This window comes from Argopecten irradians, chromosome 4, assembly GCF_041381155.1.
Source record: "Argopecten irradians isolate NY chromosome 4, Ai_NY, whole genome shotgun sequence".
Classification (NCBI taxonomy): domain Eukaryota; kingdom Metazoa; phylum Mollusca; class Bivalvia; order Pectinida; family Pectinidae; genus Argopecten; species Argopecten irradians.
Window position 1 is genome coordinate 18,340,457 of NC_091137.1, and position 288,358 is coordinate 18,628,814.

The following is a 288,358-nucleotide window of genomic DNA, read 5'->3' on the forward strand; positions in this document are numbered from 1 at the left end:
TTTATAAGTACTAATTGTTTATACATAGTAGGTTTTGTACATAAGTCTTGTTGTATGTTTGTTTGTTTGTTTGTCAGATGGTGGGCTAATCAAATCGACACTCGTCCGTCCGTCCTTCCATCCGTTTACAATTCTTGCCGACAAGCAGCCAGCTTGGATTTTGATAGTTGAAGTGAAGTTTGTTACTGGTATTTCTTAGAGAGAAGCAAAGGTTCTGTCTCAAATATCATTTTGTAGGTTTCTCTATAGGGCCGTAGTTGTGCATATTGCATTTGGGATCCGACCTGTCTACAAGGTAGCAAACAGGAATCTTGGAATTTAATAGTTGAAGTTTCGCACCCCAACTTTTCAGAACTATTGATTGTTTTTATGCAAAGTAGTTTTTGTTTATGTATTGTATAAGTCACCAGACTTTTTTATTGTTTTATACAAAACAGTTTTTGTATGAGTCATCAGAAATATTGATTGTTTTTTATACAATGTAGTTTTGTATTAGTCCTCGGAACTATTTTTATTTGTATGTCTTCAGAACATTAAATTGATGTTTTTTAACACAAAAATTAACTCTATAAAAACATCCATCCTGTGTACAAACAAAAAGATTTACTTTACGAAAAAAAAACATCCATCCGATGTACATATACAACAAATCTACAAAAATTAACTCTACCAAAAAACATCCATAAGGTGTACAGACAAATCTACAAAAATAATTACCAAAGCATATATATATATATAATCATCTGTTTTCCCGCTATGGTCAAGGTGCTCGTCTGTATAGTAGGGATTATAGGGTCAGTATGTAGGACACGTATATACTGTTCCTATTTCTGTTCCGTACAAAAGCCCATTTGTTCTACTTTCATTCGCCTTCAAAGCCGACGTATTGAATACACTAGTATTAAGACTGTTGTATCCGTCCCATTTCCGATATTCACTTCACTTCCGTAACTTGTACCATTTACATTAAATATCCAAAAATCCACGTGATTCATATATTACACGTTCAAACTTTTCATTGATGTTTCCTTAGTAATGTTTGTATTTTTGTCTCAATTAAAAATAATAAGTTCGATCTTAAATTAGATATTTTTTTGTTTTTAAGTAGTCGAATTAATTTTATACCTATTCAAATTAACCAAACATTATATTCGTTTATTCCATCGCTTATAGCTTCTTGTGTGTGATCGCAGCAGCTTGGATCATATAAGGACAATACTCAGTGATACAAATCATGATAGCATGGGAAAAGATAGCAACATATGGGCCCGATGACAAATAATGTAAATAGTAGTAGCCACTGTGGGTGGAAGTCAATTACAAGAAGAGTCAATTAAGTCAATCAGGGAAGTTTTAAAACATGTATTAAGGAAGCACTGACAACCAGGATGTAATGACAACAGGTGTCAAAATACCAACAGCCAGAATCGTCTTAGGATGGTGTCAAGAGACGCATACAGTCATGATCAGGATACTTTATAAACATGCACCAATAGCCAGGATATTTTATAAGAAAGGTGTTAAAAGACAAATTCATTAAGGTTCATCATGTTATCAAGAAAACATCGACGGTCAGTATTTAACCTGACTCTAGCTTTTCGTGTTCCCTGGGGTATCGAGAAATCCAACAATCGGTCTCTGACGGAATATATTCTGATGTCCCCATATAGTCGTAATGTCTTATCCTACAAATAGCACAGTGTTGCTTATATGAAATAGACACAGGCGGTCACGTGGGGATATGATTGAAATGTACAAAATACTTTCTGGAAAATACGATAAAGATGTTCAAATGTTGTTCAGTCTAGGACAGTTAAGCAATTTGAATATGAACTCGATTCACATTGGAAAAATCAGCCACTAAAGTATTTATACACTGAAAAAATAAATCCGTGAATTTCTAAGAGCTGACTATTATAGGATTATAAAAAATCCTGTACATGTTAACATGTATGTTGTCAGAATAAATCTATGTATGTATCTATGATAATCCCACGTTGAATTGGTTATGTATTCAGTAGAATTCCCTAGCTATGTGTTGTCCTCATAAGGAAGATACTTGACTAAGTGGGTACATTCCTTGATATAAGTAGTAAATGTCGTATGTATTCTTAATGAGAAGACTATTTGTAAACCGAATTCAGGTCCAGTATTTAATGACGTCACACAACATCCACTGTCTTGAGTGTTCTGGCGACATCATCTTCACATGTGAAAATTCAGGTCAGAGGTTATTATGTATGGAAACAAAACACGACAATAAGGCAAGAAAAATAATATGTCTGTTTAGGGTTACTCGACCAACCCTAACTTTTTACCTCCGACCCTAATTTCTTTTCTACTTTTCCAGGAATAAAAATTAGTCGGGATTCCGATCTCGGATTCCGGTTCCGGCCATTATTTTAGCGTGAAAGACACTAAAAACAAAAAAAATCCTCCCGACCTGCCGACCCTATTTTTCTGCCAATCTAACCCTAAACAGACATAATTTTTGTTGGTCTAAATGCTCTTTAACAATTGGTGAATTTTACAGTACGATCACCCGCTAAAATGGTGTACAGTGTGCCATGTGTTTTACTTAAACATTGCAAGAAACAAATAGATGCTATTTAAAAGCAGAAAGAGACCTTTTAACATCGTCTTGATTTACTTGTTTGATTTCCCCCCTTAATATTTGCCCAATTAATCTCGTACTATTTCATTGCATATCGCCTACTTGCCACCAATTGATGTTATCAGGAGATATCACTCGGAAAATGAAGATGATGATATTCTTACTTACAGTCAGTGTCAATCCGTATTTGGTCAAATACAAAAAAAAATGTTTTTATACCTATAGGTAGATATTGGGTGGTTTGTAATGGCTAAAACAATTAAGGTGTCTGAAATAAGTGATATTTACAAAAAGAGAGTTTGGACAGTGTAACCGAGTTTGATGATTGCTGGTATACCTAATTGTTATATCTCTCGGTTGTCTTGTAACCTTATTATACAGCAGCTTTTCATTGGCGATATTCTTATGCACGAGTAAAACGTATATAAGAAGAGACGCGTCACTTTAAGATGTATTGTCCAGTCGTGTATCCATACCAACTGCTATGTTAAAGTGGGACACTAGTCCGTGCTTGTACACTTCAGCCTCAGAAAGCCACGGAGTATCATCTATACACGTACAGTATCTACAATATTACACGGATCACTACGCGAGGATGTTTACCGAACAGTAGCGGCAGAGAAGATATGTGATTATCAACTAATATATGAATTATATTAATTTCTCCCGTGTCCTATTTTCAAATTGTCTACATGAACCGATTGTTATTAGTAGTATTGTTATAAGCGAAATTATCTTACTCCGAAATGGAAGAAGAACTCGATCCTATATTTCAACTGATTATTAGCCGGGAGGTGGAGAAAGGCTATGTGAATTTCAGCACGGACGATCTGCTGAGCAGCCCATTGGAAAACTACCCTGTCCAGTCCATAATGTTCCTGGTGGCTCTTGTCATGTCCTGTATTGTGGGGATAGTAGGAAACACACTGGTAAGTTTTCATTTATAATACTCTATCAACACGCAGTTGAACTATAGTTTTGTAAAACGTTCCTAAATCAACCTTAACTTCTCCATAAAAGGAAAACATTACAGAATCCCACCATTCCCACCATTTCTTGTTATTGTAAACTGTCTTTCGCGGCTACTAAATTTCACGATTTTAGTTTCAAAGCTAACTCTTGGAGATTAATTTTCGCGGATTGAAAAGCTATTTGAATTTCCCTTCAATATTATGATACTAGTACATCTAGTGAAAACATTCTTTCCCCGACCAGGTTACTCAAATATATTTTTATGAAGTTCATAACGATCAATGTTTTTAACGAAGTGATTTCCTTGGCCCCCATATGTTGGTGGTATCGATGTTATACTATATATTTATTGGTGGAGATAAACGTTCGCCTATTCACTCCGGTGGCGAAATTCGCAAAAATAGATAATACGCGAAAGAAAGTTTGTTTATAGAAATAAAATCCATAAAAGCAAAATGTATTGGTGATGTCAGATTGTATGCCAGATAAGTGTTTATTATATGAATTGGGGTTATGTCTCGATTACTGAATTAACCTGGTAAGTGATACATGGACGTCTTGCTAGACCTTGTTACATTCTTTATCAAGCTGTTGAGCAACCCACAAATGCACATGTACATGCAGTTTTTTATATTTTGCTTAAATTGTGTGTAAGTTAATGTTCTTTCTGTGAGTGTTATTTTCCGTTCTTTTAATATCAAGTCGTCCAAATTGTAAACAATTGAATACATTCAAGTATTATTCACATGTCTATTTTAGATATATATACTCAATAAAGCGGATGTACTCGTCTTTATCTACTAATGATTACCAACAACATATGAGAATATATATTACATATCATGATATGTTCCAAAATATTAAACGGTGTGTAGAGATGGAAACACGGGTGAGAGGGGAGTATGGTATTGAACACCCTTGGATATAGTTATCTATTGCTCTCAGCAAGCCAAGATGTTTTGCAAGGATAAACAAAAAAAGTAGCAACAAATTGCATTGCCAAGCAAATATGGCAAAGTAAGGATGAAAATTGATATAAATAAACCAATAAAAAGTTATTGGCAAGCGATGATGAAATTTTTAGTATGGAATGGGAATTTAGTTTGAAATTCCATTTAGTTTGAAATTCCCTTGCGGTGCGAAGATGACAAAGTACAGACAGGATGAAATGAAAATGAAGCATGAAATATCAATGGTCAAACAAAGTTGATTTGAGATTTTAGCATTAAGTACCGTTAGCAGGCGGAGGTGAAGAATATATAATGACAGTTTAATGTAGCAATAAAATTTCCATGGGAAAAATATGATAAAATGAGAATTTAGTATTAAACACTACTGACAGCCTGAGGTGGGGAAAAGGTGAAGATTGGATGTAGCAATAAAAACCCATTGGAAATAGTATACATGTTGAGATGGCGATAAAATGAGAATATAATATTAAATATCTTGCTTCCTGAGATAGGAAAAAGGCGAAGGTTAGATGTAGCAAAACCTCGGGAAGAGGAGATGGTGAGATGATAAGAGAATACCCCGTAATGAACAGATTGTTTTCATAGAACACCTTTGGCAAAGAAAGTAAAGAAATAAAATGGGAAGTTCAGTAAACGAATATGTGATATACATACTCTATAATGATGAAGAAATAAAGCCTTATAGAATACCATTGGCTAGCAAAAATGGAGTAATAAACCACGGCAATATAGTACATGTATTAAATAGCCTTGGCAAACGAAGAACGGAACCAAAAGAAAAAGAAACATTGTGGTTATCAGTTCTTGCCATAAAATTTTAAAGATGCTCCACCGCTGACAAAAAATATTTTTCTCAATCAAAAACAGGAACAGACATAGTATATATCTCCAGGTACAAAAGTTATTTACTTTACACCATTACCACCATTGAAAAGTTTGAGCTTACCATTGTCCTTCAAGATAAAAATATTGAAAAATAATTAATTGCATCCCGAAAAAATTTCGTGCTTCTATATCCTATATGGAATGAAATACTGATTGCACATGCACCCAAAGCAAAATGAATTATCTTATATTAATTTTTGTGTTATTTAGACATATAAATACACAATTAAACACCATTTATTGTTCAAATGATAGGTATCGTTTTTGCTCTGTCGGCGGTAGAGCATCTTTTAAGTCTTAACATATTGCATCAAAAGTGTTGGATGGGATGTCATCTATCTGACGGAAATAATAGTGAGAAAATATATTATTTCAGCAGTACTTGACTGAATGACGCATATAATTCAAGTACTACGAGACAATGTTTACAGTATCATATATGTTATTGACACGACACAGCGGAGGTGTGAATCTATTTATCCTATTATGTATCACGTCTGAATCTGTTAGGTCATGCTAAAGTAAGTTAGAGTAAAGTGTCCCTATTTACATCCTCATATAACAATCGTGTAGTTCCCCTCTCCCCATCCTCATGCACTTTCGTCAAGTCTCCCCCACTTCATTGTTGATAATCTTATAATAAAACACAAGCCATCCACTAACAAAACTTCCTTTTTGTAATTTCATCAGAAGTGATATTTTTGATGTACTTCCTGGAGTAAAAATAAACTATGCGTCATATTTCGAAGAATATAAACTGTCCTGTTTTCATTCATAAGAAACTGTTCCATGAAGTGATTCAAGTACCTATGATATAATTGCCGATTTTCAGACATGCTCTTAAAATTTAAGCGATGTTCGCGTTTCAGATATTCTTTCTGTCTTTACCCACTATGTTATCTTTGTGGGATTTCAGATTCGAAAGTCTAATGATGATGCATTATTTTTGTTGAAATCTATCCAAATCTTTATACGTTGACGTACCATTGTCAAGTTTCATACATTCTATCGAAGTCTTCACAAACTGTTGCCGTGTTGATTAGGGTTTAGATATACGATCAAAATGTTTTGATATTTTATATTTATGTTACATTTATTTTGACAATTCTTGATATGATATCCACTGAAGATATTGTATGGTGAACAAAGCATCACTCCATGGTTTTAGCAGATTTTGTTTTATTCTAACTCAATTCTGATGAACCAATTGTATATAAAGAACAATTCTTTATCTATAGATATTGAATTATTTCAAAAATTTATCTAACCTTGTAATTTTATGGAGATCGAATGGAAATATTTGTTGATGTATATGAAAGACAAAGACATATTATATTCGTTATTTACAGAAAAAAAGACAATTCATTACTTTACTATCGATTGATAGCAAGAACGCGCCCATTTAAAATGTCTGTTCTAAAACTGACTTGACAAATGACAGAAATTCCCATAAGCAACTCTGCTTTTCATAAATGGTATAAAATGTTTCCAGTCTATAAATTACGATGACAAATCTTTATAAACAAAGAATTATATGTATATTGAAATAACAAATCATTTCAACAAGTCTGCTATATATACAAATGACTCCATGCAATTAAAGATTGCGGTCTATACGTACAATTGTAACAAGTATATTTAAGGAATAGATTTTTTACTTTGTTGAGGTTATGATGGTATAATGATAATGGAGCCCGTGTAAATTATCTAGTCCCTATATTTACAGTTTTTCACGTAAATGAATATTATTTATTCTCGCGGCAGTTGCATATTTTTTTTCATTAAATTACCCATATTTTTTCTCTCCCGTCATCGCCAACGAATTCGATTGAAGAGCTGATTGGAATCGAGTCATTCATATATTCCCACCAAAAGTGGGGTTGTGACCCCACGTTGCTACGCCAGCGACTATTCCCGTAACAATAGAATCGCTGCACGTGTTGTGCTATCATTATACACTGATAATGATAATACATGTACTAGAAAGCATGGTTGTTGAGTCCATGTCAGTGCAAACTGTAAATATTTCTTTTTCATGCTATAACTAATTATATTGATTTCTAGGTAATTGGTGCTGTGATTGTGAGTAAGCGACTAAGAACAACGGGGAATATGTTTATTGTGAATCTGGCCGTGGCTGACCTCATAATCGTCACCATAGTGGAGCCCTTCAACATATTGGGTAAGTAGTCATACTGCGTAAGCTAGCATACTGGGTAAGTCAGCTTACTTAGTAAGTATACTGAGTAAGTCAGCATATTAGGTAAGTCAACGTACTGGGTAAGTCGTCATACTAGGTAAGTCAACGTACTGGGTAAGTCGGCATGCTAGGTAAGTCAACGTACTAGTTAGACCAGCATACTGAGTAAGTCTCAGCATATTGAGACAGCATACTGAGTAAGTCAGCAAACTGAGTAAGTATACTGAGTAAGTGATTATAGTACATAATGTGATATTATATGGTGTTATCGACGGTCCGTATTTCTTTGTCCAGAATGACAAATTTATGTGATATTTTATGGTGTTATCGACGTTCCGTATTTCTTTGTCAAGGAATAACAAATTGATGTGATATCGGTGGTCCGTTTTGTCCGGAATAACAAATCAGTGTGATTTTTACAGGTGTTATCGATGGTCCGTATTTCTTTGTCCGGAACGTCTGGTGGTGCCACACCCTGTCTGTCGTCTGCGTTATGTCATGTTCCTCGTCCATGATGAATCTTGCCGCCATTGCTGTGAACAGGTAAGTTTCGTTCAAATTTTCGGTTTCTGTCTGTGATAATTGCTTGTATAAGATACTCTAATTTGAATTTCTTCTCGCTCTGACAGCTGACTTTGAAACTGTCAAGATGTTACTAAAAATCATGGTCCTTCATTATTTCCGGCTCTGTTGACAGTGTAAGACAATGTTGAGTTTCAACTGTTTAGTGTTACGTGTTTGAACCGTAAATTTTACGTTTGAGAAATAACATAGGTATTGGTGAAAAAAGTCTTTCTGTTTGCCATTCCTGTATTCGCTTGTATTTAATCGAATTAAAGAAGTACGCCAGGTATGAAATCCATTTCACCCTATCTTATACGTCCATTTCACCCTATCTTGTATGTCCATTTCACCCTATCTTGTATGTCCATTTCACCCTATCTTGTATGCCCGTTTCACCCTATCTTGTATGTCCATTTCACCCTATCTTGTATGTCCATTTCACCCTATCTTGTATGTCCATTTCACCCTATCTTGTATGTCCATTTCACCCTATCTTGTATGTCCATTTCACCCTATCTTGTATGTCCATTTCACCCTATCTTGTATGTCCATTTCACCCTATCTTGTATGTCCATTTCACCCTATCTTGTATCCTTCCCTACTTGTATGTCCATTTCACCCTATCTTGTATGTCCATTTCACCCTATCTTGTATTCATTCACCTATCTTGTATGTCCATTTCACCAATCTTGTATGTCCTTTCACACCTAATCTTGTATGTCCATTTCACCCTATTCTTGTATGTCCATTTCACCATAATCTTGTATGTCCATTTCACCCTATCTTGTATGTCCATTTCACCCTATCTTGTATGTCCATTTCACCCTATCTTGTATGTCCATTTCACCCTTTCTTGTATGTCCATTTCACCATAATCTTGTATGTCCGTTTCACCCTATCTTGTATGTCCATTTCACCCTATCTTGTATGTCCATTTCACCCTATCTTGTATGCCCATTTCGCCCTATCTTGTATGTCCATTTCACCCTATCTTGTATGCCATTTCACCCTATCTTGTATGTCCATTCACCCTATCTTGTATGTCCATTTCACCTATCTTGTATGTATATCGTATTTCACCATAATCTTGTATGTCCTTTCGCCCTATCTGGTATGTCCATTTCACCCTATCTTGTATGCCCATTTCGCCCTATCTTGTATGTCCATTTCACCCTATCTTGTATGTCCATTTCACCCATCTTGCATGCCATTTCACCCTATCTTGTATGTGATCGTATGAGTAGAGTATGCATTCTCTTGTATGTTATAGAACCCTTACTTTCTTACATGTTTTAGGACAAACACTATCGTGTGTAGTAGCGCATGCATTGACTTGAATGTAAAACACGCACTCTCTTGTATGTTATAGAACCCTTACTTTCTTACATGTTTTAGGACAAACACTATCGTGTGTAGTAGCGCATGCATTGACTTGAATGTAAAACACGCACTCTCGTGTATGTTATAGAACATTCTTTTCCTGTATGTAATATAACCAGAACTCTCGTTTGTAGAAGAACCCATACTTTCTTGTAGTTACAGAACCCTCTTTTCTTTATATCATCTTACCAACACTCTCGTACTAAGTATAACCCATACTTTCTTGTATGTTAAGTACCCATATTTTCTTGTATGTTGTAGAACCCGTGTATATTATATGACCCTCCTGTAGGTTATATAAACTGCACTCTTTTGTGTAATACGACCAACACTCTCGTATGGAATAGAAACCATAATTTCTTGTACATAATCGTAACCATGCTCTTGTATTGTTATACTGTATGAAGTATCCGCCTCTGTAAAGTATAAATGTCCCGACCGATTTGCCGTTGTACTTACCATCTCATACTCTGTATGCTAAAACTGCACTCATTCTATATTACCTGTCCCGTCTCTGAATCCCGTGATAATTAACTTTGTGATGGAAAGGAATTATTTGCTACAGTATCTCAGGGACTAAGGACAAATTATAAGCCTAAGGTTTATGTAATATATAATGTGTTAATACATTGACCGTGAGTTTGGAGTGTCTGCCAAATCCCTGTGTTCGGAAGTAGTCTTCTAGTTAATTGGTTTGTGTCTTATCTCTGGCGAGCGAGAGCTACCACAGGTGGTTGACGTAATGTTGTTATTTAGAGATATTTTATCGCTGTACATGTCATGAAAGATCCATTACGATGAATGTCAGTTTATCAGTCAACTAAATTAATGAAATTTAATAATAGCATCAGAAGGATGAAATCCTGTAAACAATTCTACAGATACAGACGAATAAAAAAAACCTCTAGATTGGTCCTTTTTAAGCTATTTAAGGATATTTAATGATAGATTTCTAGTAGATTGTAATATACCATCGATTGGAGAGACAAGTGACAAGCTACATATATGTTTGATTATTTGAACGTACATTCGCTTTCTGGCTCCAGGATCACGAAACAATCTTAGATTAAGTTAAACCTTAGCCAATCATTAATGAGGTAACTTTTTGTGATGCCATCTTTGATTGGCTAAGTCTATGCTTAAGACAGTTTTAGTTTGATGATCCTTAGGCATGGATGACAATAGTTATTGTCATTTTGGCGGGTAATTCTTTATTCCGCTCATCTGTGCCTAATTACGTTACTTTGTGGAAAGTTTGTTTTTATGTCAGAAGAATGTTTACTATTAAATTATAATTTTTATGTAGATTTATGTTTTTAAAGAAAATTGAATAAACGCGGTCATTTCAATCAGAGTTAAAGTATTGAGTATATGGTCTAGTGATGTCGACATATCTATCATCTCTTGTATTTCACATTCTAGACATTTTGTAAGAGGGGTGTACATGATGATCAAATCTAGAAATTTCTATAATTTTGCAGGTGGCGGACATAAGGTTATTTGAAATGAATCATAGAGGAGATATTGTATATATCTAGATATTGGATAACTTGTTGTGAGAATGTGATAGGAGTGCTTTAAAATGTATCTCATCAGACAGTATTTCCGTTAATAAGATACGAAGTTCACGGGACCAGCAGGCTTAGGTCGGTGTTGAGCGTCATTCTCCGAGTGTTCTCTTCCGATGGGAATCCAGAATCTAGAGCGTGTTTGTTTACTGACAATGACACACACATGGACGTGTCCTATATATTGTTTCACTCGCCATCAAGGAAGGTCAGGTCACATCTGTATTGGGGGTATAGCCGTAATATGTGTTTTGATAAGGAAGTACAGGTCAAATCGAGTTTTCCTTATTGTATCGCCTCACAATAGGATAGTTTTCCGACGGGCGTCGTCGTCAACGTGTAGGTTTTGCGTTTAGCTCTGTTTCTGAAACAGTAAAAGCAAACCAAATACCAAAATTTGAACATGAATTTATTAGGTCGAGTATCTGAGCTTTATTCACTAAACAGCATATAATTTAACCATATTAGTCTAAATAAATCCTCAAAACACAATAATATAGTAATTGAGGTCAGTTAAGGTGTTCGAACTTGAAACCAATATAGACCCATCTCGAGTCCAATACCTGATACTGACGGTAAATCGATGTTTTTTTTCCCTCTGGTACTCAGGTTTTCATCCTCTCAAACTGGCACTGTTACTGTAACATAAAACAAAATTGACTTTAACTCAGAACAAAACAATGCAATGTTTTTTGGTTCTTTTTTTAATTTCCGTCAGTTTAGACAAAGGTTTGGTTTGGTTTGATTTTTTATGTCCTATTAACAGCCAGGGTCTTACAAGAACTCATTTTTGTGTAATTTTAGGTAAAAAGTCACATTTTTCGATATTTCAATATAGGTTTTCTTTTGTTTTTACAGATACATCATGATCAACAAAAACCACTATTACAACCAGATTTTCACCAAAGGGAAAACACTCCTTCTCTGTGTTCTCGTCTGGTTCGTTGCGTTTCTCATCGAGCTGCCAAATCTGGCCGGATGGGGAGGACACACGTTTGATCTGAAAACCTTAGGATGCTCTTTCGACAGGCTTATCTCCCTTTCCTATACGATATTCCTTAGTGTGATGGCGCTGTGGCTGCCACTGATGGTCATCATGTTTTGCTATCTTAAGATTTATTTTTACGTGAAGAAATCAAGATTACAGATGGAGAAACAGATGAAAACACAAACGAAAAAGGAAAAGAAGAAAAGTAAAAGACAACGCGATAATGTCAACTTAGCTAGGACATTTTTCATCGTTTTTCTTACTTTCCTAATCTGTTGGACGCCATATGACTTGACATTGTTTTTTGATCGTGGTGATCGCTGGCCGTCATGGCTGTACACATTATTTCTCCAAATTGGCCATTTTAACAGCTCTCTGAACAGCATACTCTACGGGGCCACTAACAGGAACTTTCGCGAAGGTTACAAACAATTTCTGAGAAAGATCTGTTGTACATGCAAGGTGACCATTGTAGTCAAGATAAGCGGAGACAAAAAGAACTCTTTGACGGACTCGAGTTCTGGATATTCAAGTACTACTGACAACGCACATCACAAAATTTATCCTGCCTCTCATTATGTCTGAATTCTGTGAGGGGCATAATTTGAGTCTTAAGGCTCTGTTTAGAGAACAGGTTGTTTACTTTATAACAACCATTTTGTTTGGGTGGCGGAGTGAAGGTTTAAGCGCAGCAGAATGATTCAGAGGACGGATTTTAAGTGCTGAAGACGGCATGTGGTCATTGATTCCAGCTCTGATCCGTTAGGAAGGTGGACTGTAGGTCCAAACACAGTAGGGTAATTCATCGTATGGATTTATGTTTCGTTACCATTTGAATCTAGCCAGTTTTTGAAACTTTGGCCAGTAACACGATTAATTGTTCATGGATAAGTTATTTATATGTGATTGTTCGCTGAAAAATTATATGAAATAAAATGTATATTGTATGTGAAAATAAAATATGGTTTTCCAGTTTAAAAACGTCATTTGAAGCATTTGTTAATTTATTGAAAATGTGATAATATTTTAGCACATGTCGTATTTTACAGAGAAAGAGCAATGAAATGTTCGAAAGGTGTTAAAATGATGCTCACATGGATAAGGAACCTAAGGATAAAATCGTATAGAACTAAGATCAATAAAGATGGCTGACATCCCAAATTTTAAAAGACGTTTGTGTAATAAGCAGAATTTTACAAACCATGCTGAAGAATAACTTTGTGAAATATAACATTAATTGGAAAGGTCTAACTTCTTAATTAACAATTACTTGAACGGTTGGTAGTTAGTGTTTAAGCAAACCTCGAAACAGTATAACAATAAAACACTCTTTCATATTTACATGTGGATATGAAGGATAGGGATTTTCTGCCCAAGGGTCACAAAATGTTGTAAACCCCGAGGCTTGTCGAGGATTTTGCAACATTTTGTGTTCCCGAGTGTAGAATATCACTATCCTTCATATCTACGTATGAAAGAGTATTTTTCTCTCATATCTCGACGTTTTATCGCAATTTAACTTCTTTCGGTTGTTCACCATTTTAAAGTAAAATCGAAAAATTGCGACTGCAAGTTAATTCTCCATGCATGACAATTGTATGATATTTTCAATGCAAATCCCGTTACGTTGTTTGTATCTTTTAAAGTAAATTCAGTCTAGTTTCTGAAATAAAATGTTAAAATTGTACCAACAACATAGTAATTTTGTTGACGCTGTGAAGTCACAAGGCTTTATTGAATGTGTACTGTAGCTATGCAATACAGCCTCCGGTGACATGAGTGTATTTCCTTAGACCAGCCAGTATTACACGTGTAAGTATGAGAGAAAACAAATTATTGTCCTAGTTGGAGGGAGACATGCCTTTGGAAAGCAAAATGTTATGTCTGCCTACAGCCAGGGTAATACATGCAAAATGTCTTCATACTGGTTAGGAGGGTAGAATATTGCCCCAATGTATCCTCAATGATTTGAACATTACGATAGATTGATGCCAAACACAGTTACCCTGAACTAAGCATCAAACATTCCTTAACGATAAGAAAATTTCCATTACTATCTGTAATGCTTTCCTGTTGAGAATTTGGAGTAACGGAATTCCTTAAAGTTCAGGAATGTTGGTGAAACGGAGCCCATATGTTTGTATTTGGCTGGTTACCATCTGGCTATCGGCAGTCACAACAAACATAGACGTTTTCAACAATTACATTTGGAAATGTGTCAGAATTGTGTTCATAATTTAAGATTCCTAACTTTCTTGGTATTTTAAAGTAGAAGTTATGATTACAGAAAATCTATATTATATTGTTGACTTTTGTTTTCGTCCATTTTTGTATGTTCATCGTATTAATCGTTATGATACGATACAGGATGAGGTTTGACATGTCGATATCCTTCTGTAAGTGAGACATATTATTGATGTTAAGGAATTCTCAAACAGAACATTTTTACTTTGGTGACCTTATAGAATTTCAGTATTTCTGAAATCAATTCTTACATATATATTATAACATGGGACAAAGAAGTAATTCCAGCCGTGTGGACAAAATAGGCTGTCGAATTTTCAAGGCAGTCTATCTCTTTATCAAGACACACATAAAACAAACACGGTAACATGAAATATAATTAACAATAAAAGACAACACAAGACAAAGGAAACGAATGTAAAATAAATTACAGTTTAGCGCAATAAACCTTTCGGAGAGTGGAGGCCGAATAAGGGATATCAAAATTGTTATCATTTTAAAACCTTCAGTGTCATATTTGATAAAAAAAAATAAACATTGTACCAGTTTTATCTTCGACGAAAATTTACACGGCAGCCATCTTTGTGACTGGAATTACATGTTCCTTTGTCTTCTTTCTTGTCGTGAGAGCATTTTCAAAGATCAATGCTACACCTCCGACGAAATGTATATTCTATTAACAAGAAAAGTACTAATTTGTAATTTTTGAAACGAGGGGTATCAATTTGGTCCGTTTTTCGAACACTCATTGATAAGCAAAATACATTGTTGCATATTGTATGCTATTCAGATTTTTTCTGGGCCTAAAACTATAGCTAGTTTGCACTTTTGGAAACTCGCTGTGAAGTGCCCATAGTATGATAGCCATTTACATCGTATGTTGAATGTTTGTGCACAAACTCACGAATATCAAATTTACTTGTATGGAATTATGTTAATATTGTGGAATGCTTTCATGTTCCCCTTTTATTTTGCATTGTGATACAAATAGAAAAATTCGTGACAAATACTGGTGTTATTTGGTGAACAATTTTGGATTAGAGTTCATGTCATCGCTTCATAATTTATCATATTTTGATTTATGTAATACCTTGTTGGGTAAAGAATTATATGCATAGACTTCTGAAATCATGTGATTTGTATAGTTACGATTAGATCTCAACTGATTACTAATCATAAGAGTTTAACTTGTACATATTTTGTAAATATCTATTTGAGGTTGTATATTGTTTTTCATGTTAAATGTTATTTTTATGTAATCTTCAATTTTGGAGGAAATGAAGAAAACACATGTAATGGTAAGTTTTGAGGTTTCAATTTCTAGCAATTTTTGATGCTGTGAAACAGCAATCATAGGTACGCTAAGCAAGCCTGAGCACATCAAAACAACAATAATAATCCGCGATGAAAATTAAATGCTGTTTTGTTACTTTCACACCCTAATTGAAGGTATAAAATAATAAAACACACACATATAATAATTGTCACAACGATAATCGATGTGTACAATTACGCAATCAGTGATGTTTTCCAATGTTTACTTAGAACTATTTCGTTTTGATCTTGGTTCAGATCTTGTGTATTCCCGAAAATCACACACAACGCCTTCTTAATTTATTCATCCGCAGTAGATTTTCTTTGTTTATCTATCTAGGTAAATGGTACAAAATTGATGCTATAAATGATGATAAATTATGTTTGCTTTAATGATTTATACAAAAAATAAGATTTAAATGTGTTTGCAAAAGTCTTTTGTTTAGTTGACGTTGCGAACTATATCTTTAAATTACTACGTTCTCTTCCATCTAGAGATGTGAAATCTCGAGTTGCCTCACTTTAAACGTCATTGCTATTAGGCCTTTCATTGCAGGAATTAATTATTTGTAGCTACCTTTTAATTATTTTACTAAGATCAATTCAAACAAATACATATAGAAATTATACATGTGGTGTCAATTTCTAGTCAACATTAATTCCATTTGATGAAGATGTGAAAGCTCGAGTTGCCTCCCTTTAAACCTCAATACTATATTATCGTAGTGAAAGTGCACTGCATAACACTTGCTGTTCTATTTGTTCAAGCCGTGTTTAAACAAAGATACACAACATATTTGCAACAATGTTCCATAACATCAAAGGCTTGTTGTAAAAGGTAACCAAATTATGACTTTTTATTTGACAAAAGTATCTGGCCATGATTTATAAGTCAAAAGTCGGCAAAGCAAAGTGGTAAACAAGGAAATCGCAATATATTTCTGTTGTTATTAAAGCGAATAGTCGGGCAAGTGACTGTAAAATCGGTAAAAATGGTATTAATATATCCGGTATAATTTCTTATGAATAAGAAAAATAAAACTTTCCGTCAAAATCGCTGTACATGCGAAGAAAATAATAATATCTATGGGAATCCTAAAAGTCCTCCCGACCGGCTATAAGTGCAGTTCAACCTTAACGCATGCGCAACATCCACCACTGTCCGTAGTAAACAAAGCATGGCTACCGTAGTTTTGAACCAAAAGGTTTCCGCCAAAACAACCAACTGACTCACCTAAAATGCGAAAGGAAAGGCAATGGAGCAGCGACAATCCCAACAACTGACTTGGTAAACATTACGACGCATGGAGAGTGTTAATACAACTTGTTATAGTGAAGAGAACAGTTCAAACGAGCACGCGGCTCCGGACCGCTACTGTACGTACCTAGGCCTACTACCCGGTACTCCCTGCTCAGCTGATAGTGAGTGAGTCTTCGTATTTTGATCATTATGTAAATAGTCCCTAGCAGTATTTTTTCATAAATGAGTGGTCACATATGGTCACATGTTTCATACCTGTTCCCCAATCGCGTAAAACGTAACCCTGGGGTAAATAGCGGTTCTTTCGTGGGGCCTCTTTAGGGGTAATGAGTGCCCTGTATATGTACAGTTAGAATGTAACCGCTAGTGCATTATCAAGCTAAGATTTGTTTCAATTAATCTATAATATTATGCTACCGGTAAATACATACAGTTCTGATGTATATATTAATAGATTTTTAATTTGTAAATTTTTGTTTTGTACATGTTCTGGTAGTGTTATACACATACATTGTATATAAGATTTACATTGTAGGTTAATTGGTAAAATTGTATTGTATATGTTCTGATATACACATATACATATGTACATGTAGGTTTTAGCTTGTTCTTTAGATATATTTGGAGGACACATACAGTATTATTTCTGGTCATAATAATAAATAGTGTTTGTATATTTATTACAACTGTACCTGGTTCATGTGTATATGACAAACTTTACAGAGTTGAAATGTACTGCAGCCATGTATCATTTATAATTATTCTGAATTTTTGTTGGAACTATAGATAATGAATTTTGTATCTTTTTTGAAACAATATTTGATTCTATCAAATGCATCAGTGACACATTCACAACTTATAAAATGTTTTCTCTAAAATAAAAAAAAAACCTGTAGAATGAACCTACATTTATTCATTTATATATATTTGAAATTGATCATTTCAATTTTTGTCATATTCAACAGATATAAAAAATTGTTGGTTCTTTTTTCAGGCACCATGCATGCATAGTGACATGAATACAGAAAGTTCATCCCTTGGACCTGTATACAAGTGTATGTATACATATACATACAATTAGCATCATATGAAGACTGAAGAATGTTGATATGAGTGCTCTTGAAAGTAAACTTTTCCAATATGGACCTAGAAGATCATGAACAGAACATTTAAACAGTATTAATTTATTAAATGTTCCTTTCAACTGTAATCATTAAATAAAATTATGATGCAATACTTTTTCATTGTTTAACTTTGTAGAAATATTTGTTTATATTAGTCCTCTAGATCCAGTGATTATAATTCTTGCATCCATATGCCTGCCCATTTGTTTGTCAGGGCTTGTGAGATAGCTTTTCAATTACTTTTAAAATATAAGGATTTTTTTTACATATAGCAATATAGATACCATTGTCTTAGGATTTCTAAATTCTACTTTACAAGAGAGTAGACTCAACATATAAATAAAACCATAAAACTAGCAAGTTATCTGAAATGTTACAAATCTTTTTTGTCTGAACCAAATTTCACATTTATTGTCTATGTGTAACTTGTACATAGACCATTTATGTATTAATACTGTAGTAACAGTGATTACAAACACATAGACTAAAATGTAGTATGTAGTACTATGTACATCTGTCTTTGATTTGAGTTCTAAACAAAAAAGTGGTACCTATTGGGAAGTTGTGACTTGGGCGGGGGGTGAAATACAGAAGAAATAGCTACACATGGGAAAAAAATAAAGATATACAGTACCATATGGATTCAAAGTTGCTCCAAAATCAATGAGACTAAATAACAAAAAAAAAGCCATGTAAACCCCAAATATCCAATGACCAGATCAATGATAAAGCACCATTCCACTTCCAGTTATCTGTAGCTATTTCTTCTATATTTCAACCCCCCACTCAAGTTACAACTTCCCAACCTCATGATTCTTGTCTTTTAGCCCCCCACCCCCCCCAACACACACATACCTGATTGATTTTCATGTTATTTCAGGTTCCTATTCAGGTATTATTCCTAAAAACCAAAAAGGGTATACACACTGTGTACTCTCAAAGGAGGGGAACCACTTCATTCAAAAATGTAATTTACAATTTCATCTTAATTTTGAAATTTTCAATTTAATTATTAATTACTGGACTATTAAAACAGTATAGAACCCCTCGGCTACAGACAAAGTACTGTGGTACACATTTCTCTTAATTAATTACTTTTCTTCAACTCAATCATCTTTTTCTCCAGAGCACAAAAAAGAACAGGAAACAACAGAAAAGGAAAGTAACATACATGTAGGCCTATATGTTTTCTGGAAATATATATGATGTGTTAATTCTCACAGCATAGGCCTACATGAATGTGAAGAATTAAATATTATCAATGTTTGAGAGAATTTCCTAGTTGTAATTCTATAGCAGCTACATGGAATGTACGTTTACATATATACATTGTACGATACATATACATCATAAAAGTTTCTTTCCTTCCAGCTGGACATTCATGTCATCTCTCTCCAGAACTCAAATATTGTTTACAAAAAAAAAAAAAAAAACAACCAGAGACATAGATAATTAATTAAATCTTTGCAAAAAACTACACGAATAACTGAACACATATATTGTACTTGTAAAATATCTATGTATGAGCTAATTTATTTTCACATCTTTGACAGCTACACGCATGGACGTTCTATGGAACGTTTTCGTGTGGTTTTAAATGGGAAATTATGTTACGATTATTTGTATTTAACCTTCATGATTCGGTTGATGTAAAATACGACGAATGCGATGCTGCAATAATTGCCCCTTGCCGGGGCCCCATCTCTGCATCGGCCGAATATTTGTGTCGATTTCCATGTACAAGATGCTTTTATCGAAAAATTATTACAAAGCATTGTCATTAATGTAAGAATACTTCATTTGCATCAAATGTATCATCTCAAAACAACAATTTGCATACCGCATTAGTGGTTTATCACACGAAACGAAACCGACACGACTGAGAAACACATGTCCATGTTGACATTTCCACGCAGCCTCGTTTTCAAAGAGTTTGGCGAATTTATATTTAGAACTGTGCTAAATTTACACGGGGCTTCCCCAAAATTTCAATGGTGAAAACTGGACACCGCAAGCAGAACTTGACCATCATTATGGTATACAATGACTTTTGGAAGGCCAAAGAACGCATTTAGACTGGTTTCCTTTGCCCGACTATTCACTTTAACTTTTAGTATATTAATTAACTCATTTTCTTTTCTTTTAAAGAGACATTGATGAAATTGACAATTTCAGTAATTAGTATGTGTACTAGTATATAGATTACTTACACGCATTAAACGAAAATGGCACTCGGATTTTTACCAGATTTATTGGGTTAATAAATCTACTTATTTCAGAAATAAGAAATTTTAATATATAAAATAGATTTCAGTCATTTCAGGAAAAAAAAAACCTATTTAACTTGTGGTGGTTGAATCAACTTTGTTTAACTCAAAAATTCAACATTGTACATTATATAAGTACAATGTTCTACAACATGTTAACTAAATTTAATATAAATGATAAACCAATTCTTTTATTCCTTTTTTGAGTCCTTCAGTCACAGCATCTATGAGTGGCCTTGGCACTTTGATTTTTGTTCTTTTATCAATTAAATGAATTTAAAAATAACAAATGACTATCGAATGGTTTTGGTCACTGTTTTAGTTAGAATACTAAATATATCAAAACATATATAAGGAAAACACTTCAGGAAATAGATGCATGACACCTACCCACGATGAGATACAAAACGATTTGTAACTAATCAAATTTTAACTAAGTTATTGTTAAATCATAGTTAGAAGCACAAGAAAAATCAATAAGTAAAAACAGATGATGTTTATATGTTTTGAAATATGTTAGTAGCTCTGACAAATTCTATCGTAAACTTAAAGATATTCAAGTTGGGTTCTCTGTTACAAACATGACAACCAGATAAAGTATTTCAAAGTTAAAGTGGTTATAAGTAAAATTGGGATAATTTGTTTTGAAGAGCTATTCGTTATTCATCATACTTCGTACATGAGATGAATACCAAATATACACATTGGTGATTTTGTTAAATGATCTTATAAGAGGTCAAAGTTTAAGTTGCTACAGCAATATCCTTAATTGACATATCAGAATGTTGTCTTTCCTGTTGCCTGAATTATGGTACTTTGTACTAATGCGCTGATTTAGAGGGTATTTTAAATTGGGTAATAGAGGTGATATTGGTTAGGTCAAATCTTCGTGAAAGTTCATTATATTCTTACAAGGTTTTTTAAAGTGAAACTACTAGTATAAATATTACATCCATACGGAGGCACAGAGGTGACACAAAAACAATTTTTAATGTAGGACAAAAAATATTTATTTTATGAAGTGTTGATTTTTTTTCTTTAACATGCTCACGTTAAAAATTTTGTGCAAGGCAATTTTTCATGCATGGTGAAAAAATGTATTATTTTATGTTAGACGAGAATTAGTTTTTTTATTTAATAAGTGTGAAAAATATATATTTTTTTAAGTGCTCACTTAGAACTTATTGTGTGCTCACGATGAGTCTATGTTTTTAGGCCTTGTACCAAGTGTATCCTTTCCAAGTTCAAAGTTTATAATGTAATGTTCCTTTACAGTGATAAATGGTCAAACAAAGTGTGAAAATTGATGTTTTTATTGTTAAATTCCCAAGTAATTAAATATTATTGTTTTGTGAATTTCAGTTCTGAAAAGGATGACAAATTAAAGAATTGAAGAATTAGGATATAGTGATCTGTTAATGTTAAGCATTTGTTCTATTCCGCATGAAAACTTTGCTGGCAACTAAACTTGGAATCTTAATCTTGTGACTACCTGGATTACAATACTTTCATTGTCAATCATTTCCTAGCATGGGGTTGATGTTTAGCACTCCATGTGGATCATGGTATGATCTGCTTAAGATGGATGCATCCTAGGGTGACATGAGCTGGGTACCAAGATAACTTAGATATTTTAGACATAGTCAATGGGTCAATGATTGGTTAATGGTTGTTAAGCAAGTTTCTTCTCGGGCTTCACTGATTATAACAGGGTTTTCAGTTATTTAAAATGTTTCTTTATGAGAAAATCACCAGCAACACCTACACTGCAATTAGGATGAAAGAATTGCGAATGCTGATGATCGTTAGACGAACCATTCATTGAATATGACCTAATCTATACCAGTCACCCAGTCCATGTGACGTTATGACGTAATCATCTTAACCAAGATCCACATGCAGTACTTAACATCGATCTCAAGCTATCAAATCGTCGTAAAATGAAAGTTTCCAGCAAACTCATTCAAGATTTAATGTCAAAATAATAGAATTGCTTAAATTGGTCACTGTGACGTACTTCAATTTGTCATCATTTTTTTTCTGAACTGAAATTCACCAACCCATGAATTACTGGCAAAAACTGCAAACATTATTATTTCTACTATTCATTAGATCTTAAACAATGAAAAATTAATTTTCACCTTTTGACCTTTGAAATTACCATGAAAATAATAGATGTTATGAATAGCATACAATATGCAGTTGACTGTAAGGCATCATCCATCCTCAATACTCCAGGGCTTCCGATCACTTACGATCTCTACACCCCTTGGATACAGGATCACGAAAGAATTTTAGACTAAAGTTTTGGTTTAGCCAATCATTCATGACGTAACTTTTTGTAACGTTATCTTTGATTGGCTAATCGTCTAAACTTAGGACGGTTTTGGATTTAAGATTATTTTATGGTCCTATCTCATTGTAAAACTGAAAGCAGCTCAGGGAAGAAAATTTGAACCAATCACAGGCCTGCAAAGATTTCCTTTGAAGACTACAGAGAGGGTGACGCCCAACTTCAAAGCCACACAGTCAACCACAGTGTACCATTATACAGCACTTTTAATGTACATCAAAGGACTTAAATTACCTATTGTGTTCTGTTGCCTCCAGTTTTACTATGAGATAGTCCAGGGTGTAAAGATCGCAAATGATTGGAACCCTTGAAGTATCAAGGATGGGCATAATAATGCAAACTATTTTGCTTATCACTGTGTGGCCATAAAATGACCCAAAATGATATCCCTTCTTTAAGTTAACTTGGTTACATTTAAGGAACATGCTACAGATCCAATATAATCTATATCCCTTAGTTTATTGACAAGAAGTTTTTTAGCCTATTTATACCATTGTAACGTTGGATGAAGCCTGAACGTTATCACTGACAGATTGACATGTAAATGTATGTATTTTAGAATATCAAAAGAAATAATTTTGAATTGAAATGACAAGAAGTCATTTAAAGATTTTAGTCTATTTGATCCCCATGAACTTAAATGAAGGTCAATGCCATTTATTTGAAGTCCTTCATCCCAGCATGCTATAGGTCCAATATCAGGTCTTCAGGCCTCTTGTTTATTGACAAGAGGTTATCTAAATTTGTATAGCTTATTTGAATACTTTTACCTTGAATAAAGATAATTCATTTGAACAAATTTGGTAGCCCTTCAGTCAAGCATGCCACATGCCCAATATCAGGTATCTAGGCATCTTGGTTATTGACAAGACTCGTTTTTAAGATTTCAGCCTATTTGACCCCTGTAGCCTTGAAAGAAGGTCAAAATCATTCATTTGAACAAATTTGGTAGCTCTTCATCCTAGCATGCTATAGACTCAATATTAGGTCACTGTACCTCTTGATTATTGACGAGAAGTTGTTTTAAAGACTTTAGCCTATTTTATCCCTGCAACCTTGAATATCAATATGATTCTTTTGAAGAAACCTTGTAGTCTTTTATCATAGCGTGCTGCAGGACCAATATGAGTACTCCAGGCCTTTTGATCAAGTTTACAGACAGCAGATGACAAAGGACGATCTTTGATGACAATAAATCCTCCTGTTCCTGAAAACTTATTATTCAATAACAAAACAACAATTGTATCTTAATAGTATTTAATAATAGTTCAGAATTTGTTTCATTGTAACAATTTATTTTTTCTGTTTAGTTTTGTTACTGTGAAATGGATTATATCTTATCCCTGAATAAATACTCGTTTTTGAAAAGCCGATGAAATTTCAATATGACATTGATGTGTTATCTCAAAAACTTAACTCATGATATTTGTTTCATGAAACTGTGAAAACGTTTAAGCAAATTGAGAATATTGTCCAAGGAAACTTTACATACAGCTCCATGCTGTCAGAGTTAAAATGTCTTTTTTCTGTGTGAACCTTCTAACTTTTCGCTGCTGCTTTCACTTGAGCTTGTTGAAGTTGCTGTTGATATTTTGCTAAACTTTCACGACAGGTTTCTTGTTTTTTCTCAAAATCTTTTATTGAAGCTTCATGTCTTTTTCTGAAAAAAAGACAAACATATATTATCTACAAATTATCTCTGATTACTTGTTTATAACAGAAATGTTTTGAGGACATAAATACCTCTCATGTGACTGTCTGCTGACCATTCTGTTTTCTGACTGGTCTTTAAATAAAACTCTACAGAGGGGATAAGGACAAACGTGCATTATCTGCAAATCATCTCTGATTATTATACTTGTTTATAACAGAATTGGGGGAGGGAGTCCATCGCATAAATTAGAAGAATGTAAAATCATACTATTTGAGAAATAATGGTACATAATTGCATCGTTCTGTAAACTATATATATATATCAAAAGTGATATTTAGTCTAAGTCAAACAGTGCATGTTGGACTCAAGTGTCTGATAAAGTTAATGTCTTTTAGCTAAAACTAAAACTTACAGTTCACCAGTAATGTAGTCTATTCTTTTCTGTACATTTTGCTTGGCTTCTGGTATAGACTGTTTGACAAGGACGGGCCCAATCATCTTATATACATTGGCTCCCTCTTCTAAACGTGCAAATTCCTAAAAGGAAAATTAATTTGTGTTTGATATCATCATATAAATCCATTTATGAAAGACACAGATATTACAGGCATATAAGAGATCCCAAACGGCCTTGGCACCCACCACTGAATGATCTACCGGCACATCCGTGAAAAGAAAGAGGGATCTTTTCTCTCCTTTTCACTTCCTTCCCTTTTCCTTTGAAGCATTAAGCATAACTATGGAAGGTTAGAATTGAAAATTATCCTTTCCAGATATTCTGAGAAATAGCAATAACAAGAGGCCCAGAGGGCCTGTATCGCTCATCTGGTTTGTTATGCCAAGTAATGATCTGAATACAGGTTCATTGTTTCTTTTCTGAAGGAATTTTAATATTAACCTCTAAATCCCCTATTGGGCCCCAACCCTACTGCCCCCAGGGGGTCAGAGCCAAAATTTATACAAGTTCTGTTCCCCTTCCCCCAAGGATGTTTATGGCCAAATTTGGTCACAATCCAAGCAAAACTTCAGGACAAGTAGCGATTTATAGGATTGACCTCTATTTCCCCTATTGGGCCCCAGCCCGTCCTGCCCCCGGGGGACCAGAGCCAAAATTTATACAAGTTCTGTTCCCCTTCCCCAAAGGATGTTTGTGGCCCAATTTGGTTACAATTCATGTAGAACTCTATGACTAGTAGGGATTCAAAGTAATTATCTATTTCCCCTATTGGGCCCCGCCCCTCCAGCCCCCGGGGGGGCCAGAGCCAATATTTATACAAGTTCTGTTCCCCTTCCCCCAAGGATGTTTGTGGCCAAATTTGGTTACAATCCATTCAGAACTCTATGACAAGTAGTGATATAAAGGATTTACCTCTATTTCCCCTATTGGGCCCCGCCCCTCCTGCCCCTGGGGGACCAGAGCCAAAATTTATACAAGTTCTGTTCCCCTTCCCCCAAGGATGTTTGTGGCCAAATTTGGTTACATTCCATTCAGAACTCTATGACAAGTAGCGATATAAAGGATTTACCTCTATTTCCCCTATTGGTCCCCGCCCCTCCTGCCTCCAGGGGACCGGAGCCGAAATTTATACAAGTTCTGTTCCCCTTCCCCCAAGGATGTTTGTGACCAAATTTGGTTACATTCCATTCAGAACTCTATGACTAGTAGAGATTTAAAGGATTTACCTCTATTTCCCCTATTGGGCCCCGCCCCTCCTCCCCCTGGGGGATCAGAGCCAAAATTTATACAAGTTCTGTTCCCTTTCCTCCAAGGATGTTTATGGTTTAAATTTGGTTACATTCCATTCAGAACTCTATGACTAGTAGCAATTGAAAGGATTTACCTCTATTTCCCTTATTGGGCCCCGCTCCTCCTGCCCCCAGGGGACCAAAGCCAAAATTTATACAAGTTCTGTTCCCCTTCCCCCAAGGATGTTTGTAGCCAAATTTGGTTACATTCCATTCAGAACTCTATGACTAGTAGTGATTTAAAGGATTTACCTCTATTTCCCCTATTTGGCCCCGCCCCTCCTGCCCCTGGGAGGTCAGAGCCAAAATTTATACAAGTTCTGTTCCCCTTCCCCAAGGATGTTTGTGGCTAACTTTGGTTACAATCCATGCAGAACTCTAGGACAAGTAGCGATTTAAAGGATTTACCTTTATTTCCCCTATAGGGCCCCGCCCCTCCTGGCCCCGGGGGGGTCAGAGCCCAAATTTATACAAGTGCTGTTTCCCTTCCCTAAAGGATGTTTGTGGCCAAATTTGGTTACAATTCATGTAGAACTCTATGACTAGTAGCGATTTAAAGGATTAACCTCTTTTTAACCTATTGGGCCCCGCCCCTCCTGCCCCTGGGGGATCAGAGCCAAAATTAATACAAGTTCTGTTCCCCCTCCCCCAAGGATGTTTGTGGCCAAATTTGGTTACAATCCACATGCAGAACTCTATGACTAGTAGCGATTTAAAGGAAATGTTGACGGACAGACGGACGGACGAACGGACGGACGGACGACATACGCCGCACCATGACATAAGCTCCCCGGAGCCATCATGGAGGTTCAGATGGAAAGGGAGATAGATGAACAGTTATTGATGGACAATTGACCACGGATTACTACTGTGGATGAAAGGCGATTTGAGTTGCCAACCATCGTCATATGGTGGGCTAAAGATATTTATTTATAAAATGAATAAGCAATATTAACGAAATGTTGGTTTGCAGAAGCTAAGTAATGATTTTTATGAAACCTTTTATTCATGTACATTGTACACAAGGAATTGACACAAGAGGCCCATGGGCCTTAACGGTCACCTGATTTAGAATATATAATGAAACAAATAATGAAACAAATTAAAGACATATAAACACTATATACTGGGCCGTGAAGTTGGTCAGTGATTAATAAATTTGACTTTTTAGACTATGAAGAGTATTTGCTTCCATCAAACCTGTGAACCTAGAAGTATTTTTTGAAATTTTAATCATTTTGACCCTGTTTGGTCCTGCCCCTCTGGTCCCCCAGGGGGTCATCAAGGACTGATATGGATGTTAAAATGCTATCTCAGGCTAATAATTCTTACCAAGTTTGACTAATTTCCTATGAAAATTGAGCAAAAAAATGCTCATTTATGTGTTTTTCATATATAAACTAAAGTAAACTTGACCCCCTCCCCAAGGGGAAACATGAGACCCCAGGGTCATATAATTCACAATTTTTGTAAAGGCCCTTAAGACCTTTCTATCTATGAAAAGTATTTGATTCTACCATTTCCAGAATTTCAGAAGAAGATTTTTGAAGTTTTAGCCTATTAAACCCCTTTTGACCCCGCCCCTAAAGCCCCTGGGGGTCAGTCATAGAAAAATTGTTAATAGAAATTAATGGCCATCTTATACTGATAATTCTGACAACATTTGACTCATTTCCAATAACAAATGACCAAATAGTGTTCAAAAATGTGTTTTCCCTATATAAACTATAGCAAACTTAACCCCCTCCCCAGGGGGAAACTAGAGACCCCAGGGTCATATAATTCACAAATTTGTAAAGGACCTTAAGACCTTTCTATCTATGAAAAGTATTTGATTCTACCATTTCCAAAATTTCAGAAGAAGACTTTTGAAGTTTTAGCCTATTAAACCCCTTTTGACCCCGCCCCTAAAGCCCCTGGGGGTCAGTCATAGAAAAATTGTTAATAGGATTTAATGGCCATCTCATACTGACAATTCTGACAACGTTAACATTTGACTCATTTCTTATTACAAATGACCAAATAATGTTCAAAAATGTGTTTTCCCTATATAGTTTTACTATAGTAAACTTAACCCCCTCCCCAGGGGGAAACTAGAGATCCCAGGGTCATATAATTCACAATTTTTGTAAAGGACCTTAAGACCTTTCTATCAATGAAGAGTATTTGATTCTACCATATCTGTGAGTAGAGAAGAAGATTTTTGAAATTTTACTCAATTTTACCCCTTTTGGCCCCTCCCACAGCCCCCTGGAGGGTGGGGACCATATAATTCACAATTTTGATTGGCCTTATGCCTTAGAAGGTTTGTGCACAATTTCATTGAAATTGCTTCAGCAGTTTTGGAGAAGAAGTCGAAAATGTAAATTGTTTACGGACATACGACGCACGACGACAGACAAAAGGCGATTAGAATAGGTCACTTGAGACTTCGTCTCAGGTGACCTAAAAACTGAGCCTTTCGAAAAAAAAGGATTTTCTTATTAGCACCAAATAGCACCAATGATGTTCTGCTATAGAAATAAACATATTATACTGATGTAGATTTCAATTGCTATAACAGAACAGAACACATGTAGCTTTCAAGAGAATCTGGTATTACATTAATCTTACACTAGCAATCATCCACAAATAATCTTTATTTCAATTTTTTTTTGTATTTAAGCTAAACGAGATTTAAATAATTTGTCTCTTTAGTATTAAATCTCCACTGAACACAAGTTGTGATGGCCCAGTGGTTAAGGTGTTCAGACATATTACCACTAGCTCTCCACCTCAATATTTAAATTTCAAATTGGTCAGTTACAAGATTTAATGTAATGACTGCAGATTTGTGGTTTTTTTCTGCAAGTACCATGTACTCCAGCTACTATGAATTGGGTTAATCATCATCAACGACCAGGTAGCTCAGTCGATAGAGCATCCAGCTAGACTTTGTCATCATTGTTCAAAGGTCTCGGGTTTGAGTCCGGTCTGGCTACTACATTTTCTCCTCTCCTTTCAGTGATTTTTAGGTACATTTGGGACTGAAAAAAGCCCCCTTGGCCCTTCCCCTAGAGAAATTATGCTGGTTTTTTTCCAATTTTATGTAAATATTTTCCCAAATAAAGAAAAATCTTTCTAAAATAAACATTTTCGAGAAAAATACAACATTTGTTTTTCCTTAATGAAGAGGTACAGACCCCTGAAATTATTGAGTAAGAAAATCACTGCCTTTTGCAGTACTTGGCTCTACTGATCATAAACTCACCTCTTTTACTAGTGTATTCTCATTGAGCTGGCCATCAAGTTGCTGTCTCTGACTTACAACTTTCTGATAATCTGTAAAATATAAACACATAATACATATATAATGCAATACATTAATATCTCTTAATGTTCAACAATGCTTTATGCATTGGTGTATCCACATCTGGAAAAAATTCTTCTTCTTAATTTTTCAATTGCTGTCAATCAAAACATCCGGGTACTGCATGTGACTTTGCATTTTGTATCTTTGTGTATACTACACCATTTATGTGTACTAAGACTTTAAACACATGCTTTTGCAATCTTTTTTAGTGACCAGGCTGATAGCCAGGCCATGTTATTATATAAGTATGGTAAAGATACTATCATAAATGATGTCTGTTGCAGCCATTGCTAGCAGTAGGTAGAATTTATAGGATGGTAAACTAACGAGCCACATAATTAGTGCTGTCTTGAAGTGTCATATTTTAAATTTTAGCAGGAATATCAGAGTAAATTGATCATTTCAAATCAATGTATTTGTGTAGATATTGTAGTGCTTTCAGTTCCTCTTTTTTATAACCATATATATTCAATCAGCAATATACGCTTCAAAGGTCAGTGCTCTCCTTAGCCTAGTGCTGCAATGATAAAATGTGGGACAATATATCACGGTATAAACTACGTACATAGTTCGGTTCACAGTATGTTTTTTTCCCTATATCATGGTACGCCCCACCATGCAATTTCCAGATTGGGCAAAATCAGGGTTTTTTGAGCGTTTATCAGTACTTGCTACCAAAGATATTCGCCATTGATGCACATCATTTCTGTGTTATTCTAAATCAATACAATCACTAACTAAAGCATCTATGTAAGGCATTTAAAGTTTCAAATATGTTTATTTATGAACTTAACATATCTATACTTCACAATCAGTTGGAGAAACCATTCTTTATATTTTGGCCACCATGATGCGATTTTGTTTACGGTATAGCCGCAAGTTTTGTATTTTACTGTGGATACAAAAAATACTTTCTACAGTGTTTTAATGCAGTTAATACTTGTATTAATCTTTGAAATATTATCAGGCTTTTGTCATATCAATAACAATACGGATCAAATTCACAAACACGACCCAGTGTGAAAGTGTGAAAGCAAATGTACTAAATTTACAAGAGCAGTGGTCAAGTGCATTTTCAACTTACAATAATTCTACTGCGACAGAAATATAATTCCACAGACCTTGCCGGGAATGGAATGGAGGCAGGTTATGATTACATGAAAAGTTTAAGTATTCACAAAACATGTACAAGTGAAAAGCTGTCAATGTCTTCAGTACAGGTAAAACTCCAACCAGTAGTCGTGATGGAACAGTTGTCATGGTTGTGTGCATATTCTACTGAATATTCTACTGTTTTGTGAGATTCAAACAATTAAATTTTACCTAAATCATGACTACTGTTCCTTCACAATTACTGGTTAGGTCCCAGTACGCTTCTCATGATCGGACGATAGATTTGAATCAAAGGTGGGAATGGATATAGCTTGTTTTGGCAGTTCTGTGTTGTGAAAACATCGTTGCTGGTTTACCCAAGTTAATTTTGCATAGTAAAGTATGCTCCCATAACTTTTTTCATCAGATGTTACTTTGTTGACTTTTGACACAAAGTCGTACTTATACCTCTAACATTGTTTTTGGACCTCTCTACCAGCATTCAGTATAATCAGTTGACTAAACAGGCTGAGGACTCTCCCGTTTATGCAGGATAGTCCTGCATTTGAAAAATAGTCCTGTATTTTAGAGATAATTTTGTTACACAAATGCAGGATTCTGTGAAATGAAAATACATAAAATTGTTTTAAAAATTTGTATAAAAAAGGGCGTCATAATTTTCAGATAGCCATATAACTAATTGAAGACTTTATGTTTTTGTGTATGAACAATTGAATTCTATTATCTAACTTTGTAATAAAGTGACAATTTATATGCTCTCCATAGACTACAGTGTACAGCCATAAGAGAAATTTAGTGTAAATGTCATGGTTGATTGACTTTTGCCTGTGTTCTATTTTTAGCCCCATAGTAAGCAATAAAGGTGTTTGTGACTTTTTACAAACATTTAGATAATGAATTTTGTTTCCATTTGAGTAATGATGTGGAAAGTTGCATTAGCTAGTGATGATGCCATATAAAAATTATGACGCCCTTTTTTGCTAACAATGTTTAAAACAACTTTATCAGTTTTCATAATACAGAATCCTGCATTTGCGTATTAAAATTATCCCTAAAATACAGGACTGTTACTCAAATGCAGGATTATCCTGCATATACGGGAGTGTCCCCAACCTGCTAAAAACGGAAGTTATGGAGGTACCGTTTCTTTGAGTTTTTTCTCAAATTGGGATGGGGGCGAAAGATAGAGAGTGGGGTATCGTAGATACTACATGAACAAAAAATAAACCAACTAAAAATAAGCCGGCTCCGGTTGTTATTTCAAATTCAATATTTTTCACATTGCATAAATTCTGCCAATTTGTATTTGGCCTCTAAAATATTTGGTTGTGCCATTGAAGGCATTGTCTACACATATATTTGGGATGAGAATATGAAGACAAAAATGTCTGCTAGCTGCCTATATCACTAATATGCGTCTACTCGTTTCCATGATAAAGCATGTCGCCATGTAATCTCTATTGAGATTCCTCTTCTAGACTCTTTTATATTCGGACGTTTGAAGATGTCTGTCAGACGAGAGACATCTTCAAACGTCCGAATATAAAAGAGTCTAGAGGAGGAATCTTCTGACAGACATCTTCAAACGTCCGAATGTAAAAGAGTCTAGAGGAGGAATCTCAATAGGGATTAGTCGCTTTGCAGCCATGTGCCACACGTTACAACAAGTTTCGTCCAATGATGATTAAGGAAGTTTATGAAAGTAAATACAAATAAAACAATGTACATGCTTTAAAGTTTTGTTTGTCTTTATCGGTAACGTATAAAAATAATTGAAATTGGTGTTACCTTTTTGTAATTGTTGATATTTCTCTATGTCAGTCTGCAGTTTCTTCTGTATGTCGGCCATCTTGAATCAGTCTTTTTTACTATGTATGGTAACGTCTGATTGGTTGATACTAATAAAACGGCCAATGAACAGTCGTGTAACACTTTGGTACAGTTGGTGTACTAAACATGACTTTATTTTGAAGAGCTATAATACTAGCAGAAGAAAGTTTATCCTCAACAACACAAGTTATCAAGATGAATAAGATTCGTAATATTCTTATTTTGGTAAGTTGCGTATACAAAGAGAACACATTCCTTTGGTCTTATAGATTTTGCAACTTTTAAGGAAACGGCATTGTACAGTGGAACCTCCCAAAACCGAACCTTCTCAAAACCGATCACCTCTAGAAACCGAACATGGATGTCATGTACGGAATGAATTCCTCTTTATTAATAGTATATAAAACTTCCCAAAACCGATCCCTCCCAATTCCGAATACCGGACCGATTTTGAGATAGGAATAGTCAAATGTAACTAAAATACACTTCCGAAAACCGGCCTTACCTGAGCGACACCGATAGATTGCATTGAGGTCTGATCAACCGACCGTGAAATACACACATACCTGTACCATAGTTGTTGCATGCCATGTCCTTGGGCATGTATACCGATGGGAAGGCTATAGGTACACAGTAATTATACCCGAGATGGTGGTGTAATTATTTAATCATGCCTATTGTTGAATTTTCGGTCACACTTAATAACGACAACAAACGACAACAAACGACAAGAAACGACAACACGTTAAATACAAGGAAAAGTTAGTGACAACACAAGATATGTTATTCAGTACATTAAAATGAATATTTCTACCAAGTTTTATGAAGATTGGTGCAAAAATGAAGGAATTAGAGCGATTTTAATATTCTGAAATCGGCCGCTGGTCAACGATAGATCGAGTGACAAGAGGTTTGCCGTGACGGTATACCGACAACACGTTGTAACATCGAAAATGTTTTAAAAACCTAACGACAACAGAAGATGTGTTATTTGTCATACTATAATGCATCTATGTATACAAAATTTCATTAAGATTGGAATAAAAATGAAGACTTTATACCTGTTTTAATGTTACGAGATCGGCGACTGGTCAGATTTATATCGCGAGTGTGTATGTTCAGTATTACCGACAACACATCATAGCATTAAAAAAATTAGAAAAACCTAACGACAACATAAGATATGTTGTTTGTCATACCATAATGCATCTCTGTACAAAAATTCATTAAGATTGGAGTAAAAATACCGGAGTAATGACGATTTCAAATATGAAGAGACGCAGAGTGTATACATGTGTGTAAGCCAAGCTTACATGTAGAGATCTAGATCCGACCGACAACACAAATTATTTTACGAAATTACGCAGTAATGTTACCGCAAATAATAATATATGTAACCTATATCTAAAGAAAGTAATTCATGTCAATTGCAATGACTATTGATGAAGATTTGAATGAGTAATGGTCATTGAAACGTCTACGACGGCTTGCATACAGTATACATAGAAGAAGCACACACGTGTGTATATTATCAGAGTGATTACAGTTCGCGATTGTATTTATTGTTATGTAAACATATGGTGTGTATATATACTTCCCATATGTTATCTTAAGGAATACATTATTATATGTTTTTGTTTTATTGTACATTTTTGTATAAAATATTTGCGTATATTTTCGGGAGCATGAATGAACGACAAAGAAAAAGCGCCGATAATGTCGTCTATCTTTGGCGAGGATGGACTGATCAATTTGGATACTATCAAAGAATTTGATTCAGTATCAAGCAAAATCGACGATATGTATGGTGAACGTATGGGTACATATTGGTCTGAAAAAACTTTACCAACTATCCGGCGCAGGGTGGTTGAGGCCCGAGTACGATGCCCCCATATACCCAAAGGCTGGAAAAACAACAATTGCGAATCAATGAATGACATCATAAAGCTTGTTGGTGACTGGAAAATTTTTCGAAAAACGATTAGAGCACATACAAAACACGCAGTACAACCACGTGCGCAGATCGCGTCACGGAATAGGAGAGTACGAATTAGCTCCGCATGCGCAACATTTAAAAATAAGTTCAGTATTTTGGAGAGAACTGCCCGTTGTAGAAAGTGCACAAGTTTTTGAAACTTGTGAAGCAGAAAAAGGAACTTATATCTTCCACTAATGGAATGCTAACTATTACAAAAACATCAGCCATCGCGAAAAAACCGGATACACGAAAACGTGTACGTGGAAATGAACAGAATCGCACGGTCCATCTAAACAGAAAAAATGTCTTAGCGAAATCTTGTGTGCCCGCAGGACGGGGTTCAAGATATTTAAGGATTGTGTTTCTCTTAAACATTTAGACTTTAAACGATAAGTTTGCGAAATTATCAGTTGGACATTTTACGATATGTTTGCGAAATATCTTGTGTGCCCGCAAGACGGGATTCAAGATGTTGTAACAGTTAAAATTCGTTGACCTTCTAATACTTTTCAAATGAATTACACGTATGTATGTGTCAGTAAAAATCATTCAATAAATAAAATGTGTAAGTTCAGTAATAAAAAGTGTTAAATAAACGTAATATTCGTAAGCTTCCCGAAATTAAAACTTACGATACGCAAGCGAAATCTTGTGTGCCCGCAAGACGGGATTCAAGATATTTAAACTTAATCTTTCAAATAAAACGTATTAAAAAGTTACCGCGTTAATAAAAAAAGTGAATTAATATAAAAATATTTACGCAGCTAAAAATACACACACACACAAAAAAACTAACGTGACGCTACCCAATTTGGAACGCTACCCAAAATGAAACACTTTTAAAATATGTGATACAGAATTTTCAGTTTGCAATCTAAACTAACAATAACAGTCCTGAACAAAAACTAAGGTGCTGACTATTTTGTGACAATTTTCTTTCCAGTTGCTTATTATCTGTGTTTAAAAATAATGAAATTTTGAAAAACTCCGGGAAACGACGTCGTGCGACACCCCTAAAAACACCATATATTTTAAAATGAGAAAATAAATGCTGAATGGAATATTTTTGAAAGACATGTGCCCTGAATAAACTAAAATATGTTTGAACTTTCTTTAAATGAATTCAAACTTTTTTTTTCATGCCTGGACATTTATTAATCAAACTTTAATTATTTAGGAGGTGTTCCATTTTGGGTACTCAAATCTGCTGAAACACAGGGCTGACAAGTAAACAAATCATGAAATTATTAATAAAAGCATCTATTTGTGGAATGTTAAGAAAAAAATCTGGATTCAACCACATGTAAGATTTTTTTTACAATTATCTTCAGAAGTGTTCGTGTATTGAGTATGGCCTAGAGTTCTACACCGACTATAATGATGTTTACACAATAATGGCTTAGACAAACAGTATCGAGACCCTATGCACTCGTACACACGCGTGTACAGGCGTGTGTGAGTCGTCGATCTGTTGTCGGTAGTAAATCTGACCAGTCGCCGATCTCGTAACATTAAAACAGGTATAAAGTCTTCATTTTTTTTCCAATCTTAATGAAATTTTGTACATATATGCAATATAGTATGACAAATAAAATATCTTCTGTTGTCGTTAGGTTTTTAAAACATTTTCGATGTTTCAACGTGTTGTCGGTATACCGTCACGGCAAACCTCTTGTCACTCGATTTATCGTTGACCAGCGGCCGATTTCAGAATATTAAAATCGCTCTAATTCCTTCATTTTTGCTCCAATCTTCATAAAACTTGGTAGAAATATTCATTTTAATGTACTGAATGACATATCTTGTGTTGTCACTAACTTTTCCTTATATTTAACGTGTTGTCGTTTGTTGTCGTTTCTTGTCGTTTGTTGTCGTTATTAAGTGTGACCCCTCAGATGAGCTGTTTACATATCTAACGAAGGTCTACCATGTGCACGCGGTTTGTTTACTGTAGGAAAACAAACAGAGCTAGTAATAAAGAGAAAGTTTCGTATTCAAATCACACGTTTTTTTTTTTATTTACATATGTAGTTGTCGGATAACGTAAATTATCTGTATGAAGAAGCCGAAGCCATGTATTGTTTTAGAAAATGACTATGTCATATAATGACCGGCATCGACTGATCATCGTGTAATTAGACCATATAATTTGATTCTTGACGTAACTGGAAGCGATCGGTCGTATGTAGGTTGCAGACGAGAACATCCCAAAGAACATTCACGCAACTAAATAACTAAACTTTTAAACGTATGATTCTCTCTTTTGTGATAACATTCACATTAACAATCAATATCGGTCGGTTTTAACAAACACTAGGCATACATGCGGTGCACTAATGTAAAAAACGACTTCCGATCGATTAAATCCGGATCGTGATGATCGGTATTCGGTTCACTTCTCCAAACCGAACCCTCTCTAAACCGGCCGAAATTATATGCACCGACCATGATGGGTTTCGGGAGGTTCCACTGTAATAAAATCTATTTTATGGAACAGGAACAATTTGACTTTCCAACTCCTTCTTGTTACTAAGTCATGTAATGTAAGCGTCAGTCATATGGTACAAAGCTCAGAAAAACAATTAATACCACAGTGGAAATCTTTACCACCAGATATAGCAACAAAACCTTCTTTCAAATCCTCTATCTGCACACTCAGTCTATCAATTATCAACTATGTCATGTACCAGCCTATAGGCACACACTAAACTTAAAGGCCCAATATCCGTATCTTTCTTATTTTTTCATGATTTAGAAGAATGTTGAAAACAAATCCTGTTGTAAATCATGTGTCCAAGAACGTCATGTGACTACCGTAACTACGTAACGTCTGTTCGAACTCTTCCGAAAACGGGTCATGAACTTTCCGACTTCCGTTAGGCAATAATCGTAACTTCTATGGTGACCCGTGTAAAATGAAGGCATGTTTACATGTATCGACTTTCAACAACTGCTGTACCAAAGCTATTAAAAAAAACCCATTTGAAATATTCTTTAATATATCTTAATTTCAACTACATCTACAAATACTAACAATATCAGAGTCGAATTTAACTTGAATTTTTGTTGATAGTTACGTATAGTGTGGCTTTAAAATTGTATCTTCATCTTTAATGGAGTAGGCAAGTACATGGTAGAAGTAGAAGTAGAAATACTCCTGTATTATTTGCAGGGACATAATGGGTATTTTCTAGCACTGCACTGTATGAACTTGAAATTGAAAGAATTTTTTTTTTTTTACATTTCAGTGGAGAAAAATGGAAAACCACCCTAAAGTTGAAAGTATTAGAAGTTTACAAAGCACTCCAAGAAAAACCCAATCAAACATGGGATGGTGGTCCATTGTATCTGATGCATCTATGGTGGTAAGTAAAACAGCTCTAACACTTTGGTATTGACCATACCTATAATATACAGGTAGATTATATTCATAGAAATTATTTAAAGATCAAGTTGTATTTAATTTGAAAAAGCAATATGATAGACAAAAAGCCATCTTTGAGTTATAATTATCACTAATATTCATGGAAGAGAACTGGCCGAATTTATTCCCCAAATTACACATTAATGGTTTACTTTGTCTTTTAACTCTCATATCCATTTGATTTTGAATTTGATCTCGAAATCAGTTATAGTATACGATTGGAAAGCAGCAATGTATTTTATTAGTCCACATCATCAGATGGAGTTGATGATGGGCTATTCAAATCGCCTTTTGTCCATCGTTCGTAGTCTCTCGTCTGATAGTAAACAATATGCTTTTTTGAGAAGTACTTCACGGATATTTCTAGAATTTTACATGCAGAGTATGACTATCATGTTGATTTTGAGGCTGCATGATTGGATAAATAATATGGCCCCAAGGCAGCCATCTTTAATTTGGGCAGTTGATGTTTCAGGGATTTCCCGGATGCAGGTTTTCTGTGTCTCTGAATTGAAAATGAAAATTTCAGGTCAATAAGATGAAGTAAAAGCAATAATTGTCTATTTTTTCAAAAGCATATACAGTTATAACAGTACAAGATATATTTTCTGGTTCATCATAGAAAGTGTTATAAGATCTTCAGTAAATTTTAGCAAAAAGACTCAAATGTTTTTATAAGGTACTCGCAAACTTCAAACCTTGCTAGGAGTCCCTGAGACTCCCAAAGTTAAAATGGGAGGGAAATCCCTGTGTTTGTTATTGTATTTCTCGAGAAGTGCTACACAGATATTTCTCAAATTTTACATGTATGAGTACTTTGGTCCCAAGGCGTGTCATGCTGATTTTGAGACTGATCAGAAAAACAAATGGCCGCCAGGCAGCCATCTCAGATTTTGATTGTTAAAGCTTATTACTGCTGTTTCTCAGAACGTTTTGAAGGGATCTTTCTCAAATTTCATATTATATGTATAGGTTCCCCTAAGGACCTTTGGCATATTGTATTTTGGGCAGATCGGTCAACAAGATGGCCGCCAGGCAGCCATCTTGGAATTTGATAGTTTAAGTTTGTTACCGCTGCTTCTCATAAAGTACTAGAGGGATCTTTCTCAAATATCGTATTATATGTAGGTTCCCCTAGGGCCCTTGTTGTACATATTGCAGTTTGGGCAGATCGGTCAACAAGATGGCTATCAGGCAGCCATCTTGGATTTTGATAGTTTAAGTTTGTTACCGCGTTTTATCAGAAAGTGCTAAAGCGAAGTGTACTGAAGGAAACCTTCTGAAATTTGATACCAGTATTTGAATCAATAAAGTTGTATGTACATGTAATTTTGATATTGATTAGAAACCAAGATGAGCTTGCAGACTGCTAAAATGGAAGGCATTTTTAAAGAACAAAACAAGATGGTAAAAATATAATGCAACCATCTTTGATTTTGACAATTTAAGTTTGTTGCTGTTATTTTTGTTAGCATAGTAAATATATAATATTGGGACACTCAGATTGCAGGTAAAAGAAAAAACACAAAACAGAGCTAATTGGCTGGCTTCATTGCTTTTGTTAGAATTTTGGTTATCAAAGTTACTTAAGTCATAGATTTCTGCATGTATTTTAACCAAATTTGGCCACAAATATCATTGAGAGAAGTCCTGGGGGAACAGGAATATAGTTTATGTATAAATCTTGGCTATGACACCTCTGGGGCAGAAGGGCAGAAGAGATGGGCCCAATAGGGGGAAATTGCGGTAAATCCTTTAGATTGCAACTGGTGATCATGGAGCTCTGCTTGGAATGTATCCAAATTTGGCCATAAACATCCTATGGGGAAGGTAAAATTAGTTTGTATCAATTTTGACTCTCACCCCCTCCCTAGGGCAGGAGGGTTGGGGCCCAATAGTGGAATATAGGCAAAACCTTTCAATGTTTTGTATCCACATTTTGCTTGGCTTTACATACCAGGTGATCAGCAATACAGGCCCTCTGGGCCTATTGTTTAATCTCTTTGTAGACTATAATATATATTAAGACTTAGGTTTAGTATGTTATTGATTGATTATGTTGAGACAAAATGGAAAAACAAAGAATAAAGTAGAGGAACAACTCAAATGGTCTTTTATTTGACTGATATATCTTAATTACTTAATTAGAAGACATTTTGAAAGTAAAGATACTTTTTTAGATATACACTTATATATGCCCAGGAGGGCTGAAAACGTTAGCGACGAAATACTTATGTCATGAAGGTTATAATATATGTGTATATATAGAAAAAACAAAACTAAAACAAATCTGCGATTGATCTCTAACGTTTTCCCAGCTGCCGTTGTTCTTCAGGAGATGTTTATTGATGTTGATAAGGCAACAACACAAATAATAAGGATTGATGACGTCATAGCAAACAATACACTATGACGTCATAAGATACACATATTAGAAGTCACACTTACAAATTAAACTGAACTATTTAGACCTGGTTTTAATAAAGCTATTAAATTCTTTTCCTTCTCTCTCAACAACATTCTCAGTAGATTGATAAATAGGAATAACATTAAAAACATCACTTGCACATGTATGAATGTGTTAACTGACATGAAGAAATCTTAAAGTGTCTGTCTTAATTTGTTGTCTGTGTACAGTAATCCGTTGCCGCAACTCATTACCAGTTTCCCCAATGTAGAACTCAGAACATTTACCACATACAAGTGCATATATAACATTTTTTGATCGACAATTCATGTTTGATTTAATTTTTTGTGTGTGTATATATATATATACAAAGTATTTCAATTATATTTCTTCTTAAAAATTTGGTTGTTGTAGGCTGCTCCTGCTGTGCTGTGTCTAGGAACAATGTATTTTTATAATGACATGCAAAATGAGGAAAAGTTTTTAGAGGAACAAGTAAAAAAAGATCCAATTCCACTTCCTGCAAAGTAAGATATGTTTTCATTGTTAATTTTATAAAACATAATTTGCTTTTATATGTTGAATCTTGTACAAAATTCAGATCAAGTATATGTCTTAGTTAAGACCTCCATTCTCATCAGCAATGATCTTGAAATGTTATCAAAATTATTTTCTTTCCAATATATAGGTGTTTGGTGATTCACCATCATCTTATTCTAGCTTTTAGTGGTGGTGGTGGTGAACTGGTGATACATTACCTGGTGATGAACTGGTGACACAATTGTCTGACCATCTAGATGGTGGTGAACTGGTGACACAACTGTCTGACCATCTAGGTGGTGGTGGTGAACTGGTGACACAACTGTCTGACCATCTAGGTGGTGGTGGTGAACTGATGACACAATTGTCTGGTGATGAACTGATGACTCAATTGTCTGACCACCTAGATGGTGAACTGGTGACTCAATTGTTTGACCATCTAAGTGGTGACTGATAGTGAACTGGTGACACATCTGTCTGACCATCTAGATGGTGGTGGTGAACTGATGATACAATTGTCTGACCATCTAGATGGTGGTGAACTGGTGACACAATTGTCTGACCATCTAGATGGTGGTGGTGAACTGGTGACACAATTTTCTGACCATCTAGATGGTGGTGGTGAACTGATGACACAATTGTCTGACCATCTAGATGGTGGTGGTGAACTGGTGACACAATTGTCTGACCATCTAGATGGTGGTGGTGAACTGATGACACAATTGTCTGACCATCTAGATGGTGGTGGTGAACTGCTGACTCAATTGTCTGACCATCTAGATGGTGGTGGTGAACTGGTGACACAATTGTCTGACCATCTAGATGGTGGTGAACTGGTGACACAATTGTCTGACCATCTAGATGGTGGTGGTGAACTGGTGACACAATTGTCTGACCATCTAGATGGTGGTGGTGAACTGATGACACAATTGTCTGACCATCTAGATGGTGGTGGTGAACTGGTGACACAACTGTCTGACCATCTAGATGGTGGTGGTGAACTGATGATAGAATTGTCTGACCATCTAAGTGGTGCTGGTGATACAATTATGTGACCATCTAGATGGTGGTGAACTGGTGACACAATTATCTGACCATCTAGGTGGTGGTGGTGAACTGATGACACAATTGTCTGACCATCTAGATGGTGGTGGTGAACTGGTGACACAATTGTCTGACCATCTAGATGGTGGTGGTGAACTGATGACACAATTGTCTGACCATCTAGATGGTGGTGAACTGGTGACACAATTGTCTGACCATCTAGATGGTGGTGGTGAACTGGTGAAACAATTATCTGACCATCTAGATGGTGGTGGTGAACTGGTGACACAATTGTCTGACCATCTAGATGGTGGTGGTGAACTGGTGACACAATTGTCTGACCATCTAGGTGGTGGTGTGGTTGGTGACACAATTGTCTGACCATCTAGATGGTGGTGGTGAACTGGTGACACAATTGTCTGACCATCTAGATGGTGGTGGTGAACTGGTGACACAATTGTCTGACCATCTAGATGGTGGTGGTGAACTGATGACACAATTGTCTGACCATCTAGATGGTGGTGGTGAACTGATGACACAATTGTCTGACCATCTAGATGGTGGTGGTGAACTGGTGACACAATTGTCTGACCATCTAGATGGTGGTGGTGAACTGATGACACAATTGTCTGACCATCTAGATGGTGGTGAACTGGTGACTCAATTGTCTGACCATCTAGATGGTGGTGGTGAACTGATGACACAATTGTCTGACCATCTAGGTGGTGGTGAACTGGTGACACAATTGTCTGACCATCTAGATGGTGGTGGTGAACTGATGACACAATTGTCTGACCATCTAGATGGTGGTGAACTGATGACACAATTGTCTGACCATCTAGGTGGTGGTGAACTAGTGACACAATTGTCTGACCATCTAGATGGTGGTGAACTGATGACACAATTGTCTGACCATCTAGGTGGTGGTGAACTGGTGACACAATTGTCTGACCATCTAGATGGTGGTGAACTGGTGACACACTTTTCTGACCATCTAATTTGTGTATGATTGGTGATACAATTGCCTGACTATCTAGATGGTGTTTAATTTGTGATACAATTTTCTGACCATCTAGATGGTGTTTGATTGGTGATACAATTGTCTGACCATCTAAGCAAAGGGAGGACAGTCCACAGATGACCTTACACTTTTATGCATTTTTCCAAATAAATGTAACAAAGAGGCACTGAGATGTAGGATATATCATTAGGGGTTGTCTCCTAGGAAAAGGTAATATTGTCCTTTGTGTTGGTAATCTGCTTTAGAATGCTGCATGAAGCTCTTAGTCTCATATTTATGTTAATATACAAACCAGTGTAGGATTTCTATAGACTAGTAAGGTGACAGTATTTGTACTGTATAACTGCTGAGATAGACCAGAGAGAAAAAAACGACCTTAAATCTGTTTTCATATTTCAGTACACAGCACCTTAATAATGAAGAAATGAGGTTCAGACGTATAAAAGTGATTGGCAAGTTTGATCATACCATGGAAAGATACATTGGTCCAAGAAGATATCTAAAATCAATAAAAAAAGATTATAGAATCATAAAAAAGACTGAAGGACTAGGGATGTTGGTTGTTACCCCTTTTACTATTAAAGACACTGGGTAAGTTGTAATGACCATCACTTGGTAGAATACCAATGGATTTTGAAGAAATTAATTAAAAATTTTAACTGATTAAAGAGAAGACGCTATTAAGCAGATTCCATTCAAAACATTTTAAAAATTTGACTAAAATTTTAAATGTTCTCAACATAAAGAAATGTTGAAAAGATGATACCTGACAGTTGATAATAGTTTTCCATTTTGAAAAGACAATACCTTACAGTTGGTATAATAAGAGGTCATATCTTTTACCCGAGACCTCTTCAATTAGATAGAATTTTTACTATAGGTTTGAGTACCATTGAATCCCTTGTGGAGTGACAGTGTTATCCCTATTAATCAGGTATACAATCTGATACCTCTATTATGATTATAGAACTAAATTAATTGACTCTCTTTCCAGACAAAGGATTTTGATTAACAGAGGTTGGGTATCATCTGACCGACAGAATTCCAACTCACGATTGGAAGGACAGGTAACAGTTTTTAGCTCACCTGGCCCGAAGATCTGGTGAGCTTATTGTCATGGTGCAGTGTTCGTTGTCCTTCCGTCAGGCAACATTTCCTTTAAATTTGGCAAAAAATTTCTTGTGGAAAGTGGAACAGAGTTTGTGTAAATTTTGGCTCCGACTCCATGGGGGCAGGATTGGCAGGGCCCAATAGGGAAATAGAGGTAAATCTGAAAATCGCTTCTAGTCATAGAGTTCTGTATGGATTTTAACCAAATTTTGACAGAAACATCCTCTGGGGAAGGGGAACAGAGTTTGTATAATTTTTGGCTCTGACCCACGGAGGCAGGAGGGGTGGGTCCAATAGGGGTATTAAAGGTAAATCTTTAAATCGCTACTAGTCATAGAGTTCTGCGTCATTGTAACCAAATTTGGCCAGAAACATCCTCTGAGGAAGGGGAACAGAATTTGAATAAATTTTGTCTGTGATCCCCTGGAGCAGAATGCGGTGCCCAATAGGGAAATCAGAGGTAACCATTTAATTTAAATTCCTTCAGAAAAGAAACAATAAACCTGTATACCTTGGCATTACAAACCAGGGGAGCGATACTTATTACAATACAAAGGTAATATTTCTTCATGTGAAATTCACATGAAGGCCATTTCATGTGAATTGTATGTCACATTCACGTGAAGAAATATTGCCTGTATAGGGGTACAGGCTTAAAGGGATGGTTATCTTTTGGCATGGGCTTAAAAAGATTGTAAGCTTTTAAGATACTGGTATGCTTAAAAGGAATTTTAGCTTTAAGGACATGCCTAAAGTCATTTTTAGCATAAAGTGATATAAAGCTTTTTGGTTTGAAGACATATTTAGATTTTAGGATTGCCTTAAAGGGATATATTTAGGTTTTAGCAGGGAACAATAAAAGCTTTAAATGGTTTTTAGTCTTTGTCCAATGAAACTAGAGGGGATTATTGTGTTAGTCTCCATCTGTCTATCTGTATGTATTTTTATCTGTCTGGATGTCTGGATGTCTGGATGTTACCGTAGTTTCCTGATGATAACTTCAGAACGGCTGAATAGATTTTGTTGAAACTTCATACAACGGTAGCTTATGAGGCAACACAGCTTGGGATGGAATTCTGAAAAGCTGTCTTTGATTTCCATGATATTCTCTGCACAGCTTGTAGCTACAAAGGATTTGGGGCTAGTTGGAGTCAAGATTAAAATTACTGTTCATATTCGTAATAGCTGGCGGGTCAACAGGGAACATGTATTGCTTCAGCAATACTCGGGTATTACTGAGAAAGCTTGTTTTGTGATAGTTAATGCTGTACCACATATTCAATAAAATTATGAAAATGTTTTCTTCCCAATGAAGCACACTATTGCTGTCTAGATTGTGCTGTTTTTTATTGTCAGATTACAGATGAGGTGGAAATTACAGGTGTTTTTATTCAAAACTCTGAGCCGGTAAGTTCTCAAATTGTATCTTTGTTTTAATCTATCAGCCGAGTCCTTATATATCTGTAAATATGCCAATTTTAAAGGCATTTGCCAAATTAAAAACGAATAATTTCTAGGAAAATTTAAACTATATGGCATAGATTTTGAAGATTTTAATTTTTAAAACATATTACAGATTCTTGAATGTTGTGGTGAAAAGTGCTATATCCACTTGGAGTAAATTATGTAGAAATATGACAATACTATAACTATAATATTATGTATATACTTAACATTATGCTTTTATTGATATTTATTGAGATAAAGTGTATGATTCATATTCTAAGATTGAAATGTTTTGAAGATTTGTGTTGTAAATTTTCCTTCAAACACTAGGTATATAAAAGACAATGTTTTTGGTTTGGTAGGATATGAGTTTGATCTCTCGGGCACAAGACAGTAATCCCAATGTATTTTCTAAACGAGACTTAGATGGCCTAGCACAGTCTACTAATAGCTCACCCATCTATCTGGATGCAGATTCTGGTAAGCATGGTAGTAGGAATGTTTCTCTCAGCAAAGGTATAGTTAATATCAATGTGGGATTACATCAAAAGGCACGGGTGTACTACTACTCGGACATGGGAAGTTACTGTGAACATGACAGTACTTATTCTGAATTAGATAATAGTCTGATCAGCTTTAAAAGATGATCAGGTTATCATTTAACTTAAGGGAAACCAAGAAACTAAGTTTTAATCTGAGTAAGGTAGATTGACAGTCCTTTATTACCTTATAGAGAAGGGAAATCGAGGAACTAAGTTTTAATCTGAGTAAGGTAGATTGACAGTCCTTTATTACTTTATAGAGAAGGGAAGTCGAGGAACTAAGTCTTAGTCTGAATAAGGTAGATTGACAGTCCTTTATTACCTAATAGAGAAGGGAAATCGAGGAACTAAGTTTTAATCTGAGTAAGGTAGATTGACAGTCCTTTAGAGAAGGAAAATCGAGGAACTAAGTTTTAGTCTGAGTAAGGTAGATTGACAGTCCTTTATTACCTTATAGAGAAGGGAAATCGAGGAACTAAGTTTTAATCTGAGTAAGGTAGATTGACAGTCCTTTATTACTTTATAGAGAAGGGAAATCGAGGAACTAAGTCTTAGTCTGAGTAAGGTAGATTGACAGTCCTTTATTACTTTATAGAGAAGGGAAGTCGAGGAACTAAGTCTTAGTCTGAATAAGGTAGATTGACAGTCCTTTATTACCTAATAGAGAAGGGAAATCGAGGAACTAAGTTTTAATCTGAGTAAGGTAGATTGACAGTCCTTTAGAGAAGGGAAATCGAGGAACTAAGTTTTAGTCTGAGTAAGGTAGATTGACAGTCCTTTATTACTTTATAGAGAAGGGAAGTCAAGGAACTAAGTTTTAGTCTGAGTAAGGTAGATTGACAGTCCTTTATTACCTTATAGAGAAGGGAAATCGAGGAACTAAGTTTTAATCTGAGTAAGGTAGATTGACAGTCCTTTATTACTTTATAGAGAAGGGAAGTCGAGGAACTAAGTTTTAATCTGAGTAAGGTAGATTGACAGTCCTTTATTACTTTATAGAGAAGGGAAGTCAAGGAACTAAGTCTTAGTCTGAGTAAGGTAGATTGACAGTCCTTTATTACTTTATAGAGAAGGGAAGTCAAGGAACTAAGTCTTAGTCTGAGTAAGGTAGATTGACAGTCCTTTATTACTTTATAGAGAAGGGAAGTCGAGGAACTAAGTTTTAATCTGAGTAAGGTAGATTGACAGTCCTTTATTACTTTATAGAGAAGGGAAGTCAAGGAACTAAGTTTTAGTCTGAGTAAGGTAGATTGACAGTCCTTGATCACTTTATAGAGAAGGGAAGTCAAGGAACTAAGTTTTAGTCTGAGTAAGGTAGATTGACAATCCTTTTTACATCATAGAGAAGAGAAATCAAGATCTTATATTAAGTATACTACACCAACATTGACATCGAGAAGATAGTTAGAATGAGTAAAAATTATGTACCTGCCCCACTTTTTTTTGGTTGACAACAACAAAATCTGTCAAAAAGTCTTTGGAGCTACAAAATTGCAACTATGGAGAAATTATACTATACCAACATTTCCATATATAAAAAGGCTATTTGAGGTAAATAAGGTTATACTTAGGCAGGATCCTTTGGTGATGAAAAATACATTATTAAGGATTACTTTTTTAATGTTGGAACAATCAAACATGTTAGATTATCACATTTGTTTATGCTATTTTTACAGCCAGCACAGTTGAAGGTGGACCAATTGGCGGCCAAACGACTACTGATGTTAAACCATGGTCTTCATTTGGTCTCACAATGTTGTAAGTATGTTATGTTATATCAATTAGATATTTCATTATACTATAAACAAAGACATTTCCGTGGTAATGATATCGTAGTGTTCTTAATGGTAGTATATTTTAGCCTGATCTGCTGAACTAAGTGTAACTACGCTAGTTATAGTTTACTCCCATACAAAGTAAGTCTATGGAAAATCTGTTCTCCTATCCCTAAGATAGTTCTTGACTACATTTAATTAAAATCCATCTTGTACTTTATGACTAGTAGGGATTTAAAAGCATTGACTTTATCACATTTGCCTCAACCTTTGGGTGCCTTTAATGCAAAATTGATGTTTGTCAAAATGTTCATGTATGTGTATAAAGAATATACAGTGTACTTACTTTAAGTAGTAGGACATTTTTTTAATTTTTACTAAAAAAAGTTATTATTCAATATCACATGTTGAATATATTACAGTGTTCCTTCAAGTAGTAGTAGGACTTAGACTTTCTATGCTTGGTTAAATGATAAAGCCAATTCTGTTTTGTCTGGAATAAAAGTATTTCATTATGATCAATATCTTACATGGTGTAACATATATTCACTATTTCCAAGTTTGATTAAAGTACATTTTTGAATTTTATTTCCTTTCAGGTTTGCAGTTTTTATGCCGTTTTATTTGGTTCAAATGAGGAAAAGAAAAGCTGCTGCAGCAGACAATAAGATCACTGGCTTATTTTCTTAGATTTAAATGGTGCTTTTTTTTATATAAAATGCTGAATGATTATGGTGTTGATATCACATTCAAGTTGATCATATTTTACACCGTCTCATTTAAACTTTCAAATATAAGAACATATCAGTGATGTTGCAAAAAACTGTCGCAAAAATCTAGTGTCATGAGTTTCGGCTAATGGAAATCGGTCCAGGATATATATTTTACACTAGTGACATATGCAATATTACAGGTTCACTGGATATCAGGTAGTTATGTGATAAATCAGAATGTCAGATAGATATACATGTGTGAAGTGTGATTGAAAGAAAAAATGTGAGAATGTTGTGTATATAAATAAGTAACAAAGTATGTCTGCTACTTGAGGATGTCACAGCATCCACCTTTGAATGATCTTTATCAGTCAAATAAAAGATAGATCCTATCATTTGCTTCCTCTTCTTTACTTTTCCATTAAACATAAGCCAAAACCAGTCTTTGTCAAATTTCAAGATGGCAGGTAAACCATCTTATTTTCAGTGACATAATTTGGCATATTCATGCCCAACAACTTTTTCTTGAATATCTGATTTTGGGATTTATAAATTCAAACACTATAATTGTACTCAAGTTACGTTTCTGCGATGGTTTATTTTTGTGTTTCTGTGAAATACCCGAAAATCAGTTGGTTTAAAGTATCTGCCAATCTGTTGAGCAAGGAGTATCTGCCAATCTGTTGAGCAAGGAACCAAAACACATTATTCTAGAAAGATCCAAACATTTCTTTCTGGGGTGAAAAAAACCCCCAAAAACAAAACGATAAGATATCAATTGAAAAAATCCAAGATGGGTGCTTGCAACAAAAGTATGCGGTATGTTTTGAGCTCACCTGTCCGTCCGGCTTCAACTTCCATTTAAACAACTCCTCCAAAACTTGGAGACCTAGAGTCCTGAAATTTGACTTATAGCATGTTGGAATAAAGGACAACAAAGTTTGTTCGAATAAATGACCTGGACCTTCATTCAAGGTCACAGGGGTCAAATAGGCTTAAAACTTTAAACGGCTTCTTCTTAATAACCAAGAGACCTGATATTGGGCCGGTAACATGATGGGATGAAGGGCTACAAAGTTTGTTCAAATGAATGACCTTGACTTTCATTCAAGGTCATGGGGGTCAAATAGGCTAATATCTTTAAACAACTTCTTCTTAATAACAAAGAGGCCTAGGGACCTGATACTAGGCCTGTGACATGCTGAGATCATAAAAGGGGGGGGGCTACAAAGTTTGTTCAAAATGAATGACCTTGACCATTCGTTCAAGGTCAAATGAATGACCTTGACCTTCGTTCAAGGTCACAGGAGTCATATAGGCAAAAATCTTTAAACAACTTCTTAATAATCAAGAGGCCTAAGGAACTGATATTGGACCCGTGACATGCTGGGATCAAAGGCTACAAAGTTTGTTCAAATGAATGACCTTGACCTTCATTCAAGGTCACAGGGTCATACAGGCAAAAATCTTTAAACAAATTCTTAATAACCAAGAGCAAAGGGGCCTCTAATGTGCTTAGGCATGATATAAATTCTTATTTAGTCTCCTATTTGTTATGTATGAACCATGCATGATTACCAGATAGCAGGTGAGCGATTCAGGCCCATTGAGCCCTTGTTATACCCTTGTTTTCTGGTTTTTTTTTATCTGACCCGGATTTTAATATATATAACTAGGAATCATGGGGAATTTGCTGAATAATTACTCCAAAATGACTTACAGTATCGAAATACAATACAGATAAAAGTAAAACAAAATAGATTTATTCATTAAATTTATTTCCTTGACACATGGAAAATATTGAAAAAGTCATCTCCAATGAAATGTTACAAATACTTGTGATAATTGATTAAATACATTATGTCCTAATATTGATGATTAATCAATGTGATGTGGTTAAAACAGCTAATATGATAACAATGAATGGAATTATGTAATATCTCCAGTGCAATTTCAACTATTATTAATTCATGTGAGTGTATGATTTTCTTTCATCAATCTTTCATACATTCGTACCTCCATTGTCACATACAAGAAAAATAAATATGTACAACATTCAAGTGATTCTCATTAGATCGACATTTCAGATGAGATCCATTGACTTCATGAAATGCAGTGTGTCACTGAAAATCACTTCATTGTGTGCTTTAAATGAAAAAATAACAAAGCGTTCATTAGGAAAGATACCTTTGAGGATGTACATTTGAGAAGTCAAAATTTTCCAGAGTTTTTTCAAAATAAATTTGGGAAACACTAGTTCATACCACAGAAGAAAGTGAAATCCTTTTTGACGATCATAATTTTACGATATTTAATTGGCATAATGGTATAAGTTTATATGGTGTTTACCTAAGGGAAAGTCTGATATGTACTGGTACTTGCATGAATGTTAAAAGCTTTGGCCATACAATAATGTTTTCTTTAAATAATTAGCTGTTGAATTTGATAAATGCTTTGACCTAAGTCCATTGGCAAATTTAATGAGTTTCAAACCTCAGAAAAATACATCCTTTAAGCACTTCCTGTTTCAGCTTCCTTGCTTACTTGTATCATCATAATGAAGTACATGTTTTAATAGATATATAATCTGCAAATATTTATAACTGAATTTATCTGTAGATATAATACAATCATGTCTAAGCCTGATGTATTCAAGCTCCGTTATTGCCTATAAAACAGAAAATTTTACAAAAACACATATTTAAATTTTTCAATTCGATTTCATCAAGCAAAGACAGAACAAAAATTTATAAACTTTAATGTGAATATAATATTAATATTTAAATGGTTTCTGTGACATATGCTAGAGGCTCCTAGGGGCTTATTTAACTGCTGTGGCATATACCATACTAGGGCTTATTTCAGTGGTTTCTGTGACATATCCTGAAGGCTTATTTCAGCAATTTCTGTGACATCTGCTAGGGGCTTATTTTAGTGTTTTTGTGACATATCCAAAAGGCTTATTTTTGTAGTTTTTGTGACAGATCATGGGGGCTTGTGTTAGAGGTTTCTTAGACATGTCCTTGAGGCTAATTTTAGTCCCTTCCACATCTCAAGGGCATCTATTCTATGGCAGATTTTAAGGACTTATTTCAATGATAACTATGCTATACTGATAACTACTATCATGGTGGAAGTCGGTCAAAAATTTGAATGCATCAAAATAATCATGTATATAGTAATACTGGTAAATGTTGAAATCCATGATACACCAATGTATATATTAACCATAGAAACATTTACAAAAATCATTAGAAAAATCATTAGAACTAGTGATGGTATTAATAAGGGAAAGCTGATACTGATATATGTATGATGAATGTTGTCTGATATTGAATGTTCTCACGCTCATTGTCATAAGACTTAGCTCGCACAGTTATTTTGTAAAGTTCCGTCTCCTCTAGCTGAGACAAGGGATAAACAATACCAGTTCCATCCTCGAGTCTTATTTCAAAGTTCACATTAACATCATTCATCAGAATTGTAAAGTCTGTCTTTGGAAGTTTAACATCATTTTGATCAAATGCGATGAGGCGAATGAGATCCTGGTACGCTAGAATACCACTGGGAAGAGCAACCGTCCTGAACTCGATTACATCAGCATATCTGGCTCCAGACGGACACGGCACATCCGACAGAGAGCATTCCAAAACACAGTACCTGTAAAACAGAAAATTACAACCACATATATCATTCATCACAACATTCCAACATATATATATTAGTCTAAAGTTGATCTTTGACTTATAGCATGCTAAATACTTATGTTTTAAACCTAAGTTTGATATATTGTTATGACAAAATCACTGTTTGACTTTAGTTATAATGGTCTTCTGAGTTCGGTTACAGAATAAAACAAAGCGATATTAACATAATATATATTGGCCCATCAGGCTCTTTTAGTCATTTTGACCCATTTTGGCCCCTGGGGGTCAGCAAGGACCAATATGGATATGATGCTAAATGCTATCCCCAAGGGAAAATCTGTGATCCTAGGGTCATAAAATTCACAATTTGTGTAGAGGGCCTTAAGACCTTTCAATCTATGAAGGGTATTTGATTCTACCATATCTACATGGAGAAAAGATTTTGGAATTTCATTCAAATTTATCCCTTTTGGCCATGTTACATAAAATTCCAAGGAAAAGATATAGATTTCTAACTTACCCTGACCTAGGATTACGCTGGTAGTTAGGAGGACATGGTGTCGGTATACACTGATGACTGCCCCGAGTGTTAAAACACATCTGGTCTGGTCCACAGTCAATTCTTAGTGCTGAGCACTCATTGATATCTACAACAAAAACGCCCACATACATATCTGAAACAACTTGGAATCTAATCACAAGATGTTGGCCCTAATGTCCTGAATTACACAATCATTTAAAGCACCTATCAAATTCTACCAATATTGGTTAAGAAGAAAATCTACATTTACTATTCTAAGATCAAAGACTAGGAATTTATACATAGTGATCAAACTACTGACAATAAAAATGAAATGATGAAATACAAAATCCTTACAGATATTATGACCATGATGTGCAAAGTGGTTATGAAGTGGACAGAAACATTAAAGTATACAAAATAATGTACAATCAAAGCAACAATGTGCAATGTGTTGTAAAGGGCCCATAAATCAAAATATTCAAATTCAAAATCTGACTTTTATATTTGATATCTGAATTGATAACTTTAATGAAATCTTCACAATACCTATACATTTTCGTCCGTTACGTGAGACCTTGTAGCCTTCAGGACATGTGCACTTAAAACTGCCTTGTGTATTAATACATTTGTGTTGGCATATGCCTGGATCATCTGTACATTCATCAACATCTGTAAGGGAGATAAACCATAATTATCAAACATACGCAATCTGTACATTCATCAATATATGCAAAGGGAGATAATCCAGTTACCAAAAACATTTACATGGATCATCTATATTCATCAACATCTCTTGACATGAAAAAATGTTTTAGACCAGAAAAGACAATATCATCAATTTTGTCGAAAAAACTCTTTTTATTTCTAAAGTCCAAACGTGAATACTAATTTGTGTACATGTAATGGCTGAGATTGAATGGCAATACACATGTAGTTGAATGAGTTTAAGAATCAAACCATAAAAATTTTAACTCCAGGACCTTCTGATGACCTTGACTCATGTGCTGGTGCTTACCTATACACGTGTGTTGAGAAGGGACATAATTCATGCCTAAAGGACACACTCCACGTTTATGACGTCGTCGCAGGGAATGTCTATATAAGGAAGAACAATGGTGGCTAAGACCACAGGGTGGAACCCCCCTCCTTGGTACCCCCATATCACTCTGAGGCTGCTGACGGGAACCAACTGAGAGCACCTGACTTGGTTCTATGAATTCTAGGCCTAAAAGACAAAAATAAAACTGCCATTCAGAATGGAATGCTTTCTTTTTCTCTTAATTTTAGTTATTTTTAATCATTTCTTTCCAAAGAGTAAGTCCTATTCGTAGAGTTGTTAGTATAGTAATAGAATAAATTTGATGCATAAGCATGTTAATTTTGAGACAAAATTTTTGTAAGCTATAGACATTGAATTAAAATGAATTAAAAAAGTTATGTTTGAAAAGCGGTGCTCTGCAGTTAGTATACATTTATCTGATGTAGTTGGATATAGGGAAGCTTTAAGCAAAGTAAAGGTATGTACCAGCACATGATTTTCTGTCAGCCAGTCGAATTTGTCCTGGAGGACAGATGCATTCAAATCCACCGAAGGTGTTCTGACACCTGAATGTACACACCCTGGGCTGATTAACACATTCGTCCACATCTGAAACAAATGCTTTTATCTTCAGCTCATCTGACTAAAATGTCTGTTACATTTTTTAAGTGGAGAAAAAACCCAATGTAAATGAGTTAAGAATATAAGTTTCTTGATTAAGGTAGTGAAAATAAAGATTTTAACAACTGGAAATAAGTATTGAAGTACATGTATTGTTAAAACTGTTTATCATGAAAATATGCAGTCAGAATGTAGAATTGTTAACCCTGCATTCAGCAATATAAGACCATGGCAATCATGTACCCTAAATAACATCATCCATTGATCAGTTCATCACTAATACACTAACCTCAGCCATTTACACTAATAAGGTACTGTACATGTTGGCACACAGATGCATGGTAACCAAGTGTTGCTTTGAACATTGATCTTGACTTTCAGGAAGATTTGACCTTAAATGTGAAGTCTAGATTTGGTACATGGGTTTATTTATATAATGAGGGCCTTGACCCTGAATGTTAAGTCTGAATTAAACTATATTACATGGCCCCTTTATACATGGATGACCTTAACATACCTCTACATAAATCATGAAAACTGGATTACATACAAACATACGACTTACGTTTACACATAACTATGGCCCTAGACATGAAGCAGGGTTTCCTTGATATCTGGGATGTCAACCCTAGGTCATATAAACATATACATAACCTACCTGTGCATAGATAACCTTGACCTTTGGGATGTCAAACCTAGGTCACATATACATGTGGAACCTGGACCAGCCTCATGGGGATGTCAACCTTGGTACATCAAATTACAACCATGGATGACCTTTGGGACCCTTGCATGGTCAAATATAACATACTGTTGACCTTGGTCATGACTACCTGTCATTATGATGGATGACCTTGACCTCTGGGAATGTCGACCCTTGGTCATGCAAACAAATACATGACTTCCATATACATGGATGACCTTGACCTCTGGGATGTCAACCCTTGGTCATGCAAACAAATACATGACTTACATATACATGGATGACTTTGACAAATGGGATGTCAATCCTTGGTCATACACACAAATACATGTCTTACATAAAACTTTACATGAATGACCTTGACCTGTGGGGTGTAAACCTTTGGTCATACAAACAAATACATATCCTACCTGTGCATGGATGACCTTGACCCCTGGATGTGAAGCCTGCATCACACACACACTGATAGCTGCCCTCTGTGTTTACACATCTCTGGTTGGCATAACACTGATTCAGATTTTCCCGGCATTCATCTATATCTGTCAAATTTAAATTGTATGTAACTAATGTTGTTGAAATTCCTTATGCTGCTAAGCAGGAGTAGTGCGGATAGAAAATAGTCAAACGTGCCTTGTCGACCACCTTAAATAAAGTAACCTGCCTTATGCAGTCCGTGTATCATGTCCTCCCAATGAAAACAAGTTGATTGAACTCTTATTTAGTGGTCAACTAAATGCACTGAAATTATGTCCTAAAATTATCGTTTTCTAAAAACTGCGGTTAGTCACCAATTTTTATCACTTACTGATCACCTGGCTATGTCTTTGTAGGTGCAGTCATATCAAATTTTACAATTAGAGATTGAAAACTATGTTTACATATTATGCATATTTCGTAAATCTCACATTTTGTGTACTTATATTTGGCACAACATTAGAAATAGAGTACATTTGAGCTAGTGAAAAATACATTTGTATCTCTTTATTCATATTAGTCATAGAATTTGACCCATCCTTGATTAAACACATGTCACCTGTCATAAGCACCTAATATATTGTTTGTCAATTGAGTGGCTGCTTAATGCTGTATGATACCTGGGTGTGCTAAACTATAATACGGGTTCGACTGTACATGATACCTGGGTGTGCTAAAACTTAATACAGGTTTGACTGTACATGATACCTGGGTGTGCTAAAACTTAATACAGGTTTGACTGTACATGGTACCTGGGTGTGCTAAAACTAATAATACAGGTTGTGACTATATACATGGATGGTGTGTGCTAAAACTTAATACAGGTTTGACTGTACATGGTACCTGGGTGTGCTAAAACTTAATACAGGTTTGACTGTACATGATACCTGGGTGTGCTAAAACTTAATACAGGTTTGACTGTACATGGTACCTGGGTGTGCTAAAACTTAATACAGGTTTGACTGTACATGATACCTGGGTGTGCTAAAACTTAATACAGGTTTGACTGTACATGATACCTGGGTGTGCTAAAACTTAATACAGGTTTGACTGTACATGGTACCTGGGTGTGCTAAAACTTAATACAGGTTTGACTGTACATGATACCTGGGTGTGCTAAAACTTAATACAGGTTTGACTGTACATGGTACCTGGGTGTGCTAAAACTTAATACAGGTTTGACTGTACATGATACCTGGGTGTGCTAAACTTACTACAGGTTTGACTGTACATAATACTTGAGTATACTAAAACTCTTTATAACTGCAATATTACCAAAAGCACAAACTGTGGTGAGATTTTCTTACCACGACATTGTCCTGGACCAGTGGATCTATAACCATCAGGACATAACTGTATACACTTATAGCTGCCTTCTGAGTTAACACACTTCTCATCACCACGGCATCTATTGCTCCCCTCACTGCATTCATTTATATCTAGAATGTAACAAAATAGAACATTACACTACAGCCTAGACAATCGATCAAAATGTAGCAACAGAGTACTTTAACCCTTTCTGTGCCACGGCAAATTTCGAGAGTGCCAACGTCGCGGTGATTGTGACGTCAGAGAAAGATTGATGTAGCGCTGGTGACTTTTGACGTCGAAAACTGTACTGTATTTTAGCGCGTGTTGACGATACCGTTCTATGCATTATTGGGTTGGTTCCTTGGTCGATCACAGCCAGAATGCTCTATTATCATTTTGCTGACATGATAAGTAAAACTTGTATGATAAGTTAAGCTAGTTACATGTCATTTTAGATGCTTTTACTACACAGCATAACAACAACTTTCAACGAACTAATGTTCTTACACTCCCTTATGAATCACATGTCAACTCTGTATGTCAAAATCCCCTTATTCAGGCTGATGCGTATCGCTTGATAATTACATTATAGATTATACCATTTGACTTCGAATTCATTTGGTGATTTCTGACGATTGTTTGCAGTATGTTATCTCACATTGTTATACATAAGTTATGTCTAATACATACTTATGGAGAGCAGAGTTGTTATTTCGCATTTTCCCCTCTTAATCTCTACATAATGAACAACAGCGACGCACGATATACATACACAAACAGAAATACTTTTGCCATTTTTATTTCAACTGACAGTATTAGTGTACTTTTTGGTAATAAAGAATGTACATGTGTATGTAACCGATATACACAGGAACAGTATTACAGTGTCGGATATTCTTATATAAGTCCTGTGGTGTTAAGACAAATACATGTTGTACGTAATCATGTTTGTAGATGGTAAAAGTAATAACTAATCTATACGTGTTTAGATATTAGATATGAAACAAAAGCAAATTATATTCACAATGCAGTTTAGATTAGGGAGATAAAGCATTTTAAGCATTTCTAAACACCCACACTATTGCATTAAAGATGCTCCACCGCCGACAGACCATAAATGATACTCATCATTTGAACAACAATTGGTGTTTAATCGTGTATGCATATGTCTAATTAACACAAAAAATAACATAAAATAATTTATTTTGCTTTTGGTGCATGCGCAGTCAGAACTTCATTCTATATAGAACATAGTGCCACAGTATTTTTTCGGGATGCAATAAATTATTTCTAATATTTTTATCTTGAAGTAAAATTAAAAGCTCAAACTTTTCAATGTTGGTAATGGTGTAAAGTAAGTATCATTTGTAACTGAAAATAATACCAAATCGTCTTATCCTGTTTTTGATAGTGAAAAAAATATCATTTGTCAGCGGTGGAGCATCTTTAAAATCTGCTGTTAGAAGACCAATTCCGACTTCTGTAATACCAATAACGATTCGTTATGCATGTATTTATGTCGTACAGTCTCTATGTTTAGAACAAAAATTTTCTGTATTCTTTATTTTTGTTATTAGAAGTAAAGGCAGATTCCTTGGTTTATTTTTTGATCCCTATATTTCTTCTGAAAAAGCTTCGCCTTTTACAACCGATTTGTATGTAGTAATAGTTTCTACATGTGTAATGGTCACAATTTCTAAACAAATCTAATTAAGAAAAGTCCAAGAAATGCTATGTATTCGATCCTTTGTCAGTATTTTACATTATTTTGTGAGTCAAATTTTTATAAAAGACGGAAAATCTTTCAACTTAACCTATTTGTCAAAATTCAACATTGTTTGGAATACAATGCTAGATCGCTGTTTTTTTTATATATATTAATTTTTTATCCTCAATTTTAGAAAGCATGCATAAACTTTGCATGTGTCTATATCTACTGCAATGAACACTATATACATATATCCATGTATTGCTGTAAGATGGAGTGGCAATGGAAAGTGCGATATCGCTGCACTGTAGCCTCAGAGGCTGATACCCTCTCACGAAAATGACGTTGCATTCGACGTCATATTTTCACGACAGCTTCCAAAAGTGCGATGTCGATATTTGAAGCACCTGCATCGGCTCAAAATCGGCTTTTGAGCACTGAACGTAGATGTTCAGTCGGCTCAAAATCGGCTCTTTGGCACAGAAGTGGTAAAATGTAGCAAAGGAACACTTTCCAGAAATTAATATTGGCTGCTTGTGCAGAAGAATCACCAAACCAATTTTTACCAATCAGTAACCTCCATTTTATTACCATGGAAACAGTTATCTAGACATGTAATATGTCACAAAGTAGGCAACAAGTTACAGCAAGTGACCAAGTTTGAACAAATTTGATTCATGGATTCAGTTGTTGGCCATTTCACAAATCTTGTATCAATATAGTGACCTGTTATATGTACTATGGTAACCACAATTTTTAGGAAAAATTCTTCTTGAACATCTACACATCTATACATACATACAGACGAACACGTTGTGTTGTGTTATTTCGGACTGAAGAAGGCCCTATAGTGGCTGAATATATATTCCATAGACATGATTTTGATTTTACTTTGAATTTATTTTGGCCTTTTATTTCGGATTATTAATATACTAGCTTTATACCGTTTTTACCTAATTATGATCTACACATGGCTCCTTGTGTTTCATCAAAATCAGTTAACAGGAGTTGTCCTGATAAAATTTGCATATTTGCAGTACACAGGCTTTCCTAAACTTGATGAGTGGCGTGGGGTTAGAGGGTAGGGGGTATGATAGAAAGTAAAAAGTGGCAATCTCCCCTTCCTTATTAGTTGTAATACTTGTATACACATCAATAGTTTATAATTAACATATTGTAACGTTTAACTGTATGAATTGTTTGTGTTAGACAGAGAGTACCTACCTATACAAGTATGTAGGCCTTGTAGTCTATATCCGGGTGGACAGGCACACTTGTAGCTACCAATGGAGTTTTTACAGTTATGAGAACAGCCTGATGTTCCACGTGTACACTCATTTACATCTGAAACACACAAAATAATTAACATGAAATTTTTACACAGATGGAAATAGAAAAACTAAAAAAGGCTTATAGTTTAAATTACAGTACTTAAATACAAACACAGTTGAACCTCTGATTAGTTCATAATAACAATATTTGTTAGATCTGTCAAAATGTTATAAATGTATATGGTGAAAAGTGTACCAATAAATGGTGCCACCCATTGGACTGTATGCATCAGGTATTGCTTTAGATATAAACACAAGTACAATTCTTGTAGATTCGTAGGGTTTTTGTTTTTAAAGATGAAAACTTTTCACATTGCATTTAACTCAAAGACCCTTAATTAAATCAAAGTCTTTTGATTACTATAGATATTGAAGCTAGTTTTAACTTGCATTACCTGTACATCTTCCATTTTCTACCAGCATGAATCCACGAGAACATGAACATTGGTACCCTCCTGGAATGTTGTCACATTTCTGTCCACAAACCTCAGGGGTCTCATGACACTCATCAATATCTAAATCACAAACACCAACCATAATCAAGCACATGATACCAAACGTAAAATATATTAAATAAGGGAAGAATCATGCAGAAAATTATGATTTGCTCGAATTAAGACTCAAGAAAATCAAATGCTTTCTGACAGTAATAGCTTCAAAAAGTTACTTTGCAAATCAATGCCCTATAGATAACTTATCTACATTAACACAAGTACAAGTATATTATAATATACTTAAAAAAATCAGAAGCAAAGCCAGCATAGATTGCTCAGATGAAACATGTACTGTACAACAGCATACCTCAATCTATTACCATTTATGATTTCAAAACAATCAGCAATATCTTTTAAAGAAAATCTTGAAAAATCAAAAGAGGAAGGAAAGCCAGATGGATGGATTGATGAACATGATCAATTCACCCACCTGCTGAAATATTGTTTGATCTAGGGCACTTATGAAATATATCTAAATTAAATATCTTCTTATGTTTCCTTGTTTATATTCAGTCTTTACAAGTTAGTGTGCCTACCATCACATGATTGGTCGTTATGTGAGCGCCTGAATCCATTCCCACAGTAAACAGCACAGTGAAATGATCCTAGTGTGTTCATACATTCCTGTTCTACAGAACATCCGCCATTGCTATTGGCACATTCGTCTATATCTGTAAAACATAATAATGACAGGTAGTAACAAAAACACCAGTGGCATTAGAGGCAATAACAGTGATCTGCTTATCTCACAATAACAAGTCAATAAAAATGTGCAATTAACAAATGGTCTACAGATATTCAGTTTTCTTAAAATCAAAGGTTTAACAAATGTGTGCAATATCATTTAAGTGGTTCATGCCTGCATCAGTCTTGAACAACTAAAGATTAGTGTTCTGACATTAACTTCTATACAATGTAAACAAGTATGTAATTTATTATATGTCCCTCTATGTCTGCATACCTTGACAATTTGAACCATCTCTATCCAGCACAAAACCAAAAGGACAGGAGCAGGCGTAGGTCCCTGGGGAGTTGTGGCAGTAGCCAGAGCATGGAGAGGTGGTGGTACATTCATCTACATCTATAACATAGTAAACCAATCACAGGTATAAACAACATGTCAAGGCGGACATCAAATTATACCTTTAGTAATATCATAAGGGGAGATAGCTCTGTTGGATTATATATAAAGGGAGGTAACCCTGGTCAATAGTATATAATATATACAGCACACATACAAGTGGGAGATATCTCAATGAGATTGAAATAAAATATAAAGACAAAGTGGACACCCAAGGGGAGATAATGCTAGGTTTACACTATGTTCCCGGCGACCACGGTAGCCACGTTTGCCCGAAACGTGGTGCGCCGTGGAATTTTGGCTATTTTTGCAACTGTATTCAAGTTGTGCTAGGTCTTGTGAAGTTTTGCCACGCTCTTTTACGGATTACGTGGTGGAATGTGGATATAGGGGAAAGTGCTATTCCCGGAGGTTAAAGGAACACTACGGCTTTAGCACGGTCTATCAAGGATACCACTACGTTCTCTCCTGGCCTGTTACGATCTGATGAGGTCTGCTACGTTTTACACGTTTTGATCGAACTCCAATACGTTTTTCACGGTTCGCCAAGGCTTACTAGGATGAAAGTTTGATGCTGGGCTCTTTGGGGAAACTGTAACAATATCTATTGCCAAAAATGTCATTTCAAACACGTTTTAATTACAAAATTTGTTAAAAGCATATTTGGTATAAATATATAATTATTATAGCCAAGTGTTTCTACGCAAATATTTTTTTTCTGTACTCATTTAATCTGCCTTTTGCAATAACAGCTTTGGTATAATTTGAGGGTTAAAATGTGTTTGATAATGACTATTTCTATTTATCAATACAAATGATTCAATGAAGTAGCAAATATGTACCAGGCCAGGCAATGATACCCATATCATATTTTGCTTGCAACGTAAGACCGTAATAAGACGTAACAAGCCGTATCACGTCGGACTTTCAACCGCTACAAGCCGTAAGATGCCTTGACAGAGCGCATCAAAACGGTTTTCATCCACCTTGGCTTGCCGTAAAAACCTTGACAAACCTGGACAAAACGGCACAAAACGTGCAGCCAATCTGCATCAACCGTGATCAAACGTGGAAAAAACGCAACAGAACGTCACAAAACTTGAAATCACCGTGAGATACTGGGGAACGTGCTTGCTGCCCGTTCCACCACGGACCGTGTTGAAGTTCTGTTAAGGCCTCGTACGCATTGGTCACCGTTTTGTTACATCCTGTGGCGTTCACCATCTGTACCGTGACTGCCGTGGCAAATTTTTTGACAGTTAAAAATCTGGCACGGCATCCACGGTAATCATAGGCCGCTCACGTTTGTCTAATCACGACATTCTGCGTTGTCTCACGTTGTCATAGCGGCCACCACGTTTTGTCCACACTGAAACGGGTCTGCCGTGGCCGCCGGGAACATTAATCTAAATGGTAAATAGACAACAAACATCATAGCTAAATGGTAAATAGACATGACATCCTAACATCAATCTAAATGGTAAATAGACAAGACATCCTAACATCATATCTAAATGGTAAATAGACAAGACATCCTAACATCATATCTAAATGGTAAATAGACAAGACATCCTAACATCATATCTAAATGGTAAATAGACAAGACATCCTAACATCATATCTAAATGGTAAATAGACAAGACATCCTAACATCATATCTAAATGGTAAATAGACAAGACATCCTAACATCATATCTAAATGGTAAATAGACAAGACATCCTAACATCATATCTAAATGGTAAATAGACAAGACATCCTAACATCATATCTAAATGGTAAATAGACAAGACATCCTAACATCATATCTAAATGGTAAATAGACAAGACATCCTAACATCATATCTAAATGGTAAATAGACAAGACATCCTAACATCATATCTAAATGGTAAATAGACAAGACATCCTAACATCATATCTCCTAACATCATATCTAAATGGTAAATAGACAAGACACATCCTAACATCATATCTAAATGGTAAATAGACAAGACATCCTAACATCATATCTAAATGGTAAATAGACAAGACATCCTAACATCATATCTAAATGGTAAATAGACAAGACATCCTAACATCATATCTAAATGGTAAATAGACAAGACATCCTAACATCATATCTAAATGGTAAATAGACAAGACATCCTAACATCATATCTAAATGGTAAATAGACATGACATCCTAACATCATATCTAAATGGTAAATAGACAAGACATCCTAACATCATATCTAAATGGTAAATAGACAAGACATCCTAACATCATATCTAAATGGTAAATAGACAAGACATATCCTAACATCATATCTAAATGGTAAATAGACAAGACATCCTAACATCATATCTAAATGGTAAATAGACAAGACATCCTAACATCATATCTAAATGGTAAATAGACAAGACATCCTAACATCATATCTAAATGGTAAATAGACAAGACATCCTAACATCATATCTAAATGGTAAATAGACAAGACATCCTAACATCATATCTAAATGGTAAATAGACAAGACATCCTAACATCATATCTAAATGGTAAATAGACATGACATCCTAACATCATATCTAAATGGTAAATAGACATGACATCCTAACATCATATCTAAATGGTAAATAGACAAAACATCCTAACATCATATCTAAATGGTAAATAGACAAGACATCCTAACATCATATCTAAATGGTAAATAGACAAGACATCCTAACATCATATCTAAATGGTAAATAGACATGACATCCTAACATCATATCTAAATGGTAAATAGACAAGACATATCCTAACATCATATCTAAATGGTAAATAGACAAGACATCCTAACATCATATCTAAATGGTAAATAGACAAGACATCCTAACATCATATCTAAATGGTAAATAGACAAGACATCCTAACATCATATCTAAATGGTAAATAGACAAGACATCCTAACATCATATCTAAATGGTAAATAGACAAGACATCCTAACATCATATCTAAATGGTAAATAGACAAGACATCCTAACATCATATCTAAATGGTAAATAGACAAGACATCCTAACATCATATCTAAATGGTAAATAGACAAGACATCCTAACATCATATCTAAATGGTAAATAGACAAGACATCCTAACATCATATCTAAATGGTAAATAGACAAGACATCCTAACATCATATCTAAATGGTAAATAGACATCCTAACATCAGACAATAACAACATCCTAACATCATATCTAAATGGTAAAATAGACAAGAACATCCTAACATCATATCTAAATGGTAAATAGACAAGACATCCTAACATCATATCTAAATGGTAAATAGACAAGACATCCTAACATCATATCTAAATGGTAAATAGACAAGACATCCTAACATCATATCTAAATGGTAAAATAGACAAGACATCCTAACATCATATCTAAATGGTAAATAGACAACAACATCCTAACATAATATCTAAATGTTAAATAGACAAGACATCCTAACATCATATCTAAATGGTAAATAGACAAGACATCCTAACATTCATATCTAAATGGTAAATAGACATGACATCCTAACATCATATCTAAATGGTAAATAGACAAGACATCCTAACATCATATCTAAATCTAAATAGACAAACATCCTAACAACATACTAAATAGACAAGACATCATCCTAACATCATATCTAAATGGTAAATAGACAAGACATCCTAACATCATATCTAAATGGTAAATAGACAAGACATCCTAACATCATATCTAAATGGTAAATAGACAAAACATCCTAACATCATATCTAAAATGGTAAATAGACAAGACATCCTAACATTCATATCTAAATGGTAAATAGACAAGACATCCTAACATCATATCTAAATGGTAAATAGACAAGACATCCTAACATCATATCTAAATGGTAAATAGACAGACATCAAACATCATATCTAAATGGTAAATAGACAAGACATCCTAACATCATATCTAAAATGGTAAATAGACAAGACATCCTAACATCATATCTAAATGGTAAATAGACAAGACATCCTAACATCATATCTAAATGGTAAATAGACAAGACATCCTAACATCATATCTAAATGGTAAATAGACAAGACAACCTAAATAGACAAGACATCCTAACATCAAGACATCCTAACATCATATCTAAATGGTAAATAGACAAGACATCCTAACATCATATCTAAATGGTAAATAGACAAGACATCCTAACATCATATCTAAATGGTAAATAGACAAAGACATCCTAACATCATATCTAAATGTAAATAGACAAAACATCCTAAAATTAGACAAGACATCCTAACATCATATCTAAATGGTAAATAGACAAATGACATCCTAACATCATATCTAAATGGTAAATAGACAACATCTAACATCAGACAAGACATCCTAAACATCATGAACATCCTAACATCATAAATGGTAAATAGACAAGACATCCTAACATCATATCTAAATGGTAAATAGACAAGACATCCTAACATCATATCTAAATGTAAATAGACATGACATCCTAACATCATATCTAAATGGTAAATAGACAATACATCCTAACATCATATCTAAATGGTAAATAGAACAAGTACATCCTAACATCAAAATCTAAATGGTAAATAGACAAGACATCCTAACATCATATCTAAATGGTAAATAGACAAGACATCCTAACATCATATCTAAATGGTAATAGACAAGACATCCTAAATATCTAAATGTAAACAGAATGACATCCTAACATCAATATCTAAATGGTAAAATAGACAAGACATCCTAACATCATATCTAAATGGTAAATAGACAAGACATCCTAACATCATAATAAATGGTAAATAGACAAGACATCCTAACATCATATCTAAATGGTAAATAGACAAGACATATCCTAACATCATATCTAAATGGTAAATAGACAAGACATCCTAACATCATATCTAAATGGTAAATAGACAAGACATATCCTAACATCATATCTAAATGGTAAAAAGACAAAGACATCCTAACATCATATCTAAATGGTAAATAGACAAGACATCCTAACATCATATCTAAATGGTAAATAGACAAGACATCTAACATTATATCTAAATGGTAAATAGACAAGACATCCTAACATTATATCTAAATGGTAAATAGACATGACATCCTAACATCATATCTAAATGGTAAATAGACATGACATCCTAACATCATATCAAAATGGTAAATAGACATACATCCTAACATCCAAATCAAAATGGTAAATAGACAATGACATATCCTAAACATCATATCTAAATGGTAAATAGACAAGACATCATCAAAATGAGTAAATAGACATGAACACATCCTAACATCATCTAAATGGTAAATAGACAAGACATTATCCTAACATCATATCTAAATGTAAATAGACAAGACACATCCTAACATCATATCTAAATGGTAAATAGACATAGACATCCTAACATCATATCTAAATGGTAAATAGACAAGACATCCTAACATCATATCTAAATGGTAAATAGACAAGACATCCTAACATCATATCTAAATGGTAAATAGACAAGACATCCTAACATCATATCTAAATGGTAAATAAAGACAAGACAATCCTAACATCACATATCTAAATGGTAAATAGACAAGACATCCTAACATCATATCTAAATGGTAAATAGACAAGACATTCCTAACATCATATCTAAATGGTAAATAGACAAGACATCCTAACATCATATCTAAATGGTAAATAAGACAAGACATCCTAACATCATATCTAAATGGTAAATAGACAAGACATATCCTAACATCATATCTAAATGGTAAATAGACAAGACATCCTAACATCATATCTAAATGGTAAATAGACAGACATCCTAACATCATATCTAAATGGTAAATAGACAAGACATCCTAACATCATATCTAAATGGTAAATAGACAAGACATCCTAACTATCATATCTAATGGTAAATAGAACAAGACATCCTAACATCATATCTAAATGGTAAATAGACAAGACATCCTAACATCATAATCTAAATGGTAAAAATAGACATAACATATCCTAAACATCATATCTAAATGGTAATAGACAAGACATCCTACACATCATATCTAAAATGGGTAAATAAGACATGACATCCTAACATCATATCTAAATGGTAAATAGACAAGAAAACTTACCACACCTAACATCATATCAAAATGGTAAAATAGATCCCCCCCAAGACATCCCTAACATCATATCTAAATGGTAAAATAGACAAGACATCCTAACATCATACTAAATGGTAAATAGACAAGACATCCTAACATCATATCTAATTGGTTAAAATAGACATGAACATCCTAACCATCATATCTAAATGGTAAATAGACATGAACATACTAACATATATTATATGGTAAATCAGACAAGACATCCTAACATCATATCTAAAATGGTAAATAGACAAGACATCCTAACATACATATCTAAATGGTAAATAGACAAGACATAACCTAACATCATATCTAAAATGGTAAAATAGACAAGACACATCCTAGACAAACATCTAATATCTAAATGGTAAATAGACAAGACATATCCTAAACATCATATCTAAATATGGTAAATAGACAAGACATCCTAACATACAAATCTAAATGGTAAATAGACAAGACATCCTAACATCAAATCTAAATGGTAAATAGACCAAGACATCCTATACAACATATCTAAATGGTAAATAGACAAGACATCCTAACATCATATCTAAATGGTAAATAGACATGACATCCTAACATCATATCTAAATGGTAAATAGACAAGATGTCTGAATATATACTGTTGGTGGTGACTTACCATGTCCTGTCTGAATATATACTGTTGGTGGTGACTTACCATGTCCTGTCTGAATATACTGTTTGGTGGTGACTTTACCATGTCCTGTCTGATATATATGTTATGGACTTACCATGTCCTGTCTGAATTACTGTTGGTGGTGACTTACCATGTCCTGTCTATACTGTTGGTGGTGACTTACCATGTCCTGTCTGAATTATACTGTTGGTGGTGACTTACCATTGTCCTGTCTGAATATACTGTTGGTGGTGACTTACCATGTCCTGTCTGAATATACTGTTGGTGGTGACTTACCATGTCCTGTCTGAATATACTGTTGGTGGTGACTTACCATGTCCTGTCTGAATATACTGTTGGTGGTGACTTACCATGTCCTGTCTGAATATACTGTTGGTGGTGACTTACCATGTCCTGTCTGAATATACTGTTGGTGGTGACTTACCATGTCCTGTCTGAATATACTGTTGGTGGTGACTTACCATGTCCTGTCTGATATATAATGTCTGTGACTAACCACATCCATCTGAATATACCGTTGGAGGTGACTTACCATGTCCTGTCTGAATATACTGTTGGTGGTGACTTACCATGTCCTGTCTGAATATACTGTTGGTGGTGACTTACCATGTCCTGTCTGAATATACAGTTGGTGGTGACTTACCATGTCCTGTCTGAATATACTGTTGGTGGTGACTTACCATGTCCTGTCTGAATATACTGTTGGTGGTGACTTACCATGTCCTGTCTGAATATACTGTTGGTGGTGACTTACCATGTCCTGTCTGAATGTACTGTTGGTGGTGACTTACCATGTCCTGTCTGAATATACTGTTGGTGGTGACTTACCATGTCCTGTCTGAATATACTGTTGGTGGTGACTTACCATGTCCTGTCTGAATGTACTGTTGGTGGTGACTTACCATGTCCTGTCTGAATATACTGTTGGTGGTGACTTACCATGTCCTGTCTGAATATACTGTTGGTGGTGACTTACCATGTCCTGTCTGAATATACTGTTGGTGGTGACTTACCATGTCCTGTCTGAATATACTGTTGGTGGTGACTTACCATGTCCTGTCTGAATATACTGTAGGTGGTGACTTACCATGTCCTGTCTGAATATACTGTTGGTGGTGACTTACCATGTCCTGTCTGAATATACTGTTGGTGGTGACTTACCATGTCCTTGACTTACCATGTCCAATCTGAATATACTGTGGTGGTGACTTACCATGTCCTGTCTGAATATACTGTTGGTGGTGACTTACCATGTCCTGTCTGAATATACTGTTGGTGGTGACTTACCATGTCCTGTCTGAATATACTGTTGGTGGTGACTTACCATGTCCTGTCTGAATATACTGTAGGTGGTGACTTACCATGTCCTGTCTGAATGTACTGTTGGTGGTGACTTACCATGTCCTGTCTGAATGTACTGTTGGTGGTGACTTACCATGTCCTGTCTGAATATACTGTAGGTGGTGACTTACCATGTCCTGTCTGAATATACTGTTGGTGGTGACTTACCATGTCCTGTCTGAATATACTGTTGGTGGTGACTTACCATGTCCTGTCTGAATATACTGTTGGTGGTGACTTACCATGTCCTGTCTGAATATACTGTTGGTGGTGACTTACCATGTCCTGTCTGAATATACTGTTGGTGGTGACTTACCATGTCCTGTCTGAATGTACTGTTGGTGGTGACTTACCATGTCCTGTCTGAATATACTGTTGGTGGTGACTTACCATGTCCTGTCTGAATATACTGTTGGTGGTGACTTACCATGTCCTGTCTGAATGTACTGTTGGTGGTGGTGACTTACCATGTCCTGTCTGAAATATACTGTTGGTGGTGACTTACCATGTCCTGTCTGAATGTACTGTTGGTGGTGACTTACCATGTCCTGTCTGAATATACTGTTGGTGGTGACTTACCATGTCCTGTCTGAATTTACTGTTGGTGGTGACTTACCATGTCCTGTCTGAATATACTGTTGGTGGTGACTTACCATGTCCTGTCTGAATATACTGTTGGTGGTGACTTACCATGTCCTGTCTGAATATACTGTTGGTGGTGACTTACCATGTCCTGTCTGAATATACTGTTGGTGGTGACTTACCATGTCCTGTCTGAATGTACTGTAGGTGGTGACTTACCATGTCCTGTCTGAATATACTGTTGGTGGTGACTTACCATGTCCTGTCTGAATATACTGTTGGTGGTGACTTACCATGTCCTGTCTGAATATACTGTTGGTGGTGACTTACCATGTCCTGTCTGAATATACTGTTGGTGGTGACTTACCATGTCCTGTCTGAATATACTGTTGGTGGTGACTTACCATGTCCTGTCTGAATATACTGTTGGTGGTGACTTACCATGTCCTGTCTGAATATACTGTTGGTGGTGACTTACCATGTCCTGTCTGAATATACTGTTGGTGGTGACTTACCATGTCCTGTCTGAATATACTGTTGGTGGTGACTTACCATGTCCTGTCTGAATATACTGTTGGTGGTGACTTACCATGTCCTGTCTGAATGTACTGTTGGTGGTGACTTACCATGTCCTGTCTGAATATACTGTTGGTGGTGACTTACCATGTCCTGTCTGAATATACTGTTGGTGGTGACTTACCATGTCCTGTCTGAATATACTGTTGGTGGTGACTTACCATGTCCTGTCTGAATATACTGTTGGTGGTGACTTACCATGTCCTGTCTGAATATACTGTTGGTGGTGACTTACCATGTCCTGTCTGAATGTACTGTTGGTGGTGACTTACCATGTCCTGTCTGAATATACTGTTGGTGGTGACTTACCATGTCCTGTCTGAATGTACTGTTGGTGGTGACTTACCATGTCCTGTCTGAATGTACTGTTGGTGGTGACTTACCATGTCCTGTCTGAATGAATATACTGTTGGTGGTGACTTACCATGTCCTGTCTGAATATACTGTTGGTGGTGACTTACCATGTCCTGTCTGAATGTACTGTTGGTGGTGACTTACCATGTCCTGTCTGAATATACTGTTGGTGGTGACTTACCATGTCCTGTCTGAATATACTGTTGGTGGTGACTTACCATGTCCTGTCTGAATATACTGTTGGTGGTGACTTACCATGTCCTGTCTGAATATACTGTTGGTGGTGACTTACCATGTCCTGTCTGAATATACTGTTGGTGGTGACTTACCATGTCCTGTCTGAATATACTGTTGGTGGTGACTTACCATGTCCTGTCTGAATATACTGTTGGTGGTGACTTACCATGTCCTGTCTGAATTACTGTATACTGTTGGTGGTGACTTACCATGTCCTGTCTGAATATACTGTTGGTGGTGACTTACCATGTCCTGTCTGAATATACTGTTGGTGGTGACTTACCATGTCCTGTCTGAATGTACTGTTGGTGGTGACTTACCATGTCCTGTCTGAATATACTGTAGGTGGTGACTTACCATGTCCTGTCTGAATATACTGTTGGTGGTGACTTACCATGTCCTGTCTGAATGTACTGTTGGTGGTGACTTACCATGTCCTGTCTGAATATACTGTTGGTGGTGACTTACCATGTCCTGTCTGAATGTACTGTTGGTGGTGACTTACCATGTCCTGTCTGAATGTACTGTTGGTGGTGACTTACCATGTCCGTCTGAATATACTGTTGGTGGTGACTTACCATGTCCTGTCTGAATATACTGTAGGTGGTGACTTACCATGTCCTGTCTGAATATACTGTTGGTGGTGACTTACCATGTCCTGTCTGAATATACTGTTGGTGGTGACTTACCATGTCCTGTCTGAATATACTGTTGGTGGTGACTTACCATGTCCTGTCTGAATATACTGTTGGTGGTGACTTACCATGTCCTGTCTGAATGTACTGTTGGTGGTGACTTACCATGTCCTGTCTGAATATACTGTAGGTGGTGACTTACCATGTCCTGTCTGAATGTATTGTTGGTGGTGACTTACCATGTCCTGTCTGAATATACTGTTGGTGGTGACTTACCATGTCCTGTCTGAATAGGTGACTTACTGTTGGTTGGTGACTTACCATGTCCTGTCTGAATGTACTGTTGGTGGTGACTTACCATGTCCTGTCTGAATATACTGTGGTGGTGACTTTACCATGTCCTGTCTGAATATACTGTTGGTGGTGACTTACCATGTCCTGTCTGAATGTACTGTTGGTGGTGACTTACCATGTCCTGTCTGAATATACTGTTGGTGGTGACTTACCATGTCCTGTCTGAATATTACTGTTGGTGGTGACTTACCATGTCCTGTCTGAATACTGTAGACATTACCCATGTCCGTTTTTGGTGGACAAATGAGCTTACCATGTCCTGTCTAACAGGACCAAAAATGTACTGTTGGTGGTGACTTACCAGGAAATGTATCAAAAAAAAATCGTACTGTAAAGCTCAAAATGGTGATGTCCTGTCTGCAATGTACTGTTGGTGGTGACTTACCATGACGTCACAAAATACTGTGGTTCTGGTGTGCAACTATTACCATAATAAGTTCTGAATGATACTGTTGGTGGTGACTTAACCACCAAAACGTCTGAATATACTGTTGGTGTGACTCTTACATGTCTGTCTGATAAACTGTTGGTGGTGACTTCTACCAGATGGCCTGTCTGAATTTACTGTTGGTGGTGACTTACCATTGACCTTTCTGAACTATACTGACTTAAATGAGGTGAATCTTAATGGTGACATACCAATAGAATCACAAATACATGTTGGTGGTGACTATACCATGTCCTGTCCCTGAATATACTGTGGTGGTTACAACAACAAAAATATATAGAAATGCAAAAGAGAATTGTTATACCATCATTTGGTTTACAAAACATCACCGGATGCGGCATTCCAGTTTCCTGGTGTCTTGGAATTTCCTGAATATAACATTGGCTATTGACGATTTATATCTTAACAAATTTGAATTTAAAGTTGGATGAATATCTAAGTGGGACTTCAAAATATATCCATTTTCATGTTCGAAATTTTGTAGACTAGTAGCCTCTCAAACTGAATTATTACAGCAAAACGCTAACTAATAGCTATAGGGTATCAAATTAAAGTTCCGTTAATACCATGACACTTTTCGAAACATATTGTGTCTTTTAGAATGAGCACATCCATTGTTTATTTCCTGTGCATAACGCAAGGAAATATAAGATGATTACTACAGTGTCACACATTTCTTCCACTAGTTCTTAATGCTAATCATTTTCGTTGTGCGTGCTTTCTCGCCAGAGTGTCGACTTCGACCTCGGTGACCTGATGTGACATTACATTACCGGGTTACCATCGTGGTTCTAACTTGTCAACTGTCCATGGTCAGAGTTAAGATCAGAAACAGCAGCTTCAGGGATGTGGGAGCTCTTCCTGTTTCCAACCTCGTCTCACCTAGATTCACATATCGTATATGATGTTCCAGACTTCCCAGGCATGATGGAAAAGACACCAGATCAGCATTCTACGGAGGGTTGAGTTGGTTCTCCTTAATTCGTATGAAGCACAATTATTCATTCTTGTGAACCTCAGTGACCATAGGCGGCACAGGTGGATTCTTTGAGGTCATAAATGAGGTCTGCAGTGAAGTTTCACTCTTTGCCAAGTCTGGAAAGCATTTTCGAGAACTTTTTACTGGAGAGTCTTCAATGGTCTCTTTGCGCAAATACCAGATGTGACACAACGAGCACCTTCAAGGGAGTGGGAAAAGTCAGACCAATGAAAAACATTTATGCCCTCATTAATGACCTCGATGATATCACCTCTGTCATTTATGGTTGCACGAGGGTCCACACGATTGATGAATAGTACTTCATACGATTTATGGAGTTATGTGCTAAGGAGAACCAATTCCACCATTGGAAGAATGTGCATCTGGTGTGATTTCCATTATGCCGGAGAAGTCTGAAACAGCATATACGTACGATATGTTAGAATATGAAAGAGATCCCACATCCCTCAACCTGTTGTTCCTGATATGAACTTTGGCCATGGATGGGTCATAAAAGGCTAGAACAACACTGGTAATGCAGTGTCACATGCAGACATCGAAGACGTCGATCTGGCTTTCGACGAATTGGATACTGATATCTCGAGTACTCTGATTCGGCTGCATGTACCAGCTACCAGATATGCCGAGACTCTTCAGTGGATAGGTCAGTGAGGTGAGAAAGCACGCACAATGATAATGGTATCATTGAGAACCAGTGAAAGACATATTAGTGACATTGTAGTAACTATATGACATTTTGCTTATGCTATGCATAGGAAAAAACAATGAATGTGCTCATTTTCAAAGACACAAACGCTTTGGGAACTGTTAATGATATTAACGGAAACACAGGCTTAGCTTAGGTTACATTTGTTACGCTATCAGTAGGTGTTGCGTTATTTTTGAGATGCTGCTAATCTACAAAATTGAGGGTATAACAATAATTCTTTTTTTTTTTTGGCATTTCTATATATTTTTGTTGTTGTTTTTGTTTTTACTGATTGATAGGAGTTTAAATAACTGATTACGAGTAATAATTTGTTGTTTGGAAACATTTCTGCTGCGTCAAGCCAAGTATGAAAAATTTGATGAAAAATCACGATTTTTGAGCTTAAAAGCTTATTTTTTATTTCTTCCGTGCAAATCACTACACATATTGGATTATTTGGTCCTGATATGTATTTGTCGTTCTATTGTGGTCATTTTGATACCACATTTGTCTACTTTAATTGAAAAATATCAGTGTTATGACTATTCTTCATTTTTTAGTGAAATTCGAGATGGTGACCATCTTGATGACGTCATAACCGGAACCTATACAATGTTAACATTGGTTTTTGTTGTTGTTGTTGTTTAAACTTATTGATAAGTGGTCAAAAAACTTATTAGAAATAATAGATTGTTGTTGGGTAACATTTTTGCTGCGTCAAACAAAATATAAAAAATTTGCTGAAAAATCACCATTTTTGAGCTTTAAATCCGATTTTTTTCATTTCCTGTGTAGAAAATCACTACATATATTGGATTCTGCAGTGAAGTTTCACTCTTTGCCAAGTCTGGAAAGCATTTTCGAGAACTTTTTACTGGAGAGTCTTCAATGGTCTCTTTGCGCAAATACCAGATGTGACACAACGAGCACCTTCAAGGGAGTGGGAAAAGTCAGACCAATGAAAAACATTTATGCCCTCATTAATGACCTCGATGATATCACCTCTGTCATTTATGGTTGCACGAGGGTCCACACGATTGATGAATAGTACTTCATACGATTTATGGAGTTATGTGCTAAGGAGAACCAATTCCACCATTGGAAGAATGTGCATCTGGTGTGATTTCCATTATGCCGGAGAAGTCTGAAACAGCATATACGTACGATATGTTAGAATATGAAAGAGATCCCACATCCCTCAACCTGTTGTTCCTGATATGAACTTTGGCCATGGATGGGTCATAAAAGGCTAGAACAACACTGGTAATGCAGTGTCACATGCAGACATCGAAGACGTCGATCTGGCTTTCGACGAATTGGATACTGATATCTCGAGTACTCTGATTCGGACTGCATGTACCAGCTACCAGATATGCCGAGACTCTTCAGTGGATAGGTCAGTGAGGTGAGAAAGCACGCACAATGATAATGGTATCATTGAGAACCAGTGAAAGACATATTAGTGACATTGTAGTAACTATATGACATTTTGCTTATGCTATGCATAGGAAAAAAACAATGAATGTGCTCATTTTCAAAGACACAAACGCTTTGGGAACTGTTAATGATATTAACGGAAACACAGGCTTAGCTTAGGTTACATTTGTTACGCTATCAGTAGGTGTTGCGTTATTTTTGAGATGCTGCTAATCTACAAAATTGAGGGTATAACAATAATTCTTTTTTTTTTTTGGCATTTCTATATATTTTTGTTGTTGTTTTTGTTTTTACTGATTGATAGGAGTTTAAATAACTGATTACGAGTAATAATTTGTTGTTTGGAAACATTTCTGCTGCGTCAAGCCAAGTATGAAAAATTTGATGAAAAATCACGATTTTTGAGCTTAAAAGCTTATTTTTTATTTCTTCCGTGCAAATCACTACACATATTGGATTATTTGGTCCTGATATGTATTTGTCGTTCTATTGTGGTCATTTTGATACCACATTTGTCTACTTTAATTGAAAAATATCAGTGTTATGACTATTCTTCATTTTTTAGTGAAATTCGAGATGGTGGCCATCTTGATGACGTCATAACCGGAACCTATACAATGTTAACATTGGTTTTTGTTGTTGTTGTTGTTTAAACTTATTGATAAGTGGTCAAAAAACTTATTAGAAATAATAGATTGTTGTTGGGAAACATTTTTGCTGCGTCAAACAAAATATAAAAAATTTGCTGAAAAATCACCATTTTTGAGCTTTAAATCCGATTTTTTTCATTTCCTGTGTAGAAATCACTACATATATTGGATTCTGCAGTGAAGTTTCACTCTTTGCCAAGTCTGGAAAGCATTTTCGAGAACTTTTTACTGGAGAGTCTTCAATGGTCTCTTTGCGCAAATACCAGATGTGACACAACGAGCACCTTCAAGGGAGTGGGAAAAGTCAGACCAATGAAAAACATTTATGCCCTCATTAATGACCTCGATGATATCACCTCTGTCATTTATGGTTGCACGAGGGTCCACACGATTGATGAATAGTACTTCATACGATTTATGGAGTTATGTGCTAAGGAGAACCAATTCCACCATTGGAAGAATGTGCATCTGGTGTGATTTCCATTATGCCGGAGAAGTCTGAAACAGCATATACGTACGATATGTTAGAATATGAAAGAGATCCCACATCCCTCAACCTGTTGTTCCTGATATGAACTTTGGCCATGGATGGGTCATAAAAGGCTAGAACAACACTGGTAATGCAGTGTCACATGCAGACATCGAAGACGTCGATCTGGCTTTCGACGAATTGGATACTGATATCTCGAGTACTCTGATTCGGCTGCATGTACCAGCTACCAGATATGCCGAGACTCTTCAGTGGATAGGTCAGTGAGGTGAGAAAGCACGCACAATGATAATGGTATCATTGAGAACCAGTGAAAGACATATTAGTGACATTGTAGTAACTATATGACATTTTGCTTATGCTATGCATAGGAAAAAACAATGAATGTGCTCATTTTCAAAGACACAAACGCTTTGGGAACTGTTAATGATATTAACGGAAACACAGGCTTAGCTTAGGTTACATTTGTTACGCTATCAGTAGGTGTTGCGTTATTTTTGAGACGCTGCTAATCTACAAAATTGAGGGTATAACAATAATTCTTTTTTTTTTTTGGCATTTCTATATATTTTTGTTGTTGTTTTTGTTTTTACTGATTGATAGGAGTTTAAATAACTGATTACGAGTAATAATTTGTTGTTTGGAAACATTTCTGCTGCGTCAAGCCAAGTATGAAAAATTTGATGAAAAATCACGATTTTTGAGCTTAAAAGCTTATTTTTTTATTTCTTCCGTGCAAATCACTACACATATTGGATTATTTGGTCCTGATATGTATTTGTCGTTCTATTGTGGTCATTTTGATACCACATTTGTCTACTTTAATTGAAAAATATCAGTGTTATGACTATTCTTCATTTTTTAGTGAAATTCGAGATGGTGACCATCTTGATGACGTCATAACCGGAACCTATACAATGTTAACATTGGTTTTTGTTGTTGTTGTTGTTTAAACTTATTGATAAGTGGTCAAAAAACTTATTAGAAATAATAGATTGTTGTTGGGAAACATTTTTGCTGCGTCAAACAAAATATAAAAAATTTGCTGAAAAATCACCATTTTTGAGCTTTAAATCCGATTTTTTCATTTCCTGTGTAGAAATCACTACATATATTGGATTTTTTGGTCCTGATATGTATTTGTTGTTCTATTGTGGTCATTTTGATACCTCATTTGTCTACTTCGGTTGAAAAATGTTAATGTTATGACTATTTTTCAATTTTTAGTGAAATTCGAGATGGCGGCCATCTTGATGACGTCATAACCGGAAGTTCATCCCAACTTATGCAATGTTAACATTTGGATTTGTGATCAGTGGGTCATAAGGGTTCAGAAAAATATTGGTTCGGAGGTTTGGGGGGGGGGTGCATGTGGGACCCTCCTAGCCCATGGCCTACTTACCATGTCCTGTCTGAATGTACTGTTGGTGGTGACTTACCACGCCTGTCTGAATGTACTGTTGGTGGTGACTTACCATGTCCTGTCTGAATATACTGTTGGTGGTGACTTACCATGTCCTGTCTGAATGTACTGTTGGTGGTGACTTACCATGTCCTGTCTGAATATATTGTTGGTGGTGACTTACCATGTCCTGTCTGAATATACTGTTGGTGGTGACTTACCACATCCTGTCTGAATATACTGTAGGTGGTGACTTACCATGTCTTGTCTGAATATACCGTTGGTGGTGACTTACCATGTCCTGTCTGAATGTACTGTTGGTGGTGACTTACCACGCCTGTCTGAATGTACTGTTGGTGGTGACTTACCATGTCCTGTCTGAATATACTGTTGGTGGTGACTTACCATGTCCTGTCTGAATATACTGTAGGTGGTGACTTACCATGTCCTGTCTGAATGTACTGTTGGTGGTACTTACCATGTCCTGTCTGAATATACTGTTGGTGGTGACTTACCACATCCTGTCTGAATATACTGTAGGTGGTGACTTACCATGTCCTGTCTGAATATACTGTTGGTGGTGACTTACCATGTCCTGTCTGAATATACTGTTGGTGGTGACTTACCATGTCCTGTCTGAATATACTGTAGGTGGTGACTTACCATGGCCTGTCTGAATATACTGTTGGTGGTGACTTACCATGTCCTGTCTGAATATACTGTTGGTTGTGACTTACCATGTCCTTGACTTACCATGTCCAATCTGAATATAGTGTTGGTGGTGACTTACCATGTCCTGTCTGAATATACTGTTGGTGGTGACTTACCATGTCCTGTCTGAATATACTGTTGGTGGTGACTTACCATGTCCTGTCTGAATGTACTGTTGGTGGTGACTTACCATGTCCTGTCTGAATATACTGTTGGTGGTGACTTACCATGTCCTGTCTGAATGTACTGTTGGTGGTGACTTACCATGTCCTGTCTGAATATACTGTAGGTGGTGACTTACCATGTCCTGTCTGAATGTACTGTTGGTGGTGACTTACCATGTCCTGTCTGAATGTACTGTTGGTGGTGACTTACCATGTCCGTCTGAATATACTGTTGGTGGTGACTTACCATGTCCTGTCTGAATATACTGTTGGTGGTGACTTACCATGTCCTGTCTGAATATACTGTTGGTGGTGACTTACCATGTCCTGTCTGAATATACTGTTGGTGGTGACTTACCATGTCCTGTCTGAATGTACTGTTGGTGGTGACTTACCATGTCCTGTCTGAATGTATGTTGGTGGTGACTTACCATGTCCTGTCTGAATGTACTGTTGGTGGTGACTTACCATGTCCTGTCTGAATATACTGTTGGTGGTGACTTACCATGTCCTGTCTGAATATACTGTTGGTGGTGACTTACCATGTCCTGTCTGAATATACTGTTGGTGGTGACTTACCATGTCCTGTCTGAATATACTGTTGGTGGTGACTTACCATGTCCTGTCTGAATATACTGTAGGTGGTGACTTACCATGTCCTGTCTGAATATACTGTTGGTGGTGACTTACCATGTCCTGTCTGAATATACTGTTGGTGGTGACTTACCATGTCCTGTCTGAATATACTGTTGGTGGTGACTTACCATGTCCTGACTTACCATGTACTGTTGGTGGTGACTTACCACTGTCGTGTCTGAATATACTGTGGTGGTGACTTACCATGTCCTGTCTGAATATACTGTTGGTGGTGACTTACCATGTCCTGTCTGAATATACTGTTGGTGGTGACTTACCATTGTCCATGTCTGAATATACTGTGGTGTGACTTACCATGTCCTGTCTGAATATACTGTTGGTGGTGACTTACCATGTCCTGTCTGAATATACTGTTGGTGGTGACTTACCATGTCCATGTCTGAATATACTGTTGGTCGTGATTTACCATGTCCTGTCTGAATGTACTGTTGGTGGTGACTTACCATGTCCTGTCTGAATGTACTGTTGGTGGTGACTTACCATGTCCTGTCTGAATATACTGTTGGTGGTGACTTACCATGTCCTGTCTGAATGTACTGTTCATGGTATGGCAGCATGAACACCTCTCCTACAGATGTAAGGTTTGGAGCGTTACCCCTCAACATCACATCAACCTGGAGAACTCCATTATTTATCGACACCTCGTCCAAACTGTGACATCGTCAACGTTTCACCTAATAAGATAAAAGTCAAGACTGTGACATTTTCATTGACTCTCGGCAAAAGTAACATTGAATATTCACAATATTGATCATTTGCATGCATTTCTATAATTCTGATAAATTAGTAAATAATCGTTTCTGTATAAAGTAAATAATAGTTTCTGTATAAGGATAAAAAACAAGAGGCCCAGAGGGCCTGTATCGCTCACCTGGTTTGTAATGCCAAGTAATGTTCTGAATACAGGTTCATTGTTTCTTTTCTGAAGGAATTTTAATATTAACCTCTAAATCCCCTATTGGGCCCCACCCCTCCCGCCCCCCAGGGGGCAGAGCCAAAATTTATACAAGTTCTGTTCCCCTTCCCCCAAGGATGTTTATGGCCAAATTTGGTCACAATCCAAGCAAAACTCTAGGACAAGAAGTGATTTATAGGATTTACCTCTATTTCCCCTATTGGGCCCCGCCCCTCCTGCCCCCGGGGGGTCAGAGCCAAAATTTATACAAGTTCTGTTCCCCTTCACCAAAGGATGTTTGTGGCCAAATTTGGTTACATTCCATTCAGAACTCTATGACTAGTAGCGATTTAAAGGATTTACCTCTATTACCCCTATTGGGCCCCGCCCCTCCTGCCCCCGGGGGACCAGAGCCAAAATTTATAAACGTGCTGTTCCCCTTCCCCCAAGGATGTTTGTGGCCAAATTTGGTTACAATTCATGTAGAGCTCTAGGACAAGTAGAGATTTAAAGGATTTACCTCTATTTCCCCTATTTGGCCCTGCCCCTCCTGCCCCCGGGGGGGGTCAGAGCCAAAATTTATACAAGGTCTGTTCCCCTTCCCCCAAGGATGTTTGTGGCCAAATTTGGTTACATTCCATTCAAAACTCTATGACTAGTAGCGATTTAAAGGATTTACCTCTATTACCCCTATTGGGCCCCGCCCCTCCTGCCCCTGGGGGACCAGAGCCAAAATTTACACAAGTTCTGTTCCCCTTCCCCCAAGGATGTTTGTGGCCAAATTTGGTTACATTCCATTCAGAACTCTATGACTAGTAGCGATTTAAAGGATTTACCTCTATTTCCCCTATTGGGCCCCGCCCCTCTTGCCCCCGGGGAACCAGAGTCAAAATTTACACAAGTTCTGTTCCCCTTCCCCCAAGGATGTTTGTGGCTAATTTTGGTTACAATCCATGCAGAACTCTAGGACAAGTAGCGATTTAAAGGATTTACCTCTATTACCCCTATTGGGCCCCGCCCCTCCTGCCCCTGGGGGACCAGAGCCAAAATTTATACAAGTTCTGTTTCCCCTCCCCCAAGGATATTTGTGGTCAAATTTGGTTACAATCCATGCAGAACTCTAGGACAAGTAGCGATTTATAGGATTTACCTCTATTTCCCCTATTGGGCCCCGCCCCTCCTGCCCCGGGGGGGACAGAGCCAAAATTTATACAAGTTCTGTTCCCCCTCCACCAAGGATGTTTGTGGCCAAATTTGGTTACAATCCATGCAGAACTCTATGACTAGTAGCGATTTAAAGGAAATGTTGACGGACGGACGGACGGACGGACGGACGGACGGACGGACGGACGACGGACGCCGCGCCATGACATAAGCTCACCGGCCCTTCGGGCCAGGTGAGCTAAAAAACCTAAAACAATTAAAAAAGAAATAACACCTTCGTAATATTCTGAATCCTCAAAACCATTAGATTTCTATTTTCAATATTGCAGACAGACATGTGGATTCCAGAGTATGGAAGTTTGATTCTGAGAGTGATCATGGCATCTTCTTTTTTTTTACTGCTTATTTGGCACCTGACTTTTTATATTAATTAGAACTGGTACAAGTTCTCATTAATTCCAATAAAGAATGCAAAGAAGGAAGAAATATATGAGAAATGAACTGATCGATGCTCTTGGTGGCCACTCGAGTTATCCAATGGCCACTGGAATTATCCAATGGCCAGTCGAGTTATCCAATGGCCACTGGAGTTATCCAATTGGCCACCAAGAGCATTCGATCATCCTGCTTTTACAGCCTTAAGTTAGAAGTTAAGTCTAGTTGTTTCAGTGTGCCTCTCAAATTACATAACTTTCTGAGTCTTTATACATAGGGGCCACATACATAATTTACCTGTCACATACTGCACCTGGACCTCCCGGACAAAGTGACCACTGGCTAGTGTCAGTCCATTCTTTGCCCCATCTACTTCCAAAGCAGTGGTCCAGAACACAGGATTCAAAATGTCAACTAAATGGCGTAAATGACCCGCTGAAACCAAATAACAAAATATAAAGAACTCAATGGGACGTTAATAGATATATGTAGTCACAGTGATAGACTCTTTTCCCATCTATCTAAATAATTTAAATCACTTGACATAAACAATCAAATTGAGCTGCTTTCTTGAAACTAACTTCAATTTCTTTCCAGTCTTGCAAAATCAGCTGATTTATTTTTAAATATAACTTAAAATTAAAGTAAGTTCTTAAAGGTAGGTTTCGCCCAACCAAATAAATATTTTTTTGTGAAATGCGATAAGCGGAAGAAAAGATGAAAAATACATATTAAAATATCTCAATTTAATTTCTTTATGTGTTTGAGATTGAACAAATGTGTCTTGAATACAAAATTGAAGGAAATCCTTGATTTATTACGGTGTCCGTCAGACAAAATAATATGCAAATGAAGCTGCGATGGATTGTGTTGTCGAAGTTTGGCGCATGCGCATTGTCACGCACTAAAAGTAAACAAAATGGCTGAACGAATGTGTGTGCGATGAAAAAAATATATCTGAATCGACAACAAAGTGGAGGAAATTATAATGGATTAGGTAGCACCCTAGGATATCTATAGGGAATTAAATTCAGAGATGGCATGTAGCAATAGAAGAAACAGAAGCCACATCTCAAGCGGAACTTGCCGGGATCTGTTGGGACTCGTGTAACGGCATTGCACGTGGTGAGTTAAATTTCAACACATATGCCAGCGCACAAACAGCCGCAGACTAACTACGTGTATATTTGGTGTACAAAGTTAGCGAGCGTATGATATGATATGTATAAACAGTCCCTCGCACTTCGATTTGTTGTTGTTTTTTAACTAAACATGCCGTGGCAAGACTGTCACTTCTATCTGACATTTTGTTGCACGCTTCCGTTTGTTGCTGCGGCCTCGTTTTGGAAAAAAATATGTCATGTTCTATGTAAAGCTTGACTTCGCTCTATTTTTAGAGGAGTATTTTCCTGGTCAAGCTAGGCAACTGACCACCCATATTGTTCGCTGTATGCATTGAAAATGATCTGAAGATTATATCTATGTATAGGATAAATTTCAATTTCATAGTCTTTATATTTCATTGGGCGAAACCTACCTTTAAGGAAAAAATATTGAAATAGTGCAATTTGTACCTCAACACCCAACTTCACTAGCTAAGGGTATTCAGTACGATACTTTTCCTGAAACCCTTGACAAAGTAGCACTACACTTTACATATCTTGTAAAGGAAACTTACTATGCAACAATGCAGTATAACAATGGTATTCAACAACATATTAATCAACTTGTTCAAGTCATGAAATTGTTTCAAAAACTGGGAATGTAATTAAGATGCCCTACATGCGCAATGCATTATTAATAGATTTGTAATATTTCCGTAATAATCGCAATACTTCCAATCTGTTTCCTCAATATATGCGCTATATATTCCTAATTGTTTGTTACGTATCCGCATTGTTGGATAATCTTACCGATTGTACCCCTCAAGGGAGAGCATCCATTATCTTATTCCCTTTTATTTCTGAAATTTCCGCATTAGTTCGTAATAAATTCGCAGAATGTTATTAATATATCCGTAATTCATACTTGAAAATTTGTTATTTTTAGCTAATTTTGTTGCGGATGACAGAGCACGGCCAAAATTTGTAAACTAAATTCATCCGTAATTAATCCACTCTTCAGTGGGACCGTGCGAAGATTGGTGAAAAATTACCAATAGATTGTGGCACATTATGAAGTGTGGCCTCCACCAAAGTGGTACCACTGTCAGTAGGGGTAATTGTGGCACTCAAAGTGGCATCTGGCAAGTCAATGTTGTTAATGTATCCAACCAAGTTACCCTCAGCACGCCTTGGGAAATCTGAAAGATAGAAACTATTAACTTCTTTCGCAATTGTAACATTTCCTACTTCATGATCCTTAGCAGGTATTTTCATGAAAAGTATAGGCACAAGGTAGTAAAGGAAAGAATAGGGGCAAAAACTGAAATAACTAGAACTGTTAGGAAATAGCTAAATAATACCCTTGCTACTACTTATCTGAGATCATAGCAACCAATCCATACTTCCATGGTAACCATTATTTAAACAAGTGATGTGTCAAATTATAGACATACATATTTTACAACAATGGACCATGTTTGACCTAGTTATACAATGGCAACCCAAATTTCATAAAAAAACCAACAATCCGAAAATCTGCAGACACATGGGAGGGTGGGAAGGACCTTACATATCAATATTAAAGACCACTGTACACTCACTAGAACAGGCTAGTAGGACACAATCGTCCCTCTGTATTGTGTTGCCCTGACAAGTAGCGCCACCATGACGAGGATTGTCACACTGTCGTTGTCGCTCCCTATATCCCTCTCCACATGTCACAGAACATGGCGTCCACTCAGACCAATCTCTCCATTCGCCGTGTACTGTCAAAACATACAGTAAGCTGTGCCTCAAAATAAGTCCTGCATGAGTCTGACAATTTAAAATTTCATTTTTAAACAACAACATAATATGTATATTATGTATTCCCTTTAATATTTTAAAAGTGAAAGACAGTCAGCCTCACTTTACATTTGTGTGTACAAGGTGTTGGAAACAATCAGGCTGAAGTGACTTCATAGTGCAATGAACACCGACTAAATATATAAATATAAATTATAGGTATACTATGTACTACAAGTTCCATCACTAGATCTCTCCTAGAAGATTTTACCTGCATGTTATATATTACAGAAAGGCAAAAACACTCCTAACTCCGTACAAAGCTAATTCTTTTAGACAATTAATTTTTTTTTTTTTAAATTTCACTAAATTAAAATCTGTTGCCATGAGGAAAAGACAGAAACATAACAATACAATCATTTGATCTTTTGAGCTCAGACTAACAATGACAACAGCAAATAACCACACAACAGCTTCATGTGATCAAAGTATACTATTTTTGTTTAGATCATTTTTACAAGCCAAAAGAATGCTCTGAAATAAAATTATTTAAATGAGACATAAAAGAACCAGTATTAATACAATATGTCTATAGCCATTCAAAGGCCACAGAAATGTCTTTTCTATACTGAAGAGTTATCTGCCCTTGTGAGGAGTTTTTCTGCAAGACAAAAACACATGAAATCAAACAATTTCCATATTTTAAAACAATAAATAACAACTATCAGTAACTATCATAAAATAATTTTCTGCTTATTACCAGGACAAGGAATGTTGTTACAGTTTTGGGTTATCTCCCCTGATCCAAGACATGGACGACCGTCACGGCTAGGCGGGGGGTTAGTACAAGTTCGGAACCTCTTCATCAAGCCTGTCCCACAACTAGCAGAGCAGGCACCCCAGCTCTCCCACTCTTCCCAATTTCCATGCCCTGCAGTAAAAAATCTATTTGTAGAAACTATACTGATATTTTTCACTTTCCAAAACATTGACGCTGAATCTATACTCACTTCATTTTCTGTGTGTTGAATACATACTTACTTGTACATTTTTCTGTGCTAATTGTGCATAAAGAGGACTCCAGCTCTTGTATGATCATGGTTATTTGAATAACTGCATATTTCGAAAAATGTTTGTTGTTAATTCTAGCATAAATCACGATTCATCAAGTAAATTTCATGATTTCTATTTGTCTATTCACATGTGTGTAGGGTCAACAAGAAAGTGCAAATTGCAATCTCTACCTTTATAAATAATTTGATTACTTGGAAAACTGCCTATGACTGTACTCACTTGGACATTTTTCTGGATTACAATAATCCACCTGTCGTGCTCTTCCCCAGCAATACATCCCTCCAAACTGTGGAGCAGGCTTATCACAGGCACGCTGTCTAGTCCTCTTCCCTCCTCCACACGACTGAGAACATCTAGACCACGGACTCCACAATCCCCAACCTCCATCCACTGTAACATATACATAGAAAAAATTCAGATAATATATAGAATATAGATATATAGAATGAAATACAGTAAACTTTCTTTATTTTGTGAAGCTTTTATTTGTAAAAACGATCAGTTAAATGTGATATATATAGTGTATTATTTTCAGCAAAACTTAGTACGTCATGGGGCTGTACAGGCTTGTGTATCTAGTGTTCAGTATTTACCTTCATAAGTTGGGGCTGTACAGGCTTGTGTATCTAGTGTTCAGTATTTACCTTCATAAGTTGGGGCTGTACAGGGTCATGTATCTAGTGTTCAGTATTTACCTTCATAAGTTGGGGCTGTACAGGCTTGTGTATCTAGTGTTCAGTATTTACCTTCATAAGTTGGGGCTGTACAGGGCCATGTATCTAGTGTTCAGTATTTACCTTCACAAGTTGGGGCTGTACAGGGTCATGTATCTAGTGTTCAGTATTTACCTTCATAAGTTGAGGCTGTACATGGTCGTGTATCTAGTGTCTCACTACTTACCTTCACAAGTTGGGGCTGTACTGGATCGTGTATCTAGTGTCTCACTATTTACCTTCACAAGTTGGGGCTGTACAGGGTCATGTATCTAGTGTCTAACATGTACTTACCTTCACAAGTTGGGGCTGTACAGGGTCGTGTATCTAGTGTCTCAGTATTTACCTTCACAAGTTGGGGCTGTACTGGTCGTGTATCTAGTGTTAACTATTTACCTTCACAAGTTGGGGCTGTACAGGGTCATGTATCTAGTGTCTCACTACTTACCTTCACAAGTTTGGGCTGTACAGGGTCGTGTATCTAGTGTCTCACTACTTACCTTCACATGTTGGGGCTGTACAGGGTCGTGTATCTAGTGTCTCACTACTTACCTTCACATGTTGGGGCTGTACAGGGTCGTGTATCTAGTGTCTCACTACTTACCTTCACATGTTGGGGCTGTACAGGGTCGTACATCTAGTGTCTCACTACTTACCTTCACATGTTGGGGCTGTACAGGGTCATGTATCTAGTGTCTCACTACTTACCTTCACAAGTTGGGGCTGTACAGGGTCATGTATCTAGTGTCTCACTACTTACCTTCACAAGTTGGGGCTGTACAGGGTCGTGTATCTAGTGTCTCACTACTTACCTTCACAAGTTGGGGCTGTACAGGGTCGTGTATCTAGTGTCTCACTACTTACCTTCACAAGTTGGGGCTGTACAGGGTCATGTATCTAGTGTCTCACTACTTACCTTTACAAGATGGGGCTGTACAGGGTCATGTATCTAGTGTTCAGTATTTACCTTCATAAGTTGGGGCTGTACAGGGTCATGTATCTAGTGTTCAGTATTTACCTTCATAAGTTGGGGCTGTACAGGGTCATGTATCTAGTGTTCAGTATTTACCTTCATAAGTTGGGGCTGTACAGGGTCATGTATCTAGTGTTCAGTATTTACCTTCATAAGTTGGGGCTGTACAGGGTCATGTATCTAGTGTTCAGTATTTACCTTCATAAGTTGAGGCTGTACATGGTCGTGTATCTAGTGTCTCACTACTTACCTTCACAAGTTGGGGCTGTACTGGATCGTGTATCTAGTGTCTAACTATTTACCTTCACAAGTTGGGGCTGTACAGGGTCGTGTATCTAGTGTCTCACTACTTACCTTCACAAGTTGGGGCTGTACAGGGTCGTGTATCTAGTGTCTCACTACTTACCTTCACATGTTGGGGCTGTACAGGGTCGTGTATCTAGTGTCTCACTACTTACCTTCACATGTTGGGCTGTACAGGGTCGTGTATCTAGTGTCTCACTACTTACCTTCACATGTGGGGCTGTACAGGGTCGTGTATCTAGTGTCTCACTACTTACCTTCACATGTTGGGGCTGTACAGGGTCGTGTATCTAGTGTCTCACTACTTACCTTCACATGTTGGGGCTGTACAGGGTCGTGCATCTAGTGTCTCACTACTTACCTTCACATGTTGGGGCTGTACAGGGTCATGTATCTAGTGTCTCACTACTTACCTTCACAAGTTGGGGCTGTACAGGGTCGTGTATCTAGTGTCTCACTACTTACCTTCACAAGTTGGGGCTGTACAGGGTCGTGTATCAAGTGTCTCACTACTTACCTTCACAAGTTGGGGCTGTACAGGGTCATGTATCTAGTGTCTCACTACTTACCTTCACAAGTTGGGGCTGTACAGGGTCATGTATCTAGTGTCTCACTACTTACCTTCACAAGTTGGGGCTGTACAGGGTCGTGTATCTAGTGTCTCCCCAGAGCAGGGCCTGCCTCTGTAAGCTGGACTTGGACTGTCACACCTTCTAGTTCTCTCCTGAGTCCCTACCCCACAAGTTACAGAACATGGCCGCCAGCCTGACCATTCTCCCCATTGACCATCCACTGAAATCAAAACAATATAGTGTTTGGGACAGAAATCATCAAATTCATCGCCATTACATTAGAGAAGTCTTAAACTGAATAGCTTTTTTGAATTGCCAACTATTGTGTATAATATTCGTATAGTATTATCTACTGAAGATTTACACATAATTTGATATGGTACCTTCCAAAATGATCCAAAACAATTTATTAAAGATTAAAAAAACATCTACTGAAATAACTAAATAATGAGTGCATGTAGATATAAAGTTGGTTTCCATATCTATACATACCTAACATAAACATTTCATTTTGAGATGAGTTTTACCCTCAGTTTTAAAGAGCTATATAGACTCCATTTATAGAAATTTTTTTTTTCATAGTTTACAAGTGATACACATTTAACTTACTTGGACATTGGCGAGCCCTACACATGTCATACTGAATGTCATCATCCGGACAGTTCAGGCCACCATCCCTGGGACTTGGATTGTCACAGAACCTCGTACGGAATCTCTCCCCTTCTCCACACGTTGCACTGCACTCTGTCCAGCCCTGCCAATTACCCCACTCTCCATTTACTACAAGTGTAAAATATATAATATGAAAACTGAAAGTTGAAACTACAGTTTTTATAGTAAGTATGCATGAGTAAATCATATGGAAACTATAAGTGAAAACTGAACTTTTCAGTACATATGTACAAATATTTGTATTGAAAATCTTGTACATATAACTTAATATTTCAATTTCAAAAGATAAATGTAAACAAGAATGATGCGTAATTTTAAGTATCGCCCATACCCCATAATTGATTTATTCCATGATTATAATGGAATATTTAAGAACATTTGAAAGTAAAACAAAATGAAGGAAAAGTGAAATGCAGCATAATTATGTCCTACAGCATCTGAATCCCACACCCTGAAATGAATCCTGCAACAACTAGGTGTGTTCAGGTGATAATGATGGCCTTTAGCTATATTCCAAGATTGTTTAGGATTAGACTTATACTTTTTGAGAAAAACAGCTATGTATAGTTTAGCATCACTAAGTTTCACAGTTTCTGAATCCCACATCCTGAAATGAATCCTGCAACAATTAGGTGTGTTGAGGTGATAATGATGTCATTTAGCTATGTTTAAAGTTTGGTTAGGATTGGACTTGAGCTTTTTGAGAAACAGAGCTAAACGCAAAACTTTCAAGTGAAATGTTGACAACAACGCCGCTGTCACTGCCGGAAAAGTAACACCACTGTATTGCCTTCGCAAACTATCGTCGTGGGGCAATACAAAAACTGAAACTTTAAGTCAATGGAAAACTAATACTTAATGCTCATTCTTTAAATCCAAACAATTTTATCCAATGATCCACACACAATTTTCATTGATGTTTATAAGGACATTTCATTCATATAACATTTTTTTTTAAATTTAGATTTAAAGTTTACCTGGACAGTTGGCCATGATACAAGTCCTGGATTCAAGAGAAGAGCCAATACATTTCCTACCACCATTGACTGGCTCCGGGTCGGTACAGGTACGAGCACGGAACTGGATACCTCTCCCACAGGTCGAACTACACATGCCCCATTCTGACCACACCGAATATCGTCCATGTACTGAAATAACACCACACAAACATATTGTATTCTTGCACTAAGATTCAATATACGAATAGGAGAAACACCTCAAACTGTAGATTAGTCAAGATAATGGACAATGCAAGGCCCGAAGTCAAACTATCTAAAATGATTATCAAATTTCGAATAACAGAGTTTATTTTGTGATATGTTAATTCAACTGCTCTTTATGTCAGAGGCAGACCATTCACTTGGATATAACTTGTTGGAAATTTACAAGACATGGAGGATTACCATGGAGATGTATTAATTTTGAATATACCACTCTACGTTATGAAATGAAGAATATGATTGATCCTAAAACATAATATCAAGATTTAGTGGATTCTTAAGGAAACTACATTGAAATTCAGTGAAAACGGCAAAGTGATGAAAAGAAAGCTTAAAATTTCAAATTTGTTCAGTAGGCTTTGTGTGATTCTTGGAGAATGAATTATACCAAAATTAAACGTGGATTTATGTGTTACGTGTATGTATTAAAGAAATGAAGCAATTAACAGTGAAATTATTGGGAAATATACCGAAAGCATTCATTACATTTTCGAAGAAAGAAAGTACACATATCTATCTAAAATTAAAACATCATTGTAGGAATGCCTGTGCTGTCGAAATACTAAAGAGTCTTGATTTTCAACAAAAGGAGTAATTTTATGCGTTGTTGTTGATGTGATTGGATTTATGCCGATGTCCACAAATCAATATATAAAACAGAAAATATTTAATAATATATATTATTGGAGTTTTCTATTATGAATTTTATATGTTAAATTTTTTTTTTAATATGTTTTCTATGATGAATTTTATTACATTTATTTGTTATTTATCTGTTCAATTTTACAATGCTGCAAGTAGTGCCACTCTCTACCTTTCATTGTACATTAGTTTACCTGGAACTGTAGATTAGTTGAAACTAATCTACAGCTACAGGTAAACTAATGTACAGTGAAAGGTGTACTAATCTACAGACAGAACAAGTACTTGAACAATAGTCTAAATAAAGTACTGGGGACAACAAAAGATGACATCATAGCCATGTTTTAATGTAAAAGGAATTCCTGCATAAAAGCATGAGTTAAAACAATTAATAAATTTGTTTTAGAACCCTAGAAACATTGGAAAGAAGGAGTGTGATACAAAACTCCTGGAAACCTAACATTCTGTGGTAAAGGTATTGTAATACTGTAAACCAACTTTCTTTCGCGGCAACTAAATTTTGCGGTTTCCATTTCAAAAAAAGTTCTCGAAGATTTGTATTAATGGATTTAGCAACTGAATGTTAATTCCTATCAATATAAATCATATGTAAGGTGATATCAATTTGGTGAGATAAACTTTCGCAAATTTACTTCCATCACGAAATTCGCGAAAGTAAATCACATGTGAATGAAAGTTGGTTAACAGTATTAAAATAAAATATGTTACATTTTTTATGATCTGTACAAAATAATGACTTACCAACAACAGTGATGTAAGCCTCGACCACTGTAATTCCTTCCCGGTTGCTGGCCTTACATTGAACCTTCCCTGTATCTGACACTTGGGCTGCAATAATTCTGAAATCGATGATAAGGATTGTCTATATTTTTCTTCTTCAGAATTTCAATATTAAAGGGTTTGATATTCATGGTTTAGATAAAGTTTTGAAAACATTTCATCAAGACAAATTACAGAATGTGACTTACTTGAGAAGATGTGACCTGGAGTCATCTGAGAGAGCAAACTTAATAGAATGTGACCTTGACTTTAACTGAGAGAGGATGTGACCTTGACTTACCAGTTTACAGAATGTGACCTTGACTTTTAGTGAGAGAGGATGTGACCTTGACTTACCTGAGAGAGGATATGACCTTGACTTACCTGAGAAGGGATGTGGCCTTTACTTACCTGAGGGAGTTGTTGGGTAAGATAGAAAGTCGTTGATCTGGTTCTATATCTTGCCATGACCGTTGCCACACAATATTAGGTTCGGGTTCTCCCTCAGCAACACAGTTCATTAATATGGTGTCTCCCATACTGACTGTCGTATTCTTAGGCTCAATCTTAAACTGTGGAGGTTCTGAAATATTAAATGTCATTTTATATTACTATTTATTTTGAAATCATGTTGAAATATGAAAGCCTATATGTTTGTTTGTTTCATTAATTAACGTTCTATTACCAACCAGGGTCATACAAGGACGGATCACAAATATGAGCTTAATCTTAAACAACAGGAACATTCTATGAAATTGATAAGAAAATTAATCTTTTGGTCATTTACTCTTGTACAACAAATATTGATTGTAGCATTATTTTAAATGATATTCTGTATAAATGTTCTCTCCAGTACATATAACAGTATTAAAAGAAAGGGTTAGAACTATACCATTCACGATCAACATAGCTACTCCAGTAGATGTTCCAGCATCATTTGTAGCGACACACTTATATTCTCCAGCGTCTGAACTCTGTTGTAGGAGAAAAAGTAGTCTCATCAGAGTGTTTACTACAGTAATTAACATTCATACTACAAGTGCCCTTTTCAGTGTTTAGAAAATGGCTAAAAATGATAGAATGACAGGAAATCCCAGAGGGATCTTGGAGCCCACTAAAGAATGGTCTATGTCTGACAATGGAAAGAGGGATCTTTTCTCTGCTTTTCAAACTTCAAAGACATATGAAATTGGAGAAAGATCCCTTCAGTACTTTTTGAGAAAAAGTGGTAACAAAAAATTTCAATTATCAAAATCCAAGAGGGTCATCTTGTTGACGAATCAGACTCAAAATGCATAAAATGACCGACAACAAAGTGGTTAGAATAAGATCATTAAGACTGTATATAAGGTGGAAACCATAATTTTTTTTATATCTTACCGTCGCCTGGTAAATAACAAGTGAGCCATTGGAAAGCACTATAATACGCTCATTGTATATGACGGGACGGCCATTCTTTGTCCAGTAGATGTTTGGTTGTGGATCTCCTCCTACTGAACATGTTAACATCACCTTCTCAGCTATACTGACCACAGCGTTACCATCCGGAACGGTCACTCTGGGTGGCACTGTGTAAAATCACAAATTACACAAATCATCTAAATAATAAACGCCATAGCTATATGTACTAAAGACACATAGGCTTACAATAAACAGATTTTCAATGACTAAATGGAAAAGCAAGACTACTTTTGAACAACCATGCTTGAATGCAAAAAGAGACTACCTGTTATTTCTTTTTAGACACCATTTTTAAGCTGACTGCGTACCTGACATGATGACTGTTGCTGAGGCTGTATCCATCCCAGCAGGATTTTCAGCGATACATTTGTATAGACCTCCGTCCTCTCTTCTAGCACTGTTCACAATCAGTAAACTCCGTCCACCAATGTTTTGTTTGTCTAGAAATATAATGCTGGTGTATTGTTTTTCATTTCTACATTCATATAAGATTCATTTTGCATTTTCATGTATTCCCTTAATAACAAATGATTAATAAATTCATTCATTAATTAATAATTATCCATTCATTTGTTAATTCTATCAATTATCCAGTTGATCAATTATTAATTCATTCACTTCTCTCCTGAATTTCTTCTATGAACTTCTGTTATATTTTTCATTAAAAATCAGTTAAAATAGATTTTCAATTGTTTCATTTTTCTATTGCTAAAGAGATTTCAGTTGACTATATATGTAGGTGAGTACCTTCCACAGGAAATCCATTTTTCTCCCAGCGTATGATTGGTGATGGAACTCCACTGGCTCCACATAACAGTTGTATGATCCCACCGACTGCCACTTCCTGGCCTTGTGGTTGTAGGGTTATCACAGGAGCCTCTGTTATAACGATTACAATATAGAGTGATAGAGGGCTGGGTCTTCAGTGTTCACAAAACTTTTAAAACCATTAATTATACTACAGTCAATGAATATTCCAATTTAAAACGGAAAATAATTAAGCCATAATGTTCATAAAAACTCAATTAGAATCATTTCTTAAAATTTTTCAACTTTTCAAACTGACCTTGAACCCTGACAGTTGTCTCCCTTGAAGAGTTTCCAGCTGAATTAACAGCATAACATCTATAGATACCAGCATCAATTCTCTGTTAAACAGAAAACAAGTGAGGATTCTATAACTTAACACACAAGTCTTATTTCTTGTATAGCTTAATTACTAGTTATTTTATGACAGAGTAACCATTACTACAATATTCTTTTACAAAAAAAGAAAAAAAAAAAGTGAGTGCTATCACATGCTTATATAATTAGTTTCAGAGAAGTCATTTATATGGAAATAGCCAAATTGACCCCCTTTTGACCCCGCCCCTCAGGCCCCCGGGGGGTCAGCCCCATCATTTGTACAATTTTGAATCCCCACCCTTTAAGGATGCTACCATTGCATTATGAGTGCTCTCCTATGCTTAGTTTCCGAGAAGAAGTTGTTTATATGGAAATAGCCAAATTGACCCTTTTCGACACCACCCCTCAGGCTCCCAGGGAGTCAGCCCGATCATTTGTACAATTTTGAATCCCCACCCTATAAGGATGCTGACACTGCATTATGAATGCTATCCGATGCTTAGTTACAGAGAAGAAGTCGTTTATATGGAAATAGCCAAATTTTGTTGAGTTCTGACCAGTGGTTATGGAGAAGTCGATTGTTGACGGACGGATGGACACCGGACACCACAGTATGGCATAAGCTCACCTTGGTCCTTCGGACCAGGTGAGCTAAAAAAAAAGTTACGATAAATAAAAGTGACGTATACCTCTTACCTCAATTAAAATCAATCTAAGCTCAGAGTTGCCAACAGTATTGCAAATATGTCTGTCTTTCAAACAAACAGCCAGATGTCTGACAGTGGCGGAGTACTTAGTGACTTACCTGTACACCTCTAATCATGAGGGAGCCTGAAGGTTGAAATATGATCCTATTGCGATCGTCCTCCAGCCTCCGTCCATCTTTGTACCAATTAATTTCTGGTTGAGGGTACCCAGTTACTTCACAAGGCACAACAAATGAAACATTTCCCAGGAAGGCTGTCACTAAACGATTGCTCTCTTCAATGAATGGTGGCACTGAAGAAGACAAACAGCATTAGGGCCCATTTTTATCAAAATTCTCCAACTTGGACAAATCACTTCAAACTTCCTTTGGAGAATAGCAATACAAAAGTAAAGGAATGTTTCTTGGTTTAATAATTGCTTCTCTAAGTTCCTGCATATGATAATATTACTGTACAGTAAAGGAATTTTCAGTATTATTTGAGATATATATATATGTTATAACATCTATAATGCTCTCCAATAATAGAGAAAGTTAGGAAATTATCCTACAGTCAAAACCTCAATGTATTGGAATTCAAGGGACCGACAGAAAAACTTCAAAAACATCAAGACTTTAAATTATTCATGGTTGGAATTCCACCAATGTTTTTGACCATGACCAACTGTTGCAGTTGTGTACATTCCGTCTCTGTTCTGTAATTTTCATACTCATTGTAATTACCACAAATAAAACAAAATAAAAGCCAAGTATGAAATCACAAAGCCATGCTGTCGATAGAGTGTTTCGATACACGGTAGAGAATTTCTCGCTGCGTTACAAGTCAAAAGATTGACGGTAAGCAAGTTCATAACTCTTCGCAGTTGACTGGTTCACGGAGTAATTATCCTGATGATCTCGAGCAAGCAAAACAAGCTGTCATAATCCCTATTGTCCAGCAAAGGGCCGTTGTGAGACAAGTGTGACAGCATGCCGTGGGGTATCGCTGAACACCTGTGTAGTGATCTCTACAGGTAATTTTTTTTAATTCGAATCATTGAGTGTCAGTTACCAATGATTTGATAACAAATAAGGAGATACTATAGGTAAACATTGTATTAGATTTGACATACAAATGTAAAACAAATGTTGGACTTAAAGAACGAGCAACATTGTTTACTGATAGGTCAGAGCTAGCGCTCAAGGAGATTCTATACATGAAATTTGGGACATAATTAGTACTTTTAGAAAATGAAAGTTTCAAAAATTGTTTTAAGATGGAGAGACAAAGCACCGACGAAATGTAATTAGAAAGGATAAAAACAATAATGATGATAACTGTAAGAAATGAATCACAAATAAACGTTTACCAATAACTGTAAGGTCCCTGTAGACAGAAGCAACACCGGCCTGGTTGGTAGCTGTACATGTGTAATTGCCAGAATCAATGGACCTAAAAAGGAATAAATTTTACACAATGAACATAAATGTAAATATTTGCTATAAGACTTTTGGCTCCAGGATCATGAAAGAATCTTAGACTTAAGTTTTCACTTAGCCAATTATAAATGATACATCATCTTTGATTGTCTAAGTCTGATATTAAGGCAGTTTTGAACTTAAGTCTGTTTAATGATCCTGAGGCCTGAAATAGCTTCATAAATTACTATCTTAAGTTTGTAATATAAGTACATCATATACTTTATTTCAATTACCTCAATCTACAAATTGTTGCAGATTTTTATCAAAAGGTTTCAGCTGCTGATTTTACTTCAAAAAGGTACAAGGTAACAGGCTAATAAATCAAACAAGATTTATTGAAACTGACGCTATTACAAGCCAATTGTTCTGTGACATACCTAACTGACGCTATTACAAGCCTATTGTTCTGTGACATACCTAACTGAGGCTATTACAAGCCTATTGTGTTGTGACATACCTAACTAAGGCTATTACAAGCCTATTGTACTGTGACATACCCAACTAAGGCTATTACATGCCTATTGTACTGTGACATACCTAACTAAGGCTAATGCTATCCTATTGTACTGTGACATGCCTAACTAAGGCTAATGCAATCCTATTGTTCTGTGACATGCCTAACTAAGGCTATTACAAGCCTATTGTACTGTGACATACCTAACTGAGGCTATTACAAGCCTATTGTACTGTGCCATGTCTAACTGAGGCTATTACATGCCTATTGTAATGTAACATACATAACTGAAGCTATTACAAGCCTATTGTTCTGTGACATGCCTAGCTAAGGCTTATGCAATCCTATTGTTCTGTGACATACCTAACTAAGGCTATTACAAGCCTATTGTGTTGTGACATACCTAACTAAGGCTATTACAAGCCTATTGTACTGTGACATACCCAACTAAGGCTATTACATGCCTATTGTACTGTGACATACCTAACTAAGGCTAATGCTATCCTATTGTACTGTTTACATGCCTAACTAAGGCTTATGCAATCCTATTGTTCTGTGACATGCCTAACTAAGGCTATTACAAGCCTATTGTACTGTGACATACCTAACTGAGGCTATTACAAGCCTATTGTACTGTGCCATGTCTAACTGAGGCTATTACATGCCTACTGTAATGTAACATACATAACTGAAGCTATTACAAGCCTATTGTTCTGTGACATGCCTAACTAAGGCTTATGCAACCTATTGTTCTGTGACATACCTAACTGAGGCTTTTACAAGCCTATTGTACTGTGACATACCTAACTGAGGCTATTACAAGCCTATTGTACTGTGACATACCTAACTGAGGCTATTACATGCCTATTGTAATGTAACATACATAACTGAAGCTATTACAAGCCTATTGTTCTGTGACATGCCTAACTAAGGCTTATGCAATCCTATTGTTCTGTGACATACCTAACTGAGGCTTTTACAAGCCTATTATACTATGACATCCATATCTGAGGCTATTACAAGCCTATTGTACTATGGCATACCTAACTTAATCTATTTCAAGCCAACTGTTCAGTGACATACCTAACTGAGTCTATTACATGTCTATTGTTCTGCAGCATACCTACCTGAGGCTATTACATGCCTATTGTTTAATGACATACCTAACTGAGGCTATTACAAGCCTATTGTACAATGACATACCTACCTGAGGCTATTACATGCCTATTGTTCTGCAGCATACCTACCTGAGGCTATTACATGCCTATTGTTTAATGACATACCTAACTGAGGCTATTACAAGCCTATTGCCGTGTTTGAAGAACCGGGACTGTGTGATATCTATGAGGAAGCCATCCTTTCGCCAAACTGTCTGTGCCCTGGGACTGGCTGTTACACGACATGGCAGAACAACTTTGTCTCCAAGATGGGCATTGAATTGTGTTCTCCCAACCAGAATGGAAGGTCTAACTGAAATATGGATTTCAATAAATATAGCATAATTTAATTATTCAAGGTTTTCAAATAAAAGTTAATTTGAAAAGAAAGAACAGGGATAGACCCAGGTAACATTATATTCCTCCTTCACATCTATTTAATGTTATGGACATATAGAAAGCAGTCAACAAGAATATATCTAGCATAAATATCTGAGTTTATGCCTTGAATCTTAAAAGACAGAAATAAAATTGGCAATGTTAAAAAACTTCTTATTTTAATAAATAGATGTGTTATATCTTACTGAGAGTCCTGAGTCGTACGATGCGATAAGCAAGATCAACAGAGTTTGCAGCTATGCATCTGTAAGTGCCACTGTCTTTTCTGGTTACTCTTCTCAGATGTAATGTCCCATTGCTCAGAATAACTGTTAAACGTAAAAGGATTGTTTTAATGAACATGAGATCCCAGAGGGATCTTGGCGCCCACCAAATAATGATTATATCTGACAAAGGAAAGATGGATCTTTTCTCTACTTTTTAAACTTTTTCAAACATACTACATATAAAATTTGAGACAGATCGTTTCAGTACCTTTTGAGAAATAGCGGTAAGAAACTTCAACTGATAAAATCCAAGATGACTACTTGGCGGCCATCTTGTTGATCAATCGGTCCCAAATCACAATATGCACAACTAGGGCCCTAGGGGAACCTACATGTGAAATTTGAGAAAGATCGATTCAATACTTTCTGAGAAATAGCGATAACAAACTTTGAATATCAAAATCCAAGATGGCTACCTGGCAGCAATCTTGTTGACCGATCGGTCCCAAATCACAATATGCACAACTAGGGCCCTCGGGGAACCTACATACAAGAGATCCCAGAGGGATCTTGGCGCCCACCAAAGAATGATCTATGTCTGACAAACAAAAGAGGGATCTTTTCTCTGCTTTTCAAACATTTTTTTTACAGCTGTACATATTACTAGATATGAAATTTGAGAAAGATCCTTCTAGTACTTTCTGAGAAACAAACTTTATTATCAAATTCCAAGATGGCTACCTGTCGGCCATCTTTTTGACTGATCAGCTGAAAATGCAATAGGCACAAATAAGGTCCTAGGGGAACTTACATATAAAATGTGAGACAGATCACTTCAGTACTTTCTGAGCAAAAGTGGTAACAAGTTTCAACTATCAAAATCCAAGATGGCGGCCTATCGGCCATCTTGTTCATCAATCGGTCCCAACATACAATATGCACAACTAGACCCCTACGGGAACCTGCAAATGCAATTTAAGACAGATCCTTTCAGTACTTTATGAGAAATAGCGATAACAAACTTCAATTGTCAAAATCCAACATGGAGTCCTGTCAGCCATCTTGTTCACTGATCGGTCCCAAAATGCAATATGCACAACAAGACTCCTAGGGGAACCTACATGTAAAATTTGAGAGCGATCCCTTCAGTACTTTCTGAGAAATAGTGGTAATAAGCTTCAACTATCAAAATCCAAGATGGCGGCCTGTCAGCCATCTTGTTCATCGATCAGTCCGAAAATGTGATATGCACAACTGTACGCCAAGGGGAACCTGTACATGCAATTTGAGACAGATCCCTTCAGTACTTTCTGAGAAATAGCGGTAACAAACTTCATTGTCAAAATCCAAGGTGGCTTCCTGTTGGCCAACTTGTTAACCGATCGGTACCAAAATACAACATGCATAACCAGGGACCTAGGGGACCATGCACTTGAAATTTGAGACAGATCCCTTCAGTACTTTCTGAGAAATAGTGGTAACAAACTTCAATTGTCAAAATCCAAGATGGCGTCCTGTCGGCCATCTTGTTGACTGATTGGTCCCAAAATGCAATATGCACAACAAGACTCCTAGGGGAACCTACATGTACAATTTAAGAGAGATCCCTTCAGTACTTTCTGAGAAATAGCGGTAACAAACTTCATTGTCAAAATCCAAGATGGCTTCCTGTCGGCCATCTTGTTAACCGATCGGTACCAAAATGCAATATGCATAAACAGGGACCTAAGGGACCAATGACATGAAATTTGAGACAGATCCCTTCAATACTTTCTGAGAAATAGTGGTAACAAACTTCAATTGTCAAAATCCAAGATGGCGTCCTGTCGGCCATCTTGTTGACCGATTGGTCCCAAAATGCAATATGCACAACTAGACCCCTAGGGGAACCTACATGTAAAATTTGAGAGAGATCCCTTCTGTACTTTCTGAGAAATAGCGGTAACAAACTTTAACTATCAAAATCCAAGATGGCTGCCTGGCGGCCATTTTGTTCATCGATTGGTCCCAAAATGCAATATGCAAAACTAGACCCCTAGGGGAACCTACATGTAAAATTTGAGAAAGATTCCTTCAGTACTTTCTGAGAAATAGCGGTAACAAGAATTGTTAACGGACGGAAGGACGGAAGGACGGCCGGACGGAAGGACGGAAGGACGGACCGACGGACCACGGACGAAAGGCGATTTGAATAGCCCACCATCTGATGATGGTGGGCTTATAAAATTTGAGACAGATCCCTTCAGTACTATCTGAGAAATAGCGATAACAAACTTTAATTATCAAAATCCAAGAATGCGGCCTAGCGGCCATTTGGTTCACCGATTGGTCCAAAAATACAATATGCACAACTAGGGCTCTAGTGGAACCTACTTATTAAATTTGAGAAAGATCCCTTCAGCACTTTTTGAGAAATAGGGATATAAAACCTTAACTATCAAAATCCAAGATGGCCGCCTGGCAGCTATCTTGTTTTTCCTATCAGCCTCAAAATCTGTATGGCACAACTAGGGACCAAGGGTAACCTCCATGTGAAGTTTGAACAAAATCCCTTCGTTAGTTCTCAAGAAATATTGATAACAAATTTCAACTGCCAAAATCAAAGATGGCTGCCTGGCGGCCATCTTTTTTTTTCGATCAGCCTCAAAATCTGTATGGCACATCTAGGGACCAAGGGTAACCTCCATGTGAAGTTTGAACAAAGTCCCTTCAGTAGTTCTCAAGAAATATTGATAACAAACTTCAACTGCCAAAATCAAAGATGGCTGTCTGGCGGCCATCTTGTTTTTCCGATCAGCCTCAAAATCTGTATGGCACAAATAGGGACCAAGGGTAACCTCCATGTGAAGTTTGAACAAAATCCCTTCAGTAGTTCTCAAGAAATATTGATAACAAACTTCAACTGCCAAAATCCAAGATGGCTGCCTGGTGGCCATCTTGTTTTTCCGATCAGCCTCAAAATCTGTATGGCACAACTAGGGACCAAGGGTAACCTCCATGTGAAGTTTGAACAAAATCCCTTCAGTAGTTTTCAAGAAATATCGATAACAAACTTCAACTGCCAAAATCAAAGATGGCTGCCTGGCGGCCATCTTGTTTTTACGATCAGCCACAAAATCTGTATGGCACAAATATGGACCAAGGGGACCCTCCATGTGAAGTTTGAACAAAATCCCTGCAGTAGTTTTTAAGAAATAGTGATAACAAGCATTGTTTACGGACGGACGACGGACCACGGACGCAGGGCGATTTGAATAGCCCACCATCTGATGATAGTGGGCTAAAAAGTTATATGCATTTAACACAAAGGAAACATTTATCATTTCAAAAGAGGTCACGACCTTCAGAGTTTGACCCTGAACCTTGACACATGACCAGAAAACCATGTCCTCCTGTGTGTTACATGAATAGATTGGTACCGGTACAAATCTGACACTGGCACTTGTACTAGAAATGGAACATGGGTCATCATAAAAATATAACTTTATTTATTTTACGATTACAAAACAAGTTATAAAACTTATGCAAACCACTCTTGATGGCCCGGATGCAAGCGTACAAGTGATCTTTGTGTTGGTTGAAACCGGAGAGCCCGGAGAAAATCCACGTGATCGGGCAGGTAACCCCTAACCTTTAACCCCTAACATCATTCATGAACCATAATCTATTTTAATGATCAGACTTAAATAACCTTATTGAAAAATCTTATATCTGCTGTTTTCCCCCCTTGTAACTACACTCACAACACAGTACTTGAGCTAGGATCAAACATAAACTTTTTACCACTTTCCTAATGTCCTATAACTAGACCATTGTGGATATGAAGAGGCTACTAATAGTACCTTAGGCCCGAGATACCAGCATCACATCCATCAGTCAAACTGAGGTACCATATACATTGAGTTGAGGTATCTTTTCTTGCCCAGAGAATGTAGGAGGTACTTGACTTGGAAGTATCACTTATATATATTTACATTCTGAGTGTTCTGTCACTATATGAATCAACCAACTGACGAAAACAAACATTTGCCTATGAAAACACTATGAATACACTATAAATACAACGATTCTCGTGCATCGATCAGCTGATTTCAAACATTGCGCCAGTTTCATATCAATAAAAAATAGTCCCCCGCAATATTTTAATGTATAATATATAATGTGTTATTTCTTGATATATAATTAACTAAGGTTTACTGTAATAAGTCAATCAAATCTTATTTGAACTATAATTTTTTATATCGTTTGTCATTTGCAAAAAATGTCCTTTACAAGGGGCCATCATAGATCTAGACATAGTAGCTTACAACTCACCTTGGTTCCGTCTGAGTTGTGTATGGAAGCCCTTGGACCAGGATATTTCTGGTACTGGTTGACCTACTGCCTCACAAGGAAGGAAAGCATCTTCACCGACCAAAACTTCCATACGCAATTCCCTCGGACCAACTATACCAGGAGGCACTGCAGATCAAAATATATACATCATTATATAAACATTATAAGCATTATCAAAAATATTTATTTCATTCAACATTAAGATGATGATGCATAGCAAAAGATTTTTGAAACCTATTAGAAGAATATTTATATCAGTATATATACAAGTAGTAAAAAGGATACTTATAACCCAACAGGTGTTCCTACCTTGTAAGGTGAGGCTGATACGCTTTGTGTCGTTACCAACAAGGTTAGTTACCACACACTCGTACATGCCCTGGTCCTCCAAACGAACACGGCTGAACTGGACAGCTCCAAATGACACCTGATGACGGAGACTTGACAATGGAAAGGGGTAGCCATCCTTATTCCAGGTTACTTGAGGATCAGGGTAGCCACCAAACTCACAGGGCAGGACGACTGATGTATCAACAACACCTGTCACCTCAGTTACAGAGTCTGTGATCATGGGAGGCACTGCCAAGGGAATTAAAACATACATATTTATACATCTGTGATCATGAAAGGCACTGTTAAGGGAATTTAACCATAAAGAGATATATACAGTCTAAGATCATGCCAGGCACTGTCAAGGGAATTAAACCATACAGAGATTTATACATCTGTGATCATGGGAGGCACTGTTAAGGGAATTAAACCATACAGAGATTTATACATCTGTGATCATGCAAGGCACTGCCAAGGGAATTAAAACATACATATTTATACATCTGTGATCATGAAAGGCATTGTCAAGGGAATTATACCATACAGAGATTTATACAGTCAAAGATCATGCCAGGCACTGCCAAGGGAATTAAACCATACAGAGATTTATACATCTGTGATCATGGGTGGCACTGCCAAGGGAATTAAACCATACAGAGATTTATACATCTGTGATCATGGGAGGCACTGTCAAGGGAATTAAACCTTACAGATATTTATACATCTATGATCATGGGAGGCACTGTCAAGGGAATTAAACCTTACAGATATTTATACATCTATGATCATGGGAGGCACTGTCAAGGGAATTAAACCATACAGAGATTTATACATCTGTGATCATGGGAGGCACTGTCAAGGGAATTAAACCTTACAGATATTTATACATCTATGATCATGGGAGGCACTGTCAAGGGAATTAAAACATACATGAGACACAGAGATTTATACATCTGTGATCATGGGAGGCACTGTCAAGGGAATTAAACCTTACAGATATTTATACATCTATGATCATGGGAGGCACTGCCAAGGGAATTAAAACATACAGAGATTTATACATCTATGATCATGGGAGGCACTGTCAAGGGAATTAAACCATACAGAGATTTATACAACTGTGATCATGGGAGGCACTGTCAAGGGAATTAAACCATACAGAGATTTATACATCTATGATCATGGGAGGCACTGTCAAGGGAATTAAACCATACAGATATTTATACATCTATGATCATGGGAGGCACTGTCAAGGGAATTAAACCATACAGAGATTTATACATCTATGATCATGGGAGGCACTGTCAAGGGAATTAAAACATACAGAGATTTAAACTTTTAGTCTGTGATCATTGCAGCACTGTCAATGTATCATATAGTGATTCAAACAATGTCTGTAACCTTTGGGAATCAGTCAATAAATAGAAGTATATTTCATATACATCAGAAATAGGCACTAATAGCCCTTACCTAGTACAGTGACTGTGAAGTTGAGACTAGTTGACCCAGCAGGATTAGTGGCAACACATGTATAGAATCCCTCCTGTGGACGATCAGCATCATTCAACAACAGTGTCTCACCCCTATCCAAGATCTGGAAAAATCGACTCTCATGTGCCACAAGGCCACCCTGCCAGTACCAGGTAATTTCTGGTGGTGGAATTCCAAGCACAGGACAGTGAAGGGCAAGGTCATTTCCCAAAACAACAGATTTCTTTTGACGGGCCTGGGAACCATTGATGCGTGGACTCACTGAAAAGTAATATTAGAATTGATAAGAAATATTGTCTGCCTCAATTCTCAGTATAAAAGTCAATTTACTGTTAATTTATCATCTACCTTTAATTAGTCAGTAGATATATACAGTTATAAAGTTTGTACTTTTCTTAATATATACGTCTTCCATGATTCAGAGGTTATGTTCCAGAAATCATTTTATCTTCCTTTAATATTTAGAAAGAGCTTCTTGGATCTTTTAGTAAAGATATAAGTATAGGTTTTGTAACATTAGTTACCATTGATATTCACTTGGAAGAATTTTTCGGCAAACCCAGCTTCATTTTCAGCATGGCACATGTACTGGGCTGTGTCTCCAATCCTGGCATTACGAATCCTCAGCACCTGTTTTACATATATGATTATATAGTCAAACCTGTCTATAAGAACCACACAAAGAACAAAGAAAAATGGTCTTAATAGCCAAGTGATCTTTGTACAGAGGGCCTAAATGAATAAAAGAACGATCAACTGATTAAAAAAATGACATATTGTGACAAGAATGAAACGGATCCCCTTCAGTTATAGATCCTTTTACAGAATCAGAGGTGAGCAATCCTTCTACTGTTTACCTGTCCTCCAGCTATCATACTGATGTGAGAGTTTTGTGCCAGCTCTATCACACGCCCATCTTTCTGCCACTGTATCCCTGGGTCAGGTATTCCTGTCACAGGACACTCCAAAGTAATCAGTTCTCCTTCCAATACGGTAATGATCGGCCTTTCTGATTCATTTCCAATGGATGGCCTCACTGTGTCAAGTGTAAAATGTTTTTTAAAACATCCATATTCTATCAATATGACAAGTGACCTATATTTTAAATAGTTATAACATGTTGAAACAAATACTTTTTAACAAAAAATTTGCCAACTATATGAAGAAAAAGAGAAACCCACCAAACACTCTAAGGTAGAAGTTGATGAAGTCTTCACCAGCCGAGTTGCGAGCTTGACACTTATATTGAACAGCATCGACAACCTGGGCATTACGGATCTCCAGTCGGCGGTTACGGTTTGTCACGTTCAGATTCTGATAAGGAAAGGTATTCAAAGGAACATGGTCCTTCAGCCAAAATACGGAGGGATCAGGTATACCGCCCAACACTGGACACTCAATCACAATGTTTCCATTCTCCTTCACTGTAAAGTTGGTGTTCACCGACTTGTCAAGTATTGGTGGTACTGTAACACAAAGGAACATTGATCAGGGTGAAGTTTGTGTTCACTGACTTTTCAAAGTAGTGGGGGTACTGTAACACAAAGGAACATTTATCAGGGTGAAGTTTGTGTTCACTGACTTGTCAAAGTAGTGGGGGTACTGTAACACAAAGGAACATTTATCAGGGTGAAGTTTGTGTTCACTGACTTGTCAAAGTAGTGGGGGTACTGTAACACAAAGGAACATTTATCAGGGTGAAGTTTGTGTTCACTGACTTTGTCAAAGTAGTGGGGTACTATAACACAAAGGAACATTTATCAGGGTGAAGTTTGTGTTCACGACTTGTCAAAGTAGTGGGGGTACTGTAACACAAAGGAACATTTATCAGGGTGAAGTTTGTGTTCACCGACTTGTCAAAGTAGTGGGGGTACTGTAACACAAAGGAACATTTATCAGGGTGAAGTTTGCTTTCACCGAAGTTTGTGTTCACTGACTTGTCAAAGTAGTGGGGGTACTGTAACACAAAGGAACATTTATCAGGGTGAAGTTTGTGTTCACTGACTTGTCAAAGTAGTGGGGGTACTGTAACACAAAGGAACATTGATCAGGGTGAAGTTTGTGTTCACTGACTTGTCAAAGTAGTGGGGGTACTGTAACACAAAGGAACATTTATCAGGGTGAAGTTTGTGTTAACTGACTTGTCAAAGTAGTGGAGTTACTGTAACACAAAGGAACATTTATCAGGGTGAAGTTTGTGTTCACCGATTTGTCAAAGTAGTGGGGGTACTGTAACACAAAGGAACATTTATCAGGGTGAAGTTTGTGTTCACCGACTTGTCAAAGTAGTGGGGGTACTGTAACACAAAGGAACATTTATCAGGGTGAAGTTTGTGTTCACTGACTTGTCAAAGTAGTGGGGGTACTGTAACACAAAGGGACATTTATCAGGGTGAAGTTTGTGTTCACTGACTTGTCAAAGTAGTGAGGGCACTGTAACATGAAGGAACATTGATCAGGGTGAAGTTTGTGTTCACTGACTTTTCAAAGTAGTGGGGTTACTGTAACACAAAGGAACATTTATCAGGGTGAAGTTTGTGTTCACTGACTTGTCAAAGTAGTGGGGGTACTGTAACACAAAGGAACATTTATCAGGGTGAAGTTTGCTTTCACCGAAGTTTGTGTTCACCGACTTGTCAAAGTAGTGGGGGTACTGTAACACAAAGGAACATTTATCAGGGTGAAGTTTGAGTTCACCGACTTGTCAAAGTAGTAGGGGTACTGTAACACAAAGGAACTTTGATCAGGGTGAAGTTTGTGTTCAAGGACTTGTCAAAGTAGTGGAGTTACTGTAACACAAAGGAACATTAATCAGGGTGAAGATTGTGTTCACCGATTTGTCAAAGTAGTGGGGGTACTGTAACACAAAGGAACATTGATCAGGGTGAAGTTTGTGTTCACAGATTTGTCAAAGTAGTGGGGGTACTGTAACACAAAGGAACATTTATCAAGGTATAGTTTGTATTCACCGACTTGTCAAAGTAGTGATGGTACTGTAACACAAAGGAACATTGATCAGGGTGTACTTTGTGTTCACCAACTCGTCAAAGTAGTGGTGGTATTGTACCCAAAGGAGGAAAAATGTTATCATCTGCTAACAAATATCCTTAGTTGAAATTAATTTTTTACAAATGATACAGAAGCTTAATTTCTCATAAGTGGAGTTTTGTGCGGACATATGTAAATGTGTAAAATATAACACCAAACTTATCAAACCTTACCTAGAATCATGAGCTGGAAGTTCTTACGAAGTTGTCCAGCCTCATTCGTAGCTTGACATGTGTAAGTGTTGCTATCACTAGTCTGAGCACGCTCAATTTGTAACTGCTTATTGTTGGCTAGGAGACTGATCCTGTCTGTCTGTTGGACAGGGCGATCGTTAAGGAACCATTGAACAGTAGGTGTTGGTACTCCAGAAACAGCACATTCTAACAACACTGTCCTGTTTATAACAACACGCGGTGTGTATACAGTGTTAGACTCATCAATGTCTGGAGGAACTGTAAAGATACACAATCTCTGTTAACATGTCCTGCTGTTCAATCAAACACATGACTTCCTCCTAAAAGATGTTGTTATATCACAAATCAAAGAGTACATTTTCACCAAGAGAGATAACTATATAATAAAACAAAATGTCCTAACTTCCTTCATTTTAAAATCTCAGTGAATTCATAAGTTATGAAAAATTATATCAAAGACCAGGAGTATAAGAAACTGAATTTTCCTCACTAGGCAAACAAAAGAGGCTAATGTGTAAATGGAAATAAAAATATTATCATTATTGTTTCTTTATATGACTTGATAGGCGACATTACATGAAATCTAAATCATATCTAAAATAAAATATAAATCATATCTTTATATACCAGCATTAAGCATCTAAAACAAGTCAGGACAACATGATTTTTAGGGTAATATTTACAGTAACACTGATTGGTAAGGTATATAAACATTACTCACCTAATACTACCAGTTCCATGTCAGCTGAGTCTCGTCCAGCACGATTTGTTGCTATACATCTGTACAGACCACGATCGCTATCTGTAGCATTAGTAATTTTCAGTTGTCGGCCATTATCCAGTAGCACCACCCGTTCATTAAAAATCATCACAAGCCCATTCTTCTGCCATTCAATATTTGGCTGGGGTATACCATTAGCTGGACAGTTCAGTACAGTCGTTCGACCTCGAATGACCTTTGTAATTGTATCAAAAGTGTGATCGATGTGTGGTGGGACTGCAAAATAACAAAGAGTATCCATAAATCTGTACTTATTTACACAAGTCCAATCCACAACTGTTGTAAACTACTGCACCAGAAGTAAAGCAGCAGATAAAACCCCACACATATACCATACTTTATAACATTGCCAGTCTACATACCATACTTTATAACATCGCTTACATACATACCATATTTTATAACATCACTCACATACATACCATACACTTCAAGATTAAAGGTTTCTTCAGACTCTCCAGCCTCATTAGTGGCTACACATGTATAGGCTCCTGCATCCTCTACCTCTGCTGAGAGTATATGTAATTCCCGTCCTCCGGCTGCCACTCGTACATCCTGTCGATCCTCAGACAAAAAGATCGGGGATCCATTCTTGAACCACCTGATGTTTGGTGTTGGAGTACCACTGGCTGGACAGTAGATTGTAAATGGTTCTCCAATAATCACTCTAGGGTCACGATCCACATCCTCGCTGATTTTGGCTGGCACTGTAAAACACAATTCTTGTTTTCAGCAAAGCATAAAATTTTCAAAGTGAGTGATACAGATCAAATTTTGCATATTTTTACTGTATATTAAATAGATTCAATATTTAAAGGATAAAGCATCCACAAGGCCTAAAATCAAAAGACATGAATTGTCCAGGACTGATATTGTGTATTGTTTCCTCATTTTAAGCAGAAGTTTACATCCAGGTTAAATATAATTTATTTCATTTCTAAACCAATGACATAACAATTTCACTAAAAACTATCTGAAAATAAACAGAGAGTAACAAACCTTGAATGTTAACATTGATGGATAGAGAACTTTGGCCTGCTGGATTTGTTGCTCTACATACGTAGGTTCCTGTGTTTGAAACCTGAGAATTTACAATCTCTAATTGACGTCCATTGTTTTTAATACGTATGTTTGGGAAGCGTTCTTGAGTGATCTGTAGTCCATCCATAAACCACTCGATTTCTGGCTCTGGTGTTCCTTTTGCTGGGCAGTCCAAGGTCAGAGAGCTGTTCACAATAGCTTTGGGATTGACGTTGATATTTGTTGTAGGAATCTTTGATGGAACTAAAACAAAAGTTGTTTTAAACTTAATCAGTGTTGCTTCAGGAACTATAACCATGTCTGATTTAATTCCAGACGCACAAAGACATATTCACTAAACATTAGATGTTGAAGTTATCAAGATTCCACCTTACAACTGATACATGTTTTCTAAGTGATTTTCAGGTCACCATACAGCTGTTGGAATACTAACAACAACTTAAGTCTTTCTAGGTTTTGAAAGTTATGCAAGGAATACAATACAGTGGATTATGTCCATCTAAGATATATAAAAATACAGAAAGACCTTGTTTTCACTTTCCATACTATCTTGAACTACAAACAACAGTAACAAAATATTTATGGAATTCAAAAGAAGATTCTCAAACTTATCACTCACCAAATATTCTGTGTTGAATTCAAAGGAGATCTCTTGAGCTTGGATAACATTACTCACCAAATATATCTGCTTTTAATTACTCACTAGATATATCTGTGTTGAATTCAAAAGAGGACTCTTCTGCTTATTACTCACCAAATATATCTGTGTTGAATTCAAAGGAGGACTCTTCTGCTTATTACTCACCAAATATATCTGTGTTGAATTCAAAAGAGGACTCTTCTGCTTATTACTCACCAAATATATCTGTGTTGAATTCAAAAGAATACTCTCCAGCTTTATTGGTGGCTTCACACCTATATATAGCAGTGTCTGAGAGACGAACTGCCTGGATACGTAGCTGGCGTCCTTCAGACAGAATGTCATATCTAGGATTGAGTGAAGTGTCCAGAATATATCCATCTTTGTACCATGTTATCTCAGGGATGGGGTTTCCTTCCGCTGGACAGTTCAACACGAGAGTTCTATTTAGGACAACATCAGGTGTTGAGTCCAAGTCTTCATCTGTAATCCTAGGTGGCACTGAAAACATGATTATTCTCAACTGTACTCAAACCATTAATGATTATCATTGTCAACTACACTGAAAACATTCATATTATTCTCATCAAATACACTGAAAACATTCATATTATTGTCAAATAGCTATGCAGAAAATCATCATATGGTCTCCTTCACAGGCTACAGGCTACATACCTAACACATCCACATCAAAGGCCTTTTCATTAGCACCAGCCACATTTTCTGCTCGACATATAAATCTTGTTGCATCATCCTGATTTGCATCAAGAATCTGCAAAGTGAACCCCTCATTAAGCAGCAAATAGCGAGAGGAATTGAATTTGATTGGCTGATTCTCCTTGAACCAGGTGATTTTTGGTGTTGGCTTTCCTGACGCAGGACAGTTCAGTTGAAGGTCCTGATTCTCAACAACCTCGGGAATTTGAACAACATCAGAATCCTCTATCTGCGGAGGAACTGTGTTAAATAACAAACAACACATTCATATGTAAATTAAAATTACATTATAACATGCATACATACTACACGTAAATCAAAGTTAATCCATCGTCATACAACATAGTCACACATATATTATACATGTTAGAACTATGTTATAGACATGGCAGGAAATGATGTTTTTGCTTAATCATGGGGCCACTTAATATTGTCTGGCAAAGAGATGATCAAAGTTGACCTTGGACTTAAGTTTGCAGACAAACACATTTATATTTGTTGAGTAAAGAAATTAAATATGACATACAAAGGAATGAACAGAATGACAGACAACTTATAATAGCATGCCTTCTTTTGTTGAAACCAGGGGATGAAAATGAGATAGTGATCATAAGTCATACTTACCATTGACTTTGACATCAAACTCGTGCTCTGTACTTCCTGCTATATTCTCCCCAACACACTTGTACCTTCCCTTATCTGATACCTTAGCATTAAGGACTTCTAACCTCCGTCCTCCAGCATATAACTTAATGTTGGGGTTAAGTAGGGGCGAGATGTACTCTCCATCTTTAAACCAGTTGATCTGGGGAAGAGGGATGCCAATCACTGGGCAGTTGATGGTCAGTGTTTGCTGTACCTTCACCGACAGTGTACCATTGGATACAGTGTTGGGGTCAATTGTTGGGGGCACTGCCAAAATTACAAAGCAAAATTCCAGGTTATCCATCGTACATTTTTTTTTCAATTTGATGTAATCACCTTGAGTTTACCTTTAAAAAGTATTACTGATAAGATTGTGTTGCTAGGTGGAAAATGACAAGGAATGAAGTTTCCATCATAGCAACCCTTTCACACAAATGTTCTAATTTATATATAAACACCTTCAGTAGTTGTGTCAATTTCTATTTCAAATTAATTACTCATTTAAATAAATGAAACTCAAGCTTTATGACATATTCTCAAATCATCTTATATAACATATAAGGAATATAAACAAAGACCACAACATCAGGTATGACGGTTAATATTACCATGGACATCAACATCAAATTCTTTCTGCGATGATCCAGCTATGTTTGTGGCGACACAGGTATAGCGTGCCGTATCCTCTACAGAGGCTCGAGGGATCACCAGCTCTTTTCCATTCGGAGAGATTCGGAGGAAAGACATTTCATCGCTGGTGAACCGTTCACCATTCTTCAGCCACTCAATGGTTGGAGGTGGATCTGCTTCCACCGTACAATATAAGGTCAGAGTCTGGTTAGCTTTGACTGTATGGCTCTCCGGAATGGGAATATCACCACGGTCACCGCCGATTACCTTGGGAGCAACTGGAAATAAAACATATCAGCCTCATTTGATTAGCTTTTCTTGGAAGTAGTATTGGTTAATCCTTAATCCATGGGATTTGTGCTGTTTAATGATGATTTAAAAAGATTCTATCAAAAAACTGTCATGTAAGGTTACAATTTGTACAGTAATTATAAGCAACTGCTTAGGGCTGTTCCAGTAAAACATATATGGTAGGGGGGGAAGGCACTTTGAAATTGGGAGACCCACCGATGGAAGTGATTTTCAATTTTGTTGACCCACACACATATCTATTTTTTTGTGAACAAAACCATGGCATAGAAGCGATTTAATTTTTTATTTCACTCCGATTTGTATTTGGATTTACACATTTTGATTTCTAGCATCACCAAAGAGTCCTAGGACAAAATTGCACTGTATATGGTGCAGTGAACTTTTGTTTGATATGCTGCATCTACTACTAAATTTGTATAAGGGTACAATCCTTGTAGAACCAGCGTAAAATCTTCTAAACATACTGAAGTGTTTCGCAAGCATAATGCAAAAGTAGACATCTGAACATTCACACTTAAGCTTGTGAACTGCAACTTTTTCCTCGATTTAATACCAGTGAGAGATTCGGAGGAAAGACATTTCATCGCTGGTGAACCGTTTCACCATTCTTCAGCCACTCAATGGTTGGAGGTGGATCTGCTTCCACCGTACAATATAAGGTCAGAGTCTGGTTAGCTTTGACTGTATGGCTCTCCGGAATGGGAATATCACCACGGTCACCGCCGATTACCTTGGGAGCAACTGGAAATAAAACATATCAGCCTCATTTGATTAGCTTTTCTTGGAAGTAGTATTGGTTAATCCTTAATCCATGGGATTTGTGCTGTTTAATGCATGATTTAAAAAGATTCTATCAAAAAACTGTCATGTAAGGTTACAATTTGTACAGTAATTATAAGCAACTGCTTAATACATATGTATAGCTATAGTGTCGATAAATTCCACCTGTTAGGTACCCAATATGTAATTTCTAAATACCAACTGTGAAATCAATTTGTTCCATATTATGTATGTAACCTAATGAAACCTCCCTCTTGCAATACAGAATGCTGCAGAATGTCCTAGAGTTCTTATTCTAGTGATGGAAATTGGCAACCAATATCTCGCATTCTAACCCACTTCTGACAACGTTGATAGCTAGACACCGATACTCTCCTGTATTCTGGGCTGATACATTACTCACCCAAGACTTTTAACTTTGTTGTATGGTCAACCTCTCCAGCAACGTTGGTAGCCAGACAGCGATACTCCCCGGTATCCTGGGCTGATACACTATTTAACTGCAGGGCACCATCGGGTAGGATAGTCACACCGAAGTCATCAGAGGACAGCTTCACATCATCCTTATACCACGTTATCTCAGGAAATGGGGTCCCAGTGGCTGGACACTCAAGAATGACATCGCTGTTCTCTATAGCCGAGGTGTTGGTCGGAAGGTTGTTAGGTAGAGTAGGTAGTGCTAGGGAAAAATAGAAGGCATGCTAAATTGGTTTCCAACATTTCAACACTTGTAAGTCTGTAGCATGTGTTTGATCCAGTGTTATGAAAAGTACATCAATACAATTACCATGAATAAAGTCAAGCCTGCAAATTTCTATTCCATGTTTTTACAAGTTTCAAGTCATTTTATTTTCTTACTGAACTTCACATTACAAGACTTTAGGAAGCTAAGAATAAAAAAAAATACTGATTATGTCAGATGGACATAAATAATCAGCCTAACAGAGTTGAAACACACCATTGATAGTAACAGAGAACTCCTTGGTTTGTGTCCCTGCTGTATTGGTTACCACACACATATATAATCCACTATCTCTCAGGTCTGCCGAAAGAATACGTAATGTTCCGTTTCCAATGAGCTGATACATGCTGCTGTCCGAGGTATCAATGGTGACACCATCTTTAGTCCAGCGTATGACAGGGGGAGGGTTTCCAGTCGCCTCGCAATTCAGAGTGACCTCCCCTCTTCGAAGGACGGTTATCTCTGTTTCTCCTTCTATACTTATCTCAGGGGCAACTGGATGAAGAAAAAACAATGAAATTAACTTATATCAGTAGTAAATGGACAGAAAACAATAAACTTTATTTATCTTAGGAACTGGACAAAGACAAACAATAAACTATACTTATCTCAAGGACTGGACAACGACAAAACAATAAACTTTACTTATCTCAGGAACTGGACAAAGACAAAACAATAAACTATACTTATCTCAAAAACTTGATAAGACAAACAATAAACTTTACTTATCTCAAGAACTGTACAATGACAAAACAATAAACTTTACTTATCTCAAGAATTGTACTAAGACAAAACAATAAATTTTACTTATCTCAGGAATTGTACTAAGAAAAAACAATAAACTAAACTTATCTCAAGAACTTGATAAGACAAACAATAAACTTTACTTATCTCAAGAACTGTACAATGACAAAACAATAAACTTTGCTTATCTCAAGAATTGTACTAAGACAAAACAATAAATTTTACTTATCTCAGGAATTGTACTAAGAAAAAACAATAAACTAAACTTATCTCAAGAACTTGATAAGACAAACAATAAACTTTACTTATCTCAAGAACTGTACAATGACAAAACAATAAACTTTGCTTATCTCAAGAATTGTACTAAGACAAAACAACAAATTTTACTTATCTCAGGAATTGTACTAAGAAAAAACAATAAACTAAACTTATCTCAAGAACTGGACAAAGACAAAACAATAAACTTTACTTATCTCAGGAATTGGACACAGACAAAACAATTAACTTTATTTATCTCAGGAACTCACCAAAGACAAAACAGTTAACTTTTTATATCTCAGGAACTTGATAAAGACAAAGCAATAAACTATACTTATCTCAAGAACTGGACATGAACAAAGACAAACAATGAATTATCAAGATTTACTGATCAGATGATGTAACATACTTTGCACAATAAGTGTGATGACTTTGGTGGCACTGCCAGCATCATTGGTAGCCACACATTCATAGATAGCTTTATCCACAATAAGAGCTGGGGCAATAGTCAAGCCCTGGTCGCTGATTAGAAACCTCTCTGTGTCTGCGTAGAAAGGCACAAAGTTACGCCTCCAGTTGACTTCTGGTTCCGGTACGCCACTCACCACACAGGGTAAGAGGACTGTCTCTCCTGCTTCCACTACATACTTCTCATTGTGCAGGTCCTCTATACTAGGTGGAACTGTAATAGATGATAGAGTTTATAACACATATAAAATCTATAACACCAGTATCACGATATGGTACCATTTAGTTATAGTACTTACAACATTCTGTCTTTGCATATTACAGAATATTATTTGATTGATTGTAATGTCATTCATTTGTTTGCAAAACATTTGTTGCTTTCCACTCACAAATCACATAACAATATATATATATCAATATATACCAACCTGCAACAAGAGATAACTTTGTATTATGTAAGTACAAAATAAAGCAAGAGTGGCTACATCTGTTACGTATTATGACCTCCATTTTATGATACCTAAATATTTGACATATACTCACCCTCCACAAATAGTGTTACAGTTTTCTCCACTTCTCCAGCTACATTGGAAGCTACACATGTGTATGTCCCTCTGCTTGTGGCCTCTGCCCCAAAGATCTCCAAAGATCCATCTTCCCCAATATAGTAGGAGGGGTCGGAGAGAAGGATTTCATTACCATCCTTTAGCCAAGTGTATGAGGGTGGGGGATCTCCGTCAACATTACAGGGCAGGAAAATAGAGTCTCCTTCAATAACACTAAATCTGTCCTGGACATCATATTCATCATCTATTCTCAGAGTAGGAGGAACTGAAAATATATCAAATCATTGTAAAGCTATTTAAGGTAAATACATCACCAACTGGAGAGGCCACGCAAGGATAAACATCTGATTAAAAACTGAAGGGAGAACTGAATCATACCTACAGAAATATCACCATTTCATAGTTGAATCTCTTAAACACTGTAACACTCTATGCTATGAAAGTAAAAAGTAAATTTGAAGCTGAAGGAGACATAAGTAAGAAGTAAATTTGAAGCTGAAGGAGACATAAGTAAGACTACCAACGACATCCTCAGTGACGGTATAGGACAATAGTAAGCCTACCAAGGACGTCTACAGTGACGGTATAGGACAATAGTAAGCCTACCAAGGACGTCTACAGTGACGGTATAGGACAATAGTAAGCCTACCAAGGACGTCTACAGTGACGGTATAGGACACTAGTAAGCCTACCAAGGACGTCTACAGTGACGGTATAGGACAATAGTAAGCCTACCAAGGACGTCTACAGTGACGGTATAGGACAATAGTAAGCCTACCAAGGACGTCTACAGTGACGGTATAGGACAATAGTAAGCCTACCAAGGACGTCTACAGTGACGGTATAGGACAATAGTAAGCCTACCAAGGACGTCTACAGTGACGGTATAGGACAATAGTAAGCCTACCAAGGGCGTCTACAGTGACGGTATAGGACAATAGTAAGCCTACCAAGGACGTCTACAGTGACGGTATAGGACAATAGTAAGCCTACCAAGGACGTCTACAGTGACGGTATAGGACAATAGTAAGCCTACCAAGGACGTCTACAGTGACGGTATAGGACAATAGTAAGCCTACCAAGGACGTCTACAGTGACGGTATAGGACAATAGTAAGCCTACCAAGGGCGTCTACAGTGACGGTATAGGACACTAGTAAGCCTACCAAGGACGTCTACAGTGACGGTATAGGACAATAGTAAGCCTACCAAGGAAGTCTACAGTGACGGTATAGGACAATAGTAAGCCTACCAAGGGCGTCTACAGTGCGGTATAGGACATAGTAAGCCTAGGGTCTACAGTGACGTATAGTAAGCCTACCAAGGGTCTACAGTGACGGTATAGGACAATAGTAAGCCTACAAGTACAGTGACGGTATAGGACAATAGTAAGCCTACCAAGGGCGTCTACAGTGACGGTATAGGACAATAGTAAGCCTACCAAGGGCGTCTACAGTGACGGTATAGGACACTAGTAAGCCTACCAAGGCGACAGTGACGGTATAGGACAATAGTAAGCCTACCAAGGACGGTCTACAGTGACGGTATAGGACAATAGTAAGCCTACCAAGGAAGTCTACAGTGACGGTATAGGACAATAGTAAGCCTACCAAGGGCGTCTACAGTGCCGGTATAGGACAATAGTAAGCCTACCAAGGACGTCTACAGTGACGGTATAGGACAATAGTAAGCCTACCAAGGACGTCTACAGTGACGGTATAGGACACTAGTAAGCCTACCAAGGACGTCTACAGTGACGGTATAGGACAATAGTAAGCCTACCAAGGACGTCTACAGTGACAGTATAGGTAGAGTTCCCAGCCACATTGCTCGCCACACACTGATAGTCCCCTTCCATGTCACGCTGTATATCACCAATAAGGACAGTGCTGTTAAATGGCCGGGTGACGCGAGCTGAAGGCTGTACAATCATCCCATCCTTGATCCAGTTGAGGATGGGTTTGGGGTTTCCTCTCAGCAGAACACAGTTCAACTCCACCTCATCTCCCTCTATCACTTCTATAAATGGGTTGGTGAAGGCGATCACTGGACGTACTGAAATAAACCATATTAAAAGCTGCATGTAGTTCGAACATCATCTGGAGCCTTTCTGGGGTACATCATAATTATACATGAAATAGAAGAACAAACAAACAACCATAAGAAATGATTCACGCTACTAGAAGACATAAACGTTAAACAAATGGAATAATCAAATCTGTTTTAATAAGTAGATGGTATTTATGCTTAAAGGAATTGATTGAAAATTAAAATTAATTTGCTATACCTATACATACCTATTCCAGTAACAGTAAGATAGGCCGATATGTCCCTCATACCAAACTGATTCTGAACCACACAAGTGTACCGACCCTCATCACCAATCTGTAAATCTGTTGAAAGCAAAGCTATAGTTTAATACCACGATTATAACAATGTATACATATATGCATTAATCTGACAATAGTCTCAATGTAAGGAGTCGATCAATTCTTGTAACTTTTAATAGCAAGAAGCTACTGGATAAATGAGAGTTGATTCTATCTTTCATTTACACTAAACAAACTTATTTCCATGGTGTATAAATTCTGCATTTTTATACCTCAATTTTTCAGTGATTTTAATTCATCATTAATTTATAGTCATATGGTTCTACCGTCCCTGTCTTTATCCCCGAAGACACAACTTAAAAGTTGGTAAATCCTCTGCTAAACATAGTCCCAATGCTTGTGACAAGGGTTGGCAAGCTTATGAATTTTTCCACAGGAAAGAAGAAAATGTAGTAGCCACACCAAGGTTTGAACCCAAGACCTTTGAACTCTAGTCAGGTACTCTAACAATTAAGATACCAGATTACTGATGACCGACCCAGTCTAATTCCACTTAAGAAACATACTTACTTGTTATCGTTAGCGAGCCTGTCGACTGCTGATTAAATCGGCCCCCATAAGTAATAATAGTGCCGTCCTCATTCCTCCAGTAGATCTTTGGAGGCGGGTGTCCTTCAGCCTCACAGATTAAAGTAGCATTGGTTCCAATGTCTGCTCCCAGATTTGAAGGTTGGGTGGTGATGTACGGTTCAGCTACAAAGAAAATGGTTGTTTTACTCTCTAGATATCAATGGATAGCATAAAGTTTTGTAACTGTAAACAACAAATAACCATCATCAGTAATGTTCACCTAGGACAGCTGCCTTAACTGTAAAAACAAAAAGCCATCATCAGTAATGTTCTAGGACAAGCTGCCTTAACTGTAAACAAACAAATAGCCATCATCATCAGTAATGTTCACCTAGGACAGCTGCCTTAACTTGTAAACAACATATAGCCATCATCAGTAATGTTCACCTAGGACAGCTGCCTTAACTGTAAACAACAAATAACCATCATCATCACAACAGTAATGTTCACCTAGGACAGCCTGCCTTAACTGTAAACAACAAATAACCATCATCAGTAATGTTCACCTAGGACAGCTGCCTTAACAGTAAACAACAAATAGCCATCATCAGTAATGTTCACCTAGGACAGCTGCCTTAACTGTAAACAACAAATACCATCATCAGTAATGTTCACCTAGGACAGCTGCCTTAACTGTAAACAACAAATAACCATCATCAGTAATGTTCACCTAGGACAGCTGCCTTAACTGTAAACAACAAATAACCATCATCAGTAATGTTCACCTAGGACAGCTGCCTTAACTGTAAACAACAAATAGCCATCATCAGTAATGTTCACCTAGGACAGCTGCCTTAACTGTAAACAACATATAACCATCATCAGTAATGTTCACCTAGGACAGCTGCCTTAACTGTAAACAACAAATAGCCATCATCAGTAATGTTCACCTAGGACAGCTGCCTTAACTGTAAACAACAAATAGCCATCATCAGTAATGTTCACCTAGGACAGCTGCCTTAACTGTAAACAACAAATAACCATCATCAGTAATGTTCACCTAGGACAGCTGCCTTAACTGTAAACAACAAATAACCATCATCAGTAATGTTCACCTAGGACAGCTGCCTTAACTGTAAACAACAAATAACCATCATCAGTAATGTTCACCTAGGACAGCTGCCTTAACTGTAAACAACAAATAACCATCATCAGTAATGTTCACCTAGGACAGCTGCCTTAACTGTAAACAACAAATAACCATCATCAGTAATGTTCACCTAGGACAGCTGCCTTAACTGTAAACAACAAATAGCCATCATCAGTAATGTTCACCTAGGACAGCTGCCTTAACTGTAAACAACAAATAGCCATCATCAGTAATGTTCACCTAGGACAGCTGCCTTAACTGTAAACAACAAATAGCCATCATCAGTAATGTTCACCTAGGACAGCTGCCTTAACTGTAAACAACAAATAGCCATCATCAGTAATGTTCACATAGGACAGCTGCCTTAACTGTAAACAACAAATAGCCATCATCAGTAATGTTCACCTAGGACAGCTGCCTTAACTGTAAACAACAAATAGCCATCATCAGTAATGTTCACCTAGGACAGCTGCCTTAACTGTAAACAACAAATAGCCATCATCAGTAATGTTCACCTAGGACAGCTGCCTTAACTGTAAACAACAATAACCATCATCAGTAATGTTCACCTAGGACAGCTGCCTTAACTGTAAACAACAAATAGCCATCATCAGTAAATCACCTTCACCTAGGACAGCTGCCTTAACTGTAAACAACAAATAGCCATCATCAGTAATGTTCACCTAGGACAGCTGCCTTAACTGTAAACAACAAATAGCCATCATCAGTAATGTTCACCTAGGACAGCTGCCTTAACTGTAAACAACAAATAGCCATCATCAGTAATGTTCACCTAGGACAGCTGCCTTAACTGTAAACAACAAATAGCCATCATCAGTAATGTTCACCTAGGACAGCTGCCTTAACAGTAAACAACAAATAGCCATCATCAGTAATGTTCACCTAGGACAGCTGCCTTAACTGTAAACAACAAATAGCCATCATCAGTAATGTTCACCTAGGACAGCTGCCTTAACTGTAAACAACAAATAACCATCATCAGTAATGTTCACCTAGGACAGCTGCCTTAACTGTAAACAACAAATAGCCATCATCAGTAATGTTCACCTAGGACAGCTGCCCTTAACTGTAAACAACAAATAGCCATCATCAGTAATGTTCACCTAGGACAGCTGCCTTAACTGTAAACAACAAATAGCCATCATCAGTAATGTTCACCTAGGACAGCTGCCTTAACTGTAAACAACAAATAGCCATCATCAGTAATGTTCACCTAGGACAGCTGCCTTAACTGTAAAAACAACAAATAAGCCATCATCAGTAATGTTCACCTAGGACAGCTGCCTTAACTGTAAACAACAAATAGCCATCATCAGTAATGTTCACCTAGGACAGCTGCCTTAACAGTAAACAACAAATAGCCATCATCAGTAATGTTCACCTAGGACAGCTGCCTTAACAGTAAACAACAAATAGCCATCATCAGTAATGTTCACCTAAGACAGCTGCATTAACAGTAAACAACAAATAGCCATCATCAGTAATGTTCACAAAAGACAGCTGCATTAACAGTAAACAACAAATAGCCATCATCAGTAATGTTCACCAAAGACAGCTGCAACAGACCGCATAATGTTCACAGACAGCGCTTAAACAACAAATAGACCATCATCAGTAATGTTCACCTAGGACAGCTGCCTTAACTGTAAACAACAAATAAGCCATCATCAGTAATGTTCACCTAGGACAGCTGCCTTAACAGTAAACAACTTCTAAATCAAGTAATTTTAGGACATGATATACCAATCTTACCTTGACCTCCCCTCTAAACCAAGTGATTTTAGACTGGTAAAACCAATCTTACCTGACCTCCCCCCTAAACCAGGTGATTTTAGGACGTGGTTACCAATCTTACCTGGACCTCCCCCTCTAAACCAGGTGATTTTCAGGACGTGGTATATACCAATCTTACCTGGACCTCCCCTCTAAACCAGGTGATTTTAGGACGTGGTATACCAATCTTACCTGGACCTCCCCTCTAAACCAGGTGATTTTAGGACGTGGTATACCAATCTTACCTGGACCTCCCCTCTAAACCAGGTGATTTTAGGACGTGGTATACCAATCTTACCTGGACCTCCCCTCTAAACCAGGTGATTTTAGGAGGTGGTATACCAATCTACCTGGACCTCCCCTCTAAACCAGGTGATTTTAGGACATGGTATACCAATCTTACCTGGACCTCCCCTCTAAACCAGGTGATTTTAGGATGGTATACCAACTTACCTGGACATCCCCTCTAAACCAGGTGATTTCAGGACGTGGTATACCAATCTTACCTGGACCTCCCCCCCTAAACCAGGTGATTTTAGGAGGTGGTATACCAATCTTACCTGGACCTCTCCTCTTAACCAGGTGATTTTAGGATGTGGTATACCAATCTTACCTGGACCTCCCCTCTAAACCAGGTGATTTTAGGACGTGGTATACCAATCTTACCTGGACCTCTCCTCTAAACCAGGTGATTTTAGGACGTGGTATGCCATCAGCTTCACACACCAGCACAGCCATGTCACCACTAGCAACCAGAACCAGCTCATCAGATCGGATTATTTGGGGTGTCTCTGTAATCAACATAAAACAGTCCTCAGTATTGTAAGATCGGTGTAATATTGGCATTTTTGTTCCCATTTATTAAATATCATTACTCCCCCTATTTGGGGAACAATAAGATACCCAAAATGTTTTAAAAGAGATCGACAGCAAATAAACGACAATCACTTATCATACTAATGATAGCAATAATACCCATAAGTAATAGATCTTGCATCAGTGGCTATGTGAAATAAAATCTATCAAACTATTTTGTGAGTTTGATAAATTTTCATATTCCATATAGTCACAAGTGTGAGATTCTATCACATAACATTTTCTGATAGAGATACAAGTAAAACTTAATTTGGTCTCTCTATAAAACAGAATAATGACATCAAAACTACCTGTGACGTCATGTTAAAGTGTTATTACATGTGTGCATTATCATATTGAAGATATGGCTGAATTGGCCATTATAATATAATGATTCTCTGTTTGACATTATAATGATGTCACAACATTATGATGGCTGACTATCATAATTTTGACCTTGACCTATATTCCATTGTCTCCACTTACCTATGTAGGTCAGTTCAGCTGATGCTATATGTTCTCCAGCCAAATTCTCTGCCAAACACTCATAACGGCCCTGATCCCCAAGGAACATGTTGGCAAAGCTAATATATGGACCATCAATTTGAATTCTCTCATTTGGAATCATTAGTTTATTGTCCCTTAGCCAATAAAAGTTGGGAACAGGAAAACCTTCTGCTGTACAAGTCAAGTTCACAGTCTGTCCCGTCTTAAAGTTTTTAGCAGCAGGAGTAACTACAGCTTTAGGTGGAACTACAAACAAGAAAATACCCATGGTAAGCACAAAATAGGCTATTGCTTCATAATCTAGAATTAATCAATAATGTAATTTCAAACAAGATATCAAATGAATAAAAGTTAATAAGGGCTAAATGTACAAATGAAATTCTTGAGATCAAGTGAACATAAAAACAACTAACATGTATTTAAGTACATAGATTCTGGTTTAAAAAGCACTGAAATATTACAACTGCTGGACCATGCACATTTACAATGTTGTGTGTTTTACCTTGAACACGAACATGTACAAGTGCCTCTGTGAATCCGCCCTCATTTCCAGCTAGACACAAGTAACGCCCCTCATCCTCCACACCAATATTCCTGTAAAACCATGTCATGTATATCTCAGTTTTCATTTTTATAGACATCATATCAAAAGGCTCTCTCTGCTAATATCATGACAACAAATTGTATGCCTTGCTTTAATTAAAATATATTTCTTGGTTTTTGGTTAACCTTTGGTATAAATAAAATGTCCTGAAATACTGTCAAATTATCATTATTTGATGTATCAATGATAGCAAGCTAACATTAACACCAATGTTAACTAAATTAATGTTAACAGGAAAACATCTAACAGGAAAATTGACGAGAATGAAACTAATTATGCTATAACCATGAATTTGTTGTAAGCATGTTTGCTATAAACATGTTTAACTGTATTTGTAAAAATATATTTTTCACACAAATTTCCCCATTCAAGAGATTCATAATCAAGACAGCTGCAATGAAATTTACCTGATCAAGAGAGATCCATTACTGAAGATTTGGTATTTGTTGCTGTTGGCAAGAAACTCCACCGAGTTGGGTTGATACCAGCTGATATTGTACTCCACAGTACTCTGTACCAGGCAATGGAGGATAGCATCATCTCCAGGTAACACAGAACTATTCCTCATGGCTTCTATCACTGGTGGGGGCTCTGGTAAAATAACATTCTATATAATGGTGTGTTTTTTGCATAATTCAATATGCTAAATATAAAGATACCTTACAATTGGCATATTTCTACATACATGTAACCCTTACCTTTCTGCAGAAATACTTAATTTACAGTGGCATAATTTTCATTCAGATACCTAACAATAGCTTCTGTAGAAATATTACTATAGTTTCATTTGTTGTGACCTAAATCTAAAACTATATATCCCAGTAACCTATTTTCTATAGCTATACATCCCAGTGACCTATTTTCTATAGCTATACATCCCGCTGACAGACCAAGCTTCGGTTATGATTAAACACTGTAACCTTTCTCAATCTAAATATTTTTTTTCAGATAAATAAATATTGGAAACTACTCGTGTTTTTGGAAAGTTTAAACTGAATAGGAAAACAATGTCGACCTTCTTAGTTTTCCGTTTTGGTATCTATACGTACCACTAACATGTGTTTTCAAGGTAAGTTGAACTTGTATTCCAGCCGGCCAGGTTAGTAGCATACAAGTATAGCTCCCCTCCGAATTACCATCTACATACGGTAACTCCAACACCACATTACTAGGACTCCCTGTAAAATCACAATGGACAATAATCTTTTCAGTTTTGTATAGAAAAGGAGAAAAAAAAATTAAGTGACAAAATTCACAATTGCAGAATTCAAAAGTCTAGATTAGGGGAAATAATTAGTCAAAATCTCAGTCTTAGAATCATCTTTTGTCATTGTTATGTTAAACTATAACATTTTACCTATAAAAGAGAGGATCTCCAATCAGCTGACTTCCTCTGCTCCACTGAACATAATATTGTATAGGACTTTGTACTGAACAGGTGATATAGGCTGTGGCATCATAGAAGCCACGAGTGACAGACGGCATGTACACGTTAGGACGAGGTGGTGGCACAGCACTGATAGCAGTCGGTGTCAGCCGCTGAATTGGCATATTTTTATCATCGAATCCATGGACCTGGTTAAGAATAAATGAGATATTATACATTATGGAATTCCATGGATCTGATTACAGAAACACAAAATACAGCTTTAACATCATTAAATAGAGCTTATTTTCATACATTATTTTTCCATATACAAAATCTCAGATTATGAAATAACCGAAAATGGACATTAATTTATGGGGTTCAGAATGCAGTAAAAGCCACAAAGCCACAGGGAAGCCCATTATCAGGAGCCAAAATGCTTAATATATCTTTTAGATAACAACAAGAAGAGTACATTGTGGACTTCTTATCTTTCAGTTCCTAAATTACTGCTATTGTCTTCTTAATATGACAAAGATTTGTTAGAAAGGATAAATGAGTTTGGCCAGCGTATAAATGTATGGACTTGTCCTTACTTACCCGAACATAGAAGGATAGATGGGCTCTGCCAGTCTATAAATGTATGGCTTTGTCCTTACTTACCCTGACATAGAAGGATAGATGGGCTCCACCAGTCTATAAATGTATGGCTTTGTCCTTACTAACCCAGACATAGAAGGATAAATGGGCTCGGCCAGCGTATAAATGTATGGCCTTGTCCTTTATACTTACCCTGACATAGAAGGATAGATGGACTCCGCCAGTCTATAAATGTATGGCTTTGTCTTTACTTACCCAGGCATAGAAGGATAAATGGGCTCGGCCAATCTATAGATAGGCTCATCAGCCAGTGTATAAAAATGGCCTTGTCATTACTTACCCTGACATAGAAGGATAGATGAGCTCGGTCAGTGTATTAATGTATGGCCTTGTCCTTACTTACCCTGACCAAGGATAGATGGACTCGGCCATTATATAAATGTGCGGCCTTGTCCTTACTTACCCTGACATAGAAAAACTGTTTGGGAGGATAGATGGGCTCGGCCAGTGTATAAATGTACGGTCTGTCCTGATCCTGTACAAGGTCACGTAATTCTAGAGTATTTCCCTGAAGATCGATCAGTTCTAACTTGTTGAAGAATCCGGGAGCTTCAAGGTTGCTAGCATTGATCACCATAAATGCTTGTACACCTACATCAAACAACATGGAATGTTCACTTTAATTATTGGTATTTCAATTTAAAATCATCTTGATCTGTTTGTCATGTTTACACGTTTTCATAGTTAACACCTGAAGCAGAATTGGATTGATTACAGGTGACCAGGTTGTTCAATAAGCAGAATATTTGTTTATTATTTGAAGAGTCTACATGCCAAAACCTTATCTGTTGGTGCAATAGTCATAGTCATTTAAAACGCCACCTGCTTTGTGCTTTGGATTGAAAACGTATGCTTTTAGAAAATGAAACAGAACAGAATAAATATTAAAGAAAAAGCAACAATTTATAACTTTTTAAACACCATCATTACATTAAAAACAAACCTCCCAGTGGCCTTAACTCTGTTTCAGCGAGTTCTGTCGTAGGGAAGCGAGAAAATCCAGTTATAAAGTCAGTGGTACTGAGACCAGTAACTCGGATGGTGTGTGGACTGTTACTTCTGATAAACAGCTTCCACAGTCCAGGTGTTGGGGCCTTCACATTCACAACCTTGGCATTTGGCAGGTCCAACAGATCATTCAGGCCGGAAAAAACTGTCAACTTTCGATCTGGAAACAAACAAAATGTTACAGCAATGGAAAGAACATAATTAAACTAATTGAAACCATAATGCCAAAGAAAATTCTTTTCCTAGTTGTGTAACAAGGAGAGATATTGACCTGACATAAAATCAACATTTAATGTTATTTGACTGAAATATGCCAAAATCATTATATTTGCTGAAATTCGGCCTTTTCTACAACCAATGTCTTCACTTCGAAGTACTAAAGTTTTGTAAAATATGGATTTATTTCCTGAAAACTGTGTTTGCCAATACTTTTGAGAATCAGCTAGTAATTTCTTTTATACAAAAGAAAGGCTTTAACAAAATTGTAGCTGACAAAAAAGAATAAGAAAACAAATTCCTATTTTCCATCACAGTTATAAAGATATTTCAAGACAATCTAAGACTATTTAGGAAGATATAAACAATATATAATTGATGTTGATGCCCTTTACCAAACATAATACTGATCACCAAAAAAAGTTGGCTAAACAATAGATTGAAGTAAGTTCTATCAAAAGAGTAAAGTCCACCCTTCACCAAATATAAAATTAAAGTTGAAAAAAATTATTAAGGTAAGATGAAGACAAAAGAATATAATACCCTTCACCAAATATAAAGTTGGAAAAATGATAAATAACATATTTTCCTGTTACCCACGCATCTTTGCTAAAGACTGACGAAGGGCGCCCATACACAGGGGCAATGCATTGAGATCCACCACTGCAGGTAAAAAGCCAATTAGAATTCCTAATGTTTCATAAGCATTAAATCCTTATTATGTAATCCAAAGTAATTATATACAGTAGTACTACAAAATGTTTGTTCCTGATGTTTCAGAGAATGTTGCGACAAAAGACAGTAATTTCAATAGAAAAATCTGAGATTTTTTTAAACATTGACTAAGTTTGAACAAAACTGTTGCTAAAACTAATGAGTTATTATAATAGCTATTTTAGAAAGCCTGTTTATAGTGACTTGGGTTACCATGGCAATAAATATTTTAACTTAAAACAAGAGGCCCATGGGCCTTAACGGTCATCTGACTCATGGCACAAAACAACAAAGTCACAGTATAAAGTAGTGGTTAATAATTAATACCGGTATAAGCAATACAAGGAACTCCTTGGTTGAATATGTAAGTTTCTGAAATAGGTAAAGGTCATTTGTTGAACAAACTTGGTAGCCCTTCATCCATATATAGTTGTAACCCATTCAAGTATTAAGGAGGAGTAAGATTGTAAAGCCAAATTCCAGCAATGCTCCAATTTTGGACCCCTGCGGTTCCATCCCCATGTTTGCATGTTGTTTGCCATCCCTTGAAACCCTTATAGATCAATTTTGTTGAGATCAGAGACCGAAACCTGAAAACAGGAAGTGGGCCAGCGGCCATTTTGGAATACCAAAATCTTTACGAATATGTTTGCATGTTGTTCGCCATCCTTTAAAACCCCTATAGACCCATTTTCAGTGAGATCGGAGACCGAAACCCCTTTTGGGGCCCTGCCCCTCTGCCCCTAGGGGTCGGACCTATCTCAATTAAATAAAAATTGATTGTCTTTCCCCAATGATGTATCATACCAAATATAGATGAAATCCATCCAAGGATGAAGGAGGAGTATGATTTTAAAGCTTAAGATAAGAAAATTTGCCCTTTTTTGGGCCCCACCCCTCAGCCCCTAGGGGTCTGACCAGGCTCATATATATATAATATGCTTGTCCTTCCCCAATGATGTTTCATACTAAATATGGATGAAATCCATCCAAGGATGAAGGAGGAGTAAGATTTTAAAGCATAAATTAAGAAAATTTGCCCTTTTGGGGCCCCGCCCCTCACCCTAGGGGACGGACCAGACTCATTTATATAAAAATGATTGTCTTTCCCAAATGATGTTTCACACCAAATATGGATGAAATCCATCCAAGGATGAAGGAGGAGTAGGATTTTAAAGCTTAAATTAAGAAAATTTGCCCTTTTGGGGCCCCACCCCTAAGCCCCTAGGGGTAGGACCAGGCTCATTTATGTAAATAGACTGCCCCCAAATGTTACACAAATAGGTGAAACAAAGATGGTGGTCGCAAAATGCAATAGGCAGAACTAGGGTCCTAGAGGAAACCTACATATGATATTTAGAACAATCCCTTCAATACTTTTCTGAAAATAGCGGTAACAAACTTTAACTAACAAAATCCAAGATGGCCACCGGTCGGCCATCTTGTTGACCGATCAGTCCCAAAATGCAATATGCACAACTGGGTCCTAGGGGAACCTACATATGAAATTTGAGAAAGATCCCTTCAGTGCTTTCTGAGAGAATAGCCGGTAACAAACTTTAACTATCAAAATCCAAGATTTGGCTACCTGGCGGGCATCTTGTTGACCGATCAGTCCCAAAATGCAATATGCACACAACTGGGGTCCTAGGGGAACTACATATGAAATTTGAGAAAGATCCCTTCAGTACTTTTCTGAGAATAGCGGTAACAAACTTTAACTATCATAACTGTCCTTCCCTAATGATGTTTCACACCAAATATGGATGAAATCAACCCAAGGATGAAGGAGGAGTAGGATTTTAAAGCTTTTATTAAGAAAATTTCCCCTTTTGGGGCCCCACCTCTCTGCCCCTAGGGGACGGACCAGGCTCATTTATATAAAATATGATTGCCCTTTTCCAACAACGTTTCACACCAAATATGGATAAAATCCATGCAAGGATGAAGGAGGAGTAGGATTTTAAAGCTTAAATTAAGAAAATTTGCCCTTTTGGGGCCCCGCCCCTCAGCCACTAGGGGTCGGACCAGGCTCATTTATATAAAATATGACTGTCCTTCCCTAATGATGTTTCACACCAAATATGGATGAAATCAACCCAAGGATGAAGGAGGAGTAGGATTTTAAAGCTTTTATTAAGAAAATTTCCCCTTTTGGGGCCCGCCCCTCATCCTGACCTTCGGTCAGATGACCTAAAAAACCTACATCTACACATGGTCTTCAACATAACATTCATTGAAATGATCCAGTGGTTTTGTCAGGACAAAATTTTGCAACTGATGGACTGACAGACAGTTGGTTACCGTAGTTGGGCTTACCGTAGTTGGGCTTAACTTCCTAACAGTTTTCACACTAAGCACATATGTACACAAGTCCAAATCTGCAGGATACTACCACAAGGATCTGGCACAATTTTCAGGCACCCTAATTTCTGTATCCAGTGTTTTTTAGAACGTACCATCAGGCCCCCTGATTTCTGTATCTAGTGTGTTTTAGTACGTACCATCAGGCCCCCTGATTTCTGTATCCAGTGTGTTTTAGTATGTACCATCAGGTGCCCTAATTTCTGTATCTAGTGTGTTTTGGTACGTACCATCAGGCCCCCTGATTTCTATATCTGGTGTCTCTCCGCTCACAGATACTGTGATCTCTTGTAATTTGGAGTCGACAAATAAGTCATACATCTGTCCCAGTCCTTCCACGACATCTACAGACATAAGGTTAACTTTACGAGCCTGTACTGCCACCTTTACAAAGTTCAGCACCTGTGAAACAGACAAAATAACTTTGTGATTACTTTTAATAGTAACAGATGTAAAGGAATTATTTCTGGACTTTAGAGGGCAAATAAAATGAAGAATCATTCTACACTCATAATACCTGTACATCACAAAGCAATTACACCTGAATTATGGATTTCATAATGATATAGTTCAGTCATGATAATTATAACTTCATCCAATTATTTAAAGTATTATCAGAAAATGTAAATGAAGGGGGTGGCGGAGGTATCCAACGTCCTAAGGGTGCTGGTTGGCGAAGATTTGGTGCAGGAACCTTTTTTTTTTAGTAATTATCACAAGACTCTGACAATTAGAAAAATAAGCAAACTTGACTCCCTTTTAATTTTAATTTTGAATCACAACCATACAATGATGCTATTGATACCATACAAATATGCTATCCAATACATTGGTTCAGAGACAAAGTAATTTATATGAAAATATTAGCCTAATTGACCTTTTTGACCCCGCATCTATTGCCGTCTAAGGCCCGGGGGGTTAGCCCTATCATTTGTACAATTTCAAATCCCAACCTTATAAGGATGCTACCATTGCATTATGAGTGCTCTTCCATGCTTAGTTGCAGAGAAGAATTTGTTTATATAGAAATAGCTAAATTGACCCCTTTTGACCCCACCCTTCAGGCCCCCTGGGGGTCAGCCCCATCATTTGCACAATTTTGAATCCAAACCCTATAAGGATGTAACCATTGCATTATGAGCGTAATCCCATGTAAAGTTGCAGAGAAAATGTCATTTATATGGAAATTGACCATTTTTGACCCCGCCCCTCAGGCCCCGGGGGGTCAGCCCTATCATTTGCACAATTTTGAATCCCCACCCTATAAGGATGCTACCACTGCACTATGGGTGCTATCCCATGCTTGGTTTCAGAGAAGAAGTCGTTTATATGGAAAGAGCCAAATTGACCCCTTTTGACCCCACCCCTCAGGCCCCCCGGGGGTCAGCCCCATCATTTGTACAATTTTGAATCCCCACCCTATAATGATAATACCATTGCATTATGAGTGCTATCTCATGCATAGTTTCAGAGAAGAAGTCATTTATATGGAAATAGCCAAATTAACCCAATTTGACCCTGCCCCTCAGGCCCCCGGGGGTCAGCCCCATCAGTTGTACAATTTTGAATCCCCACCCTATAAGGATGCTACCATAGCATTATGGGTGCTATCCCTTGCTTGGTTTCGGAGAAGAAGTTGTTTATATGGAAATAGCCAAATTGATCCCTTTTGGCCCCGCCCCTCAGGCCCCTGGGAGGTCAGCCCCATCATTTGTACAATTTATAGTAAGTAGCCCATAAGGATGCTACCAGTCAAATTTTGTTGAAATCCGACCAGCGGTTACGGACGCCGGACGACGGACACCGGACGCTGCGGTATCCCATAAGCTCACCTCGGTCCTTCGGACCAGGTGAGCTAATAATTATCCAGGTAACTTTTAACACATCTGGGCCAATTCACTCAGTATAATTGGAGCCCTGCATTTATCTTGCTGTCCATTCTTTAACTTATTGGAAGCCAAATGAAATACCTAAAGTGTTACATTTTTTAAGATCATTTCTATATGTCTGTGGAAACCAAAAGGAAATGTACAATGTTAATTATCAGTGAAATACCTAAAACGTTACATTTATTAAGATCATTTTTATATGGCTGTGGAAACCAAAGGGAAATGTACAATGTTAATTATCAGTGAAATACCTAAAACGTTACATTTATTAAGATCATTTTTATATGGCTGTGGAAACCAAAGGGAAATGTACAATGTTAATTATCAGTGAAATACCTAAAACGTTACATTTATTATGATAAAGACATTTCAAATATCACAAGGCTCTAGGGCAATTCGTTACTTAACAAAAACAATGATATCATTTCCTTTATTTTTTTAGTCTGCATCCTTTCACTGATGTTATTAATTGAAGTAATTAACTAGTTCAGCATCTTTAAAGGTCGAACATTTTATTATCTCCTTAACAAAGGTGATTAGTAAACACTTATAGATGTTCCAAGGTTACAAAGCAGGTTTTCATATCTGAAAGAATCAAAAACTTTTTTCCTTAGTGGTAATATGCCGGGTCAGGTAAACCAATTCGCCACAGCGGCGGAAGAATATGCCTATGGCTACCAAGCATAGAAACTGCCTCATATATGATAGGATTTAAACTTGTGACCCACAGTTAGCATTTACCAGACAAGTGAGTGATTAAAGACACCTTAATCACTGAGGCCAAACCAAAATCTAGAGATGGAGGGCAAAGAGAAAATACTAAACACTTTAACCACTATACCACCAGAACACTTCCAGCAGGTGCTTGTATGGCACAACTATATTACATAAAGAAAGAAATTATAATCTACTTTCCTTTTGATTGACAACATTTCAAGTAACCACTTATGTAATTTTATATTACTGGAAAAGCTCCAGAAGATGACTTCTCACTCAAGTGATTTTAAATATTGTACACAGACCATCAATTATATCTACATACTACATAATTTGGTGTATATGCATGCTCCAATTTAACAGGTGGTCTCATCAACACTTCACTGACAGATAGCTGCTCAAAACTTTTCTGTGTGGTAGATAGAACAAGTTTTGATAAATGAGATTATCACAAGAAGTCCTGAAGTTTTATCTCCGGTAATAATGATAACATTCTTTTGAGAGCTATGAGGAACAAGATTAGCTGTTACTTCCTGTAACTACAGATAAACTATGAAGTCGGAGGAAAATGAATTACATAGTGTACAGTAGCTGGCAAATGTCAATGACCTGCATAAGCTTGTCAGCATTCTTTATGTCAGTTTATAGGGCATTTTTTAAAATCTTCTCACAGAGCTTGAAGATAAATGGCTATATCTCAAAATTATTCAACAAATTAAAGAAAAAAATCTTTTACTTATCTAGATTCTCAATCTTATCCTCCTAAAATAATTATGATAACAAAGACTTAAAAGAAATAAAAGCATGTTTTGCTGCAACTTCAGCTATCGCATAGAGTTATATACCAGACAAAAGGTAGGTAGTACATACCCACACCAGAATGAAGTAATCATTTACCTCAACTCATTGACCTAAATAAAGGAACGACTTACCTAATTAATTGACCTAAATAAATAAATTATTTATCTGATTGACCTAATTAAAAGAATTATTTACCAGATTGACCTAAATAAAGTAATTATTTACCTGATTGACCTGGTTTTTGCGAAGTAAGAAGACTTGTCCTGAGCTGGTAGAAGCGATATTCTCATAAGATTTGTATCCTTCGTGAGTAGGATCACCGCAGTCCCCCGTCAACACAAACACAACCTGTTAATGTTACAAAATACACAATTTTAACATGAACAAACAGTAATGATAATTTATACATATAGTAAAAGTAATCAATGAATTGCTTTCCAAACACACACAGTGAATGTTATTATACCCAGATCAAAGGTTTAAAATATAGATCACAGTGACCATCATTTTGTTCACATCACACAGTCTTTAATTGCCCAGGTGAACCGATTAACTAACACAATAACTAATTTAAGTTCCAGTGATATACATCCTCAATATTCCATGAGTTACAATCAGTGTCATTATTTCCACTCCTGGATTATCTCATTGCAAAACTGAAGGCTCTCTATGTGATAACAGATGAGACAGGTAGCTATATGTAACAGGTGAGGAGAAAATGTAGTGGCCAACCCGAGACCTCTGAACAATAGCTGAATGCTCTACCACTGAGCTACCTGGTCACCGATGATCGACCCAGTCCAATCCCACTACACTCCTCCCTCCTTTTTCAAAGTCTTCGCCCACGAAGACATACAAGACCCTTATACACCACCGTGAGTATTTTTGTGGGCACCAAGTTTGTAACAGGAGAGGAGAAAATGTAGTGGCCAGACCAAGATTCGAACCCGGGACCTCGGAACAATAGACAAATTCTCTACCATTGGGCTACCTGGTCACCATTGATCGACCAAGTCCAATCCCGCTATTATATATAGTTTGGTCCTTTAATGTATATCAAAACAATAGAACAACGGTACATGGTGTGAAATTGATGTTTAGTGACACTCTCGAAAACTTCAAAGGAAGTTTCTGCAGGCCTGTGATTGGTCAGTTTTTTCCCCTGAACTGCCTTCATGAGTTTTACTATGACAATGTCCAGTGGTGGATATATCAACAGTGAAAGTAATCTCTGGAGTATCGAGGATGAGATATATGTAACATTAGAGTACATAGATGATACCAGAAAATGCGAAGTATTTTAATCAAAATTCATATATGCCATTGAAATAATTATTTATTTCTTTGGTATTAACTCATTTAATAATTATAAACTGCAACTTCCACCTAAGTTGATGTTCCCCGATGAATTGCCCATAAGAGTAGCTACCATTCTTATCTAATCTCAGCATCTGTTATCAAGAAACTTCATTTAACTGACAAGGTTATGGCTGTTGAATGGTTACTTTTGGCTTACAATACTGAAAATGGCCTGCAAATATATATGTACAGTGAATCTGGAACACATTTGACTAAACCATGGGTGGTCATCAGACTACAAACAAAATGATAACGCACGTCAGCATTTATTTCTCTACATATCTAATTTGACTTTGCCAGCTTGATATGAAAATTGTCAATGTTTGCATTTTCTGCGTATTAATATAAGTATACAATAACAGCTGATAAAACAGTTCCTACCTTAAAGTGCTTTGTGTTCATAAAAACTACAACTTCACTTTACATGGAATCATATACATTTATTACATAATTAAATACGATGAAATCTCTGGAGACTGTTGAATAAAATAAACACATCTAGCGTCAATTTGTCCGTAATAAATGTGCAGTTCTAACCATATGGCCTGGCCTTGTTTGGGAAACTCTCTGACCTATGATAGCCATCCCACCTCTTTAGATTACTAGTGTCTATATAGAGATCTCGGATCACCTGATGGGTATTAGGTAGTAGTACAACCGACTGACTTCTAACTGCCAAGTTTTACCATACCTCATTGGACAAGGAGTCACGGCAGTTGAATATATTTCATTCTGTATCATGCTACTTATTAATACTAGAAATTACTTGATTTGTCTGATCAAGCCATGCACATTGCACTATGTCAAGCCATGCACATTGCACTATGTAATTAAATAAAATGACTCAAAACAAGCCAAGCCTTATTCTCAGTTCTGGGTGACAGTCAAACTCCCCTTGAGGATAATCCATTTTGGATAAAATCTTTTGGACTCCATTATATTTGAACACCAAGGAAAATCACAATTGCTCCAATCTGGCACTAACATTTTTGTCCTGCTAAAGACTTAAGCTCTTTACAGATCTATATCCAATCCAGCAAGGCTTCTTGGTCCATACCTCGAGTTTTGTTTGCTCAAAATTTTCATGAAATAAACACTTAACAAAGGAATGGCTCTTATTCTTGGCATACCCCTGATATAGAGTGGAAGCCATTTGTTTAAAATGATTTATCATTCTAAAGAAATATTATTTGAAATTTCTTGAAACATTTTAGCAAATGTGAGTGAAACCCTATTTATACTTTGCAGCATGTGCTTCTCCTTTGATAAGCTGAGCCCCATCTTAGTTTGGTCCTTCAGGTCATAACTTTGAGATCATGTGACCCTGAACTGATGTGTCTTTGTGATCACGACTTTGATGTGATTCTGATGATTGAATGACCATATAACTCCATATATATGACCTTTTCAGTTTGACTTAGTTTGATTTTTCTATTCTTTAAAACAGACAATAAAATTGCAGCTTTTTAATTAATTTTCTTGTGTGTATTCATCCTAGTGTTATCAGGAGATATAGGTTATTTATGTGTTTGTTTTTAAGAGACAATCTAGTGTAACATAGTGACACAATTGATCCATCAATGTAATTCTGCCATATGTCACTGTGTCTTTTAACACCAATCAATCCATGTCAAAGAAAAACCTACACATTCACTTACATCTTATTTTTTTAATTAAACAATGCTTAAAGTTGACCTACATTAGATTTCTGCAATATCTAAGTAAAAAGAATTTGATTGGTCGATTACTCAACAAATGACAGTTGCATCAATCCCATTCCCAATATCTTAAGATATTTATGCTTGTATGTTGAAACAATTTGAAGCCTTTGACCCATAGTAACAAAACAGTGAAACAATGGAATATCAAACTTAATTGCTCATAGAATGAGAATATTAAAACCAAGAAAAGAAACATCTTCAAAACTGAAAGTCAGAAATCTTAGATCTAAATCTAGAGATCATGTAGCTGTAATATAACACTTCTAACATCAATTCAGGTTTCACAACAGTTTTATTATTGCAAAGTAGAACAGTTTTTTTTTGTCTTGATTAGTTTGTACTAGCTATACATTGACCCCTATACATGTGTGTAAGGCAACGTTCCGAACTCATCAGCACCAAGGCAAACAATTTCAAGCTTCATTTAACCTAAATTCAGCTTAAACAGCCATCCAAAGTTAACAAGAGGGATACAACCTCATAGAAAAAAGCACTTCACAGGATTCCAGAGCTTCTATCTGGACTTAAAGCAATACAAGATATATGTACAACACTATTAGGTTTTGATAGATCTTGTGTACAGATGATGTTAGAGATATCAAATTCAAACTTCTGATAACATTGCACAAATCAACACATGTTTATGATGGCAACATGCAAAACAACTTCTTTTTTACATCTTAACAAAAAAATAGGTTAGTAACTAACCTAGCTAGAATTATCATTCAAAAGTATTTGCTCTTTAAAGAAAGATCAATACATGCTATGTTAACTTTAATGATGATTGCACATTGACTATACAATTATAATGCTATAGTAAGGTGCTGCATAATTAAGCAGTGCCAAAATTAACATTAAGCATTGACCTTTGACTTTTTTTAAAAGACAACTCATACACTTAGGACACTTTTGTTTATACTTATATATGCGGTTTGGTCATGTGTCTGATGACAATGACAGTCTACTAGTCATCAAAACGTCATAAATGAAATAAGATGAAGTTACAAATAGCTTTACAAAGAAAAATCCCTGTCAACTTGAAGAAAATGATTAGAAAAAAAAAACATTTGTGAGGATAGCCTAGTCCTGAGATATGTTTTAAGAGGATGGTGACAGCCTACCTGAAATTGTTTTTCCTGTATTTGTAAGAATGGTGACAGCCAACCTGAGATTGTTTTTCCTGTATTTGTGAGCATGGTGACAGCCTACCTGAGATTGTTTTTCCTGTATTTGTGAGAATGGTGATGACCTACCTGAGATTGTTTTTCCTGTATTTGTGAGAATGGTGACAGCCTACCTGAGATTGTTTTTCCTGTATTTGTGAGAATGGTGATGACCTAACTAAGATTGTTTTTCCTGTAGTTGTGAGAATGGTGACAGCCTACCTGAGATTGTTTTTCCTGTATTTGTGTGATGACCTACCTGAGATTGTTTTTCCTGCGACTGTGAGAATGGTGATGACCTACCTAAGATTGTTTTTCCTGTAGTTGTGAGAATGGTGATGACCTACCTGAGATTGTTTTTCCTGTATTTGTGTGATGACCTACCTGAGATTGTTTTTCCTGTATTTGTGAGAATGGTGATGACCTACCAGAGATTGTTTTTCCTGTATTTGTGAGAATGGTAATGAACTACCTGAGATCGTTTTCCTGTATTTGTGAGAATGGTGATGACATACCTGAGATTGTTTTTCCTGTATTTGTGATGACCTACCTGAGATTGTTTTTCCTGTGACTGTGAGAATGGTGATGACCTACCTAAGATTGTTTTTCCTGTATTTGTGAGAATGGTGATGACCTACCTGAGATTGTTTTTCCTGTATTTGTGAGAATAGTGATGACTTACCCGAGATTGTTTTTCTTGTATTTGTGAGAATGGTGATGACCTACCTGAGATTGTTTTTCCTGTATTTGTGCCAGGACAATATTGGTGAGATTAAAGTCTCGTGCCCGAGCATCTGTAAAGACGTAGATGAAGGAGTTTGGTAATGATACATCCAGGGCCTCACTGATAGCGGTAATGGACATCTCCGGACAATCCCCTCCACCCTGGACATACAAGTCCTTTAGCGTCTCTTTGAAATACTCCGGATTTGTAGTGACCAGAACTGGTCCGACCTCTGTAAAACATAATTCACAAATTAAAGCTAAATCCATGTAACATGTTACCTGTTGAAAATTTTACCTATTCACCACCGGCAAACACTGTAATATCCAGTGAGGGAATTTATTGTAAAGGTAATATTATTTTTAAATACTTTCATTAGATTTCACACTTGTATAGTTTGGGTTTTTATCTCATAATTGCACAAAAGTATAGCTAAAATGAGCATAGAAAGCTTAAACCGACGGATCTTTATGACATTGGTTTTTGTTAGTTTAACGTTCTATTAACAGCCAAGGTCATTAAGGATGTGCCAGGTTTGTTCGTGAAGGAAAGCCAGAGTACCCAGAGAAAAACCACCTACCAGTAATCAGTACCTGGCAACTGCCCCACATGGGAATCAAACTCATAACCCAGAGGTGGAAAGCTTGCGCTAATATGTCTTGACATCTTATCCGATAGGCTACCACGGCCTCTTCATCATAAATCTGAGACGTTATCTAAAGAGTTTCAAAAAATCCAGGATCTTTATTAAAAGTTACATAGGGAGATTTAAACTCCAGATCTTCAAAAAAGCTTCAAACCCCAGACCATCATAAGAGGTTTACATAAGGAGCTTCAAACCACAGATCTTCATCAGAGGTCACTTTGAGCTTCAAACCCCAGTCCATCATTAGAGGTTTACATAAGGAGCTTCAAACCACAGACCTTCATCAGAGGTCACATTGGGAGCTTCAAACCCCAAATCTTCATCAGAGGTTACATAAAGAGTTTCAAACCCCAGATCTTCATCATAGGTCACATTGGGAGCTTCAAACCCCAGACTTTTATCAGAGGTTAAATAAGGAGCTTCAACCCTAGATCTTCATCAAAGTTTAAATAAGGATCTTCAAAACCCAGACCTCTATCAGACGTTTACATAAGGAGCTTCAAACCCCAGATCTTCATCAGAGGTCACATTGGGAGCTTCAAACCCAAGACCTTCATCAGAGTTACATAAGGAGCTTCTAACCCTAGATCTTCATCATAGGTCACATTGAGAGCTTCAAAGCCCAGACTTTCATCAGAGGTTACATAAGGAGCTTCAAATCCCAGATCTTCATCAGAGTTCACATAAGGAGCTTCAAACCCCAGATCTTCATCAGAGGTTACATAAGGAGCTTCAAACCCTAGATCTTCATCATAGGTCACATTGAGAGCTTCAAACCCCAGATCTTCATCAGAGGTTACATAAGGAGCTTCAAACCCCAAATCTTCATCAGAGTTTACATAGAGAGCTTCAAACCCAGGTCTTCATCAGAGTTTACATAAGGAGCTTCAAACCCCAGACCTTCATCAGAGCTTACATAGAGAAATTCAAACCCAGATCCTCATCAGAGGTTTACATAAGGAGCTTCAAACCCCAGATCCTCATCAGTGTTTACACAGTGAGCTTCAAACCCAGATCTTCATCAGAGCTTCATCAGAGGTTACATAGAGAGCTTCAAACCCTGGTCTTCATCAGAGGTTATATAAGAAGCTCCAAAACTAGATCTTCATCAGAGTTTGCATAGGGAGGGGTTCAAACTGCAAATCTTCATCAGAGTTCACAAAGAGCTTCAAACCCCAGATCTTCATCAGAGGTTACATAAGGAGCTTCAAACCCCAGATCTTCATTAAAGGTCACATAGTTTGCTTCAAACCCCAGACCTTCATCAAAGGTTACATAAGGAGCTTCAAACCCCAGATTTTCAGAGTTAAGAGGGAGCTTCGAACCCCAGACCTTCATTAGAGTTTTAATAGTGAGCTTCAAACCCCAGACCTTCATCAGAGTTTACATAAAGAACTTTAAATCCCAAATTTTCATCAGAGTTTACAACTTCAAACCCAGGATCTTCATTAAAGGTCACATTGGGAGCTTCAAACCCCAAATCTACAGCAGAGGTGACATAGAGAACTTCAAACCCCAGATTTTTGTCAATAATTTACATAGAGAACTTCAATCCCAGATCTTCATCAGAGTTTACATAGGTAACTTAAAACCCTGGATCTTCATCAGAGTTTAAATAAGGAGCTTCAAACATCAGACCTTCATCAGACGTTTACATAAGGAGCTTCAAACCCCAGACCTTCATCAGATGATTACATTAGGAGCTTCAAACCCCAGATCTTCATCAGATGTTTACATAATGAGCTTCAAACCCCAGATCTTCATCAGAGGTTCACCCAAATCTACAGCAGAGGTGACATAGAGAACTTCAAACCCCAGATTTTTTGTCAATAATTTACATAGAGAACTTCAAACCCCAGACCTTCATTAGAGTGTTTATAGAGAGCTTCAAACCTCAGACCTTCATCAGAGTTTACATAGGAAACTTCAAACCCCAGACCTTCATCAGAGTTTCAAACAGACTTCATAAGGTCACATTGGGAGCTTCAAACCCCAGATCTTCATCAGAGGTTTACATAAGGAGCTTCAAACCCCAGATCTTCATCAGAGTTTACATAAGGAGCTTCAAACCCCAGACCTTCATCAGATGTTTACATAAGGAGCTTCAAACCCCAGATCTTCATCAGAGGTTTACATAAGGAGCTTCAAACCCCAGACCTTCATCAGAGGTTACATAAGGAGCTTCAAACCCCAGATCTTCATCAGAGTTTACATAAGGAGCTTCAAACCCCAGATCTTCATCAGATGTTACATAAGGAGCTTCAAACCCAGATCTTCATCAGAGGTTACATAGGGAGCTTCAAACCCCAGATCTTCATCAGAGGTTACATAAGGAGCTTCAAACCCCAGATCTTCATCAGAGTTTACATAAGGAGCTTCAAACCCCAGATCTTCATCAGAGTTTACATAAGGAGCTTCAAACCCCAGATCTTCATCAGACGTTTACATAAGGAGCTTCAAACCCCAGATCTTCATCAGAGTTTACATAAGGAGCTTCAAACCCCAGACCTTCATCAGAAGTTTACATAAGAGCTTCAAACCCCAGATCTTCATCAGAGTTTACATAGAGGAGCTTCAAACCCAGACCTTCATCAGATTTACATTAGGGAGCTTTCAAACCCCAGATCTTCATCAGAAGTTTACATAGGGAGCTTCAAACCCCAGATCTTCATCACAGATTACATTCATCATCAGAGTTTACATAAGGAGCTTCAAACCCCAGATCTTCATCAAGAGTTTACATAAGGAGCTTCAAACCCCAGATCTTCATCATACAGTGTTTACATAGGAGCTTCAAACCCCAGACCTTCATCAGAGTTTACATAAGGAGCTTCAAACCCCAGATCTTCATCAGCAGAGTTTACATAAGAGAGCTTCAAACCCCAGATCTCATCAGAGTTTACATACAGATCTTCATCAGTGTTTAGATAGAACTTCAAACCACAGAAGGAGCTTCAAACCCAGATCTGAATCAGAGTTTACCTTCAAACCCCAGATCTCCATCACATCAGAGTTTACATAAGGAGCTTCAAACCCCAGACCTTCAGTTACATAAGATGTTTACAGAGGTACATAAGGAGCTTCAAACCCCAGATCTTCATCAGATCATAAGGAGCTTCAAACCCCATCTTCAGAGGTTTACATAGGAGGAGCTTCATCCAGAGGTGACATAGTGAACTTCAAACCCCAGATCTTCATCAGAGTTTACATAAGGAGCTTCAAACCCCCGATCTTCATCAGAAGTTTACATAAGGAGCTTCAAACCCCAGATCTTCATCAGAGTTTACATAAGGAGCTTCAAACCCCAGATCTTCATCAGACGTTTACATAAGGAGCTTCAAACCCCAGATCTTCATCAGAGGTTTACATAAGGAGGCTTTCAAACATCTCTTCATCAGAGGTGACATAGAGAGCTTCAAACCCCAGATTTTTCATAAGTTACATAGAGAGCTTCAACCCCAGATCTTACATACATAGAGAGCTTCAAACCCCAGATCTTCATCAGAGTTTATATAGAGAGCTTCAAACCCCAGATCTTCATCAGAGTTTACATAAGGAAAGCTTCAAACCCCAGACCTTCATCAGAGGTTTCAAGGAGCTTCAAACCAGATCTTCATTAAAGAGTTACATAGGGAGCTTCAAACCCCAAATCTTCAGCAGAGGTGACATAGAGAACTTCAAACCCCAGACCTTCATCAGAGGTTTACATAAGGAACTTCAAACCCCAGATCTTCATCAGACGTTTACTTAAGGAGCTTCAAACCCCAGATCTTCATCAGAGGTTTACATAAGGAGCTTCAAACCCCAGATCTTCATCAGTGTTCACATCAGGAGCTTCAAACCCCAAATCCTCATCAGAGGTTTACATAAGGAGCTTCAAACCCCAAATCTTACTCAGCAGAGGTTACATACAGAACTTCAAAACCCAGATTTTCGTCAATAATTTACATAAGGAGCTTCAAACCCAGATCTTCATCAGAGTTTATATAAGGAGCTTCAAACTCTTCATCAGAGTTTATATAAGGAGCTTCAAACCCCAGATCTTAATCAGACGTTTACATAAGGAGCTTCAAACCCCAGATCTTCATCAGAGTTTACACAGATGTGCTTCAAACCCCAGGATCTTCATCAGAGCTTCAATCAGAGGTAACATAGAGAGCTTAAAAACCCAGATCTTCATCAGAGGTTTACATCAGAGCTTTAAAACTTCATTCTTCATCAGAGTTTGCATAGGGAGGTTGTAAACTTCAAACCCAAGATCCTCATCAGAGTTTACATAAGGAGCTTCAAACCCCAGACCTTCATCAGAAGTTACATAAGGAGCTTCAAACCCCAGATCTTCATCACAGATTACATAAGGAGCTTCAAACCCCAGACCTTCATCAGATGATTACATTAGGAGCTTCAAACCCCAGATCTTCATCAGAGTTTACATAGGGAGGTTCAAACCCCAAATCTTCAGCATAGGTGACATAGAGAACTTCAAACCCCAGATTTTCGTCAATAATTTGCAAAGAAAACTTCAAATTCCAGATCTTTATAAGAGTTTACATAGGGAACTTTAAACCCTATTGGATCTTCATCAGAGTTTAAAATAAGGAGCTTCCATCAGACCTTCATCAGAGTTTACATAAGGAGCTTCAAACCCCAGACCTCTTCATCAAGATGATTACAAGGAGCTTCAAACCCCAGATCTTCATCAGATGTTTACATAATTGAGCTTCAAACCCAGATCTTCATCAGAGGTTACAAAACCAAATCTACAGCAGAGGTGACATAGAGAACTTCAAACCCCAGATTTTTGTCAATAATTTACATAGAGAACTTCAAACGTCCCAGACCTTCATTAGATTGTGTGTTATAAGAGTAGCCTTCAAACCTCTAGGACCTTCATCAGCGTTTACATAGGAACTTCAAACCAGACCTTCATCAGACGTTTACATACAGGTGCTTCAATAACCCCAGATCTTCTATTCGCATGAATTTACATAAGGAGCTTCAAACCCATAGATCTTCATCAGAGTTTACATAGAAAGCTTCAAACCCCAGATCTTCATCAGTGTTTACATAGAGAGCTTCAAACCCAGATCTTCATCAGAGTTTACATAAGGAGCTTCAAACCCAGATCTGAATCAGAGTTTACATAGGGAGGTTCAAACCCCAAATCTTCACACAGAGTTTACAATAGGAGCTTCAAACCCCAAAATCTTAAAAGCAACAGGTGACATACAGAACTTAAAACCCCAGATTTTCGTCAGAGGTTTACATAAGGAACTTCAAACCCCAAATCTTCATCACGAGTTTATATAAGGAGCTTCAAACCCCAGATCTTCAATCAGACGTTTACATAAGGAGCTATTCAAACCCCAGATCTTCATCAGGTTAACATAAGGAGCTTCAAAACCCAGATCCTTAATCAGTGTTTACATCAGGAGCTTTTTAAACCCAGATCTTCATCAGAGCTTACATGGAGAGATGCTTCAAACCCTCCAGATCCTCATCAGAGTTTACATTAGGGGAGGTTCAAACCCCAGAACCTTAATCAGACAGTTTACATAAGAGCTTCAAAACCCCAGATTTCATCAGAGTTTACATAAGGAGCTTCAAACCCCCATGACCTCTTCATCAGATGAGTTTACTATAAGGAGCTTCAAACCCCAGATCTTCATCACAGTTTACCATAAGGAGCTTCAAACCCCAGATCTTCATCAGGTTAACATAAGGAGCTTCTAACCCCAGATCTTTATCAGTGTTTACATCAGGAGCCTTTAAACCCAGATCTTCATCAGAGGTGACATTAGAGAACTTCAAAACCCAGGATTTTCGTCAATAATTTGCAATAGAAAACTTCAAATTCCAGACCTTTATCAGAGTTACATAAGGGGAACTTTAAACCCCAGATCTCCATCACAGTTTACCATAAGGAGCTTCAAACCCCAGACCTTCATCAGATGTTTACATAAGGAGCTTCAAACCCCAGATCTTCATCAGAGGTTTACATAAGGAGCTTCAAACCCCAGACCTTCATCATAGGTTACATAAGGAGCATTCAAACCTAGATTCTTCATCTGAGTTTACATAGAGAGCTTCAAATTCCAAGATCTTTCATGATAGTCTTTACATAGGGAAAGACTTTACAAACCACCAGATCTTCATCAGTGTTTATATAGAGAGCTACAAACCCAGATCTTCATCAGATGTTTACATAAGGAGCTTCAAAACCCAGATCTTCATCAGGTTTTATAAGGAGCTTCAAACCCAGATCTGAATCAGAGTTTACATAGGGAGCATTCAAACCCCAAATCTTCACCAGAGTTTAACAAAGAGCTTCAAACCCAAGATCCTCATCAGAGGTTACAGTGTTTAAGGAGAGCTTTAAAACCAAGATCTTCATCAGAGGTCACATAAGGAGTTTCAAACCCCAGACCTTCATCATACATAGGGAGGTTCAAACCCCATCTTCATCAGAGAGGAGCTTTAAAACCCCAGACCTTCATCAGAGGTTACATAAGGAGCTTTTAAACCCAGATCATTCATCAGAGTTTCACATAGGGAGTTTCAAACCCCAGATCTTCATCAGAAGTTTACATAAGGAGCTTCAAACCCCAGATCTTCATCAGAGTTTACATAAGGGCTTAAACCCAGATCTTCATCAGAGGTTACATAAGGAGCGAGCTTCAAAGCTTCCCAGATCTTTCATCAGAGGGTTACATAGGGAGCTTCAAACCCCAGATCTTCATCAGATGTTACATAAGGAGCTTCAAACCCAGATCTTCATCAGAGGTTACATAAGGAGCTTCAAACCCAGATCTTCATCAGAGTTTAGAGGCAGCCTCAAACCCAGATCTTCATCAGAAATTATATAGAATATAGAACTTCAAACCCAGATCTTCATCAAAGTTTAAAGGGAGCTTAAAACCCAGATATTCATCAGAAATTATATGAATATAGAACTTCAAACCGCAGATCTTTGTCATAGGGAGCTTCAAAATACTGGCTTTTCACCTACATTATTGTACCAAAACTTGACAGTGCACTATGTTATCTATACAGAATGGCCCAAAAAATCCTATCATGACTTACAAATTTAAAGTTGTATGGTCTGTGACTAGTTGTATTTATATTTTTGTCATCGGAAAAAATATTTAAAGTGTTCTACATATTATTCTCTGCCTCTCTAAGTTTCAACATTTACCAACTTTTGTAAATTCTACAAGTAATATTTAACATTTGTCAACCGGATGACAAATTACAAAAAATGGTGAAAAAGCGTCTAGGTTTGTGTGATGCAGTTCCTCAGCAGGAGTTCACACTACCCACATCTGATACAACTTAGGACCTCTATCAAATATACCATTCTCAAGTGAATGTCAGCCATTCTGACACCTTCACATCACACCATATACTGAAATCTGATAATCTGGTTTCCCTCATAGTATATACCAAAAGGTTTGTAAAATATAATCCCAATAGTATTTCATAGTTTATCTCTTATACATTACAGCCAGGTTAAAAATGACACTTGAAATGTGTCATAATGATCAAGTAACACAGCATAGTTATCCAGCAATATGTTTCAGATAAAACTGTTTAATCTAAACCTTTGAATTTTCAATAATTACTTACACTATGTTAAAAAATAAAACAGGTAAATTTCAATAACACCTGCTTCAGTCTTTATTTACCCTAAATTCCTTTTTAACCTGAGACTGACATTATACCAGTATATACTTTCTGATTTTATACAGGAAACAGTTCCTATAATTGTGTTTGAATATTACAAGATTTAAAAGCATTTTCTTTTTCTTGTATCATTATAGCACTTTTCATCCATCAGATAATTAGAAAAAATACATGATTTTTTTTTTTTTTGCTTTTTCTTTACATAATTACATAATGTATGTGTATACATAAACTTTGGGATAACACTTACGTGGATCATGAAATGGCACAAGAACATAGTCATACAGAGGTTTTTCTCTCCGTTTCTGGGTCTCTTTCAGGATATTTTCTGCACCAACAATAACCTGTTGTAGGTCATCATACATAGAACCTGTGATATCAAAAACAAAGGCCAATGAGGCAGCACCATTGGGTACCTGTCCTCTTGTCACCGGCTGTGTTGTCACATCATGTACAATAAACAGAATGGCAATGTAAGAAATCCAACAACATTCAAACACACTCATGTTGACACAAAAGAATCACAGAAATGCTCACTGGAATATTTTCTGTTAGTATTTCACTTTTCTAAAAAAAAAAAAAATTTTTTCACTTTGCAATTTTAAAAGATTCTGGCAAGTCAATGAATGAAGATAGATACAATCTGTTGATAATATCAGTTGCATGACATTTCAGTAGAAAAGTTAACTTTTTCGCCCTAAGTCACATTGCACACCAAAGAAACAAGTAATATTCCCACGTTAGTTTAAGTTTGATTTTTTTTCCCATATAAACACACAATCCGACAAGGAAAGCAGTATTATCACAAAAACTTAACAGGCAGGCCAGGATATGACCTCTCCTGTTGCTGTGATGATCCACAAACTCCTCTAAAGGAAGATATATCCCAAACAAAGAGTTATGGTAGTCACACAAACTGTAGGCCTATGTGTGCCCGTCAGACACAAAGCTGCAGTACTACTTCCCCCGACAACTGTGGGAGTATATGGGACTCCACATCTAATTCACTGTAATGCCTACAATTGATACACCCTGATGTTAACATATGTTTACATACTTAAAGCCTTAAAAACCTCTCTGCTGATTGCAGCCGGGGATTCATCTTAAATTTACAGCATCACATGTCCCTGAAGTGATAAGGATGCTGAATGAAGGAGCTCCTATCTCCAAACCAGCAGGAAATGATGGCAGTAATGATTTATAGAGTACAGAAATATACAGTTTTCTGTCTAATGACACATACAAATTTATTTTATTTAAGTTAAAGCAAATTAAAAGTTATACACAACCATGTGATAGTGGTACTGAAGCTGAAAACCTATTAAACTATACTACACAACTTCATGTATACATATGTTAAAATCTGATTTAGTTAAATTGAAAAAAAAAATATCAAAATATACTGAAAGTTTGTTTTAGTACACTTAGGTTCAAGAAAACTATATACATACCAAACTACCTAATAAAAGTTCAATTCATAGAATAGTTCAAAGAAACAAAAATTAAGATAAAAATAGTCATACATATTTAGAATTTTTTTGTTTTTTGTTTTTTGTTTTGTTTTATCAATATGTAGTGGAATTGGACTAGGTCGATCATATGTGAACAGGTAGCACAATGGGTAGAGCATTTGACTAGCATTCAGATCTCAAGGTCATGCTTTTGAGTTATTAAAGGGCGAAGACTTGGAGAAAAGAGTGAGGAGTGAAGCAGAACTGGACTGGGCCAGCCGTGACCAGGTAGCTCAATCGGCAGAGCATCCGGTTAGTGTTTGGAAGTCCTAGGTTTCAGCCCTACATTTACTTCTCTCCTTTATATAAATGACATATCTATATACCACAAATATCACATTTTAAATTTCAAGGAATGGTATAGCTATTGGTGTGTATATCCTGATAATATCTCAAATTTCTTTTCGAAACTTTTCAACCATGGTAACTGAAACAGCAAACACCATGCATAATTTGAAATATTTTGTTGGTCATGACAATTTTCTAATCAAGAACATGTAACTTGAATTTTCAGTCAAGTTAAAATTTTATTGCAGTCCCACAAAGCTCAACCGTGTGATGGTTCACAAGGTTTCACTGTAATCTTTACAAAACATTAACTTTGACATATAAAAACACAAAAGCAGAAACTATCTTACAACATATTACTAGTAACTTTTCTAAAAAACATCAGACTTAAATTCACATTTTTTCCCCTCATACCATAAGAAATCCAATATCATTGGAAAACATAATACATAAGGAATGGCAAGGTCACATTACTCTTGAACCTGTGGACTTCTTCAGAAATAACAATATGAAGCTTTAGAAGGAAATTGAAAAACGTGATATCGGCTTTTTAAAAGTTAAAAAAAACCTCCAATTTAAGAGTTTTAGGTTGCGCAGGTTGTGGTAAGTTGGCTATGGTGTTGGTGTGTTGGGGTAGACACATGGCTTGTGAGATATCTGGTGAACTTCTACACCAGTATTTAATGACTAAAAACTGCCTCCAACCTAACCAGAGCTATTCCTTCTTCCTCTGAAGCCCATAAATCCTCAAAATGTGCAACTCTGGTTAACAAGCTAACACACAAGAATGGTGTTTTTATACATTTCATGTTCAGTTAATGATTAAGTTACAAAAAAATATGTCTTGTTGCCAGTAAGTCTGTGAAACTTATTACATATTTCCACCCAATTCTACTAAAAGCATTTGTATAAAGAAAGAACTTGACTTTAAAGTTGGCAAGACCGAAGAAATGAATGTGATTCAATATTACTTTATTTTTCTTTTAATTATTACCAACATCACCAATAAACAACATCCCCTGATGAGCAACAGCAGCCACAAAAGCACATAGGAGCAGAATTGTTTTACTTGTTGTTTTTTTTTTTATTATTTGTCATTTGTCTAATTACAAGGACATAAGCAACATTTGTATATAGTGCTCAGATTCCCATACTACACATTATACATTTTATGTATGTATATATTTCTACTGTTAAACAGCCAAACCTGTCTATATAAAGACAACCCAGGAATAAAGGATATTGTGGTCTTTAAAGACAGGTCATAATGTGTTGAAAATCACCATTAGTTCTGATATTGCCATATTCAATCCAATAATTTATAAGAGCCAATGTCCCTAAAAGCCCCCCTCCTGCTTTTTGAGGCCTTAATTTCAATTATCTGGGCATAAATAAAGACCAAAACTACACAAACTGTATAGATTTGCAATAATTTCATGTTATAAAGCACCTTTTCATTTTTTCAATTTTTAAACGTCCTGGGTGCTTATTGGATCAAATACGATCACCATTTTGGACCCCTAAAAACTAAGTAAAAGTAAGTAAAAGTAAGTGGATCAAATACGATCACCATTTTGGACCCCTAAAAACTAAGTAAAAGTAAGTGGATCAAATACGATCACCATTTTGGACCCCTAAAAACTAAGTAAAAGTAAGTGGATCAAATACGATCACCATTTTGGACCCCTAAAAACTAAGTAAAAGTAAGTGGATCAAATACGATCACCATTTTGGACCCCTAAAAACTAAGTAAAAGTAAGTGGATCAAATACGATCACCATTTTGGACCCCTAAAAACTAAGTAAAAGTAAGTGGATCAAATACGATCACCATTTTGGACCCCTAAAAACTAAGTAAAAGTAAGTGGGTCAAATACGATCACCATTTTGGACCCCTAAAAACTAAGTAATAGTAAGTGGGTCAAATACGATCACCATTTTGGACCCCTAAAAACTAAGTAAAAGTAAGTGGGTCAAATACGATCACCATTTTGGACCCCTAAAAACTAAGTAAAAGTAAGTGGGTCAAATACGATCACCATTTTGGGCCCCTAAAAACTAAGTAAAGTAAGTCTTTGTACAGAGATGGTTATTGAGCCTTGTTTTAGTGATTAATTTGACAAACATCTGGACTCTGTTTTGAGTGGCTTTATGTCTAAATAGAATCAGCAGAATTCATAAACTGCACATGTAGACAACACTGTTTGAGTAATTATTTTTGTGTATAAGTAACCTTTGCCTGATTGACATGTTCTGAGAGAGGCTGTGAAACCCACTTCATTAGCCATGCTAACTGAAGCGGGGAACAGACTTTGTTAGCAGGACGGGTGAGAAAAAACATGTATAAATTCATAACAGGTGGGCTACTTGATAAAGTGTACTAAATAGCATTCAGCTGAATCATTAGAAAATATTCTCGGATAACTCATTCATTTATTTTATAATTTCACATTTCAATTAAAAGACTCCTTGCCAATGGCCTAAATAAATGTACATATAAAATTTAAATGCATCAATATTTTTTTACTTGGTAGATGCAATGGTGAATGTAAAAATCTTTAAAGATAGCACAACGCAATATGTTTACCAAATAGAAAAACATATTTTGTATAATCAAATGTATAAGTTGTTTATTCTTATATATCTGTCTATCCATATGGCTTTAGCAATCAAGGCTTAAACCATTACTCCATAATAGAAAAGCAAGAAAATATGTAAGCTAAAAGTCAGTTTAGGGATATTGGTGAGGCAGGAAGGACATTAGAGGTCAGATCAATCAAGTGTAAAGTAATTTTCAATGATTGTACTTTAAGTAAGCTAACAAACTTTTCAATGGTGGTAATAGTGTAAAGTAAGTAACTTTTGTAACTGAAGAAAAATACTAAATCATCTGCTCCTGTTTTTGATAGTGAAAAAATACCATTTGTCAGCGGTGGAGGCATCTTTAAAGATAGCACAACGCAATATGTTTACCAAATAGAAAAACATATTTTGTATAATCAAATGTATAAGTTGTTTATTCTTATATATCTGTCTATCCATATGGCTTTAGCAATCAAGGCTTAAACCATTACTCCATAATAGAAAACGCAAGCAAAATAATGTAAGCTAAAAGTCAGTTTAGAGGGATATTGGTGAGGCAGGAAGGACATTAGAGGTCAGATTCAATCAAGTGTAAAGTAATTTTCAATGATTGTGTACGTTAAGTAAAAAACAAACTTTTTCATATATTGGTGGAGAATCACTGGAGATTCAATATAGTGACAAATAAAATTTGAGTTAATTCCACTGTAATCAATGCAGAATTTACTTATTGGAGTCCAAAAAGTAACTGTCAATCAAAGTCTTTTCCTGCAGTTTTATTTTAGTAACAGCTGACTTAGTGTCTGACTGTGTGACTCATAAGACATGTTTGTTTATTTCCATTAAGGTTTATTTACAGCTCCTTGTATATAGATAGACATGGTCTTGTTCACCTCAAGTACTCTGGGGTTATTGGGGGTAAATTACATCATCTATCTCCTACTGAATCAAATACCAGGTCGTCATCTAATCTATCAAGTTTCTAACAGTGCCCTTAATTTAAGCATCCACATTGAGGTTTATATATCGCCCATAAAAACATGGAGAATGTACTTACCTTACCATATAAGCTGTAATTGGCCCAGAGGGCCTGTATCACTCTTTGTTTGTTTGTTTGATTATATTAGTTAACGTCCTATTACAGTGCCATTACAATAAGCGTACATGTGACGGCCAGTTGGTAGCTAGTCAGGTTGCATGGTAGCTTTGCCAACGACATTCAATAAGCTGTGTAAGCGCGGCTCTCATTGGCTGCCACTTCAATGTAGGGGCGGAGCTAAACAGTCGGAAATGTCTGTCGTCGATTACCAAGATACATAAAATGATCGGCATTGCAAGCTTCATAATGTAAAAAGATTACACAAATACATTTTAATTACCTCATGTATAGACTCTGAATCAGCGCTAATCAGTTAAGTACTTATAAAAAGAACTACTGTTGTAGCGGAAAAGTCAGTCAGAAATTGTACAGAAAAGAAATCACTCGTTTCTGGCTAATTATAACTTTACCGGAAGGTGTGGGAAAGCAAGTCAGGTACAATGTACGACCGACCATCATGTCTTGTCAAAATATATTCCGATAAAACACGGCTTTGACACATACCTGGATGCTAGCAGGGGATGCTATTCCAGCTGTAGGTGTATACATATAATTTTTTTTTAACTTTGTTACAAGTATTAAATCAGATAGATGAATTTGTATCTAGTGTTGACAATTTCTCGGCTGAAATTAACCAACATTTTATAAACTACCGCAGCGCATGCGCCAACCTCCCAGAATATTATCTGTGAGGGTCGCGCAAATATGAATCAAATTAAATTTTAAGTATTTAGGCAAAGCATTCAAACTCGAGTCTACTAGAATAACATCCCCTACTAACATCCGGGTATGTATCAAAACCGTGTTTGATCAGAATATATTCTGATAAAACATAATCTATTGTCAGCCGTTCCCGATTTGTTTTCCACAACAAACAGACCTTGCAGCAGAAAAGTCAGCCAGAAGGTACAACAGTAGCTATATTCGGTTGTGACATTACATGTAATATTACAAAGGATACAATAGATCTAAACCAAACACATTAACAAACACAATAAACAAGAGATCCCAGAGGGATCTTGGCGCCCACCAAAGAATGATCTATATCTGACAAAGGAAAGATGGATCTTTTCTCTACTTTTTAAACATTTTCAAACATACTACATATAAAATTTGAGACAGATTGCTTCAGTACCTTTTGAGAAATAGCGGTAACAAACTTCAACTATCAAAATCCAAGATGACTCCTTCGCAGCCATCTTGTTGATCAATCGGTCCCAAATCACAATATGCACAACTAGTGCCCTAGGGGAACCTACATGTGAAATTTGAGAAAGATCCATTCAATACTTTCTGAGAAATAGCGATAACAAACTTTGAATATAAAAATCCAAGATGGCTGCCTGGCAGCAATTTTGTTGACCGATCGGTCCCAAATCACAATATGCGCAACTAGGGCCCTAAGGGAACCTACATGTGAAATTTTAGACAGATCCCTTCAGTATTATCTGAGAAATAGCCATAACAAACTTTAACTATCAAAATCCAAGATGGCGGCCTGGCGGCCATCTTGTTCACCGATTGGTCCAAAAATGCAATATGCACAACAAGGGCCCTAGGAGAACCTACATATTAAATTTGAGAAAGATCCCTTGAGCACTTTTTGAGAAATAGGGATATCAAACCTTAACTATCAAAATCCAAGCTGGCCGTCTGGCGGCCAGCTTGTTTTTCCGATGAGCTTCAAAATCTGTATGGCACAACTAGGGACCAAGGGTAACCTCCATGTGCAGTTTGAACAAAATTCCTTCAATAGATCTCAAGAAATATCGATAACAAACTTCAACTGCCAAAATCAAAGATGGCTGCTTGGCGGCCATCTTGTTTTTCTGATCAGCCTCAAAATCTGTATGGCACAACTAGGGACCAAGGGTAACCTCCATGTGCAGTTTGAACAAAATCCCTTCAGTAGTTCTCAAGAAATATCGATAACAAACTTCAACTGCCAAAATCAAAGATGGCTGCCTGGCGGCCATCTTGTTTTTCCGATCAGCCTCAAAATCTGTATGGCACAACTAGGGACCAAGGGTAACCTCCATGTGAAGTTTGAACAAAATCCCTTCAGTAGTTCTCAAGAAATATCGATAACAAACTTCAACTGCCAAAATCAAAGATGGCTGCCTGGCGGCCATCTTGTTTTTCCGATCAGCCTCAATTTGAATAGCCAACCATCTGATGATGGTGGGCTAAAAATTTGGTCCATTGCAACGTTGGTAGATAAGCTAGGCCTACAGTATGAATATCAGAGATGAAAACGGAAAAATCTGAAAAAGGCTGAAATTTATGTTTTTTGGGAAAATCATATGGAATCACATGTACAAGGAACCTATTTTCTGAAAGTCAAAAAGACTGAAATCAGCCAATCGGCTGAACATTTTCATCCCCTGAATATACTCCCCGAAGTTGAGAGAAATGGCCAATAGTTTATGAACAAAACATCCTCAAAACATTCGCTTAATAAGTGAAACAAAACAACAACAAATTTTTAATACAGTGAATGAATGCATACATTGTAAAATAAATTAAATAGTACACAACGTGATCAAACACATTGTACAACAGAGTCGGGTATAACATCAAAGATCTACTAGCTCCGCCTCAATGTTGTTGGCAATCGTGTCAGTCGGGAGCGGGGGGCAATCAGTGGGCTGCCGATGCTTGAGCCAATCAGTGCCTTCGTTACATGCCAACTAAAATCTAATCTACTGCTACTAGACTGGCCATCACACGTACGCTTATTGTAACGGCCCTTAATTTTGAATCCCAACCATATAATGATGCTAAAGACTTCAAGCCCCTGAGGGGTCAACCCCACCATTTGTACAATTTTGATTCCCAACACTGTAAAGCTGCTACAATTGCATTACGAGTGCTTTCCCATGATAAGTTATAGAGAAGAAGTCGTTTGTATGAAAATAGCTTAATTGACCCTTTTGGCCCCGCCCCTCAGGCCCCCAGGAGGTCAGCCCCACCATTTGTACAATTTTCAATCCCCAACCCATAAGGATGTAACCAATGCAATATGAGTGCTATCCAATGCTTAGTTTCAGAGAAGAAGTCATTGATATGAAAACAGCCAAATTGGCCCCTTTTGACCCCGTCCCTCAGGAGAGGGATCAGTCCAATTATTTGTACAATTTTCATTTAGTGTCCCAGAAAGATGCACACAGTCAAATTCCGTTAAATTCCGACAAGCAGTTATGAAGAAGTCGATTGTTGACGGACGGACAGACGATGGACGCTGGACATTGCGGTATCGGATAAGCTCACCATGGTCCTTCCAACCAAGTGAGCTAATAACACCAAAATTCACTGGGTTTTTTTTAATATAATTTGCTGGTGTAACAGGAAACCATAAATGAAGGAACGTTTCCACAGAGAATCAGAAGATGCTATTTAGAGTATAGCCAGCTGTTTTCAGAGTACATATTATTTGCTATACTTCTCACAACACTGACATGGTCTTAAGAATTGATCCCTGAAAAGATCAGAAATGGGGTAATTATGCTAAATATAATGGTTATTTTTTTTTATATTTTTCTCACTTTAGTGATTATTCCCTCAACTTCTGACACATTGACCACACAGTAACTTAATCAGTGACCCAATCATTTATCAACATTCAGATGGCCATGTGATTATTAACAGATCCATAAGATATATTCATATTAACACCTGTAAATCTATAAATACCCGTACCAGTCTGTTTAGTGATCCTAAGGTTTTTTCTCTCCAGATTACTCAAATCATAAACCATACACTTGGAGTTTGGGGGATTAGTTAATTGGTGATTATTTGTTCTTCTTTTTATTTTTTTTTTTTTTTTTTTTTTTTATTTTTTTTTTTTTATAATTTTATATTGGAAAGAGCCTTGAAGACAGTACCATTTTCAATATCGTTTTTTATATTAGATAAAAAGCATACATTTCTTGAAGACAAAATTGTCATGCCTACATAAGAAATCCTGGACTTAAGAATAGGTCATATCACTGACTGCCTATAGATATACACACCTACCCTATACACCCCAATACCCATTGTTCTTTTTTATCTACCTTTTGTGTCTGTGAGTACTTATCAGTACCTGGGTTGTAGGCCCAGTAAAAGACTTACCTGTATACATAGCTCTATACATACTTGTGAGTACTTTTCTGTGTTAGTCTGTCATTACCCATCGAAAGAAGTACAAGGAATTTTTATGGGAAAAGATAATATGAGTGGATGACCCAATAATTTCATTATGAAGCTCTGTTCAACGATTGGAAGTGTAAAAGTCAGCCAAGGGGTAAGCAAATATGCAAAGAAATTGTCTGGAACTTAATTACCACCTCATTGCCTCCGGCATACCCACTGCCCAACCACCTCCCGCATACCCACTGCCCCACCCTCCTTCCCCTGCATCATCATCCCCCACAGTCATTCAATAGCTATATAAGTACATGTTAATTACACTCCATACAACTTCCTGGCAGTAATGGGGTAGGGTAGAGGTGGTGGCGTTGAGTTTTGTTTCACTTATGTTGACAGTGTACAAAACATCATAAATTTCCAACTTTCATATACATTTGTTGAAGAATTAAAACTTTTCATTACAATACTTTTAAGTTGCTTTTCAGCTATCATATATGATATTTTAACCGAATTAGCATGTTCATTTATAAATACAAATTCAGTTGGTTTTTTTTGCATTGCCTTTTTTAAACAAGAGATCCAAGGGGCCTTTACAATAGTATAACCCTTGGGTATTAACAAGAAGTTGATTAAAGATTTTAACTTATTTGACCCCTGTAACGTTGAATGAAGGTCAAGATCATCCATTTGAACAAATTTGGTAGCCCTTCATTCCAGTCTACCAGTCTACAAGTGCAGACACCAACGAACCCGTAAATAATGTGATGTCATTGAAATGTGTCACATTGAACATTGTATAATATATATGTGTAACGTACATGAAATAAGCACTGCAACAATAAACCTTGGGACGATAATATCATTATATAAACTACATGGTTACAGCAATTATGAGTATCTCCCCACAAACAAACATGGCAGCGCTTAAAATACCTAGAGACATTAGAGAATTAAAAGAACCTCCTGCAACTTTAAAATCACACATATGGAAGCATTTTGCATTCCGTATTATTGGAAAAGAAGGGTTAAATCGACAGTGAAAGAGTAGAAAATGTTAAAATCTGGAACTCCATTTTGGGAACAGAATATAAATTTGTTGATAAATTCCCGCAATAATCCGAACAATTTGTTGTAGCCACGTGCCAAGAAAATCCAAGGCCAGGTACAGTCATGTGTAAAATACACATATACTACCACTGTTGTCATAACGACAGGTCATAGCCACGGGCGTTTACAAGAACACCTTTCACACGGGTACATGCAGTCATGTAACTGTTCATTGGTTTTCTATAGGAGATCAAACTTAAGGTGTAATTAAGATATGCCATATATTTTTAGCCAAACGCTTTTAAACATGCAGTTTGAGCTTGTGTAAGGGTACGTATGCTGTTCATACCTTACTGGTTTTGCATAGAGAATATATCGCTCGAAGTTTCGAATACAATAAAGTGAGATAATACTCACAAAATTAGTAAGTATTTTAAATGACAATTTAATTGACTAAGAACAGGGAATTCGGCAGTCTGAAAAACTCGTAATCCGGACGGTTTAAGCTGGGAACGAAGGTGTCTGGGTTATCGAAGGTCCACTGTATTGCAATACAAATTGTTTCGTGGGGGAAACGTATTGTTGCAGCACTAATAAATATACCAATAAGCAATAAAATTAAACACAACAACTCTTATGCAAAGTTAATGACAAACCATTTCGTTATTCAAACTCATCCAAAATATTATAGATGTTAGGCAGCAAGCAGATCAAACTAGAACTGGGACTAGGGAGGGGGTGGGAAGGATAGAGTAATTATCAATTGATTGAGTTAATAGGCACATTTAGCTATTGCAATACTACTGCTATTTTTACTGGTCATGAAATCTTGATTGGCCATCAAAGTGGAATTAAACCTTATTTATGGCAACGTAATCCCAATTGAAAAGCTAATACAGACTAAAATTGTAATATAATTGCATTCTGAATTCTATTTAATTCAGTCTATGAATTGGACGTCATGTTGTACATCTGGTGCAGTGTTCATTTAGAGTTACTTCCCTTTGTTGTGTCAGTGACAATTATCATCAAACACACTGACACTTGCGATTAACGGATGGGCGGAAGGACAGACTATGGACCACGGACGAAAGGCGATTTGAATAGCCCACCATCCGATGATGGTGGGCTAAAAATAGTCCCGCACACACCTTGTCAGGTATCACATGGTACATGAATTTAAAAGACTCATTCATGATCAAACACACTGACATTCAGAACATTGTCAGTGTTTGTTTTTGATTGAATAGCATGGAGGGGAAGTGACTTTTAATTGATTGTTATTGTTTAAAACCTCTGTGAGTACTTCATTTTAGTCCAGTTCAGTCCCTTTCTTGCAATCCTGACTGGCTTTCAGTAGTAGGATTACTACTGCAATATTATTTCTATCGGGGGGAAACACTATTGGGATAGTTTAACTAATGTAGACTACTATTGCAATAGTATTGCATTCTGAATTCTGGGTTATATAAAATTACTAGTCTGATGCTCAACTGATCAAGCTAAAGAGAAGTTCTCTCTAGCGGAGTGGTATATTGTTGCTAGTATTGACCAGGGTTACAACTGCTATTACTGACAACCTTCAAACTATGCAGTCTGAAAATCCATTAAATATTGTCCTTGTCAGTGACTTTAATGACAGATGTTTATCTTGGTACAGTCAACACACCAATAGTGAAATAGGACAACGTCTGTTAAACATATCTAAACAAAATAACATGCACCAAATAATAGACCAACCAACTAACATTACAAACACCTAAGCCTACATACTTGATCTAATTTTTGTTGATAAACCACATTTTTAGATCGGGTTGCTTTCCAACCATATGGAAAACAGCCCGGGTGTGTCCTATCCACAAGAAAGGCACCAAACAAGACGTGACAAATTACCGTCCTATATCACTCTTATCAAATATCTCAAAATGTCTCCAAAAAAAATAGGCCCAGAGGGCCTGTATTCGCCCATCCCTGGTTTGTAATGCCAAGTAATGTTCTAAATACAGGTCATTATTGGGGTCAGAGCCAACATTTATAGAAGTTCTGTTCCCCTTCCCCCATTTGGATGGTTTGTGGCCAAATTTGGTCACAATCCATTGCAGAAAAAAACTCTAGGACAAGTAGCGATTTTATAGGATTTACCTCTATTTCCCCTATTGGGCCCCGCCCCTCTGCCCCCAGGGGGTCAGAGCCAAACTTTATACAAGTTCTGTTCCCCATTCCCCCAAGGATGTTTGGTGGCCAAATTTGATTTACAATCCATGCAGAACTCTAGGACAAGTAGCGATTTATAAGATTTACCTCTATTTTTCCCCTATTGGGCCCCGCCCCTCCTGCCCCTGGGGGGGTCAGAGCCCTAACTTTATACAAGTTCTGTTCCCCTTCTCCCAAGGATGTTTGTGGCCAAACTTTGGTCACAATCCATGCAGAACTCTAGGACAAGTAGCGGTTTATAGGATTTACCTCTATTTCCCCTATTGGGCCCCGCCCCTCCTGCCCCTGGGGGGTCAGAGCCAAACTTTATACAAGTTCTGTTCCCCTTCCCCCAAGGATGTTTGTGGCCAAATTTGGTTACAATTCATGCAGACTAAAAAAACTCTAGGACTAAAGAGAAGTTCTCTCTAGCGGAGTGGAATATTTGTAGCTAGTATTGACCAGAGGTTTATGAATCTATATTACTGACAATATTAATGTCTATCAGTCAATTTCACAAAATTTTGAGACATCAATGTCCAAAATAAGTGATTTTTAATGCATATATGTTTATCTTGGAAATAGCAAACACTAGTGAAATAGGACAACGTCTTTAAACATATTAAACAAAATTAATGCATTAACAAATTCTAGACCAACCAACTGTCATTTTGAAAACTATAAAATCTATACCCTACGAGATTATGTGGAATATTTTGGTTGATATTCATTTTTAGATCGGGTTGCTTTCCACCATTAATATGGAAAATAACAGTTTTGCACGGGTGTGTCGTAATCACAAGAAAGGCACAAAAGACGTGACAAATTACCGTCCTATATCACTCTTATCAAATATCTTGGTTCTCCAAAACAAGAGCTCCCAAGGATAACATCAGGAATTTCTAAAATGCAGAATGCCAAGTAATGTTCAAATGGTTTTAAATTTGAACATAAGTCTAGCTGGGGAATAATTTGAAATCACTCTAATATCCACTGTTTCACTTATCCACTGCAAAAACCCCCAATTTCAACATTTTATAGAAATTCATACATGGATTTTGTGGCAAAATTTGGGCCATGACATTGCATCCATGCAGAAACTCTAGGAAAAAAATACATTATATCTATCCATTTCCCCTATTGGGCCAAAAATTCCTTGTTTGGGTTAACATTTATCCACAGACATGGAACAAGCCCACTTTGCTTATAAAGTGTTTTTCAAAGGATTTTGTGGCCAAAATTTAATTAAACATTCCATGCAGAATCTTTTCGTCAGAAGAACTATTAGCGATTTATATAAAATCTTATTTTGTATACAATTCCCTATGGGCATGCACCCGGGAGGTCAAGAGCCTTACTTTATACAAGTTCTTTCTGTTAAATGACCTACCCCCAAGGATGTTTGTGGCCAAATTTGTTTAAAACAATCCATGCAGAACATTTCTGGGACACAGTACGATTTATATGGATTTACCTCTATTTCCCCTATTGGCCCCGCCCCTCCTGCCCCCAGGGGGTCAGAGCCAAACTTTATACAAGTTCTGTTCCCCTTCCCCCAAGGATGTTTGTGGCCAAATTTGGTTACAATCCATGCAGAACTCTAGGACAAGTAGCGATTTATAGGATTTACCTCTATTTCCCCTATTGGGCCCCGCCCCTCCTGCCCCCGGGTAGGTCAGAGCCAAAACTTTATACAAGTTTCTGTTCCCCCTTCCCCCCAAGGATGTTTGTGGCCAAAATTTGGTTACAATCCATGCAGAACTCTAGGACAATGTAGCATATAGGATTTACCTCTATTTTTTGATTAAAATCTGTTTCAATGAGACAGAGTAACATTTAAGAAGTACTATTGCTGGGAAAAGTTCATAAAAAACCCCCAAGGAATGTAGTTAATTCTAAAATTGTGGTAAATTGTTATGATTACAATCATGCAGAACTCTGAATTGGACATAGCGTACTAATATGGTGTGTTCTCCTCAATTTAGAGTATATGGCCCCCTTCCCCTTAGCCCCCGTCAGAGCCAAACATACAAATTCATGTTCACCCCCATAAATGTTTGTTGGCAATTTGGTTAAATCCATGAGAAGTAGGTGTCATAAAGATTTTATTCCAAAACATTTCCTCTAATGTATTGGGGACCCCGCCCCTCATTCCCATTCAAGGCCTAAAATTTATACAAGTTTCTTACCCCCTTCCCCAAGGATGTTTGTGGCCAAATTTGGTACAATCCATGCAGAACTCTGGTACAAGTAGCGATTTATAGGATTTACCTCTATTTCCCCCTATTTGGGCCCCGCCCCTCCTGCCCCCTGGGGGTCAGAAGCCAAACTTTATATACAAGTTCTGTTCCCCTTCCCCAAGGATGTTTGTGGCCAAATTTGGTTACAATAGCAGAACTCTAGGACAAGTAGCGATTTATAGGATTTACCTCTATTTCCCTATTGGGGCCCCGCCCCTCCTGCCCCCAGGGGGTCAGAGCCAAAATTTATACAAGTTCTGTTCCCTTCATCCCCCAAGGATGTTTGTGGCCAAATTTTGTTACAATCCATGCAGAACTCTAGGACAAGTAGCGATTTATAGGATTTACCTCTATTTCCCCTATTGGGCCCCGCCCCTTCCTGCCCCAGGGGGTCAGAGCCAAAATTTTATACAAGTTCTGTTCCCCTTCCCCCAAGGATGTTTCTGGTCAAATTTGGTTACAATTCATGCAGAACTCAAGGACAAGTAGCAATTTATAGATTACCTGTATTTCCCCTATTGGGCCCCGCCCCTCCTGCCAGGGGGGGGTCAGAGCCAAAATTTATACAAGTTCTGTTCCCCTTCCGCCAAGGATGTTTGTGGCCAAATTTGGTTACAATCCATGCAGAACTCTAGGACAAGTAGCGATTTATAGGATTTACCTCTATTTCCCCTATTGGGCCCCACCCCTCTTGCCCCCAGGGGGTCAGAGCCAAAATTTATACAAGTTCTGTTCCCCTTCCCCCAAGGATGTTTTTGGCCAAATTTGGTTACAATCCATGCAGAACTCAAGGACAAGTAGCGATTTATATAGGATTTACCTCTATTTCCCCTATTGGGCCCCGCCCCTCCTGCCCCGGGGGGTCGGAGGCCAAAAATTTATACAAGTTCTGTTCCCCTTCCCCCAAGGATGTTTGTGGCCAAATTTGGTTACAATCCATGCAGAACTCTCGGACAAGTAGCGATTTATAGGATTTACCTCTATTTCCCCTATTGGGCCCCGCCCCTCCTGCCCCCGGGGGGTCAGAGCCAAAATTTATACAAGTTCTGTTCCCCTCCCCCAAGGATGTTTGTGGCCAAATTTGGTTACAATCCATGCAGAACTCTAGGACAAGTAGCAATTTATAGGATTTACCTCTATTTCCCCTATTGGGCCCCGCCCTCCTGCCCCCAGGGGGTCAGAGCCAAAATGTATACAAGTTCTGTTCCCCTTCCCCCAAGGATTTGTGGCCAAATTTGGTTACAATCCATGCAGAACTCTAGGACAAGTAGCGTTTTATAGGATTTACCTCTATTTTCCCTATTGGGCCCCGCCCCTCCTGCCCCCGGGGGGTCAGAGCCAAAATTTATACAAGTTCTGTTCCCCTTCCCCCAAGGATGTTTGTGGCCAAATTTGGTTACAATCCATGCAGAACTCTAGGACAAGTAGCAATTTATAGGATTTACCTCTATTTCCCTTATTGGGCCCCACCCTCCTGCCCCCAGGGGGTCAGAGCAAAAATTTATACAAGTTCTGTTCCCCTTCCCCAAGGATGTTTGTAGCCAAATTTGGTTACAATTCATGCAGAACTCTAGGACAAGTAGCGTTTTATAGGATTTACCTTTATTTTCCCTATTGGGCCCCACCCTCCTGCCCCTGGGGGGTCAGAGCCAAAATTTATACAAGTTCTGTTCCCCTTCCCCAAGGATGTTTGTAGCCAAATTTGGTTACAATTCATGCAGAACTCTAGGACAAGTAGCGTTTTATAGGATTTACCTTTATTTTCCCTATTGGGCCCCACCCCTCCTGCCCCTGGGGGGTCAGAACCAAAATTTATACAAGTTCTATTCCCCTTCCCCCAAGGATGTTTGTAGTCAAATTTGGTTACAATCCATGCAGAACTCTATGACTAGTAGCGATTTAAAGGAAATGTTGATGGACGGACGACGGGACGGAGACGACGACGGACGCCGCGCCATGACATAAGCTCACCGGCCCTTCTGGCCAGGTGAGCTAAAAATAGTCCTGCACACACCTTGTCAGGTATCAAATGGTACATGACTTTAAAAGTCCCATTCATGATCAAACACACTGACATTGAGAACAATGTCAGTGTTTGTTTTTGATTGAATAGCATGGGGAAAAAGTGGCTTTTGATAAAGACTGTTAGTCTGTTATCGTATTAAACCTATGTGAGTACATTTTAGTCCAGTTCAGTCTGTTTCAGGTAATTCTAATTGCTGTTCAAAAATAGAAAGACTATTCCCTACAATTTTCACCCTTGCAATACTATTGTGTAACACGGTGCAGAACTTATTATAAATTCAATCACTGCATCTGACAGGGATCGAACACGGGGCGTCTGGATTACTAGTCTGATGCTCAACCGATCGGGCTTAAGAGAAGTTAAATCTAGCGGAGTGGTATATGTTGCTAGTATTTACCAGGGTTACAACTGCTATTGCGAGGGGGAAAAAAAACACTATAGGGATAGTTTAACTAATGCAGACTACAATGGCAATAGTATTGCAATAGTATTGCATTCTGAATCCTATTTAATTCAGACTATGAATTGGACGTCATGACATACATCTGGAGCAGTTTTGGTTTAGAGTTACTTCCCTTTGCTAGTGTCAGTGACAATGGGACTAATTCACATACCACGTGATACCTGATAATGTGTTGAAATGACATTAGCACTGGATATCATCTTTTGAATTCATTCCATCACCAATAGAAAAAATAGTCCCACACACACCTTGTCAGGTATCACATGGTACATGACTTTAAAAGTCCCATTCATGATCAAACACACTGACATTGAGAACAATGTCAGTGTTTGTTTTTGATTGAATAGCATGGGGAAAAAGTGGCTTTTGATAAAGACTGTTAGTCTGTTATCGTATTAAACCTATGTGAGTACATTTTAGTCCAGTTCAGTCTGTTTCAGGTAATTCTAATTGCTGTTCAAAAATAGAAAGACTATTCCCTACAATTTTCACCCTTGCAATACTATTGTGTAACACGGTGCAGAACTTATCATAAATTCAATCACTGCATCTGACAGGGATCGAACACGGGGCGTCTGGATTACTAGTCTAATGCTAAATGGATTGAGCTAAAGAGAAGTTCTCTCTAGCGGAGTGGTATATGTTGCTAGTATTTACCAGGGTTACAACTGCTATTGCGAGGGGGAAAAAAAACACTATAGGGATAGTTTAACTAATGCAGACTACAATGGCAATAGTATTGCAATAGTATTGCATTCTGAATTCTATTTAATTCAGACTATGAATTGGACGTCATGACATACATCTGGAGTAGTTTTGGTTTAGAGTTACTTCCCTTTGCTAGTGTCAGTGACAATGGGACTAATTCACATACCACGTGATACCTGATAATGTGTTGAAATGACATTAGCACTGGATATCATCTTTTGAATTCATTCCATCACCAATAGAAAAAATAGTCCCACACACACCTTGTCAGGTATCACATGGTACATGACTTTAAAAGTCCCATTCATGATCAAACACACTGACATTGAGAACAATGTCAGTGTTTGTTTTTGATTGAATAGCATGGGGAAAAAGTGGCTTTTGATAAAGACTGTTAGTCTGTTATCGTATTAAACCTATGTGAGTACATTTTAGTCCAGTTCAGTCTGTTTCAGGTAATTCTAATTGCTGTTCAAAAATAGAAAGACTATTCCCTACAATTTTCACCCTTGCAATACTATTGTGTAACACGGTGCAGAACTTATCATAAATTCAATCACTGCATCTGACAGGGATCGAACACGGGGCGTCTGGATTACTAGTCTAATACTAAATGGATTGAGCTAAAGAGAAGTTCTCTCTAGTGGAGTGGTATATTATTGTTAGTATTTACCAGGGTTACAACTGCTATTGCGAGGGGGAAAAAAACCACTATAGGGATAGTTTAACTAATGCAGACTACAATGGCAATAGTATTGCAATAGTATTGCATTCTGAATTCTATTTAATTCAGACTATGAATTGGACGTCATGACATACATCTGGAGTAGTTTTGGTTTAGAGTTACTTCCCTTTGCTAGTGTCAGTGACAATGGGACTAATTCACGTACCATGTGATACCTGATAATGTGTTGAAATGACATTAGCACTGGATATCATCTTTTCACATCATTCCATCACCAATAGAAAAAATAGTCCCACACACACCTTGTCAGGTATCAAATGGTACATGACTTTAAAAATCCCATTCATGATCAAACACACTGACATTGAGAACAATGTCAGTGTTTGTTTTTGATTGAATAGCATGGGGAAAAAGTGGCTTTTGATAAAGACTGTTAGTCTGTTATCGTATTAAACCTATGCGAGTACATTTTAGTCCAGTTCAGTCTGTTTCAGGTAATTCTAATTGCTGTTCAAAAATAGGAAGACTATTCCCTACAATTTTCACCATTGCAATACTATTGTGTAACACGGTGCAGAACTGATAATAAATTCAATCACTGCATCTGACAGGGATCGAACACGGGGCGTCTGGATTACTAGTCTAATGCTAAATGGATTGAGCTAAAGAGAAGTTCTCTCTAGCGGAGTGGTATATGTTGCTAGTATTTGGCCAGGGTTACAACTGCTATTGCGAGGGGAAAAAAAACACTATAGGGATAGTTTAACTAATGCAGACTACAATGGCAATAGTATTGCAATAGTATTGCATTCTGAATTCTATTTAATTCAGACTATGAATTGGACGTCATGACATACATCTGGAGTAGTTTTGGTTTAGAGTTACTTCCCTTTGCTAGTGTCAGTGACAATGGGACTAATTCACGTACCATGTGATACCTGATAATGTGTTGAAATGACATTAGCACTGGATATCATCTTTTCACATCATTCCATCACCAATAGAAAAAATAGTCCCACACACACCTTGTCAGGTATCAAATGGTACATGACTTTAAAAATCCCATTCATGATCAAACACACTGACATTGAGAACAATGTCAGTGTTTGTTTTTGATTGAATAGCATGGGGAAAAAGTGGCTTTTGATAAAGACTGTTAGTCTGTTATCGTATTAAACCTATGCGAGTACCTTTTAGTCCAGTTCAGTCTGTTTCAGGTAATTCTAATTGCTGTTCAAAAATAGAAAGACTATTCCCTACAATTTTCACCATTGCAATACAATTGTGTAACACGGTGCAGGACTGATAATAAATTCAATCACTGCATCTGACAGGGATCGAACACGGGGTGTCTGAATTACTAGTCTAATGCTAAATGGATTGAGCTAAAGAGAAGTTCTCTCTAGCGGAGTGGTATATGTTGCTAGTATTTACCAGGGTTACAACTGCTATTGCGAGGGAAAAAAAACACTATAGGGATAGTTTAACTAATGCAGACTACAATGGCAATAGTATTGCAATAGTATTGCATTTTGAATTTTATTTAATTCAGACAATGAATTGGACGTCATGACATACATCTGGAGCAGTTTTGGTTTAGAGTTACTTCCCTTTGCTAGTGTCAGTGACAATGGGACTAATTCACATACCATGTGATACCTGATAATGTGTTGAAATGACATTAGCACTGGATATCATCTTTTGACATCATTCCATCACCAATAGAAAAAATAGTCCCACACACACCTTGTCAGGTATCAAATGGTACATGACTTTAAAAATCCCATTCATGATCAAACACACTGACATTGAGAACAATGTCAGTGTTTGTTTTTGATTGAATAGCATGGGGAAAAAGTGGCTTTTGATAAAGACTGTTAGTCTGTTATCGTATTAAACCTATGCGAGTACATTTTAGTCCAGTTCAGTCTGTTTCAGGTAATTCTAATTGCTGTTCAAAAATAGGAAGACTATTCCCTACAATTTTCACCATTGCAATACTATTGTGTAACACGGTGCAGGACTGATAATAAATTCAATCACTGCATCTGACAGGGATCGAACACGGGGTGTCTGAATTACTAGTCTAATGCTAAATGGATTGAGCTAAAGAGAAGTTCTCTCTAGTGGAGTGGTATATGTTGCTAGTATTTACCAGGGTTACAACTGCTATTGCGAGGGGGAAAAAAAACACTATAGGGATAGTTTAACTAATGCAGACTACAATGGCAATAGTATTGCAATAGTATTGCATTCTGAATTCTATTTAATTCAGACTATGAATTGGACGTCATGACATACATCTGGAGTAGTTTTGGTTTAGAGTTACTTCCCTTTGCTAGTGTCAGTGACAATGGGACTAATTCACGTACCATGTGATACCTGATAATGTGTTGAAATGACATTAGCACTGGATATCATCTTTTCACATCATTCCATCACCAATAGAAAAAATAGTCCCACACACACCTTGTCAGGTATCAAATGGTACATGACTTTAAAAATCCCATTCATGATCAAACACACTGACATTGAGAACAATGTCAGTGTTTGTTTTTGATTGAATAGCATGGGGAAAAAGTGGCTTTTGATAAAGACTGTTAGTCTGTTATCGTATTAAACCTATGCGAGTACCTTTTAGTCCAGTTCAGTCTGTTTCAGGTAATTCTAATTGCTGTTCAAAAATAGGAAGACTATTCCCTACAATTTTCACCATTGCAATACTATTGTGTAACACGGTGCAGGACTGATAATAAATTCAATCACTGCATCTGACAGGGATCGAACAACGGGGCGTCTGGATTACTAGTCTAATGCTAAATGGATTGAGCTAAAGAGAAGTTCTCTCTAGCGGAGTGGTATATGTTGCTAGTATTGGCCAGGGTTACAACTGCTATTGCGAGGGGGAAAAAAACCACTATAGGGATAGTTTAACTAATGCAGACTACAATGGCAATAGTATTGCAATAGTATTGCATTCTGAATTCTATTTAATTCAGACTATGAATTGGACGTCATGACATACATCTGGAGCAGTTTTGGTTTAGAGTTACTTCCCTTTGCTAGTGTCAGTGACAATGGGACTAATTCACATACCACGTGATACCTGATAATGTGTTGAAATGACATTAGCACTGGATATCATCTTTTGAATTCATTCCATCACCAATAGAAAAAATAGTCCCACACACACCTTGTCAGGTATCACATGGTACATGACTTTAAAAGTCCCATTCATGATCAAACACACTGACATTGAGAACAATGTCAGTGTTTGTTTTTGATTGAATAGCATGGGGAAAAAGTGGCTTTTGATAAAGACTGTTAGTCTGTTATCGTATTAAACCTATGTGAGTACATTTTAGTCCAGTTCAGTCTGTTTCAGGTAATTCTAATTGCTGTTCAAAAATAGAAAGACTATTCCCTACAATTTTCACCCTTGCAATACTATTGTGTAACACGGTGCAGAACTTATCATAAATTCAATCACTGCATCTGACAGGGATCGAACACGGGGCGTCTGGATTACTAGTCTAATACTAAATGGATTGAGCTAAAGAGAAGTTCTCTCTAGTGGAGTGGTATATTATTGTTAGTATTGGCCAGGGTTTCAACTGCTATTGCGAGGGGAAAAAAACACTATAGGGATAGTTTAACTAATGCAGACTACAATGGCAATAGTATTGCAATAGTATTGCATTCTGAATTCTATTTAATTCAGACTATGAATTGGACGTCATGACATACATCTGGAGCAGTTTTGGTTTAGAGTTACTTCCCTTTGCTAGTGTCAGTGACAATGGGACTAATTCACATACCACGTGATACCTGATAATGTGTTGAAATGACATTAGCACTGGATATCATCTTTTGACATCATTCCATCACCAATAGAAAAAATAGTCCCACACACACCTTGTCAGGTATCAAATGGTACATGACTTTAAAAGTCCCATTCATGATCAAACACACTGACATTGAGAACAATGTCAGTGTTTGTTTTTGATTGAATAGCATGGGGAAAAAGTGGCTTTTGATAAAGACTGTTAGTCTGTTATCGTATTAAACCTATGTGAGTACATTTTAGTCCAGTTCAGTCTGTTTCAGGTAATTCTAATTGCTGTTCAAAAATAGAAAGACTATTCCCTACAATTTTCACCATTGCAATACTATTGTGTAACACGGTGCAGGACTGATAATAAATTCAATCACTGCATCTGACAGGGATCGAACACGGGGACGTCTGGATTACTAGTCTAATGCTAAATGGATTGAGCTAAAGAGAAGTTCTCTCTAGCGGAGTGGTATATGTTGCTAGTATTGGCCAGGGTTACAACTGCTATTGCGAGGGGAAAAAAAACACTATAGGGATAGTTTAACTAATGCAGACTACAATGGCAATAGTATTGCAATAGTATTGCATTCTGAATTCTATTTAATTCAGACTATGAATTGGACGTCATGACATACATCTGGAGCAGTTTTGGTTTAGAGTTACTTCCCTTTGCTAGTGTCAGTGACAATGGGACTAATTCACATACCATGTGATACCTGATAATGTGTTGAAATGACATTAGCACTGGATATCATCTTTTGACATCATTCCATCACCAATAGAAAAAATAGTCCCCACACACACCTTGTCAGGTATCACATGGTACATGACTTTAAAAGTCCCATTCATGATCAAACACACTGACATTGAGAACAATGTCAGTGTTTGTTTTTGATTGAATAGCATGGGGAAAAAGTGGCTTTTGATAAAGACTGTTAGTCTGTTATCGTATTAAACCTATGCGAGTACATTTTAGTCCACTTCAGTCTGTTTCAGGTAATTCTAATTGCTGTTCAAAAATAGAAAGACTATTCCCTACAATTTTCACCATTGCAATACTATTGTGTAACACGGTGCAGGACTGATAATAAATTCAATCACTGCATCTGACAGGGATCGAACATGGGACCTCTGGATTACTAGTCTGATGCTCAACCGATCGGGCTAAAGAGAAGTTGAATCTAGCGGAGTGGTATATTATTGTTAGTATTGGCCAGGGTTTCAACTGCTATTGCGAGGGGAAAATACACTACTGGGATAGTTCAACTAATGCAGACTACAATGGCAATAGTATTGCAATAGTATTGCATTCTGAATTCTATTTAATTCAGACTATGAATTGGACGTCATGACATACATCTGGAGCAGTTTTGGTTTAGAGTTACTTCCCTTTGCTAGTGTCAGTGACAATGGGACTAATTCACGTACCATGTGATACCTGATAATGTGTTGAAATGACATTAGCACTGGATATCATCTTTTGACATCATTCCATCACCAATAGAAAAAATAGTCCCACACACACCTTGTCAGGTATCACATGGTACATGACTTTAAAAGTCCCATTCATGATCAAACACACTGACATTGAGAACAATGTCAGTGTTTGTTTTTGATTGAATAGCATGGGGAAAAAGTGGCTTTTGATAAAGACTGTTAGTCTGTTATCGTATTAAACCATTGCGAGTACATTTTAGTCCAGTTCAGTCTGTTTCAGGTAATTCTAATTGCTGTTCAAAAATAGAAAGACTATTCCCTACAATTTTCACCATTGCAATACTATTGTGTAACACGGTGCAGGACTTATAATAAATTCAATCACTGCATCTGACAGGGATCGAACACGGGACCTCTGGATTACTAGTCTGATGCTCAACCGATCGGGCTTAAGAGAAGTTAAATCTAGCGGAGTGGTATATTATTGTTAGTATTGGCCAGGGTTTCAACTGCTATTGCGAGGGGAAAATACACTACTGGGATAGTTCAACTAATGCAGACTACAATGGCAATAGTATTGCAATAGTATTGCATTCTGAATTCTATTTAATTCAGACTATGAATTGGACGTCATGACATACATCTGGAGCAGTTTTGGTTTAGAGTTACTTCCCTTTGCTAGTGTCAGTGACAATGGGACTAATTCACGTACCATGTGATACCTGATAATGTGTTGAAATGACATTAGCACTGGATATCATCTTTTCACATCATTCCATCACCAATAGAAAAAATAGTCCCACACACACCTTGTCAGGTATCAAATGGTACATGACTTTAAAAATCCCATTCATGATCAAACACACTGACATTGAGAACAATGTCAGTGTTTGTTTTTGATTGAATAGCATGGGGAAAAAGTGGCTTTTGATAAAGACTGTTAGTCTGTTATCGTATTAAACCTATGTGAGTACATTTTAGTCCAGTTCAGTCTGTTTCAGGTAATTCTAATTGCTGTTCAAAAATAGAAAGACTATTCCCTACAATTTTCACCATTGCAATACAATTGTGTAACACGGTGCAGGACTGATAATAAATTCAATCACTGCATCTGACAGGGATCGAACACGGGGGTCTGATTACTAGTCTAATGCTAAATGGATTGAGCTAAAGAGAAGTTCTCTCTAGCGGGAGTGGTATATGTTGCTAGTATTTACCAGGGTTACAACTGCTATTGCGAGGGGAAAAAAACACTATAGGGATAGTTTAACTAATGCAGACTACAATGGCAATAGTATTGCAATAGTATTGCATTCTGAATTCTATTTAATTCAGACTATGAATTGGACGTCATGACATACATCTGGAGCAGTTTTGGTTTAGAGTTACTTCCCTTTGCTAGTGTCAGTGACAATGGGACTAATTCACATACCATGTGATACCTGATAATGTGTTGAAATGACATTAGCACAATGCGTAAATCAAGCATGTCTGTCACAACCTTGAATTTACCAATAATACATGTATATATTATAATCAATTAAGGATTTGGGATGAGGTAAAAAACTAGCTGCCAAAACATATAGTAAGTAATGCTGAATTCACCTCAATTATTGTCATGATAGGCAGCCGTGAAGTGGAGCTGACGGAGCTGTACAATGCGTAAATCAAGCATGTCTGTCACAACCTTGAATTTACCAATACATGTAATGTATACATGTATATATTATAATCAAAATTAATTTAGATTAGGTACTTATTCAACATTGTAATATGGTATTTTATATACATAGTCATGATAATCAGGTTTCTGATATATGTAAAAAGCCAGTGCAAAAAAATCAAATTAATGAGAAGATATGGATGAAATATGATATTCCAATAATCTTGAAATAAATGTTTTAGTTAATTACACACTTGGTATTTAGATTGTTTTTAATTTTAATATATAAAGCTTCATTATCAAATAAATTAAAATGCACTACCAGTTAAAACACATATCCCTATTGACTAGCATTGTTGTATAACTGTACGTATTTGTGTGATGAGTACAATGTATGTATGTAAAGAGGCTGCCACCTAGGTACAGCATGCTATAAATGGACCCCCTGGGGTTGGGACAAGGTACTACAAATATACAGGTGTTGTTAGTATGTGATACACTTGACTGAACATATTGAAGGGTGCCCACGGAAGGCCCCAGGCCCCTGACCCCACTCTGACCAATGTTAGGTAATTTAGATTATCATACCCGTGTGGTTGATGGAACAGTATGAAGTCCAAGTGACCATGGCAACTGCAGTCCTAGCCTAGGGGTTTACCTTTCGAGCAGGCAAATTTTAAGTGTACAATATAATACATGTATGGATCATACATTGTTATCACGTAACTCACGCGGTTTTGTAAAAGAAGGTCAGAATAGGATATTGTCAAATTATCAAGGTTTCTAGAATTAAACTAATTATGACAAATTCAGAATTAATCAACAACTATGAATCTACAGTTTAAATGGGTAGAAGTTGGATTTATTTTGATTCTATCTGTTTGATTAACAGGCATGTGACCTACATTTTAGCGATCGGTCCTTTGAACAGTGTTGATGCTCACGAGCAGCCACATGCCCGATACTAAATTTTTGCTTTCTTAAGCCAGTGCTTACAGGTTCCTCAATCGGTTGACACAATAAAATGTAATTTCTAATGCAAATTTTTAACGTCAATGGACGATTTCTCATTTTTCCAATGCTTTGCAACGAACCAGGTTCCATGTAGCAAATGTATACGTATTATACATTTGACAGGATTAAAACTATTTCGCGCACCTTGCCGTTTAGAAAACTATATTCCATACATACATAGTTAAACATTTTATGAAGAATTTAATTTGTTTATGTTTATATGTCCTTGCTTTTATTATGCCCATCAATATATTCTTTTTAATCAAAATATTTTGCCGATCAAAATATCTCTTTGGCGACGATTTGCTTACACTGAAAATCTTACTTCACGCAAGGTTCATCACTTTATGCATTCGAAAAAGAATTTCATCTTTAAACTACATATCACTAGCTAAGAAAAATATTTTTTCCTGGGAAAATGCGGACTTGAACTATCCATTGATGAGACATAACCAGAACGTGGTTTACCGTACGCAGTTAATTTGCAACGCAGTTAATTTGCTTTTATAACTTCTAATAAACGTCCTTATTTATAAATTAAATTGTATGATAATATATATTGATACATTTTACTTTATATGTATCTATTCAAATAAACATTACAGTACGAATGATTTCCAGTAATTAACGGCAATTTTTATGTTGCAATAAATATTATGTTTCTGATCGCAATAAATATTTCTATCTGTCAAAGTCCATATAGACTGCAGAATAAATACATATTTTCTCATATCTCTGTGGCACATCATCTAGTCTGTCTGTGGTCTGGATGTAGTGGACATTTTACCTGGACACGATGTCCACCTGTAGTGGACACCGTGTTCACACGTAGTGCACTCCGTGTCTACCTGTAGTCTAAATCTTGTGCACTCCGTGTCTACCTGTAGTCTAAACCTCGTGCACTCCGTGTCTACCTGTAGTCTAAACCTCGTGCACTCCGTGTCCACTCGTAGTTCACACCGTGTGCACAATGTGTAACCTTTAGTCTACTACCAACTGTATTTATAGATTTTTATTTGTAAATTTTTGTTCTGTACATGTTCTGGTAGTGTTATACACATACATTGTATATAGGATTTACATTGTAGGTTAATTGGTAAAATTGTATTGTATATGTTCTGATATACACATATACATATGTACATGTAGGTTTTAGCTTGTTCTTTAGATATATTTGGAGGACACATACAATATTATTTCTGGTCATAATAATAAATAGTGTTTGTATATTTATTACAACTGTACCTGGTTCATGTGTATATGACAAACTTTACAGAGTTGAAATGTACTGCAGCCATGTATCATTTATAATTATTCTGAATTTTTGTTGGAACTATAGATAATGAATTTTGTATCTTTTTTGAAACAATATTTGATTCTATCAAATGCATCAGTGACACATTCACAACTTATAAAATGTTTTCTCTAAAATAAAAAAAAACCTGTAGAATGAACCTACATTTATTCATTTATATATATTTGAAATTGATCATTTCAATTTTTGTCATATTCAACAGATATAAAAAATTGCTGGTTCTTTTTTTCAGGCACCATGCATGCATAGTGACATGAATACAGAAAGTTCATCCCTTGGACCTGTATACAAGTGTATGTATACATATACATACAATTAGCATCATATGAAGACTGAAGAATGTTGATTTGAGTGCTCTTGAAAGTAAACTTTTCCAATATGGACCTAGAAGATCATGAACAGAACATTTAAACAGTATTAATTTATTAAATGTTTCCTTTCAACTGTAATCATTAAATAAAATTATGATGCAATACTTTTTCATTGTTTAACTTTGTAGTACAAATATTTCGTTTATATTAGTCCTCTAGACTCCAGTGATTATAATTCTTGCATCCATATGCCTGCCCATTTGTTTGTCAGGGCTTGTGAGATAGCTTTTCAATTACTTTTAAAATATGTGTAACTTGTACATAGACCATTAATGTATTAATACTGTAGTAACAGTGATTACAAAACACATAGACTAATATGTAGTATGTAGTACTATGTACATCTGTCTTTGATTTGAGTTCTAAAACAAAAAAGTGGTACCTATTGGGAAGTTGTGACTTGGGCGGAGGGTGAAATACAGAAGAAATAGCTACACATGGAAAAAAGAAAGATATACAGTACCATATGGATTCAAAGTTGCTCCAAAATCAATGAGACTAAATAACCAAAAAAAAGCCATGTAAACCCCAAATATGCAATGACCAGATCAATGATAAAGCACCCTTCCACTTCCAGTTATCTGTAGCTATTTCTTCTATATTTCAACCCCCCACTCAAGTTACAAACTTCCCAACCTCATGATTCTTCTGTCTTTTAGCCCCCCCACCCCCACCCCCCAACACACACATACCTGATTGATTGTCATGTTATTTCAGGTTCCTATTCAGGTATTATTCCTAAAAACCAAAAAGGGTATACACACTGTGTACTCTCAAAGGAGGGGAACCACTTCATTCAAAAATGGAATTTACAATTTCATCTTAATTTTGAAATTTTCAATTTAATTATTAATTACTGGACTATTAAAACAGTATCGAACCCCTCGGCTACAGACAAAGTACTGTGGTACACATTTCTCTTAATTAATTACTTTTCTTCAACTCAATCATCTTTTTCTCCCTAGAGCACAAAAAAGAACAGGAAACAACAGAAAAGGAAAGTAACATACATGTAGGCCTATATGTTTTCTGGAAATATATATGATGTGTTAATTCTCACAGCATAGGCCTACATGAATGTGAAGAATTAAATATTATCAATGTTTGAGAGAATTTCCTAGTTGTAATTCTATAGCAGCTACATGGAATGTACGTTTACATATATACATTGTATGATACATATACATCATAAAAGTTTCTTTCCTTCCAGCTGGACATTCATGTCATCTCTCTCCAGAACTCAAATATTGTTTACAAAAAAAACCCAACCAGAGACATAGATAATTTAATTAAATCTTTGCAAAAAACTACACGAATAATTGAACACATATATTGTACTTGTAAAATATCTATGTATGAGCTAATTTATTTTCACATCTTTGACAGCTACATGCACGGACGTTCTATGGAGCGTTTTCGTGTGGTTTTTTAAATGGGAAATTATGTTACGATTATTTGTATTTAACCTTCATGATTCGGTTGATGTAAAATACGACGAATGCTATGCTGCAATAATTGCCCCTTGCCGGGGCCCCATCTCTGCATCGGCCGAATATTTGTGTCGATTTTCCATGTACAAGACGCTTTTATCGAAAAATGATTACAAAGCATTGTCATTAATGTAAGAATACTTCATTTGCATCAAATGTATCATCTCAAAACAACAATTTGCATACCGCATTAGTGGTTTATCACACGAAACGAAACCGACACGACTGAGAAACACATGTCCATGTTGACATTTCCACGCAGCCTCGTTTTCAAAGAGTTTGGAGAATTTATATTTAGAACTGTGCTAAATTTACACGGGGCTTCCCCAAAATTTCAATGGTCAAAACTGGACACCGTAAGCAGAACTTGACCATCATTATGGTATACAATGACTTTTGGAAGGCCAAAGAACGCATTTAGGCTGGTTTCCTTTGCCCGACTATTCACTTTAAAGACTTAAATAAGATTTCTTATTTAATTTTATAGGAGATATCTTATATAGTATATGGTATATCTTATATATCATATAAATTAGCTTATATACAATATATAGGATATCTCATATGTTATAAAAAGATATCTTATATAGATATAAGATATCTTCATTAAATACGAGATAATGTAAAACATAACATCAGTATAATTATTTAAAGAATAGAGTGGAGTAATTAATCTGATTAATATCAAACAATTTTCTATTTTTTTTCTATTAACCTGCTAAGTTGCGAAAGTATATGTACATTCCATAATGAGACTAGGCCTTTCATTTTTATTAGATTTGGGTTGGTAAAATAATATTTTGGTACATTTGTATACCTTGTATGTAGTTGCCGAATTTGATGAACTGATACGTAAGTACAAGTAAATAACAAAGCTTACAGTAAGTGTTGCAAGCAACACTCGTCCCCTGCCGTCAATAACATTTTCTAATCTATGGCAAATAATTATTATTTCTCAGTTAATATGTTATCATTGTATGAAGTTTGAACAAATTCTGTTGATGAGTTCTCAAGTTATCGTCTGCAAACTAATATTTACTGAAACAATCTATCTTTAGTTGCAGTAACCTTTGTAATTGACCTTTTGACCCAAAATCCAATTCCAATTTGTATTTTCTCATATGCTACCATTGTGTGAAGTTTGATAAAAATCCATCAATTCGTTCTCAAGTAATCATCTGGAAACCAAATCCGGACAGACAGACGGACGGACGACCGACAGACGGAGACAAACACTATATAGTCCCCTCCGGACTAATGGTGAAACTCGTCACCAATGCCGTCTGAACATAAAACACGTTTACAGAATTGCAAGTGTTTTTATCAATAATAGTAACATTCTCAAAACTCCATACTTCAACAGAACATAAAAAGTTGGTTTGTACAAGAGTGTCAAAAACCGAAATCAGCCATCATCGATGACAGCTCAAACACTGAAAAATAGACAGAAGATGATGAAAGTGCAACGCAGAGAAGAACGAACACGAACTGGAACTTCAGACGCAAGTACTCACGTACATAGACAGGTAACATATGAAGATAATGAATGTTTTATCATTATGGTATTGTGTTGAAATATCACACTGTTCAGTATAGAATATCACAAATAAGTTATTAAAATTCATTACAGTTTAGGAAGTCAGAAGGATGTAAAACAGGCTCTTCCATGTTAGGGACCCAGTCAGGTGTAAAACTGGCCCTTCCATGTTAGGGACCTAGTCAGGTGTAAAACTTGCCATTACTTGTTAAGAAGTCAGTAAGGAATATATTTTTATTTTGTTGAGGATATGAGGATATAATGATAAATGAGCACGTGTAAATTTTATGTAATCCGGATAATGGAGCCCGTGTAAATCTTATGTAACCCCGGCGAAGCCGGGTTATATAAAATTTACACGGGCTCCATTATCATTATACCCTCATAACCTCAATATAAATATATATTCCTTATATTTACAGTTTGTCACGTAAATGAATATGATTTATTCTCGCGGCAGTTGCATTTTTTTATCAAAATATCCAGATTTTTTCTCTTTCGTCATCGTCAACGAATTCGATTGAACAGCTGATCGGAATCGAGTCATTCATATGTTCCCACCAAAAATGGGGTCATGACCCCATATGTTGCTACGCCATCGACTATTCCCGTAACAATAGAATCGCCGCGCATGTTGTGCTATCATTATACTTTGAAAATGATAATACTAGAAAGCGTGGTTATTGAGTACATCTCAGTACAAACTGTAAATATATACATATATATTGATATGAATTTTAAACGAATGTTACGTATATCACACAAATGCTATCATTTCCCACTGTCTATTTTCATAAACAACACAATATAATTGTATTGTTTTCATTAATTATGGCACAAATATCAAAGCATCAATTATCGTAATCCACCATCAGCCTATCTTCCATTTATTCTTTTTTCTCATTCTCCGTTTTCATTTACAGCAACACCAAAATGACCATTTAATTTTCATATTTTATTTTTTTTATCGTCATAGTTTATCTTCAGCAGCATAACCAATATTCTCACCAACTTATAAACATTCTATAAACATTCAAGTTCTTCTTCCATTTAAATCCAGCATCCATTCTTGATCTCCATGATTTAGTAGTCATTATCTTCAAATATGATCAGCTGACACATTTCATCAATATTTAAAACATATCATTATTTCATCACAAAAAATAGCATTGATTACTATTTATGTATCAAATGATACCGGGAAAATATTTTATTGTAATGATATCTGTTACACAACCAATGAATGTTTCTATATGTAATGTTTCGATGACTAGTACTGTGAGAGAGTGTGTTTGTTTGTGTGTGCACTGTCACTTTCGTCAGACAAAAATACGTACACTACAAAAATCGAGGTGTGTAATTTTGTCTGATGAAGGTGACCGTGTACACAGTTTACTAAGTTACTTGTAATCAAACCTTAACAAAAACATTTATTGGTTGTGTAACAAATATTCGTGCGCAAACCATATCTCCTAACCTAAAAATGCTGAGAAATTCGGTACAAGAAATCTAAAACGAAAAATTCTGTTCAAATTGAAAAATGATAATGGAAAGAAAAAGTGGAAAAGAATTCCAAACAAATTCCTAAAGTAGGGCTTAGTATGATAATCTAAACTCTTATAACTGTTCTAAAATTAACTTTAGTTCTAAGATTCTAAAAGTCAGAGGAAAACATGGTTAAATAAGAAAACTACCATTCTACGATCATTATTCGACAAATCAATCGTATCCAATACTTGAATGGACTTCTAAGACTTGAAAAGGAAATAAAATGCAGAAATATATATAGATGGATTTTCAAACAAGCGTCCTCTAGAGGAAGAAATATCTAATTAAACACTATAAATGTCTCCTCTTTTACAAATTTTTGGCCTTTTGGCCATCACCAAGAGACCGAAGATTTATAAAAGAAGAGACAATATAGATATGTTTTTGATGCCTGGTGTGAAACTCCTACTGCAAGCACATGTTAATGTAACAAAACTAACATTCTAGAAAACCCTATATGGTTCAATAGTCAACATTAAAACTTTTTTTTTCATTGAATGTGATCTAATATATCACCGTCAACGAGCCCATGTGACTCGTGTATCCAATTATCCTAATCAGGTCATGTCAAGATACTGATGCAGTACTGTTTAACTAGGTCACTGTGACCTACTTCTTCAATGTTTAATCAATTAGGACTTGAAATGAACCGAAAACATCAATATTCACCATTTTACCTCTGAAATTACCGCCCAGAAAAAATGCAGTTGACCCTGAGGTATCTTCAGTATTTTGTTTATCATTGAGTGGCCGTAATACTGCCCAAAGTGATACCCTTTCTTTTCTATCCAGTTTGATTTTGTTACAACGGAATCAATATATTTTTTATTTATTTCAAAATAACTTTAACTTATGTCAAACGAGTAAAGTGATGTAGGTATTATTCTCTTTGTATAAAATATACACCAACATCTGTAAAAGTTAAAGATATGTATTGATACAAGAACATAATATTAAGTTTGGCGCCAATGTTACACACGTTAAAATATGGAAGTAGATTTATTAACTTGCATAAAATATACCCAAACAATAGCGAAAAGTTGACATGATTCAATAAATGATTCCATCTCCGTTTTGTTTGTGTTTGTTTTCTTGTGAAATGAATTGTTTGTATTCTTGGTCATTCATGCTTACTTAAGTTCTCTTCGTCATTTTCATCAGTGGATTGCAATGTATTTTATTTTCTTTATCAATTATTTAATATCATTAGACGAAACCTTAGTGTTGAGATTGGGTTCTCTACCTTCATACTATCATATTGTAAGTAAGCCATTATTGATAGTTAATAATTTTCACAAAAAGCAATTCCTCTAAATGTGCCACTTCTTCACATCCAAGATGCTTCTTTACTCAAATTCCTTTTCCTCTTTGACAAATCAACATCTTATTCATTTTATAAGAAGAGATAAAAAGTTCTACTTCGACTAGTAAATATCTAGTTAGTGATATTCAGATAAATTTCTGCTAGACCAGTTAATGCCTATTATCTGTATTGGTGCAAATTTGAAATTATCTAATGTATTCGACATGCTATAATTATTGAGACATTTCAACCTTTAAAAGAGTTTTTCTATAATGCTTATACAAAGAAATCAAAATATGTCAGAACTTCTGACATATTTTGAATTCTTTGTTAAAGCACTACCTTTTTATCCGTGGTGGAATAACATTTCCTTTTGTATTCTTTATTTGACGCTCTACTTCTTCTGTTCCAAAGTGGAATGATCTTTTCATCCACTTTCTTTATTTGACGCGCTACTTTTCTGTTCCAAAGTGGAATGATCTTTTCATCAACTTTCTTTATTTGACGCACTACTTTTCTGTTCCGAGTTGGAAATATTTTGTCCATTAGGTAGAACATGCTATTATCGTTTAATATACACTGGTCGTTCTGTTGTAGCCCACGATTTTAAAAGTTGTGACTTGAGCCGAATTTTACCTTACATACGTATGTAAAGCTAGGACACTTAGTATACCATAACTGGTAATTGTAATGACCTTTACTTAACGATTTATGTAGTTTTTATGTGTAGTTTGTATATTATGGAACGATTACAAGAAAATCATAGCGTATTCTAAATAAACGAAGGAATCTAAAATGAGATTAAACTTGTTCCAAGTGAAATTGAATTATTTATGAATTATCAATATATTAAGATTAGTTTTACAAAATGCTATTTTTTCTTTAAAAGGTAATAAAAACGGTATTATGCTGTACCTTTTATTTCCCTAATGTATGAGATTTATTTAGATTCTTTGCTTTTTATTTCGATGTTTACCTGGTGTCTAACAGCTGATGACGATATTGTATACTATTACGCAATATACTCTGTAGATAATCATTTTCGACATAACGTTTTTCCGACTACTTAAACCCGATAATCCGTCTGATTGTCCGTAACCTGACGACATTCGCCCGTCCCACACTTCGTTATAAAGTCATCGATTACGTCCCCTTCCTTACACCTTACTTTTTACTGTAGTGTAATTGTCGTCTTGCCTCATTGACGCTACACCTACCGAAGTACAAACGTATGATCGACTTGGATGAGTATCACCTTTTTTTCTTTCCTGTGTCACAGTGCCGAAAACAAAGCACTGGGGAACTCCTCAGTCACTAGTTGGTTGATGTCAAACGTTTGATGGATTGTGATTTTGTTTCAACAGACCGAAATATAAAGTCACCCATACGGCAATTACCTCATTAAACGGGAACTAACTTTCGGAATATACCAGTATAGAATTTAAAAAAAGAAAACGAACAAACTGGCTCTTTGGATACAAATATACAGTTAATTGAGGTAAGTCAATTTATTCTTTCTCCTTTTTTACCAAATTTTATATATGTTATTAGAAATGTTTGGCAAAATGGAAAGTTTTAAAACTGTTTAAAAAAATCGGTCCAAATGTCAGTTGCATAATATATTTAGAAACATATATATATATATTTTTTCTGGCATATTTGAAAATAAATAAAATCAACAAACAAATATCATTATTTTTTCAGATTGAACAATCTGTTCAGATCAAGATGGAATACATATCATTTTATTTTATTTTTATACGCAGTGGAGAGTCCGTTTGTGTTAATGTATAAATAACGTGATTATAAAAGATGGACTGGTATTCCTTACACACATCAACGATAGACCTTTTACTCATTTGCATGCGCCCAATAATCATCTGTCGTATGAAGCTAACATACTAATTAGATTAAGCCGTTATGTTCCTCCACATGTATGCGCAGTAAACACTCTCTATACGAGAACATTGGCAGGGACATGACACGACTAATGTCTGTTTTTTGGCTTGTTAAGTTTTTTTCTCCCGGAAATAGCGGGGACAGAAATTTAAGTAGTTCATCACAACATTCTTTTTCATCTCAAACATAAGCTATAGTTCTTAATTGTATGTAACGGCTTCTTAAAAACAATCGGGTTTCACCATTTGTGGAATATCATTTTTGGAATCCCTTTAAAATGGCCCCTAGCATCACAAGTAGAAAGGAACAATGAATCATGCTTCATTATGTTTATGCCCTTTGTAATATATTTCTGGTATAGGTGTGATATAAGTAATCCTATGTGTGATCAGTCTTTGTTATACAACCAACATTCATTTGTTGTGTAACAATCGTCTGACTTAAACAATATTGTCTCACCTGAAACAATGTGATAACATATGAATATTATTGATTGATAACGTGAATGGAAGTAATGTAGTGTGATATTTTTAGTATTTGTATGCTTCTAATTCAAATCCATGAAAGACTGCAGTCACTACAGTCACGGATGTATTGTTTAGGTCTAGGTGCTACAGAATTACTCTCGGTATATACAACTTAAATTCCTCTTTTTTCTTATCGCATACTACAACATTCATGTCTATATGATTTATAGTGAAAATGCCACAAAAGTAGGGCTTCTGACATCTCTATAACAACTTACAATCAAAATGTAATATATATCTTTAAAATGTAAATATTTTGTATATATGCATTATTTTATTCCTGATATTAGTACTTATTACCAACGTTTGTCTCATGTTTATCTCAAGCCATGTTGTAAATGATAATTATGTAAGTTTGATATCAAATTATGAATACTATTTTTGCCAATAGAGATGCAAGGAAAATTTTAACCATACTTCAAGATATTTTAAACGTACAACTGTACCGTTTGGAATGTCGTTTGACTGCTGGTCGTTATTATTTAAAGATGCTGAGCATAAATGATATTCATCACTTGAACTGTAATTGGTATTTAATCGTGTATATATATGTATAATTAGCACAAAAATGCAATAAAATAATTTATTTTGCCTTTGGTTCATAAGCAATCAGTATTTCATTTCATATAGGATATAGTGCCATGGAATTTTTTCGGGATGCAATTAATTATTTTTCATATTTTTAACTTAAGTAAAATTAGAAGCTCAAACTTTTCAATGGTGGTAATGGTGTAAAGTAAGTAACTTCTTTAACTGAAGAAAAAACACTAAATCGCCTGCTCATGTTTTTGATAGTGAAAAAATAACCTTTGTCAGCGGTGGAGCATCTTTAAGTGAAAATGCCACAAAAGTTTAGATTTTTTTTCATTGATAATTAAGTTGATCTCATACTTGTGATAATGTTCACATTTACCAAGGAAATTAAGTAATATTATTATCTTTATTTATCACATAATACATAAACCAGTATACATAGTCGTATAAATAAACATGATATCTTTGTGTCCTTCTTAAATGATTCATTATTCCTATCCCCAGTCAATGTGTTATCTACTAGAGACGTAGGTGGTTGATGTGTGACTTTGTAGTTTATGTTACCTTGTGGAAATTAGCCGGGCCGCATTCAAACTGCTGTATTTCAGTGTGATTTCGTATTAGATGAGCCTCATTTTGACCGTTGTGCCATTTCATTTGTTATTTTATCACCTTCAATATTGTTCTTATCTTTAGTACATTTTTTGTTTTTGTTTATTTATTTGTTGGTTATAAGACCGATTACACACAATCAAGGACTATGTCCCTGATAACATCAAAACAACACTTTAAAACAAAAGGAAAATCATTACAGGAAATGTACATGTTAATCGGTTTGTGTTAGGATTGACATCAACACGTAATGGCCTTTAAATGTCAGTGTCGTAAACAAAATCTAATTAGACATCTTCAGCACGATATACTGAATGAAACCGATAAAATCTATATATAATGCACAAGGAAATGGAAAAAACCGACGATAGTCAGTGATCTTTAACAGGAAAGATTATATCAAGCATTAATAGTACCGAAACTTTTTTATATCAAAATCATTAAAGAAACATTTCTCTCGTTTTGACAACAGAAAAAAAGACCCATTCTAAACACATGTAATAACGGTTTGTAATAACTATGCAATACAATAATCATTATCAAATGATAAATTTGTACATTTTTAAGAATGTTTTAGCTTGACTAACTTTTGGCAACATTGTAAATTGAATATATCAATGTAATAATAGTTACTGATACTTTACAGTTCGGGTAGAACTCTCCTTAACTTGACTTCGGCGCCATAAAACCATTCAGACAATGGAATATCCCTTTAAGTCTACTGAATATTAAATGATTTTAGCAACTTCTAATAAATCAACCTTTATGACTTATTGGTATTTATGTTTCGCCCACATTCCTATAACTCTTAGATGACAAGTAAGGCCCTACGAATATGTTTCCAAAGAATTGCCAGTGTTACTACGTATGTGGCGACATGCAATTTGACGTCATATCGCAGACATTACAACGCAATTTCGATATAGATTATAAAATGTATCAAGTTTGATGTGTGCCATAGACTACATCGTGTTCTTATTTCTCAAATTATTATTCGGTATGACTTTAAATCAATTTATATATTGTAATCGACATTTAGAATTGACTTGATTGTCAAGGGATCTAAATCCCAACGAAGCAATTGATTTCAATCAAGAACATACATCATAAAGATTCAAACTATCAGTTGTTAAAATGTTTGAACTTTAATATACATGTATTGTGCCCATCTACTCATTTAATTTAATAACATAGACAAAGTCGTCCGATAACTTTGATCTATTTATAGACACCACATATGTATGACCAGATTACGTATTTCTAAACACTTTCTCCAGGTATTGATACTTTTACATAGACAGTGAAAATTGTCGCTGGGTGTTTAACAATATCATTCATAAACCTAATTATATTTTACTGAATTTTCCCAGTGTTTGGACCGACTTGTTTATTCCATTCTTTCATTGTCTTATCCCATTTGCTGGTGCTATAAAATGTTTCTAATATGATGTAAGCTAACTAAATCAAATTGTGTTTATCATTAAGTTACAAATACATACATAAATTCGTTTTTATCAATCCTATACTTAACACAATATGTGAAACTAGAAAGTGAAAGTTCTGCGTTACAGCCAATACCTTTATGTTTATAGGGAACCAGATACAATAGCGTCGTTTAAGATATTTCACCAAAAACAAAAACAAATTAAGTAGAAGAAAAGGCACATTTTCTTTGATAATGTATAAGGATATACGACTGAAAACCGTTTGAAAAGATATGTGTCAAACGGATCCTAATTCTGAGCAAATTTCAATGTCAGGTCATTGATGTGTGACGTACATACTAATCGGGATCTATTGTTCGGACAGTTGTCTCTTATGTTAGGCAAGAATTATTCATCATTACGTTTGTTATACTGACAAACTTAACGAGTGCTGTCAAACACTGTATTTACTCTAGTGTGGCCAGAAGGTCCATAATCACTCAAGCGTAAAATCATTACGTGAAATTTCCTTGTACTACGTTATTAACAAGGTCCACAAGAGTCAATAAAACAAATTCACTTATCACTCATAATCATTCTGTCAAGGTGATTAACATGGGGAAATATTTACACGTTCAATTTATTTTTCATTGAGAATAAACAAAGAATATAAAAAGTATAACAATAGGTAATATGATAAACAAATCCGTTATTTTTTTTTATTTCATCCTTTTGTCTGTTGATATATATAGTATTAGACAACGACTCACTAACATCAAATATAAAGGATCGCAAGTTTTTTTTCACTGGTAGTACCATGTGTAGCATAAATGGCTTCTAATTGTTTGATGAGTTTAACATCGTGTAAACAATTTACACAAAGGTGAATAGAGTGAACATCAAGCTCTGTACTGCCGTATCTCCTTCTCATATAAGAAATATATGAATGCCAAAGATAATAGAATGAAATTGCTTTGTACAATATAGGCAATATAGGGTCAACAGATAGTACTGTTTAAATCAGGTAAACGTAGCGTGTACTCTATGAGATCTACATCAATGTATAAAATCACACGCAGCTAATTAAAGTGGCACATTCATATGTAAATTATTAATTACTTCCGTCGTTATATAGTTTTTATCGTTATAACTGTCCTTCTAGGACTCATCATTGTTGATAAAGGTTAAGATATATTCAAGCCGAAACATAAAGAAAATACCTACTTAACCTATTTCTGAGTACGGAGAACAGATGAGCATATTCTGAATAGCGTGCTGGTGTGTCAGTGAATGTTTGAAACTTGTATCACTGTGTTGTTTTATTGTAAGAAATCTTATATAAGCAATACCTGATACAATTGTTTGAAATTGGGAAAAATACAAGCACAGTGTAAAAATGTTATTCAAGTTTATTTGTAGAAGAAAATGGTGTAATATTTTTAGTGTATCAGAAACAGACCTAAAACATATCTTCAAATGAAAATAATTCTAGCTCTAAATCAAATAGGGCAAACACAAATAAAACACAGCAAAGACGAACAATGAATTTATGATTGAATGAAACTCAATGACAGACTGGTTAAAAGACAACTAATTCTCTTTAAACATTTTTTGAACAATTTGCATTTTCACAAATTAGAAATGTCATGAAATACTATGTCATCGCTCTTGTTAACATAAATGCAAAATATTTTGATCAGAGAGTCCTACACTGTTTTAATTATTTTATATGATCTTAAACACTTTAGTATCATTAATGAATGATGTTCTTTCAGATGATAAGGGATCCGATGCATATACAGATTTGTCAATGTTGGACATAATAAAGTTGAATATTTTCGTATGAATATGTTCCAGGAAAAGCTAGACCTTATAATAGCGACAATAACTACCAAATATTGATTCCGTCATATATGCTTACACACTACGTATAGAACTTCCTTGTTTAGCTGGGAATAGTCACATAATTACCGCTGCTCACATGGTTTTCCTACCGTTGATTGGTTTGTGTAAATGTGTGGGATACGGTATATGAAACACCTGGATAATATTTAACCTCTACCTGCACTTTTCCTGCTTCCTAAATGTTACCAGTCCTTGTCAATCATGATATCCGCAATTGTTGTGTATGTGGGTACAGTATGGAATGTAAAAAAGAAAAGTGACAACAGCATTGTAGATTATGACGTAGAAGAATATGTAGCTATATATGGCTACATAAAAGACATTAAACCATCACCTGAAGATGGGGGCAGCCCACCAACCGGTGGAAAAGTTTACTTCTGCATTTTTTTAAAAATAAATACATACCATATATATGAGTATAGCCTCAGGATCATGAAACAGACTTAACTCCAAAACTGTCTTAATGTTAGACTTAGCCAATCAAAGATGACTTTACTAAAAGCTATGTCATATATGATTGGCTAAGTCAAAACTTAAGTCTAAGATTATTTCATTATCCTAGAGTCAGAATCTAATTCGTTAATCATTAAACTTCCAAAGTTCCAATCCCCTCCATTTACTGCTGTAATATTTTAACAACCAGTGTCCAGTACAACGTTTAAGTGTATAAGAGAGAGAACAACCAACTAAATAATTTTACATATACCACAGTGTTAAACTTTGTTAAAGTTTTGTACTGTATTATTAAAACAAAGGAATATTAGTTAGCTATTGTGTTCTATAATTAAAGTCTAGGTTCTCATATAACACTAGATAGAAAAAAAAGTTTGGGTCCTTCCGCTCAAACTCCAACCAGTGTAGCTTTATTGAAATCAGGCGCATTTTGCACTAAAAAATCCTGAAATTCTAATGTTTTTACCTATTCATTATCAGAATTGATATTTTGAACCTAAATCTCAATATGAATTTCCAAATTGATATCATGGTTATCTAGGAATAATTACCTGTCAGAAAACATTTTTACTTTTGAAATTCATAATAAGCCAGCCAATCAGCGGCCGGGTTAAAATTCTATCCTGGGCTCAATCTTGTATACACAGGGGCCATTTCGAAGGTCTTTTTTTATTTAGTTGGTTGATCCATATAACACCATTCGATTTTAACCTTAAATCGAACATGAACAGCAATTACAAACACTACGAATATTCTTAATCTCTCATAAACTAATTTTAAGTTGCATGATTTGACCGGAGTTCTTCTCGTTTGTTAATAATGTGTGTTTCTTTTTTATTTCTTTTATATCTTATGCGTATATTAAAGAAGTTAATTGTTTATTCAGGAGGAAACATTTCAAGAGATGGTAGATGTGTTCTACCATGGCAGAGCTATTGCAAATCTTATTTTACAATTCTCCACATATCTATTCCTTTATATATTCAATAATATTGGAACTCTGGATACTAAATGCCATGTTTCAACATTCACTATTTTTCATTACATTTAGATTATTTTTAAATGAAGAAATTCAAATATACACTGCTGCATTTAAAACAAATGTAGACTAATTCATAATTAAGATTTGATGTAAGTTTTACACATTATTTTTATATTTGTATATTGCAGAATATAATTAATGATGAAGAAATCCCTATGTGCAGTGCTACCAATTACGATATTACTATTTCTACAAAAAGCACACGGTAAGTATAGTCTTATACTGACATTTTGACATATCCACCTACATACATGTTAAAAAACTACTGATAAGTGGTTAGCTTTTTGTACTTTTTCAGATGCAAAATTATTTTCGTTATGTATACGTTCATTCATTGAATAGTAGCGGATTCTCGCAAACGTTTGCAAACAAAATTTATTTCATACACCAATGAAGTTAAGATATAGTGACATCAATGCTTGTAATCATTTTTTCAGACCACTTGATAATATAAACTACGTTAAAACTTACGATTACATTGATTTTCCAATGGATAATTTTTTTTTCTAAATCAGTATGTAACGTTGACGTCTCTATTGTGACGTCATGATAACCTCGGGTTTTCGCGCCATTATCGGATTTTTTTGAATATGAAGAAAAAGAATCTGCCAATCAGAGAGTTGAAATTAGTATGAAAACAAATAAAAATTAAATATACTGTAATATGTTCGCGCTTTCTGAAGCTCATTTATTCTGCATTCAATCAACGATTTGTAAATTTTCAATTTTAAAACCGAATCGTTTTTATTGCTAAGAAAATACAATACATGTAGATATAAATACAGAATGAAGTTATATTTTCAAGAAATAAAATCACTTTAACTTCTGTATAAAATAATTCTTAAAAGTTGAGTATTATTTTTGCACATTTATTTCCGGTACATTTATCAATATAAGCTTATAGTGTTAGGTTTTGACAACTGCGTATTTTCCTGTAACTGTAATTTTGAATTATAACTTGTTGAATATACTACATTTGTTTGTACTTTAATGAAACCAATGACACTTATTTCTCTGGCAGGTCAAGGAGACTTCTTCAGAAATGTCAGACCCATGAATAGATTTTTTCGACAAAGGTTTGGTGCAGGGTCAAATATTCCACAAAATGGCCAGCGAACAACCCCACAACAACAGACTCAACAACCACAAGAAACAAATAATGCACAAGCGACAGCGACCGGTGCATCTGCCGGTACCTCTAACACAGTCCCCAGACAATTAGGGACCGTAACAGTTCCCGTCATAGGCCCCTTCCCATCAGATGCTGGGGCCCAGATACCATCAGGAATGTTCGGTATGGGCCAAGGCCCTTTCAATCGTATGGGACAGTCAATGATGCCTCCCCAGGGCATGACACCTTTCGGAGGGCGTGCTGGATTTAACCCGATGCTCACGCCTAGACAGCAACAGATGCAAAGACCACAGAGACCGATGTTTCCGTTTGGTCAGCAACAAAATGCCATGCCTCCTTTTTCATCTCAGTTCGGCTCGACCCCTCAGAGAGGTATAGACAATTCGTTATTGAGGGATGGAGAGCAGATGCTCATTCTACCAAATAGCATGGCACAAGCACTGATGTCTATGCGGAACGGAAACCGACGGGAATTGCGCAGACTTGCTTTTCTTGGTATTCCACGCTCGCTCCTTAGCACGTTTGCAGCACAACCAGAGGTTTTCGCTAATTTACGTAGACAAACTAGTAACACTGGTCGGGCCAGGACGGGTAACACTGGTCGGGCCAGGACAGGTAATACTGGTCGGACCAGGACAGGTAATACTGGTCGGACCGGGACCAGTAGTGCTGGTTTGGCCAGGTCTGGCGATAATGGTCAGACTAGGACTGGCAGTAATGGCCAGACCAGGACTGGCAGTAATAGCCAGACCAGGACTAGTAATAATGGCCAGACCAGGACTAATAATAATGGCCAGACCAGGACTAGTAACGCTCGGGGTGTGAGGACTTCTGTTATACGAAGAAGTAAGTCTGGTGATGGTGGCTTTGCTTTGTTAATAATTAATGCAGAAAGATGAATATTATTACTTAAAAATAAGGCTAGCTAGTGTAGATAGTTGTTAATAAGTGTGAATAATTTGTGAATATTGCAGACAACAAATGCTTAAGAAAATTAAAAAAAATAGAATAATACGATTTAATAGATATAAACGTAGCCTTCTTAAAGGAATGGGGAGAATAACATTAGGCGATGCTCCTGTTGTTAAGCATCATATTCTTACCGATGATAAAAGCCAACTAGGTCGATCAAAGATCCGGACCAGAGACATAGTGGCAACACACAAACCATTAGATAGCTCATCAAACACCAGATATACTTCGTGTCAAAGAAGAAAATAGTCATCTTCCGCTTTTAATGAAAAGGAAGTTACCCATTTAGTTCGAAGCATCATTTTACTATTCGTTACTAGTTGATATTTAATTCAGCAGACTTAATGACCTATATACTATGATTCTACGTTTGTAATCGTGCGAACTCTCATATTGAAATCTTCAACCTAACTTTGACCAAGATACAAGTATGTTTAATGTGTACAATAGAAGGAACAGAGTCCGCTTTTTATTCTCTCATCTGCCTTAAGAATGCAGATGGGAGAGGACACTAGACTAAGCTTGTGATTATCATTAATCAAAAACACTTTATACGTTTGCACTGTAGCGACACCGCGAAATATAGCGATCAGTTTAACTTTTTTCCCAACAATTCGCTCTGTTGCGTTGATTGTCTTACATGTTTTATATATCAACATAGGTAACACCATGCTGACAGATAGGTTCTCTATCATTAGCGTAAACTTTATACCTCATTACACCGAGAGTCACACACCGGCGACAACACACATTAATTATCATAAGGCAGGGGGCATGTATGTCGTCAACGTCTATTAAAAGTGTACTGGTTCATTAATACAGCTTGAAGCATTGTGGCTATGAATAGGACAATGTGTGTTTTTATTATCTAATTATTTAGGACAATTTTGAAATGAATCCTCGAGCTATTCTTAGTATTTAAGATATCAATGATATGTAAAATTTGTAATTCCTCGTTTTCTTCCACCTTAAGTTTCATTCTTTCACTTAATACTATCGCGAAAACATACCGGTAATGTATGATTTGATAAGTCTATCCATCATTACATAAACATGAACCAAATGTTGAGCCGTTATTTCAGCTGATTCTATTTGGTAAGATAATCATTATATTTGTATTTATAAATAAGCAATCTTCATACTACGCACTTACTAATTTCAATTCACTAACACAAAAACAACGCCATTTATGTTTTAAGCATATTTACAAATCCTCATCGCAACGCTTGATAACGTTATATTAAACAAATTATTTAACCTATCCCGTTGTGTTTTTAACTCAGTGTAACTCATGTGTGTTTATGCAGTAAAATCCAAGCTTTTATATATATATGTATCTGCATGCATTAACATTAAGAGTATCTATAAATCACGTTGATTTTATTTTGATAGTTGACTTCTCAATCATTTTCATTGCAGCATTAAAAGTCTAGACAAAATTTTTCATTTTGTTAAATACATACAGAGGGATCGGTTTTGGGAAGTTTTAATTACATTTAATAAAGAGGAATTCATTCTGTACATCACATCCGTGTTCGGTTTCAAGAGGTGATCGATTTTGAGAAGGATCGGTTTCGGGAAGTTACACTGTATAACAGATATATGTTACCTCTTTACATCATATATTCAATATCACAAAGTTTGACTAACATCATTATCCTTTAGTCCGTTTCAGCAGTTTTTAATATATTTTGATCAATACCATCACACTTACTACTATATTTAGAATATACCAAAAGGAAAGTAGAATAAAAGCAAGCTCAGGTAGGATCCATAATATAGTAGCGTCACACAGCATGTTTGTAGCAGTATTATGACTAGTTCTAGTTGTAAATGACATTTATCATTTAGATGTAGCCTTTCTAATTTTGATCTGTAGATTGGTATAATCATCAGTTAATACACTGTACAATGTAAAACGTTTGTTTTTTGGTGGTTATTGTGTAGGCGTTCTTTAAATGTATTTAAAACAGTCCTTGGTATTGCAAGACTTGAAATGACTGGAAATACACGAGAGAAAATCATCTACTAATAGTACATGGCATCTTTTTCGTTAGATATCTTAATTGCAACATATAGATGAATGGTTAAGTGTAGAATGTAGTACAAATGTATCACTATGCTTTGATTGACTTTGATATGGGAAACGCACTGAATTTAAAGATGTTTTTGTATATTGACCACTATTTCTTTTTTATATAGTTATCATTGTTATCATTATTCAATGCTGTAACCAACGAAGTTTGGCTTCACACAAAAACTAACTTCATAATAACCGTTCTTGGATATCGCATATTTTCAAACCAGGAAATCAACAGGTAACACCTCCGGAGCCGAACCCTAGGATCAACTTTCCACAGACTATCCCTCCTCAAGTCCAGAGGGAGATGCAAATGGCGGGCTTCGGTAGAATGTCCGGAATGTCTCCGAGGTTCGGAGGTGAGTTATTTACATCATCATCCTGATATTAGCTCAAAGGTAAACGGCTTAATACAGCCAAAATATCGGGCGTTAGGATAATAACGGGATATTTGTTTGCACATTTATATTTTAGATAAGTCCATTTCGCGTTAAATGCAAAAATAAAGTTAACGCCATCAGTACATGAATTCTGTAGTATTCACTTTACGAGAGCTAAAGTCTAACAAAATAGTGTATACATACTGTATATGTTGATAAACATGTTACTATGATAACATTTGAATGATCTGTACGGCAGCAAAGTATATTCTTTATTTTGTCTTACATGGGTGATACAAATATTGTCACATTGTAAATTATCATTTTTTTGATATCATGAAACAGAAAAAAATCACACCTACAAAGAAACATACTATATACTTATATATGTATATAAACCATTTTTCCAAGCTAGTTTTGTGATAAAGCAATTTTTTATCATTTTAAGGAATCACGGGAGGTTCTGGATATATGTTACGATAATTTTATTTAATGTATATTTCATTAAAAACATAACAGTGCTAGCCTTAAATAGAACTATATTACCATTTAAATTCTATATACTTTATCTTAAGAAGAATTTCCATTTTAACTTTCTGTTTGCTAGCATTTGAGCCTCTCTACGAGATTATTGAGGTTTTGCCAGGTGAGAATGGCGGTGCTTCCGCTTTGGGAACTCGTTTCACGACTTATTTACATTAACTCTTTACACTCTGACACGCTGACACGGAAATGATTTACAATGTGGTGAGGGATGGTACTCCAAACTAACTATATCGTAGGAAACCACGTGACTCGTTTTAGCATACATCCAAACGATGCAATCTTGTATTAATGTATACATGACAATATTCAATCATTTGATTAATTCCACCAGAAAAAAACTTTGGAAAAAGATACTTTTCTTTATCAAAAACATCAGGCAATGAATATTTACAATGAATAGCTTTAAATAGACATAGGAACATGTCTAATTGCCTTGGTGCTATTTAACATACATGACTAAATCGTAATTGTATTATGCTTTACATTGATAATTGGCTTTGTCATTATGAATGTTTCCTTTCGTGCTCAAACATTTAATATACTTAATCCTACGTAAAATATATATTAAAAAGAAACATGCGTTCAAAAGTTGCAATAAAAAACCAGTCGCTATGACGAGACATTTCCCATAGAGTAATTTACGTGATGAAATGAAATAATGAAAACTGTCAAAGTATAAACTGATTATGGTTTAAAAGAAATGAATTGGCAAAAACGGTGTTAAATTTATCTCAATTTATCAACTTAAGGTAGGACGGAGAATCTTTCTGAAGGAACACACACGGGTTTTTTTTTACTTCGACAATGTGTGAAATGTTCATGTGTTTCCTCTGTTGGTCCTTCTATTAGTAATTCAATGTACGGCACATTCATTTTAGTATACCATTCATCATAACCTTCCATTGCTTCAATCATTTTTAACATTGATCATTCCGACATATATTATCACCAAACTAAAGTAGTAACCTTTATACAAAACAGGATATACATATATCTATTCCGATTTTTTAAATGTAGATTTTAGCCTGGGTTCATATTAAGTTTTTATTATTGTTTTGAGTTATTAATAAAATATTACTAATGAGAAACCTGCGTTATAACGAGACGGAGTGATGTCCCTAGATACCTACCATGGAATAGAAGACCTTAAATAACACGTGTAACATCCATCATTAACTTTAGCACTGGTACCCCTAGGGTTGTTAACTTTTTGGAACTATGAAAACATTATTTGTTTTACATAATCCATCATATATATCACAGACATTTTTGAAACATACGTTCGAAAATATCGAAGCTGTTTGATGCCTTTATATTTTATTCCAGCATAATATTTTTGTTCATATTTTCATTTCTAATTTGAATTATGTGAATAAACATAATTAATTACAAAAATGCATTTTGATAATTTTAACCAAAATATGGTATTTAGTTAATTTTTATTTGCGTTCGATTCCAGAATACATTTATTTGATATTTTTTAAAGAAATAATAAACGTACTTTGGAATATTGTAGGATGTATTTCTTGCTTGAGGATAATGATATGGTAGCTCAGGCACTTGGTAGTTAGTAGAATAAAGAGTAATGCACTATTAGAGTAAAATGTAATTACTTTGTACTAATTAGTTATATTGTAGCTTAACATTTTTTTACGAAGAATAGGGATGGTTTAACCTAGAAATCGTAAAAGATGGAACTTGCTTATTAGGTAATAAGGTAATTACCTTATTGACAACCACAAATTGAGTTAAATTAAAACATATCGTTTGATTTCCGTATAATAAACTTGTCTATTTTCTTAGATCGATATTTTGAAATCATTATCAGGAGGCGTTATTTATGTTTATTTAACGTAATTCAATCGTATTTCATTGTGAATGGTCCAATCACGCGTTCGACAGGGGTGCATGGTATGGGGTGAACCAGTGCTTCACCTTTTGGTTTGGCATATTTTATATAAATATTTGCACAAATACATATTTTACCAACATTAAAACGATATTAATACCTATATGTATAGCCATCATAATCGATCACAGTGATAATAATGCTTTGCTTTTGTTTCAGCCATGCCATCACAACCAAGTCAGGCGATGGGTAAGTCATCAGATTATCACTATGTCAGTTCTAATATTGACAGGTCACACATGTATTCAGAAAAGTTTTATTATCATGTCAGTTCTCTAATACTTTCAATTGAGGATGATGAGATTATTGCTTTCAAAATATTAAGAATACAACCTTCCATGCGTAACATTAATCTGTGTTCTTTGTCACCAGCGCCTGCAGTAAACGGACCACCGGCACTATCCTCGACTACACGCCCTACAGGTAACCCACATGTTTCTTACCTCGAGTCATTTCATTTTTAGGAGCAAATATTGATTCACTTTCCATTTTTAATGAATTGCGTCATTTTACAATATGTTATCAGTAGAGTGATATGACTCAATGTTCTTTTTATCTTACAAATTTCTCAAGGTAATGTAGATATTAAAACGTTTTTGAGATGTCACAGTACCAAATGTATAATAAAAGTGCTTCTGACATGGTCATGCTCACGATGAATTAACATTAAATATTTCACAATCGATTACTAGCTGGACCTACCCAACAGCAACAGTCACAAGACAGGACACAGCCACCCCCACCCCCACAACAGGCCCAGCTACCACAGATGGCGCAGCAGCCACCGCTTTCAGGTACTTTCTTTTTATATGTATATTTCATCGCTGAAAACAACGGTCGAAATTAAAGTGGTTGTTAAACATGGAATTTATTCCACACTCGTAAGTTACTTAAGAAAATTGCTACGTTGTCTAATAACCCAGTGGATTCTATCTATCCCAGTACGAGTGTAGACTTTATTTTTATCCCGCCTAATCTACAACACGATAAAGCTCATGTCTTTTGGAACTAAAAAAAAAACGTGGAATAAATTCCATACCCAACAACCACTCGTTGTGTAACTAACCTCTATTTATTGCTAACACTTTATTAAAGTATATGTTACTGATATTTAATATTTGATTGGGATCAAATTGTAATTTTTCTTCCGAAACAGGAAACCAGAACATGCAAATGCCATCACAATTACGAAATCTTTTTGGACAAGGTAATGTTTCGGAAATTAAAAATGCTTGAAACGCTTAAATGAAACATTTAAGTAATGAAATGATATACTGGATGTCTACAAATTGTAAGTTATAACAGCTTTCAAAAAGTAGAAATATAGAAAAGTAATAAATCTCAAAAGTAACGAAATCAGTGGAATTGACCTCATTCTCAATAACTACACCATACATTGTATATAAAGTATAAGTATAAGATTTTTTATCTTTTATATAATTGTTTTATAAATATGCTAGGTTAAGTGATAATAGATTTTCATATATTTCTTCCCCATTAATTAAGAGAATTCGCAGTAATTTAAAATGTTGAATGAATAAGATATTTCTTGGCTTATCAGTTGCACCAGATGTAGTTTTCAAGTAGAAATATGACAACATATAGATGATAGAATCTCTAAATCACGGCGTGGTGTTGAATTACAGGCAGAATTCCTCCACAAATGATCCCACCAATGTTCAGAGGCACAATGCAAGGTATTTAAATCTTTATCTTGAAATATTAAGAATCGAATGAATTTTCATATGTCATCAATGAACGCTTATATCCGCATATCTCTTGGTCTCCTTACAAATCTTAGCTTTTCATTATTAAAAAAAAATCGTCATTTCTGTATGTAATCTTGTAAGTCATGGTATGAGTCTGTGCGTGTAAATAGAGTTAAACTATTAATTAATGGAGGGAATTACTCATGTATTACAATTCATACAAATTAAGCTTTATAACGGCCTACTACTTTTTAGGCAATATAGTTAATTTCAAATGTATATGTCTCAATATAAAACAAATTACATGCATAATATGTGTTAGGAATGAAAGTTGTATTTTGTTTCTATGTTATATAACTGTCTGATAAAAAATTGAAAAAATAAAATAAATACACAAAAAAGAGACCAAGTATTATATAACTAAGACAACGGAAGCCTATATTGACTTTTTACACTTTTATAAGGTCCAATGGGAGGTCCCATGTTTCCGGGAGCTCCCCAGGCCATGCCAAATCCGACAGGTGAGTACTATGGTGAACATATATATCTACGTATTGTATTTAGTTTGATAAAAAACCTCTCATACAATGAGAAAAGGAGGCTTAACATAACAAATATAGCAAGCGTTTTACTAAATGTGATCTATCAAATTAATATGCGTGTTAATATCTATATTAATATATTATTCATATTTAAATATTTTTTGTTTAAAAATTGTAAAAATATTAAAGAAAGAAAAGAGCGCATTTTTTTTCCATTTAACAGGACAACAACAACAAGATCTACCGAATGGCCAACAAACATCCCCAGGTAAGTGAGGATTAGTTGATCCATTTGAAGTATTATTTCCGACGATTTTTTATACGTTTTGTAAACCAAAATCTCAAACAGAGTGTCGAGTATCGTTAGGTTATGAGAGGGAAATGAAATCAGCATATAGATTAATGCAGGCGTATTAGGTGTTCGATAGGGACGCAGATTTCATAAAAAAATGCTTCTCTGTATTATCATTTATAAATATATATCAAAGCAACAGGTATTTCATTTGTTATGAATACATCACTCTAATTCTCAACCTTCTTAACTCATTTAGAAAGATCGGATTCTTTTTTATAATGCACTTGCCTATATGTTTTAAAATAATCTTTCTGCTTGAAAACTACAACTATAAAAAAATCATAATTACCAGGCCAGACAGCCAGCATACCTTCGCCTCAAACTCCGTCACAGCAGCCAAACCAACAACAGCCGATGGGTGGTATGTCAAATAGTTAATTGGTATTGTGATGTGGTATTTCTTTCCTCTTTAAATCATGCTCATTTATTTGGTGAACATCGGTTGCATTTTTGTTCTCTCTTTAACTAAAAGTCTCATAAACTTTACTAAATCAACGTTCATTATTCCCATTTCTTTTAGACATACCAAAACTGGTTATTAAATTAACATGTTTTAGCACCCCATCTATAGGATTGTTTTTTTTACTAACAACATAACGCTATCTGGCGTTCTAGCAAATGATGGTATCACTGCATGGGATTCTTACATACCTTTCTATCCCGTTCTCTAACAAAGGAATGCGACCGAACGGCATGCCAGCTATGGGTATGGGCGGTATGTTTCCGATGGGAATGCCGAACATGGGCATGTCAGGCATCGGAATGCCGAATATGGGCATGCAAAACATGGGAATGCCAAATATGGGAATGCCTAATGGAGGTGCGCCAAATATGGGCATGCAAAACATGGATATGGGCATGTCACAGAATGGTATGTATTACGTCAGAAAGTGTGAACATTTTTGTATTTTATAAGTTTAAGGAAAAGAATGTTTTTAGTTAACCTTTAATATAATATTACATTGTAAATGGTTTTATAAATCGATAATGGTCAATTAACTCAGAGGATATATTGATGGCATGTAATCATTAAGATGGTATAAATGAAAAACAGTGTCGCATTGCTAATTGTTTTGCTGTTTATAAATAAGGACAAACAACCATTCCCCGAATGAGACCTGGGATGCAACAACCCTTTTTTAACGGACAACGTAAGTGAATAACTAATTAACTTAATTAACAATAGCAAAACGTTAATTGATATTTATGAATTAGAATTGCCTATATAGCATAACTAGTAAGGACTTACATATGATGCTTGTTTGTGTCCTAGAATTTGGAGCCCCTGCTATGCCTGGTGTACCGAATCAAAGGGGAAATAACGCACCTAACAGTGGAGCTCCACCGTCGACACAACAAAACAGTGGGGCACCAAACCAAATGACAAACCCGGCACAGAACGGTATGAGAAACGGTATGAATACTGAAATGTCAAGTCCATTCCCTATGCCTGGTATGTTTCCAGGATTCAGAGGAGGAATGTCGGGAAGAATGCCAGGAGGAATGCAAGGAGGAATGCAAGGAATGCCAAGAATGCCAGGAGGCATGCAAGGAGGAATGCAAGGAATGCCAAGAATGCCAGGAGGTATGCAAGGAGGAATGCAAGGAATGCAAGGAGGAATGCAAGGAATGCAAGGAGGAATGCAAGGAATGTCAGCAGGTATGCCAGGCATGCAAAACATGCCCAATGGAATGACAGGTATGCCTGGTGGTATGCCGGGTGGTATGTCAGGTGGAATGGCCGGAGGTATGCCAGGTGGAATGGCCGGAGGTATGCCAGGTGGAATGGCCGGAGGTATGCCAGGTGGAATGGCCGGAGGTATGCAAGGTGGAATGGCCGGAGGTATGCCAGGTGGAATGACCGGTGGAATGGCCGGTGGTATGCCCGGTGGTATGCCAGGTGGTATGCCCGGTGGTCTGCCCGGAATGGCTGGCGGATTTCCCGGAATGACTGGGGCAGCTCCTGGGTCACAATTATCGACAGGAACAGGATTACCTCAAAGAGGTATGTTAAGACAGGTGCCCTGTCACTAATGCCATTTGTAATTCAGACATTCTGTATGAATCAGTAAACTAGAGTTCCATATAAGAAATGCCCTTAAACAAGTTTTCTTTTTCTTTTTGCAGCTGGAGGTGCTGAAACAGGTGCTAATGCACCGAATTTCACTTAAATGTTCATTAATATTGATCAGCAGACCGACTGTGTGTTGTTCAAATCCATTTTGATATATCTGAACCTGCTAAACATATGTCCGTGTTTTATTTCAGATTTACCAGGTAGTAATCCTTCTTCTGCGTCGCTTCCTACACGTAAGTGATCGCTTTCTTTTGACAATACATGGATTCTATTGGTTATGTATTTACTGATATTTAATATGCTCTGAATTTTCACTACACTATTATATTTGCTATATAGCAAAGCTTTTGTAGAAACACCGAGTCGATACTCTTTTGATTTCCTCTGAGTGGCGTCCTATGTCCGTCGTTCTTCTTGTAATTAACGTGCACATCATATCTAACATAAAAAAATATATATATTGATAAAATAGTTAGTATTTGATTTTTTAAGATTATGTTGCGATTTTCGTATTAGTTGTGATTTCATTAATCCATTTATATGTTATTTGTATTAGTTATAGTTAATTTTTTGCGTTTCCAGCTCCCGTATCACCTCCGGCATTCGGCAACACAAACAACAGACCTGTCCCATCATTCCCAAGTACGTAGGGTCTCTTTCTCTCTCTAACCGTCGGTAACCATGCAAAATATGAATAAAATGTTTTCATTCTTTCACGTAAGAGTACCTCCTTTGTTATCCCTCGGTTGCTAGGGAAAATATAACCCTGTCTTTAAACGGAGTAGGGAAATGACAGCTCACACGCTCTAGACAATGACGTGACGTCATCAATACATTTGACGCATTGCGACGTTCCTGTGATAACGAAGCTTTATATTTGTTTCTAAACATTTGATTTTCCACAATTTTTCATTAGAGCGTTGGAGAAAAAGAATAAAACATAGCCTGTCATGTGGACAGGGATATCTTAATCCAAGTGAAAGATTTTGACCGTCAACCCTCGGTAAGCCTCGGGTTGATTAGCCAAAATCTTTCACTCGGGTTGAGAAAGCCTTGTCCAATTGAAAGACCCGTGTAATATTCTATTATCCTGGTGGTTGGTTTTAAAAAATTGCTTGAATATGGAATTTTTCGGATCAGGTTAATGTGCCATTTAATTAAGAAACTATTGTAGAAGACAGTTTTTGTCCCGTGATATTGCATTTATTTAGCTTTATTGGCGAATAGCTATTACTTATTTGGTTTATTTGAACAGGAATACAGCCTTTCCCTGGTGCCCCTGGCGCGTTACCTCCAATCACAGGTTAGTCTACTGGTGTACAGGGAATTCATCATGATTATTGCTTCCTAGTCTGATTACCGCATTAAGGTATATAAGTCATTTACCACCGACATTAACGTACTGGTAGCGTTATCTCTATCAATACAGATTATCACCATCATTCCTTCCATAAAAAGGTTTATGGAATTCTATAAGCATGTTCGTAATGTATAACAAAAAAAATTGTACCAAGGAAAATAGGTCTTTATTGAATATTTCATCTTCTGTAAACACATATTGGTAAGTATGTTAATCGTTACAAAATCTTCATTTCTGTTAAATTGAATAAGGTAGCTACGATGTGTGCTTTTGATGTTGATCAAACATATTTTAAGGTTAATACGTCTTATGTTGAACATAATCACTTCACAACTATATTTAGTTTACAAAGTAGTTCTTTATCATATATATTTCCTAGTTCATATAGTCACTGACCTTAGATGATCATTTAAATGCATTGTAGTGGTATTAGGGATACGGACAAGGACGATCAAGATGAGGAAGATATAAACTTTTAACATTTGTCTTTAATGATACTAATTAATGGTGATAATGATGACCAAGTTATAATTCCTAAAATTGTGTATTTTTTTTCAATTACAGCGGCTTCCCCAGCTCCAGCAGGCTCCGCAATCCCGGCTCTGCCTGGCCCTCTGGAGCCACCAGCACCCCTTGAAATGCCCGGACCACTTGAAATGCCCGGACCACTTGAAATGCCTGGACCACTTGAAATGCCTGGACCACTTGGGATGCCTGGACCGCTTGGTGCACCATCGACTGATAATGTACTCGGGCCCTTGGATCTCCCAGGACCCCTCGAGAACCCAACTCCTGTGGAAATACCAGGCCCATTAGAACTTCCGAGCTCCGGTGGAATTCCTGGTCCACTCGATTTTTCCCGTCCGATAGAACTACCGGAACCCTCAGCTCCTATTAACCCACTGGTCATGCCTGGTCCACTTCCATTTCCAGGTTAGTAAACTAACCCTATATATTACACTGGATAAGGGATAAGATCCAGATACAGGTTTAAACAAAATATGGAAACACGTTTACAAGTACATATGATCATGCAATATATATTTTTAATCAAACAATTTTGCAGTTCCTGCCATTGTCAAAAATGTTTATTTTCAGCGAAATGTTCGACTGAATGTGTGGTTTGTTGACATCATTCAGATAACTGGTATAATGTTATGTTTTTCAGTTTACTTTAAGGCTCAACGTTACCTAATTGTCATATAGTTAAATCAGATGTTGAATATAACACCTATTGCCCATTAAATTTCCCACAATTTCTGTCCGCGAGTTTACCTATTTCCTATTAGGCCTATGGAACAATACGCCATCAGCGAACCTATTGTAATTAAGACTTTGAGAGTGAACTCATCAAAGCTATCAATTCAGAGAGACATTCCTTCGGACGGACATCAAATAAACACTAGAAAATTGATAATATCGATAAAAAAGAAAAACAAATTAACAAACGGAGCAAGGGTGTTGCGTAAAAAAGAAAGTCAGGTCTTGCCTTTTTATCGTAAAAAGTTATATTTTCGGTCGTTTATAATTTTTGACGTATTATTACTGAAGGAATTTTATCTCAGTTTTTCAATATTGTGTTTATGTTAAATACGCTTAATTATAATGTCCGGAAATAACCTGTCTTGTTAAATCTTGTCATTTATAAAGTGTTTAAAACGAAGGAATTTCCCTTTGATAAAAGTTAAAACGCTCATATACCTTTTTAAGTTTTCAGTACTTGTCTCAATCGTAATGCTTTTGTGTGTTATGATTTAGTAATAGCTATCAACATGCGTGTTTAGATATTTCTTAGTAATCTATAGCCATCTATTATTCACAACACAGGTGGGAAACCTGACAATAATTCCGAAAATAAGTCCACCTTACCGGGCGGTGCAGGTATGACCGTGTTTTAGTAAACATTGTCACTAAGAACATTTTTATTAGATTGATACTCACAATTGAATCTGCTTTGAATCTGTTTTTCTACATAATATATAATTATGGTGTGGATGGTTTCAGAACAACGTTTTTAATTTACTAACATTTCACACGTTTTAACATACATTTATGTAATTAGGTTATTGCCTTTTTATATGAAGTGGTGTTTTGGTGAGACTAAATTGCTTTTATTTCATGAAAATATCGCATTAACACAACTTTTTTCTTATTCTGCTTCCTGTTGAATTTCGAAACAGAAGTCGTTTTTGCACATCCACTTAACCTAGTTTGCTATTGCATGCATGGAATTCGCATTCAGTGTTAAGATAATAATATGTCTTCATGGCTATGTTTATATAATTCACTTTTTTAGATTTAACGCATTAAGGATATTTGTCGTGTATCTGTGTGTATGTACAGGTTTTAGCGTTTGATGGTTGTACAATGTAATAGTATTAATCATGTATCCTGTGTACAATGAGCTGCTGAATATAAACGTATATCATTGTAAAAACTGTTTTCATGAACCGTTGTTCATACATTTCTACATCACTATTATATACTGTTAGAGTGCACAGACACAATTGCCCCACTGTTATTTTAGTCATTACTGTTTCTAATTGTCTATAGATTCACCACCCGTTCAAGTCCCGTCTTTCCCAGGTATGGTTGTTAAATTAATCTTATAAAGTAAAACTCTAAACGAAAATTACGTAAAATCTCGTTTGTATTATCATAAGTTTCTTTGATGAGTGTTTTTAGTGATCTCTCGCTTTAAACTGAAGCTAACGATAGATGAAAACTAAAAAACGATGATATAACTATGATTCCACACACATGGAAGGCAATGTTCTGTCGTGTAAGGATCAGAAATTTTGACATAAGAAAATAAATGTCCATGATGAAATCAACTTCATGTTTGGATTCATATAATAATATCCTTAAACATAATTTGTGTTTCTGACGTTTTTTATCGTTCTTTGGATTTTATCAATGTAATGCTCAATTTTCTTTTCTGCGATTTTAAAATGAATTGTAGTAGGGTATTACATTGACTTATAATACCATTAGCCTCCTAATTGATCTGAGATCACATTAACATTGGACCATTAGTAACAGTGTACATGTATATGATTTGTAGGATTAAATCTACCTGGTGCAGCTTCTCCCAACGGAGGTAAGTAAAGGATAACTTAGACATGGTAGATATGGTATATGGTGACTTTCTTGAAATTTTGAATAAAAACAACTTGAAAACACGCAAGGTTATCAAATTTCCGTCACTACTTATTTCATGTAATCAAAAGTTAATATTAACATGACTTATGACGGATCACTCAGCGTATACCTTATTCTTAGAAATAATAAATGAATAATTTATTTATAACAAATACATCAAAGGAATTTTCTATAGTAATTTAAAAAAAAGATTGAAAAAGTAACAAGTTTAAATATTGATATTTGATATTGATTAATAATTTGATATTAAGTTCACATGCATATCGGATGTCCTTATATATATATATACGCTTACTCATACTTAAGTCATTATTATACTTTTACTTGTAGGTTTTCCTATTGCTGACGCAGGACCTATTCCTCAGCCACCAGGTACGTCGAGTTGTCTGTATACAATACTTGTGGTTTTTTAATGTCCTTATATATTTGTTATACGATCTACATTACAATTATTAGGAATAAATTATTTTCAGAAGAGTACCCGCACCACGTGACTATAGATACTTCAGGATCTACCTGTGTCTCAGTTCATTTGTTTTGGTACCTCAAGCATAAAATGCATAACAGCAATTAAATAATGTATATAAAATAGTACAATAATGTATCTTATATAATGGAATACCTGTTGAATAGAAAGGTAAGTATAAGTATACAATACTATAAGTATACAATACGTTGTGATATCCAAGAGGTGTATGGTGTTTACTAGGTATGTTTCTGGGCAGTAGAGCCGGATTTCTGGACAGTCCACCTGGTAAGGCCACACTACATTCTAGCAAATTGTTTTAATTTCTAGTTAATTATAGAGCCGATATAGTTATTGGTGTTCTAAGTATTAGAAAGATGGAGCTATCCAATAGAATAGTTATAGTATATTATAGTCTCGCTTTGAAAAAATGAATTGGTAGGTTCTGGCCCATATATACATTACCTGGTATGCACATTTGATACTTACATAAATATTATTACAAAGTCTGTATCTGACTTCGCGAAAAGACACATTCACCATTCAACGAAATCGCCGTAAAGTAGCTGTTTTCGAACTTCCTAACTGAACTAAATCATTAACCGGGAAAGTATTTCTATAGAACATAAGTACCCCATAAACTGTAAAAGTGTTGTGGACATGTCACGGTCATCATGATATATTTGTTCACAAAGTCCGGAGGGATCAACATATCGATAAATGTTACGGAAAAGTTTAATGTTAAACTGAGGAAAGAAGAAAAAATGAAGCATGGTTTTCTTTAGTTTCTGGTGCTTTCTTTGGTACTTTCATCTTATTTTCATAACTTATATGATGCATGTATTGTAGTTTTTTTTTTCTCTATCGGTGGTGTTTTATTATGTGTCTTGGTTTTCTTTTTCTTGTTTAACCTATACATCTTTCTCAATAGAACCAGTTCAATGTTTTTGGAATAGATTTCCTATCTTTACTGTTTATAAAGATGTTGAATTGCTAATTACTCAACCATCAAGATAGATAATTAAAAAAATAGCTAGACGATTTATTTAGAAAATTATCTTATAGTAACTATTCGTTTTTAAAGATGCTCCACCGCTGACAAATGGTATTTTTTCACTATAAAAAACAGGAGCAGACGATTTAGTATTCTTCTTCAGTTACAAAAGTTACTTACTTTACACCATTACCACTATTGAAAAGTTTGAGCTTCTAATTTTACTTCAAGTTGAAAATATGAAAAATAATTAATTGCATCCCGGAGAAATATTCCTTGACACTATATCCTATAGGAATGGAGTACTGATTGCGCATGCACCAAAGGCGAAATAAATTATTTTATACTATTTTTTGTGTTAATTAGGCATATATATATACGATAAACACCAATTATTGTTCAAATGATTAATATCATTTATGTTCTGTCGGCAGTAGAGCATCTTTAAGGTTATTAATTTACTTTTATTTTATAGAAAATATTATTCATTAGTGTCGTTTTAATCCGTCTGTCTACAATTTGCGTATTTACAATAATAGCCTTAATAAGACATTCTTAATATATAACATTAATTGAACGTTTACAGTAAAAACCTTCATAAATAATGATTAACACTGTTATTTTCCTTGCCTTTTCATTGTTATTTACAGTTCTGTTCTTTTTCCTAATTCTATTTACAGTATAACTTGTCTAAACCGCATATCAGTGAGACTGTTAATCTGACCTATATAGTCAGGGTTCTGATTATACAGGTTCTAATTACTATAGATAAAGAAGTTAAACTACGCTAGAATAGGCAAAATTCCGTATTTGACAATGTCCGGTTTTGACAGGTTATACTGTACTTTTATTCTGAATCTTTCTATGTCAGCATGTTCTAACCTTTTCCTCAGGTGTTGGTACTGGAGAACCAGTGTCAAACATAACACCTCCACCTCCATCCTCGTCTGATTTCTCTGCTCCTATGCCATCTGAACCTGACGCAATGCTCGGCATTGGAGGAACGCCGCCTGGGTTCCCTCCCCTGGATCTGGGTGGTTTTCCCAGTCTCGACACTTCTGCACCGTTTCCCAGTCTGGACTCCGCGGCACCGTTCCCTAATTCAGACTCTGTGCCGATTGTCAGCGACATTCCCAAGGCGTCTCCCACTAATTCTCAGACAGAAAATGTCAATGAATCTCCAGTGGACCCTTTCCCGTTTAATACCGCTGGTAAATAACATGGCTCTGTGTGACGTACTGTCTTTGCACTACAAATCTAGCTGTCACAAGGTGGCAACTGTCGCAATACACCGATGTATTAGCTCGGAATTCATGTGCTTGTACAATTTTGTATCGAAATCGCATAAAATATTCCAAACAATAATATTGTGTTGTGTTTTGTTCTGTGGTGCCGTTGCTACGACAGTTACTAATACATTTACTAAGTAAGCAGTATACTAAGCATGCATTTTAAACGTGTTTGAACAAATATTCCGTATGATTGGATCAGAAAATCTTAATCAAGTGGTAAAAATGAGGGCAATCTGTGTGGTAACTTATTTGAATCGTGTGACAATTCGAAAGGAAACAAACCTAAAAAAATTATTTCTAATTCAGATTTTACGACAAGGCATGTGGATTGTTTTTAAATACTCCTATCATAACTACAATGATCACCTTTTCTATGTAAAGACAAATTATTCCTATTATCCAAAGAACTTTCTTTCTTTCGTTTTCTTGATTTTTTTCGATTATATTTTCTTCTATCTCTTTACATTTCCCTTAGTGTGTAGTGCAGGAAGAAATCGCGTATCCTACGATTGAGAATATTTTACTGCAGTGATCTGAAATGCATGCTGAAGACAGCGTAACTGTTATCAAAGAATGCTGTGTGTAATAAAACGTATCTTATATGTTTATCAATTATTGTCATGTGAAGGATTGTGTATTGACAGGCATGTTGGCTATTGTCGTGAGATGTATTTGACAATGTGTATACTGAAGCTTGGCATTCATGTACCGTTTATTACTAATTAGCTGTATATTTTGGAGACCTGAATAATTTTTTGAAGATGGTTTATCTAAAGTGTACTATAACAGATTTCTGTAATCAAAGTTTTGCTTCCTTCAAATATTTATTTTCTTTTAGCATTTCTTTGCCTTTACAATGATTCAGTAGAAAAAATCCAGTTAATGACGTTAGCTTGAAGTTCAAATTATACATAAACAAGTTTGTTATAAATAATCAACTTGTTTTAGTGAATCAGGTCCTTAAGTTATATTTTAATTGGTATTGCACGAGAAATAGTTACTGAACGTCGTATTTTACTCCAGTGATGTGACATTTTCAGTACAGGATGGCCGTCGCAGGCACACTCAAAATTTAGCACGCTCTTTTAACGTGGGGTCCTGATTATTAGGGCAATCTTAAATTTTTTCAACCACTACATTTCACTATTCACGTGTATACAGAATGAACGCTAAATGCGCTAAAATTAATACACTTACAATAATATCAAAGAGCAATATCTAGCACAGAATATAATAAGATATACGAGCAAATTTCCATAATGGATTTTCGTAATTGATGAATATCTTTAATGGAACTTCTAACTGCATTCCGGAATACGTTTCCTAAACCAAAAACTGTTATTGGCAGTAACTGACTGTCGGTATGTCAGTTTTGTGAGTTGATTACATGTCGAGTATAATATAGTTTCCTAACATCCTCAGTAATATGTAGGCGATATGAATAACTAAGAGTGTCAATAAGTGTATGGTGTGGTGGAGATTCAAGCGTCTATGACACTAGTAGAGTGATGATAATATAATAATAAGCGAGAATAAAGTTAGTATGAAATGTAATCAGGTTGTTATATATGTTCCTTTAAGTAGTTAGTAAGACATATAATCCTAATTGCTATAAAGTTCCATTCAGTAGTTAGTAAAAAAATGTAAACCTGGTTGCAATATACGTTCCTTTCGGTAGTTAGTAAGAAATTTAATCCTAATTACCATATACGCTCCTTTCAGCAGTTAGTGAGAAATGTAATCCTGGTTGCTATATACGTTCCTTCCAGTAGTTAGTGAGAAATATAATCCTGGTTGCTATATACGTTCCTTCCAGTAGTTAGTGAGAAATATAATCCTGGTTGCTATATACGTTCCTTCCAGTAGTTAATGAGAAATGTAATCCTGGTTGCTATATACGTTCCTTCCAGTAGTTAGTGAGAAATGTAATCCTAGTTGCCATATACGTTCCTTCCAGTAGTTAATGAGAAATGTAATCCTGGTTGCTATATACGTTCCTTCCAGTAGTTAGTGAGAAATGTAATCCTAGTTGCCATATATGTTCCTTCCAGTAGTTAATGAGAAATGTAATCCTGGTTGCTATATACGTTCCTTCCAGTAGTTAGTGAAAAATGTAATCCTAGTTGCCATATACGTTCCTTCCAGTAGTTAATGAGAAATGTAATCCTGGTTGCTATATATGTTCCTTCCAGGCCCTTTCCCCGGTCCTCTCCCTCCCCCTTCCCCTCCGCCGGTGATGCCTTTCCAAGAAGTACCGACCTCTGAACAGCTCGGAATTGACCAGCCACTCATTCGACCGCCGCCTGGTTCAAGTAGTATATTTTTATTGCTACAATTATCAGCGTTTGACTTTTAAATGATTCTTGTTAACTGTAAATTACTTTAAGTTCATAATCTAATATTAGTATGAAATCTACTTTAGATCTCGTAATATTATTGTCTTACATGGAGTGAGTTTTTGATATTGAAGAATTAATGAAGATAAAAGATCGAATAAATGATTTTGTTCTATTGCTCCTTACATTATTTTTGAGATGTGTATTTATAATACTCCGCTGTCGTTTGCTAAATTGTTTTGAAAACATTACACATTTATTTGATTCTAGGAAGCGTGTTTAGTGACACCGGAAGTATAGGAATTATACCCCCTAGTACAGGTAATGTTAATTTATATGTCTGTGACTTAGTAGAGTTATTGATGGTAATTCATTCAATGGATTCCATTCATCCTTTCATTCATTCATTGGATGCCAATATTTAATCGATGTATATAGTGTATTTTTATTCATTCATCTATTCATTGTTAATTACTTGTTGCATCAATTTGCGTTATTCAATAGATTATTTCTTGATTGATGATTTCAATCCTGATAATTGGTTCATTAGACACTACATAAAGTTGCTGTTGGTTTGTAGCTGTCTGTCCCTCTAAGCCCACGACTAAGGTTTTCACCCATCACCATGAACCAATATCTTTATACCTTCCAGGTCTAATATGTATGGTATACATTAAAGTTACATGTGATATAACAGAGGCGTCTGTTTGCAGCTGTCTGTCCCTCTGAACCCTTACCTATTGTGGACATACCTCCTCAGGAACCCCTACCTTTAGACCTTTCAGGTCTATTTTAAATATACTAGATTAAAGTTACATGTGCTATAACAGTGGCGTTTGTTTGCAGCTGTCCGTCCCTCTGGACCCTCACCTATTGTGGACATCCCTCTTCAGGATCCCCTACCTCTAGACCCTCCAGGTGCTATAGACGTATTAGGAGAACCAGTAGTGGAAGCTCAAACTCAAACCGTCGTTCCAACTGCGCCACAACTCCCAACACAACCTACCAATAATCAAGGTAAGATAAAGATGCTTCACCGCTGACAGATGGTATTTTTTCTCTATCAAAAACAGGAGCAGACGAATTAGTAATTTTCTTCAGTTACAACAGTTACTTTCTTTGCACCATTACCACCATTGAAAAGTTTGAGCTTCTAATTTTACTTCTATATAAAAATGATAATTTGCGTCCAAAAGAAAAGTCCATGGAACTTTATATGGAATGAAATATTAATTGCAAATCCACCAAAAGCAAAACAAATTATTTTATATAATTTTTTTATGTTGATTAGACATAAATTTACATGATTAAACACCATCTGTTCTTCAAATGATGAGCGATGAAAACAACCATGTCCACCCTTTGAACTTTTCTGAAATGGCCATAAAGCCAGAAAAAAACCGGATGTTCCAAATAGCATACAACATGTAGATCACCCTAAAGTATGTTCATGCAAAATATCTTTCTTATCTTATCACGTAGTGACGTAAAACGGTCAAAAGTGATACTCATGTTATCAGCAGTTTGGTGACTATCTTATTAGAATGGATTATAACGCTAAATATAGTTGGTGACATCTTATAGATTATATGAATTAAAACATTGAGCAGGTGGGAAGAAAAGAAAAGGAGGTGAGAGAATGATGATGGCTGTACTCGACCTTACAAATGCTAACAATGCAAACTTAAACGCCATGATCAAGGCTTTACAAAATCTTGTGAAGAAGCCCGTCCGTGAGTAACGTCGGTAATGTGTCACTGTTGTTTGTGTCATCAATTAATGTGTACACATAAAGCTATGACGTTACGTATCGAAGGGCTGTTTGTAACAACAATGTCGTTTTTATATCGATACTTGTTTCGTTAATCACCTGGTACGCCTGTATCTGTGACGTCAAGTATTAATGATTGGCGGACTAACATATATGTTGTGTAACATTATTGTCTGTAGCAAAACCAGCCTGTGGCATTGTGTGTCTACATGTCCGTCTACGTCAAATAAAATATTACCTGTCTAAGCACTACATACAATATGACAATGCTGATTGTTTTGTAACCTCACTATTGGTGTTTTATAATACGTGTTCATCGTTATGAAGATCTTGTGTGCTGTATTTATGTTTTGTCAAAATTAAGTTCCATTTTCGAAACATACATTTATCATATATTGTCTTAAAAAGATTTACAACTTTTTGATTGGTACACCTTTGAATTTCAATTATTCCATTATCTAAATAATTTTGTTCGAATGGAAATACAAACAAATTGCATTGCCGAAAAATAGATGTTTCAAAATATTTAATTGGAATATTTGATTGAAAAATATTAAACAAGAAATTTTGTTTAGAACTGATTCAGCATGATGATACACTTAATTTTCAATAGTAAAAATAATCACAAACTTAAAACGGTGTTCTATGCTCGTCATAAAATAAAATGTACGGATTGATCATCAAGTCAGAGTTTACTTCAGCAGCGTTGGATTTGAGATAAATCGTACTTTAGAGTATAGCTGAACTATCATAAACACTTCTTCAATAATATTGTCACATCAGAATGTTGATTTTCCCATACTTATTTCAGTTGCAGAGGTGGTTGACCCTTTCCCTGGTTTGAGTTTCCCGTCCGGCCCTAGTCTACTCGGAAATCCTTCCTTCCGAACAAACATTCCTAATCCCTCGGATGCTATTATTCAGCTAACAGATATCCCTAATCCACCAGATGCCATTCTTCAAGGATTACCAGGTAAATCCGAATCCCGGTATGAAGTCCCACGTGTCCAAGCTTCTCATTTGATTATTAAATGTGAACAAATATTAGTTCACGAAAAGTGTAGGAGTTCTTATGATTAATCCAATTTTTTGGACTTGCACTTCCTGAGTTCAACTTTAATCAACACGTGTTGTAACTTAACTTGAATACTCATTTCGTTTCAGCTGATGAATTTGCTCAGCCTTTAACAGTATAGTTTTGCCGAGCTGATTATACAAGGTAATGTTCTTTCGTATATTGTATATTTACATATGTTAGAGATAATAATATTTTAGCGTTTTCGAGCCAAAATACAGATATAATGATTGAGTGATTATATTTACTGTTTATGGTTGTCATAGCTGTTGTCGTGATTTCGGTGAATTAATTTTTAAGCTAATATGTTCATGTTTTCTGCTATACTTTGATTGCGAAAATATCAGTACGTTTGTAGTATTCCTGCCTATTTCAACATGTCAAATATTTGTAATAAATAACACGGACATTTTTTAATCAATATTTTTATTCGAACTTGCTAGAACTTATATTTCATTTGTTTAATTTTATCGAGGTATGTTTGTAATCAGCGAGTCTGTTGTTTTCCAGATGCAGGTGAAGTGAAGATCGTTTTACGCATAAGCAGACATTTCGTTGCTCTTTATGTCTGCAGACGAGATACTACCACTAAATAGTATCTCACAATTTGAATGTAATGCTTATAAACTGTAATTTTAACATGTTATTTCATTTGTCATGTCTCTTCGATCGTTTGTTATATGTGATGCTTGATTTTTGAATTAAATCATTATTGAAATATGTATAGCTTTAATTTTAATATTTTGTGTCGCTTGTAACCAGATCGGGGATAGGAATATATTTCCGGCAATTTTGTCAACATTAAGGTTCTGTACTAGATATTTCTGACACAGTGAATTAGCCAGTCCTTTTACCCTGACAGCTCGTGATACTGAACGGAGCGATATAGAGTATGTTAGAGGTAACAGTGTCACAATTGAGACTAAACAATTCCGAAAGAGTAAACTTTTATTGATTTATGGATGATTCTGACATACTTAAATTATGGCCTTACTCAAAACCCTTACTGAGAATCTATGTTGACGACGGCACTACAAGACAGACTTTTAGGCTTTAAACACCATGCATGACATAATATATGCTTTATAGTAATTGGTGTTTGCATTATACATCAATATGATGGGATTATATTATTTTTTAGAAAAATATGCATACCTGGATAAATAAAAGACAATGTAATAGGGTCAATTGATGACAAAGTATCGAGGCTAGGACAATTTAACATCAACTTCTTGTCTTGATGTTAACTTAAGATATTACTCTGATTTTTTTTATTTCTGGTGGGTGATAATCGTGTTTTTCATTTATTATAGAACAATATTTGTGATGTGGTTATATATATCCATGTCTGTCTTATTTGTTACGTGATTTAGAAGAATATTGAAAAACAATCCTGTTGTAAATAATGCAGAGACAGGACTGAATTCATAAGTTTTTGATGAAAATCAAAGAAATGTTGAATTTCGCTAGGGGGTCCCATTTAGTCAAAGTTAGTCGACATGGTAACGTTGTTCCCGAGAGCTTCCTGTGACTACCGTAACTACATAACGTCTGTCCGAACTCTTGCGAGAACGGTTCCTGAACTTTCCGATCTTCGTTCAGCAATTATCGTAACTTCTATGGCGAACAGTTTAAAATGAAGGCATGTTTGCAAGTATCGACTTCCAACAACTGCTGTACCAGTTATCAAGAAATCAATATAAATATTCTTTGATATGACTTAATTTCAACTACATATACAGGCAATAACAATATCGGGGTCGAATATAACTGGACTCTATGTGGTAACGTATAGTGTGGCTTTTATGGTATCAGTTATGATCGAGATTCCATGTGGATCCATTAAATTTCTAGTCACTTGACATTTGATAGCGTTTGAATCAGTTTCGTTCAAACTCGGTCAGTTGATGTAAACTATGAATGTCTATAATTTACACGCCACATGCTTTAGTAACGACTACCATGGGAAATTATTGAAATGAACATTCGTTTGCCATGATTTACTCAAATAAGGGGTAGCGGGTGTCAAGTTCGTCATTGGATTACAGTTTTGACTAAAACATAACTAGAAAAACCCCATTTAATTAAGTCAATTTTAATTATATCAAAATACAGTATTAAATATGGAATATGACATATACAATTAAGAACACATAACATAAGGCCTAACAGTGTTCAGATGAAATGATGATTTATAATAGTTACATGGCCTTAACAAATATATATCTACAAGACAATGAAACAAAAATACTAAAAACTAGAAATTCATATGTGTCATAATATCGTACAACCGGTTTCACTGGGTATTTACGCGGATAAGCCTTTTCTTGATAATAATTAAATTTATTTTCGTGGTTTTGCTTTCAAGATATATGTGTCAATCATGTCTCAATATTTTGCGAATCATAGCAATGTCACGCTGAATCATGAAAATATTCCGCGAAATCAACCAGTTGTACGGTATTATATAGCTGATATTGGTTTTATTTGTAGTGCTTTGTTGTAATTTGCTTCTGCCTTAGTTTTATATTTCACGTATTATGCATAATTATTTCTTTAATTATCAAGAATTATATTCGCTATATATCAATAGTATTGCTATCCATTTGTACACAGAAAAAAGGATATATACCTATTATTTAGTTTAAATGATATTATATCATCTCAAGCAACTTGGATTATTTACGACCATCTTTGTCTTATAATCATCAATAAGGCGCTATGAAATACGCATTATGAATTAATCTAATGCTAACCCTAACTAAGAAATCTGAAAATATATTTTGTTTTAAAAAGCTATCCCAAGTCTTTCCTTTCTCTATGACTCTGCTTTTTGAGGATGATACAGACAGTTTAAAGTAATGGTAACCTCTTTAAGTTTGAACAGACACCGGTACCGCCTGAAAATAAATATAAAAACAGCTATAAATAACATTTTTCATTTGTAAGTTGAATCATTTTTAGTGTATCGCACAAAATGGTAAACAATGACAAACAGAAAGTTCTATTCGTGGTATGTTAGACACACAAGCTTTACTAACCGCTATGGAAAAAAGCTTTCCCCATTGAAATGATTTGACAGTCGTATAATGTGTCTTCTGTAAACCATACTCACAGATACATTTACCGTTACATTGTATTGCCGTATTGTTAGTGTATGACTTGGTCACCTTAACGCATTGTTTGTTTTTAGGTTTGTTAATTCGTTCTGTTAAATGCCATGGCCAGTTAAGGCTGTCAGGTTAAGGAGTAGAAGGGACGTCGGAGTACGTAACTCGAAAACGAAACCCAAAGTTGAGGGCTAGTGGAAATAATTCGAAACAAATTGACCACTTGGCCACCGCGTTTCCTTCAACAATTTTGAAAACAATGCCGATAATGGAATAAACAGTATATATACATTGGTCGTCATACTTTTTCATTAGCCGCTTATAATGAAATTAATATGCATTATAAAATAAATGTTAATAAATCGGTACCTATCTAGCTGATGACGCCTGTACAGGAATTGGGACAGCGAAAGGTTCGTCGCTGAGGATGGTTACCGGGCCCTCCCCCGGTATGTTACTGTCAGCTGACACAGTGTTGATAACCTGAACAGGAGTGACGGGCGGTAATGAATCTCCAGCGACAGAAACTCCCTGTGATACACTTCCGTCCTGCAGATTTGTTGATGAGAGAAGTCCAGCTTGCAGAGCAGTAACTCCAAGATTTGGATCATTACTTGCCAGTGAAATAGCTTAAACAAAAGAACAATTCATTTAATAACTCTTTAAAGAGTGCATGTAAAACATAAAGTCCACAGAATATATTCCCCTAAAGATATACGAATTTGTCAGTTTTTGTTAACAAATTATTTTACTTGATAACCAATCATATTCCAGAATCTGTAACATGTATATCGTAAATGTTTTACAGGCAGTAGCACTTCCTTAGTAATTTGACTCACAAGCTGATAGTTCCCTGACGAACTTCCTCATGTCATCGATATTTGCTCGTGATGTCAGTGGAACAATAGCAAAGATAGGTCCTCTTGTCTGTGTTGCCTGCTCCGAAGCAGATGATGTTAAATCTGTCGATATTGAACGCTGTAACGCTCCCAGAGTACTTCCAATCGGTCTTGCTTGGCTTCCAGTATTTATACCAACTTGCGAAGAAGCTGCGGTCGCCCTAGCAGCCTGAGCAATTGCTGCTGCTCTTTCTGCCTGAGCGTTTGCAACTGCGGCTGCTGCTCTTTCCGCTTGTGCAGCTGCGATAGCTGCTGATGACCTTTCTGCTTGAGAATTTGCAATATTAGTTGCTGCCCTTCCTGCCTGAGAAGCTGCAATATTAGCTGCTGCTCTTTCAGCCTGAATAGCTGCAATATTAGCTGCTGCTCTTTCAGCCTGAATAGCTGCAATATTAGCTGCTGTCCTTTCAGCCTGAATAGCTGCAAAATTAGCTGCAGCCCTTTCAGCCTGAGTAGCTGCAATATTAGTTGCTGTTCTTCCAGCTTGAGAAGCTGCAATATTAGCTGCTGCTCTTCCAGCTTGAGAAGCTGCAATATTAGCTGCTGCCCTCTCTGCCTGAGTAGCTGCAATATTAGTCGCTGCTCTTCCGGCTTGAGTAGCTGCAATATTAGCTGCCACTCTTCCAGGCTGAGTAGCTGCAACATTAACTGCTGCTCTTCCAGCCTGTGTAGCTGCAATATTAGCTGCTGCTGACCATTCAGCAGGGCCGGCCGCTACTGCATTCCTTGCAGTTTGTGAACCTCCAAAACCAAATCCATTGGAAGCAGCGGCGGCGGCGGCACTGATAGCTAGTTGATTCCTGCGAGCGTTGAGAATGGCCAGACGTTGCTGTGCTGCCTCCGCTCTCGCAGATTCTTGTGCTGCTAACGTAGCCACAGAGGATTGGGATGACTGTAGTGTTGCTGCTGGCATGAACACTGTAACAAAAATAAACATTAAATAATTACGACGGCAATGAAACACACAAAAAAATCACTACAATGAACAAGATTTGGTTGAAAGTCAAGGTCAACAAATTGTTTGGACAATCAAACATGTAATTCATGTGACAAATCAGCGATGATTGAGCTGAATATTTGGTTGTAATTTTTTATTTTTTTTTTATTTTGAATATCTCCATCATTTTTCACCAAATAAACATTAAAATTGCAAATCTGGTATTCTCTCCCGGGAGACCCTTTTCAGGCAAAAATAGATATGAAATTATATTTTGACATTTTCTTGTCACAGACACCACATGACATTATTGTGACATTAAAAAACAAATAGCCATGTGGACCTACCAGGATCACTTAGTATAGTTTGGACATATTATAATAAAAAGATTTTGAACCGTTTGGGATTTTTAATGTGCGACCTAGACCTTGACAGCAAGTGCTAGTCTTTAACATGTTCAAATATGAGCGATTTGTCTCGTGTCAAATAACAATTTCGATTTCGGGTTTCCATCCAAATTGAAATTCTCTTAACGCATGAATGAAATACCAAAATTGTTATAAAACATACAGATAAATTTCCTTATTTTTTCAAATATTTATATGTAGATACGTATTTGAATTACTTGGCGTAGCTTTTGCTTTACACGATAATTGATTATTTATTTACTTTTTTAGTTATTGTCAATAAGTTTTACAATGTTATTTTTATTAGTGTGACAATCATGCATTATCGTGAGTGATTTGAAATCAAGCATGCATTATACGAGACTCGTTTGCCTTTGCAAAAAGTGATAAAATATTGTTCAGCGTATTTACATAATTTAAAATGACTTACCTACGGAGGTTAAATATTAGAAGGTACTTGCTATATTCCCATTTGGTATCGCCTTCACACTGCACCATTGAAAAACGAAATGTTTACACTGACGGTAACGAATGGTAGCCATATTAAATTCATTCAATATTCTTCATTTACTTTTGTCTCTCTAATGTGTTCGTCTTTTTAAGTATACTAATATTTGTTTACAGCAAATTTCGTCAATGCAATATTTAACGGAGAATACAAAAAAGGTTTTTTTCTGCTGGGTTTTAGTTATTGCTCGGTAAAGGATGTAAATGTACAAAATGTTCGACTCGTTTCGCTCGAATGTTTAGGAAATGGGTAAGCATGTTTTTTTATATATATGTATTTGATAATGGTTATGATGATATGACGAAAATGATGATGATAAGATGATGATGAAAATGACAATGATAATAATGATAATGATGAAAATAAAAATAATGATAATGATGACAATTATGATGATGTGATGATGATGATAATGTGATTATGGTAATGATAATAATGATGACAACGATAATGATCGATAATGATTGATGTGATGATCGTGATGATAATGATGATAATGACGACGACGACGACGATGATGATGATGATAAAGGATGAGGATGCGTGATCAGTGATTCATTGATGCTTAAGTTTTATTTGTACCAAAAATAATTTGAAAAATAAACAATTTCATCAAAATTTCTTATGTTTCGTATCCTATCTAACTACATATATATACATGTATATCATAGTCATATAATCAAATAACATTTCTTGTTACGTTGAAGTTTCAAGAAGGTGATGACTATTTGACTATTAGGGGACTTCGTAAACTATATCGATGGATTCATATTCAGTGTATTGGTTGATATCAAAGGATTAGTGTATCGGTACATGGGTGCAACAACGCTATACTTAATCAGTGTAAACACAATTATTATATACACACATTGTATGGGGGAGATTACTGTCATAGGGTCTGGCCTTACACAGATCTTCTAATCCTATAACAACATGTATTTTTTAAAGAAATTAATCTTTTTAATTACATATCGGTTTTTTTTCTAGAACACAAATGTATTCCATGAATATAATCTTTAGCAAAACACGTATTTATGATATATGTAAGTATAACAATTAATATTTTCCACATTTGTACTTTATATAGTTATCTTTTTAGTGGGTAGATATTACGTCATAATTTTATGTACGAAAATCACGTCACGTTCTTAAAGGATATGACATTTTGCTTACAAATATATGACGTCATGTTCAATCGAGGTCTCCTCGCTTGCTGCTCAGATAACTCTTTAATGTGCATATACTGTTCTGTGTACTTATTTGAATGCAGCTGTTGAAAATTAATACAATTAACTATGTTTTATATTAGAGTTGTCAGCTCGACGTAACTTAAAGAAAAATACATATATTACTTAATATTAGTATTATAAGTTGTTAGGTCTTATGTACATGTAATATGGTGTACATCTACATAAAAATACATTTTAGTTCAGTCCCCGTTTACTGTAAATAGAAAACAAGAAAAACTTGCGAATACTCTATGAATTTAAACCTAAAATCCACAGTACAACAGTAGAAAACATAACACTACGCGTATATATAACTAACAAACAATATCGGTATGGTTGTTTCTAAATTTATTCATCTAAAAATTAACATTTCAACATAGATCCTTCAGATCGAAGTAATAAACGTTATGTAAAAAGACCATTTATACATTGAACATGCTTAGTTATAGTTATTGTTATAGTAAACCTATTTTCCTTACGCAGAATTACCTCCCCTGAATAGCATATATCATTTATAAAACAATACCAGGGGAGGTTAATGTGCACAAGACAAGGCTTTGTAACACGCTCAACATTTGCCCTTGGGTATTAAAGCATTTAGAGAATAGTGTGGTGTCATAATTCCACGTAATTGGAATCAGTAATTACAATAATTAGTTATCTTCCTATCTTATAGAGGAACTCTAGTAAAAATAAATTAGTTGTGAATACATATTTAGTCGTTAGTGATAAGCGTTAATAGTATGTGATGGGCTATATGATTATTTTATCTACACATGTCATTGTTAAAAAATTTAATACAAATAAATATCCAGATCATGGAATAAAGAACTGTATGTAACAAATCTCTTACAAAGTAAGAGTTTCCACAAGCTTCACTCAAGCAGCAGGCTAGTGTTCAGGTATTAAATGTGGTACACCGGCGTGTTAGGTCATCAGTAGCACGTGTTAGGTATATACTGTCGTTAATGGTGCAGTGCTGCTATCATGTTAACACTGACAACTGCTGCTGTTATTGTTCACATAACACCGTTATCATTAATAACACTGTTATCCTCCTCTAGTTGTGTTAATAACACTGTTATCATGTCATAGCTGTGTTCTGAGCAGACCTGATGTTCCGGCAGCATCCAGTCCTGCAAAAAAAGCATGATATTATAAATCAGTTTAAGATGGAGACTTATCTGATAGGTAAAGGGTATTCCAAGAAACATATATCAAAGGAATTGACCACTCCGCCATTTGTATGGTCAGCAGGTGTACCTCTGTATGTGCATAGGGGATTGCACATCTGAAAGTACTGCAGAATAATTTTGATTTGTTATAAAATTTCAGTAATTTTCAGATGGTTTGAGTACAATTTTGGAAAGTTTGGTCTGGTTTTATTAGTTTAACGTCCTATTAACAGTCAGTGTCATTTAAGGACATGACAGGTTTATTGGTGGTGGAAGCCGGTGTTCCGACTGGAGGTCCCTCTGCATGTCAACAAAGACAAAAATAATTCCAATCTCCTAACATTTCCTAAAAACTATAAGCATCAACACGTAAATCAACAGTGATGAATCTCGGTTGTCAGGGTCGACCAACAAGTTGACTTACGACAACAGACATAAAAAACGGCAAACATGACTATTATACTACACATATTAATTATCAACTTTTAAAAAGAGTTCTGTTTATAATCCATTTACCTTGTACCACAGCTTTTTATAACCAACTTACCTGATCTGATTCCCGTACTATGCCGTTTATAACCAATATACCTGGTCCTATCATGTATCAAGCTGTTCATAACCAATGGACCTGGTCTGGTCTGTATAAAGCCGTTTATAACCATTTTACCTATTTCTGTTCCTATAATAAGTTTATAAATTTCCTGTTCCTATTCCTGTAATAAGGATATAAGTTTACCTGTTCCTATTCCTGTGCCAAGCGGTGTTGCTCCAAGGCCTTGTCCTATCCCTGTCCCCAGTTGTGTACCTCCTAGTCCTTCTAAGTTAGCTGTAAACTGTGATAAGTCTACCTGGTTCAACGAGAAACCGTCGTTGGCTGTGTTAGCTCCTGTTGAACAAATGTTGGAAATGAAATGAAATTGAAATGAAAGGTTGAAACGTCTATGAACCTAAAGGTAAAAGAACACCCATATGTAAATATAAGCAAAACACCTTCTCAATTTCGCGGCAATCAACTACAGCATTAACATAATGTTTGCAAGTAATCACTTTCGTGGTATAGAACGTTTTATGATTGTTGTTTTTAAATGGTTGAATTTCATCATAAATACAATGCGTATTACTTTTAATGTTAAATCTTCATATTTTGAAAATGATTGTAATATAAAGCGCTAAACTGAAATCAATGGTAATCAAATATGACATCATTAATTAAGTATAGTTTTCCCTTTCACATTTCTTCAATCGATGTGAGTTATTCAAGCGCTTGATTATCAATAACACAAAGCAGCGCTGGTGATTGTTGGCACGCTCTAATAGTGGCGCACTTCTATATTTTTCCATAACTGATATTTTTATGGAACTATTATAGAGTACGTTATAAGCGCAGTTTTAATTCTCCAGTGTGTTTTCAATGGTTTAGATAGCACTCCCGACATTAGAGATTGTTATTGTTTCGGACACTCACTAATCTAAGTGGACGTTCTAACCTGGGTTTCCCTACTGAGTGATATAGCTGAAGAAGCCCACTGAACTGAGATTCGCAGTAGTTTGTGGACTATCTAACCTGGGTCGGATCCCTTCTTAAAGTTATTTTTTCAGACACTAACTGATTAGAGATTTGCTGTAGTTTAGTACACTTTCTAACCTGGGACCCCTACTGGATGTAAGTGTTTTTTAGACACTCCCTGATTTGAGATGTACAGTAGTTTGAGGACTTTCTAACCTGGGTCGGGACCCCTACTGGATTTAATTGCTTCAGACAATCGCTGATTTGAGATGTACAGTAGTCTAGTGGACTTTCGAACCAGCGTCGGGATCCCTACTTGATGTAAGTGTTTGAGACACTCTCTAATTTGCGATGTATAGTAATTTGTGGCCTTTCTAACCTGAGTCGGGACCCCTAATGGATGTAAGTGTTTTTAGACACTCCCTGTTTTGAGATGTTCAGTAGTTTTTGGACTTTCTAACCTGGGTCGGGACCAATACTGGATGTAATTGCTTCAGACAACCGTTGGTTTGAGATGTACAGTAGTCTAGTGGACTTTCGAACCAGTGTCTGGATCCCCACTCGATGTAAGTGTTTAAGACACTCTTTAATTTGCGATGTACAGTAATTTGTTGACTCGGGACCCCTAGTCGATCTAATTGTTATAGACACTCCCTGATTTGAGATGTACAGTAGTTTGTGGACTTTCTAGCCTGGGTCGGGACCCCTACTGGATGTAAGTGTTTTTAGACACTCCCTGATTTGAGATGTACAGTAGTTTGTGGACTTTCTAACCTGGGTCGGGACCCCTACTGGATGTAATTGTTTTAGACACTCCCTGATTTGAGATGTACAGTAGTTTTGTGGACTTTCTAACCTGGGTCGGGACCCCTACTGGATGTAATTGTTTTAGACACTCCCTGATTTGAGATGTACAGTAGTTTTGTGGACTTTCTAACCTGGGTCGGGACCCCTACTGGATGTAATTGTTTCAGACACTTGCTGCTGCTGCTGGCGGGATTGTTGCTGCATTAACTCATCAAGCATAGCCCAATCTACTGTGTTAGTTTGCGCTGAGGATGCTCGCTGCTGTGTAGTACTGGCGGCTGCTGTGAAAAGAATAGCGCAAAGCTGGTATTATTTATACCGCAAATTGGCATCAATAGGCAAAGGCTTGTCAAGTAATGGATAAAAATATATTCAATATCACGTTCAATGTGAAATGTGAAGCAATATACGCAGTATCATTTACAATGCCGTACAAAACGCTTATACATTAATATATGCATAAAGTAAAATAATTTTGATGTATCATGACCGATTTCATTGTGTGTTTTAAAAATCAAATGAATTGTTGAATTAATTCTGGGACTGGAATGACAATCTAAATGACGGAAGATATTGATGACATAGCACTTGTCCAAAATGTAGCACAAATAGTTAATTAAAGTTAAAATGCAGACATATTTAAGCTTTTGGTAGACATTGTATATCAACGTCACAAAATAAGCATGTTGCCCACCAAAACCATAACCTGGAACTATAACCAAAAATGTAAAAGGAACATAGTGTTAGGTGGAGTTTGGAGAAAGAATTGTGTTACGCGAAGCATTGTTATATAGGTAATGTTAACAAACATGCGGATAATACAACATTATAAGATTTTAATGCCAAGAGATCTAGAAATACAATACACAAAAATAAAAAACGCATGAAACAAAACTTTCCTGAACAATATAGCAAATATAACTCAAAGCAAACAATGAATGTCAGTATGAATGTTTATTTTTTGTAAAAAGCAGTAGCGATCGCTGATTCAAATATTTATGTTAGTGCAACTGGATAACTGTAAAACAGAAAAGCATCATGGGCATCAAGCAAAAGCAAATATTTTTTGTACATTCAATCGAGTTGTACCTAGATATACATTAAGTACAACACCAAGCTTTATACAAGCGGGTAGTGAATACACGGCAGTGTGAGCCTTGAATATAGCTAAGGTTTACCAGAAGACATCCAGACCGATTCAGGAACCGTTTGAATGGTCACAGCTCCGTCAAATACTGGAAATCCTGATCAGAGGAAAAATATATATTGAAAAAGAGTGATTTTGTATTTCATGCTATCTGTTTCCCGAAATGGCACACATTACAACTCTTCTTAAAAAAGAGATATTCCCGTGGTAAGTCTCATTTAAACAAAATTAATTCATGAAATTAGACAACGTCTTCAGGTCATTATTATTATCACGTAAAATAAATGAACATCGTTACCATGACAACGAATTTTACATTTACACGCACCTGATTCCGTCGTTATGAACGTTTCCGTTGGACTGGTCTGTGCCATAAAGGGAATGCTACTTCCGGTGTTAACAATCTGTTGTATGCTGGGTACAATGGTTAAAGTTCCAGCATTATTCTGCGACATGCTACTACTAAAAGGTACATTACTTGTGATAGAAACAAAATTTCTTCTCGGTTGTCTTGCTGCTGGAAATATTTGTTCTACACGAGGAAGCTGCGAAATATCTACGTTAGATGTTATTCCTTCGAATGTTTGTGGAGAGATTTGCAACAAAGAAGTGGAAACAGGTTCATTATTCATTTGAAATGTTACACTAGGTCGATCAACTATCACCTGTGGATTGGCGCTCTGTTGTACGATTCTATTGAGCAATGGGAAATTTGCTCCTGCACTACCATCAGCCCTTGTTTGTTGTTGACTAGCCATTTGATGGACGAAGTTGGCGATCGCGTCTGATTGGTCAGATATTGACGAAGGTGTGTCTTGAATTTGAAAGTTTGTAACTCTCGATTGGAACCAGTCGTTAGGTATTTGCGACATAGTAAACTGATTTCCTACTTGATTTACGTTATTGGAAATTTGATTTGTGGGAAACTGTCCATCGCTAACTTGTCGATTAACATCGTTGGGTAGTTGAGGAGATGTGAACTGGCTATTGATGATCTGCTGGCCAGCTCCGGGTCGTAGCTGGTTGATAGCCGGGCGATTAGTGTTCCTCCTTCCATTTGGTTGAGTAAAACGTTGTGCCGTATTGGCGATTATGGAATTCAGGTCCCCTAAAAAGTACATCCAATATTTGTGGACACTGTTCACATTTACATCGTATTCCTTATTTATCAAATTTAAGTTTTTAGTTGTATTTGATATTGTGCATTATCGAATTTATAATTCAAATACAACAATAAGCTTATCCATCAGAAATACGATAAATGATGATGAAAGAAAACTAACCCGATGGGAGGGATGCTGGTATCCCTGACAACGCTTGTTCTGCTCCATTTCTACCTAATACATTTTGTACGATATTTCTGGCTGCCGCACTGCTCATCACTGCTTAAGAGGTTCATACAACGATAATTGATATTATCATATTTTGTAGAATTTATCTCATCATAATCTGTATCAACCATATAGGATAATATTATGTGTAAACTTATTGTGATCTGTATCTATAACTTAAGTGCCATAAACGAATTCTTGTCATTATTTAGATGGTTGAAAATATTGTCAGGAGGAACAGTTGATATTACAGATAAAAGTAGTTTTTTGCAGTGTATTTCTATCTATGATTTGGCCAACTAAAGTGTCATACTATATGTATGATCTTGTGTGACATACATTCATTAACGTTACATAGGTTTTTAACTATTATCGTTATTTGTGCCATTATTAGAATGAAAATAAAACAATAGATGATAAAGTGTCCCAAACAAACCGTTTTGACCTACACCATTATTCCCAAACGTCCCCTGGGGCTGCGAACCCCGAAATCGGGATCCAAATGGAGTCAACGATCTCCCAATATTTCCTGTTAATTCAAAAATTCATCTGATCCAGTTCCAATTCAATCATAAATGCAATAATGAAAAACTAAACTAAATAAAATAAGAAATGATGAAAAACTGTAATGCAACAGAAAAAAAGATACAATTTATATTACAGGGTTTCCTTTATGAATCCCATTATTTCTATTTAGATGTGAAAACAGATTACAATTGTTTTTTCATGCGCTTTAAAATGACGAATAAGCATGCAAACACAAAAGTATTGATATCCAGGTACAGTATCTCAAAACTCAATACATGACGTCATCCAGAGTACATCGAATGTAAAACAGATCGTGTTTTAAATGCCGAACAAAATATTAAAACAAAATAACATATAGTCATACGCAGTTCCTCAAAACATAACAACAAGACGACAATGTGTCAGAACAGCGTTCACATAAAAACAAGACAGAAAATAGGACGTCAACCGAGGCCTACAGCTAGTGTAAAACAAACTACAGAACACACTAAAACTAACCGTTGAAACTCCGAGGCGGTTGTTGTGGCCTGTTGAGGAAGTCCCTCCAGTTACCGGCTATAGGACTGGGTGTGGTGGTCGTCGTTGTACTAGTTGTGCTTGTCGTACTACTTGTAGGGTAAGCTATTTATAGCAGTCGACAAATGTCAATCTTTAATCAAAATGCTTTTCAACCGTATTTTCGTATAAAAAACTTTGTTTTCCTATAGAAAATATTTAGCTATATTTTTGTATTTCAAATTGTTAAACGATGCTAAGAATTCACTTTATTATTTTGATGGAACTAGTTTTATCTGTTATATATTCAATAGTGAAATATTTAATTTATTGATTATCATTTCAGTCATATTCTATTGCAGACGATGCCCACCTGGTAGACCAAAAGCTACGTTGATCTGGGACATATTTCCAGCGTTCGCGAACAGCGAACTCAGTGGACCTGGAACTGTGTATGCAAGGGAGATAATACACATAACTGAATATTTATTTGTAATATATATTTTGTATCGATTAAATTTTTCTAAGATTATAAATGAAGATTATATTTGAGTTAGAAATTTAAATTTATATTATCTTGCTTGGAAAATAGTTGATTCCTATCAGAAACACTGAAATTGCTTAGTTTGTTGTTATTTGTAGAAAAACATAACATTATATATATATTATATTTGAATTAATAAATAAAAATCATTTATAACTATAGTTGATTATTTCCTATATCTATTTTATAACTTCAACCACAAATTCTATAGCGGCATCTCTCTAATACACTGTAGGTATTCTATTCACTTTAATTTACTAAAATTACTAAACAAAATCGCCATGCATTTAACAAATGAAATTATTGCAATTGCGTAAGCAAGGTAAGCAAATAATGTATTTAATTATATATTTCTTTGTAAGACTCATTGATGTCGGCTACCTAAACGTTATATAATCGACTAAATAATGATTCTTTTATAGATATTTCATCGAATATGCAGTCATCATTGCGGATAAATATTTAACTATAGTGTATAAATGCTCTGAGCACATGCACTATGTCTTATTCTAGCGCATAGAACTATTACTTACACAACACATACACGACTATACTTGTGGTGCAGCTTCCTGACCGTCAACTCGCTAGGACGGAAGTTGAACCGTCTGGGGACTGCGTCACTATAGCACTACTTCCGCTTGGATAGGCATGCGCTTTCTCGATATGGCAATCGTCAGTTGTAATTTCAAACTCATGTAGGATTACATTTCGTACTACCAACAACAGAACATGCAAATTGTCAAAAAAGCCAATATAAACTATCTAGGACGCAATCTGAAAACGCATCGTTCACCATCAAACCTGGCTGAAATATGTTGTTTAACGCTTCTAAGCGTCGCCTGGCCAATCTCTGATCTGGCGTCAGGTTTTCATCCGCACCGGGATCTGTAACTAACGTAGGATTGCTAGGGTTAAAACTTTTCTCTTATTATATAGAATATAAAGACTAACTGATCACATCCAAAGATAAAAATGTTTTATAATGAAAACATTTACATATTATATTATGTCCATGTATCCTATTTCCTTTGATAAGTGACTGGAAATAAATGGAATAATTATTAGACTAGCTTAAATATTTATATATGTAAAAACTCCATGTCTAGAGTCAACGAAGTCAAATATTTGAAGAAAAAAATGAAAAAAGTGAATACACAAGTAAACAAGCAAGAATACTAGTTGGTTGATTTAATAAAAAAATATAATTGAATGGCCTACATATTTGACTTAGAGTATTATTTTTAGTATTTTGTTTGTAAGTTTTAAGTTGAAGTAAATATGGCAATTCAATGATATAGTGGTTTGTACTGTTGACAGTGAGCAGAGAACAGAATATTGGCATTTGAGGTTTATGTTGATACATTGTAAGTTTGTCAGGGCATCTGGAGTGGTCGCAGTGACACAGAGTATAAACACCTGCTGTTAACGTGTGTCTGATGATAACTTCCTGGAGTCTAAGTTTAAGGTTCAACTAGATGATGAATGGTTAGCCAATATGTAATATCTAATTTACATCAAAACACCTTTACCTGAACAACACCAAGAATATAATATCTATGGGCCTGTCGACATTTTGAGATGTTTTATTACACATAGTAGATTATTATCTACCTCCGCGAGCAGTCAGTCTAGTTTAAATAATCAAAACGTTTGTAATTAGACGGTGGCCATTTCGTCTGACCAGTTCTCTTACACTTATTACTTATACACTTACAACTTATTACTACTGGCAGTGTGGTGAACAGTAGACAAGATCGTAACGTCCGTTTTAATTCATCCTATACTAAAACACCAACACATGGAAATTTACATTTGAAATATAATTTATTCTGTTTCGATATAGGTATTGTATTATTTCCACGTTCTGTTGAGTTTTTAGCAATAAATATATTTCCTGTAATGTATGTTTTATCGTCGTGAAACGTTTGCAGAACTTGTCTATTTGCCAGTAGAAGACGATTGCATCCGGATGTAAGCCTCTCCACTAGCCGTGATCACCACCTTATTGGCGGGGTCAACCTGTCCCTCCGGACTCCCGACACTCTCAATCATCCTTGCTACATTCATGCCTTGCACGACTTCCCCAAACACAACATGCTTGCCATCCAAGAATGATGCCTCCGCCATTGTAATAGCAAACTGCGAGCCATTGGTGTCCGGTCCGGCGTTGGCCATGGCTACTACCCCGGCCTTGTAGTGTTTAAGTATAAAGTTCTCGTCTTTAAATTTCTCTCCGTATATACTATGTCCCCCCGTACCATCCCCCGTCGTAAAGTCTCCGCCCTGTATCATAAATCCAGGTATGACTCGGTGGAAGGTAGAACCGGCATAGCCGTAGCCATTTTCTCCTGTACAGAGTGCACGGAAATTAGTAGTCGTGATGGGAACAACGTCATCAAATAAGTAAATAAATATTTTCCCAACTGGCTTCCCACCAATCGAAATATCAAAATAACAAAGACTTCGGTTGGTGAATCCCGATAAAGGGTTTGTTGTTGGCTCTACACTCATCGATATAGCACCAGGACCACCAAAGTTGACACCAAAGTTTCCTGATATTGGCTGGTTAGTTATGACACCTGACTGACCTTGAACAGTGCCAGGTAAACCTGGAAATGTGGAAACTTGACTTACTACATTGCTAGTTCTTGTCGGGCTCACGAAAGTCTGACTTGTTGTTGGTATCCCTACTGGGTTGACCATTGGTAAAACAGTACTTTGAAGTGGAAAAGGAAACGGTTGAGCTGGAATTGGAATTGGCATTGAGCCATTCTGAAATACGAGTACACGATTCTGACCAGGCAATGTCCACAATTGAAAACGAGATACTCCATTTTGAAACCTTGGCAAGACACCATTTCTTGTGGGAACCATTTCATTTCTTACAGGAATCATGCTTGATTGAGTTTGCAAGACACCATTTTGGACAGGAAATACTCCATTTTGACCCGGGAATACTCCAATTTTACCTGGAATGACTCCATTTTGAACCGGAATTACTCCGTTTTGAATGGGAAATGCACCAAATTGTGTTGGAATAGGGACGCCATTTTGAATAACGAATCCCCCGGATTGAGCATTTGACACACCCACACTGGAAGCTATCATAAGAAAATAAAATATAAACACCTATTAGTGAACATTCACAAGAGGCAAGGTCAGTTTATCATTCAAATACAAATATTAAACATGTCATGTGAATTGTTTAGCAGAATAATCTAAACAAATTATAAATCACTTTTGAAGTATCAACAGAAATTCTGGTGATTTTTTAATCATCATCTGTTCTGTTTAACTGTTTTTCTTAGAATGTCTGCTACATTACGCTATTTACAGTAGCCGTTGTGGTCAATTTGATTACATTCCTCAATATAATCAATGTGTTGTAAGAGAGCTTATACCCTTCAAGCTTTATGTAAATGAATATTAATAGATTTATTGCACTGAAAAAAATATTTAAACATCACATTCTTAATGGAATTCTTTAAAGATATTTAAGCATGAACAAACGAATTTTAAAATGAAAAAAGCATCATGAAACCACAAGTCACAAAGTAATGATATCAATTATTAATATAGTGGCAATTCTCGAGAATAAAAGCAGTAATGCTGAACTACAAAGCAATGATCTAATTTAATAATAATTACAAATTCTTCAAAGGTTTGAGTTTTATTTATTATTATTTGAAACAGTATTATAAATGATATGATGTTAATAATATTTTGATCACTTCTAATGTTTGATTTAATAATGATGAATAGTTTTACTGCTTTTTATTATTTTTATCAAATCTTCAGTGGTATATTACTATGCAAGTATTATGCAAGTATTCCATATTAGCATATTGCTTAGTTATCTGGCCTTGAAGGTAGGTGATTATGATTTCGTGTGTTTGTGAGCATAACGTCATACGGTTCCAGTGAAAACGACGTAATAAATGACGTCACAGTAAATACCTGCCCACAAGGGAGAAAACTCTGTAATATGTAAAGATGGAATAAAAAGACACAGTTTTGGTAGAACAGAGCGACTTACAGAAAAAGACATATCATGGCAAATGCTACCTTATTTTCGCTAATTCTTAATTAGTCTTATTGACAGCATTGAAGGCAAGAAGCAACTTACCATAGCGAAAGGTCAAGGTCGCCAAAAAGACGCGCTATGATAATGGATGAATGCAGTGGCTATTTCTAGTACAGCAAAGTGCAAACTACGCTTGGAAACGGAATATATATTATTTGGTAACCATGACAGCATTCGGGAAGACTTACGAATGAATTAATAAAGAATAAACATATCATTAACGCAACATTTGAGATTTTAATTTTGCTTTCATTACAATGAGTCTTTTTCATTCAATGTTACTATAAATCTTAATTGACAATATCTACAAGTAAAATGTAAAATATCTTTTCGTTTCATTACATAGCAAAGTACCAATGACATCCATCCACATTCTCTTTCCGTATCAAGCTCTTCATTCTATAGATATTAGCTTCCGAAATCAAACCCTCTATATTGACACCTATCACTCTGTACATAAACTCCAAGATATTGTTGGTTACTGCCCACCAAGCTAACCTCTCCAGCTCTATAACTTTTATATATATTGTAATTTTTCGGTTACCAACTTAAAATTTTAGTAGTATGTAGTTTATTGCTAACTAACCATACATTTGGTGGCAAATTGCTTATCAAACTGGCTACTATGTGAAATAACATCCCAACCTCTAAATGAACTTCCATACATTGTTGCCTATCACTTCCCAAATTAATCATATTTAGCGAACAAAATTAAACTTACATATTATAGTCTATCATTTATTAAACGAACTCTAAGTGCGATAACACAACACTTAATGAACTAACTCCAATACATCATTGACTATCTATTCACATTGTACATTACAAAATCTTTGCAAGATGTTGCCTATTTTGTCTCCCCTTGCCGTCAATCTCTTCTATAATTAAAGGGCCACTGCGTTTCCGAAACAAACATTATAGTGTATCAATGACAATATTATAAGGTAAGAATATCTATATCGATGGCCTTAAACGAAGTAGCTACGTTGGACAAATATAAGAATTCCTATGTAAATCTGTGTTAACTGAGAGTGATCATTTCGCTGTTTTGCCGTTAGATGTAGTGATCTACAGTACGATAATTAGAACGACGGCGGGAAACATTAGACGGCCCATGTTATAAAGAATTGTCCTGAAAGATATGACAACAGTGTAATTAACAATAAGCTACCAATATATATCGGAAGCTGTCATCAAAACCCATCCTACTCATTATACAGTTAACAGTTGAAATAAAAAAAGATGAAATATGTTTCGGAAACGTAGTGAGTGGGCCCTTAACACCTTCATCTTGCTGCCAATCTTTCCTAAATTATCTTCTAACCATAATATGCTTTTTTTCTTAAATTACCCTTTATATACATAGTTGCCTATCTCACCCACACATAATCCCTATAATAACTCCTTACATCAACTATATATATTGTAGCCATAAGATCTGACCCTTTACATTTTGATTACTATACATAATTGCCTCTCTCTACACAGCATTAAGTGCTTCATGCCTCAGCCTACCACTGCCTTTATGCAGCCTGTCTTGTTGGTACCCTTATAGTGGTTTCACCACTACTCATTATACGGACCGTGTTGCCCGGAGCAACCCGTCCTGATGGAGCACTGCCAACCCTTTCTATCTCCCGTACAACGTTCATACCACCGATAACTCTGCCGAACACAACGTGTTTGCCATTCAAATGGGAAGCATTCTCCCCGACTGTTATATAGAACTGGGATCCGTTAGTGTCTGGCCCCGAGTTTGCCATGGCTACATCACCAGGTTGTGTGTGGTTCAACAGAAAGTTCTCGTCATTGAAATGTCGTCCATATATACTACGGCCCCCCGTGCCATCCCCAGCTGTGAAGTCACCGCCTTGTATCATAAAGCCAGGAATCACGCGGTGAAAGGTAGAACCAGAATATCCGAATCCTCTGGATCCGGAACATAGAGCGCGGAAGTTCGCAGTGGTTTTGGGAACCACATTGTCAAACAGATATATGTATATTATTCCTGCACGTCTGTTACCAATAGATATTTCAAAATAGCAAAGGCTTATATTTCTCATAGCAGGTCTTGTCTGTCCATTTGGTGCACTTTGTCGGCCAATGGTATGTGTCGCACCAGTATGTCTAGTTGTCTGACCACTATGGGCCCTATCAGGTTGTCTAACACCTTGTTGGAAAGACTGACCACCACTTGATTGCCTGTGACCAACGCTCGAATGTGATTGTGAACCGAATGTACCAGATTGTCTAGATGCGGATCGTGACTGTGGCACGAACATTTGTCCATTATTTACAGAGGACTGCTGTCTAATTGGTTGCCGAGATGTCTGGTTAGCATGTCCCTGAAATTCTCTTGTCACAGGAGACCCACCAGCCATATCAGCAATAGGAATGTCTTGTGCTGGAAGTAATGGTATAAGTGATACACCAGTGTCAAACAGCACTGGAGAATACCGAAAGAGTATCCAAAGAAAACAGTAAAAAAGTATTCTTCTCTAAAGGACGGTCAAATTTCCTTATTTCAAATTTTGATTTGTTCTTGATAATACCAAACAAGATGTCAATGCTACATTTTCACATAATAACTCGATTTTCGGAATAAGTGTAAATATACACAACGAAAATTGACTGAGACATGGAAAAGAACAGTGATCTAATTCTACAACTAAATCTACAAGGCATTATAGACCATCACCTGAGATGTTAAGATAGACAATAGGGAAAAGGGAAAATGAAGTTGTAGTCCTTACCTGTCCTGCCTCTAGCTGCTGATGCTACAGGTGAAGTAGCGACACCTGTGGTCCCCAGTCTCCTACGTAACGTACCGGTGGTGGGCACTCTTCGGACTGTGATGTGTAGTGGTAATACATATTATTACAGGTCAGATAAATGTAATCTAGTTTTTTAGTAATCGACCACATTTGAATTAAAACATACATCCATTTGTTATTATTTCATTTATTGGATTTATCCCTCTAAGATGACTTTTATTCTTATCAATATCTGTTTAATTAAAATATTCGAAATTAAAATTCAGAGAATTAAGCAGTTACATTGCAATGTGTAACTTCCATTATAATTTACTAAGATTTATAGTTAATTAGCTATTGTATTTTAGTAGATTTTTTTGTTATAAACAATGGGTATTATTTTCTACGATTAATTAAATAGAATAAAATGGTCGTTATTCTTATATAATACGGAACATGCTGAAACATTTAATCAAATTCATAATTGTTAGTGAAGTATATTAATACTTTGTATATGTGCTATATATATATACATATCGTAATAGAAGCATTCGGTTGGTTATGAGGTTAAGCTCTAGCGTCTTAATTATTGCAATATAGGATAAGCATTCCTGTTTACAGGTAAAGCGCCGCATAATCTGCATAAATACACATATAAACATATGAGTAGAAACAAAAGGTTATTCATTTTAAATTGGGACGTGATTAATGTATGAAATATTCTGTGTCCACTATTTTTGTAAAATAAACGCCTAAACTATTCTGTATACTAGTATACCGTTTGTGTTATATTAACGCCTGAAATGTTCTCTATACCCTGCTTGTTTATAATAATGTCTGAAATATTCTATATACCATGCTTGTGTGATATTAATGTCTGAAATATTCTGTATAACTTGCTTGTTTATAATAATGTCTGAAATATTCTCTATACCTGCTTGTGTGATATTAAGGTCTGAAATATTCTGTATAACCTGTGTGTGTGATATTGATGTCTGAAATATTCTATATACCCTGTGTGTGTGATATTAATGTCTGAAATATTCTGTATACCCTGTGTGTGTGATATTAATGTCTGAAATATTCTGTATACCCTGTGTGTGTGATATTAATGTCTGAAATATTCTGTATACCCTGTGTGTGTGATATTGATGTCTGAAATATTCTATATACCCTGTGTGTGTGATATTGATGTCTGAAATATTCTATATACCCTGTGTGTGTGATATTGATGTCTGAAATATTCTGTATACCCTGTGTGTGTGATATTAATGTCTGAAATATTCTATATACCCTGTGTGTGTGATATTAATGTCTGAAATATTCTATATACCCTGTGTGTGTGATATTAATGTCTGAAATATTCTGTATACCCTGTGTGTGTGATATTAATGTCTGAAATATTCTGTATACCCTGTGTGTGTGATATTGATGTCTGAAATATTCTGTATACCCCGTGTGTATGATATTAATGTCTGAAATATTCTGTATACCCTGTGTGTGTGATATTGATGTCTGTCTGAAATATTCTATATACCCTGTGGTGATTATATGTCTGAAATACCCTTGTGTGTGTATATTGATTTGATGTCTGAAATATATACCCTGTGTGTGTGATATTAATGTCTGAAATATTCTTATATACCCTGTGTGTGTGATATTAATGTCTGAAATATTCTGTATACCCTGTGTGTGTGATATTAATGTCTGAAATATTCTGTATACCCTGTGTGTGTGATATTGATGTCTGAAATATTCTGTATACCCTGTGTGTATGATATTAATGTCTGAAATATTCTGTATACCCTGTGTGTGTGATATTGATGTCTGAAATATTCTATATACCCTGTGTGTGTGATATTAATGTCTGAAATATTCTATATACCCTGTGTGTGTGATATTAATGTCTGAAATATTCTGTATACCCTGTGTGTGTGATATTAATGTCTGAAATATTCTGTATACCCTGTGTGTGTGATATTGATGTCTGAAATATTCTGATATCATATACCCTGTGTGTGTGATATTAATGTCTGAAATATTCTATATACCCTGTGTGTGTGATATTAATGTCTGAAATATTCTGTATACCCTGTGTGTGTGATATTAATGTCTGAAATATTCTGTATACCCTGTGTGTGTGATATTGATGTCTGAAATATTCTGTATACCCCGTGTGTATGATATTAATGTCTGAAATATTATGTATACCCTGTGTGTGTGATATTAATGCCTGAAATATTCCGCAACCCTGTTTGTGTGATATTAATGTCTGAAATATTCTCTATACCCTGTGTGTGTGATATTAATGTCTGAAATATTCTGTATACCCTGTGTGTGTGATATTAATGTCTGAAATATTCTGTATACCCTGTGTGTGTGATATTAATGTCTGAAATATTCTGTATACCCTGTGTGTGTGATATTAATGTCTGAAATATTCTCTGTATACCCTGTGTGTGTGATATTAATGTCTGAAATATTCTGTATACCCTGTGTGTGTGATATTAATGCCTGAAATATTCCGCAACCCTGTTTGTGTGATGTTAATGTCTGTAATATTCGGTATAGCCTGTTTGTTTAATATTTATGTCTGAAATGTTCTGTATACCTTGTGTGTGTGATATTGATAAACGAAATGTACGAAATTGAATGGGTTAATTACTCAACATGACACAACAAGACGATTTTTTTTATCATTTTAGTTTGTCATGTTTAAGAGATATGAATTTTTAATTGTTTATCCCTATTGCTACCTAACAGTATATGTTTGTTAGTCTTACAGTAATGAAAACAGCCCATTGAACTTAAATATATAACGAGATTAAGTAGACCGATATATTCATAAGCATTAAGCGTAAATAGCTGAGTATAAGCATTGCGGCACATTTACGTGGTTGCTGAAGTAAATCCGAGGATTCTATGTGTCTGCTAATTCAAATGCTAAATATTCTCAAAATAATGCAAAACCAAAATATAGTTATTTTCATTTTCAATAAAAAAAACAAATTCAAATTCTTAACCGAAGGAATAAAAACTGAATAAAATCTTGAATATGGTTATACATATTAATGAAAATTTGTCATCACAAAGTAATGAACATATGATATTTATATATAAAAATGGTAAAAGAGGCGATGAAATATTGTCTATGAATACTTATTATCTTTATACAATATTTCTATACATTATAAAATGAAATACTTAATAGGTGACTCTGGCGTTAAGTGTTAATGCATAAGCAGCCTACCTGGAGCCCCAGCTCGGAGTATACGGTTAGAGTCAGCAGCAGTCCTGCCCAGCGTCCTACCCATGTTTAATCTGTTGGTGGCTCTGCGCCGTGAAGCAGGCTCATTATTAGTTCTTCTAGCGATTATGTTACTAGCATCATTAGTGTTTAATACTCTAACACGCTGAAATGTAACTGGATCAACAAACATATTATTAACATCCTGCCCCAGTCCTCCGAGAAGACTGGTTCTCGGTGCACCACCACCCACATTAGCTCCTAAACGATTGCCGCCACGTATCCGGCGTCGTGTAAGTACATTATTGTCTCTCATTCCACCATCAAATATACCTCCTTGGAGAGCAGTGGTGGCTCCATTGAACCTAGTGCCAAGACCTGTGGTCCCTAGACCGTTAATTCCAATGCCTGTACCCGCTGTTCCCAAGCCAGTGCCTCCTAACGTTTGCCTAAGCCTGCCGGCACCAAGCCTGGTTCTTACTGTTGCAGCTCTTAAACCATCTATGTTATTAAGTCCATTGGCACCCGCGCCACCTAAGCGGAGACCATTACCACCAAATCGGTTTCCTCCCAGACCGCCGTTTGTTCCCCGACCTTGAAATGTGTCTCCTAGGAAACGCGTTCGTCCATTTCCGGCGGCATTCAGACCAGTTCCAAAACGACCACCAAATTCTGTGTCACCAAACCGATTGCCACCAATGTTACCCGTCGCACCGCCGAATCGGTCGATTCCGATTCCATTTGCGCCAAGAGTTCCGAGCTGACCTCGTCCTCCAAATTGACCTCCTAGTTGACCTCCTAATTGACCTCCTAATTGACCTCCTAATTGACCTCCTAGCTGTGATGTATCAAACTGATTCCCACCAAATCTGCGTCCATTCATTCCCTGTACATCCTGGATTCCCTGCATCCCAGGGAACATCTGCTGTCCCGGAAAGCCACCTCCACCTCCCAACCCGAACTGTTGTGCGGCTACAGTAGAGAGAAGATATCTTATTTGTTGATGAATTAATACATTACATCAGACATTGTGTCCTGATAGAAACTATTCTTAATTTGAAATGTAATAAGAGCGTATTATACAATTCTAGGTTGTTGGATATGGAATTTATTCCACACGAGTGAGTTATTTTTTAAAAGTTACAAAAGACACGAGCTTTAGCGAGTGTCTTTTGTAACTTTTAAAAAATAACTTACGAGTGTGGAATAAATTCCATATCCAACAACCACGAGTCGTGTGACCTGTTTCTACCACAATTATATCCGCTTTTAGCCGATAGAAATACGACGAGGATAAGTACGCTATCCAACAGCAGTTTTGGCGTCAAGCGGCGATCACAGCATAGCATGACGTCACTCGATTATTGATGACGTTGACAAATGATGACACGACACTCAGAAAGACGTAGTTCGGTCAAAGTTCACCGTGTCAGCCAATCAGAATGCGTACAGAGTTTATACCACGTGTGGTATAAACAAATTGTTAATCAACAGCTGCATCGTTTATTTGATACCCTGAGAGTTGAATAACACTGACTATTGTGGTAGAAATGTAATAAGAGCGTATTATACAATTCTAGAATCTAACATACATGTTTGGCATTAAAATGTATTGAAGCAATATCTGATATTTTATCTACAATGTTAATTTAGGGCATTTCAAAATAAAATTACAAATTACATATGTTTCTATATTACAATCCTACCCTGTCGGTGTTTAAATTGTGGTATAATTGTAAAGAGATACTGAATAAACGATACACATGAAGCGGAAGTAATATTTGTCAGAATTGACATTTGATCTATATGTATAAACACAATTCTTGGCAACGATATGTTTATTGTGACGGGTTTATTCGGCAGAATTCCTTCCTAGGCCCACACCAACGATACAATGATTTATACAGCAGTGCTTCAAACTATTTGAACTTAGTTTGACCTAAATCATACATATTCAAATCTCAATTCTTAGTTTTTAAGATATTTTAGAAATCAGACTTAATTAAACATATTTCGTGACATAATAGATTACTCTCACCACAATCAAGTAAGTCTATGGGGAGAAATCTTAACCCAGACGTTACGACTTCACTTCATAGTTTTATGTAAGGGATTCGTCAATTAGGGACACCATACAGCTGTTTTGTTCTTCAAAGATTTGTCTATAATGTTTGGGTCACCATACAGCTGTTTTGTTCTTCAAAGATTTGTCTATAATGTTTGGGTCACCATACAGCTGTTTTGTTCTTCAAAGTTGTGTATACTAATACAATGTTTGGGTCAACATACAGCTCTTTTGTTCTTCATAGATTTGTCTATAAAGTTTGGGTCACTATACAGCTGTTTTGTTCTTCGAAGATTTGTCTATAATGTTTGGGTCACCATACAGCTGTTTTGTTTAAGATTTGTCTTAAAAATGGGAGAGGGCAATCCTAAGCTGAATTACTTGTGCCTAATTCCTTTTGACTTTATTAAAATAAATTATGTTTAAACTTAAACAAGATATTTTGATTTTGTGCCTTAGTGATACTTTAGTCACCGTGTAACTGTTTGATCCATCAACGACATGTCATTGATGCAAAGGTCGTCACCATATCTATCTTTGACTTGTATGTAATGTGTGCCATCTATAAGGAAATGGAAGCGGGATACACAGAACACACGGTTAGTATCTTAAAATACATGTCTTATTTTGGTGCTCGCACGGAAAACCGAGAGGTCTCGGCGAAGCATCCTGATCTCGACTTTCCTTAGTCTTGCACCAAAATAAACCCTTATTGCAAGATTATAACCACGTATTCTCTATGTAAATATTACAGATTACGTCATCACACAACGCCCATATTGCTAGCTTGACCAGAGACAAATGACACACATGCAAACACTAAAAAAGCTAGAGAAAAACATGCTGATTTGTATACTGAGTTATGCAATGGAACATATGTGAGAGGTTGTATAAGAAATCCAAAAATAACTAAGTAGGCGGACAGCGTACTTGCACATGCCCCAAAATACAACTGCATGTCCAAAACAGTTCATTAGCTATAATATTTCGTTATTCTATTGTATATACATTATATGTATACATGTATGTAGAATAACAAGGTAATAGATTGCCATTCCGTCCAGTTTACATCTTATTGTTTTACCTGCCATGTGTGTAGCGAAGGTAACGTATTATATATACATAAAGGTGTAATTAACGTCAGTCATAAACTCTCACTAATTGGTGTTCGTAAGGACATGTATATACTGATAAGTTCTTGTAATCATGACAAATTGCTTCAACCTACATATCAAAACCACAACGTTTCCATTGGATGAATAATGCTTTTTTCTTTATTTTTTAAATAACATCCTTCTAAATTTCAAATGAGAATGTTTCTTTTCAAATTTCTGAGTCAATCATTTAATGAAAAAATGACCGATAGGTTTTTAGGATACAGTGTGTGATGTGGATAGGGCCTAGCATAGGCCAATTGCAACGTGGAATATAACATAATTATTATTAAACAACTTTCTGATTTTACATTTGATAAATCTAAACAATACAATAAAGAGCACTTACCCAGTTGTTCTTGTCCAATTAAGATTCCAAATAAAACAATTACGAATACGTTACAGTTCGTCATTCTAAAGGCTGGTTTGGCCGCTGGATACCTGTAACATATCAGACATAACATTATACAAGACTCAGGAATGTGAGCATGCGCGATAGGAATTTAGCTTTTGGGTAGAAATTTAATCCTGTTGTTTGTGAAATTTAACTAAGACAACGCTTAAGCAAGATACTCAAACCAAAAGTCACCGGTAATTCATATATGAAGGTAACCTAAAAGAACTTGTAACCAGAAATAATGAATCTTGACGTTGAAAGCTGATAAAACGACTTTGTAAGTAATCCCTTGTAGAACGATGTGTTTCCGTTAGCGAGCCATCCACATGTCAAATTGTTTCTAAGATATTGTATAAAGCATGTAAAGTGACGTTACAGCGTATGTCGTACACCTTGGCTTCTTGTCTGTGTAAATGTTACGTCTCCTACAAACACCTACTAGATAAACTGGTGTGTATCTGTCATCATTACTCCCCGATAGCTTTGTACTGTAATCCCTGACAGAGTAATCAAAGGTCACTAACAGTACAGCTGAATAAAATACAATATCCTTATTTATCAGGGATCAGGACACAGAAATAAATAAACCACTATCAGAAAACAAAAACGGAGTTCAAATTAACAGGAAAATCCACAAATACACTGTCTTTTTAGGGTATTTCATGTCGCATAAAAACATATTGCCCAATATAGAAACAACAGATATGTTATTTACCCAATTTATCGGGTCGCTCAACCACATCTTGTTAATCCATCATTGGACAAACCGACATGCATCTCAGTCACTGTTCCTACCACAAGTTGTTTCACATAACACATTAACGCCCTGTAATATCCTTCAATTGTGAAATTACTAGTCATTTCTCTTCTCAGCATGCATTATCACTACGGAGCTGACAAATATAACTAAAGAATTATCCTTAGTCTGCATGGTGATTAGGGCACCATTTTGATATCGATGTTAGAAGATGGTTTACAATTCCTTTGAGGATAAATGATAATTAACCAACACTTTCGTAATTTATATTCTAGATTTTAGTATAGATTGTACTACTACATATTTTATATAGAAATATAAGTCTAATGTTTTGATTTTAATATTAGTGCTATATTTGGAAAAGGCTTGCAAATACATAGTCTGTGTCTAATTCTATTGTTAATATTTTTTGTGTATTGTGCTAATAATTGTGGTTAATAATATGATTATTTGACAATAAAATATTAAAAACGTCATTTTTTTTATTTCTTTATTTTTTTATTTGAGATCTGGCCCCATGATCATGAAACAGTCTTGGACTTAAGATTTTGCTTAGCAAGTAAAAAATGACATAACTATTTGTAACGTCATCTGTAATTGGCTGTTTTAAAACTGTTTTAGACTTAAGATCGTTTCATGATCTTCGGGCCATGTAAGTTTAAAGTCTGTTAGAATGTAATGTAATGATATGTTTCTCACTATCAACTCATTGTTTGATGATTTCCGTATAACTTGATCGTGTTACAAGTCATTGTACATATGTACGTAATTACTGCTGTCAGTTATCATAATAAACTACCTGTCTAGTTAACGAAACAAATCACCTGGAAAGTCACCACAATTTCTTAATGTACATTATTCTGAATCATACGTATACCCTTGTAAATGAGGATTTACCTGTGTCGATAAAAACCAAACAATTGATGATGATAATCTTAACCCTACTACATATAGAACTTTAGGCTTAATTCATGTCCTAAAGTTCATTGTACTTTTTTCCGTTGGACATGACCCAGATATGTAAGGCAAGTATTGTGATCATTTATATGGCGGGTGTTGTCGTTGACCTACTTTTGCATGGCGGGTGATGCCGATGACCTACATTTACATGGCTGTTTGTATTGATGACCTAGATGTGTATGCCAGATATTGTCGATGACCTCGATTTGTATGTAGGGTGTTGCTGATGACCTATATTTGTATGGTTGGTGTATTGTTGACTTAGATGTGTATGCCAGATATAACCGATGACCTCGATTTTATGAAGGGTGTTACCGTAGACCTTGATTTGTATGCCGGTGATGTAATTGACCTCGAATTGTATCATGGGTGTGGATGTTGACCTGTATTTGTTTGACAGATAATGTCGATGACCTAGGTTCTAGAAAAAATGTTGTTGTTGACCTAGATTATATGGCTAATGATGTCGATGACCTACATTTGTTTGACGAGTGATATCAGTGACCTAAATTTGTTAGACAATAGATGACCTCCATTAGTTGGAAAAATATTATCTATTGTCTAGATTGTATGATTAGTGTTGCCGATATCTGACATTTGTTTGACGGTGAAGTCGATGACTTCGATTTGCATGTAAGGTGTTTAAAATTAATCATATTGATGTCTAGATAGAGTAACTGCTGCATCACCATTAAAAACTAGTATGTTGCACGTATAATTACAGTCTAAAAGAACATTAAAATGTGTACATATATCGGGAAAACCCAGTTCTAATGGAAATTAGATCAGTCGGTTTTACTGTGATATGCCAGAAAAGCCCATGGTGGTGAAATGCGTGTGAAATGTTCAAACTCGCTCGCTGTCCACCATTACACATTGTGGTCAAACGTCTTGTATGCCGAACCCTGTCCCTTGCTCGTAGAGTAAAGCAACTTTTGTCTAGAATTGCTCAAATCGCTCTGACAGTAGTGTGTTTACCTTATTAGGTGAATTATCTTGCCTAAAAATCATTTTATCACCTCCTCAGTGGTTATGTAGTTTATTTGTTTAACGTGCGTGACTTTGGCTCGGGTATGGGTACAGCGTACATATTGTACCTGCTAAATCGTATTGATCAACGATTTGTAATTACAACGGTATCAATTAAAATACTAAACAATGACGTGGATTTGTCAATATTTTATGTTATATGTTTCATAAGAAATATAAAACAATACATTTATGCCATATTTTGCTTTTTGGTTATGTAAAAGAATTAGCCTGAGCGAATTGTCCATTTAATAAGTGTAAGTATATGCCGATTCTAGGTCCCGTAATAAAGGCAATTTTGATAACAGCAGTAAACCAAACGAATTCTACTGCACATCGTATCCAAGCAACATTATTGCCTATAGGAAGGTCAAAGTTTATTAATGAAAGGTCTAAACAAGAAAAATTGTCCTATTTAGATATAGGTTTAAAGGTAAAGGATAACCATGTGTTTACATACGTTTTCGTAACATCAAAACCAAACTGCTTTAGTAGCTTGTTTCCTTATGGCCACTATATCTAATACAGTAGAACACTTTTATCTCTGGTAACGAGGTAAAAAGTTCATTGTCTAGCCGGGATCAAACACCTCCAAAAGAAGTTTGACTCCAACATTAGACACTGAGGTCTCTACAGCTGGTCAAATGCGGGCAGTATGACACACTTAGACGGAACGCTTTTTTACTATTAACTATTATATAAATTGTCTCAGAGATCATTAAACACCGACATATCCTACTTACATTGGTGTAAAGATATCAAAGGAAGGCATAACTAAGGTCAGCAGGTACTTAGTCTCAGATATAGCCTTGAATGTTTATATAAAACCGTGTGGCGTTTATGTGAGATGATCTTTAACACCAGGCTTTTTATTGTGGGATTTTGTTGATACCATTTGTAAATCATTTTCTCGACCAACTACAAAGGTTTTGTGCATGTCTCGTCAGATTTTTACAAACAAGTGTTATAACAAAATTTTTATTTTTCTGGATTTTTTGTCACTTCTCATTGGTCAAAAACACGCCACGTGATCACCGATAAAAAACTATATTGCACGATTTTTCCGGAAGTAGTTTATAAAAAAGTATATTGCACGGTTATTTTTAGATAACGTTATCGTCTACGTTACCAAAACGCTCCTTGTTCCTGGCGCTTTGAAACAAACGCTTTGATGACCTGAGTTTGAAGCGTAAACACAAAATGTGACAGACGACGTTGATCGTTTCGGTTTCTAACAAAGATGGTGATGACTTCCAGCTGATGACTACAGTTTAAGCTTTTAAAGTTTCAATATAAACACGGTAGGAGAGTAGGAAATAATCGAATAACACGGTAGGAGAGTAGGAAATAATCGAATAACATTCATTAAGCGTCTTGAGCCATGGAATTGTGAATACGTTTGATATCTATTTTTAAAATGTCACCTAGGCTACTTACAACATTAGGCCAAAGCTAATCCTATTGTATGTTTACGGAATGGAGTACTGAGCATGTGAATCTGTTAATATATGTTTGACGTCGAAGTGTATTATTTAAACGGAGAACAAACTATACATTTAATTGGTTGTGTCCTTAAGACATGGAGCTACATGTATATAGGAGTACATGTTCATGTATGCAATTTACAAACACACATGCACCAGGTTCATGTAATAGAAGCTTGAAGTGCATCAGTTGATATTGTTTTCATATGTTGTTTTTGAATTATACTTGTTAAAAATTTTTAAATGGCATCACGAAGCAGAATTTTCAATGCGATGCTCATTTAGTTTCACCCTCATTTCAAAATGTAAAAATCCAGAAAAACAATAAAACTATTAAAGCATTTTGATTTCGGTCAATAAATGGTTATATCGACCACAGAAAAAATATCGACCTCGGACTACGTCCTCGGTCAATATTTTTTCTTTGGTCGATATAACCATGTATCGACCTCATCAAAATGCTATATTTGTATAGTATCGACCTCATCAAAATGCTATATTTGTATAATATATGATATAAAATTAAATTTTGATATTTAGATAATACTTTAATAAGTAATGTATGAGATAGTCAATCGAACGTTTAAATAAAAAATTTCCACTCTGTCATTTTTGTTTATATGATAGATAGTATGTACCATATTATTTAGTTTGCCACCTGTTTTTTTTTTAATCTGTGTTCAAGAGTTAAATCACACATTATATAACTGCTTGTAACTAAAAGTATTTCCTTGATGTCCTGTTTTCAACTTTTATGACAGCTTAATTATTTGTGTAGTTTTATGATATTATTCTTTCTAAATCATCATATTTGAGAATATAAAGAAAAAATCATTGTAAATGAGCATGTTACATACCATCTAACCACATATATATACTCATACCGGTACTTAATGAAGGAACAAAATATGTGCAAAAGCCTTTTTACGAATACGTAGTATATCAGTTCATGTCTAGTAATAAGGAAACTATTAGATACATATGTATTGTCAATGTATGTACAATAAACATGGTATAGCTTACAATACCTGACTTGTATGCATAAGTCAATGCATGTCTTATCATGAAGGAATATGTTATTTCTTAATTACAAAACAGCGAAACACCTATATACGGTAAATCTTCCACAACGTTAATTAGATAACGTGAGCTCATACGACACTAGTATCTGGACAAATATTGTTTAATAATGCTGATACCAGGAGTTCTGTAAATTAAGACATAGACAATTATATAAAACATATAATTCTATATCTAAGGTGTTTTTATGAATACGCAGTATATCTCAGTACATATCAAGTACTTGTGGAACTAGGTATTTATGCACTATCCTTGTACTTGCCATAAACATGGTATAAGTTAAAATACCTGACTTGTTTACATACGTCAATGCATGTTTTATCATGAAGGAATATGTTACGTTAATTACAAAAAGTGAAACACCTTTATGCTGTAAATATTACTCATATCAAATTAGAAATTAGAACAATGAAACATGTCATTTTTATTATCAGTGATGAGCCTCTACAGTACTAGTAGCTTGAGCAATATTGTTTAATAACGCTTATACCGTTATATCAATCTGTAGTAATGGCATTAACAGTTACATAAAACAAATTAGTATATATACTGAGGTTTTTTGCGGGTTTTTTTTTATGAAATCTTTTGTCTTGTTTTCTTTTTCCTGTTTTATTGCGTATTGGGGTGAATATAGATTTATAAAACTAAGTATAACAAAGGTCACTTTAGAAACCTTCCCAATTCTATTGGAGATCAGTATTATATTCCTGGACATCCATCATGCCTATACAGGAAATAACACAGGTGGACATACGATGATTTATACGTCTTAATGTCGGTAAATAAGGATGGTCGGAAAAAACATTACTTAACGAGCGTTTGAGGGACGTAATTGTCTATAAACAACAATAAATGAATAACCGATGGGCAGTGCGATTGATAGCCATAATTGTCAGCCATTGTCACTGATCAACAACTCATAGCATTTGATCTCTCAATGAATCATTAACTTTTTCCTACCTCTCCCTAACACGCACATCCCAGCCCGACCCCCGGGGTATCCCCGACAGTTGTTCGAACACTTGTTACCTTGTAAGTATAGTGGACCTGCCGAAACTGTCAATATGGCCTGTGATATAATATCAGGTAAGGTGTGATTTATATCACACCTGTCAAACCTAACTCACCTGTAACGATCTACCTGGAAACCGATACATGCTAATTAGCTCCCCAGTGGAACAATGCTATATTAAAGATATTCTCTGATACTGTATTTGCTTTCTTTACTCCATAATATTTTAGACGGTATTTGTTTAATATCATAATAGTAAATATTCGCTACTTATAAATATTACATGATACTTCAAAAACGTTGTCGTAATGACATTATGAATAGACACAAGGTTACATGACATGTTTTATGCTACATTTACCAGAAAACGCCCAAAGTTTGTGTATATAGAATGTAGCAAATTGTTTATTACATGAAGATAACTATCGCTTTGTCAAAACTTAAACATAGGACCGGGTCAGTGATGTTTAGTTCGTGTTGATTCGTCAGTGATGTTACGTCAAGTTCAATATTAAAAGTCATAATTCAGGGAGGCTATTTAAATCGTATATAACTCTCTACCACTATGGTGAAAGGGAAAGTGCAAAAATACATGAAATTATGTTGATTCGGATAAAGATTATAAGATGATTCCCTTTTTTTAAAACTAAATTTACAACATGATATTTACCAATGTCGTGTATTATGCATTAGCTTTATCATACTGTTTCTCAAAAAGTACCGTTAAATACATACATTGGGTGCATAAAGATATTAACAATCGGAAAGGCCAATAGTCTAAGCTTTTTCTAATGCTTTTACTATGCTATTGTTATATAATTTCAATACATAAATGCAACCATATTCATAACATTGACATATTAAAATAATATCGTTTAGCTCAAATTGAAATAAAAAAAAGTTTTAAAATGGAATTTATGATAAAAAACACTTTCAAAATAAAGTTAAAAAATAATAATTACCTATGTTGTTTTCTGTTTTATAATCCAACCTTCTAAAATCCGAATGGTCGCTGCCTAGTCCAGAATTACAGTGAACGCGAACAGCTATAGCAGCACTTGATGGACTGTCACGCGCTCGGTTAAGTTGACAGGTGCTCGCATGACATTTGACCACTACGAATGACAACAATGGTCAGTACATGACGGGATAGCGGCTATTTCACACACATTTCTGTGTAAGCTACACGGCCAATCTAACGTGAATGTAGCTTTACACTTCACGTATATAGGTAGACACCCAATTTCATTAGTGTTTTATTAATATCAAGGGCCCACTACAGTATTTTTTATTGGTATGGATGTACAACTACCATTTAGACTTACGGAGTGTCTTGTTGCCTTTCCATATATCTGACCGTATTATAATCATTTTATGATATTATCTCCGGACACCGCACAAGCTTTACTGTGTAGTGTAGATATGACATATTTAACTTTATTGCCTGTAGATGCAATGTAGTATCTACTCAGATGTTTTATTTATTTTAGGAACCAATAAGCTTGACTCATACATGGTATTTTACACTGTTGACTACCAGTAGGTCCAGTTTGTATATTTGAAATGTACTTATAATATTTTTACTTGGTTCATGCTTTTTATTAAATGTATATGGTACATTTGATCTCCAGAAGGACATTTTAGAATAATAATTTTGAACCAGATGATATAACTTTGAACTGAAAAAGCGGAGACAAATTAGAAAATGTAGTATGCTAACAGTATTAATCTATTATCTTATATGGACTCGAAACGGCATTTTGTCCCCTGTACTCAATGTTCAATTCTTTTTTTATTAAAAAATCAGAAGCACCGCAGCATAGTCATCCGCCGAATGTTTTGGAACTTAATAATGTGGTCCATATTGTACAGTCTCCTCCAAACCTCTTCGTGAAATAGAACCCGGTGTTTCGGGAAAAATATCCCATTGACAATTCCTGTCATAGCAATATAGGTCAAAACCAGGAATGTCCTAAAACCTTAATGCAAGGAGCATATATATTTGGCCAATGCATACAAGTATATTAGAAATGAATAACTTTTTCTTCATCTATGTAAACTACTTTGAGTATAGATTTGATATTTGAGACTTAACTGTCGCGACGGGTTCAAGTTTAAGTTCTGGTTCTGACCACTGACAGCAGTAATGACGTTCATATTTTATTGATTATTAAACTAGATCAGGCCACAAAGAAAACATTCATGAAACTATATCTACTGATGATCTTATGCATATAAGAATTCAAGCAAAATATAGACAATGACCCTTTTATAGTATTAGAATTGATATTTTAGACGTCATGGTATACACTTTTATACAGGATATTTTCTTCAGCAAGCAATGTTGACCATATAGAATATTTCTTTTCGTTTCAGAAATACGTTACCATAACTTTCTTATGTAAATATGCATGGTTAACATTTATTTTATGGAAAAAATAAAACAAAACAAACAAACATTTCGATGTTTCTATTATCCGCAATATTGTATTCAAGGTGTGTAAAACATCTTATAGCTGACCCATGCTCCGAAGTGATAAAAATTTGTTTCAGATTTCAAACAACTGTTTTTTAATCGTTGCAATCAGTTACTGCATAACTTATCTTTTGCTTAAGTCAGGAATTTTTTACGTTTATTTTTTCTAAATATTTAAAAAAGACAAATGAAATGCAGATGAAAATCTGAGACTATAAATACTCTAGAGTATTATCTTACATGGGAATCGTCATGATATCATAAAATGGGCATCGAGGTAGTTCTACAGCATACTATACGACTTTGATTGAGAGAGTTCAGCGAACGGAGTAGTGTCATTGTTTTGATATATGGCGTAGGAGTATCGACAGCAGGGAGACTATTATATGTCAATCATAGATTAACTATCCATTTCTACATAGTAACATACTTTTTTACTACTGCTAATGTTCCTCCAATTGAATTGATGTTTTCGAATATCATGACTTTCAAGAAAAAGCCCTCCTGAGCACCAGTTTCTCTCCCTCCAATTTGTCACGAGAACTACGCTATATTTTCTATTTGCGCTGTCGGAGTTCTTGTCAGCTCCAAAGAAAGTATTTTTACACACGACATTTCAAATAGGAAAGGAAACCCTAGTTTTGAAAAAAACCATAAAATCTATAACCTGTTTGCGCAATCGATGTAGGAGGTTATTTTGTAATAAATTACCCGGATCTGTAACCTCTGATAATAATTATCGCGGCATATGATTTGTAACTGTATATATTGGGGAAAGTTTACTCGCAATTAAAGAGTGTTTTAGGGTGACAAGGCGAGGTGGTGATGTTAAGTCATTCGTCTGGTACCTAACCGGCCAGATTTCGATCTAGCACGGACCTGAAATGGAAACCAGGTCAACTGCCGGTCATGTGCTCGTTTTGCGGGTACTTCCTTCCACATCCTCCTTCTCCTACATCCGGGGCATCGAAATTGTTAATTTAACACGTATACTATTTTAGCATTTTTATCCATCGAAATTAAGAAATTTGAAAGTTTATATAAAGCAAAAGAGTGAACAAGAAAGTGAGTAAAAGCACATTTCTAACTTTAAATATTTTGATATTAAGTATTTCAACTGAAATGTTTTATCGGACAAAGATAGAAAATTATAATAGCAAAGATGATATATTTGATTTGCGGTAACTTTTTGAGAGCAACATGGCCGTCATAAAGTAGAAACAGCATTAGATACAATGTTTATATATTTTTCGTCCGTAAATATTTTGGCAAATTATGAAACTAAAACATTGATATGAATTAGTTGTTTGCTAAAAAAACCCTGGACATAAGTCAACACTTTCAATTTAGATGTATTACATGTATCAAATATTTGTAAAATTGATTTTTACACGGAAAACACGAAAATGGCCGTCATAAGTAGAAACAGCATTAGATACAATGTTTATATATTTTTTCGTCCGTAAATATTTTGGCTAATTATGAAACTAAAACTTTGATATGAATTAGTTGTTTGCTAAAAAAAACCTGGACATAAGTCAACACTTTCAATTTAGATGTATTACATGTATCAAATATTTGTAAAATTGATTTTTACACGGAAAACATGTGGTTAGTAGATTTTTTTTGCAATTGCTGGGTTCAATTAATGACTTTCTGTATTAAAATGTTGTTGTTTTTGAACACAGATCGGTGGTCCATACAATACTAATGCCGCGGAGAAGATCACGATTTAAATATTATTTATTATTTGTGTTGTGAAACATAGCCTCAATTATGATTGGTTGAAATCATATACGGACTATTTCCGTCTTGGTCGGACAGCTATTAAATAGTCATGAAAGGCAATGATGTGGTGAGGTATACCTCACGGCTGAATGGAATCTACGTACATACCTTTGTTACTATTCCACACACCTTCACATTATCGTGATCTAGTCACCGAGAGCGACGCGTATGGGACTATAATCGTCACGGCAAATAAAAGGGGAAATTAGGATCGCAATAATAAGAGGAATGTGGGATCGCAAATAGAAGGGGAATGTAGGGTCGCAAATAGAAGAAGAATGTAGGATCGCAATTTGAAGGGGAATCGCCAATTTGAAGAAGAATGTAGGATCGCAATTTGAAGAGGAATGTAGGATCGCAATTAGAAGGGGAATGTAGGATCGCAATTTGAAGAAGAATGTAGGATCGCAATTAGAAGGGGAATGTAGGATCGCAATTTGAAGAAGAATGTAGGATCGCAATTAGAAGGGGAATGTAGGATCGCAATTTGAAGAAGAATGTAGGATCGCAATTAGAAGGGGAATGTAGGATCGCAATTTGAAGAAGAATGTAGGATCGCAATTTGAAGGGGAATGTAGGATCGCAATTAGAAGGGGAATGTAGGATCGCAATTTGAAGAAGAATGTAGGATCGCAATTAGAAGGGGAATGTAGGATCGCAATTAGAAGGGGAATGTAGGATCGCAATTTGAAGAAGAATGTAGGATCGCAATTAGAAGGGGAATGTAGGATCGCAATTTGAAGAAGAATGTAGGATCGCAATTTGAAGAGGAATGTAGGATCGCAATTAGAAGGGGAATGTAGGATCGCAATTAGAAGGGGAATGTAGGATCGCAATTTAAAGAAGGAATGTAGGATCGCAATTAGAAGGGGAATGTAGGATCGCAATTAGAAGAAGAATGTAGGATCGCAATTTGAAGGGGAATGTAGGATCGCAATTAGAAGGGAATGTAGGATCGCAATTAGAAGGAATGTAGGATCGCAATTAGAAGGGGAATGTAGGATCGCAATTAGAAGGGGAATGTAGGATCGCAATTTGAAGAGGAATGTAGGATCGCAATTAGAAGGGGAATGTAGGATCGCAATTAGAAGAGGAATGTAGGATCGCAATTAGAAGGGGAATGTAGGATCGCAATTAGAAGGGGAATGTAGGATCGCAATTAGAAGGAATGTAGGATCGCAATTAGAGGATCGCATAGAGGGAATGTAGGATCGCAATTAGAAGGGGAATGTAGGATCGCAATTTGAAGAGGAATGTAGGATCGCAATTAGAAGGGGAATGTAGGATCGCAATTAGAAGGGGAATGTAGGATCGCAATTAGAAGGGGAATGTAGGATCGCAATTTGAAGAAGAATGTAGGATCGCAATTAGGAAGGGGAATGTAGGATCGCAATTAGAAGGGGAATGTAGGATCGCAATTTGAAGGGAATGTAGGATCGCAATTAGAAGGGGAATGTAGGATCGCAATTAGAAGGGGAATGTAGGATCGCAATTAGAAGGGGAATGTAGGATCGCAATTTGAAGAGGAATGTAGGATCGCAATTAGAAGGGGAATGTAGGATCGCAATTTGAAGAGGAATGTAGGATCGCAATTAGAAGGGGAATGTAGGATCGCAATTAGAAGGGGAATGTAGGATCGCAATTAGAAGGGGAATGTAGGATCGCAATTAGAAGGGGAATGTAGGATCGCAATTTGAAGGAAGGAAATTAGAAGGGGAATGTAGGATCGCAATTAGAAGGGGAATGTAGGATCGCAATTTGAAGGGGAATGTAGGATCGCAATTAGAAGGGGAATGTAGGATCGCAATTAGAAGAGGAATGTAGGATCGCAATTTGAAGGGGAATGTAGGATCGCAATTAGAAGGGGAATGTAGGATCGCAATTAGAAGGGGAATGTAGGATCGCAATTAGAAGGGGAATGTAGGATCGCAATTAGAAGGGGAATGTAGGATCGCAATTTGAAGGGAATGTAGGATCGCAATTAGAAGGGGAATGTAGGATCGCAATTAGAAGGGAATGTAGGATCGCAATTTGAAGGGAATGTAGGATCGCAATTTGAAGGGGAATGTAGGATCGCAATTTAGAAGGGAATGTAGGATCGCAATTAGAAGGGAATGTAGGATCGCAAATTAGAAGGGAATGTAGGATCGCAATTTGAAGAAGGAATGTAGGATCGCAATTAGAAGGGGAATGTAGGATCGCAATTAGAAGGGGAATGTAGGATCGCAATTAGAGGGAATGTAGGATCGCAATTAGAGGGGAATGTAGGATCGCAATTTGAAGGGGAATGTAGGATCGCAATTAGAAGGGGAATGTAGGATCGCAATTAGAAGGGGAATGTAGGATCGCAATTAGAAGGGGAATGTAGGATCGCAATTTGAAGAGGAATGTAGGATCGCAATTTGAAGAAGAATGTAGGATCGCAATTAGAAGGGGAATGTAGGATCGCAATTTGAAGAGGAATGTAGGATCGCAATTAGAAGGGAATGTAGGATCGCAATTAGAAGAAGAATTTAGGATCGCAATTAGAAGGGGAATGTAGGATCGCAATTTGAAGAGGAATGTAGGATCGCAATTAGAAGGGGAATGTAGGATCGCAATTAGAAGGGGAAATTAGGATCGCAATTAGAAGGGGAATGTAGGATCGCAAATAGACGGGGAATGGAGGATCGCAATTTGAAGAAGAATGTAGGATAGGATCGCAATTAGAAGGGGAATGTAGGATCGCAATCGAATTATCGAATTGGAATGTAGGATCGCAATTAGAAAGGGAATGTAGGATCGCAATTTGAAGAAGAATGTAGGATCGCAATTAGAAGGGGAATGTAGGATCGCAATTTGAAGGGAATGTAGGATCGCAATTAGAAGGGGTAGGATCGCAATTTAGAGAATGTAGGATCGCAATTAGAAGGGAATGTAGGATCGCAATTTGAAAGAAGTAACGATTAAAGGGGAATGTAGGATCGCAATTTAGAAGAGGAATGTAGGATCGCAATTAGAAGGAATGTAGGATCGCAATTAGAAGGGAATGTAGGATCGCAATGAATGTAGGATCGCAATTGAAGGGGAATGTAGGATCGCAATTTGAAGAAGAATGTAGGATCGCAATTAGAAGGGGAATGTAGGATCGCAATTTGAAGAAGAATGTAGGATCGCAATTAGAAGGGGAATATAGGATCGCAATTAGAAGGGAAATGTAGGATCGCAATTTGAAGAGGAATGTAGGATCGCAATTAGAATGGGAATGTAGGATCGCAATTTGAAGAGGGAATGTAGGATCGTGCAATTAGAAGGGGAATGTAGGATCGCAATAGAAGGGAATGTAGGATCGCAATGAAGGGGAATGTAGGATCGCAATTTGAAGGGGAATGTAGGATCGCAATTGAAGGGAATGTAGGATCGCAATTAGAAGGGGAATGTAGGATCGCAATTAGAAGGGGAATGTAGGATCGCAATTAGAAGGAATGTAGGATCGCAATTAGAAGGGGAATGTAGGATCGCAATTAGAAGGGGAATTAGGATCGCAATTAGAAGGGAATGTAGGATCGCAATTAGAAGGGAATGTAGGATCGCAATTTGAAGGGAATGTAGGATCGCAATTAGAAGGGAATGTAGGATCGCAATTAGAAGGAAATGTAGGATCGCAATTAGAAGGGGAATGTAGGATCGCAATAGAAGAATGTAGGATCGCAATTAAAGGGAATGTAGGATCGCAATTAGAAGGGGGAATGTAGGATCGATCAATTAGAAGGGGAATGTAGGATCGCAATTAGAAGGGGAATGTAGGATCGCAATTTGAAGGGAATGTAGGATCGCAATTAGAAGGGGAATGTAGGATCGCAATAGATAAAAGGAATGTAGGATCGCAATTTGAAGAGGAATGTAGGATCACAATTAGAAGGGGAATGTAGGATCGCAATTAGAAGGGGAATGTAGGATCGCAATTTAGAAGGGGAATGTAGGATCGCAATTAGAAGGGGAATTTAGGATCGCAATTAAGGAATGTAGGATCCAATTGAAGGGAATGTAGGATCGCAATTAGAAGGAATGTAATGCAATTAGGATAGATCGCAATTAGAAGGGGAATGTAGATCGCAATATTAGAAGGGAATGTAGGATCGCAATTGTGATCCAAGGGAATAAGTAAGGGTTGTATGGCTCGCAATTAGACCTAGAAAATGTAGGCAATTTGGTATGGAATCGCATTGAAGGGAATGTAGGATCGCAATTTGAAGGACTAATAGTAAGGTTTTGGTATGGTCTCCTCTGTTATACCTCCTAGGACTAAGTAAGGTTTTGGTATGGTCTCCTCTGTTAGACCTCCTAGGACTAAGTAAGGTTTGGTATGGTCTCCTCTGTTAACCTCCGTATAGGGGACTAAGTAAGGTTTTGGTATGGTTTCCTCTTTTAGACCCCCTAGGACTTAATAAGGTTTTTGGTATGGTCTCCTCTGTTAGACTCCCTAGGGCTAAGTAAGGTTTTGGTATGGTCTCCTCTGTTAGACTCCCTAGGGCTAAGTAAGGTTTTGGTATGGTCTCCTCTGTTAGACCTCCTAGGACTAAGTAAGGTTTTGGTATGGTCTCCTCTGTTAGACTCCCTAGGGCTAAGTAAGGTTTTGGTATGGTCTCCTCTGTTAGACCTCCTAGGACTAAGTAAGGTTTTGGTATGGTCTCCTCTGTTAGACCTCCTAGGACTAAGTAAGGTTTTGGTATGGTCTCCTCTGTTAGACCTCCTAGGACTAAGTAAGGTTTTGGTATGGTCTCCTCTGTTAGACCTCCCTAGGGCTAAGTAAGGTTTTGGTATGGTCTCCTCTGTTAGACCTCCTAGGACTAAGTAAGGTTTTGGTATGGTCTCCTCTGTTAGACTCCCTAGGGCTAAGTAAGGTTTTGGTATGGTCTCCTCTGTTAGACCTCCTGGAACTAAGTTAGGTTTTGGTATGGGCTCCTCTGTTAGACTCCCTAGGGCTAAGTAAGGTTTTGGTATGGTCTCCTCTTTTAGACCCCCTAGGACTTAATAAGGTTTTTGGTATGGTCTCCTCTGTTAGACTCCCTAGGGCTAAGTAAGGTTTTGGTATGGTCTCCTCTGTTAGACCCCCTAGGGACTAAGTAAGGTTTTGGTATGGTCTCCTCTGTTAGACCTCCTAGGACTAAGTAAGGTTTTGGTATGGTCTCCTCTGTTAGACCCCCTAGGACCTAAGTAAGGTTTTGGTATGGTCTCCTCTGTTAGACCTCCTAGGACTAAGTAAGGTTTTGGTATGGTCTCCTCTGTTAGACCTCCTGGAACTAAGTTAGGTTTTGGTATGGGCTCCTCTGTTAGACTCCCTAGGGCTAAGTAAGGTTTTGGTATGGTCTCCTCTGTTAGACTCCCTAGGGCTAAGTAAGGTTTTGGTATGGTCTCCTCTGTTAGACCTCATAGGACTAAGTAAGGTTTACGTATGTTTTCCTCTATTAGACTCCCTAGGACTAAGTAAGATTTATGTATGGTCTCCTCTGTTAGACCTCATAGGACTAAGTAAGGTTTTGGTATGGTCTCCTCTGTTAGACCTCATAGGACTAAGTAAGGTTTTGGTATGGTCTCCTCTGTTAGACCTCATAGGACTAAGTAAGGTTTAGGTATGGTCTCCTCTGTTAGACCTCCAGGCCTAAGTAAGATTTTGGTATGGTCTCCTCTGTTAGACCTCCTGGGACTAAGTAAGGTTTTGGTATGGCCTCCTCTGAAAGACCTACTAGGACTAAGTAAGGTTTTGGTATGATCTCCTCTAATAGACCCCCTAGGACTTAGTAAGGTTTTGGTATGGTCTCCTCTGTTAGACCTCCTAGGGCTAAGTAAGGTTTTGGTATGGTCTCCTCTGTTAGACTACCTAGGACTTAGTAAGGTTTTGGTATGGTCTCCTCTGTTAAACCTCCTAGGACTAGTAAGGTTTTGGTATTATCTCCTCTAATAGACCTCCTAGGGCTAAGTAAGGTTTTGGTATGGTCTCCTCTGTTTGACCTCCTAGGACTAAGTAAGGTTTTGGTATGGTCTCCTCTATTAGTCACTAGTTCTAAGTATATTGATATTTGTTTGTTTGTTTGTTTTTGTCTGTCATGAGTCCAATGAGCCTTGAGAAATATCGGTTTCGTTTGGCGCAAATATATAAATTTTATCCCTAAATATGATGACGTATATTATGATATTTGCTATTGTTATCCTGAGCGAGGTGATGATCTGGGCCAGTGGAGCATGTCCTATATTGATACGTGGTCTAAACATCGTTAATTATTCATTCCGACTGACCAGACAACAATAGCTGGACTGTCCGGTATGATCGATAAGGTTACGTATAGGATCGGTATCACTGGAGGCCACCATATCTAACAATCATCAGTCTTGTACTTTAATATCAGGGTCATTGTACAACACTTTGTATAGAGATTAAAGTAAGGAATATTTAGTATGTCTTAAATCCCTCACAACTTAAATGGTCATTTTAACTGAATTTGAATATAACATACATTATAAACATGTTAATACGATATTCATAATTGTATGATGACAATGCATAAAATAAACTCTGTTTATGTAATAATTTAAATCTTCAATTTGAAAAAAGAACACCTATTTCACTCTCATAACTCTTATCATAACGGATCAATCAATGGTAAAATTATTGATGTTTTTCCGCCTTACCACTACTCGCTGTGTGGTCTACCTATCGTACAGTTATTGGCTTTTGATGGGGTCAACATATAACATTATCTACCTTTAAGTATGCCCCATGAGCCGCAGATTAATTGAAATCATCAGAAAGGATTTATTATTATTGTTTGAAAGCCACAATTTATTCACCTGAAAATATTGATATAATGGTCTGATAAAATCGTTTTTGAAATGCAGTTTTCTACGATATCATGGCATTCTATAGTTTATAGTTTTGTTATTTTCAAGAGCGTAATATGTTTTAACCAGTTATCCAGTTTCCCGAACAAAAACATTATTTTGTAGCGAGGTATCCCGACAGAAAATTTCACTGATTTTATATGAAGTTTCCGAGGTTTGCCTGATTTTGTATCGATATATCCTACTATTAAATGTACCTGATTTCATAGCGTGGTATACTTCCATGAACGATACCTGATTTTGAAGGTAAACATTTCAAACTATTTACATGAACATAGTTTTCCATTATAACTATAATTGGGAGATCATGATAGGATTCCTGGAAAAAGAAAACGACCCGATGCTTAACAAATTGTAATGTATTTATAAAACGAAAATATCATGAAAAACAAAACAAAATATTTGAAGTACTTTATTATTCACCAAAATACAGAACAAGTGGAACAACAAGTTACATACAACCATAACAACATATCAGACGTTGGAGCAGGGCAAAGGTCATTCGATCTACAAACATCGTCTTCCATCTGGAGAAATCAAAATAAGTTGATTCTAGAAACATTAGGCATGATAACATTCTACTCGATTGGCTTTGATATTATATTAAGCTGATCACATTTGCTTTTCTGATACAACGTGGGTAAAACTTTAACGGATAATGATGTATTAGAGTTTTCTTTTCTTATAAAATTTTCCTGCTTTGAATGTAGTCAACCTTATACAAGGGAAGGTCATAGTCTAATTGAAAATGATTTATTAGAAGATAAACAAAGCCTTGTTTAACAGTTTTGTCAACTCTAACAAAACATTCACCTGACATTAGTTAAAATCTAAGTAATCCTACGTATGTTTTGTCCAGCGTTGCAAATTTATCATTGAAGACATTTGGTATCAAAACAAATAAAAAAATATCATTCTTTTAATGATAAATACATGTACGCAACATAAAAAATGACAAAGAAAAGTTCAGAATATATAAATTATTTGTTATATTTTGAATCTTTTATATACATATATAAGTTTTGAATTAATTTTTTGCTGTTGTTTTTAGGTCACCTGAGACGAAATCTCAAGTGACCTTTTCTAATCGCCTTTTGTCCGTCGTCGTCCGTCGTCCGTCGAGCGTCGTGCGTCGTATGTCCGTAAACAATTTACATTTTCGACTTCTTCTCCAAAACTGCTGAAGCAATTTCAATGAAATTTTGCACAAACCTTCTAAGGCATAAGGCCAATCAGAATTGTGAATTATATGGTCCCCACCCCCCAGGGAGCTGTGGGAGGGGCCGAAAGGGGGAAAATTGAGTAAAATTTCAAAAATCTTCTTCTCTATTCAGTATTCACAGACGTGATAGAATCAAATACTTCTCATAGATAGAAAGGTCTTAAGGTCTTTTACAAAAATTGTGAATTATATGACCCTGGGGTCTCTCGTTTCCCCCTGGGGAGGGGGTTAAGTTTGCTCTAGTCTATATAGGGAAAACACATTTTTGAGCATTATTTGGTAATTTGTAATAGGAAATGGGTCAAATGTTGTCAGAAATATCAGTATGAGATGGCCATTAAATTCTATCAACAAATTTTCTATGACTGACCCCCAGGGGCCTTAGGGGCGGGGTCAAAAGGGGTCAAATAGGTAAAAACTTCAAAAATCTTCTTCTGAAATTCTGGAAATGGTAGAGTCAAATACTTTTCATAGATAGAAAGGTTTTATGGTCCTGTACACAAATTGTGAATTATATGACTCTTGGGTCTCACGTTTCCCCCTTGGAAGGGGGTCAAGTTTACTAAAGTTATTATAGGGAAAACACATTTAATGAGCACTTTTTGCTCATTTTTTTCATAGGAAACGAGTCAAACTTGCTTAGAATTATTAGCCTGAGATAGCATTTTAACATTATATCCATATTGGTCCTGGCTGAGCACCTGAGGGTAGAGGGGCAGGGCAAAAAAGGTCAAATATGCTAAAATTTCAAAAATCTTCTTAGAATAAAATACACTTTATTGATAAAAAGGTCTTAAGGAGTTTTATAAAAATTGTGAATTATATGACCCTGGGGTCTCACGTTTCCCGTTGGGGAGGGGTTCAAGTTTACTTAGGAAAAATATATTTATGAACATTATGAACATTGCTTTCATAGGAAATGAGTCAAACTTGATTAGAATTATTGCCTGAGATATAGCATTTTAACATCCAAATCAGTCCTTAATGCCTCCCTGGGGGACCAGAGGGGCAGGAGCAAACAAAGTCAAAATGATTAAAATTTCAAAAAATACTTCTAAGTTCATAGGTTTGATGGAAGCAAATACTCTTCATAGACTAAAAAGTCAAATTAAATAAAATTTTATAAATCACTGACCAACTTCAAGGCCCAGTGTATAGTGTTTATATGTCTTTAAATTTGTTTCATTATTTATTTCATTACATATTCAAACTCAGGTGATCGTTAAGGCCCATGTGCCTCTTGTTTATGTTTTCTTTTTACTTTTCCTTTTTTTAAATTAATTAATGTAAATTAGATACCGTTATTTAATCTAATTTCTTATATAACATTGATTTCTTTTTATTACTTGGATCTTTTGCACACAGGAAAATAAAGATATATCGTATCTATAAAGGTGAAAAAAATTTAAACGATTACATTGTTCGAGTTATCTCCCCGATAATATTAAACCCCTATCTTGTATCCTCACCTATAACGAGCTGTCTATAGAGTGAATGGTCTGCTTGATCCACTTCCTGTGTTAGTGCTCTGCTGACCTAGAATCGATAAACATACCATTAAAGAAACAATGAATAAACATAAATACACTATTCTTATTTCAATAATTTGAATTGATGATTATAAGGAAATTAAGGAAATTAAAAGAAAATTATCAGTTGAACAAACATGCTTATTACTTTTCAAAATATCTTTTATGGTAACTTCAAAGGAAAATATTCGAGCATCGTGATTACATACTATCACTTTCTGAGTAACACGCATAATTCATCCGACATTCGTATAGACATTTTTGGCTGGAAAATCCATGGCATTTTTTCCATCAATTTATCTTTTTCTTCACTTATGATCAATGCTGCTAATTATTTCTAAAAATCTCCATTGCAGGTAAGGAATATTATTATCCCATGGTTGCTAGAGAGTATGATGACCTGTGGTTGTTGGGGAATAAAATATATCGCGTAGTTGTCAGGATATGAAATTATCTTTTTAACATCGCTGAAAAAGAACAAGGTCTCATGGTTGTCGGTGTATATGTAGGTTGTTGGGAGAACTGGCCCCGATTTCTCAAAACAAATTTAAGTCAAAAATATTCATATAAGTTATGTAAGATAAAGAAAACTTTTGACTCCGAGAAATCGGAGCCTGGTAAATAACATAAAAGAAATACGGGAAACAACTGGCACAGCAATCGTGCAAACCTAATAGAATAATGATCATGATCCAGATTCTTAGATAAATAAAAGCAACCCCGTATGACAACCTCAATGACGATTGGTCGATCTCGTACATTCAGGTTAAAAAGAACATTTCAACTGAACACAATAATCACAGGTCTTCAATAAGATAAAATACCTTGTCCTCGTGACAGGAACTGTTCAAACAGCCCTCCTCTTGTTCCTAAAATAACATTGTACCAATATACAAAAACTATCAAAAGGTAAGGACAATCAAACTATTTGCTATGGATTACAATATATATACCACAGGATTTAACATGAGAAAAGCAAATTATGGAAAATATTGTTAATGGCGTATTTCGTTAACATCGTGAAAATTATGAAAAAAACACGGAATCAATAAATCTTATATTTACCACATGAAATTTCAGGCATTTAATTCTTGAATTACTTTATTGTTTTATAGACATGAGAATATCGATCTTTTTAGTATTTAGTATAAACTGCTAATATGTATACTAGAAGCGAGAGGTTAGTGAGCCTTCATCCAAGAAAAATGCATATTGTTTCTTTAGATTGGTATCATACACGTTAGTGGGTAGTATGAATCCACCTTATGCATAATTATGTTCTTGATGTATCTATGTACTACATCAACATTGCGGAAGCTATAATTTACTCTCGATACAATAAGTGTTGATTTCACGTATAGGTATAACCGGTATAAGTCTAATGCGATTTTGATGCAGTAAGCCACGACAATGCATAAGGTGTCTAAAAGAACAGCTAGAATAGATGTTATTTTATTTAAATAATAAAAGTATATTAGCATATAAATACAATTCTTTACACACAACTTCTGCATTGTTATTTTGGGTATACATACATTTGATTATACAGTTTTATTGTATCTAATTTACACAGTAGTTTCAAAATTATCGAAAGACCTTTACCAATACAATTTTACAACATACATATTTTATATAAAATGATTTAAAAAATAATGTATATCGAAGAAAAGACAACATAGAAGAGAGAGTGAAATCCACTTATCTAATAGACACAGGATTTTTTTAATTATTTGTATGTCCTCCTAACCCAACAACGCCAGCATAGATATATCGTCTTTTCAGAATCTTTACTTTTTTACATATTAACTAATATATACTCGACTATATGTCAATCGTTTACAGAATTAATGTATACTATAGATACATATATTTAAAATCTATCCCTTTAAGGCACACAATACGTAAGTTATCAGGTTTTTTTTGTAATCACAAACAAAAAATAACCACTTTCTCTCTGCATATTGACTTAAGTGATATAAGGTGTTACTGTTCGATTATTGTATATGTCTATGATTACAGAACTGAAAAGTTACGTATGTTGGGCCTTTAAAAGAATGACAGCATTTTTATGTTCTACTATAGGTAAATATAACTACATATCCCCTGGTATCCCATCATGACCGACTACGTCCTATTGTTCATTAAAACTGTTCAGTTTTCATTTAGTATCAGACTATTACCCGTGAGATAAAATTGTGGAGACTTCAATTGAAAAAATAAAATCCTTCATCTAATATTATATTGTTAAAACATTTGTAAATAATCCAACTATTTGCTTGACATATTCGATATACAATCGCTAATTTCAGAAGTATAAAATAGGTCGACATGACTTCCTCCTACATTCTACGTGTTATATATGTCGTGCAGACATGGTCATGTTAACAACGTTGTTTGTTGTTTCTGTGATATGGTTATTTCCGATAAACAATAACCCCTTTCATAAAAAGCCCGGCCATACCACAATGTCATATACAGTGATGCTGTACTGGGGATTTCCAATGTTTAATTTATCGTTACTTCATGTAAAATGTGTAATTATTTATCTTCTATATAGCTTATAGTTTATCACAATAAGAAATCTTAACTGCTATATTTTATACCGAGATCTTATCATTATAACAATATATATAGTAATATTATTATGTTTCTGTTTAATTGAAAAGTTTAAAATTTGATAAGTCCTTTTACAAACTTTTAACTCGGGAGATTCTCTTACCAGAACCTAGGTTCATGTAATATCATGATCACCAAATCTCTATCCATTGTTTAAGGGCCAGAATTGGCAGCACTCTTTCCTGCTTTAATGGCGGTATACATAGATTCAAATTCGTGCATTTTGATGAAATATCTCAATAACACATCTTTCAAATGTAAAAAGAAAATCCCGACCTTATTAATTCTAATATACAGGGCGTTATATGTTAGTCAAATCTAAACATGGCAAAACGAAATCAATACACATGTAATATAGAATACCAGTCAATGCCTTATATAACAATAGGAGAGTACATTAAGATGTTCGAAGCGTGATTAGTTTTTCTAATTTTTGTATAACGTCCGTGTTTGGATGTATCCATGTCTGGAAAAAGTTTCACCAGTACTCTCCCTTTGGCTGGTGTATTATATGTATTTCATTCTTAAACAATTTTTTTTGAATCTCATTTGTTTTTATTTTCAATTTTTGCTGTCACGTTCATATATCATATACACAATGGATAAAAAACAAAGAAAAAGACCATTGTAAGCAAGAAACATTTACTTTTACCAAAATTTCTACCTTCGGGAAAATTAATTAGTCATTTATCATTTAAAAATTAATACTTAACATTTCATGTGCTTGTAACAATAGGTTTGTTAGCTTTTATTCTTATGAGTAACAGTCAAGGTTGTGGTGTTGTTAGGGAAATACGTGGTCGTAGTCAGGTATGTTAACTGTTAATTTGTCTTAGAATACAACATTAATGTTTACAAGTAAAAAACAACAACACACTATATCTTTATTTCAATAGACTCATAGCACATAGATGACGTAATGGGAATTTTTATCACAATATATAGTTACACGTGTTTAAGTCATTGTCGATTGATTTACACATTAAATATAAACAAAACGTCCGTGTGATATTCATATGTAAAATCAAAGTGTGTTTTTTTACAGTCGATTATTTTAATAAAATGAATAGTTTTGACTCCGATAATGATATGTCAATAAATACAAAATTAAATTGAAATGACGACATTTTAGAATAACGCTTTCTTGCGAAGCGATGATGAAATATTTTTACGACAATAAAAACACACGTGTTCGGTTATGAAAAATAAATTTTATAAGCACAAAGATGAAAGCTTTTAAATAGTAATGGATGGCAACCTTACGAAAATATGTTCATATTAGATCTGTGAATAAATTAAGATAAATTACAAGAAGTTAAAATAGATAACATGCAACAGTACATTATTATCTCAAACCTTTATTGTCTTATGAATACAGCTCGAACTTTATTATAATAAGCAGGAATGCTCCGTTAAAAATATCAGTCATATCTGGTTGAGAATTGCTAAATGTTTAATACATCATTTTGACATTAACATTTTTGTAAGCCACAAACTATCAATGTTATTTTTGTTTCTTTATCTATTTATGATGTTTATCATTAATTTCTTTCTTCAGTAAACACGACATATATCATAAATTTCTTGTTTTGTTCCAAAATTTTTTAACTGCTTTCAGTCGGCATTAACAGATAATGATGTATATATTTAATTCCATATGAGACTTTATCATTCTATCATAAAAAAAATATTACTATGAGTTCATATTGCGTTGCTTTGATGCCTCTAGTGTGCGCATATGGCCACGGTATGTATATATCAATATTAAACCGAACCTCGTATCTTTTCCAGAATAGTTTACCACTACGTATATATCCAGTTTAGCTATCTGAACAATGCATCTCTAAGATTGTATTTCTTTTATTTGGGCCGTCATGTAATAAACAACCTGAGTATTTCATTAACATGACATTTACAGATGAAGGTCAATTAATACCACTTTATTATCATACAGAACCAGTATATATGTTCGACACCGACACTTATGGAAAGGGTCAACTTCAAATGATGTTTATATCATTTGCAACTCAGAAATCATATTTTATTAAATCTTTAATTTCATATATCTAAACTTTGACTACTTAAATTTGAGATGCTATATCAAGTGATATTTTCAGAAAAAAATCCTTGAAAATGGCTGGCAACAAACCCACAAAAACCCCTTTATTTCGTTATACGAGGTACATTTCCAGAGATATAAACCCTCCGGCCACCATGACCAAGGGTTATCAGGCAGATGGTAAAAAAGAATTTTGAAATGTCAGTCACTGTGACTCAGCTATCGAGGGCTAATTGTACATACAAACATCTTTAGTCACTTTGACCAAGTGATGGGGGTTGGTTGTACACCCAGTATCAGTAACCGATATATTTGCCTCATGTAGAGCATGGGTTCTTATGTCAGCGCCCATGGGCTATTATTCGAACAATTATTATTAAATCGGACAAGGGAAACAATGAATTATAAAAACCATAATACAATACACAGACTTATTAACATATATTGACATGACATTCATCCAATTAATTTCTGGAAGAGTTGTACTCAAACAATATAATCTACGTTTTATGGGAATTGCTGCAAGGTAAAATTCATTTGAATAAAAAATTCCTGGCTAGATGGTACATGCATCACTATAAATACATTAGTTACATATTAATACCCAAATGTCTTTGAGCAATTGAACAGTATCCCCTTATCTTTTGACCGCATCTTTAAGTAAAATTTAAAAGGTTTTAATTCAAGAGATAAGCCATACATTTTCTATTTTTTATTTCAGAAAAAAATAGATGACGGAGTTTTACTTTTTTCAGAAACTAACTCATCCTGAAAATTGACTTTGAAAATGAACAAAAAATATTATTTATATCAGATATGTAATCTGTAGATTTGCTTTACTAGATATGTTAGCTAGACGTATAGGTTTAATAATACTAGACCAATTAGCTGCATGCATATTTGTATTGATTAAGCTGCTGTTATATATCATGCTAGAAAATAGCGTTATCAGCATGACGCTAGCATTATTCATCAATAATAAAGTAGAAATCATCTTTAAAGTTAGATAGTTAGTTAGGAGGGGTTTGTTACTGAGGACACATGCTGCCATTTAGACTGGTGACATACCTGCTGAAGAACTCGGTGGATTTGGGTTATCCATGAAGTTATGAACTGTAGTGCTCATCGGATCAACCTGATTTGTTGACGATTGAAATGGAAAATTTTGGATTGGATTAGTAACTGTACCAAAGGAGATACCATTCTGACTAGCGGCCCCTGACTCTAGACCTGGGTTAGAAGCAGCATTTGTCCCACCGCTGCCACCGAGAAACTGAGCACCAGACGGCAGTGCAGAAGCAGCTGGGGAACTACTGTCACTACTGGCGAGATTTTTGATTGCTGTCATTATTTCTGTCCTGGTAACATGACCGTCACTTCGCCATAATACCCGTCCATCATGATCAGTGATCGTTGTGACCATGTCACTGTCGCCTTGCGGATTATTACCTGTAGTAGAAGAAGAGCTCCCGGTCCCAGTCATTCCATTTAAACCCGCGCCAAACTGGTTCTGGCCGGGCGTTCCTCCTAACGGAAACTGTAATGCTCCTGGTTGATTGGAGCTTTGTGACGGACTTCCTGGAAAAGATGGGTTCTGCGGAAAAGGAGATCCATTTGCGCTTCCTTGATTATTAATACTATTTTGAACGGAACCACCTTGTGTTGGCATGCCAGCGAATTGTGGTTGGAATTGACTTGGGTTGAACGGCTGAGGACTTTGTCCTCCTTGAGGAGGCTGGAAACCCATTTGTTGATTGCTTCCTGATGGCACGCCGCCATTTGGGGGCATTCCTGACATAGTGTTTCCTTGATTCATGCCTGGCATGCCATTCATTCCTTGCATACCGTTCATTCCTTGCATACCGTTCATTCCTGGCATACCGTTCATTCCTGGCATACCGTTCATTCCTGGCATTCCATTCATTCCCGGCATTCGGTTCATTCCCGGCATGCCGTTCATTCCGGGCATTCCATTTGGACCATTCATAGTTCCCCCAGACATACCGCTATTCATTCGTCCGGGCATACCGTTATTTGATTGAGGCCCTCCTTGCATTCCACCAGGCATACCGCCAGGTACATTGTTCATGCCACCTTGAATATTGCTCATGCCGCCAGGCATATTGTTCATGCCACCAGGCATATTGCTCATGCCACCAGGCATATTACTCATGCCACCAGGCATATTGTTCATGCCACCATTTTGCGGTCCTGGCATATTATTCATCCCTGGATGCATGCCTCCCATCATTCCATTCATACCAGGATTCCCGCCTTGCATATTATTCATCGGCATGCCACCTGGCGTATTACCTCCTGGTCCACCCTGCGTTCCAGGTCTTCCATTCATATTTGGCATTCCATTCATATTTGACATTCCATTCATATTCGGCATTCCATTCATATTCGGCATTCCATTCATATTTGGCATTCCATTCATATTTGGCATTCCATTCATATTTGGCATTCCATTCATATTTGGCATCCCATTCATGCCTGGTATCCCATTCATTCCCGGCATGGCAGGCATGCCGTTTGAACCAGTATTTCCATTCATTCCTGGCATCCCATTCATACCCGTCATTCCTCCTGTCATGCCATTCATTCCGGGGGCTTGTCCTTGGTTTCCCGGCCGATTCCCAAACATATTTTGTTGTGACCCCATCCAGGGTGGAGGTGCCTGTCCAGGAGTGTTTGGTGATCCAGTATTTGTATTTCCTGCTCCAAACTGTGGAAATCCATTGTTTGAATTTCCTGAATTCATTCCTGATGGCATCTGCCCAGGCTGCATTCCAGGGAAATTCCCGCCAGGATTTTGCCCTGAATTCATTTGGTTACCTTGATTCATTTGAGTAATATCCGGAATACCTGGAAAAGGACTTTGAGCTCCAAATGGCATCATTCCATTTGGTTGCATCATTCCATTTGGTTGCATCATTCCATTTGGTTGCATCATTCCATTTGGTGGCATCATACCATTAGGAGGCATCATTCCATTTGGCGGCATCATTCCATTAGGGGGCATCATTCCATTTGGCGGCATCATTCCATTTGGCGGCATCATATTCCCGAATCCGCCAGGCTGGTTATTTGACTGTCCTTGCTGACCGTTGTTGTTGTTGGACCCTGATCCACCAAAAGACGAAGGCGTGTCCGTATCTGGCTGTGGTGAAAGCTGTCTAATCAATTCTTGTCCCATTGCTAATCCGAAACGATCAGCGAAATTCGGCATCGTGCTTAAGTCTAACGCTCCACCAAATGCTGTTTGGCCTGGTGGCATATTTCCCCCGGGTGGCGGTGGTGCGCCTACGAACGGTAGCATATTACCGGCGCTTGCCTGTGAAAACATCCTAGCTCTGCTCCGTAAAGTGTTGGCCATATTAGTAGGAAGAACTCTGAAATTTCCCATAGGGTTTGCACCCGTTTGTGGATTCCATTGCCTCATTCCTCTGGCGCCTGGAGGACCCGGCATATTAGGACCTCCGCCACCACCCATTTGAAAGTTTGGTACTGGACCCGGTGTTTGAGTGAATGGCATAACCGGAAATTGATTATTCCCAAACCGCAGGACATTTGGATCCCAAGCATTGGTTGGGTTGCCAAATGGGTTCCCTTGTGGTACGAAGTTTGTTTGAGGCGATTGAGCTGAAAAAATAAATAAATATATATATATATATATTTGATAAAGAAATCTTTTATATATTTACACATATTTGCATGAATGTTTTTATTTTTATTTACATGTATATCATTCAGCAAACCTGTGGACATTACTCTAATGAAACTTTATGAAATACAGTAATGTTGATAACGAACATGTTTACAGCGAATTTATGATTATAACGTAGTATTTTTCACTCCCCATTAAGGTCCCTTTAAGACGTAAATAAAGGGTGTTTAACGAAATATACTTATAACGAAGTGATTTCGTTGGTCCCCAGAGGTTCGTTATAACTGCACTTTATTGTAACTAAATCGCTAAAATGAGATAATCGCTTAAATTGGAACGCTTTAATCGAATTCACTCAAACAGGAGTTTGATAAGGAGCTCCCTGACGAACATGCCACACACTTATTTTATTTCGTTTTAAAGATGCTCCACCTCCGACAGAGCATAAATGATATTCATTATTTGAACAATAATTTGTGTCTTATCGTGTATATATATGTCTAATATACAAATAACACAAAAAAATAATATAAAATAATTTATTTTGCCTTTGGTGCATGCGCAATCAGTACTTCATTCCATTTACGATATAGTGCCACAGATTTTTTTCGGCAATGAATGCAATTAATTATTTTTTATATTTTTAACTTGAAGTAAAATTAGAAGCTCAAACTTTTCACTGTTGGTAATGGTGTAAAGCACCTAACCTTTTTAACTTTTTTAATAGTGAAAAAATACCATATGTCGGCGGTGGAGCATCTTTAAAGAAATACTAATTCGTTTTAATGAAATAAATATATTTCGTTTTTTCGAAATGTTGTTTTGTTTTATAAAAAATAACATTTAATTTTATCGAAATACTAATTCGTTATAACGAAAAATGTTTCGTTTTTTCGAAATGTTATTTGGTTTAAACGAAATTTTATTTCGTTCTATCGAAATGCTCTTTGGTTTTAACAAAATAACATTCGTTATTTCGATAAAACGGATGCTCCGTAGTTCGGTAACTTGACTTTTCTTTTGTATAAATACGAGTCAGTAAGCGTGTCGTGGAGCATTGTCAATTAAGGGGGAACAGACAGTTTACGAGCATAAAATCTAATGAGATCATCATTACTGATGATCTTCGTACACTACCTTTGAACTTTAAGTATGTAGGGGATATGTCAGCTAATGTCAACAACCTGTCAGTTTATAACGATGGAGGAGGAAACCAAAGCCGGACCACAAATTGCATAATGATTTTCTGTTTTACATAAGGTATTTATAAACCGCGAAATCTTGGATCAAAGTGTCATTGTTAATGATGACTAGAAAGTTTGTAGTTTAATTGATTTCGGGCCGTTATCAAGATTTAGCATGACGTCTTCATTACCTTGTTGGCCACTAAAAATAACCATGATAAATACAGCTATTGTGTATGATGACTATAATTTTGTTTGACAAAAGATGGATGGACATTAAATGATGATAACGGAATTACTACAGTGGCTACTAATATAACGTCTTCCCAGAAAGTAAAAATCGAAGATGATTTGTCATTAAGACTATATTGGCCTCTTTAAACTATCCCGATGATTATCTCTCGAACCAAGGTTATGGAGGACGTATGATAATTGTGATTATGATTCCCTTTATTATTTCTAATTTTCAAACTCTAAATTGTAACAACCCCTGACCATTTCCTACTCCAATTGGTCATATTGTCATGTATCACGTGATAGCTGTCGCCAGTTAATTTTGAAATAGAGAGAATGTCAGAAATTGAAGAAGATTAAGAAGGCTTATCGAATCCTGACCGGTTTATAAATGATCATACATGATATTGTGCAGTTTTTGTACTTAAAAAAATATTTAGACAATACACAGCTTTGTACGTTTTTTAAGATTCAATTATGATGCAAAGTTGATGGTACGCAACTAATAGAACAAGAAACATGTATGAAGGTGTGTCATAGTGATGATTCATGTATAACAAGAGAGCTTTGATAGGTGATCCAAAGACACTAGTTAAATCACCCCTTAAACGCATCTGATATACTCCAGTAACCTTAAACAATATGTCCTGCCACGCCTAGCTAGTTTCAGACGTCATCACCCATGGGATTTGTTTTGTAACTTGACCCAAGTTTGTATGACCTTGATAAGGCACGGAGCTCTTTCTCATCCGGAGCTCCTGGATAACTTATCCTGTCAAGGTTAAATTATCAATCTCAGTTTGAATCAAGGTCTGGTTGTCCTGTCGAGACATCTTGTTGTCTAATTGGTATTTTGACATCAAACATTTTAGTGCACTTGAAATGATTTTTGTCGCTTAATTGTCTTGTCTGTCTGTATCGTACCAGTGTGTATCAACATAGCGAAGTCCGGAAATTTTAACTGATTTTTAAGAAGATCTTAGTTATATGTCAACAGCAAATCCTATCTAATGATGTTTATGTCTACATAAAGCCATTATGATTTTTTTTCTACAGAAAGCCCTAATGAAATCCTTACGTATGTAAAGAAAATCCTTGATGGGGTTTGATCAAACGAAGGCATTACGAATGTTTTACTGTTGTAAGGAAATATACTGCCGTTAATGTTTCTCTATGTTGTTTCACTGTCAATAAATGTCTTGTACCTCTCAATTCTTTGAAGTTTGATCACCGAGTAATGACACTGATTGGTGGTATAAATACACTATAGATAAATATCAAATATATAGAATCGGTGTTTATTGTATGCTTTAATGTCGGGTTAATATAAATATACTTTAAATAAATAAAAAGAGAAAATTTATAAATAAAAAATAGACACAAATGTCCATCAAATCACTAGTATGTCTTCTTCTTTGAAAAACCTACATATAAAATCATTTTCTTTGTACACGAGTAAAATGACAATAATTATGTAATAACAGTCTAAAATAAACATACCTTATTTACGTATAATGACAATTTGTAAATCAACAGCAGATATGGGGTTTATTAATATGATTTAATGCGACAAGCTTGATCTCGCGTCATAAATTCATAATCATACATTTGAGATAAAAATACGATATTACAAACTACACTTTCACATAATTGTTCACATTTATAGATATTTAGAATGTAACAGAGGTGTACTCACCATTTATAATTACTAAATCCACGGCCAGACATACTAAGGAGAACAGCAGATGTTTTGTGTCCGCCATTTTGTTGACGGAGATGGGACCCTTCAGTCACCACACGTTAGAGGGAACAGACGAGGAGATAATCACCGTGTAATATACCCTAAAACGCCTGTCAAACACTTAGGTCATGTTGTTTGATGAACGAGCACCTCATTAGATTTTTTCGGAAATTATCATAAGTGCATTCAGAGTTTGATTTTTGCAAATTATAAATAAAGCGATAATGATTGATCCGATCGCTGGATGTCTTTCTATCTATCCATGTATTCACCAGGTTGCCTCATTCACATGCAAAACATGGCGTTTATCGATAAAAGGTACTGGTCCCTTGGTATTACTTAAGTATCTCCATATCTAACACGTAAAGGTCGGCCTAACCTGAGCACACAGGTACACAAGTATCATTAATTAATATGGTGACCTTTTTAATTAGATATAAAAACGTGTTTTAATATAGGAGTTGTGATTGGCTATTAGCGTGAGCAGCATACCTAAACATTCTAGTCTGATGGCGGAAACATATTCTACCTTTTTATTGTTTTTTGTTGTTATTTTTTATGTTGTTTTTTGTGTGTTTTGTGTTTGTTGTTTTACGTTTTTACTATAAACATTGTGGAATTCCATTCACAATCTAGGGTAGTTTACAATGAATTATTGTATTATGTTTTATATCAGATGAGAATGATGTGGACTTTTTACCCTCTGTAAAAATGGGTCAGAGAAGAAGTACGTATAATATATGTATAACCAATTGTTTGTGTTCAAATAGTATGACGTCATTAAAATTAATGTCCTACAAATTTAGTACATAGAAAGTCAATTGAAGAGCCAATTAGAAAGTATTCATTATAATTAACAATGAAATCTTCATAAAGGAAGCTTTATCAGATTAAACTTGTTTCTGTAACAAAATAATTGTTGTTCTACGAGGACTCTCACAGCGAACAGTTATACACAAACGCCTGGTTTATATTACAGGGACTCGCATCAGGACCAGGCGCTAACAAGGAGTTAGGGAAGTCAGTCTGATTGATATTACTGTTATAATCTGCCTATAAAGATCGCCCAATAGACATAAGACAAATAGTCAGATGGTCTTAATACACAATTGAATTATATTGAAATTTGTAATCTAGACTCCTGAAAAATGGTCTCATTAAGCAGGTGGTCTTTATACAGAGGTGGTCGCTAGGGTAGTAAATGTGTTCAGAATACCTCAACCTTAGCCAGAAATAATCCCTATGTGTATGTCGTTGATAAGACACAGAACACTTTACTCTTCGGAACACATGACTCTTCCATGTGTTTCATTTAGTTTTTCTATTTTTGTATTATTTGGTATAGATATGACAAAATTACGTAAAGTATATGTACACAAACATTCTATTAAATCAATGAAGTTGAGAATAAAATATGAGCAGGTGTAAGTTAAATCATTTTAACAGTATAATGTATATATTGAAAGTTCTACTATTTCGCGCATACAGGTAGGAATATTTCACTTAAGAAATGGTAATCGTTGTGTTTTTTTTTAGATACACAGATACATGTACACAGGAGGAAATTAAATTTTGAAGAATAATAAATCTTTATTTGCGTATTGGTTAAGAAAAAAATAATTCATTGGAAAAAATAAATGGAATAGTACATTTAAACGTATTTCATGTTATCATATAGTCTGAAAAATTCATTATAAGCATTGATGTAAGTGTTTTTTAACTTCATCGTGTCATGAAAGAAATTCATCGCAATTTTGTGAGAATCCGCAACGCAGATTCACACAGTTTGTAAACAAAACTTCAAGTTTCAGAAAAAATAGTGACATCAATGCTTATAGTCAATTAAATGAAATAACATACATGTAATTGATTTTGTTAAATATGTTGAATGTTCAGTTTTGATTGTGTCAGTCGATTGGCTTCTTGTTGTATACAAGTTAATGCTAGTTAATGGCGGCAGACGCTATGTTCAAATTATTTAACTTTAGGTGACATTAAACCTCCAGGGGTAATTTACTCCATATGTCATCGAATCGGAGAAATAATAAGTATTTTCGGATATTTAACTTTCTTTCACGTACGATAAACTGTCGCGTGCGATAAACTTTCGCGTGCAATAAACTTTCGCGGATTTTGCGATCAAAGTAAATTCGTGAACGTTTATCGTCGCCAATTGTTCTGTTTTCATTTTTCTTTTTCAAATTTCGTAACGCATTAGACAGGGCATACACACACCTCATAAAAACAATCCTTAAAGGCGGGAAAGAAAGTGATTTACATAATTTTATTTCGTGTCCTCACATGTTCTCTTTGAGTGGGATGAATGAATGACTGTTGTAATTTCGTATAGCCCCACCACGTCTCCTCTTAGGAACTGCTGTCAATGTCTGTATAATTGCGGAATTGTATGTCAGTGTGTTTATAACTTTGAAATGTCTGTCGATGTATTTGTAACTTTTAGTCAATGTTTGCATTATTTCCAAATTGAGTGAAATTATCTATGTTACATTTGTTAGAATATGTATGTATAACGTATGAATGATCATGTCTTTGTAACTTTCTTCAGTAGTATTTTACCCAGTCAGTGGTTCTACTACATTATCAATATAACCATAACATTAGATTATGGATTCTATATTATCCTTCATCAAATAAGTATTTAAGATATAAAATAACTAAACAAAACATGCTTGTTCTGAATGCTTCTCTTGGAAGAAAATGATGTATAAGAAGATATTAAAAATTAAATGAGACGACATTCCCATCTACAAGGAAAAGTTACACTACAGAAATGCTGACGTAGGAGATGAGTTACAATTAAAAAGAAAATACAACTAGTGGAGCGGCTAAGGTCGATTTTTCGGCAAAATCGTTCAAATTTTGAATAAAGCATAAAACTTTGCATATGGCTTCTTTAGGACATCAGATTTCAGGAAAAAAATGGACCCCAAAACTTTACGGCCCCTGGCGGCCGCAATATTGGTTTTCAAAATTGCTGCCAAAAACACCTTCTGCGACCCATATCTCATGTTCTATACCAGCTAGACCCACACTTTAACGTCGAAACCCATATTATTGATACTTAGAAACATTCCGTTTGTGTTAAACTTCATATAGAAGGACCGCCATTTTGTATTTCAAGATGGCCACCAACTTTGCGAGCTATATCTGAATAAATACATATAATTGGGAAGGCTGACTTTAAGCTGACTAATAAACACCTGCAAATATAGTGAGAGTATTGATACTTTTGTATTGTTTGATACATTTGATGCTTACTTTAATTTCAAAATGACTGCCGTTTTGAATTCCATGATGGCCGTTTAAATTTTTTTCCGTATTTCACTCTGTAAGTGATCGAGCAAAAATCAAGTAACCACTCTTAACATGTTGATACATATGATATCCCTTGAATGATATTGGAATAAACCCCCGAATTGCAACTCTACATGCGTCATCAGAGGATCATCTTTCATGGACTTTATCGACTCTTCAACTTGAACATCTTCAAAGTCGCAAGTCAACGGTGATTGTCCAAATCACTTCACATATGCAGATAACACCAAGCTCAAACATTGACACTTCTACTGCGATCAATCGGGCGCCTTCTCTCCTGTGTTTTACAGTATATCCACAGCTGATTTCTTGTCATTCTTCATTAATTCCAATGCTGAATATAGCCTTTACGTTGAACATGCAGGAAACGGGCACACCCATTCCTACATTCTAGGATATTGATATCTCCTACCAACCCTTCGTCTCCCCCTTTCAAATCCTTCCTTACAATGTAACTCCTTTGGAACTGTCAAGCCATCCATAACCACATCTAGACAAACGTATCTTACCTTATGATGTACGAGAGCACAATCCACCTTATTTCTGCTCAGGTGTTTATATGAATTCCTTCTTCAGATCATACAGACATTTGTCATCGCTCTTTACCTTTAGCAAATGTGATTAAAGTACTTTCTTTTAGTGGCTACGACTTCTTTGTTGTTTTCTTTTTTTCAAGATGTCTGCCAATTTTCAGGGCGATAGCTATACTTTCTTTAATGAGCTGGGGTTGTAGAACGCGCAAGAGTTCCTGGTAGCACAATCATTAGCCTGCAGGTATCGCTCCCACCTTTTGTCATATATCGACGTCAACCAGAACCAAAAAAAAACAAGGTTCCAGATGACCAATATCTGACTGAGTTAGTTTTCTGTCTATGTGGTTTCCAGTCTTGTAAATCATCTACAGAATTTGCACTTAGTTTTAATGACCATATCTATTTTCTCTTTGAAGGCTTATTGTTCTCTATACCAGCTTATCTCCTAAGTCAGTAATGAGATTGGGAGTTCTACCTCAGAGGCTCAGCTTATATTTGTAAAGCTTTGACATAGCGGTCATCATGACTAACTTCGGGACTTGCTTGTGGTTTATTCTAGTGCCACTACTGGCAATTTGATAGACGTACCACAAGGGGTCATGTCAGACGAGGTAAATATTCATGCTTTGGCGGCAAAACCTTGCTATGAAGTCCTTTCCGTAAGTGGAGTCTTCTGATGTTGTTGGAGTCGTTCAGAATTGCATCGAAACAATTTTTCTGACATGTTATCTGATATTAACAATAGGCATTAAATAGTTATGATGATGAATGGGAATCATCATGATGGCTAACGAATATATTTTGGATAAAGCAAGAAGGCAGTGAAGGCTTCAAATGGTTTATTATGACTGCCTTCTTGCTTTATCCAAAATATATTCGTTAGCAATCATGATGATTTCCATTCATCTGGCAAATACGATCTTTCATTCCACATACAAAAAGGAGATGATCCTCAATCGTTATTGTTTTGTTTGCAATTTGTATCTTTCGGAAACACCTCCTCTGCCCTCTTCAGTTTATCCGATATCCTATCTCTTTTCCAAATGACATTAATGAGTTTCCACAGTTTTATAATGTTTGGGTTCATCTTGCATTTGTAGACAGTGTAAGGTATACCAAAAGGACATAGTGCTGATGTAGTGAAGATCTCCATCAGGATAGGCTATTTCCAATTACATGATATAGCTCTTGTACGAGTGTTCTTTCCAGAATGACAAAAATTGCTATCGTGTAAAATTTGATTCTAGAAATATCATTATCTTTTTGGCATGAAAATGGGTGTGAGGCATGTTTTCCAAGCTTCTGTACTCCGCTACCTGTCCGAATTGATGAAATGGTTAAACGTTTTCTAATGACCATTGTGAAAGTTAATCACGGTGTGTTTATAAGGACGACGTCGGGGATCAAAACCGACCCGCTTTATAGAAATTAACATTTGTATCTAATTTATCTATTCAGATTGGTTCAGAGAATAATGGTATGTCTAATATTTGTAGAAGTTTATATCAAGTTTTTACGTAGTGTTTCCGAAATTATCAGCCAATTTGGTTAATTTATGTACCTTTAGTTTAATACTGCCGGACATCTTGGATTTAAGATTGGAGGCTATTTTGAAATTCAAATAAGAGTCGAATTATTTTGTATCAAACGCTAAAATATTAATACTCACTTTATTTGCAGGTGTTTTTTTTATTATTAAAGTCAGCTATGACAATTGTGATATTATTATTATTTACAGATATAGGTAAATGTAGTAAATTGGCCGCCATCTTAGAATACAAAATGGCCTCTTTTTACATGAAGTTTAACACTACCAGAATGATCCTAAGTAATAATAATAATAAGTATCAATAATATTGGTGTAGACGTTTACGAGTGTTAACTTGATTTTTACAGATAAATAGGGAAACAACTTGAATTTATACGGCAAAGTTGGATTTCAAAATGGCGGTCATTTTGACATCCAACATTGCCGTATAAATAAAAATAATAATCAAATTATCTATGAATTAAACACTTCAAAAGTATGGATACTCTCACTTTATTTGCAAGTGTTTGTTTATTTGCTTAAGGAAAGCTTATCCAATTAGATGTATTTTAAACAGATATAGCTCGCAAAGTTGGCGGTCACCTTGAAATTCAAAATGGCGGTCCTTCTCCATGAAGTTAAACGCTATCAGAATGTTCCTAAGCATCAACAATTTGGGTGTACTCGTTAAAGTTTGGGTCTAGCTGGTAAAGAACGTAAGCTATGGGTCGCATAAGGTGTTTTTGGCGGCCATCTTGAAAACCAATATGGCGGCTGCCAGGGGCCGTGGTTTTTTGGGGTCCATTTTTTTCCTGAAACCTTATGTCCTATGCAAAGTTTCATGCTTTTTTCAAAATTTGAACGATTTTCATGCTTAGCCGCTCCACTAAACCGATTTATAATGATATGTAGGTAAGAATGGGATGACTATTGTATAAAGTAAAATTATAGGTTGAAATAATATCAACGGTATGTTACGGGTAACACTGGATCGTTACAAATGAAATCTGTGGGATATAAACTACTTAGAATACTAAATATAGGGCCATTATGTAGCTTGATTCCACCTTCGGGTAACACTGGATCCTTACAAATGTAATATGTCAGATATGAATTACTTAAAATATTAAATATGGGGCAATAATGTAGCTTGATACCGCCATCGCAGACACTGGATCTTTACAAATGTATTATGTGGGATATGAATTACTTAAAATACTAAATATGGGGCCATGATGTAACTTGATTCCGCCTGCGGTCACCGCTCCCACAAAAGGTTTATTGTGTTTAACGTCTTTGTAATAAAGGGGTGGACTGTCTTGAAAATTATTAATCTATTTTGTCTTTATGGTCATCATTACTTCTTTGTCCAAAACAAAATGAAAATTGGGGTAACTATTTTACAATGATTTAATTTGATATGTTAGACTCATTTCTATTGGTTAGATTACATATACAAAACGGTTTCGCAGGGAATTTTAAAAGTGGCACATTCATTTGCCAAACTAAATTAATGGATAAAATATCACTGCGCCACAACTTAATTTATTGTAAAAGTAAGTAAAATCCCGGAAATTTATCCTAATTAGCAACTGAGTGAGTTATCTGATTTAAATTATAAGTATTATTCTCAATATATTCTAGGGTTATGAAGTCACAGACAAAAAGCGGACGGACATTATTGTTCATAGATGCGAGAATGTCCTTCCGTTTTTATGTTTATGACTTCATGATCCTAAAGATATTGAGAATAAAGCTTAAATAGGATGGTTAAATGTGTAAAAAAGACAATGGAAACAAAGATGTATGTTTTACCATAACAATATTTATTCAACGTATTTAACGTTCATTTTGATTAGTTTAGATAAGTAACTATTAATATTTCTTTTACAGAATAATTATTTATCCGTCAAAAGATTATTGTCTGTCAACATCATTGTAAATGTTGTCTATGAATAACGAATCATCATTAATATATTGTACTTACTTATACACATATACTAATAATTCAGTATATTTGCACCTGGTTTTTTGCTTGCATGTGATAAAATAATATCATTTATATAGGATAAGTTTTCTACTTTTTATTTCCTAGTTAGAAGCCTTACTGATGGATGTTAAATCGTCTCATCTCTCAAAATGTATGGTGTCGGCGACAGACGAAATAAAACAACTAAAAAGACAAATTATTATGTGTATATCCTTATCAACCCTAAGCTTTAGATACACGAACACAAGTTTACCAAAACACACTATATAAGAGAGACAATTGTCCATTTGTTTCACGTGAATAACGACCAGCTTCACAAATTCAAAAAGGTCGCTGGAATGGCAGCACCGTCTGAAAATGACAAAATAACAGAAAGTTAGAAATAATGAAAGATGTAATGATATGTAGTTAAGTGTACTCAAGATGTAAACTCCTGAAAATAGATAAAGTTATATCTAGTGAAAACATGCAAAATATTATTTGAGCGAGATCGACTTGAAATTTTAAGATTTTTAACATTTTGAATTAAAAATTGTCCTATTTTAGAATACTGATACTACTTATAAAATTACTACCCAGGCCTACTGACAAAACTTACCTACGACATTACTATCCACTTTGTGGTGACACTGTAAAAAAATAATAAAAGTTGATAAATCCATTTTTATGGAATGAAATTCATGAATTAATTGATATAGGGACTCTCTGACGCAGGAAAGAAAATATAGTATATACCCAATTACAGTTGAAATTAAAGTTCAGATGTCTAATCATTACATGTGTATTTCTTTGATACGATTTACTTCCTCTGCTCTTTAGATAAACAAGTATGGCATATTACATATTGGATTGATAAAAAGTGACAAATATAGATATATAATAATACTATCGTTTAATTTTCTGCATTCAAATGTTTCTATCTAATGTACACAAAACTGCGGCCATGAATGGCTACGAGATCCTATAAGGTGGACGATATAACAGACTTTTTAAACCAATATGATTTTTGCTTTATTTTCTCTGTATCCTATGGGATGAAGTAACTAACATTTACAATGCTGATTGATCCAAACATTTCAAATATGATACAATTTGAAAAAACACCATTTTACGCAGTTTCACATTATCTGATGGTGTCCTTACTTCTATAAATATATATTTTATGAAGTTTTCTATCGTATAGGATTAATTGTTCCAAATAACTAAAGATATACACTCCTTATTCTAAAGGTTACTATCACTGTCGTAATAACCATCCCTGTAATATGTCACAGCAAACTGATGGGAGTTCAGTGGAGAAAGAACAATCGCAGGCCTGTAGAGACTTCTTTTGAAATTACAGGGACAGCGACATCCAACTTCAAATCCATATGGTCAATTACAGTGTACCGCTATTCAATTATTTTATTGATGTACATCAAAGGAATCAATTATCTGTCTCATATGTTGTCTCACACAGAGCATTCAGTTTTGTTATGACATACTCCTGGGGTAGATATAATGACAGTGATAATAAAGCCTTGATTATAAAAAGATATTTAAAAATACTTCAATACAGTTTTATTTCATTTTTTTTCTTCATTTATATACAAACATTTTGTTACTGTGTTAGTATTTGGAAGAGAAATATACATAAAGACTGCTGCCTTTTCAATCTTTGTCAATCTTATTGAATAAGATTTAATTTATTAAAATGATATAAATAGGTCATACAGATTGATGATTTTTTTTCATATAGTTTTACTTCTACTCCATTAACTTAGTACGCAAAATGACACTTTAATCAGTAGTAAAGATCATACATGTACAGCACTCCTTGTGCAATCTGTAAATGGTACTGGACAGTGGACACTAACCTTGTGCAGAGTTTGACATTGCGACCAGGGTATCTGAAGGAGGGATGGGGATACCGGGTAATTGATTAGAAGGGTTCCCAGCTCCTCCCGCCGCATTGTTTCTGGGCACCTCTATAATATTCGGCTGTGATTGGAACGCTGCCTGGCTATGAGGATCAATACCCTTAGCCAAAAACTCCTTTTCAATTTCTACCAGTTCTGGTATAGTGTAAGGACCGCGGTTCCGACACAGGTCGTCGCCATCGGGACTCTGTGTCCTTAGTGTTAATATGTTAATGATCCATTTCAGCAGATCGGGAGATAAATTCCTACCTCGGAAACACAACTCTTGGTTTCCTGGGTGATATATGGTAAATTGTTCGTCAAGTTCAACTGGCGCATTATCATTGTCAGGTTTTAAAGAAGGCACGGTAACAGGTGGTCCAGAGAAATCTTGACTACTAAAACCCGTGCCTGTCTGGGATGTGAAACCATTGTTAGACTGATCTGAGACGATCTGGTTAGATTGAGACGGTACGGATTGTGAAGCGTTCGGTACGACTTGGACTGGTGGGGTATTGCCTGTTTGGAAGGACCACTGTGGTGCGTTGGTTCCAGTGCCGGGAATCTGAGCGGCGTTCCTGGCTGCTGTGCTCAATCCTTGTAATGATGTTAGGGCAGGTTGTTGATTTGGAAAAGATGGTAATACTCCACTGTTGCCTGTGACAGTTTGAATATTCTGCGTAGAACTTGGCTGCTGACTGAAAGGTTGATTGAGCATGTTATTCAATAGTTGCTGATCAGCTGGCAGCAACGCTGGCATCACTTGTGGTGTTGATTGTTGTGCTGGTTGCTGGGGAAAGACGATTGCATTTTGTCTCATACCGACACCGGTAACTTGTTGCCCTGTTTGTTGGGGAAAGACAACTGCATTTTGTCCCATTCCAACACCTGCAACTGGTCGTGCTGCTTGCTGGGGAAGGAAAATAGCATTTTGTCTCATACTGGCAGCTTGTGCTGGTTGTTGGGGAAGCACAGCCGCATTTTGTCCCATACCGACAACTTGTTGAAATGACATTAGTTGGTTGATAAGCTGATTACCAAGTGTGTTTCCATTTATTGTTCCAAAATTAGGAAATCTGCTTAAATCGACTGTGGAGGATTGCAGAATATTTGGTTGTACTCTATTCTGTTGTATTGCGGACGCCTGTTGAACTGATACTACCCCAAACCGTGGTGGTGTAGCATTTACGAAAGGACGAAAACGTTGAGATATTTGTGCTCGTCTGATTGCCTCTTGTTGTAACTGTTGCTGTCTTATGGCCCTGATATTATTTCCTGTCGGAACTATCCTCATCCCTGGAGCAATCATGCCGACTTGATTCCCCACAATGGGACCCCTAACTAATGCGTTCCTGCCGAACATATTCGGAAAAACGGGTTGAATCCTCTGATTAAATTGTGCTGGTATAGGTCCTGGTCTACGTATTAAGCCCTGCCTTACGAATGGGATTCTGTTAAATTGAGGAACACCAATACCGCCCGCCGGGACTGGATTCTGCCCTGTCATCGCTCGCTGGAATTCTTCTGGAGATATTTCTTCCGGGGCACCAACGGGAATTTGTGCTGAAAGTGAGTTACGTAGTGAGTTATTGTTGAGAATACTAAGGTGACCAGGTCGATAGATAGTCTGCTAAACCTGCCTATATTATTAGGCATTTTAATATATATTAGGAAAAAAAAAGCCTAATAATATAGGTAGGTTTAGCTCTCTAGTCGATAGCTTATGGAGCAGAATTGAAAACGGAATACTCTTGAAAACGCCTGTGTATATGTGTATATCAATTTTTCAAAACGTGAAATTATATTTAGCAAACATGGTAAACAATACCAAGCACAAAACATTGTAATGTTGATCGTTAAGTTCTATATATAGACAGCGTGTAAAAGGCAATATGTTTTATCTTGAAAGTGTTAAGAATGATATTAAGAATTATTATAATTCTGAAAGGTTCTCCCCCTTATGCAATGGCAGACTAAATGTATTTAATCTTAATTGTGGTTTATTATCAAATTTGTGCTAAATGTATTTAATCTTAATTGGGGTTTATTATCAAATTTGTGCTAAATGTATTAAATCTTAATTGGGGTTTATTATCAAATTTGTGCTAAATGTATTTAATCTTAATTGGGGTTTATTATCAAATTTGTGCTAAATGTATTTAATCTTAATTGGGGTTTATTATCAAATTTGTGCTAAATGTATTTAATCTTAATTGGGGTTTATTATCAAATTTGTGCTAAATGTATTTAATCTTAATTGGGGTTTATTATCAAATTTGTGCTAAATGTATTTAATCTTAATTGGGGTTTATTATCAAATTTGTGCTAAATGTATTTAATCTTAATTGGGGTTTATTATCAAATTTGTGCTAAATGTATTTAATCTTAATTGGGGTTTATTATCAAATTTGTGCTAAATGTATTTAATCTTAATTGGGGTTTATTATCAAATTTGTGCTAAATGTATTTAATCTTAATTGGGGTTTATTATCAAATTTGTGCTAAATGTATTTAATCTTAATTGGGGTTTATTATCAAATTTGTGCTAAATGTATTTAATCTTAATTGGGGTTTATTATCAAATTTGTGCTAAATGTATTTAATCTTAATTGGGGTTTATTATCAAATTTGTGCTAAATGTATTTAATCTTAATTGGGGTTTATTATCAAATTTGGCTCAAGATTAATAATGTGAATATGAATACTACTATTTGCATAGAGAAATTTTGTACAAATACATTGTAGATACACTACAAATATAATTTAGCATTTTCAAAACAAAAATTTAATATTTAAAAAAAAAACACCATAAAACTTTTTTTAAATGTCTACTGGTGACTGAAACGAAGGCATTTAAAATATACTAAATACTATAAGTGAGAAAGTGAGAGTGAAAGAGATGTTTCTTTTGTATTTGTCTTTGTATACTGTAAAAAACCTAACAAAATATATTTCAAGTGAAGAACAGTTAATGTTGAGAATAATAGTCAGTAAGAGAAACATAGTGTAACATTGTGTCGCTGTCTTAAAAACGTAATCAACTAAAATGTACCTTACAAAAGGAAAATAATCATACAGAATAGACACAAATTATTAATACTTTTTAAAGAAATTGACTTCGTCATACAGCTAGTTCTAGGTATCGTCTGTAACTTAAGTATTTAAAGTGTTGATAATGAATAGTGGACAAAATCGAAAACACAATAAAGAAATATCAATCAGGTGGTGGTTAGCAAAAGTAAACATAAAATTGTTACATGTAAAATTAAAACGTTTGTGACAATAAAAAGATATTCAATATAATGATAATTCTTGATTTTTTGTATTGGTCGCGTCATTTTTGGTGCTAGTGTACTTACCATCTGTAACCATAAGAAGAGATAACCCAGCGACAACCACTGACAGAATTAATCTGTACGCCATCTTGTTTGTTTTCTTGTTTTTCTGTAACATTTTAAATAGATAAAAGAGCAATCTTAAAACATATGTTTGTTTGACATTTAGTATCTCACTCAACACTATAGTTTACACATGGGTGTCTCTGTAGGAAAACTATCGTTTACAGATAATCTATCATCATCCTTCACAGAACACACTAGATCTCCTGTCGTTCTTAACTGGTCATCAATTACTTTACTAGTTCTAAGTAGCGTCTGTGAAATTTTACGTTGTAGACTTTAACTATAAATGAAATCAGCCAAGGAAAAAAGTAGGATAACATAGCGTTAACAATGTGTAATGTATGCCATTTCACACCATCAAATGATGATGTTATTTATCCTTCAATGCTAACCTTAAATCGTATAGTCTATTAGCAGCTGTGATAAAGATATATCCAATATTATAAGTGGATATTATGTGGATATGAAAAAGGAGGATATTTTACACTAAGATCATAAAATGTTTTATTACAACTTTTTTTTTTTGTGATACGAAGGGCAAGTTATTCTTATCCTTCGTATCCATATGTGAAAGAGTATTTTTCTTTCATGCATCGAAATTTTTATCAGAATTTTACAATTAAGATATCCCATCAAAATTCTGCAGAAATAAGTTCACAGAAAATCATGAGCGCAAGTCATTTTTTCATACATGAAAATTGTGTGTTTTTTTTTAACGAAAATCTCACTGTTTACCGCCATTACATTATTTATCAGAAAATACATTTGTTTACAACCTAAGACGACATGGGTGTATATTGCAAGATAAACCAGTCCGAGGTAGGTATG

The 288,358-nt window shown here is 35.9% G+C and overlaps 8 protein-coding genes and 1 long non-coding RNA gene across 9 annotated transcripts in view; 4 read left to right on the plus strand and 5 right to left on the minus strand.

Annotated features, from left to right (window-relative positions):
* The first annotated feature begins 3,123 nt into the window (after positions 1 to 3,123).
* LOC138320827 (melatonin receptor type 1A-like) lies at positions 3,124 to 13,128 on the plus strand. Its single transcript, XM_069264081.1, has 4 exons — positions 3,124 to 3,543; positions 7,507 to 7,624; positions 8,065 to 8,185; positions 12,013 to 13,128. The coding sequence occupies exons 1-4, from the start codon at positions 3,361 to 3,363 to the stop codon at positions 12,725 to 12,727; spliced, it is 1,137 nt and encodes a 378-aa protein (XP_069120182.1). The 5' UTR covers positions 3,124 to 3,360; the 3' UTR covers positions 12,728 to 13,128.
* A 331-nt stretch (positions 13,129 to 13,459) lies between these two features.
* On the plus strand, positions 13,460 to 18,200 carry LOC138320828 (uncharacterized). Its single transcript, XR_011208255.1, has 2 exons — positions 13,460 to 17,126; positions 17,956 to 18,200. It is a non-coding gene; the product is annotated as an uncharacterized lncRNA (long non-coding RNA).
* Positions 18,201 to 23,945: 5,745 nt separating this feature from the next.
* LOC138320830 (prefoldin subunit 6-like) lies at positions 23,946 to 32,478 on the minus strand. Its single transcript, XM_069264083.1, has 4 exons — positions 32,359 to 32,478; positions 29,356 to 29,426; positions 24,772 to 24,896; positions 23,946 to 24,365 (listed from the first exon to the last, which is right to left on the minus strand). The coding sequence occupies exons 1-4, from the start codon at positions 32,417 to 32,419 to the stop codon at positions 24,245 to 24,247; spliced, it is 378 nt and encodes a 125-aa protein (XP_069120184.1). The 5' UTR covers positions 32,420 to 32,478; the 3' UTR covers positions 23,946 to 24,244.
* A 7-nt stretch (positions 32,479 to 32,485) lies between these two features.
* Positions 32,486 to 48,793, plus strand: LOC138320829 (surfeit locus protein 1-like). The gene is made up of 9 exons (XM_069264082.1): positions 32,486 to 32,625; positions 37,627 to 37,743; positions 40,624 to 40,736; positions 43,214 to 43,405; positions 43,809 to 43,881; positions 45,281 to 45,331; positions 45,733 to 45,850; positions 47,589 to 47,670; positions 48,287 to 48,793. The coding sequence occupies exons 1-9, from the start codon at positions 32,596 to 32,598 to the stop codon at positions 48,375 to 48,377; spliced, it is 867 nt and encodes a 288-aa protein (XP_069120183.1). The 5' UTR covers positions 32,486 to 32,595; the 3' UTR covers positions 48,378 to 48,793.
* A 1,364-nt stretch (positions 48,794 to 50,157) lies between these two features.
* LOC138322141 (hemicentin-1-like) lies at positions 50,158 to 148,779 on the minus strand. Its single transcript, XM_069266195.1, is given in 71 exon segments — positions 50,158 to 52,060; positions 52,568 to 52,694; positions 53,117 to 53,239; positions 53,586 to 53,795; positions 54,096 to 54,218; positions 55,344 to 55,472; positions 56,715 to 56,846; positions 59,651 to 59,770; positions 60,153 to 60,272; positions 60,788 to 60,922; positions 61,213 to 61,347; positions 80,416 to 80,527; positions 80,529 to 80,572; positions 82,690 to 82,827; positions 84,548 to 84,694; positions 85,097 to 85,261; positions 86,041 to 86,211; positions 86,574 to 86,744; positions 88,965 to 89,135; positions 89,525 to 89,695; positions 90,565 to 90,735; positions 92,212 to 92,309; positions 92,641 to 92,812; positions 93,122 to 93,203; positions 93,610 to 93,797; positions 93,999 to 94,130; positions 94,438 to 94,569; positions 94,757 to 94,838; positions 95,621 to 95,814; positions 96,871 to 96,953; positions 98,720 to 98,906; positions 99,178 to 99,300; positions 103,513 to 103,659; positions 103,843 to 104,112; positions 105,334 to 105,615; positions 105,879 to 105,984; positions 106,212 to 106,390; positions 106,536 to 106,820; positions 108,576 to 108,854; positions 109,318 to 109,593; positions 109,800 to 110,084; positions 110,377 to 110,661; positions 111,275 to 111,559; positions 111,734 to 112,015; positions 112,400 to 112,687; positions 113,029 to 113,328; positions 113,966 to 114,103; positions 114,546 to 114,821; positions 115,101 to 115,379; positions 116,296 to 116,568; positions 116,898 to 117,185; positions 118,702 to 118,974; positions 119,217 to 119,312; positions 119,820 to 120,002; positions 120,267 to 120,284; positions 120,550 to 120,567; positions 120,935 to 120,952; positions 121,265 to 121,337; positions 123,430 to 123,554; positions 124,105 to 124,371; positions 124,628 to 124,719; positions 125,137 to 125,320; positions 125,786 to 125,839; positions 125,842 to 125,903; positions 126,087 to 126,304; positions 127,159 to 127,346; positions 127,699 to 127,923; positions 131,288 to 131,459; positions 134,690 to 134,812; positions 139,434 to 139,663; positions 148,011 to 148,779. Coding segments are annotated over 71 exon segments (12,345 nt in total). The 5' UTR covers positions 148,267 to 148,779; the 3' UTR covers positions 50,158 to 51,681.
* A 34,724-nt stretch (positions 148,780 to 183,503) lies between these two features.
* Positions 183,504 to 215,520, plus strand: LOC138320831 (collagen alpha-1(I) chain-like). The gene is made up of 30 exons (XM_069264084.1): positions 183,504 to 183,744; positions 190,771 to 190,847; positions 191,664 to 192,620; positions 195,054 to 195,185; positions 195,814 to 195,852; positions 197,821 to 197,850; positions 198,034 to 198,084; positions 198,354 to 198,455; positions 198,818 to 198,868; positions 199,308 to 199,358; positions 199,835 to 199,891; positions 200,136 to 200,180; positions 200,560 to 200,628; positions 200,944 to 201,138; positions 201,359 to 201,418; positions 201,541 to 202,272; positions 202,536 to 202,577; positions 202,927 to 202,986; positions 203,600 to 203,647; positions 204,269 to 204,637; positions 205,532 to 205,585; positions 206,258 to 206,290; positions 206,769 to 206,804; positions 207,197 to 207,238; positions 211,811 to 211,930; positions 212,225 to 212,275; positions 212,801 to 212,971; positions 214,537 to 214,698; positions 214,890 to 214,944; positions 215,311 to 215,520. The coding sequence occupies exons 2-29, from the start codon at positions 190,781 to 190,783 to the stop codon at positions 214,919 to 214,921; spliced, it is 3,858 nt and encodes a 1,285-aa protein (XP_069120185.1). The 5' UTR covers positions 183,504 to 183,744; positions 190,771 to 190,780; the 3' UTR covers positions 214,922 to 214,944; positions 215,311 to 215,520.
* Positions 215,521 to 216,885: 1,365 nt separating this feature from the next.
* LOC138320832 (mucin-19-like) lies at positions 216,886 to 250,616 on the minus strand. The gene is made up of 16 exons (XM_069264085.1): positions 250,409 to 250,616; positions 243,077 to 243,168; positions 239,512 to 240,480; positions 236,262 to 236,357; positions 230,226 to 230,309; positions 229,254 to 229,328; positions 228,884 to 229,006; positions 228,294 to 228,386; positions 227,810 to 227,908; positions 226,855 to 227,634; positions 226,558 to 226,623; positions 223,802 to 223,948; positions 223,003 to 223,026; positions 218,750 to 219,727; positions 218,280 to 218,539; positions 216,886 to 217,700 (listed from the first exon to the last, which is right to left on the minus strand). The coding sequence occupies exons 2-15, from the start codon at positions 243,138 to 243,140 to the stop codon at positions 218,280 to 218,282; spliced, it is 3,858 nt and encodes a 1,285-aa protein (XP_069120186.1). The 5' UTR covers positions 243,141 to 243,168; positions 250,409 to 250,616; the 3' UTR covers positions 216,886 to 217,700.
* A 12,678-nt stretch (positions 250,617 to 263,294) lies between these two features.
* On the minus strand, positions 263,295 to 274,866 carry LOC138322142 (collagen alpha-1(III) chain-like). Its single transcript, XM_069266196.1, has 3 exons — positions 274,800 to 274,866; positions 269,084 to 271,660; positions 263,295 to 263,347 (listed from the first exon to the last, which is right to left on the minus strand). The coding sequence occupies exons 1-3, from the start codon at positions 274,864 to 274,866 to the stop codon at positions 263,295 to 263,297; spliced, it is 2,697 nt and encodes an 898-aa protein (XP_069122297.1).
* A 7,180-nt stretch (positions 274,867 to 282,046) lies between these two features.
* Positions 282,047 to 288,358, minus strand: part of LOC138322417 (uncharacterized) — a 9,100-nt gene continuing 2,788 nt past the window's right edge. The window contains exons 2-5 of the mRNA XM_069266447.1: positions 287,489 to 287,573; positions 284,088 to 285,692; positions 282,830 to 282,860; positions 282,047 to 282,582 (exon numbers count right to left, since the gene is read on the minus strand). Coding sequence (XP_069122548.1) covers positions 282,841 to 282,860; positions 284,088 to 285,692; positions 287,489 to 287,552 — 1,689 coding nt within the window. The 5' untranslated portion in view covers positions 287,553 to 287,573 and the 3' untranslated portion in view covers positions 282,047 to 282,582; positions 282,830 to 282,840. The remainder of the gene's footprint in view (positions 282,583 to 282,829; positions 282,861 to 284,087; positions 285,693 to 287,488; positions 287,574 to 288,358) is intronic.

Coding starts and splice junctions, on each gene's coding strand:
- LOC138320832 (XM_069264085.1), bottom strand. CDS start 243,140: ATGACGAACTGTAACGTATTCGTAATTGTTTTATTTGGAATCTTAATT. Junction 223,027..223,801: donor TGGCACAGGAATAGGAACAG/GTAAACTTATAT, acceptor CTTTTTTTGCAG/GACTGGATGCTGCCGGAACA. Junction 218,540..218,749: donor CGTCAGGGAACTATCAGCTT/GTGAGTCAAATT, acceptor CTTTTGTTTAAG/CTATTTCACTGGCAAGTAAT.
- LOC138320829 (XM_069264082.1), top strand. CDS start 32,596: ATGAATAAGATTCGTAATATTCTTATTTTG. Junction 43,882..45,280: donor ACTCACGATTGGAAGGACAG/GTAACAGTTTTT, acceptor TTTTATTGTCAG/ATTACAGATGAGGTGGAAAT. Junction 45,332..45,732: donor TTATTCAAAACTCTGAGCCG/GTAAGTTCTCAA, acceptor TTGGTTTGGTAG/GATATGAGTTTGATCTCTCG.
- LOC138320831 (XM_069264084.1), top strand. CDS start 190,781: ATGATGAAGAAATCCCTATGTGCAGTGCTACCAATTACGATATTACTA. Junction 197,851..198,033: donor ACAACCAAGTCAGGCGATGG/GTAAGTCATCAG, acceptor CTTTGTCACCAG/CGCCTGCAGTAAACGGACCA. Junction 200,629..200,943: donor CCAACAACAGCCGATGGGTG/GTATGTCAAATA, acceptor TCTCTAACAAAG/GAATGCGACCGAACGGCATG.
- LOC138322142 (XM_069266196.1), bottom strand. CDS start 274,866: ATGGCGGACACAAAACATCTGCTGTTCTCCTTAGTATGTCTGGCCGTG. Junction 271,661..274,799: donor GGATTTAGTAATTATAAATG/GTGAGTACACCT, acceptor TTATTTTTTCAG/CTCAATCGCCTCAAACAAAC. Junction 263,348..269,083: donor TCCACCGAGTTCTTCAGCAG/GTATGTCACCAG, acceptor TATCGATTCTAG/GTCAGCAGAGCACTAACACA.
- LOC138320830 (XM_069264083.1), bottom strand. CDS start 32,419: ATGGCCGACATACAGAAGAAACTGCAGACTGACATAGAGAAATATCAA. Junction 29,427..32,358: donor ATATCAACAATTACAAAAAG/GTAACACCAATT, acceptor TATATTTTACAG/ATTATCAGAAAGTTGTAAGT. Junction 24,897..29,355: donor AGAATACACTAGTAAAAGAG/GTGAGTTTATGA, acceptor TTTTCCTTTTAG/GAATTTGCACGTTTAGAAGA.
- LOC138320827 (XM_069264081.1), top strand. CDS start 3,361: ATGGAAGAAGAACTCGATCCTATATTTCAACTGATTATTAGCCGGGAG. Junction 3,544..7,506: donor GGATAGTAGGAAACACACTG/GTAAGTTTTCAT, acceptor ATTGATTTCTAG/GTAATTGGTGCTGTGATTGT. Junction 7,625..8,064: donor GGAGCCCTTCAACATATTGG/GTAAGTAGTCAT, acceptor TGATTTTTACAG/GTGTTATCGATGGTCCGTAT.